The sequence below is a fragment of the Plasmodium vivax genome, chromosome 11, assembly GCF_000002415.2.
Source record: "Plasmodium vivax chromosome 11, whole genome shotgun sequence".
In the NCBI taxonomy this organism is placed as follows: domain Eukaryota; phylum Apicomplexa; class Aconoidasida; order Haemosporida; family Plasmodiidae; genus Plasmodium; species Plasmodium vivax.
The window spans coordinates 1,268,279-1,512,071 of record NC_009916.1 but is presented as its reverse complement, the minus strand read 5'-3'; the positions used below and the strand labels follow the sequence as shown (position 1 = coordinate 1,512,071).

General features: G+C 50.5%; 59 protein-coding genes across 59 annotated transcripts in view, besides 123 other annotated features; 30 read left to right on the top strand and 29 right to left on the bottom strand.

Annotated features, from left to right (window-relative positions):
- Nucleotides 1-219: 219 nt before the first annotated feature.
- Nucleotides 220-2,451, top strand: PVX_113785 (nucleolar GTP-binding protein 1, putative; the record flags this gene model as incomplete). The annotated part of the gene is made up of 1 exon (XM_001616096.1): nucleotides 220-2,451. One exon carries the CDS (start codon nucleotides 220-222, stop codon nucleotides 2,389-2,391), a length of 2,172 nt encoding a protein of 723 aa, XP_001616146.1. The 3' UTR covers nucleotides 2,392-2,451.
- Nucleotides 1,536-1,567: a microsatellite.
- Nucleotides 1,628-1,669: a microsatellite.
- Nucleotides 1,991-2,061: a microsatellite.
- A 996-nt stretch (nucleotides 2,452-3,447) lies between the features above and the next one.
- Nucleotides 3,448-6,637, bottom strand: PVX_113790 (hypothetical protein, conserved). Its single transcript, XM_001616097.1, has 6 exons — nucleotides 6,037-6,637; nucleotides 5,722-5,817; nucleotides 5,468-5,577; nucleotides 5,208-5,258; nucleotides 4,291-4,324; nucleotides 3,448-3,842 (listed from the first exon to the last, which is right to left on the bottom strand). Exons 1-6 carry the CDS (start codon nucleotides 6,066-6,068, stop codon nucleotides 3,800-3,802), a joined length of 366 nt encoding a protein of 121 aa, XP_001616147.1. The 5' UTR covers nucleotides 6,069-6,637; the 3' UTR covers nucleotides 3,448-3,799.
- Nucleotides 3,704-3,744: a microsatellite.
- Nucleotides 3,854-3,901: a microsatellite.
- Nucleotides 4,355-4,420: a microsatellite.
- Nucleotides 4,774-4,838: a microsatellite.
- Nucleotides 5,351-5,403: a microsatellite.
- A 1,463-nt stretch (nucleotides 6,638-8,100) lies between the features above and the next one.
- Nucleotides 8,101-9,633, top strand: PVX_113795 (hypothetical protein, conserved). Its single transcript, XM_001616098.1, has 4 exons — nucleotides 8,101-8,509; nucleotides 8,692-8,747; nucleotides 8,956-9,019; nucleotides 9,200-9,633. Exons 1-4 carry the CDS (start codon nucleotides 8,453-8,455, stop codon nucleotides 9,251-9,253), a joined length of 231 nt encoding a protein of 76 aa, XP_001616148.1. The 5' UTR covers nucleotides 8,101-8,452; the 3' UTR covers nucleotides 9,254-9,633.
- Nucleotides 8,231-8,267: a microsatellite.
- Nucleotides 8,287-8,361: a microsatellite.
- Nucleotides 8,403-8,442: a microsatellite.
- A 1,667-nt stretch (nucleotides 9,634-11,300) lies between the features above and the next one.
- On the bottom strand, nucleotides 11,301-15,131 carry PVX_113800 (hypothetical protein, conserved; the record flags this gene model as incomplete). The annotated part of the gene is made up of 3 exons (XM_001616099.1): nucleotides 11,301-14,143; nucleotides 14,331-14,499; nucleotides 14,937-15,131. The coding sequence occupies 3 exons, from the start codon at nucleotides 15,129-15,131 to the stop codon at nucleotides 11,301-11,303; spliced, it is 3,207 nt and encodes a 1,068-aa protein (XP_001616149.1).
- Nucleotides 15,132-15,294: 163 nt separating this feature from the next.
- Nucleotides 15,295-15,320: a microsatellite.
- Nucleotides 15,321-16,466: 1,146 nt separating this feature from the next.
- Nucleotides 16,467-16,486: a microsatellite.
- Nucleotides 16,487-16,551: 65 nt separating this feature from the next.
- PVX_113805 (50S ribosomal protein L18, putative) lies at nucleotides 16,552-17,718 on the top strand (the record flags this gene model as incomplete). The annotated part of the gene is made up of 2 exons (XM_001616100.1): nucleotides 16,552-17,075; nucleotides 17,269-17,718. The coding sequence occupies exons 1-2, from the start codon at nucleotides 16,878-16,880 to the stop codon at nucleotides 17,716-17,718; spliced, it is 648 nt and encodes a 215-aa protein (XP_001616150.1). The 5' UTR covers nucleotides 16,552-16,877.
- Nucleotides 16,660-16,692: a microsatellite.
- Nucleotides 17,242-17,272: a microsatellite.
- A 752-nt stretch (nucleotides 17,719-18,470) lies between the features above and the next one.
- PVX_113810 (adapter-related protein complex 3 beta 2 subunit, putative) lies at nucleotides 18,471-21,485 on the bottom strand (the record flags this gene model as incomplete). The annotated part of the gene is made up of 1 exon (XM_001616101.1): nucleotides 18,471-21,485. One exon carries the CDS (start codon nucleotides 21,483-21,485, stop codon nucleotides 18,471-18,473), a length of 3,015 nt encoding a protein of 1,004 aa, XP_001616151.1.
- Nucleotides 18,674-18,745: a microsatellite.
- Nucleotides 20,965-20,997: a microsatellite.
- Nucleotides 21,373-21,410: a microsatellite.
- Nucleotides 21,486-22,544: 1,059 nt separating the features above from the next.
- Nucleotides 22,545-22,576: a microsatellite.
- Nucleotides 22,577-24,904: 2,328 nt separating this feature from the next.
- PVX_113815 (hypothetical protein, conserved) lies at nucleotides 24,905-27,499 on the top strand (the record flags this gene model as incomplete). The annotated part of the gene is made up of 2 exons (XM_001616102.1): nucleotides 24,905-25,192; nucleotides 25,274-27,499. The coding sequence occupies 2 exons, from the start codon at nucleotides 24,905-24,907 to the stop codon at nucleotides 27,497-27,499; spliced, it is 2,514 nt and encodes an 837-aa protein (XP_001616152.1).
- Nucleotides 24,967-24,989: a microsatellite.
- Nucleotides 25,089-25,117: a microsatellite.
- Nucleotides 26,205-26,233: a microsatellite.
- Nucleotides 27,500-28,113: 614 nt separating the features above from the next.
- PVX_113820 (syntaxin binding protein, putative) lies at nucleotides 28,114-30,078 on the bottom strand (the record flags this gene model as incomplete). Its single annotated transcript, XM_001616103.1, has 1 exon — nucleotides 28,114-30,078. One exon carries the CDS (start codon nucleotides 30,076-30,078, stop codon nucleotides 28,114-28,116), a length of 1,965 nt encoding a protein of 654 aa, XP_001616153.1.
- Nucleotides 28,760-28,828: a microsatellite.
- Nucleotides 29,545-29,587: a microsatellite.
- A 3,175-nt stretch (nucleotides 30,079-33,253) lies between the features above and the next one.
- Nucleotides 33,254-33,281: a microsatellite.
- Nucleotides 33,282-34,663: 1,382 nt separating this feature from the next.
- Nucleotides 34,664-34,691: a microsatellite.
- A 1,833-nt stretch (nucleotides 34,692-36,524) lies between these two features.
- Nucleotides 36,525-36,545: a microsatellite.
- Nucleotides 36,546-36,896: 351 nt separating this feature from the next.
- Nucleotides 36,897-36,944: a microsatellite.
- Nucleotides 36,903-48,893, top strand: PVX_113825 (hypothetical protein, conserved; the record flags this gene model as incomplete). The annotated part of the gene is made up of 1 exon (XM_001616104.1): nucleotides 36,903-48,893. One exon carries the CDS (start codon nucleotides 36,903-36,905, stop codon nucleotides 48,891-48,893), a length of 11,991 nt encoding a protein of 3,996 aa, XP_001616154.1.
- Nucleotides 43,410-43,462: a microsatellite.
- Nucleotides 44,164-44,187: a microsatellite.
- Nucleotides 45,709-45,755: a microsatellite.
- Nucleotides 46,108-46,243: a microsatellite.
- Nucleotides 46,537-46,565: a microsatellite.
- Nucleotides 46,623-46,669: a microsatellite.
- Nucleotides 48,894-49,425: 532 nt separating the features above from the next.
- On the bottom strand, nucleotides 49,426-55,293 carry PVX_113830 (myosin-like protein, putative; the record flags this gene model as incomplete). The annotated part of the gene is made up of 2 exons (XM_001616105.1): nucleotides 49,426-49,935; nucleotides 50,053-55,293. 2 exons carry the CDS (start codon nucleotides 55,291-55,293, stop codon nucleotides 49,426-49,428), a joined length of 5,751 nt encoding a protein of 1,916 aa, XP_001616155.1.
- Nucleotides 50,590-50,615: a microsatellite.
- Nucleotides 53,636-53,679: a microsatellite.
- Nucleotides 55,294-56,766: 1,473 nt separating the features above from the next.
- Nucleotides 56,767-58,687, bottom strand: PVX_113835 (thiamin-phosphate pyrophosphorylase, putative; the record flags this gene model as incomplete). Its single annotated transcript, XM_001616106.1, has 2 exons — nucleotides 56,767-58,350; nucleotides 58,655-58,687. 2 exons carry the CDS (start codon nucleotides 58,685-58,687, stop codon nucleotides 56,767-56,769), a joined length of 1,617 nt encoding a protein of 538 aa, XP_001616156.1.
- Nucleotides 58,245-58,264: a microsatellite.
- Nucleotides 58,688-58,872: 185 nt separating the features above from the next.
- On the bottom strand, nucleotides 58,873-65,566 carry PVX_113845 (hypothetical protein, conserved; the record flags this gene model as incomplete). The annotated part of the gene is made up of 3 exons (XM_001616107.1): nucleotides 63,274-65,566; nucleotides 62,595-63,192; nucleotides 58,873-61,585 (listed from the first exon to the last, which is right to left on the bottom strand). Exons 1-3 carry the CDS (start codon nucleotides 64,985-64,987, stop codon nucleotides 58,873-58,875), a joined length of 5,025 nt encoding a protein of 1,674 aa, XP_001616157.1. The 5' UTR covers nucleotides 64,988-65,566.
- Nucleotides 59,699-59,720: a microsatellite.
- Nucleotides 60,605-60,628: a microsatellite.
- Nucleotides 64,362-64,438: a microsatellite.
- Nucleotides 65,567-66,420: 854 nt separating the features above from the next.
- PVX_113850 (transporter, putative) lies at nucleotides 66,421-69,700 on the bottom strand (the record flags this gene model as incomplete). The annotated part of the gene is made up of 4 exons (XM_001616108.1): nucleotides 66,421-66,591; nucleotides 66,805-66,877; nucleotides 67,012-67,103; nucleotides 67,292-69,700. The coding sequence occupies 4 exons, from the start codon at nucleotides 69,698-69,700 to the stop codon at nucleotides 66,421-66,423; spliced, it is 2,745 nt and encodes a 914-aa protein (XP_001616158.1).
- Nucleotides 67,014-67,040: a microsatellite.
- Nucleotides 67,307-67,326: a microsatellite.
- Nucleotides 69,580-69,623: a microsatellite.
- A 3,615-nt stretch (nucleotides 69,701-73,315) lies between the features above and the next one.
- Nucleotides 73,316-74,068, top strand: PVX_113855 (hypothetical protein, conserved; the record flags this gene model as incomplete). The annotated part of the gene is made up of 1 exon (XM_001616109.1): nucleotides 73,316-74,068. One exon carries the CDS (start codon nucleotides 73,316-73,318, stop codon nucleotides 74,066-74,068), a length of 753 nt encoding a protein of 250 aa, XP_001616159.1.
- Nucleotides 73,772-73,808: a microsatellite.
- Nucleotides 73,809-73,837: a microsatellite.
- Nucleotides 73,928-73,951: a microsatellite.
- A 266-nt stretch (nucleotides 74,069-74,334) lies between the features above and the next one.
- Nucleotides 74,335-76,141, bottom strand: PVX_113860 (60S ribosomal protein L19, putative). Its single transcript, XM_001616110.1, has 3 exons — nucleotides 75,934-76,141; nucleotides 75,517-75,622; nucleotides 74,335-75,326 (listed from the first exon to the last, which is right to left on the bottom strand). The coding sequence occupies exons 1-3, from the start codon at nucleotides 75,934-75,936 to the stop codon at nucleotides 74,887-74,889; spliced, it is 549 nt and encodes a 182-aa protein (XP_001616160.1). The 5' UTR covers nucleotides 75,937-76,141; the 3' UTR covers nucleotides 74,335-74,886.
- Nucleotides 75,985-76,012: a microsatellite.
- A 649-nt stretch (nucleotides 76,142-76,790) lies between the features above and the next one.
- Nucleotides 76,791-76,828: a microsatellite.
- Nucleotides 76,829-77,630: 802 nt separating this feature from the next.
- Nucleotides 77,631-79,840, bottom strand: PVX_113865 (hypothetical protein, conserved; the record flags this gene model as incomplete). Its single annotated transcript, XM_001616111.1, has 1 exon — nucleotides 77,631-79,840. The coding sequence occupies exon 1, from the start codon at nucleotides 79,392-79,394 to the stop codon at nucleotides 77,631-77,633; it is 1,764 nt and encodes a 587-aa protein (XP_001616161.1). The 5' UTR covers nucleotides 79,395-79,840.
- Nucleotides 78,513-78,583: a microsatellite.
- A 623-nt stretch (nucleotides 79,841-80,463) lies between the features above and the next one.
- Nucleotides 80,464-80,597: a microsatellite.
- A 254-nt stretch (nucleotides 80,598-80,851) lies between these two features.
- Nucleotides 80,852-80,873: a microsatellite.
- Nucleotides 80,874-81,095: 222 nt separating this feature from the next.
- PVX_113870 (hypothetical protein, conserved) lies at nucleotides 81,096-82,813 on the top strand (the record flags this gene model as incomplete). Its single annotated transcript, XM_001616112.1, has 2 exons — nucleotides 81,096-82,591; nucleotides 82,756-82,813. The coding sequence occupies 2 exons, from the start codon at nucleotides 81,096-81,098 to the stop codon at nucleotides 82,811-82,813; spliced, it is 1,554 nt and encodes a 517-aa protein (XP_001616162.1).
- A 632-nt stretch (nucleotides 82,814-83,445) lies between these two features.
- Nucleotides 83,446-84,699, bottom strand: PVX_113875 (endonuclease III homologue, putative; the record flags this gene model as incomplete). Its single annotated transcript, XM_001616113.1, has 1 exon — nucleotides 83,446-84,699. One exon carries the CDS (start codon nucleotides 84,697-84,699, stop codon nucleotides 83,446-83,448), a length of 1,254 nt encoding a protein of 417 aa, XP_001616163.1.
- A 6-nt stretch (nucleotides 84,700-84,705) lies between these two features.
- Nucleotides 84,706-84,779: a microsatellite.
- Nucleotides 84,780-85,065: 286 nt separating this feature from the next.
- Nucleotides 85,066-85,088: a microsatellite.
- Nucleotides 85,089-85,873: 785 nt separating this feature from the next.
- PVX_113880 (hypothetical protein, conserved) lies at nucleotides 85,874-89,936 on the top strand (the record flags this gene model as incomplete). Its single annotated transcript, XM_001616114.1, has 4 exons — nucleotides 85,874-85,943; nucleotides 86,612-86,733; nucleotides 86,941-87,537; nucleotides 87,657-89,936. 4 exons carry the CDS (start codon nucleotides 85,874-85,876, stop codon nucleotides 89,934-89,936), a joined length of 3,069 nt encoding a protein of 1,022 aa, XP_001616164.1.
- Nucleotides 86,874-86,897: a microsatellite.
- Nucleotides 89,937-90,509: 573 nt separating the features above from the next.
- PVX_113885 (hypothetical protein, conserved) lies at nucleotides 90,510-91,400 on the top strand. The gene has a single exon (XM_001616115.1). It carries the CDS (start codon nucleotides 90,712-90,714, stop codon nucleotides 91,285-91,287), a length of 576 nt encoding a protein of 191 aa, XP_001616165.1. The 5' UTR covers nucleotides 90,510-90,711; the 3' UTR covers nucleotides 91,288-91,400.
- Nucleotides 90,916-90,948: a microsatellite.
- Nucleotides 91,401-91,587: 187 nt separating the features above from the next.
- On the bottom strand, nucleotides 91,588-93,247 carry PVX_113890 (enoyl-acyl carrier protein reductase; the record flags this gene model as incomplete). Its single annotated transcript, XM_001616116.1, has 1 exon — nucleotides 91,588-93,247. Exon 1 carries the CDS (start codon nucleotides 92,797-92,799, stop codon nucleotides 91,588-91,590), a length of 1,212 nt encoding a protein of 403 aa, XP_001616166.1. The 5' UTR covers nucleotides 92,800-93,247.
- A 766-nt stretch (nucleotides 93,248-94,013) lies between these two features.
- PVX_113895 (hypothetical protein, conserved) lies at nucleotides 94,014-96,616 on the top strand (the record flags this gene model as incomplete). Its single annotated transcript, XM_001616117.1, has 8 exons — nucleotides 94,014-94,145; nucleotides 94,308-94,519; nucleotides 94,657-94,750; nucleotides 94,874-95,043; nucleotides 95,155-95,296; nucleotides 95,455-95,537; nucleotides 95,706-95,877; nucleotides 96,026-96,616. 8 exons carry the CDS (start codon nucleotides 94,014-94,016, stop codon nucleotides 96,182-96,184), a joined length of 1,164 nt encoding a protein of 387 aa, XP_001616167.1. The 3' UTR covers nucleotides 96,185-96,616.
- Nucleotides 94,878-94,930: a microsatellite.
- Nucleotides 96,010-96,037: a microsatellite.
- Nucleotides 96,565-96,618: a microsatellite.
- Nucleotides 96,619-96,640: 22 nt separating this feature from the next.
- PVX_113900 (hypothetical protein, conserved) lies at nucleotides 96,641-98,596 on the bottom strand (the record flags this gene model as incomplete). The annotated part of the gene is made up of 1 exon (XM_001616118.1): nucleotides 96,641-98,596. One exon carries the CDS (start codon nucleotides 98,594-98,596, stop codon nucleotides 96,641-96,643), a length of 1,956 nt encoding a protein of 651 aa, XP_001616168.1.
- Nucleotides 97,454-97,476: a microsatellite.
- Nucleotides 97,613-97,635: a microsatellite.
- Nucleotides 98,597-99,401: 805 nt separating the features above from the next.
- Nucleotides 99,402-99,445: a microsatellite.
- On the bottom strand, nucleotides 99,414-109,480 carry PVX_113905 (hypothetical protein, conserved; the record flags this gene model as incomplete). Its single annotated transcript, XM_001616119.1, has 9 exons — nucleotides 104,588-109,480; nucleotides 100,925-104,203; nucleotides 100,687-100,764; nucleotides 100,440-100,491; nucleotides 100,270-100,334; nucleotides 100,066-100,122; nucleotides 99,889-99,936; nucleotides 99,702-99,761; nucleotides 99,414-99,497 (listed from the first exon to the last, which is right to left on the bottom strand). The coding sequence occupies exons 1-9, from the start codon at nucleotides 108,971-108,973 to the stop codon at nucleotides 99,414-99,416; spliced, it is 8,109 nt and encodes a 2,702-aa protein (XP_001616169.1). The 5' UTR covers nucleotides 108,974-109,480.
- Nucleotides 99,751-99,789: a microsatellite.
- Nucleotides 100,494-100,520: a microsatellite.
- Nucleotides 101,241-101,341: a microsatellite.
- Nucleotides 103,598-103,767: a microsatellite.
- Nucleotides 107,808-107,840: a microsatellite.
- Nucleotides 108,357-108,407: a microsatellite.
- A 585-nt stretch (nucleotides 109,481-110,065) lies between the features above and the next one.
- Nucleotides 110,066-110,096: a microsatellite.
- Nucleotides 110,097-110,701: 605 nt separating this feature from the next.
- Nucleotides 110,702-110,724: a microsatellite.
- A 1,346-nt stretch (nucleotides 110,725-112,070) lies between these two features.
- PVX_113910 (cdc2-like protein kinase, putative) lies at nucleotides 112,071-115,039 on the top strand (the record flags this gene model as incomplete). The annotated part of the gene is made up of 1 exon (XM_001616120.1): nucleotides 112,071-115,039. The coding sequence occupies exon 1, from the start codon at nucleotides 112,619-112,621 to the stop codon at nucleotides 115,037-115,039; it is 2,421 nt and encodes an 806-aa protein (XP_001616170.1). The 5' UTR covers nucleotides 112,071-112,618.
- A 352-nt stretch (nucleotides 115,040-115,391) lies between these two features.
- Nucleotides 115,392-115,419: a microsatellite.
- Nucleotides 115,420-115,693: 274 nt separating this feature from the next.
- Nucleotides 115,694-124,210, bottom strand: PVX_113915 (hypothetical protein, conserved; the record flags this gene model as incomplete). The annotated part of the gene is made up of 8 exons (XM_001616121.1): nucleotides 115,694-116,011; nucleotides 116,149-116,368; nucleotides 116,561-120,755; nucleotides 120,910-123,039; nucleotides 123,168-123,280; nucleotides 123,431-123,545; nucleotides 123,719-123,867; nucleotides 124,153-124,210. 8 exons carry the CDS (start codon nucleotides 124,208-124,210, stop codon nucleotides 115,954-115,956), a joined length of 7,038 nt encoding a protein of 2,345 aa, XP_001616171.1. The 3' UTR covers nucleotides 115,694-115,953.
- Nucleotides 116,552-116,573: a microsatellite.
- Nucleotides 116,719-116,799: a microsatellite.
- Nucleotides 118,955-118,992: a microsatellite.
- Nucleotides 122,103-122,143: a microsatellite.
- Nucleotides 122,555-122,591: a microsatellite.
- Nucleotides 123,187-123,228: a microsatellite.
- Nucleotides 124,098-124,228: a microsatellite.
- An 869-nt stretch (nucleotides 124,229-125,097) lies between these two features.
- On the top strand, nucleotides 125,098-126,734 carry PVX_113920 (RNA binding function, putative). Its single transcript, XM_001616122.1, has 7 exons — nucleotides 125,098-125,157; nucleotides 125,345-125,403; nucleotides 125,560-125,628; nucleotides 125,771-125,848; nucleotides 126,005-126,073; nucleotides 126,227-126,290; nucleotides 126,478-126,734. Exons 1-7 carry the CDS (start codon nucleotides 125,130-125,132, stop codon nucleotides 126,570-126,572), a joined length of 462 nt encoding a protein of 153 aa, XP_001616172.1. The 5' UTR covers nucleotides 125,098-125,129; the 3' UTR covers nucleotides 126,573-126,734.
- A 279-nt stretch (nucleotides 126,735-127,013) lies between these two features.
- On the bottom strand, nucleotides 127,014-130,571 carry PVX_113925 (hypothetical protein, conserved; the record flags this gene model as incomplete). Its single annotated transcript, XM_001616123.1, has 2 exons — nucleotides 127,014-127,334; nucleotides 127,482-130,571. The coding sequence occupies 2 exons, from the start codon at nucleotides 130,569-130,571 to the stop codon at nucleotides 127,014-127,016; spliced, it is 3,411 nt and encodes a 1,136-aa protein (XP_001616173.1).
- Nucleotides 128,655-128,724: a microsatellite.
- Nucleotides 129,103-129,123: a microsatellite.
- Nucleotides 129,282-129,334: a microsatellite.
- Nucleotides 129,365-129,407: a microsatellite.
- Nucleotides 130,298-130,319: a microsatellite.
- Nucleotides 130,572-130,923: 352 nt separating the features above from the next.
- Nucleotides 130,924-130,972: a microsatellite.
- A 192-nt stretch (nucleotides 130,973-131,164) lies between these two features.
- Nucleotides 131,165-131,187: a microsatellite.
- A 546-nt stretch (nucleotides 131,188-131,733) lies between these two features.
- On the bottom strand, nucleotides 131,734-135,934 carry PVX_113930 (hypothetical protein, conserved; the record flags this gene model as incomplete). The annotated part of the gene is made up of 1 exon (XM_001616124.1): nucleotides 131,734-135,934. The coding sequence occupies exon 1, from the start codon at nucleotides 135,895-135,897 to the stop codon at nucleotides 131,734-131,736; it is 4,164 nt and encodes a 1,387-aa protein (XP_001616174.1). The 5' UTR covers nucleotides 135,898-135,934.
- Nucleotides 133,490-133,572: a microsatellite.
- Nucleotides 134,409-134,438: a microsatellite.
- Nucleotides 134,694-134,716: a microsatellite.
- A 1,769-nt stretch (nucleotides 135,935-137,703) lies between the features above and the next one.
- PVX_113935 (Pyridoxal kinase, putative) lies at nucleotides 137,704-139,119 on the top strand (the record flags this gene model as incomplete). The annotated part of the gene is made up of 3 exons (XM_001616125.1): nucleotides 137,704-138,666; nucleotides 138,890-138,935; nucleotides 139,034-139,119. The coding sequence occupies 3 exons, from the start codon at nucleotides 137,704-137,706 to the stop codon at nucleotides 139,117-139,119; spliced, it is 1,095 nt and encodes a 364-aa protein (XP_001616175.1).
- A 652-nt stretch (nucleotides 139,120-139,771) lies between these two features.
- Nucleotides 139,772-140,444, top strand: PVX_113940 (hypothetical protein, conserved; the record flags this gene model as incomplete). Its single annotated transcript, XM_001616126.1, has 2 exons — nucleotides 139,772-139,969; nucleotides 140,193-140,444. The coding sequence occupies 2 exons, from the start codon at nucleotides 139,772-139,774 to the stop codon at nucleotides 140,442-140,444; spliced, it is 450 nt and encodes a 149-aa protein (XP_001616176.1).
- An 852-nt stretch (nucleotides 140,445-141,296) lies between these two features.
- On the top strand, nucleotides 141,297-144,560 carry PVX_113945 (hypothetical protein, conserved; the record flags this gene model as incomplete). Its single annotated transcript, XM_001616127.1, has 5 exons — nucleotides 141,297-143,346; nucleotides 143,620-143,649; nucleotides 143,929-144,048; nucleotides 144,253-144,305; nucleotides 144,494-144,560. The coding sequence occupies exons 1-5, from the start codon at nucleotides 141,844-141,846 to the stop codon at nucleotides 144,558-144,560; spliced, it is 1,773 nt and encodes a 590-aa protein (XP_001616177.1). The 5' UTR covers nucleotides 141,297-141,843.
- PVX_113950 (hypothetical protein, conserved) lies at nucleotides 144,469-145,444 on the bottom strand (the record flags this gene model as incomplete). Its single annotated transcript, XM_001616128.1, has 1 exon — nucleotides 144,469-145,444. The coding sequence occupies one exon, from the start codon at nucleotides 145,442-145,444 to the stop codon at nucleotides 144,797-144,799; it is 648 nt and encodes a 215-aa protein (XP_001616178.1). The 3' UTR covers nucleotides 144,469-144,796.
- Nucleotides 145,445-146,969: 1,525 nt separating this feature from the next.
- On the top strand, nucleotides 146,970-150,356 carry PVX_113955 (hypothetical protein, conserved; the record flags this gene model as incomplete). The annotated part of the gene is made up of 1 exon (XM_001616129.1): nucleotides 146,970-150,356. One exon carries the CDS (start codon nucleotides 146,970-146,972, stop codon nucleotides 150,354-150,356), a length of 3,387 nt encoding a protein of 1,128 aa, XP_001616179.1.
- A 234-nt stretch (nucleotides 150,357-150,590) lies between these two features.
- Nucleotides 150,591-151,498, bottom strand: PVX_113960 (hypothetical protein). The gene has a single exon (XM_001616130.1). It carries the CDS (start codon nucleotides 151,314-151,316, stop codon nucleotides 150,966-150,968), a length of 351 nt encoding a protein of 116 aa, XP_001616180.1. The 5' UTR covers nucleotides 151,317-151,498; the 3' UTR covers nucleotides 150,591-150,965.
- Nucleotides 151,499-153,206: 1,708 nt separating this feature from the next.
- On the top strand, nucleotides 153,207-157,673 carry PVX_113965 (hypothetical protein, conserved; the record flags this gene model as incomplete). The annotated part of the gene is made up of 1 exon (XM_001616131.1): nucleotides 153,207-157,673. The coding sequence occupies one exon, from the start codon at nucleotides 153,207-153,209 to the stop codon at nucleotides 157,671-157,673; it is 4,467 nt and encodes a 1,488-aa protein (XP_001616181.1).
- A 627-nt stretch (nucleotides 157,674-158,300) lies between these two features.
- On the bottom strand, nucleotides 158,301-160,286 carry PVX_113970 (hypothetical protein, conserved; the record flags this gene model as incomplete). The annotated part of the gene is made up of 1 exon (XM_001616132.1): nucleotides 158,301-160,286. One exon carries the CDS (start codon nucleotides 160,284-160,286, stop codon nucleotides 158,301-158,303), a length of 1,986 nt encoding a protein of 661 aa, XP_001616182.1.
- A 1,135-nt stretch (nucleotides 160,287-161,421) lies between these two features.
- On the bottom strand, nucleotides 161,422-162,780 carry PVX_113975 (hypothetical protein, conserved; the record flags this gene model as incomplete). Its single annotated transcript, XM_001616133.1, has 1 exon — nucleotides 161,422-162,780. The coding sequence occupies one exon, from the start codon at nucleotides 162,778-162,780 to the stop codon at nucleotides 161,422-161,424; it is 1,359 nt and encodes a 452-aa protein (XP_001616183.1).
- A 2,694-nt stretch (nucleotides 162,781-165,474) lies between these two features.
- Nucleotides 165,475-167,545, top strand: PVX_113980 (malate:quinone oxidoreductase, putative; the record flags this gene model as incomplete). Its single annotated transcript, XM_001616134.1, has 2 exons — nucleotides 165,475-165,511; nucleotides 165,740-167,545. 2 exons carry the CDS (start codon nucleotides 165,475-165,477, stop codon nucleotides 167,146-167,148), a joined length of 1,446 nt encoding a protein of 481 aa, XP_001616184.1. The 3' UTR covers nucleotides 167,149-167,545.
- A 1,189-nt stretch (nucleotides 167,546-168,734) lies between these two features.
- PVX_113985 (hypothetical protein, conserved) lies at nucleotides 168,735-172,721 on the top strand (the record flags this gene model as incomplete). Its single annotated transcript, XM_001616135.1, has 1 exon — nucleotides 168,735-172,721. One exon carries the CDS (start codon nucleotides 168,735-168,737, stop codon nucleotides 172,719-172,721), a length of 3,987 nt encoding a protein of 1,328 aa, XP_001616185.1.
- Nucleotides 169,162-169,193: a microsatellite.
- Nucleotides 169,829-169,854: a microsatellite.
- Nucleotides 170,230-170,251: a microsatellite.
- A 1,130-nt stretch (nucleotides 172,722-173,851) lies between the features above and the next one.
- On the bottom strand, nucleotides 173,852-175,045 carry PVX_113990 (mitochondrial import receptor subunit tom40, putative; the record flags this gene model as incomplete). Its single annotated transcript, XM_001616136.1, has 1 exon — nucleotides 173,852-175,045. The coding sequence occupies one exon, from the start codon at nucleotides 175,043-175,045 to the stop codon at nucleotides 173,852-173,854; it is 1,194 nt and encodes a 397-aa protein (XP_001616186.1).
- Nucleotides 175,046-175,118: 73 nt separating this feature from the next.
- Nucleotides 175,119-175,170: a microsatellite.
- A 382-nt stretch (nucleotides 175,171-175,552) lies between these two features.
- Nucleotides 175,553-175,584: a microsatellite.
- A 458-nt stretch (nucleotides 175,585-176,042) lies between these two features.
- Nucleotides 176,043-176,172: a microsatellite.
- Nucleotides 176,173-178,277: 2,105 nt separating this feature from the next.
- Nucleotides 178,278-178,324: a microsatellite.
- Nucleotides 178,325-178,608: 284 nt separating this feature from the next.
- On the top strand, nucleotides 178,609-183,642 carry PVX_113995 (alpha adaptin, putative; the record flags this gene model as incomplete). The annotated part of the gene is made up of 6 exons (XM_001616137.1): nucleotides 178,609-181,358; nucleotides 181,638-182,174; nucleotides 182,357-182,525; nucleotides 182,673-182,873; nucleotides 183,282-183,382; nucleotides 183,555-183,642. 6 exons carry the CDS (start codon nucleotides 178,609-178,611, stop codon nucleotides 183,640-183,642), a joined length of 3,846 nt encoding a protein of 1,281 aa, XP_001616187.1.
- Nucleotides 181,516-181,550: a microsatellite.
- Nucleotides 183,299-183,319: a microsatellite.
- Nucleotides 183,357-183,402: a microsatellite.
- A 567-nt stretch (nucleotides 183,643-184,209) lies between the features above and the next one.
- Nucleotides 184,210-184,323: a microsatellite.
- Nucleotides 184,324-184,583: 260 nt separating this feature from the next.
- Nucleotides 184,584-184,606: a microsatellite.
- Nucleotides 184,607-186,558: 1,952 nt separating this feature from the next.
- Nucleotides 186,559-186,579: a microsatellite.
- A 616-nt stretch (nucleotides 186,580-187,195) lies between these two features.
- Nucleotides 187,196-188,889, top strand: PVX_114000 (hypothetical protein, conserved; the record flags this gene model as incomplete). Its single annotated transcript, XM_001616138.1, has 3 exons — nucleotides 187,196-187,300; nucleotides 187,418-188,618; nucleotides 188,813-188,889. 3 exons carry the CDS (start codon nucleotides 187,196-187,198, stop codon nucleotides 188,887-188,889), a joined length of 1,383 nt encoding a protein of 460 aa, XP_001616188.1.
- Nucleotides 187,793-187,833: a microsatellite.
- Nucleotides 188,427-188,456: a microsatellite.
- A 148-nt stretch (nucleotides 188,890-189,037) lies between the features above and the next one.
- Nucleotides 189,038-189,406, bottom strand: PVX_114005 (hypothetical protein; the record flags this gene model as incomplete). The annotated part of the gene is made up of 1 exon (XM_001616139.1): nucleotides 189,038-189,406. One exon carries the CDS (start codon nucleotides 189,404-189,406, stop codon nucleotides 189,038-189,040), a length of 369 nt encoding a protein of 122 aa, XP_001616189.1.
- Nucleotides 189,407-191,206: 1,800 nt separating this feature from the next.
- On the top strand, nucleotides 191,207-192,174 carry PVX_114010 (hypothetical protein, conserved). The gene is made up of 3 exons (XM_001616140.1): nucleotides 191,207-191,451; nucleotides 191,556-191,735; nucleotides 191,945-192,174. Exons 1-3 carry the CDS (start codon nucleotides 191,341-191,343, stop codon nucleotides 192,071-192,073), a joined length of 420 nt encoding a protein of 139 aa, XP_001616190.1. The 5' UTR covers nucleotides 191,207-191,340; the 3' UTR covers nucleotides 192,074-192,174.
- Nucleotides 192,175-192,464: 290 nt separating this feature from the next.
- Nucleotides 192,465-192,485: a microsatellite.
- A 1,606-nt stretch (nucleotides 192,486-194,091) lies between these two features.
- On the bottom strand, nucleotides 194,092-195,127 carry PVX_114015 (histone H2A, putative). The gene has a single exon (XM_001616141.1). The coding sequence runs from the start codon at nucleotides 195,109-195,111 to the stop codon at nucleotides 194,710-194,712; it is 402 nt and encodes a 133-aa protein (XP_001616191.1). The 5' UTR covers nucleotides 195,112-195,127; the 3' UTR covers nucleotides 194,092-194,709.
- A 1,371-nt stretch (nucleotides 195,128-196,498) lies between these two features.
- Nucleotides 196,499-196,529: a microsatellite.
- Nucleotides 196,530-196,797: 268 nt separating this feature from the next.
- Nucleotides 196,798-196,818: a microsatellite.
- Nucleotides 196,819-200,578: 3,760 nt separating this feature from the next.
- Nucleotides 200,579-201,389, top strand: PVX_114020 (histone H3, putative). The gene has a single exon (XM_001616142.1). It carries the CDS (start codon nucleotides 200,908-200,910, stop codon nucleotides 201,316-201,318), a length of 411 nt encoding a protein of 136 aa, XP_001616192.1. The 5' UTR covers nucleotides 200,579-200,907; the 3' UTR covers nucleotides 201,319-201,389.
- Nucleotides 201,390-204,843: 3,454 nt separating this feature from the next.
- Nucleotides 204,844-207,465, top strand: PVX_114025 (hypothetical protein, conserved; the record flags this gene model as incomplete). Its single annotated transcript, XM_001616143.1, has 1 exon — nucleotides 204,844-207,465. One exon carries the CDS (start codon nucleotides 204,844-204,846, stop codon nucleotides 207,463-207,465), a length of 2,622 nt encoding a protein of 873 aa, XP_001616193.1.
- Nucleotides 207,466-208,327: 862 nt separating this feature from the next.
- On the top strand, nucleotides 208,328-209,950 carry PVX_114030 (hypothetical protein, conserved; the record flags this gene model as incomplete). The annotated part of the gene is made up of 1 exon (XM_001616144.1): nucleotides 208,328-209,950. The coding sequence occupies one exon, from the start codon at nucleotides 208,328-208,330 to the stop codon at nucleotides 209,948-209,950; it is 1,623 nt and encodes a 540-aa protein (XP_001616194.1).
- Nucleotides 208,748-208,768: a microsatellite.
- A 295-nt stretch (nucleotides 209,951-210,245) lies between the features above and the next one.
- Nucleotides 210,246-211,358, bottom strand: PVX_114035 (hypothetical protein, conserved). Its single transcript, XM_001616145.1, has 2 exons — nucleotides 211,109-211,358; nucleotides 210,246-210,871 (listed from the first exon to the last, which is right to left on the bottom strand). Exons 1-2 carry the CDS (start codon nucleotides 211,110-211,112, stop codon nucleotides 210,255-210,257), a joined length of 621 nt encoding a protein of 206 aa, XP_001616195.1. The 5' UTR covers nucleotides 211,113-211,358; the 3' UTR covers nucleotides 210,246-210,254.
- A 697-nt stretch (nucleotides 211,359-212,055) lies between these two features.
- Nucleotides 212,056-212,078: a microsatellite.
- Nucleotides 212,079-213,533: 1,455 nt separating this feature from the next.
- On the top strand, nucleotides 213,534-215,140 carry PVX_114040 (60S ribosomal protein L27a, putative). The gene is made up of 3 exons (XM_001616146.1): nucleotides 213,534-213,874; nucleotides 214,256-214,430; nucleotides 214,593-215,140. The coding sequence occupies exons 2-3, from the start codon at nucleotides 214,266-214,268 to the stop codon at nucleotides 214,872-214,874; spliced, it is 447 nt and encodes a 148-aa protein (XP_001616196.1). The 5' UTR covers nucleotides 213,534-213,874; nucleotides 214,256-214,265; the 3' UTR covers nucleotides 214,875-215,140.
- A 509-nt stretch (nucleotides 215,141-215,649) lies between these two features.
- Nucleotides 215,650-218,341, bottom strand: PVX_114045 (hypothetical protein, conserved; the record flags this gene model as incomplete). The annotated part of the gene is made up of 4 exons (XM_001616147.1): nucleotides 215,650-215,944; nucleotides 216,123-216,202; nucleotides 216,435-216,548; nucleotides 217,076-218,341. The coding sequence occupies 4 exons, from the start codon at nucleotides 218,339-218,341 to the stop codon at nucleotides 215,650-215,652; spliced, it is 1,755 nt and encodes a 584-aa protein (XP_001616197.1).
- Nucleotides 218,342-218,820: 479 nt separating this feature from the next.
- Nucleotides 218,821-218,859: a microsatellite.
- A 1,796-nt stretch (nucleotides 218,860-220,655) lies between these two features.
- Nucleotides 220,656-220,755: a microsatellite.
- On the top strand, nucleotides 220,728-221,915 carry PVX_114050 (malate dehydrogenase, putative; the record flags this gene model as incomplete). Its single annotated transcript, XM_001616148.1, has 1 exon — nucleotides 220,728-221,915. Exon 1 carries the CDS (start codon nucleotides 220,974-220,976, stop codon nucleotides 221,913-221,915), a length of 942 nt encoding a protein of 313 aa, XP_001616198.1. The 5' UTR covers nucleotides 220,728-220,973.
- Nucleotides 221,916-222,313: 398 nt separating this feature from the next.
- Nucleotides 222,314-224,170, bottom strand: PVX_114055 (hypothetical protein, conserved; the record flags this gene model as incomplete). Its single annotated transcript, XM_001616149.1, has 8 exons — nucleotides 222,314-222,404; nucleotides 222,591-222,669; nucleotides 222,781-222,830; nucleotides 222,955-223,067; nucleotides 223,259-223,346; nucleotides 223,495-223,541; nucleotides 223,662-223,770; nucleotides 223,926-224,170. 8 exons carry the CDS (start codon nucleotides 224,168-224,170, stop codon nucleotides 222,314-222,316), a joined length of 822 nt encoding a protein of 273 aa, XP_001616199.1.
- Nucleotides 222,828-222,868: a microsatellite.
- A 510-nt stretch (nucleotides 224,171-224,680) lies between the features above and the next one.
- Nucleotides 224,681-224,811: a microsatellite.
- A 581-nt stretch (nucleotides 224,812-225,392) lies between these two features.
- PVX_114060 (transport protein particle (TRAPP) component, Bet3, putative) lies at nucleotides 225,393-226,217 on the top strand (the record flags this gene model as incomplete). The annotated part of the gene is made up of 1 exon (XM_001616150.1): nucleotides 225,393-226,217. One exon carries the CDS (start codon nucleotides 225,393-225,395, stop codon nucleotides 226,215-226,217), a length of 825 nt encoding a protein of 274 aa, XP_001616200.1.
- Nucleotides 225,696-225,733: a microsatellite.
- Nucleotides 225,904-225,951: a microsatellite.
- Nucleotides 226,218-226,595: 378 nt separating the features above from the next.
- On the bottom strand, nucleotides 226,596-229,706 carry PVX_114065 (hypothetical protein, conserved; the record flags this gene model as incomplete). The annotated part of the gene is made up of 2 exons (XM_001616151.1): nucleotides 226,596-228,006; nucleotides 228,157-229,706. 2 exons carry the CDS (start codon nucleotides 229,704-229,706, stop codon nucleotides 226,596-226,598), a joined length of 2,961 nt encoding a protein of 986 aa, XP_001616201.1.
- Nucleotides 228,063-228,082: a microsatellite.
- Nucleotides 228,913-228,971: a microsatellite.
- A 512-nt stretch (nucleotides 229,707-230,218) lies between the features above and the next one.
- Nucleotides 230,219-230,239: a microsatellite.
- Nucleotides 230,240-230,696: 457 nt separating this feature from the next.
- Nucleotides 230,697-234,104, top strand: PVX_114070 (N-acetylglucosamine transferase, putative; the record flags this gene model as incomplete). The annotated part of the gene is made up of 9 exons (XM_001616152.1): nucleotides 230,697-230,921; nucleotides 231,136-232,184; nucleotides 232,385-232,486; nucleotides 232,600-232,729; nucleotides 232,860-232,939; nucleotides 233,090-233,160; nucleotides 233,301-233,390; nucleotides 233,532-233,644; nucleotides 233,979-234,104. The coding sequence occupies 9 exons, from the start codon at nucleotides 230,697-230,699 to the stop codon at nucleotides 234,102-234,104; spliced, it is 1,986 nt and encodes a 661-aa protein (XP_001616202.1).
- Nucleotides 233,380-233,405: a microsatellite.
- Nucleotides 233,583-233,628: a microsatellite.
- Nucleotides 234,001-234,052: a microsatellite.
- Nucleotides 234,105-234,620: 516 nt separating the features above from the next.
- On the bottom strand, nucleotides 234,621-241,281 carry PVX_114075 (hypothetical protein, conserved; the record flags this gene model as incomplete). Its single annotated transcript, XM_001616153.1, has 14 exons — nucleotides 234,621-234,698; nucleotides 234,872-234,974; nucleotides 235,140-235,582; nucleotides 236,052-236,163; nucleotides 236,275-236,336; nucleotides 236,505-236,572; nucleotides 236,732-236,822; nucleotides 236,922-236,996; nucleotides 237,150-239,758; nucleotides 239,949-240,054; nucleotides 240,215-240,363; nucleotides 240,536-240,669; nucleotides 240,873-240,998; nucleotides 241,193-241,281. 14 exons carry the CDS (start codon nucleotides 241,279-241,281, stop codon nucleotides 234,621-234,623), a joined length of 4,245 nt encoding a protein of 1,414 aa, XP_001616203.1.
- Nucleotides 235,477-235,506: a microsatellite.
- Nucleotides 237,876-237,945: a microsatellite.
- Nucleotides 238,189-238,227: a microsatellite.
- Nucleotides 238,632-238,719: a microsatellite.
- A 1,029-nt stretch (nucleotides 241,282-242,310) lies between the features above and the next one.
- Nucleotides 242,311-243,793, top strand: part of PVX_114080 (hypothetical protein, conserved) — a gene marked incomplete at its 5' end in the record, with an annotated part of 2,630 nt that continues 1,147 nt past the window's right edge. Inside the window, 4 exons of the mRNA XM_001616154.1 lie at nucleotides 242,311-242,371; nucleotides 242,566-242,625; nucleotides 242,820-243,185; nucleotides 243,375-243,597. Coding sequence (XP_001616204.1) covers nucleotides 242,311-242,371; nucleotides 242,566-242,625; nucleotides 242,820-243,185; nucleotides 243,375-243,597 — 710 coding nt within the window. The remainder of the gene's footprint in view (nucleotides 242,372-242,565; nucleotides 242,626-242,819; nucleotides 243,186-243,374; nucleotides 243,598-243,793) is intronic.

Genomic DNA, 243,793 nt, shown 5'->3' with positions numbered 1-243,793 from the left:
ACTCGCGAAAGGGAGGAAGCCCCTCTCCAGTTGGAGCTTTGCCCGACTGGCGCATCGTTTGACTTTTTTTTTTTTTTTTTTTCCCTTTTTAATTCCTCGCCGCATTGCTGAGCTGCGATACTGCTCTTCGTTACTGCTCTTCGTTACTGCTCTTCTCTTCTCTTCGCTTGGCTTCGCTCCGTCGCGCCACCGCTCCGTTTCTCCGCCGCTTTTCCCAAGATGGAGTCGAGCCTGTACCGGTTCAAAGACATCAAGCCGGTGGTGAACGCGAAGGAGCTGGTGGACGTGGTGCTATCCCGGACGCAGAGGAAGACGCCCACGGAAATCCACAAGGGGTTCAAAATCACGCGAATAAGGAACTTCTATATGAGGAAGGTGAAGATGTGCCAGGAGCTCTTCCGAGAAAAGTTGCAAACCACCATAAATGACTTCCCCAAGCTGGACGACATCCACCCGTTCTACGCGGACTTGGCGAACATACTCTACGATAGGGATCACTACAAATTGGCACTGGGCCAATGCAGCTACACAGTAAAGTCAGTGAAACGTATCTGCCAGGATTATATAAAGCTCTTAAAATTCAGCTCCTCTCTGTACAAATGCAAGATGCTTAAAATCAGTGCCTTAGGGCGTATGTGCAAAATGGTGAAGAAGTTACAACCCAGTTTGGTATACTTAGAAGAAGTGAGGCAGAACTTAACCCGGCTCCCATCTATAAACCCACATAAGAAGACGATTTTATTAGCAGGTGCTCCCAATGTGGGGAAATCCTCATTCATTAACATGGTCTCTCGAGCCAATGTAGAGGTGCAGCCGTATTCCTTCACGACGACCAATTTGTATGTAGGCCACTTTGATTTTAAGATGAATAGATTCCAAGTGGTTGACACTCCAGGGTTGCTAGACCGCTCTCTAGAAAATAGGAACACCATAGAGATGACCACCATCACTGCTCTTGCACACATCAATGGAGTTATCCTTTTTATTGTGGACATTAGTGAGGAGTGTGGGATGTCCATTAAAGAACAGGTGAGTCTTTTCCACTCCATTAGGACTCTCTTTCGGAACAAGTCAGTCGTAATTGGGTTTAACAAAATTGATAGAACGAATTTGGATGGCCTCTCTGTGGAGAACAAGATGCTAATAAAACAAATCATCGATGACGCGAAGGTCCCCGTCAAGTTCTGTTCCTTCAGTACGCTCACTGGGGTTGGCGTGGAGCAGGCCAAGGTGGTCGCTTGTGATTTGCTCAAATCGGATCACGCTGCCGAGTTCCAGCTCGATCGCGAAAATTTGCTCAGCGCCAAGTTGGGCCAGAGCAGGCTCAGCAGGGACCGCGCGCCCTTCATCCCGGAGTCCGTCATCAGGGAGAGGCGAGAGAAGCGGGATAACGCAGCGAAGGAGAGCGTAGCGAAGGAGGGCGAAGCGAAGGAGGGCGAAGCGAAGGAGGGCGAAGCGAAGGAGGGCGAAGCGAACACGGTTGACGCGGACCATGCCGCGGACCACGCTGACCAAACCGCCGCTCACGCCGCTAATACCGCTAATGCCGATAATGCGCCCCTCACGATGCGCGAGGCGAAGCTGAGGAAGAAGAACAAGTCCAGGCAGAGCTACCTGAGCAACCGCAAGGACGACCGCGTCCTGCAAATAGACCTGCAAAACGAGCGCGGAGGCGCGGGCGTCTACTCCGTCGACGTCAGGAGCGTCTACGACATCAAGGAGGAGCACAAGTATGACGTCATCCCAGAAATATATAACGGAAAAAATATCAGCGATTTTGTAGATTTGGACATAGAGCAAAAGTTGCTAGAATTGGAAAAGGAGGAGCAGGAAATGTTCGACCAAGACGCAGAGATAGACCCCATGTGGTTTAAAACGAAAAGGATTTTGGAGCGCATGGCCCTCCGACTGAAGGGAATGAAGCTCAGCGCCAAGTTAAATGAGGAGAAGCAACCCCTTTATCATAAGAAGAACAAAACAGTTGACGAGATGGGCAAAAAATTGGATGCCCTGAAACTGGACAAGGAGAAGGTACTCAGGAGTATGACCGAGCGGGCCAGGAGAAAGGGCACACTAAACGGAGCGGCCACGAATAATGGCGAGTCGAAGGCATCCCCCAAAAGCCTCCTACCCGCGCAGAAAGTCAAAAAGGACATTTGCAAGAAGAAACAACTTAAGGATAACGTGTACGGAGACCCAACCAAGAAGGCCAAGATTTTCCAGAGCACGTCGACCGAGCTGCAGAGGAGAAAGGCCTTCAAGCTCAACAAAGCTGCGTACAGGAAGATCGAGAAGGGAACCAAGGGCGAGGCGGACCGCTCCATCCCCGCGAAGAAGCCGCGGCACTTGTTTTCGGGCAAGAGGTCCATCGGCAAGACCTCCCGGCGATGAGCCCCCTGCGCCCCGAAGGGGAAGGAAGGCCCATAAGAAGAATGCCACAAATGGAAGGACAAAAATGTCGCAGTTTGATAGAAAAAAAACGCCACAATTGGATAGAAAAAAAATGCCACAATTGGCTGGCCAAAAAATGCCACAATTGGCTAGCCAAAAATGGTCAGCCAAATTGGAAAATTTCGCGGATTTTCCAAAAAAAAAAAAAAAATATTGCCTGTTCAGGCAGCTAGCCATTTTGAAGTTCCCCTGCGCGTCCATTTGCTGCAAAGATTGGCGTCGTTTTTTCGGCCAACTTGCAGCGCCTGTTGACGGCGGGGTGTTGCCACCGACGTGTGCGCCGAGGTTTATGCCGACGTATACGCTGACGTGTGCGCCGAGGTTTATGCCGACGTATACGCTGACGTGTGCGCCGAGGTTTATGCCGACGTATACGCTGACGTGTGCGCCGAGGTTTATGCCGACGTATACGCTGACGTGTGCGCCGAGGTTTATGCCGACGTATACGCTGACGTGTGCGCCGACGTTTATGGTGACTTTTATGCCAACTTTTGTGCCAACTTTATGCCCACCTGCGGGGGCGTCCGTCCGTCTCTTCGGGCGGCCGCTTCCCAGCAGGTCGATGCCACTGCGTGGCTCAATTGTCGTATGTCTTAATTCGCACGTGTTCGCGGCCCCAAACGAGGGTCCTCCGTTGGTCCTCCGTAGGTCCTCAGTTGGCCCTCCGTTTTCGAGTCCGCTTTGGAGCCCTCGCTTGGCGGTCCGGTTCGAGTTTTATTTAAAGAAAAAAAGGAAGGGGTTGAAATGGAGCGCGCACGGGGTGTGTGCAGAGTGTACAGGCAATTTGTTACGAAATGGGGCGAAATGAGGCGAAAAGGGTGCAAAAATGATGCGAAAGGTCTGCTAACTGCAAACTGCCGAACGGCTGCGCAGACGTGTGCGCGGCGGGCACAGTGATGTGCATGTGCTATGGCGCGGTCACAACCAAATTTCTTGTAAAAAGTGGCCTGCCGGAGGGGAAAAGAAAAAAAAAACACGCGCGTGCATACATATGTGTACATGTACACATATATACTTTATATATGCGCGCGTGCTTTGGTGGGCGCTCTACCCCTCTCAGCGCTACTCCCACCAGGACATGGCACAAAAAGGGGGGAAACAAAACTGCAATGAGGTTAGCCACTCAAAGTTAAAATTGCATGTAAGGCTGGGGTGGAGTGGTGTACAGTTGGCATGAATCTGGTACATAGCTGGCACGAAACTGGTACATAGCTGGTACGAAGCTAACGCGAGGCTGAAACATTCACACGGACGTGACACTCTGGCAGCTTGTTCTCCCTTTTCAATTTTGCGCGAACAATCTTGTGAGGACACTTTTCACTGCATTCTCTCTGCTCATGTAAAAACGTCATGTTGGCAACTCATTAATGCTCCTAATGGAAAACCAACTGCTTTAGTGGCACACGCATTTACACATCATGGGGGGGAAAAGAAAAAAAAAAAAAAAAAAAATGATATGTTAAAAATGGACTTATATACGTATAGGGTGACTGGGGGGAGGTGGCTCTCGTGATGGGGCACCCGGTTCATGTGCCAGAAGTTGCGCACCCACAGGTGCAACCACTCATACGGGTGCTGGCGATAGGCAAAAATAAATGGCACAATGGAGGAAAGGAAAGACGCACGGTGGTGGTGAAAAGGTGGGTGGCACAGATAGGCGGTACAGATAGGTGGCACAGATAGGCGGTACAGATAGGTGGCACAGATAGGCGGTACAGATAGATGGCAAAGTTAGACGGCACAGGTGGAGCGCACCCACTCATCACACCGCAGTGACGCTGCCCAACGGGGGTACACCCCCCAGTTGGTTCATTCCGACGTGCCTTAAAAAGTGCTAACCTTATTGTGGTCATATTTACACGTGATAGAATTACTACCAAGAGGTGGTTGAAAAGGGGGGGGTGAGAGGTGTGTAGCAGCGCAGGCAATCATGGCAAAGGAGTTGGTGCCACCTCACAGGTGGTGCAACGACGTGGCGTACGAACTCGGATGTGCTCGTCCCGCCTGTCACGCCTACCCCGCCAACGCAATTCACTCCACTTGGAGGTTCACATCTCTCGATGCAACGTAAAACAGCACAGCACAGTGAAGCGTGTCACCACGTACGTAGATGTCTCACAAGGAGCGCAGCACCATGTAGGGGAAAATGCATACGGGGGTACGCGGCTTGGTTAGCGCTTGGATAGCTGCCTGACTAGCCACCAATTCACCTTTGCTGCCTGCGTGATCGGGGCGAACGCGCCAGGGAAGCATCAACAAGGCAGCTACGAAACGGTCGCGTGGGAAAAAAAATGCTCTCTCCGCCAGCGGGCCACCAAATAAAGCAAACAATCGGGGCCAACGTTTTCACCAAACAGACGCATAAAAAAAAAAATATATAAATTAAAATAAAATAAAATAAAATAAATAAAGCGGAGAAGTTGCCCCTCCCCTCACAGAACATGCAACTCATAACACATTTCGCATGCACGTGTTCATAAAATGTATACATCTATCTTGGGCTGAAGAAGGGAGGGGAAAAAAACACGGACGGGACGGGGGAATAACCGTGCAGGTGAAGCGGTCGCTCGGGTGGGGGCGCGTGTGGAAGCGCACGTGGAAGCGCACGTGGGCACGCTCCTCCTCTCTCTCCATCTCTCCATCTTTCACTCTCTCTATCCCTCTCTCCCTCTCTCATGTGTACACTCGTCGCCTTTTCGCCTGCACGTTCAGGCAAACTTTTTTTTTTTCTCCATACTGGTGTAATTTTATCATACATTGATATTCTTCCACTAGGTTGAGCAGCCAGTCTGCAATTGAAATGGATTCTACGGGGGGGGGGGAAGCAATGTGGTGAGTGAAAGGGTAGAATTTCAAGGCATCCACACGTTAACACATATACGCACACTCATACATTTACACACACGAGTGCGCCCACTCCGCCAGTCGCAGTCGCGCCAAGGGGTGTACCTCCGTAGCACGGTGACGAGCATAGCCGAGTGGCCGCCTTGCCTAACCACGTCGTGCAGGGACTCACCGATTTTCGACGACTGCGTGATGAGGTCGTCCAGTCCGTTAATGCTGATGGTGCTGATCAGCGTGGAGTTCCGCTTGAGCAAGTCGTCCAGTCTGTTCGTCAGCGGGTTGCTGCGGTGGGGGTGAGCAGACGAAGTGAGTGGAGAAGTGGGTAGACGAAGTTAGCGGAGAAGTGGGTAGACGAAGTGACCGTCTCGATTCTGGGTACAGCTGCGAACCAGCTTCACCCTGCGGATGCTCTCCGGAGGGACTCACGTTTTTAGGTGCTTCCCGTAGGTGAAGGTCGAAAACTGGGGCACGCTGTTCACGTAGAGCTTGTAGTTGTTGTTGCCGCAAAATTTGGCGGCGAACCTGCGGGGGGAGGAAGTGACACGGGAAAGAAGTGGAATGGGTGCAGCGGCATCGGCAGAGCGGCAGCGGAAGGGAAGTGGGCGAGCACCTTCATCTGCCCCCGCGGCGCAACACAATGGTGTAAAGAACCCATTTGGCGAAGCCGCTTCAGCCAAACTGCCTCCCCTTTTCTTTTTTTTTTTTTTTCATGTAAACACATCATCGAGAGATGGGTCCTACCTCATGGAGCTCTTAAAAGCTGAGTACTTCATTTTGTGCGTCGTTCATTTGCCGAGCTTTCGCTGGCGCTGTTGGTAGGGGAGCCCTTCTCTTTAATGGGCGATGAAGCTGCGCGTTCGCTCGTTTGGGCTGTGGGTGTACACTTATGCTGCTCACGATTTGTTCCTTTTCGATGGTTCACTCGATTCGTCAACTGATGTGATGCATTGTTTTTCGCCGTTCGACTTCTTTGCCGTTTGGCTTCTTTGCCACTTCAATTTGATGCAATTTAGGGTGACGCAGTTTGGTGCAACTTGGTGTGTTTCTTTTTTTTTTTTTTACTTTATTTTTTTTTCTTCAAACCCCGGAGTGTCAGCAGTGCTCTGCCCCTGACACCATGTGGCGCCTTTCTAACCCGCAACGTTGTAGAGGCCGCGTACTACGCGCTCCTCCCTCGGCGCGCATACGGGGCGGTCACATGTGCACATCCCCCGTTCGTATGCTCAAGTGGACTCCTCACCCCGAGGAGGTATTTTTCCGCGCTTCTCTTCAAGTGTGCTCAACCACGTCGCCCATAACACACGGGCAGGTGAGCTCATCTTTTTTTTTTTTTTTTTTCGCTCTTCAGGAGAAGTAGGCTTTGGTTAATGCAATTCATCCCCAAATGGATATCACAAGGCACCCAACGGTTTGCCGCTTATACCTACACACGCTTGTCACCCTCGCGACCGCCACGCCATTCCTCATGGGGACGCACCGCCCCGTCACAGGGTCGAGTCGACGCGACACGTCGATCCGCTGACATGCCCGAGATGGCAACTTCGCGGCGGCACGACCATCACCTTTGTAGCCATCCCAAATGTAGGGAGGCACACCTACCACGTATGCGTTTACTTAATAGGAAAGTAAGCAGACGAGCTGACTTGCGGATGAGCGGACTTGTGGGGGGTGCCTAAACGGAACATGTGCATACCCCTCACCCGTCACATGGACCACCCGTGTCAGCACAAAAAGGACGAAGTGAACAAGGTAAGCGGGGCGAATGAGTTTTTTTTTTTTTTTTTTTTTTTTTACCGGAGTGCTGTGGGGACCACCCCTCGGTGGTTTAACTTGTGTGAGTCCCCTTTTTATGGCCATCTCCAAATGAAGTGGAAACTGCTGACGGTGGTCAGGGAGGATCCTCCCCTTTCATGCTCTTCCCCCTCTCTACAAAACGTCCTTCACCATGCGCTCCATTGTGGAGGCGGCCTACATGGGGGAGAACTTCTAACAACTCTTGATGCTCACCTGTTGAGCCGTCAAGCGGGTACACTCTGGTCATGACAAATGGGGGGAGCTCACCAAAGGAAGAGTGAATGAAACGATCCCCATCATGTCGGTTTGATACGCGCAGTGCCTCCATTGAGACATCCATTTTGTTACTCCTACGGGTGACCTTTCGAACGGGGGAAAAGTGTACAGCGGTGCGTTCCCATCCTTTCTCGTCTTCGCTTTTTTTTTTTTTTTTTTTTTCTTTTACAATTGTAAAGGCCTACCCGTAGTGGCAACGGTGATGGGACGTCAAAACGTTGCGGCAGAACGGTTTCCAATGCGAAAGTGGTCATACAGGAAGGTGATCGTTTGTTTTTTCTTTTCCCCCATTAGGCTGAATAAAGTGGGAGACCACGTGTCCATTTTTTCTTCCCATCGATGCGACCCCTCCACGTTGCACACAACCAAGGGGGAGCCACATTTTTGACTCAATTTGGCCACAAATTGTCGCGCCTACCAAAAGGGGCCACTCTTTCGTGCGACCTGTATGTCTCTCTCGGAAGACAAACCCGCTGGAGAAGTGATCGATTTGGTTTGTCCCAGCTCCTCAGCGCCGAGCGGGTGAGGGCACTCTTTTTCCCAGTTCGTGTTTCCCCGTATGTTCAGTTCGAAGGGGTTAAAAGGGGGAAAATAAAAAAAAAAAATGTACATATGTATATATATATATATGTACGAACTAGCCAAAATGCGCACGTGGAAAAAAAAAAAATATATGAACAACTGGCCACATTGTGCATGTAAAAAAAAAAAATATGAACAAGTGGCACATATGTTAATGTTTAAAAAAAAAAAAAGTATGAACAACTAGCTAAATTATGCTCTTCAAAAAAAACATAAACAAGTGGCAAATATGTCAAAATAAGTGAAACAAACTGATTAACAGATTAACGGATTGACGAATTGACGCGTTACGCGCAGCCTCGCCAGCCCTGCGGATAAGCAAAAATAAAAAACACGAGCAGCAAAAAGGAACACAGAGAGAGGTAAAGAGAGAGCATTATAAGGCGCACGGCCTACACTGGAATGCAAACATCTGCAGGAGTAGCTACACAACCCCACTGAGTACGCAGCGCGGGAAGCAAGCACGCTTTGTTATTGTTTTTTTTATTTTGCCTGGCCGTGGAAAATGAAGCTTTTTGCCCTCTTAAGCGCTGTGCTCAGCCTGTACTTTGCGGCAGCACAGGTAAGGCCACGAAGGGATGCGTCGCGCTGGTGATGTTCCCGAGCGGGAAACAAACGCGTGAATAGCGAATATGACAGAATTGCAAACGTCGTGATGAAAGGAAGTTACGACATGGTAGGGAAACTCCCCTTCATTTTGTTTCCCCTCCCTCCCTTTTTTTTTTTTTTTTTCCCTTTTAACAGACGGGCGTAGTGTACGATGAGAACCAGACGAACGTTCAGTTCCATGTGACCTTGTGGTAAGCCCACAGCTTTGTCTGCTTCGGAGTGGGCCGTTCATCGTTTTCTTTTTTTGTGGTCGGCCCACCGGTTTGCTTATCACCAGGGGAGAGGCCCCGCCCGTCAGTGGCGAACCAACCCACGAGCGCAAAGTGTATACGTTGTTGCTCACCTTTCCACGGTGCTTATTTATTTTATTTTTTTTTTTTCCGCCTTTCCCAACGACAGGATCGTACTGACGCTCATCACGGCCTTTATCCTGGGGACCTACGCCACCTTCCAAATCGCCAACGTGAGGAGCGAAAGAGAGCACTTGCGCGGGTGGTCACTCCGATGTGTTTACCTACCCGTTTGTGTGCACCATAGTGATAGTTATTATGATTGTCACTGTCATTGTGATTATGTTTATTTTGTCTTGCTCTGCTCCGTTTTGCTTTATCTTTTTTTTGTTTTTTTTGTTCCCCCCCTGCAGACGAAGGACTCGCTGCTGTACTCCAAAATCAACACCTCGAGCAATCCGAAGTGAAGAACAAAAACGTCGAGCGGTTTGGCCAGATAGTCTCTTCCTCCTTTTTTTTTTTTTGTTCCGTTCCACTTTGGCGTCTTCACCAAGTGGCCAAAAGATAATTTTTTTTTTTTCCCATTTACTTATGCAAAACGTTAGTTGCACACGTGGCAACTGAAGTACCTCTCCCAAATGACAGGTGCCACTCAAACGTAAACGCTTCTTAGGGCGTACGTTGTGTGGCCCCGATTGTGGTGATGCCTCCCCAACTCTGCAGTATAACCACAGTGTGGGTACGTATTCTTCCCTCCATCCGTCCATCCGTGCATCGTTCTTTCCTCCCTTTCCCCCTTTTCCTTTTTCTATTTTTTTTTTTTTTTTATTTTTTTTGCCTGCCCGTTACGACGACGTGCATGTTTACTGCCCAAAAGTGATGACTCACCGAACGGTTAACAAAATTAAAAATAGCTAGCCGGATAGGCGGCTGGACTGATCGCGGAACAGCGAATCGCTGGGCAGGTATGCCCCTCACCGAAGGGGTTACTTTTCTGCCGCAACTTTGCCGCAACTTGAGCGAGGGGAGTCCCCACATGTAAACGCTTTTGTTATGACCCCGGGGATGCAGGTACTCCTCTTCCTGTGTGCATACACAAATGAAGCGACATGTGCCCGTGCCTGTTTGGCCCTCCCTCGCACAGCAATTCCGATGATGGCCAACTTCCACGTGTTGAATGTGCCTACATAGGGGAAAGGCCCCCCTCCTCTTGGGAAGCAGCTACTTTTTTTGGAGCGCACCGTTTACAGTCGCTTCGGCAAGGCAGTTAGTATGTTCACCCGCTCAGCGGTTCACCTGCTCGCTTTTTTTTTTTTTTTTTTCTTTCAAATGACCCACCCTCGAATGTGAAAGAACAAAACGGGGCGTTCCCAAATGTATGGGGGAATAATACTAACTAGAGTAGCCCCCTCCCCACTTGCAATTTCGTATAAAGCTCCAAAAGGTGTCTCTACAGGTATAAAGGGCGAAAGGCCAATTTCACCATCTGCGTTATGAGCAAATGAGGTTGACCAAGCTGTAAAGGGAAAAAAAAAAAAAAAAAAAATGAGGAAGATCATTAACTGGTTCGCCTTCATCATCCTGGGTGAGAAAAAAAAGAAAAGAAGCGATCATTTCGTTTTTTTTCTTTTTTGCAATTTTGTGTAAGCAGTACCGCAGGAGAGTGGCTCCTCCAGCTCCTCTGTGGTTAGCATGCTGGTAAAGGGTCATTCGTTCGCCTAGCACATGCACACCACTGCTGCACACTCTGCCGCTTACTAAATTGCTCACCCTCATCATCTGTCTGCCCCCCTCCCCCCGTAGGCACGTCCGTCCCGCTGGGCCTCTCCGCCCTGAGCCTCTGCTACCTCAACGTAGACGGAGAGAAGAACCGGGTGCACTCCTATAACAATGAGTACCGGCGGAAGCAGAGGGAGCTCCTGAAGTCGCAGCAGGGGGGGGGAACCTCGCCCACTTGAGGGGAGTTCGCCCACTGGGGGGAAGTTAGCCCACTGGGGAGAAGTTAGCCCACTGGGGAGAAGTTAGCCCACTGGGGAGAAGTTAGCCCACTGGGGAGAAGTTAGCCCACTGGGGAGAAGTTCCCAGATTGGAGAGCCCCTTTTTCGTGTTGCCACTCTGGTGTGATGGCCTCCCCGTCGTTACCACCATGAAGTTTTTTTTTTCTTTTTTTTAATTCTACATTTGTGTTACATCCCCCCCGTGAGGTTCTTCCCTCGTATTTGGGGGGAGTTGCCACGAAGTTGCCATTAACCAGGGGGGTATGCGAGTGAGCATCTGCGCCCCCTCGACACACACGCACACACAGCGGTAATGTGCAACGGTTTGAACGCGGGATGATGTAGTACAGCGATTATGAGGTCTTGCGGTCGTGGGAAAAAAAAAAAAAAAAAACAGCCACGCGGGGGGATCCGCAGCACGCACAAGGTAGGATAACACACATGAACATGCAGACGTGTGCACGTGCACGTACGCGCTTATGCCCTCATGCCCTCACGCAATAGTGGGCCAATTTGCTCACCCCCGACGGCCGGCCAGCAACTGCCTAATCTCGCCGTACCGACTCCTCCCCTGGTCCCGGTTGACAAACCCCAGCTTTGTAATTTTTTGGGAAAAGTCGTTGAGCAGCCCATACTGCTTGTAGGAGTTTCGGATGGCCTCATCCATCTCCTTTTGGATCGCTCCGTGGAGGGAGAGTGCCCCGTTGGGGGGTATCACACTGGGGAGAACCCCGTTGGGAGGTATCACACTGGGAAGAACCCCATTGGGACTTCCTTTCTCTATCCCCCCGCCCCCCATCTTGTCTTCCCTTTTTTGTGCTTCCTCTCCAGTTGCCCCCTCCCGCGCAGCCTCCATCTTCTTCGCAGCGGAAAAGAGGTTTTCCCCGTCGGTCTCTTCGTCGTGCGCCTCGGTTGCCATGCCGCCCGCCACGTCTACCGCGCCCTCCAACTGATGATATGGCTCCCCTTCGCCTCCCCTTCCCGTGTTGGCAATCCCCTCCATCGTCTGCGCCTCCTCCTCTGAGTCCCTCTCCCCCCCCTCTGCTCTCAACTCCTGCAGTTTTTTTTGCCTAAAGAATTTCCTCTTCTTCTGAGTGTATCTGTTCCTTTCCTGCGTGCGGATCTTCCCGCGGAGTGACTCCCTCCCGGTGGCTCCTGCCCCGTTTGCCTCGTTTGCCGCCCCTGCCTCTTCGAGCTCCCCCTCTGAAGGGTCTCCCTCTTTGGAGAAATAGTGGCCACCTCGGGATGCGTCTCGTGATGCGTCTCGGGATGCGGCCCTGTTCCTATGCTGAATGACGGTAGGGCCGCCTACATGCAGGAGGGTGCTATGTTCACCTGGACGGCCCCCCCCAGGGTGTTTCCCAATTTTGTTAGCCCCCCTGTTTGGGGAGAGGCGGCCCTGCTGCTCAAGGATGACCCTGGAGGAGAGGACCTCCCACCAGGCGTTCTTCTCCCCCTGTGTAGAAAACGTGTAGACGTCACTGGAGACGGTCAAATGGATGGGAGCGAACTCCGCTGGGTTCTTCCCCCCAGAGGGGGTTACAAAGGAGGGGGTCCTATACAGAAGCGATAGGACAGCTTCATCATTGGCAGCGAGCTTCTTTAGGAACTTCCTAAACCATGGAGTGTGCAAGATGGTCTCATCATCACTGTAACTTAGCTGGTTGAATTGCAAATCTAATCTGTCTACATACAGCACGGGGAGGAAGCCATAAAGGAGCCGAAACTGGCTGCACAGCGGCTTCTGTACGCTGTCCGGTTTGCAGTTAAATTGGTAGTCGTCCCACCCGGGGGGGGGCGTTCCCACGATGGGGAGTGTTTCCAAGGAGTTTGTCCTAGAAGACCCATCAGTTGAGCGACTCCCCCTGATGATGATCTCCCGCCTGACTTGATTAATGCTCCCGAAGGACCCGTAAACGCTCATCAGCTGGAAGCTGCCGTACTCCTCATTCATCACCTGCAGCGGAGACAAAACGTTTTGCACGAAGAAGCAGAAGAAGGAGGCGAACAGGATGAAGTAGAAATACTGGCACAAAAATTTAACAACGAACCGGTCATTTTTCACGTAGAAAAGGGACAGGGAGAGTAAAAAAAAAAGGTGAAGGGAGAAGAGGGCAGAGACATACGCGTCGGAGAAGCCACTAACGAAGATGCCATTCGTGTAGATGAGGGCGACGCTCAGGAGCAGTCCCAGCTGGCTAGCCAAACGAGAGACAACACTTGTTGTGAAAAAAAAAAGATAAACCATGTAGAGGAGGAAACACGAGAGATACACAAAAAAGAGCAAAATGGACCCCCGCGTGGAATACGCAATGTGCACACAGCTGTTATAGGAGGTCATGATGCAGGTGCACAACACGTGGATGATGAGCTCCCTCGAGATGTTATAATTTTCTAATATATATTGTGGCCCCTTTTTGGAGAATGCCCAGTGGAGCGCGTTGAGCACGTCCGTTTTGATGCCCCCAATTGGGGTTGCTTCCTCTGCGTGGAAATTCGTTTCGCGGCTGGGAGTTCCCCTGCCGAGGAGGTGCTCCCTCTCAGCTTGGGGTGACCCCCCCCGTGTGTTGCTTCCTCCATTGAAGAGGCCGCCTCCCCCCCCCGCGTCTATCCTAAAATAGGCGTCCCTCATCTTGTTCACCTCGTCCACACTCAATCCCGTGCAGAAGAAGATGTCAAAGCTTCGGAAGTACCCCCTGCTTCTAGCCAGCTGCGCGGCCTTCTCCCTCACCACAGAGAGCACCTCATTCCTCCTCCCCTTCAAAACAAAAGGAAGCAACACCTCATCGTCAAAGCAAAACATGAGCGGAGCCAACAGCAACACGTAGAAGAGGTAGGAATTACCGGTGAGGAAGTTCAAAAGGCAGTAGAGCAATATCAACGACCCACCTATCAGCCGAAAGGATCTCACAGGGAAAAGAATAAAAAAGGAGAAGACGCACTCGGTTAGGATGCAAAACAGATTATCTAGTTTGCTCATCGTCTGACTACCATGCAGGAAGTATCCCACGATCGACGGAAACGGCTGCGTCTCGTATAGGTAGTATCTTCCCTCCAAGTGACCCCACAAATGGCTGTTCCTGAAACGGATTAAGCTTGACCCTAATAACACCTTGAAGATGAAGAAGCGCCAGACGTATCTCACAAAGGGCGTGGTGGAATACCTGCTCTTGAGGTGGTTCCCGCAGAGGGGCACCAAGAGGAGAGTCAAAAAGACCAATTCTAGCAACTCCAGTTCGAAGGCGTAGCCGTACCAAATGTTCCCCACGCTGTAAATGGACTGCAGCGCCAGGTAGATTGGCACCACCGTTAGGAGGTTAATTCGGTTCAGCAGCAGGGCCGCCAGGGAGAGCAGCATGCCTGCGGGGGGGGGAAGCAAGGGGGATTGGAGTGGAAGCAAGGGAGAGAGGCGCGGAAAATGTGAAAGACGTGGAGCACACGGAAGACGTGCCCAAACGATTCGGTGTGCGATGTGCGGTGCGCGGTGGACGAGGCTTCCTCCTGCGTAGGGACGCCGCCTCTCCGCGCCGCCTTCCCTCCAACCCACCTGCGACCGGCAACGCCGTGAGCACCAAATCGCTCGCCGGGAGGAACCAGAACAGCGAGTGGAAGCTCCGAAACTTCGCCCAGACGCCTTCGCCGCGCAGCTCTTGCACCACCTGCTCCACGTGCTCCTTCGCCGGGGTCAGCCCGTCCTCCCCGATCAGGGCCACGTTCTAGGGGGAGCAGCGGAGGGGAAGGGAAACAGCAGAGGTGAAGGGGGTAACTCTATAGAAATCTGCCTCCATAGAAGTTTGCCCTATATAGAAGTTTGCGCTCTATAGACGTTTTCCCTCTCTGGAAATCCTCCCCATGGGACGCTTTCCCATGGGAGGGCGCTCACCTGGCGCCACGCCACGACGAACGAGAAAAAGCAGCACAGCAGGATGATCCGGGTGCACATCTGCGGGGGGGAAGAAGGGGGTGCCCACGTGAGTCGCCGCGGTGGCCACGGCGTCGGCCACAGAGCGAGCCATCGCGTTGGCCATCACGTCAGCCATCGCGCCAATGCAACTGCACGTGCGCTTCGAATTCGCCAAAGGGTAAACGCGTGGCACAACGGGAGGATACTCCCACTGAGCTTGCCCCATGAGCATTATCGATGAGCACTCACCAGCTGAGACACCCAGAAGGTGTTCCGCAGAGCCTTGTTGTTGGAGGGAAAGGCGTCCTCCGGGTCCTCCTGTGCGAGCACATTTTTGGCTAGCCCCTTCAACCAGTTCTTCACCTTGCGGAGGCCCCCCTCGTGGTTAACCTCCTTGTCGTTGACCAGGATCCGCGCGGGTCCCTTCATCTCAGGGCCGTCCATTTTGCATTGCAGTGAGGGGGAAGTGAGTGGGGGGTGGGAGGTAGGAAGAGCGTCCTAGGGGAGGGTCCACTGGGGAAGAGGCCAACTGAAGAGAACAACCCCCAAGTCAGCCGACCGCCCACTCCTGCGTCAACACCGCTGCTCTTCACATGTAACCACGCGCACACAGAGCTAAAGACAAAACACTAAAGCTTAAAGTTGCAAAAACTAGGGGTGCCCTTGGCAAGTGTAGGAAAAAAAAAAAAAAAAAAAAAGAAAAGAAAGAGGACCTTTCCCTTTATCTGTCTACTTCATCCGTTTTTACACCTTTAGCGGATCATTCCTCCGCCGGTGAGCTAGCAGGCCAGAGTTGTCTAATGCACATCGCGCAGGTGGCCATCGCGCATGTTGCAAAGAGAAACGCGTTCACCCTCATTCTGTTTTTCCTCTGCTGCACCAGAGGCACAACCGCACGAGGTACGTGCGTGCATATGAACACGTCAGGTGAATATTTTTTTTTTTTTTTTTTTTTTTTTTTTTTTTTTAATTATGCATAGAGGGTGCACCTGCTTGTTGACTCCACCTGGGGACGCGTACGCTGTGCCACCAACGGACAGCATTTTTTTATTTTTTTTAAAACTGAATACCTTAACAGGGGAATAAACAGCCGGTTGGCATTTCCCTGGGGGGACACCAGTGAATACGCAAGTAAACCGCGAGTAAACCACGTGCACCCATGGGTCGGTGGCACCATCGCCGTAGGGGAGAACAAATTTGTCCCACGTGGGGATGCTCCCCCAACTGCAGTGATTCCCATGTAGACAGTTAAACCGAGCAACAAGGTGTGGGTTAAGTTCACGGACGACTCAGCGTATGCACACAGATGGAAACGTTATCCTTGTGACCCCTCAGATAACTTCTTCACCTGAACATTGGCCAGACTGCACATTTGAAAGAAAAAAAAAAAAAAAAAAAAAAAAATAATTATGCCAAAATGCCTCTGTGTACTGTTTAGGGGGAACCTTCTCTTTTGGGATTTATCACCCCGTTCGCACTTTTCACAGCGTGCGTGTCGGGGGGGAAGTTCACTGGAAGTGCTTTCCTCACAGGGGTGTTAAGATGGCGGTGTTCCCCCTCCCTTCTTCCCTTCCTTTCTTTTTTTTTTTAAACCGCTTCGGTTTATGAGCAACTGGGGAAGCAAATGTTGGCCGCTGGCCGCTTGGATAACCCACGTGCGTGTTAACACAGGCGTGCCTGTGGAGGTGCCTCCCTTTTCTCACCGCTTCTTACCCTCTGAGGAGGAGTGCCTACTGGGAGATGTGCACAACCCCCCTTGGTAGGCTCCTCCACATCAGCAGGTTAACCGCGAATTGGAGAGGTGATGACACAGATGGGACCTCCCAAGGGAACACCCCTTCAGGTGACCCATTTTTGGAGGTGTGGGGGGGGAGCGGTTCCCATCAGGGGATAAACGCGTGTGCATAAGGGCCAATTGCAAAGGTGCTTTTTCGCCATGTACTTCTTCACCTGCGTGCTTACCCCGGCAGAGGGACGCGCGAATTCATTTGGCCGCCCGCCAATCCGAGCGACCATTTTCATCGCAACAGGTTTGTCACTCGCGGAAGGCCATTTTGCGAAAAGGGTTTTTTCTCCCCAGCGGCATTGCGCCATTCAGCCATTCAGCCCGCCGCGTAGCCGCTCACCGGGTAACCGCTTACCGCATAACCGCCTACCGCTCACCGCTTACAGTTAAATGGCGCGCCTACTATGAACGCTGCCGCCCTGCTCGTCCCCCTCCTTCTGCTTTACCTCGACGTACTGCACAGCTTTGCAACCAACAGGGCGGCCTCCCCGAGGAACCCCTTCTCGTTGTTCTCGTCCCCCAACAGAAAGAAAGCCGCGCCTGAACAGCTCCCCAAGGGGAAGGCTAACAAATTGAAGGACAAAAAGAAGAAAAAAAAAAATGTAATTAAAAGGAAAAAAAAAAAACGGGGGGGATGGAAGTCCACCCACGTGTGTGCAACATCCCACTGAGGTTTTTAGTAACTCACCAGGGGGGGTTCTTCAACGTGGCACAACGAAGAGGGTGTGACCTTTCCGCGTAACTGCCATACGCTTTACGCTTTATTTTTTATTTTTTTTTTTTCCTCCCCCGAAGATCGCTCTGGAAAGGCTGCTCCGCCAGCACGCGGAGGAGGCGGAGAAGGCGGAGGAGGTAGAGAAGCGGGACGCGCCGGACAACCCCCGTGTAGACGTCGACGAGGAAATTCTTCAAGGCAAAAGAGTGCCAAGGCTAAGAATTAAAAACACTAACAATCACATATACGCGACGGTGGTGGACGACTACAGGAGGCACATACTCTGCTTTTCGTGCTCGAGAGACCCCAATTTATCGGGTGTGCTAGGCACGTACAGAAATAAAACAACCAATAGGGTTGTGAATAATGGGAGGACTATTAAATCTGGATGGGAAATTGGGAAGGACATCGCCAGGAAGGCCCTACACAAAGGCATTTTCAAGGTAAAATTTGACAGGGGGAAGTTCAAGTACGCCGGGAAGGTGGAGGCCTTGGCTGAGGGGGCCCGCGCCGTGGGCCTGCAGCTGTGAAGTGGGGTGAGGACCCACTACTGCAACGCTTTGCAGTGCCACCATGCTTGGGAGTGACCACTATGCTTGAAGACACCCCTTTGCTGGTCGCACACCGGGCACACCTCTACCCTATGCACCGCTTCCCTGACGTAGGATGCGCCGTTTTGTTTTTCAAAATAAATACATATCTTTTTTGGTACTTTTTATCGTGCATATGTTTTTTTCCAAATAGCAATGTGAATAAGGGGTAGCCGTGGAAGGTTTTAATCCACGTAGGTGCTTCCATTTGGATGCGTTAACTTGGGGGAAAGGGCTCCATACATCGGTGGTGACCCAACGAGAGGGTTCAATCCCCCCCCGAACGATGCAGCCGCAGTTGCTCGTTCATCGGCCCGTCTGACTTTTATTTCGAGCCATGCACGTGAAGGAAGAAAAAAAAAAAACGCACACACACAACCTACATGGTGCTGCAAAAAAGTAAATCTTCCACATTAACTCATTTGTGATGCTTAGTGGGTGTTGCTTCGGGGAGCACTTCTCCCTCTCCCGTATGAACATGTGTGCAAAAAAAAAAAAATATGAACAGGTCAGGCGATAAAGTTGCAAACGCGAACAAACTAGCCAAAATGGTTTTCTTCCCACCTGACCTGTTCACACTTCTCCGCTTCACATTTTACGAACATTCACATGGAAGCGAATGAACGCGAATGAAAGCGAACGCTCGCGCAAACGCATCACCCCGTGCCTGCTCGCTCCCTTGTGTTGACTTTTCATTCGGCCCCCTGGAAATCCTCCTCATCACTGAAGAAGAACTTTTCTATGTCGTTTATTTGCTGCTCGTTCATTTTGGAAAAACTGTTGGCGGAGGTGCACTCCCCAGCTAGGTACGTATCCGCAGTGTGGGCTACTTTGGGGGGGGCTTCATTCTGCTCGTCATCCGACTCGTCGTCCTCGCCCTGAATTTTGGTCCCCCTGTTGGGAAGCAGCCCGCCGGTGGGGTGCCGCATGTTTTGCGTGCAGCCAGTTTGCCCATCCACGAGATTTCCCTCCTCCCTGTAAAACTCGTCCAGGTTGGAAAAAACCCGATCACTGCTCAAGTGGGGTTTGTAGCTGATCTGTACATCCCTCGAGGAGATGCTCGTCTTTGGCTGCTTGGCTTTTTTCCTGTTTGTCATGTGGGCGCTTCTGGGCAGATCTTCGTCCGCAAAGTCGGGCAGCTCCACGTAGGAGGGGAGTCTTCTGTTGAGGATGCTCGAAAAAGTATTGAGCTGCAACACAAGTGGGTTCTTCAGATCCATTTGGACGTCCCCATCGTCGCGGTTAGGGTCCAAGCCGAAGTGGTACTCTCCGTAATCGTCGTGCTCTTCCCCCTGAGCCGTCCCAACGGGAGAATTCCGCACATGCTGCATTTCCTCCCTACTGAGATGAAACGCTTCGGGAAGATCCCCCCTTCCGGTGTTTAGAAAAACGTGCTTCAAGTAGCACAGGGGAAGCGTGTACTCGTTGACTGGTTCCTTGTAGAGGTCCCTCTGCCACAGGGTCCAGTTGAGAGCCCCCTTGTCGCCCAGCTCCCTTACCCTCAGCATGACGTTGGCGTAGAATTTACTCGTCTCCCGGATGTCGAAGCGCTCCTCAGGGCGGGCCCCCTGCAGGAGGGCCAGCTTGCACAGCCGCTCGTACTGGGCGAAGTCCTCCAAGTGGGGCGCCACGTAATCCACGTGGCTGTTCGATCTCTCCGCGAGCTTGCCCTGCTGCTCTTGGTAGACGCTCGTGGTAGCGGCGGGTCTCTCCCAGATACGCTTCTCCAATGGCGCTTCACCGGTTTGCGTCTCCACTGCCGCTTTACCGCTCCGCTTCTGCCCCGCCGCCTCCCCCCCGCGGAGGAACCAACTGGCGCACCGGTAGGCCCAGACCTTGAGCAGGAAGTGGAGGGCCTGGACCTTCAGCGCGGCCTCCATCTGCCCGAAGCGCTTCACCAGCATGCGAGCCAAGTCAAAAATGAGCAAATGGTCCGCAAAATTTTGGTACTTGGCCAGGGTCCACAGCACGGAGGTTTGCACTTCGGTCGATCCGATAGAAAAAAAAATGCGAATTAGGAAAAATGTAATTTCGGAGATCCTCTCAGAGTCACTCTGCCTCAGTAACTGCCTCAACGAGAGAATGGCCTCAAACGAATACAACTGCAGAGTGCAGTTAAGGAGACAAATAATATGATGCATAACTGTGGGGAGACAAGAGGCATCCGCTACAGCCACCGCGGTGATGTGCCTGAACAGCTTCTTCACGATGAGGTTATCGTTGCCGGGCTGGAAGAGGGCATGGAGGAGCTCCTCCAAAACGACTGGCCTGTTTTCCTCATTAGTTAGTATGTAAAGCATATCAATTTTGATGTTCTTCTTGACGGTGCTGTCTACGGAGCTGACGTAGAAGAAGGAGAGGTACGCGGCGAAGTCTTCCTTCAAACATATTATGATCGATTGGACGCTCCTAATAAAGAGGACGTACGTGTGGTCGTTCCCCTCCATGGAGCTCTTCATAATACACGAGATAATGGCATGGACCATGTTATCCTTAAAGGTGAATTTGGTCAGGTGGTAGAGAGACGAGATGGCCTGTATGACTACGTTGTAGCTGCAGGAGGAGAGAAGCAGCAGCAGTTTCTCGATGAACAGCTCGATGTCCACTCCGCAGTGCTTCAGCTCCTCCGCAAGCCCTTCATCCGCAAACTCTCCATCCGCATAACCGTAGTAATCTTCTGGGGAGGGGCTCCTCCATTGGTTCCCCTCCGCGGGGGTCACTGGCGGGGGGGGCGCTTCCTCCTCTCCATCGGAGCAGCTGAACAAGTGAAGAAGTTCCTTAAAATTTACATTCTCATTCGTAAGGGGGTCTCGGTAAAACGCCCGGCAGTACTTCAGCAGCAAGTCTATGAGGTAGGTCTGGTGGAAGGGGTGCATGATTAGGAGGTACCTGCACAGCTTGTAGTAGTGCGGGTGGAGGAAGGACAGCCAGTGGAGCAGGTTCGCCGGGTTGCTCCCATCGGGGGTGCTTCTATCCAGGGGCGTCTCCTCATCTGGCTTCTCCCCTGTTACTCCCCCCGGCTTGGCCGCCACCTGATCTGTTTTTTTCCCAGTGGGAACCACCTCCACACACATAGTGCAGAAGGACGCCACGGCGGCGGACACGACGGGGACCTCCCCATCGCCAATCAAGTCCAGCAGGACGTTTCTCAAAAGAACTAACTGGTCCGGGTCTGCGTTATACACCGAGGGGATAACATCCGCGACAGTCTTTCTAACGTACCACGATCTATCCTTCGCCATTATCTTAAGCGAATCCGTAACGACGCCAATCATCTCGAGCGACCGACTGGAGCACATGGCCCTCAAGGCGTACGCACGAATTTGAAAGTCCCTACTGGCGATATCCTTTTTAAAAGAGTTAACAGTCAGCATGCTCAAGTGGTCACTCCGATTAGCATGCAGAGACAGGTAATTATATATTAGCTTCTTCAGAGTCCGGTTCCCATTTGACATATTTTTGGATACCTCCACGTAGAATTCCGAGACGTCCTCCCTCATCAAGTGCGCGATGAGCAGTCGCTTAACAGCTTCTATCTTTTTCTGATCATTGTTGCTTCTGAGGTCGTTTAGAATTTCCTCCTTTTTGTACCTCGTTCGGTCGAAATAGATCCCATCGTTGAGCCTGATGTGGGAGATAATCTCCTTCACGTTCGTCGCCGCCTTCTCGAGCAGCGGCACTTTGATGTTGAAGCTGATGTAGTCCATCCTTCGGGGGGGAGGTCGCCTTCTCCTGGCTGCTGCTGCTAGGTGAAGGGGGCGCCAGGCGTAGGCGATGCCACCCGCGGGGTCAAGAGCAACCCCCTTTGTCTACGTGGATTGGTAGAGAAGGGGAGAGAGAAGCAGATCTAGAAGGGGAACCTCTTATGTTGGGCACCGCTTATCGGGCGCACATCCCCATGGGTGAACCGCTAATCAACCGTGGGAGCTCCACACCAGCAGTGAAGCCGCTATAATAGTGTGGCGAAATGCCTCAAAAGCGCTTCACAAATGGGGGGTACCCAAACAGAAAAAGGGTCACTGCAACATCTACAGGGTTTCCCTTTTTTTTTTTTTTTTATACTCGCTCTGTTTGTTTTAATGGAGAAATTGCTAATTACTTCTCTCTGCGCCCGTCCCGTGCGTGCCGTCATCGGGGGGAAGCTTCTTTTTAGCCCCTTCTGGGGGGTCACCGCCGGGCGGGGTGTTTGCATCAGGGGCAGCCTCACGCGGGCAGGTTAGTGGAGAAACTCATTTGGGCAACTCATTGGGGCAACTCATCGGGTCAACTTGCTGAGGAGCCCTACTGGCCCGCTTCGCTGGGCCGCCTTACCGCGATTGCGATTGCGATTGCGAATATGATTAACGTTACCACTGTGGGTGGGATTTTTTTTTTTTTTTTATTTCCAGGCCGTTCGCCCCGCATGCAACTCCGCCTTGGTGCCACAAAAGGGAAGCGGCCAAGACCATCCCGTGCGCCCCCCCACGTCGACCACCCCTGAGCGGGTTAACCGCCGTTCAGCGTGATCACAACATTTCAAGGTGATCTTTTTTTTTTTTTTTTTTTTTTAACTCCCCTGTGATGGGGGAGCTCCTTGGAGGACACCTCATGCGAAACGAAAATGGAAGACTTCCCGCTGGCAAGAAGTGGCGTAGGAAAAAGGCCACCTGTGGGGAGGGATGATATATAAACACACCGCAAGGAAGTGGGGAACATGCCCTGGGATGCGGCGGACTGTTGGAGGGGAAAAAAAAAAAAAACACACACACGCAAAACACAAAAGGTGAAGAAAAGGGGCAAAGTTAAGAACAACAAAGGAGGGTAGAACAGAACATCGCGGGGGAAATTACCCCGCCTGTCGCTTCTTAGTGTCGCTCCTGTTTGTCACTTCTGCATGCCGCGTTGCTTGTCGCCGCTCCTCCCTTCTTAGGGAAAAATGGAACACTGAGGGGCGGGTGACCACCGACAAGGCGGTTCGACCGTGGTGGTGGGGGGATCGCTTCGTTTGTTTGTTCCCTTCCCTGGTTGTTTTATTTTCCCCCCCTGCGGTGTAACTGACACGCCTTTTCGAAGGCAAAATTTTTCGCGAATTAAAAGAACAGTTTATAAAAAAAAAGGGGCGTCACTTGGCTGCTCGCGGAGTGAAAAAAAGGGCCACTTCCCCTTTGTGGAAAAGCAGCCCAAGCGGTGTATTTTTTTTTTTTTTTTTTTTTTTTTCCCGTCAATTCAGTTCTTCCCACTTGGAACAACACAAAAGTATAGCACCCGCTGGCGGATAAACCCCCCTGTGCAACATTTTCCTATTTTCACGGCTGCTGGCAGCAAAGAGATGTCGCGTTCGATCGATCGCGTGGCGAACTGGTTGAAGCGCTCAAAAAAATTGTCGATAGAAATTACACCATCAGCGTAGATTTACACAAAGGCGCGTCATAGGGGTAGGCGCAGCGGGGCGTGAAAAAAAAAAAAAAAAAAGCAAGCAAGAAAGAAAGCAAGAAAGAAAGCAAGCAAGCAAAAGGAACAAACAAAGGAACGAAAAAGCAAACGAAAAAGAACTAAGGGAAGAGATAACTCCCCAAACAACCTACACCCCGCGGCGGAAGAACAAATCGCCGATTTTTGATCTGCCACTCGCTGGAAGTTCTTGCGCCACCAGTGTTTTTTCTTTTGTTTCTTTTTTTCTCATTTTTTTTCTTTTTTTTTCTCATTTTTCTTCTTTTTTTTTTTCTTATTTTTCCTCTTTTTTTTTCTCATTTTTCCTCTTTTTTTCCCCCTTTTTTTGCCGCCGCTTTACCCTTGCGTTGCCTCGCAAAGGACTCTTCTGCACACGCGCACCTACACGAGCTTGCACGCAAATGTGTTTTGTAGATGGGAGTGCCCACCGCTTAGTCGCGAACGCGCAGTTTCCCGTTTGTCTACTTTCATCGTGTAAAAATACACGTTGTTTTAGCTACCCACAATTGGCTGTAGCTGCTTACAATTGGGTGCAGCTGCTTACAGTTGGTTTTCCCTGCCCACAATTGGCTCCCCTCCCATTGCCCACACTTCGCTGCACAGCTCAGCGTGGGGTGGCCCCACCTGAAGAGCTCGTGCACCCCTTCACCACCCTCGTCCATAAATGATTTCTGAACACATTGTGGAAGCATTTGTGCAGGACTTTTTCGGGCCCTTTTTGTTCTTTTTAATTTCCTTTTTAATTTTCGCCCCGCTGTCTCTTCTTTTTAACGTTGACAAAATGCACTTCGAGCAGCGCGAAAAGCACACTCAGACGGAGGAGCTCGAGGCCGTCACTCCGAAGTATGAGCACCCCGCGAAAGGTAAGGGATAAAAAAAAAAAAAAAATTAAGCGAAAGAGGGGGAGCACACACCATGGAATGAGAGGAGGTACGGATGCGACAAATCTGGCAAGCAACGAGTATGGCGGCGCGCCCGCCCATTGGGCACTCACCTTTTGAAGAAATGCATGCCAGTTGTGCGGTGAAAGGGGGGGAAAAACACCAAGCGGAGAACACGTTAAATGGTGGGATAAACAGTACCACGAATCACCAGATTAACGGAGGGCAAGTGACAAGTTATGCAAATTTCACCTGCACTGTGCAGGTAACAGCGAACTAGCCAAAATGAAAAAAAAAAAAAAAAAAAAAAAATTGTCCCATTTTGCACTTAGATCACCTGAACGGGAATTTTTTTTTTTTTTTTTTTTCTTCCCCCCCCCCCCCGCGAAGATACCATAACAGACAGGAATAAAGACCAAACGACGAACGGTTTACGTCTGGCTAATTGCGCAACTGGTGTAGTGTCCCCCTTCGAATGTGCGCACCTCTACGTTGCTAACGTTTAACCCAGTTGGCATACACTCGAAGTGGAGCAGTAGGGGATGCACACGTCTGAAGCGTCGCCTCGTTTTCCGCGTCGTGCCAGCTAACCCATCGGTGCAGTCGTTCCTCCGTTTGCAGATATAAAAATGTAGCAATGCACATTATGGTCTAATGCTCCCGAGAGTGCCAACGCTGGTGCGATTGCTTCTTCGTTCCCTTGTTAACATGACTGCCTATTCAACTCCTCATCTCTTCCCCTTTTTCCCCCATTCGCAGATGGATGTAACGGACGCGGAGTTGGTTCGCTGGAAGATAACTCGAGCAGGGGGAAAATGAGCGTTTCGAGCGTGGAGACGATTTGTTCCTATTCCAGCGGGGGGGTGAGGGAAGCGAGCCAGGCAAGTCAAACGAGTCAAGCGAGCCAAGCAAGTCAAACGAGCCAAGCAAGCCAAGCGAGCCAAGCAAGCCAAGCAAGCCAAGCGAGCCAAGCAAGCCAAGCGAGCCAAGCAAGCCAAGCGAGCCAAGCAAGCCAAGCAAGCCAAGCAAGCCAAACGAGCCAAACTGAAACCACACACAGAACGAACATATCCAACCGATCAGACGTGAAAAACTTAGCCAACGTATCCAACCGCCCCGAGGTAGCCGCCCGGCCGAGGGAGCGGGGGCGCGCCCCCACCCCCGACCACTCCGCATGCACACAGCAAACCGCGCTAAGTTGCGCTCTAGGAAGAATCAGCTCCAACTACGTAATCCACGCGAGCAACAAGACAAACGGTGCTGGAGAGTGGGGCAGCAGGGTGAGCACCTCCAATGCGGTGAGCAGCCTCTGTAAGGCTACAAAAATTATTAGCCTCTGTGAAGACCCCCCCGTCAGCACTACATACATTGGAAATGGAACTGACGGGGGGAAGAAGGCGGAGGAGCTGGCTCAGAAGAGCGTCACTCATGTGAGAGGTTGCCAGATGGACAGTCATCAGGTGGGTGTGACCCAGACGGAGAGTAATTCCGAAAGGGGCCCCGAGAACGATGGGGAAACGAATAGAGACCCAGACAGGAGCGACGACAACGATAGATGTAACATCTCCTGTGAAGCGAACAATCAGTTAGAAGCAGTGAAGAACCCAAGTTATAACCTCCATAGTAGCAACAAACGAGTGATCATCCAGGGGATAAAAAAAAACTGTCAGACGAATGGAAATGCTTTTACGTATCTGAATGAGGTTCTGGAGAAGACCTACAAGGAGACTGTCGAGCTGGATGGGTCCGAGTACATCCTTTTGTATGACATTTGTGTTCAGGATGGAGGGGATGGCGCAGCTAGCCATTCGGGCGAAAGGGGGAACTCCACTAAGAATGTCTCCTGGGGCGGGTCTCCAGCTAGCCATTTGGACGAACGAGGAGACCATACTAGGAACGTCTCTTTGGGCGTATCTCCAGCTAGCCATTGGGGCGAAAGGGGGAACTCTACTAAGAATGCCTCCTGGGGCGTATCCCCAACAGCTGGCGCAACCCCATTGGGGGAGGAAAAGCACGCCCTCTCCCTCCACGCGTACAACAAGTACGTAGACGTTTTTCACAACATATCAAATCAGCTGAGTAAAGTCAGGCGACTGATATACCCCCTGGAGGTACCACCTCTCGGTATGTCCACCTCCACGGGGTCGCTACCAATTGGGGGGGCAGCCCCCAACAGGGTTGCAGATAATCACGCGGAGAGACAAAGGAGAGAAGGACGACCACCACAGATGGGGACACGTAGAATGGTCGGCGGACTTGACGAGACGAACCTGGAGTTAGTACAGTCCCTGTTCGCAGAGGAAACCCAGATGGGGGGCGGCCCGAAGGTGAAGCTGCTGGAGAGGCTCAACGGTCTTTTCCTCACCGCCATGGGCACCATTGGGAGGGAGGCCGCCAGTCCGGTTGGCATAGCGGGTGGTATAGCGGCTGGTGTAGCGGCTGGCGGTAAGGCTGCCCCCACTTTTGGTGATGACCCCCCCAAGGGCGCTGCGCACCCAGGGAGTGACCCCTCCCCGAACGCGCCTCCCCACCTCCATGCGACCTACCCCCCGAGGAAGAGCCAACTAACCCCATTGGATGAGGCCAAAATTACGCAGCACATGAAGGCCAGCGCAAACAGAAGGGTGCACGAAAGCGACATCTATGACATTCAAATAGTGAAGAAGGGGCACGTCTACCTATACATCCAGAGCGGTCACTGGGATGACTACTACTGCGTCCTTTTCCATTTAAAAAGCAACGTGCTCTTTAAGAACGATCTTCTGTATACTCATTACTGCAGGGTCTACGACAGGGGGGTTCTACAGAAGGTAGTAAATCCACCTGACTTGTACAGCAACTATTTCATAGCCTTTTTTAAAGACGACCGATTGGAGATGGACCGACTGTCTAACCTGCAGCTAGCCATCATGATCAGAAAAAATTATTATCCGTTCGTAATTGAATTGTCTAGAAATAAAAAGGCAAGCATTGGTATTCACACTGGCCAGGATCTTCCCCTTCATGGTGGTCATCTCCAACGGGTGAAAAGCTCCCTCATCTGTTTTGATGTCCACTCGGACCCGTTTTATTTCATCCCCGTTGAGTGTCTCCCGGATGATGTGGCAGCCTCCTCGACAAGTGCAACTGGTGGGGTAGCTAATGAGCCCCCCCAAGGGGGAATCCCCCCGCGGGTCAGAGTGAAACTCCACTACGGCCTGCTCAAGGAGTGGAACGACTGCCTCGGCTCCGTCATGGAGAGAGCCAAACAGAGGCAGGCAAGCCTGCTTGACAAACGGGGGCAAAGTGAGAAGACGCAATATGTTAACAAAAAGTTCTGCCAATGGATCGAGGCGTTCAAGAAGGAGAGGAACATCCCGGAGGGGGGCGCGTCTCGCCGGGCCGTGCCCCACCGTTGCGGTGGCGATTAATTTGGTCTCCTTTTGCGCACCTTTTTTTTCCTTATATTTTTCCTTTTTTTGTGCCCCCCACCCGTCCACCTTTTTACTTTGTATCAGACGGCGGGCCATCGCAGCTGCGGTTTGCTCGGCGGACCGACGCGATTAACTTGACGAGGCCACCTCAGCGAGGGTAGCTCGATCGGCCCAGAGGCCCAAATTAAAGTTTCCCCAACTGGGCAGTTCCACAGGTGCAGCAGGGGATGCGGCGGTACGAGGCGGTACTGAGGATATACTGCGACGATAAGGGACGGTCGGCACACCCATGAGGTCCCGCCTCACCCCCGTTAAGCAAAAGAATAAAAAAATAAACGGATTATATGGACACACACACGGTGTGCAATTGAGTTACGAAAAAGACGCACAGCATGAGTCGTTCCGGCGGCCGCGAAGAAGGGGGTCCCTCCGGAGTGGGGGAGCAGAGCATTGGAAAGGGCCAAAATGGTAAAGGGTAAAAGGGAAAGGGTAAAAGGGAAAGGGCCAAATGGAGAGGGGTAAATGGCAAAGAAGCAAGTGGACCGGAATAACGATGGGGAACCCGCTTGGGCTCCCGCTTCCGCACCGCCTCTACACCACTTCTGCACCGCCTACCCGCCGGGGAAGCGCCTGAACTGCTGGAAGAGCACCTCGCTGGTGAGCAGGGACGTGCCGCCCACATACACGTCCACGCCCAGCTGCTCGGACAGCTCGTACGCCTGCCGAATTTCCGGGAAGGTAACCCCCCCAAGGATGAAAACGATAATTTTTTTTTTACCCCCCATTTGGGCCTCCGTCCTTTCCACGGATTTGAACTCCCACACAGTTCCCCTGGTGACGTTGGCCTTCTTCCCTGCAGAGGGGTGCTGCTCTTTCACATGCTGGTCGGAGGAGGACCCCCGGTTGGCATCCACGAAGGGGTAGTCTCCCCTGTGCAAAGTGTCCTCATGTAGCTCCGTAATGATATCTTTAACGTTCGGTTCGTATCTACTCAGTTCGTACTTCGCTCCCTTTGCAACGGTCTTATAGTGCTTGATCTTCTTTTTGTTCCTTTCGAGCACGTGGGATGGTTTACAGGCTGGGGGGTTTTCCTCTCCGGGGTGCCTCTCCACGTGGGTACCCTGACCGCAGTGCATCTTCAAACCGAGGAAGTGCTCGACGAACTTTTCCATAAAGAGACCCAGTTGAGACGACTCGATGAGTCTTTCCTTGTCCAGCTCGCTTACATTTTCATAATTAAAGAGGTAAAGGAGGAGCAGTCTGGCCTTCTCCTCCTGCTGGTAGTCACTGCTGCTGAGGATAGAAAGGACATTTGCAGAATTTTTTGTGTAAGTGAGTTCCTTCCCATAAGTATCAACATTACAGCACACGTCTTGTTCTACCATACCGACTTCCACAACGTTTTTCTTTTCCAAAGTTTGGAAGCAGCTATCACATAGGTAGACGTGTAGCCAGTACTGCTCAATCATCGTTTCATATTGCGGAAGGGACCTCAAAGCATCTAGCGCTTCATTCGGGGTTAACACATTTTTCTTTTTAATCTTCGCGATTGCATTTTTTTCTGTAAATGAGGCGATGTCATTTTTTATCATTTCGTTTACATCCTGGATGTGCGTGTGTCTGTACTTGACCCAGAGGCTGTCCTCCTCCGAGAGGGTGGCTCTCTTCACCTCCTTCCGTTGGTCGTTGTTTGTAATTTCGAAGCTCACAGTATGTGGGTCCTCTCCTGCCTGGTCGCCCCCCCCCTGGGGAAGCAGCCCCGGTTTGCCCTGATTCGGCTTCTCCGCATGCTTCGCCTGCTTCGACTGCTTTGGCTGCTCCGCCCTAATCCGCAGGACGTCGTAGCAGAGACTCTGGTAGGCATAGTCATGCACGAACAAAATGGAGCAGTCGACCGACCGGTCCAAAATCAGCAAGACGTCCTCGTCCCCCCCCTGGGAGCTCTCCAAAATGTTACAGTCACTCACACAGTTCGAAAAAACTTCGGCAAACTGCCTGCACAGGGGAGAATTCAGGTAGCGCACAACAGGGTTGCTCTTCAAGCAGCAGCAAACGGAAAGTAACTCCAAAGCAAGCTCTCCTAAAATGCTCGAATCCTTTAAGGGGTAAAAATCGTGCAAATTTAAATGATGGTCCAGGTAAAAGGCTCTACTTTCAAATGCAAAGAAGGGGATGTTAAAGCATGCACACGTTTTCATCCTCTTAAGAAGAAAATGGCTAGCTGCCAGAAGGTCCAAAATTTCTCTGTTTTTCTTCCCCACATTGGAGGTGAATAAAATGTGCACATTATGGTACATTGCTTCTTCCTCATTTGTGAAGTCGTCCAGCATCCTCTCCACGACTTCCACTTTGGAACTGAGGAAATAGAGGCAGTCGAAATTTTGCAGCTGGCTTCTCTTCGCGTCGATCTGTTCTACGAGCGACACCCCCCTTTCCAGCAGCTCCTCGCTCCTGCAAATCATGGAGAGCACTTGCTGCGCGCTGGGGTCCACCACCATGATCAGGTACTTGCTCACTTGGGTGACCTTCTCGATCACGCTGAAGAGCCGCTCCCGGCAGTTCCGCTTCAGCGACATTTTGCCGGGGGGGTCACCGCTGTGGGGGGGTGCCAGGTGAGAAGCGCGATGAGCGCTGGGGAGGGCGGACAAACGCGTGACCAAAGGAGCGCGGTCGGACTTCCCCCTACTCGCCAATTCGGCAACTCCTCCACTCGCGCCAATTAACCACACGCGGAGCACCGCGCGCTTACCATTTGCTTTTTTTTTTTATTTAAAAAGGCAGCCCTTGCGATGCGGGATGCGGCGCGCGCGACGCCGCTTCCCTGCGATTTTTCGTGAGCCGCTTTTCCGCGCCGTCATTGCGAAGGATTTTGCGGAGCACTGTTGCAACCGTTTGGTGATCATGTGGTGACCATATCGACGACCATTTGGTGCCTTTTTGACGACCGTTTGATGACCGCTTAACAACCGTGCGCGCCATAACCGCGTTGACCTTTTCCACATGCTGCATGCGCGCCCCTTCCGGTGGCGCCGCGCGAAGAACGAAGCCCAGTAGCTATTCGCAGAAAGGAAGCTCATCCGAACCCCTACCCATTTCTTTTTCGCAAAAATGATGAAGCGCGCACGGGTGGTACTCCCCCACGCGGTGTGTTCCCCGTGTAGTTCCAGCCAACTTAACAACGCTTCCCTTTTAACTGTCCAGGGGGGCATATGTCGCCCTACGCAAGCATCCATACCAAGCGGGTGAAAAAAACGCCCTGCTGCGGACTTAGCGATTGGCCGCTATTTTTCCCCTTCAAAGCAAACGTAAACGCCAACTCGCGCGATAGCATCGAAGTAGGCAAAATGATACGACCCAGACCAGCTTAATGGCAAAGCTGCTTCTCTTGCGGATGTCCTCTTTGTGGTTTTTTTTTTGGAATGTCCCCCTTCCCTCGTGCTTTTCCGAAGGTGTAGTAAACTTTTTTGCGAGGGGGTCACTCCGCCTCTATAACGTAAGACGCATAAAATAGACCAAAACCCTACGTTGTTGCTTATAACAAAAAATGAGATACTACCTTTTAATGTGTCCTCCGAGTGGTGACCAGCCAAATGGAGAAGTCTTTTAGCTAGTTTTTTTTTTTTTTTTTTTCCTTCTTTTGCTGACCGTTCAGGCGAAAAGTTGGCTAGCTGCTTAGAGAGGAAGCGAAAAGATATGACCATGTCATAATTTTTTTTTTTTTCCTGACAAGCGGCAAGCCAATGCGGTAGGAGCGCTGATAAATAAAATACCACCAACCACGGGAGCTTTCAGGCGCATCCAAAGTGGCCACTTCGCCACTTCCACTCACTGTCGTCGGCCACCTCTACACACAGTGGGATGAACATGCGGGGGTGGCCTTACTTTGCATCCTCCTTTTGTCTACAAACAGTTGTGCGAACGGGAAGAGGGACCAACGCACGCACGTTGGCACGTCTGCGTAGGGAAGTAAAACCGCTTTAAACAAGGCGGAAAAAAAAAACAAACAAAATGAACAAAACAGGATAGCAGAACAGGGCAACAATGAAACGTTAGTGCGCACTAAGTTTCCTTTCTGTTTGTCTTTTTTTTTTTTTTTCTCACCTTTGTGAAATTCTGCATCGTTGCGATTTTTAAAACGTGACGCGTTTCACCGGAGAGTGTGCCAACCGGAAATCGTGCGCGCAGGTGAGGAATCGGAAACCGATCAGCTGGTGAAATGGTCAAATGGTTAAATGGCTTAATGATCAAATGGCTAAACGCTCAAACGTGTTTTCGCCTGGCTCTCTTCCTAATCGCTTGCGCCACAGCACAAGTCGATGGTGCACTTTTTTCACGTCCCCCGAATGTGCAATTGCCCCTTAGATGTTCAGCCCCTCCGTTTATTTTGGCGCACCCCGCACAGCTTCGTGTACCTGCGTTCATTTGGACGAATTCTCCATCCCCCGTGTCCCTTTTTCCAAATCGATTCCCCTGGACTGCCATTTCGACACGAGAAAGTGCTCCGCGCGAAGTGCCGTATGCTGGCTGCGCAAGGCACCGAGTGTGTTACTCTTTCGGTGTGACTGCCTTCCCTGTTGCGCATTATTTTTTTTTTTTTTCTCCCCTTTACTGTTCGTATGCACACGAGTGTGCGCGGGTGCGTTCGCGTGCTTTTAGACCAAAGAGTGCATTTGCACCTGGGCATGAACCAATTTCGCTATTCTCCCGTTACTTCTGTTCTGCATTTGTGCTGACCAGAAAAAAAAAAAAAAAAAGATCAGCAGTAAGGCACCAAAAGGAAGAAGATGAAGAAGGAGAAGCGGAATAGTATGAGGAAGAATTGCCTCCGTGCGTCCTGCATTCCTTTTTTTTTTTTCCTTTTTTTTTTTTTTTTTTTTTTTTTTGTAAAAATGTGCACCCCCGCCTTTTTGTCTGTAAAGCACAACCTGGCTAGGCGTCCTCTTGTTTACGTTAAAATTACTCACGTTTCGCTCCCTCCACCTTGGGCATGCAAGCGCGAGTTGTTTCTCCAGACGGTTACCTGGTCACCTCGCTACCTGGTTAATACCCGTTTGATGTGCGCAAGTGCAGCCTGCACCCGAGTCCGCGCGCGCACATAAATACACACACATGTGTGTAGTCCTCTTTCTCCCCCCCACCCCTTGTGCACAGTATGCACCTGCGTGAATTTCCTTTTCCAATTGTGCGTAGCAGCTGCTCCCCGGGGAGCATCATCGCATTTTATCTGCAAGAGACTGGCGGAAATGAACAGCCGTTCGCGCACTCAAGCGTATGCACGCATGAACATATGCACGTATGAACGTATGCAGTATGCGCGCTTGCGGATATATTTTTTTTTTAACTCCCTTAAATTTTTCTTACCCAGTTAACTTGTTAATCGTTAATCGTTAACTGTTAAGTGTTGACTGTTAACTGTTGACTGTTGACGGCTAACTGCTAACTGCTATCTGCCAACTGCTAATTTGCCGCTTTTGCCATTCTTCCACTTAGCCCAATTTGCTACTTCTTCCCCCTTTAGCGTTTTCACCCAGCAGTCGCTCGCGTGTCATCGCTTGCGGCGATTTTTTAGTTAGCGCATTTGGTTTTTTTTCGCACCTTTTAATCCCTCTCCTGAGGTTTGCTTCCGCGCCTCTCCTCTTCCGTTCCTCCCCCGCCTTCCTTTCCTCTCCTGCCTTCCGCCCTCCCTCTGCACAAGTGTTCAGACCATTTCGCGCACTTTGCACTGCGCCCGTTTCCCTCTTGATCCATTTTTTTATGTTCGGGAACTAAAGCGCCCGGGCGGTGCGCATAAACACCCCGCTATGACCCGTCGTGCATACACGTGGGTGTGTGAAGGAGGAGGGAGGGAACGCGTCCGTCTCTCCGCACTTGTGCGTAACTAGGATGTGCACATTTTGGGACTCCGGTTGACGTGCAGGTTGACGCGACGCACGAGTTTGCATTGTTTTTTCGCCCTGTTTTTTGCCCGTTTTTTGCCCGTTTTTTTGCCCATTTTTTTGCCTATTTTTTCGCCCTGTTTTTTTGCCCTATTTTTTTGCATTTTTTTTTCGCCTTGTTTTTATCTCATTATTTTACTTTCTTTTTTTTTTTGCTTTTTGTTTTTCTGCCTTTTGTTTTTTTTCGTTCTTTTTTTTCCTGTTTCCGTTGACAGTTAATTTTTAGTTTTTAGTCACCAGTTTTTAGTTTCCAATTTTTAGTCGCCAATTTTTAGTCACTACTTTTTAGTCACTACTTTTTAGTTCTTTTTATTGGTGAGTCAGTCCTCCTTTCGCCTTATGCTTTCATTTTTTTTTTTTTCTCTCTTCCTCTGCTTTATATTTTGGCTCCCTTTTGAATTCTCCATCGTGAGTTTCCCACTTTAAGTTTTAAGCTGCGTTTAAGCGGCGTTTTAGAAGGCCTCCTCAAGTCGCCTCCGTAAATCTGCACCTTCAATTTTGCACTTTTGAATTTTCCCTTTTGAATTTTCCACCTTCATTTTCCACTTCCACTTCCCCCTTTCATTTTCCCCCCTTTGAAGCCTCTTCCAAACCGCGTGCCCCTCGCGAAGCGCGCGAGCGTCCTGGCGTTAGAGTCCCATTGCGTTGGGCTCGTTTCCGCGCGCTCCTTGAGCGAGGCGCGGGGGCCGTGTGTAAACCTAGCGTCACTAGCGTCACACACGTACGTCAAATTTGTCGCCCATTTGTGCCAAAAAGGAAACTTCCCGGGAGTGCCACCTCCTCTGGCGACAGTTGCCTCTTCGTGTATGTGAGCCGTGCGGGAGTAGTGCCCCCACATCGTGCACACACCTGTTTACACGTCTATTCATGGCATACACCTGTGTGCCTCGTCACACCGCGTTGTTTTTTAGCACCATCCGCTCGCGGGTGAGCAGCACATCTGGGCTGTATTCTTCACCCCCTTTTTTTTTTTTTTTTTTTTTTTTTCACATTCGTCATTCCCGCGCTTGTACACACCGAGGAATAGCCTTTTTTTTTATTTTTTTTGATGTAAAAATAAGGGGAAGCGGTGAGTATGCATGAGTGTCCATGCGTATGCAGCGTTGCTACCCTGAAGCTCCTGTTTTTTTTTTATTTTTTTTTTCACGTTGCTTCATTTGGTTCATCCTTCTGCTTTTTTTTTTTTTTTTTTTTTTTTTTGCTGTGACTTATGCCAAAGTGATGTAATCACTGGGAGAGCAAACAGCCACTGAGTTGCCTCCACCACATGGTGCACGCGCGTGCGTAAACACAACCCCATGTGAATGCATAGTCATGTGTATTTTTTACTGTCAGTGTAACGCCACCGTGATGTGTTGCTGTGGCTGACGTGCCTGCACATGCGTCAGTTGTGCGTTACTACTATATTGCTATGTTATTGCTATATTATTGTGTTATTGTATTTTTTTTTTTTTTTCTCTCCCTCTCCTCCCCTTTTCGCTGCGTATTTTCTCCCCTTTCAAGAGGTAGGAGAGCCGCACGACTGCATACACCCGAGTGCGCGCTGCACGTGTGTTGTGCCTGCCAGTAGGGAGGTGCACACGGCGAGCCTCCACTCAGCGTTGTGATGTGGTGTAGTGCAGTGCAGTGTAGTATACTGTAGTATACTGTAGTGTTTTTTTTTTTTTTTTTTAAATCCCACCGTAGTGAATTTTTTAAGTAGCCTTTAACTGCCGCGCTCATTGCTGAAGGCGTTTCCTTTATTTTTCCCCCTTTTTTTTTTTGGCATTTTCCCCCCTTTTTTTTGTCCCTTTTCGAGGCAGAGGCGGGTGCACCTGCGCACGAACAGATCTCGCGATCTCCTGGCCAAGGCGCAGATACCACACACACTCACACACCTGCCGCGCCACACCAACCACTTGTTCACCCCCGTGGTGTATGCATATACATATGTGTGTTTCTTTTTTTTTTTTTTTTTTTTTTTTTTTTTTCTGTGTGCATACATGCGAGTGGGCAGCGCATGTATATACACTCGTGGTGCACACGCTCGAATTCTCCCCTCCACACACACACACACGAACAGGGAGGCGAGTAATTTGACGGAAATTGTGGAAAGACAAAGGAGTGAATCTCCCCCAATTTGCACACAAGCGCCAGCGAGTGTAGTCCTCTCTCTGTGCATACTCGCACGGAAGGGAGAGACGTATCTCTGCCAGGTGCCCTCTTTCCAGTTGCACAACTTCGCAGCGACAGCCGTTGAGCTAGTCGACGACCACGCAGATTTGTGTGACGAGGAGGAGGAAGAAAAAAAAAAAGAAAAAAGAAAAAAGCTTTGCAGTTACCTCCACGTGAATGCAAAAACGTTTTAACCACTTGGTTATGTGCATGTAGGGACCCCCGTGCGCGTATGCCTTTTTTTTTTTTTTTTTAAGTTATTTGTTGACGCGCAGAAGGCACACGAGTTCCGTCGCGACTGACGCTGCGACTGTCCCTGCAACTGTTCTGCCACCGCGACTGCCTCCCCCCCGTAGGCTACTTTTCAATTTTGAAGCGGGGCATCTGATCTTTTAAGCAGGTACACCTTCGCGACGTAACCTCCACGTGTAAACGCGCGAATATTGGTTTGCCTTCCCCGTATTTTCTCTCCCTCTCCCTCCTCCACCCATTGTGTGATGCTTTAATGTTTTTGCCCCACGTGCATATACTCCAGTGTGCACGCGCATATATTTGCCCGAGCTGGGTTGGTTGACCACACAGCTGTAGAGCACACCTGTTATCAAGCGATTGGAAGAAAAAAAAAAAAAAAAAAAAAAAAAAAAAAGAAAAAGAGAAAACATTTTAAATAACGCAGACCCCCCAGCATACGTGGTGATTACCCCATTTTGAGCTGCACACCAGAGTGACCAGAACGACAACCCAGTGCAGTGGATGCTTTCAAAGGGACATTCACGAGGAGAGCAGTTTTGCCCCTCCCCGTGCACACACACATAGCATACCGCGCGTCGCCGCAGATTTGTACTGTAATTTGCACGAACTGTGCTAGCTGCTTATTTTTTTTTTTTTTTTTTTTTTTTTTGTGGCTTCGAAAAGGAAGGCATAGCACCCCTGAGCAGCCAGCGCCGAGATTTGGTTCCCCGCTCAGATGGGCAGACGCTTTAACATGATCCCACTTTGAAGATGACTCCGCTTGGGTTGCATCTGCTCAGATGTGACGACAAAAGGTGAGAGTCTCTTCGCCCCGACCAGCTAGCTTTTTCGAGCCTTTTTAATTTTTGTTTTATTTGCGCCATCGGTTGCGCCATCGGCTGCGTCGCGGAAGGAAGCGGAAGGAAGCGGATAGAAGTTTTTGCAGAAGCTTGTAGAAGATAACCACTAACCAACTGCGTAGAAGCCGATCGAAGCTGACCTCAAACCGCCATCCAACTGCCAAGGGAGAGAGGCCTTCCCAAAGAAAAGAGAAAAAAAAAAAAAAAAAAAACGAAGCGATGGAGAGGCAGTCCAAAACGGAAGGCGGAAAGGCCAGCAAAACGGACAGCTACAAAAACTACGTGGATGAGCTGAAAGTGGTATCTTCCATGCTGCAAAACAAAAATTTAGATTCCTTTGCATCAAATTCTACGATCGATGAGAATAAACTGATGAATGTAAACGATTTGTGCAATATATATTTGGATCGAAACACAGACAAGGGAGGTAGCAAGCGGGGGGCCGATGCACTCATGCAGGAGGGGACTGCGCAACCGAAAGATTTGAGCTTCCCCGGCATGATGCGGAACAACCCCGTGATGGATTTTCTAAACACTCCCATCGTGAATGACAGCGGGGGAAACAGCACTAGCGGTTATGTGAACGGAGGGGGTGGCATCTGCGTAAGCGAAGCGAATAAAGCAACCCTCCCGGGTGAACCCTCCCCGAGTGACCAAATCCACGTGGAAGAGCAACCCACACATGTGAAGGAGACGAACAAAACGAGCGCCGCTACGTCTCCACACGCAGACGAATTTAAGCTCATTCACAAGAGCGCACTAACTGCAAATGAATTTAGAGACGACAGATGGGAAGAATGCAACTCCTTTTTCTACAAGGAGAGTCAACATTATGCAAAACCAAATGGGGAGGAGACTCACCTTGGGGAAGTCCCTAACTGCTCATGTAAAAACGAACAAATGTGCTTCTGCAGAGGTGGAGGTTTGCCTCTCGGAAGCGAACAGAATGAGGTGGTCCCCCATGAGGAGGGCCAAAACGGTTACAATTACAGACTGATGAGGCTTTACTTGGAGCAAATGATCAACGAGCCGGGGAGCATCAAGGAGGAGGAACTCAGCTTGGATGATAAAGCATTTGATGTGAAGGGCTTTTTCAAGAGGGGTTGCCTTCCGAAGGATATAGCGCTGCAGGGGGGTTCTTACGGCCACGAGGCGAAGGGGAGCCCACCCGGGAATGCACACGTGAACGGGCTCGAGAATGCACACACGAATGAGCACACGAATGAGCAAACGAATGAGCACACAAGTAACCTCGCGCATGTGCAGGCCTACCTACAGGGAGGAGTGGAGGACCCCGAGACCCTCCCCAACGGCGGCGCCCACAAGAAGAGCCCCGCCCCCTGTGACGAATTGAAGGACTTCGGCAGTGCTAACGGTGAAGAACCCCCACATGAGGGGTGTAACAAGGGGGCCGAGGAGGGCGCGGATAATTGCAAGGATAACTGCATGGGTGGCTACACTGGTAACTACACGGGTAGCCACTCGGGTAGCCACTCGGACGGGAGGAACCCTCCCCCTAATGAGCACGCAAACCAGTTGTCTCTAGAGATGCAGAACCCGTCCAAGGATGGCGAGCAGAACGCAGAGCAGAACGCAGAGCAGAACCCAGAGCAGAACCCAGAGCGCGTCTTTAAAAACATTGCAATGAAGATTCAGCACTACTTGAAGAATTACAGCCCGAAGATGATCTTCGAGGAGGGGAAGCAGCTCGGTGCGGTAGCGGGTATGGCCACGAATGCGGCTACCGCTATGCCAGCCGCTGTGCCAGCCGCTATACCAACCGCTATTCCAACCGCTGTGCCAACCACCCATATGAACTTCCCCTTCGCGGGCTGCCCCCCGAAGGACAAAGCAACCCTGCAGGGGAGCATCAAAATAACCGTCCCGCTGTTTCTCCTCTACATCTCCAATGCCTATGCCGTTGGGGACCTCTCTGGAAGGAGCAGCAACAGTGCACATGCCATCCGTCGGAAGAGATTAAAAAAAAGAATCATCAACGAAATCATTTTGGGATTTACCCACTCAGATGCAGATAAATATGTAGAGCAACTTCTGTGCAATATTAAAAAGTGTTTCATTCAGGTGCTGGACTACCTGAAGGAGTATAACCCCCAGTGGGTCTGCAGCAACAATGGGGATGGGTATTTCTACCACTTCAGGAAGATTATGGCGATTGACAGCTCCTATGTGGACGTCCATTCGATTGTGCACCACGCGAGGGTGCTCACCAAGATGAAGAGGAAGTGGGCCGGTGGGCTGGTCAGAGGCGCCGTGGTGAGGGGCGGCCTGGAGAGGAGCAGTCTCGACCGCAAAATTCCCATCCGAAGTGAAAACGGCAAAGTCATCCCCAGTGTGAATGCACTAGTGCCCGGTTCGGCGACCGCCATCGAAATGCATGTACCGAATGACCCTTCTAGCGGAGGCAACTCCTTCCAGGGTGCTAACCATTGTGGGTTCGACCCATCTGTGCCTCAGGTAGACAGGCAGCACTGCCTCGGTAGGTCCCTCAAGAGGAAGCACAGCCTCGGGGAGGAAAAAAGCGCGCACGGGTGCACCCACAAGCAGATCAAAAGGGATGCAGTTTCCGCGAAGGAGAATTACACGCACGATAAGGCGGAGGAGAACCGCGAACAGGAGAGCCGCGAACCGAAGGAACACCGCTTCGTCAGCGGCGCGGCCGGGGGGGAGGAAGCTCTCTGCAAAGAAGACCTAATCGACGTGGAGGATAAGATTTACTACGCACCGAGTGACATGCGAACGAGCATCGAAACTGTGGTGAACGAGAGTGGGAAGCCGGGCAAGTACGACGGCACCTTCGGATTGAGGGCTTATAGTGAGGAGGGAGAGGAGGATGAGGAGAATGAGGAGCAAGAACTGCACGGTGAAAAGGTACAACCGATGGAAGGGGTGGAGGCTTCCATAGAGGGAGACACCCCTAAAGAGGATTGCACTCCCCTGGAGGGAGCTCCCGCCGATGGCACGCACGCGGGTGACCCACTGCAGGTTAGCGGCAGTCAGCAAGGGGAGAAAACGGAAAGGGATCCGAAGGATGAAGAGGAGCAACCCGCAAACGGGGAGGGCGACCGTGTCGGTGGCCACGGGGGGGACGATTCAAATGGAGAAGCCCAACAGCAGCAGCAGCGGAAGGAGTTGATGGGGCAGACGGAGCAACCGAAGCAACCGCAACACCAGTTGACAACCCCCCCTGTTGGAAGCCAAGTGGACGGCAAAGAGGCGGAGGAGGCACCCGCTGAGCAGACCAGCAAACCGCTCAATGATCACCCCAGTCTGTATGACGAATCCGTGATGCTTAAGGAGCAGTGCCTGAGTGCATCCTCGAGCGACAAATTAAAGTCAAATGAGGGGAAGACAAGTGCATCTGACAAGTTGGGTTCTGAGGAGCAGGGTTCTGCTTATGCAGTTGGCCATTTTGCGAGCGGCGCGCCGGTAAGCAGGGCGGATGATGCAACAGCGGGGGCAATTGAAGTAGTCGCAGCAGTTGCCGCTATCGAAGCTGATACGATTTGCGAGGCCAACCCGGGCGACCACCAACAGGGAGAGAAGGCCCACCTGGAAGCGCCTACCAATAATGGCTACCCGAGCAGCCACGCCGCAAACGAAGTAGACGCAGAAGGGGAGAACCGCCATCTGAAGAACCGACTCGTTTGTATGAACAACTCCATAATGCACCTAAATATAAATAAAAAAAAAAAAAAAAAAAAAAAAAAAATAATCACCCACTATTTGAACCAAGTAATGAACACTCTCTTCTGTCACGACATTTTTAATTACGCAGTCATCTTCACTCCAATTTTAAAACACTTAGGAGTGCTGTCTTCCCTTAGCGCATGCACGATGAATAATATTATTTTGAGGCTAGAGAATTTTAAGCTGATCGAGGTGGACAAGGGGAAGATTACGCACAAGGGAAGGGGCATGTTCTTTCGTGTGAGGGAGAAGACCGACTGCTTCGCCGGTTGCTCCCCGGGCGCGGCGGCCAGTAGGAATGCCCAGGTTGGCGGGGTGTACGTTGATGCAGGTATGTATGATAATGGAGGTATGTATGGTAATGGAGGTATGTATAGCAATGGCGGCATGTATAGCAATGGCGGCATGTATAGCAATGGCGGCATGTATAGCAATGGCGGCATGTATAGCAATAGCGGCATGTGTGCTGCTGACCGCATGTGTGCTGGTGAGGCCTTCCCCCGAGGGAGAGAAAACAAAGTGCTTCAGTACCTTCTAGCTATGATGGAGAAGGGGGGCCAAGACAGAGTTCTCGTCGAGGAAATGATGCAAAAATTGGGTTTCGCTCATCCAGGGGAGGCGAAGGAGGTCGGGCCGCTTCCCTGTTCGGGGGCAGTCTGGCCCGGGGGGCACTCTCCCCCGTATGAAGTGCGAAGTGGTCTCCACAACAGTATGCATAACTGCATGGGGGGCAATCAGGATGACCCGACCGTACACTGTGCTCATGGGAAAGGACAAACGGCAGACTCCTGCAGCAGTGGAGACAGCCTGTGCAAGAACAAACTGATGGAGTTCATCCGGGAGGTTTTGATTCAGCACGGTGCGCATATAAACCAGAGCGTGGAGCTTAACTCGAATGATAATGGTCTCTCGGGGGGGGAGGCGGCGAACAATGGCAGTCGTGAAGGTGGAGCGAACGGAGACGAGGCAAGCTGTAGTGCGGCAGACAACGAGGGGGGTGGTGGAAGCGGTACCAGCGGTGGGAGCGGCGCGAACGGCGCGAATGAGCAGCCCCCGTTTGAGGACAGTTCTGCCTCTCTACAAACAGAAACTAAGAAGCGAAGCGGACCCAATTTTGGCGATGAGAAGGCCCACGATAGGATCAACTCGGACCCAAGTGACGAGGGAAAAAACGGTCCCAACGGTAGAAGCAGTGGAAGCAGTAGAAGCCATCTGAGCAATCTGGGCAGTTTGGGCAACCCAAATGGAAGCGTCCTAAACAGGGAGAACTTTTTCAAACTGCTCAAGTGGTACTGGTCCGTGAAGGTCGCTGGTGGTTGTGATGAGCCCTTCACTTGCAAGTCGCATGTGGGTGGACCGTCGCGGGTGTGCGATGGGGACGGACCGGGGGGGGGCAGCATGTTCGGCGGAGTGAGCACCTGCAACCACGCCTCGCCCAGTAGCGCCTTCGCGAATAATCACTTTGTTGGCAGCCCCTTTTCTGGGAATCACTTTGCTGCTAATCCCTTTACTGGCAGCCATGCCGCCCCCAATCTGGAGGGCCCCCTGAACGCTTATGAGAAGGACGCGGGGACGAAGCTGCACCTCTGCAGTGGGGACAACAACGGGCAGGTTGACTCGGGAGGTGGAGCTGCTCCCTCGAGTGATGCCGCCAAAGAGGCGGACGACAGCAGAGCGCCCCACTATGGGGTACCCCCCTGCGAGGAGCACGAAAGGAGAAAGCCCTGCGGGAGCGTGCTCAACATGTGTGCAGCCGGAAATAACCATCTCGGGGCAAACCTTCTCAAAGCACAGGGTGCATTACATCGGTGCAGTTCCTTCGACGGGGAAGAAGCCAGCAATGCCATCTCCACCAATCTTAACAGAACCTGTGGGGTGAACCCACTCAAAGGGTGGAACGATGCAAATCAATTGCACCACTGCCATGAGCATAGAACAACCGGTTGCATCCATGCGAACCATTCGAAGTGTGCCCTCATGAGTGTGGCGACCCACATGAATGGTTTGTTAAGCACAGAGAGAGCTCCCTGCGGAGGGGTGGCACCATGCATTGCTGGCAGTTGCAACGGGAGTGCCCACAACCACCACCTATACGGGGAGAAGTCAAAACTGTCGAGCATCCTAAACGGGAATGAAGTGAAAAGCAATCTGATGAGTGACCCCCATGCAGATGAATACAACGAAAAGGGAAGCAACCCATGTGGTGGAGAGTTAGGAAAGCACTTCTTCAATTTGATGAAAAATGGAGAGCTTAACTTGGAAGGTCTGCCGTATGAGAAGTTTCTTTTTGACTCTAAGGTGCTGGAGGAGGCGAATGGCTCCTTTCCGTTTAAGCACCCCATGGGAGATAGCACCAGTGAGATGTATGCAGGGGAGCGCCACCGGGATGCACCACATGGTGTGGTGAATAACCCCTCTAACTGCTTCTGTTGTGTTAAGAACCCAGTGGGGGGAAAGAGCAACGTCAACGTTATGGATTTGTGCAACCATCTGGCCCAGGAGCTGATCAGCAAGAATGAGGGGAAGCCGCTTAGGGAGGAGGAGATGAGAGAAGCACCGGTGCAGGGGCAACTTCCCGGCCAACTGCAGAGACAGGAGAACCCGCTAAGCGCGAGCGGTGGCCAGTGCCCCGATGTGAAGCTCGCGTACGACGGTTTGGTTGACGCAAACTGTGCAAACTGCGCAAATTGTGCAAATTGTGCAAACTGCTCTAACTGCCCCAACTGCGGAAGCGGAGCAGAGTCCACCCCCGCGAACGCCTCAGCGGGCACGCAACAGAACAGCAGGAGTAACCACCTGTGGAGGCTCTACCAGCTGTATGGGCTCCTAGAAAAGGCGAAGAGCGGCAGTGCTGTTGATGATAAGATCTGCACCGACATGCAAAACGGATTGAAAAAGTATTTCGCCAAGCACGACTATCCCCTTGGCAAAGGGGGCAAGCTTGGCAACCCCTTCTCTTGCGATCACATGGCAGCGGAAAACGGGTGCGAGCAGGAAGGCGCAGGTGGGAACAAAGTGCCCAGCGAAAACGGAAGGGTGTACGAGCATGAGTGGCACCTACTAAACAGTCAACTGCACCTTTCGAGGAGGGACAACGTGCAGTTCGCGGCGCACGCGGAGGAGGACGGGGGGGGCGGTAGCGGTGGTGGTAACCCCGTTATTGGCAACCCCATCGGCGGAGCACCGGGAAGCCTCTTCCCCGGGGGGACGGCCGAGGAAGCAATGTACAAAGACGCCCACGGGAGTTACAAAAACATATTTCTAAGTGACGAAGAGAATCAGAGGAACGAAGCGGCCATGCTGTTCCACGATGGCCATCAGCGGATGAGCAAAACGAATGAGCAGCGAATGAAGAACTACCTGTCGTCCCTCTATAACTCTATAGTGTACAAATCTGGGTTTTACCCGACTGAGGGGTCTAACCATAACGGGGCTCAGAGCAGTGGCGGCAGTGGCAACGTCCGCTTCAACAGCAGCAGCCATGTGAATAGGTGCGCAGATTCCAGGAGGAGTAGCAACCTGTGTGACTACCTCACCAGCTTTACATACACAAATCCGAATGAAAATTGCAGCGATAATGTGAGTCACGTGGACGAATTGGGTAAGTTCCTCCTGGTGAGAGGAGAACACAGCAACAGTAGGGAAGGCAGTGGGGGCAGACACAGCAGCGGGAGGCATAGCAGCGGTAGGCATAGCAGCGGTAGGCATAGCAGTGGCAGACATAGCAGCGGTAGGCATAGCAGTGGCAGGCATGCGCACCACCACCACCACCTCGGAGGAAGTGCCAACAAAGGGAGCAGCCACAGCAAGAGCTTCGCCCATTTGTATAAAGATGTGGTCAGCTCGCTAGACCACGGGAAGGGAAAGCTATGCAACAAGCATTTGGGCAACTCCATGGGCCTCTTTAACGGAAGGAACAACACAGACGATATCATTCTGCACGGGTACCTAACCAGGAAGAGGAGAGAGGAGATGACCGACCACATTCAAAAAAAAAGAGCTCTCCTAAGAAAAATAAAAAATAGGGAAAATATGACCGATGAGGAGATAAATACAAGTCTCATGAAACTATCTGCTGATCCCACAGAATTTAATTTTTTAAAAAAGTTTTATGCTCATGGGGGGGAGATGGAAGACCCGGAGGATGACGACGCGGTGGATGATGAGGTGGACGAGGACCACGTTGATGGGAGTCACCGCGGGGATGACCTGGACGATCGAGACCACGACCCGAGTGGGAAGAAGAAGATGCACATGAAGGGTGTGTACCTCGGCGGGAGGGCAGCTACATCCGCAGCCGCTTCCGCAGCCGCATCCGCAGGAAGTATGGCAAAACCGGGCAGACACATGAAGGGAGGAGGAGCCAACCAGGAAGACGAAGAAAACGTTAGCAGCGTAAATTCGACCAAACTAGGAATGAAAGACGAACGAGGGAAGAACGTGAATTTCTTTCTTAACAATTGCACCGTAGAGTATGGGCGTGGAAGAAGGAACAAAGTAGTCAATCAGAATTACACAAAGAATTATGAGCTAGAATCTAGGTATTATGGTAGGAGGGAATCGTCCACTGCTGGTGGGGGAGCAGCCGCAGGGATGAATGGCAGTGGTAGTGGCAGCGGTAGTGGCAGCGGCAGCAGCAGTAACAATGCTGTGGGTGGTGGTGGGCATGGAGGCACCAATGGAAAGGCACCTCCCATGAGTGGGGATCATCGGGGTGGAAAAATCAACGGAGTGTGCTACATAGGCAATGGTAGAAGCCACAGCAAAGATAAAGCAAAACTGCATATGGAGACTACCCCCGTTGGAAGAGGGAACAATGCAGGGGGAAAAGGAGGAGTAGGCTCCAGGAGAATCAACACAAAAGTGAGGAACAACGCAGTCGTAGATTCAAATGAAAATTACGAATTCAAAATGACCTCATCTGAGCTCAAACCACAGAGAGGAGTCTACTTCGATCGATCGCAAAAGGCATGGATAGGCAGTTGGTATGAGGAAGGCAAGCAAATTAAAAGGAGGTTCAAAATTAAGTACTACGGCTGGGATGAGGCTCGTAATTTAGCCACGAAGGCCAGATTTGCCTTTGAAAATAGGACCAAGCATATGAAGGGCGCCGGCAAAAAGGGGGCCTCTGCTGCTGCTGCGGCGAATGCGGCGGCGTCCGCGAATGGAGGTACTTCCAATGATGTCACTTCCAATGGAGCGAACAACGATGGGAGTGAGGCAGTCAATGCGGATGCCTCCGGGGGGTATGCACGTGCCGGGGGGGGGAAGGAAGAAGACACGGCGAATTTGAATAACAACGGGATGAATGAAGGCGGGGCCAACCATGGTGCCAGTGCTCACCACTTCGAATGCGGCAGCTACGTGGATGGGACGAACAGGCGAATCATTTCCAGGAGGGGTGGAGGCACCTACTTGCGGGCCACCAATGAGGACCACGCGGTGGACTCGAGTAACGCCCCCGCTAACAAGCGAGATGGCCGACGAGGCGGGGCCGCCATGCACACGGGGAGTGGCAGCAACGGGAGGGCGCATAAAATGGGCGAGGAAAACGACCCCTCGAATGGAAGGGCAGCACCAGGCGGAGCGGTGGCCGCGGTAGGCGCGGTAACCGCGGCAGGTGACGAGGAGGAGGACGTCCTTACCGCGGAGAGCCAGAAAAAGCTACGAAACGGTAACAACCCAGGGGGGGGGAGCAGCGCCCTTGTGCAACTGGGCGAGGGGAAGAAGAACGAAAAGGGCGTGCCCTACGCAGATGCTATTAAGTACACCGGCGTAGGAGAAGGAACAAGCAAGTACGAAGCGGGGGGGAGAGAAAAATACCCCTTTGAGCAGCACCATGTGGATTACGAGGAGTACCACCCCGCCTATGATAGGAAGCGGAACCTGGGGAACCCCAAGGGGGACGTCCGCGGGGGGGCGTGCAAGAATGAAGGAACCTACGATGGTTACGCGGGGAAGTACGCGGGCGAGTACAAGGGGGTCGAGATCGACCTGTTCAGCGACTGGAATGAGTTTCACCGGGCTGGTGCCGCCGTTGGAGGGGTTAGCGGCGTGGGCGGAAGGTATGAGAGTGGAGCCAGGGGGGACTACCCCCTCAGCGGGGTGAGCGACCTCGGGGGCAGAGGCAAGGGGAGGCACCCGTCGCAGGGCGGCGCCCTCCGGCACTACGACGATTACTACGCGTACGCGAAGGGCGGCTACCCCGAGGGGAAGCCCGGCGCGGAGCACGCAGAGGAGGACGAAGGGGTGCCGAAGAAGAAAAATGAAAGCGAGCAGTACGGCGGCTGCGTCGGCGGGGGCAGGCGAAAAATTAACAGCAATGGGAGTGGGGTAGGCGGTGGCGTGGGAGGTGGCCATGGGAACCCCCACGAGGAGGAAGAGCAGGAGGACGACCAGGATGAAGAAATGAATTACGATTACTGCCACCAGGTGGGGACGACCAGAAGGGAGCGCCCAGACCGCTCTTCCAGGGAGACCCACCTGGGAGGAGCGGAACAGAAAGGCAGAAACGCCTATGCCAAGTACCCAGCCGGAAAAGCAGGAGACAACGTAATCACCTATGCAAAATCAAATAATAAAAAATCAAATGAAACGAATCAAATTGACAGTTCAGTGATCCTCCCCCAGGGGGTATTTTACCAGGACTCTAAGAAAGCATTCTGTGCCAATTGGTATTCCAATGGGAAACAGGAGAAACGCTATTTTTCTATTAACAAGTTTGGAGAGGAGAGAGCTAGAAATCTAGCGATCGCTGCGAGGAAAAAATTTGAACATGTGTATAAGAAGAATACCAACGTGAGTAAGAAGGACGTGCAGCAACATGCTTGTGGTATGTTGAAAGCGGAGATGTCGAACGAGGTGGCTGGACTGGAGGGTAACTACCACCTGGGGGACAACTTCCACCAGAGTGGCAAGCACGGCTATGGCAGCCACGGGGGGAAAGGGGGCCTTACGCACACGGGGGTGGCGGCATCGTTAGCAGCACCGTTAGGGGCGGCGGGGATGGTCGCACCGATGACCGCTTCCATGGCCGCTCCCATAGGCGCGCCCGCCATGAATGAACTACCCCTGGGGGGCAAGAGTGGCGTAGGGCACAGCAGCAAAAGTGGCCCCCCCCACGAGATTGCCACGGTTGATGTTAAGAAGGCACACATGAACAGTGGAGGAAGCAAAAAGGCAGTCGGAGGGGGCGCGCCTCCCCTCTCAGCAGCATCCCCCACGAACAGCAACGAGGACCTGCAGTACGTGCAAAATGGCTACGTCAATGGGAAGAGCTACTCCAAGTGTAGGGAAAGCAACCTCTATGGGGAGGACCACCTCCATGGGGAGACCATTACAGAAGGGGGGATATACACAAACGGCATGCCAGTAACCTCCCCAAGTGAGAGCATCCGAATGAACGGCGTCAACCCGAATGGGAGTAGCAGCCCGCCCTACACGAACAAGAGCGCCGTAAAGGAAAGCATCAAACTTGTGAGCAGCCCAGCTGGGAGCAACAGCACCACGGATATGGTAAATAATAACTTGGGCGACTGTGTGAGCAATGGCCGAGGGGTGGGGGGAACTAACTTCGAGGGGGAAGGCCCCCAGAACGATGCGGAGATGAGCCTGAGCGCGCCCTTAAGCAACACCGCCATCGGGGGCGGCACCAATCCAACCGATAACGAAGGGGCCGACCAGAACGGGTTGCACAGCGGTCACAGTGGACACAGCGGGGGGGGGATAGAAAGCGGAAATGGCATCCCAAACGGGAGCGTCATCCCAAACGGGGGTGGAATGGAGAACTCCCCCCTCGGAACCAACATGGGCGGCAGCGCCAGCCCCCCGTTCAGAAACAGCAGCAACGTTTTCATTGGCCCAAGCGACGTGTGCATCCCCGGCGGGGAGGAGCAAAATGGGGGGGTAGAGAATAACCTTTACGGGGGGCTGACCAACCAAACAAACGAGATGCACCTCTACGCGGCAGCCAGTGAGGAGCTCAGCAAAGGGTTAACCAGCGAAGAGGCTAGTCCGCTCGGCGGGGCCCCCTTCGACCCGAATGCCAAGGAGTGCTCCACCCCGGATTACTACAGTGGCAGCAAGCAGGGCGCGAAGGGTGCCTTCCCCAGGAGCGTCAAGAAGGAGATGGACGATGTGGGCATGTACGGCAAATTGGACAGGCTCGAAAGGGTGGAAAGGCTCGAAAAGGTGGATCGGGTGGATCGGATGGACCGGGTGGACCGGCTGGAGAAGTCCAACGCCGGCACCCCCGCCACCCCCGCGGGGGTCTACATGATCAGGATCAACGGCATCGTGCAGGCGTGGCGGGCCGAGTGGAGGAGCCCCAGCGGGTGCAAGCGCACGAAGAACTTCGGCATCAACACCTACGGCAGCAGCTTGAGCAAGAAGCTGGCCATCGAGATGCGGGCCAGGATGACTGGCGAGTGCCTCGTGTCCGACGACGGCACCGTCTTCGACTACACCGGGAAGAAGCCGCCCAAGGGCGCCGCGCGCGATTAGTGGGCGTGCAGTGCGCGTGCATTTTGCGGAGCATGCTGACGAGCAGGTCCCACCTGTTTCTCCGCTCTCATTTCTCTTTTCCCGTTTCTCTTTTCCCTCTTCCCACCTGCTTCCCTTCCCCCTTCCACATTTGTCGTTCAACTTTTTTTTCAAGTGGCGCGTACCGCCCGCGCTTCTGAAACTGCCCCCGGTGTGTCCGTTGCGGAACGGGGCTGGCGCCGGGCACCCGGCGGACTGCGCTCGGGCTCAAGTTTGAAGGGCACACAAACAATCGCATGAACAATCACGTAAAGAATCGCATAAAAATGTGCATAAAATGTCTTAAAAATGTGCTTAAAAAGGTACTTAAAAAGGGCATAAAAGCTGCTTAACTGCTTAAAAGACTCTCTCAAAAGGTCGCAGTTGGGGCGCCTCGAACCACGCGGGCTGCCCCAAAAAAAAGAAAGGAAAAAAGGCGCTGCTTGCGTAAAGCGGCTAACCGGTCGCAGCTCACCGCTCACCGCTTTGGGCTAACCGCCTTACGGCTCACCGCTTAAACGGGCGTCTCGAAGAGCACGATGTGGTACCTCTTCGTCTTGTTCCTCGCCGTCATGCGGAGGTACCTGTTCTTGACGATGCTGACGACCCCCGTGAAGGCGCGCTTCCTAGACACGAAGACGCACCAGGACCCCCGGTTTTCGTAGTAAAAGTAGGTAGCCAAATTGAGTAGGCTGTTCCCCAATTCTTCCATGCTGATGTTGGGATTATTAATAAACTCGTTGATGACGTGCTGCTTGAAATTGCATTTCATCTTATCGTCCATATAGGAGAAATCCGTGTGCACATGGGTTATGTTCTTTGTCTTTACCTTTTTATATTCTATTGATGTGTAAAACGACTTGGCATTCATGAAATCCAATTTGGTTCCCTTCCTCGATCGGAAGCAGAGGATCTTATAATTATTCTTCACGTACTTCTTATCTGCGTTATTGTACAGGCAGATTTCGTGGACGACCTTCCCCGTGGGCAGGGTGAGGTACTCCACGATGGGGCTGCACCGGTGCTGGTGGCGGTGTGGTTGGCGGTGTGGTTGGCGATGCGGGTGCAGATGCTCCTGCTCATGGGGGTGCCCCTCCTCCCCACTGCTACTGTGAAAGGGGCACTCCTCGTTAAACATAACCTTCTCGTTCAAGTGGACGGAGTCGTTCTGCAGGCAGAGGTGATCCTCGCTGGAGACATAAGACTTGAAGTAATAATCGGAGGAGGTGAAAAAGATGTTCCACTTCTTATTATGCACTTGCTCCATGCTAGTGCTCATATTTTTTAAGATGGTCATCAGATGCATCTTCTCCTCCGAATGGGTGATGTACTTCTCATTCAGGTGACTCAACAGTAGGTGCTTCTGCTTGGGGTTCCTCAATTCTGGGCTGTATTCTGTGAACCCGTTTTTCCCTGCATCTAAGAGGTTCCCGAAATTGGGTTCTAAAAAGCAGTGCTCATAGTTCTGCCCCTCCTCGGTACAGATGTAACAGTCCAGCATGTTCTGAATCATGTTCACTTCATCTCCAGCGCAACTCATCAACATGTCGTTCAGCTCCCCCACCTTCCTCGACGCCGTTGCTTTGAAGCAGTTAAGGCTGTACTCAATGTAATCCTCGTCTGCGTCTGCCTCTGCGTCTGCCTCCTTCGGGTTCTTCGTTTCGTCCTTCGTCGAGTTTTCGTCTGCCTCGGTGAAAGGGTTCATCTCGTTTGCGGCGTCGAAGCGGTTCATCTCGTTCACTGCTTCTTCGTTTGCCACTTCTTCGTCTACCGCTTCCTCCTCTGCCGCGTCTTCCTCCTCCGCGGCTTCCTCGTCCACCTCCACCTCCAGTGCCTGCACCTCGAGCTCCTCCCCCTGGGGCATCTCCGCTTCTACGTCTTCCCCTTCTACGTCTTCCGCCTCTACGTCTTCCCCTTCTACGTCTTCAGCCTCTTCGTGCGCCTCTATTTCGCGCGCCTCCACTTCGCCCACCTCCATCGATTCCTCCTTCGCCATCTCGGCCATCACCTCGCTCGGCTCATCTTTCGCCGCCTCCACCGCTGCCTCGGCCTGCGCCTCTTCCACCTCCACCTCGTTTGGTTCCTCTGCCAGTAAGTCCACCTCTTCTCCCTCCATAGCAATTTCCTCCTTTTCCTCCTCTTCCTCCTCCGCTTCTTCCTCTTCCGCGTCTTCCTCTCCCTCCTCCGCGTCATCTTTCAAATTGACCACCTCCATCCCCTGCCCCGCTTCCTCCGAGCCGCTCGCTCCCGCATCTGCCGAGTCGTTGCTCACGGTGCTTCTTCTCTTCTTTTTCTTTTCGTCACTGTTTGTGGCGTGCTCGGGGGGGAGCTCCTCCTCGGGGGCGTCCCCATCTGGCTGCTCATTTGGCGGTTCCTCACCTGGATGCTCCCCAGTTGGTAACTCTTCCTCGGCTGTCTCTCCGTTCGCCTCGTCCCCTTCGGATGGTTCCTGTTCTAGCTCCTCAGGCTCGACTCCCTCTGGCTGCCCTTCCTCCTGAGCTGCTTCCTCCATCTGCATTTCCTCCGCCTCCATTTCATCCAGTTGCCCTTCCCCCTGATCTGCTTCCCCCCCATCCGCGCTTCCCTCCGACTTCATCTCCCCGGACTGCGAGTGCCTGCTGCAGAAGTTAGGCACTCCCATGCCGCACGTGCAGCCCCCCTTGAGTGGCATCTCCCCAGGGCTGCAGCCCTTGAGGGCCTCATTCAAATCACTCACCTGGGCGTTGCACGTAGGCATATTATTTAAGATGTGCATGATGCCACACATTTCTACTGAGGTTTGGTTCAGCTCGTTGTCTTGGCTCTGGTACGGGTGTCCTTCACTCCCCATGGAGCCATCGACCCCTCCAGGCACATCACCTGCTCCCCCGGTGGCGTCATTCCCTTTCTCTCCTGCGGGGCTATACAGCTGCGTTATCTTTTCCAGATGCATTATTTGCATGAAATCCTTAAGGCAGTTGTTCCCCTCTTGAGACTCAGAACCCATTCCTTGATTCCCCATCTGGTAGATCATTTTCCCATCTGCTTTGTTATACACTTGGCTCATTCTGACGCACTCTAGGTTCATGAGCCCTACTGCTTTGGAGGCGGAATGCTCCCTCCTGTGATGCTCCGTCTGATCTGCATCTACCGCTTCAGCCCAGCTGGCAAGCATCCGCTGTTTGCACTGCTCCCACTTGCTCTGCAAGAGAATTCTTAAAGAGACGTCGGTGAGGAATACGCGGTTGGCGCCCATGGCCCACTCGCTCTTGCTGATGTTGTGCAGCCTCAGCATGTCTTCGACGCGCTGCTTGGCGTTTGCGTGGGGGCAATCCACTCCCCCATCTGGAGCTTCCCCATCTGCCTCGGCTCCCTCATCTACCGCTCCTCCCCCACCTATCCCTTGTTGAGCCGCTTCCCCCCCCAGGAGGTCCAGCAACTCCGCGAAGTAGAACGCGTGGGGGAAGAGCCCCGCGCCCTTGAGCTGCCTGAACTGCGAAAGGAACATCCCCTGCACCTGGGAGAGGACGACCCGCTCGTCAAACAGGTTGATAACGTCTCCCCCGCCGCCGCCTCTGCTCCTGTTCTGGTTGGAAGCCATGCAAAATATGAAGTGGCAAAAGGTGCTGTCCTTCACCTTCATCAGCTCGGTTAGGGTATTCCTCAGCATGGTAACAGCCATTTGGTTCCTCGGGTCGTACTTTCGCCTAAACAGCTTCAGAGCGGACTGAATGCTGTAGCGTCTCTTCTGCTCCACGATGTCCCCACAAGGGTCATACTCATAACTGCAGCAGAGCTGCTCTAGGTAGGGGCTGCCTGACTTCTTCATCAAATCTATGAAGCTGTTGGTGAGGATGTCTATGTTTTGGCTGATGAGCTGCTCCGCGGAGTAGCGAATTTCGCCGCACGAGTGGACGATCACGAAGGAGGGAAAGGAAGCGGTGGTAGCTGCGTGGCTGGAAAGGCCCGCCTTTATGTACCCCCCCCTGGAGAACCTCTTCACTATCAGGGAGTGCAAGTTGCTCTTCTCGGTGACCTTCTTCAGGGAGAGAGATTCCAAATAGGAAAAGAGGGACTCCTCCCCCTTCTGAACCAACATGTTATATAACCCTTCATTGTCTATCTGTGCTAAGTTGCAGGAGGAGGATGTCTCGATGCCTTCCTCCCTGCAGAGCTGGATCCTCTTCTTAAAAATGGAGTCTACCACCATCTTGTGCACCGCTTCGTTGCTAGTGTTGACGAGCAACTGGGTGAGGGAGTTCTTTTCTCCCTTTTCGAAGTAAGCCAAATCGAGCACGTTGATGTAGTTCTCCTGAGCACTTCCACTGTGGTGACCCATTCGCAATCCTCCTTCTTCTTCCCCTACCCCACCAGTGAGAGCGCCCAACTTGCCGTTCATCTTATGTATAACCCAGTTGAGCAACTCATCATAAGTGGTCTTAATAAAATTTTGTATTTTCCTGTGGATCTTCGTTTCGTTATGTACCTTCATCAGTAGAATATCATTGAAGACGTAATTCGTGGTGAAGTACTTCACCAGTTCTTCTGGGTGGATGCCCAGCAGCTTACTCGCCAGGAGGAAGTTCTTCACGTTGCCATCAACTAGGAGGTCTTCATTTGAGTCCTCCACGTACTGCTGTAACTGTTCGTAGTTGAGGGAGCTTTGGCACAGGAGGCTCTTTCTGAATAGCGATTTCTGTCGGAGCGATTTCACCGTTTCTACGTTCCCCAGAAGTAGCAGTGCCGACAGGAGGGAAAAGACAAAATCGATTTCCTTGTCGTCGTCAAAGATGTAGTTCATCGATTTGAGCAGCTCGAGGAACTTCGCCGATTCGTCCGCGGAGGGGGGCTTCTCGCTCGGTGTGTTGCAATTCGGTGTGTTGCAATTTGGTGCCTCGTCATTCGGTGCGTCGTTATTCGTTGCCTCTTCGTTCGACTGCTCTTCGTTTGTCTCTTCTTCGTTCGTCTCCTCTTCGTTCATCGCTTCTTCGTTTGTCTCTTCTTCATTCATCGCTTCTTGGTTCGTCTCTTCTTCGTTCGTCTCTTCTTCGTTCGTCACTTCTTCATTCACCGCCTCTTCATTCGACTCTTCGTTCACCTCCTCTTCACCCCCCCGCATGGTCTTCCCCCCCCGGAAGGTCTTGCCACCGCGGAAGGTCTTGCCGCTCCGCAGCGAGCCCCTGGCTCGCAACATCTTATAGTAACTCACATCCTTCAGGTAGTACATCTCCTTGAACTTGTCGCTGGACCCGTTTAGGATGTAGTAAAAAATGTTGAAGGAATTTTCGCGGCTGCCCCCGACCTCGCCCATCTCGCCGCTAACCTCGCCGCTGACCTCGCCGCTGACCTCGCCGCCGACCTCGCCCTCCTCATTCCCCCCGATCAGCCTGTCCTTCTCGAGGAGGAACTTCTTCACGTGCATGGACCTCACTCGCCCACAGTCGTCAATGTGCAGGGTGAAGAACTTGGAGAGCCTGCTGGAGTTGTTGTTCTTCCCCGTCTTGACGCTCCCAAACGCGTCCAGGATGACGTTCATGTGGGCCATCATCTCGGCGAGCCGCACTTGGTTTGGCTGCGTAGGCTCACCCGCTTCATTCGACTGCTTCGCCTCACCCGCTTCATTCGACTGCTTCGCCTCGTCCGCTTCGCTCGACTGCTTCGCCTCACCCCGCTGGTTCGTCTCGTCCGACTGGCTCACTTCGCTCTCGTAGCCCTGCGCGCTGGCCGTGCCCTCCTCCGCGGGTTCATCCGCGGGTTCATTCGCAGGTTCATTCGCGGGCTCCTCCGCTCCAGACGCACCCTTCTGCTCACACCTCTCCTCCTTCGGCCCCTCCACTTGGTAAGCCAGAAAGTTCAAAATGTTCTTCGTGATTTCACTCTTCCCCGAGCCAGACTCACCTGTCACGATAATGGACTGATTCCTTTTTAATATGCTCAAATTGCGGAGCGCAGAACGAGCAACGGTGTACTCATTCAAGCTCCCCTCCGAGGTGTTCGAAAACTTGTGCATGTGAATGCTCTCCTGATTTCCAAGATTCAGGTTCATATTTGGATTTACAAATATCAGTAGGGGACCCATCTTTGTGTAAAATTTTTTGTTCTTAAATCTTTCATGCAGATGATACAGCAGCGCGGGATCGTTAATATGCTTCAGTTTGAGCAGGTCATTTTGGTCCAAGGTAAAAAGATGGTTGGCTTTTTGTATGTTCTTCACGCTGCTCATAAATATACACCCATTGTAGTCGTGGTGCTTTGATAACATAACCTCATCGTCGTCGTTCTTGCGGACTATGCGGCACAGAGTGAACAGACTGTTCTCCGCAACTCCCTCCGGGCTGGAGGGCTGATTTTCATACCACACGATGTCTCCCTCCTTGAAATTGGTGTCTTCCCCGCTGCTCATTGTTGCCGTGTGCGCACTGGTACAAACTTCGTGGGGGTTGGTTCGTGCACACTGGGTTTATAGCACCAGCGAGGGGGAAATTTTTGGAAAAAAAAAAAAATGCACACAGGGGAGGAACTACACCTGGCGCAAGGGGCAAAAATAGTTGTGAAGCGATTTACCAACTGTTCACACTGTAGAAGTTGGGGGAAAAAATTCCTCAAATCTACAGTTGGTGGTGAAACTGGCGCTTCTTCGCTTCGCTTGTGTTAGTGTGTTTCGTTCTGTTTTGTTTTGTTTTTCTTTGTTTTTTTGTTTTTTCGTTTTTTTGCTATGTTTTTTTGTTTTTTCGTTTTTTTGTTTTTTATTTTATTTTTTTGCTTTTTTACTCACCATTTCGCTTTTTCGCTTTTTCACTTTTTCGCTTTTTTTGTTTTTTCTTTTTCATTTTTTTCATTTTTCGGCAATCTACGGACTATGAAGTTGCCACATCAGGTTGTTTCGCGCAAGGCGCAAGGAAAACATTTCGGGAGAAAAAAATGTACGCAACGGTATGAATGTGCGGAATTGCGCGCAACTGTATGTAGGTATATGTATACACCTGTGTACACTCGTATGGCGCATGTGCACGTGCGCACTGCAGCGCTGACGCGCCCAAACAATGGAGAGTTGCACACGCGAAAAAACGGACCCACGCCCGTACACACGCGCGACCGACCGCGCAGTAACGGGGTGTGCGTGGGGGAGGAAACAGTTTAATGTACTGATTGATGCTGTTGTTTGCGGATGCGTGAACATACACAGAGGTACGACAATGATCATATAGCAACTGCTTTGCGAATGCGTTCGCAGGGCGTTTTTCTATACAAAGCACGTTGTGCGTTTTCCCCAATAGCGAGTTCGCCGGGGGAGCGCAGTAGGTTAACAGGTTGACGGGTTAACAGGTTATGGGTTGGTTGTTCGGTTGTTCTTCAGTTGTTCGTTCGGTTGTTCTTCGTTTGTTCTTCAGTTGTTTTTCAGTTGTTCTTCAATTATTTTTCAGCTGTTTTTTTTTTTTTTTTTTTTTTTTTCTAGCTAGCTAAAACGGCAAAACGGCTAGTCACGCGGAAAAAAAAAATTGCTCTAAGGAGGTGATAAAAAGGGAGTTGTTACTTTCTGAATAATTTTTTTTCACCGGGGGGAGAACGTATAACGCGTTTTTCGATTTTTCGCAGCATAAATCTGGCCCCAATGAAGAGGGAGAAACGCACAAACCATTGCTCCACGTCGCGGTCCACGGGGCAAAAAACTAAAGGGGGAACGCACACACGAAGGGGCGGGCGGATGGTGCACAAAATGAACACCGCCAGGCAATTTCCACGACCCAAGGGGGGAAGTTAAAAAAATAAATAAATAAAAATAAAAAAAAAAAAAAAAAAAAAATCCAAAAGGCGAATCGCAAACAAGTACAAACGCGCTTACGCACGCACGCACGTAAGAAAAAAAAAAACTGCCCTACGTGGAGAAGGCCGCCACCCCCAACCCCGTGTGCTCATTTGAAAGCACCTCGAACGACATGTTCACCGCGGCGGCTAGTTTGAGAAGCCTTCCGTTTTCCCCTGCGCCCGCCGCCGCTTCTCCCTCCCCCACAATTTGGGTTAAAAACTGGGGCCGCACCTGCTTCAACCTCTCCTGCACCATTAAAAAATATGCGAGCAGAATGGCAAAGCGGTTCACTACCTCACTGTCCACGTGGCTATTCTTCAGCGCGACATTGATTAAATTGTTGCAGCACTGTATGGAAGCGCCGCGCACGTCACACCGCACCGCCTCCCAGGCGCTTTGTTCCCTCTTCGTGATAACGACGAAATTGTTCGTGTGGAAAAATTCCGGCGCCAAAAGTTTTCGGAACAGGGCTAATAAATCCGCGCCTATAAGAATGAAGACCCCGTGTGCGATATTCTTATTTTGCTGAATCCACTTGCTTACACACGGGTTGTGCGAAGTGGGCGTTCCTTCGCCTTCACCGGTTGCTGCGGTTGATGCGGTTGCTCCGTTTGCTTCGGTTACTTCGAGTGCTTCTCTCTCTTCGGTTGCCGCTCTCTCTACCCTTGTGCGCCTCGAACAGAACAGGAAGAAATTGCCCCCCCCCGCGGAGCTGCACACCGCGGGCGGACTCAACTGCACAATTTTCAAATTAAGATTGCTTTCAAAAAAGTGGCGAACGTTCTTTTTGACGTCCACATTTGTGGCTAATCGGAAGTGGCCGCCGTCCACCCCTCTCATGTCGCCCTCCAAATTGGTCCAAAAAAAATGACGCAAGCAGCTCACACATAGATTCACAAACGCCTCGTTGCAACCCTTTTTATGTTTATCTATTGCAAACTTTAACCTTAGTGCGTTGAAAAAAGAGTTGCAATTTTCTCCAATGAGATTTGACACCACTGCAACCCCTGCACAGGCGTCAGAAAAATGGGTCATAGCATCGTCAATGTTGTTGGTGTTAATACCTCCGATGATTATAATAGGGGGAGCCTCGGAGTCTAAAGGTGGCTTGTAAATTTTTCCTCTCTCTTGAAGATGCTTTATCTTACGGAGTAGGGTCCCTATCTGTTGCTTCAACCCCTCGTGATGGGAAGCTGCAATTTGCTTGGTGCTAGACTCATACAATGTGTGTTCATGCACTAGGTAATCCACGTGGCTGTTTAGGGCCATCTCAATGTCCTCATCATTGCTAAAATTTATGGTTGCCCCGATGATTTTCTCTCCTCCTAGGATGTCCCTGGCGACCTTGATGGGGAGGTCTCTTCTGCCCACATGCACCCCATCAGCGTCTACACCTACACAGATATCTACCCGGTTGTTGATTACTAGTGGGACTTTATATCTACTCAGCAGGTGCTTCATCCTTACGGCTGCGTTGTAAAAGTACCTGTCGTCTGCCTGCTTCAGCCGCAGCTGCACCAACCCCACTCCGCCGAGGACTCCTTCCCGCACCTTCCCAATGAGCGTGCGGCACACGTTCTGCTTATCTGTCAAGAACTTGTCGTCCGTCACGAGGTACAGCGAGTAGTCGGCAAGCCTCCCCGGGGAGTTGCACTGAGTGGAAAAGCAGCGAAAGTGGTGGAGGCGGCGAGAGCGGTTCAGGCAGCGAGAGCGGTTCAGGCTGGGCCAGTCCGGCAAGCCGAGCACCCCGGGCAAACTAACACTCCGCTTCATCTTGTGCATCCCTTTGTAGAGTCCCCCCTTCGGCTGCTCTCTCGAGGGGGCGCGCACCTGTCCGTCGCTGCGAAAAGGAAGTGTCCCCTCCGCTGCACTGATGGGAAGAAGCGGGTACGTGGGAGCGTCCTCTGATGGGTGGCTTCGATTGAGCAAACCTCTCATGAGCAGCGGAGCGCCTCACCAGCGAAGCGTCCCCACTTTTGTCGACGCGCATAGTGTGTGAGTGCCCTGCGGAGCGACGCCGCGAGGGTAAGCAGGGGCAGTTGTGGCGTACCCCTGTGTGGAAGCCTCACCAGCCCAGTTTAGCCTTACTTATATTATTTTATTTTTTTTTTTTTTTTGGGGAAAAAACCCTCAGTAAAGCGGCACTCCGGAGAAGGCATACTGCTACCCCCCTCACTATAGCAGCCGCTTCAACCCCTCCGCGGCCTCGTCGGGGCCCCCCTTCCCACCCAGCACAGCTCTCTCCGCGGAGCAGTTCCGCTTAATATTGCCGATGGTGATTTTCTTCAAAGCGCTGTTGGTGTGTACCAGCGCCCTCTGCGAATGTTCGTAGATGGCCTGGTGCACTTCATACTTCTGCGTCAGCTGGTTAGTGATCTCCTCCCTGTCCTGGTAAAATTTCTTCTCCTTGCATTTGATTGAGTTATATCTGTTTACCAGCTCGGTCTGCTTCTCCAGCAGCTCCTTCTTCTTAAGAGCCAACTTCTGTTCATACAGCTTCATATCCTTAATGGAAAAGTCAAAAGGCAACGAGTGGATAGTTTTTTCCTTTAATGATTGGTACATGGCGTTAGCTTCCCGGATGCTCACATCTTGTGTGCGTCTGTCCTGCAGGAGACTAGCTTTGTCCTTCTCCAAATCGTCAAAGTAGCTGTTTGCGCAGCTGACCATCTTCCCCAGGGTGATTAGAAGCTCTTTAAAGAGGACCTCCTTCAACTTGGCAATTTTACTATCATTATTCAGAAGCTTCACATGGGTAAGCAGCTGCTGCTGCAACGGGATCGACATGAGGGACACCAGCTTGGGATCTACTTTGCGAAGTAATCTGTTAAGTTCTCCCTTTTCATAGTACGGACTCAGTTGCATAAAATATTTTTTTTTCCTCCCCTCCAGGTATGTCTCCTTCACATATAGATACGACTTCATTACGCTGTGCAGACTGTGTAGAGGGTCCACTGGGTTCACTTCATCTATGGGTAGTAAATTTTTTATTCTTTGTAAGTAGCCCATTTGTTTGTCCTTTTTGTGTACAATTATAAAGGGGGAGCCCTTCACGTGCCTTCCGTTTAGCGTCACGTTTATTTGTCTATAGGGGGTGGCGCCTCCCCCTCCACCTGCTACACTTCTTGCACCTTTGTAGGTGTATATAACTTCATACGAGCCATTGTGCAGGTCATCCACCCTAACGATTTGAACTCCGCCGAGACCATGCGCTTCAAACGAGTCGCCTCCTTCGGGGATGGCGTTCCTGTAGGCGTCGTAGCTTTGGATGAAGAAGTTACCGTACTGCTTGTGCGTGTCGTCGTCGCTGCCGGGGTCGCATTTCAAAATGTGCATGGGGGGGTCGCCTCCGCCTTCTCCCCAGTGGTGCGGTCGCTCGCTCTCGGACAGGAGCCCCTCCGAGGAGGAACCGCCGCCGCTATCGCTATCACTACCGCTGCCACCGCCGCTATCACCGCCGCTGTCACCGCTCGATTCGCACAAATCGGAGTGGGCCAAGTCAAACGAGGTCGCGCGCAGGGAATCGCTGTAGACGCGGCTGCACCCCCCACGCGGGGGTAACCTTCGGCCTCTTTTTCCTGCCCCCCGTTTGATCGCCGGGAAGACCCTCCCACCGCTCACCCGTTTGTACACCACACAGTTGGGGGCGTACGCCACGTTCGGCTTTATGCAAATGAGGTAGGGGGAATTCCCGACGCTCTTTTTTTTGCAAAATAGAGACAGGTAGTAGTAGCCGCACCGTCCCAAGTTATACGTCACGACGTAGGTCCCATTTTTCAAATCGCTAACGTTGCACTTGAAGCTGTTCTGCACCAGTTTCATTTTTTCTCCATCGTACAGCTCGGCCTCGAACGTGTATCCTTCTCTCATTGTTTGGTTCTCTATGGCGTTCTTTTCATGAGGGGGGGGTCCTCCCATGAGTGTGTTTTGTCTTCCCCTTTGCTCCCTACCGCGATACCTAGTAGGGGAATGACAAGGAGAGCCTCTTCGCCTCCCCTTCCCCTCAGTAGCACCAATGAGATGGGGCCCATCCCCTTTTGTGCCTCCCCAAAGAGGCGCTTCTTCCCCCTCTTCACACCCCACATGTTTGTAATTCGAAAAGTTGGCATTAATATTGTACCTATTATGATCCGAGTTAATTACCGTCTGATGTTTTTCCCTTTGGAATTTGTTATACAGAGCATTTCGCATGTACAAGTCACATCGGTTGTCTCCTCCTTCTTCTTCTTCCTCCTCTTGTGTGTGCTCCCTTTGGTAATTCAGCTGGTCCACCTTATCCCTCTCCTTCACGTACGCTTCAAATGTGTAATTCTCCACGTAGATGCATTCCCCCGTTTTGCTGACCGTCTCGATTACCACTTCGTTGAGTACCCCCGCTGTACCTTCGTACAAATTTCCTCCCTTCACCTTGCACGCCACGGGGTCTATTTCTGCGTTAGACATAGGCGTAAATTCGATGTCCTTTTTTTCGTTCCGCATACTGGGGGATGGCTTCATTTCATTTGGCATTTCTCCTGTGGGGAAACCCTCCCAGTTATCTGTAATGTCGTCCGCGCCCCACTCGCTCATCACCTGTTGGATGTACTTGCGGCCAATCTGCTTTGTTCTGCTCAGGTACTCCTCGTTCACTTCCCTCTCTGCGTGCCGCTCGCGCGCTTTGCTTTTGCCCCTGTGTTTCTTCGCGGGGTCGCACTTGAGCATGTCGTTCAGCCTGCGCAGGGGGGTGGAAGCCATCACTGGGTTAGAAGCCCTCACGGGGGTAGCAGTCTTCATGTGGGTAGCAGTCTTCATGTGGGTAGCAGTCTTCATGTGGGTAGCAGTCTTCATATGGTTAGCTTCCTTCATATGGTTAGCTTCCTTCATATGGTTAGCTTCCTTCATGGGGGTACTGACACTCTCGTATTGCCCACCTGGGCGAACCGCTTGACAACTCAAGTGAGACAAAAAAAAAGAAAAAAAAAGCGGAACGTTTTAAAGCGTCGTAGAGGGGGCTAACTAGTCCTGACGCACAAACGGAAACTCCTTCAACACGGAGTTGCTAACGCTGCTGTGCAAATGTGTTGCCCCCGCCTCTACCGATGCCGCTGCGTTTGCCTTCTCGGATGGTGTGCAGGGCGAACGCGGGCTCCCTTCCGCGCTGCCTTTGCTCCAACGTGGGGAGAACTTGCACACAGGCGCGCCAAGTCTCCCAAGGAAAAATACACTGACGCGCGCACACTTTGCGGCAGTTTTTAAACCTCATGCGAGGGCTACGCTAACAACATGGTTGTCACATTAGTTTTCAAAAATTGCGAAGTTGCAACGGCTAAACGGCGAAGCAGCACTGGATGCATGCACAAAAAAAAAAAAAAAAAAAAAAAATGCGCCATTTCTGCGCCTATTTGGACAAATCCGCATGAACGGGTCAGGCAAAATGTTACAAAATTGAAAAACAAAAAATTGCAAAAAAAAGCAAAAAAAAAGAAATGCCCCTATGAAGGAAGACACTCCCTTTTAAATAAGGTTACGTCTCGCACGTTTTGGATGAACCTCCCCTTAGTGACTTAACACTTTTGGGATGTTAACAGACGTTTGTGGAGGTTCGCGGCACACGCAAATGTGTGCACATGGGAATACACGCGAAATGGGCGTACGTACGCCCGCGCACGAATAAGCGGCGTCCCTCCTGGGATGTAAAGTATCCCCTCCACTTTCAGACAAACGGAAATTCTCAATGGGCCGGAGAAACGCAGCCCCGGTTCGCAGTCGGGCAGGAATGCAAGGAGGAGAAAAGTGTCTGGAAGGGGGACATATATACTTGTTATTTTTTTTGTTTTTTTTCGTCAGCTGCTGTGTGCGCCTGCTCCACGACGGTGGCGTAACAAAATGGGGAGTCAACCCCTCCGCGCTGCACTCACCAATTGATAATGTCTACCTTCTTCTTGGACGAAAAGGAACTCCCCAAAATGTGGAACGTTTCCGTGTTGAAAAATTTGCCGATGTTTTTTAAAAACGAGTTGACACTTATATCCCCATCGCATTTGCTCGAATTGACATACACCGTGAATTGGTCACTATGCATAGTGTCATACATTTTTTGAAACAACTTTTCTGTGTCCACTTTTGGCTGATTAAACAGTTCATAACCTGTTTGTGTCTCCCCTTGGTTAATCGAAGAGGCGTCTGCATCCTGCATGTGGTCTTCACACCGTGTGTGCTTTTCGCTGGCACACAGAATGCCTCCCGTTTCGTCTCCCGCTTGTCCCCCCTGCGCATCGCTCCTTCCATCTGAACGGAGGAAGTCGAAATTTTCAATAACCTCCTGCTGAGCGATTTTTTTAAAAATGCGAGAGTTGTAGCATAGGCAGGGGGTGCGCCTATGGACAGGTTCGGAAAAAATGTTCTGGGCGCATCCGAAGAGGCAACCCTTTTCGCAGGCCATCAATTCGATGTAGTCGATTCTTCCTGTGAAGTGCAGATTGTAGGTAATTTCCACGTCGTATTTGTTGGCCTCGCCTGGGGGGTTGGGCGGTGTACCACTCGGCGGGGGGGTTCTCCCTGGTGAGCTTTTCCTTTGCAAGCTTCTTCCTGGTGAACTTCTCCCCGGTGCGCGCCCGCTCTTGCCCTCCTTCACCTTCCGGACGACGCTGTACATGCTCTTAAAGCCGTAGGACAGGATCACCCGGAAAACGCAGTGGCTGCCCTGCAGCAGGGACAACACCACTATGTCGTGGTACTGGAGGTGGAACTCCCTCTCGTCCACCTCAAAATTGAACACCTCTCTGCACACATATTTGAACATCTCCTCCCCGTAGCCCATCGAAATGTTATTTCTGTTGCCGCACCGAAGTGTGTATTCGGCAAGGTGGTCGTAAATTTCGCTCAGTTCGTGAAGGCTGGGGGGGGCAGTTCGTTCGACGTGTGTCGTGGGCGGCGTCTCCTCCGCGGCAGCTTCGTGGGGGTTTCTTTTCGTCCTATCTGCGTGCACCCCCCTCATGGCGGCCCGCAAAAGGTCGTACACACTGTCAATTGGCATCTCCGGCAGAGAGGCAAAATCAATTTCCGTGTTGTTTATCAGCTCGACGAGCTCCACGGTGGTCAGCACAGCATCGACGCAGTGGAAGTTCCTCTTCTGTTGGTCTGCGTTCGGTGTGTCCCTCATCGGGTCGATCGTCCGAGGAGAGACATGCGCCAGGTAGGCAAGCATATTCTCGTTTAGGGAATTCTGTTGGGGGAGGTTACTTCTGTGCGCCTCCAATTTTTTGTCGAAGCAGTAGAGCAGGTACACGTGGTTGATGTCGTAGATCGTTGGGGGGGTGGCGGTCACACCGTTTCCGCTACTTCCGCCTCTTCCGCCGCGTTTGCTGCCTTCTTGGCCAACTGGGCCCGGTCGCAAAAGGCCGTGGTTCCTCCGATGGTGCTTCCTGCAAACGGCCCAGAACTCCAACCCGTATGTGCAGTACCAATTGAAAAAGCTCCTCAGCGGGGGGGGGCTTTCCAGCAGGGGCAGAGTCACATGCACGCTCTTCTGGAGGTGTAGAATTTTTAAGATAATTCCCTGGATGTCTTGACTGGACTTTACCTTGCTAAATGAGTTTATCTCTTCTTCATCGAAATTCTTCTCGCCATATATAACGGTGCCACTGCAGTGGGAGCAAATCAGGGGGAGGGAGCTCTTCCCCTCCCGTGTGTAGGCAGCGGCATGGTTGCCCCCCCTCAGCTCAGTTTTGCTTCCCCGTTTGGACTTCAGGCGGTGGTCCCTCTTACCCCCCAAGATATCATCGGCACCGTTTTGGTAGTGCCCGCTTTGCTGCGCTGTTTTCGTGGCCTCCACAAAGTGGCTGATAAACTCTCGCTTGCTCTCATTCAGGGCTATCAGCTCGCTGAGGGAGGAGTCATACACATAATCGAAGCCCAGCGATTTTAATAAAAAGCACAACTTCTTCTGTGTCCTCTGAATGGGTAAGTTGTAATGTACAGACAAAGCCGTGATGCTTTGCAGAGACAACGAAATGATGTTAATTTTTTTTTTCCTAATTTGGTTTAAAATTTCGACTGCATTTTGGTTTCTAAGAAAATTGGTCTCTTCATTTGTGACGCATCCACTGCAGGCTAAGCAGTCAGTCAGAGATATTTCTCCCCTTTCCTTTTTTTTTTTCTCTTTACTCTTCTTTTTTATGTTTATTAAGTTTGGCTCACTCAGGTCATCCTCATTCGCAACTTGCGACTTGTATAGAAACGGCTTGATGCATTCCTCCTCCTCGTTGTAGTAGTCGTTCAGGTTTTCTAGCTTTATCGCGTTGGAAAACATTTTTCTTTTTTCACCCCTTCGCTGTCACCACGTCGTCTTCACCGTCGCTGCTCCTGCGCGTTGCTTCCACTGCTGGCGCGCCCATGCGTGCCTCTTCGCTCCTCATCGCTGCTTCGCCTCGCCGCATACGCGTAAACGGGTGGAACGTATAACTCATATGCCTCTGCCAACTGGGAGGGCTTCCTTCTCCCTTTGGCCAAGTCACCCTCGAGGGAAAAATCCACAAAGTGCGCCTCTCCCCTGTGCCCTTTAAAAAATTAAAAGCAACGTCGGCATTGGGGGGGAAACCCTGCGGAAGGAACTTCGAGTTTGCCCTCTCAGGGAAGGAGCGGCAAACGGGAAGAAGTAGCAAACGGGAAGAAGTAGCAAACCGGAAGAAGTAACAAACGGGAAGAAGTAGCAAACCGGAAGAAGTAACAAACGGGAAGAAGTAACAAACGGGAAAGGAATCCAAAATAAGCCCAAATGGAACAAAAAAAAAAAAAGCGACGACGGAGGAGCAACACGATGGGAATTTTTAACTTCTCAACGTCACCTGCGCAACTCGCCTGAAGGGGCAGCTTCTCATTTTCGCGCAGCAACAATTGGGGTCACCCACGTTGGAGAGAAAAAATAATAAAATAAATAAAAAAAAAACCAAACGGGGGAGCTATCTTAAGATGGGCCGAATATGCCGCCAAAATTTTTAAAATTGGCTTTAAAGTGGCTTAAATTAATTTTTAAAAAACTAAAAAAATTTTTAAATCACACACAACAGGGGGGGGGAGAAAAAAAGAAAAAACGAGGCAAAAAAGATTTGCAAAAGGTGGCTGCAAAAGATGGTCGAAAGAATATGTGCAGTTACATGCGAACATAAATCTGAAGCTGTGTGCGACATGCCTACGCGCGAGCACATGCATATGCGGGCAAACACACACACGGGGGTGGGTGGGGGCGCGTGGCCGACGTGGGCACCCACGCCGGTACACACACATACAGATACACACGCACAGCATAACCCCACCTGACATGGACAGCGGAGAGGGAAAAAAAAAGGAGCATGAGCATATAGGGAATTCACCGGAGTGGAAGCGGGTACAATTGAAGGGGGCGTAGGTGGGGAGGCACTTGCGGAGATGTAGCAGCGGTGTTGTAGCGGCGTAGTAGCGGCGATGGTGGGCACGCACACTGCAACCGCCATCCGCTAAAAATTGAAAGAAGGTGAAAAGGAGCATCGGATAACGGTACAAAATAATTATTAAAGTTAAAAAATTAAAGAGGGGTCACGCGAAGGCGGGGGGAAAAAGGGGCATCAATCCGTTGGTCTTGCCATCTGTCTGTCTGCCGGTCGATCGATCCATCAATCTGTCATTCTCTGCGTCCGTTCCAGCTTTCCTATTTGCTGCTTCCTACTTGCTGCTTCCTTTTCGCACACGCGCGCGGTCCCCTCGCCATCACGCCTTGGTGCCTTGGCCTTGCTTGTTCTTGTACCTCCTAATTTTCTTCTTGGCGTACACGCTGAGGAGAAAGCTGGCCGCCGCCATGATGAGGGACTTGGAGCAGATGATGAAGAGAGTCACTCGCAGGCCCCTGCTCTGTTGGAAGCAGCGCTCGCTCAGTTCGCCCTGCGGGGTGGGTGCGGCGGAGGGGAAAAAAAATCGAAATGGTGTACGAGGGGGAGGAAAGCAAAAAAGGAAAGCAAAAAAGGAAAGCAAAAAAAAGAAAGTAAAAAATAAAGTAACGTGAAGGCGGCGTGAGCGGGCGTCCCACTGGGGCCAGCCCATGGCACAAAAACAGCCACATTGCACACACGCGTGCCGCTCCACACGCAGCGTTACATTTCTAGTCACGACGCAGTCCGGGGATAGGGTTCCCTTAATCTTGCCGATGATGATCGTCCAGGGGATGTCTCTGCGGGGGGGCGGCAAAGCGGTGTGAAAAGGAAAAAAAAAAAAAAAAAAAACACAAAAAACAAACAAACAAACAAAATTCATAACAACAAAGCTACGCCGCGGTCACGGCCCAGCCAGGTGCGCTGTCCCTACCCGAGCAGATGCGAAATGAAGGAGGACATTCCAATGGAAAAGGCGCGGATGTTCTGCGGCACGCACACCATGATTCCGATGTTGTGGCCAGGCTGCGGGGGGAAAGGCAGGCGGTGAGCGGTAAGCGGTATGCGTAAGCGGTGAAGTGGTGGGGGTAGGCGGTAGGCGGTAGGCGGCAAAGTGGTGCCGCGTGATCGGTCAGCTGAACAAACGCAGCTGAACATGCCCAGCGGAATGCCCATCTGAGTATGTTCAACTGCAGGCCTTCCGCCGCACCTACCATGGCGGAGAAGAGGAAGGTCAGGCCGAGCGTCATGACGAAGGTGAAGAGGTACGTGTTGGTGATGAACGGAATTAACATGACGAGCGAGCTGGCGATCACCAAAATGATGAAGGTCTGGATGCCGATGATTCGCAGGTACTGGTACATCAAAACGTCCTTGCTGTAAATTTTAATTTTCTTTTCATTATTTTTTATATGCTCATAATTCTTATCTACGTTTTGGATGTTCAAGTTATAGAAATCCATGAGGAACCCTCCCAGGCAGGTTCCCACGATGGAGGAGAGACAAGCACACAGGCTACAAAACACCGTGGCCGCTTTGTAAGAGGGGAATAACTTTAATGCATAGAGGATGGGTGCTCCGTACACCAAATAGGACTGAATCATATCTGTGTGTGCCGTTAACGCGGTCACTAAAATGAGAAAGCTAATATTCGTAAGGGTAGTATTTACAAGGAGACCTAAATTGAGGTGCTCATTGTTCTTCTCCTCATCCATAGATTCGATGCAATTATCTAGCTCAATTTCTAAATATTTATTTTCCTTTCTTGCCTTTCCATATGACTCCTGTGTTGTATTCATATACACTTCATCATCTCCAAACGATTTGGTCAAATACATTTTATCTAAATTATTATTAATGTAACTATTGTTGCTTATATTTTGCTGCTCTTCATCGTCGTTTGCCTCCAAATCGATTTCGCCTATATATGCGTTGCTGTTCAAATCGCTGTAATTTTTTTGCGTCGAGTTGAAGGACCTCGTTTTGTTGAAGCTCGTTGCCTCGCCTGCCTGGTGCATCATTTCCTCTTCGTACATCCCCGAGCTGCTGTTGGTGCCCCTCTTCCTGGCCTCCACGCCCTCCTCCAGGGCCTTGCGCTCGCCGCTTCCCCCCTCGGCAGTCTGCGGTTTGGCAGTCTGCGGTTTGGCAGTCTGCGGTTTGGCACTCTGCGTGTTGCTGCTTTGCGGGCCGCCACTCTGCGTGTTGCTGCTTTGCGTGCTGCTCCCCTGCTTCTGACCCCCCTGCGGGTTGCCTCTCTGCGGGCCGCCACTTTGCGTATTACCACCCTGCGTGTTGCCACTCTGCGTGTTGCCACTCTGCGTGTTGCCACTCTGCGCGTTGCCGCTTTGCGCGTTGCTGCTCTGCCTCCTGCCACCCGCGGGCCGGGACTGCCCGCCGGGCGCGGCTCTCCCCGAGCTGCTGTTGCTCGCGTTCTTGTTGGGCGCCCTGTTCCTGGGCGCGGTCGCGGTCGAGTTGGCCGAGTTGGCCGAGTTGTTCGCGTTGGCGCTTTTCTGAGGGACTCCCGGGTGGGCGGCCCCGTGGCTGGCGACGCTCGACGGGACGGCTCCCTTAACGGACTTCCTCAGGTTCTTCCCCTCCTCTCGGTCTCTGCCGGCATTCCCCGCCCGCGTCTCTGAGGGTTGCTCTGAGGGTTGCTTCGAGGGTTGCTTCGAGGGTTGCTCTGAGGGTTGCTTCGAGGGTTGCTTCGAGGGTTGCTCTGAAGGTTGCTTCGAGGGTTGCTCTGAAGGTTGCTCTGAAGGCTTCTCCGAGGGCTTCCCCCCCGACTGCTGCTCCCGCCTGCTCTTCTCATCCTCGTACCTCTTCAGCAAGTTCTCATCGAACAGGTAGAAGCAGAGGAAGAAAAACATGAAGACGGTGCCCGAGCCGATGAAGTACTGCGCGATGCTGATCTTCAGCGCGGGGAGTAGAACGGCGAGCAGGTAACCGATGCACCCCCCTAGGGGGAACATAGTAATGAAAATGCTAATCCATGAGCCAGCCCTATCCTTCGAATAGGAATAAATCAAAGGGGGGATGATGGTAATGAAGGCAGCTTCACTAAACCCGCAGAAAAATCTACTAAACATTAGGGAGTAATACGAACCGATGATAAACGAAAAGCCAGTCATGAGGAGGGCTAGCGAATTTTGGAAAAGAAAAACGTCGGTTATTCTAAAGACACTGTAGGTTGACGCAAGGGAGCCACTGATGATGGAGCTGATGCTTAATCCAAAGACAAACACGGAGGTTAAGAAGCCTATGTGCACATCTACATTCGTCGTTGCGTATTTCTCCTTCAGGTAAGAGGACAAGAAGTCATACGAGCCGGGGATGATTCCTCTGTTGACGTAAATTGAAAAATGAATTATGGTCAATATAGTGTAGATGAAATAAAACTTATTAACTTTCAACTTCAGTTTGGCTAGATACGTTCCAAGGCCGGAGAAGCAACTCAATTTGGTTAACACTTCATTGTCAATGCTGGAGAGATACTCCTTGGCTGCTTCTTCATCTTCATTTTGCATGTTTATCTTTAGGGCTCCCCCTTTTTTTCCGTTCAGCTCTGCGCCCTGGGCGCTCTTGGGATGGTTGGCAACGGCTTCATCTTTTTCCGGCGCTTTCATTTTTCATTTTACTGCTGGGGCGGCGGTCAGGTCTACGCAGCGGTGGGGGGGAGGCGAGCAGCGGATGCCCGGGTAGGGATAAAAAGAAGAAAAAAAAGAAAAGAAAAAGAAAGAAAGAAAGAGAGCAATCAAAAGGAAGGAAAGCAAGCAGAAAGAAGAACAATCAAAAAGATATAGCAATAGCGAACAATCAAAAAGATAGCAATAGCGAACAATCAAAAAGATAGCAATAGCGAACAATCAAAAAGAAATATATTAAAAGCACGGGTAAAAACCCAAAACAGCGGTGCAACGGAAAGGCGCAGCCAAGTTGCGCTCCCCCAAGATCACCACTGGTAGGCGTTATCAAATGGGTGTTGGCGGTGAGGAGGAGCACAGCCAGGCGACTAACACACCACACATGAGCTTTGTTCAACAGGTGAATGTGTTTCTCCCCACGGGAAGGTGAAGCCCAAAAAAGGGAAAATGATCACTTGCCCCTTTTTCTATCTCCAGGCGCGTTCTACGCGAGCACTAATAGGTTCGCGGCGACTGCGTGGGGAGGCGGGTTCGGTTCCCCTGTTGGCCGGGCCGTTCCCCACGCACAGGTGTGAAAGCTCACGAGGGGGGAATCACATACATATGAAAATATATCTACGTATGTACGCACGTACGTATGTGCACATGTGCGTATGTCCGTGCGCAGGCGGGCACGTATACGCTGTAGGCAGATTTAATTTTCGGCGGATGGGAGGGACTACCCCGCGGAGCCCAAAGCAGGCGCGCGTCGACAAATGAGCAAACTCGGCTGACAGAAAAGATGAGCGGCGTATATCACTTATACAAACACGCATATAGGTACAGAACGTATATGAGCATCGGCTGTACAGTCAAAGGAGAGCGACCATATATATATATGTATATATATATATATACATACCCCTGCGGGAACACTCGCAAGAAGGAGAAAGAAAAAGTGAGCAGAAGGATTTAGCAGTTTTTTTTAATTAGTTACATACGGATCAGCGCTTATCTGCGCGCATGACGCTTTTTTAAAATTGTTGAAAACTTGTTTTTTTGACTCTCCGCACAAACGCAAAAAAAAAGTAACATCGGAATGTTAGCCTTTGAAAGAAAAAAAAAGAAAAAAAAAAAAGAAAAAAAAGAAAAAAATCGTTATATCTATACGGATTGTAACATGACATGCGTTTTTTTTTTAATTTATTTTGTATTGTTTTGTTTTACTTTGTTTTGTTTTATTTTGTTTTTTTTCCGTTTTTTTTTCCGTTTTTTTTTCCGTTTTTTTTTCTGTTTTTCTTTCCGTTTATTTTTCCTTTTTTTTTTTACTTCACAAATGCGTTCGTTCCGCATTTAACTTCCTCTCCCCTCTTCGGTTAAAAAGGAAGGGTAGCAATTGAGGAGGCTTCCTTTTTCGGTTTGTACATATATACAATTCTACCTGCCTGACGTGGTCACTGGCGCGACACGTTACTATAAAAAAAAAAAAAGGGACGGTATAAAAAAGCTTGCTGGTACGCGTAAAATTTGTAAAATGAGTCGACGAGAGAGTTTCACTATATTATTTTACAATTCGTTGTTGGCAACCTTTCTTCTTCCCGTTTGAAAATTTCGCGCCGCGCCGTTTCGACGAGTCCGCCGCGCGGCAGATGCGGCAGGGGGGTTGCGCCGCAGATTTTGCCACAGCGCGGGGTGCGGCCCCACTACACTGCACCCTGCGTTGAACCTAAACAGTCCGCTCACTTGGCGCAGCCGCATCTTCCATTTTGTGAATTTTTTTTTTTCTAAAAGGGCAAGTTAGGGAAAAGAGGATAAGATGAGGTGAGGTGAGGTGAAGTGAGAAATGGTAAGATGGGTTGGGTGGTTCCCCTTTAGGTGGTTCCTCTCCGGGTGGTTCCCCTTCAGGTGGCGCATTTCTTGCGGAGTTTCCCCCAGTGGCGTAAAACAACCAAAGGGTTTGCGCGGGGGGGATTATTCCTTTTTTCCCCCCTTTGGGAGGTCCCATATTGTCGGCAACAAATCGCCATCGCTGCGAATGTTTCTGTTTCCACCCATCGGTTGTTCACCCCACGGGGGGGGGTTAGCCTCCCCCGAGAAGGTGCAGTTAATGGGGCATCTTTCCCCCTGTAACCCTCGGCACTGTGCTTTTTCTTTTTTTTTGTCCCTTGCACAGCGCATGAGGGAGCACATCATTGGAAGTTTGCTTGCAGTTTAAAAAAAATAAACAAAGCAAAGTAAAACAAAACAAAACAACTTCTGTGCGTTTCCCCAATTTTACGCAAACGATGACGCCCCGAGGCGGGTCGCCCGGAGGATGGGAAAACCAACTTTCGTCATGCGCATGTGCGCCCCGAGTGGGGTTCCTACATGCGTGTTCCACATTAGGGGTGAAGAAGAAAAAAAAAAAAAAAAAATACATAATATAGTATACTAAATGGCAAGTGCACCCGTGCAGGTGCTTCTTTTCCCCTTCAAATTGCCCCTCCCCAAGTGACTGCACCTATGGAGGGCATTATCGCTAGACAGCGGAAGGGAAATAAATCACCCCGGGGGGGAGGCCCCTCGTCGGTGCTGCAACTTACACAGATTTAAAAAAAAAAAAAAATTAAATGCATGCACAGGGGGAAATAATCATTATGTATTTGCGTGTGTTGCATAAGGTGCGAATTTTGCAATGCAGCCCGGGAAGGGACTATCTCGCCCTCATCCTCATCGAGCACTTTAACTTTGGCGTGGTTCCTCATTCCACACGGGAAGTTTTGCCACCTTTGCAAGGGAAGAAGCCTGCCTGGTGTGGATTTTGGCCAACATGTTAATCCTCCCACCGCCAGTCGGCTCTTCCTGCCTGTTTTACCGCATGCATGTATATACGCACCTTTGAGGGGCGACACTCAAAATGAGATGATATATATGGCGCTTCTTTTTTTTTTTCCCCCCCCCCGCTACGACTCCACCGTTTGCCGTTCTGCACGGGGGAACCCCCCACTTGTCGTCGCGCCCCCGCGGATGATGCAATACGATAGGGGCACCGCGCAAAAGGATTTTTTTAAAAAGTTCCACTCTATAGGGAAAACTTTCCACGCTGAGCATAACAGGTGGGGCAAAGGCGATCCAGCGGGAAGAAAAAATATATATATATATATACATTTACATATATGTATATTTTTTTTTTTTTTTTTTTTTTCCAATTGCGCTGCAAAAACGCGCACTGCGTTTCATACCGCCCAATTGGGAGACTTACCCAAAGTTGCGCTCCAGAGTTTGGGGTGGCTGACCCTTTTAGCCCCCGCGGTGGCACTCCTCGATCGGCTAGAAAAGGTGGGTCTCCCCCCTGTCAGCAAACTGCCTGCACAAATGCGCGCCGCATAAGCAGAAGGGAAAATTCCCCCCCCCCTTTCCTCGTGTTGTGCGTCACGGTATGTGCCTCCTTTTTCGAACAGCTTTGTTAAGCGGCAAGGAGGGAAAGGGGCTCCTCCCACTTCGTCCGCCTCTTCCGCATCGTCCGCCTCTTCCGCATCGTCCGCCTCTTCCGCATCTTCCGCCTCTTCCGCATCTTCCGCCTCTTCCGCATCTTCCTCGTTTTCCGCTTCCCCCTCCCACTGGGACTTCCCAGACAAAATGATGGAGACGCAAATCACGCAGGCGGAAACGGAAGAGCAGCACCTGTTGAGCGAACTGAACGACGAAGGAGGAGGGAAAAAGGAGAAGAAAAAAAAGCTGTACGAGCTGAACGAGCTGCACCACTTGGTAAACGCACTGCCGTATATCGACTCGCACGACAGCGAACTGGAAAAAAATGCCAAACAGCTGGTGGAAGAAGAAATGATGTTAATGAACAAACAAAATGAAGTGAAAAATTATTTGCAAAGCTTTGACATCCCCCCATCAGTGTACGCAAAAATGGAGAGCTCACTCATGCCAAATGAGTTAAAGCGCTGCGAACAGGGCATCACCATGCAGAAGCTAAACCTAAGTAGTTACAACATCCAAGGGGAGCAGTTGGAGGAGGAAAAAAATCTCAACCAGTGGTCCAACACTTTGAAGAAGCATCAAATCGTTTTGGAAAATCTACACAACGCACTTATCAACGTGGAGCTGATGAACAAATATAAGGAGGTCATGTGGAGCGAGCACATGAAAGTTTTTACACACATAGATATCAACCTGCAGAATAATATAAAATTGCTGAAGGATCAAATTGACAATATAAATAAGCAGAGGAAGCTGCACCAGCTCAGCTACGTCAACGACTTGTCTGCCCTGCAGAATGAGAGGAACGAGTACAAGCGGAAGAACGACATCGTTTTGGAGGAGATCAAGCGGCTTCACTCGGAGAATCTGCGCCTGCGTTATCGGCGTAATGTGGAATGACAGAAGAGGGGGGGAGCGACGTGTATGAGTGTTCACCGTTTCGCAGTTATTATAAAGCGTAGTAACCACGCTGTATACACTTATTGAGCTGTCCTCTTTTTTTTTTTTTTTTTTTTTGTGCCATAAAATGAGACCGATGATATGCGCTGGTTGCCCACTCTGCGCGTTATCCCCCTTTTCAAACTTGCGACGAAGCCTGTTTGCCTTTTATCAGCAAATTCGCTCCGTTTGGAGAAGGCCAACTTTGGAAAAAAAAAGTTTTTTTTGGAATTTAATTTGTTCAAGTTTTAGAGTGGCGCGTGCGGTGCGTCGTTTTCACGTTGCAGCATTGGCAATGTTTACAATATTTGCAATTTTTACACTTTCACATTTTTGCCTTTTCACATTTTTGCCTTTTCACATTTTTGCATTTTCACATTTTTACACTTTCACATTCTCACCGTTTTCGCCACTTGCGCCTTCCAATAGGCAGCCCGCTGCGCGCCCTACATACGCACGCACGCACGGGGAGGAGCCGCGCCTCTTACAGCCACGTGGAGATATGCGCGAAGTGCCACACGCATGTATCGTGTACGTACGAGGTGGTCCGTCTGTACATATATGCGTGCCTTCGCACACATGTGTATAAGGCAGCATCTGCGCGCTCGCAGCGTCTTCCATGTTCGTCTGTCCTTCTCGACTGAGCGATACTCCGTAGTTCAAGCGGCTATCTCATCTCATCCTATCCCATGCTTATGGATCTCTTTCCTTCCTTCTTCCCTTTAACTAAGAAGATACTCGCACACGTGTCGCGCTCCAAGCGATGCTGCGCACACCGTTTAGGATAGGGCCTCCTTGTCCTTCTTTAACTTTCTCTTGTTTCGTAGCACCTGGGCCTTTAATCGCTTGGCCTCCAACTGGTCGGCTATTGATTTCTTCTTCAGGGTCTCCGTTTTCTCTCTCTGTATGGCCTCAATTAACGTCCTCTTATTTTTAAATTGGTTACCTTTGCATTTCAAATAAAAGGAGTGGTACAAGTGTCTATCTATTTTCTTGGCATCCCTCAATCTCTTTAGCAGTCTCCTCAACACACGCTGTCGTTTAATCCACAAGGTTTTCTGATTCGTTCTGGCGTTCTTCGTACCTCTTCTTTTACCTATACCCATATGTCTTCCCTTTCTTTTTGCCAACTTGTACAGTCTGACCCTGGCTCTGCTGTGCACCTTCTGCGGCTTCTTTAAAATGAGGCCCTCCTTGTACAGCTTCCTTATGCTGAATCCTGCAGGGGGGGAAGAAGAAAAGGAGCGGCGCAACGGGTGAGTATTCGCATGGCCACTCTACGTAACGGAAAAGGGGAAAAAAAAAAAAAGGCAGCTTGCCGAGCTGTTGCCCCATCTGGTGGAAAAAGTATGACCCGTTCAGGTAACATGTATGTATGTTTTTTTTTTTTTTTTTTTTTCCCTTCGTACTCGAATTGGCTAGCGAAATTTCGCTAATTTCGTTTGGGTCCATCCATATTTTGTTCTTTCCACACTTCAACACAGACGCGGCTAATCTCTTCTGCAATTTGAGCGACTGCGGGGGGGAGGGGAGCAAAAAAGGGAGGAGGCGATATGACCGAAATGGATGCCTTCACAATAAACGTGTGGTGACTACTTCCTTTTCGCCAAGCAGGGGATGCCTCACATTGCCGAACGGGCGAAACGGCATAAAAGGCAACACGTCTGTGGTTTACACGCCCCTGCCAGCATGTGCTACCGGGAAGGCAGCAAAAGCTGGTGTTGCAAAGCGAGCATCTAACATTGCCCGCGAATAAGCAAATAAACGAGCAGGCGAATAGCCGATGATACAATGGAGTTGCCTCACTTGCCCTCTTTTCGCCTTACCATTTTTGCGATGGGGAGTTTTTCACAAAGGCTTTTCTATATATTCCTTTATATTTGCTTCAAAAAAGGGGTCATATGGTACACTATACTACTTATGTACAGTTTAGCGGAAGTATAATTCCCTCAGCTCGCTTTTTTCAAACTTACAATTTTTTTTTTTTTTTTTGTTCATGTAAAAATTTAAAATATTATGAACAAACGTTCAGGTAAAAAAAAAAAAAAAAAAAGTAAAATAAGGTAAAATAAAGAAATATAAGATAAAATAAAGTAAAATAAAAAAAAAGGGGAAGAAAACGCAAAAGGAGAAAAAGAAAACTAACCACCCGTGCGAGGATTATACGAGCTTCTTTCAAATGTAAACGTAACGCCTCCGCGCATACGAAGCAGTGCAGCATTAAGAGGTATGCATCACATCATACAGGTATATATATATCATCTTAACATTGCGATGTACGTACATATGCTTATATTATAGAACAAATGGCGAAGCAAACGGGGGGTTCACGGGTGCAATTATTATGTGCCGCTAATCCAAGCAAAAAAAGCGAAAAACAAAAAGCAAAAAGCAGCTCGTGAAATGCCTTCGCACAAGTGAATATACAAAATTGTAACAGCGCAAAATGGGGCCACTGCGAAAGCGATCTCCCTTTTCCTATTAAACCTGCCTTAATGTGCTTCAGCTTTTCCTTTCATTGCTAATGCGGCATTTGTGGCTAAGTACGCGTATGTATGTGCGGTTCTCGCCCCTTTTTTTGGTGCATACGCACGAGTGCAGCGGCTTACGGAGGGGAAATAAAAATGAAGAAGCGAAAGAAACGCTGCGTTGCCTGAGAAATGTACGCTCCCCCGCAAGCTGTGCCGGCCCATGGGGGTGCTTAATTGTACATGTACGTACTAATAATGTGAGCCACTCCCCATGCGCGCTGTTGCGTTTTCCCCCGGTGAGCGGCGAAGGGGCAATAAATATTCATAACAGAGGTGGTAGCAGTCGTAGTGGCGGTAGTAGTGAGATGCCGCAGCACAACGGATGGTTTCAAACTTGGTGGATCGCCCCCTTCGCGTCAAGAGCAGAATTTAAAATTTTTTCGCAACACGCGGAAATGACATTTGATTCCCTTTTTTTGGGGTACAGTTTATTTTCTGCTCCGTACGAGTACCTCCTCCGTTTAGCCTACACTCGCATGGGCGGCTGTACCCCCTCACCTCACTCCCCCGGAAAGGGGGAAAAAAAAAAAAAAAAAAAAAAGAGGCTTATATGGAGCGATCGCCCTTCGGCGTATTATGCGTATGTACTACGTATATGTACCTATGTGGATCATTTCAATGCTGTTTCCGAACAGTTTTTTAAAAAAAAAACCGCTTGTATACTTCCCCCCCACCGATGTTAATGCAAGTAAGGCCTTTTCTCCTCCCATGTGCCCATTCGGATTGGGGCTGCTTATTCGCATGCGTGTGACGGTGAGGGGAAATTCTCCACTGCGCGAGTGTCGTGTGAAATGTATTTTTTTTTTTCCCCACTTTGTATAACAAGCGAACACATGCTGAACATTCCCCAGTGCGCGTAGCAACACTCGCACTGCGCCTCCGTTATCGGTTAAGGATGATTTGTTGTGAGTATAACCTTTACGCACAGGTTGGCCCACTTGATGGGTTGGCATGGGGCCCCACCCCTAACACACACATGCCGCGCGCGCCCGTTACGTGAACAGATTTTTTAAAATTTGGTCGAGGAACAAATCTGTGTTGTGCGCATACGTGTAGTTGATATCATTGAAGTGAATAAACACGTAAACCTCCACCATGATGAGCAGGAAAAATAAATAATCGCGCATGTACATATATCCATACAGCTCCAAATGGACACTATGAATGAGAAGTGAAAAGTCGTAATTTTTTTTCGTCAAATTTTTAAAAACAATGGGATTTAATTGACTGTGTAAAAAAGAGGACTTCTCATCTGTGTGGTCCACATTGGGAACATCTCCCCATTTTTGCGTCAGCATTTTTTCAATAAATTTTTTATATTTATATATCCTATTTTTGAAGAGGTAATTAAAATTTTCGCTCGCTAGGGTTAAGTCATATTTGATGGAAATTCGAACAGAGTTGATCGTTTTTTCGAACAAACAGTTGATGCATTTTTGTTCCTTTCGCAGAGTTAGTAATTTTTTTTTTTTTTTTATATATTTTATGTGTTCTTTTTCCCCCTTCCGCTTTTCTATTTCGTCCATAATTTCCACGTACGGTGTTTCTAGATAGTTGGCTGGGCCCTTGAAAAGGACGGCCGTTTTTATCGTCCCGAGGAACTGCTCTATGCAGCTTTTGACTTTCGCCCAGAAGAGTAGCTCCCCCTGGGTAAGGTTCGAAATGAGGATCTGCAGAAGGCAAACGGTGTTGCCCTCGCCGGAGGGGTCAGTCACATTAGACGAGTTAGTTGCATCAGAAAGTTCCCCCTCACCGGCAGGCCATCCCCCTCCGCAGCGGCCGCAGGCATACTTGGCAAACTTGCGTTCCTTCGCCTCACGCTTGCTCTTATCCTCGTCGACGGACAACATTGAGTGGCGCTTCTGAAATTGCAGATTGTTCAGCTTTTTACTCAAATTCGGGATGAGGCACATATCCCCGTTCGTCTTCTCCATACCGTCCGTCGCTTCTGACTCCCGCCGCCCAGTCACCTGCATCACTATGTCATTTTCCGCTCCCCCGTCCTCCGAGCCGTCTTCACCCTCGTAATCATGCAGCTGATTGGCCTTCTCAAAAAAGTAGTTGTAGTCGCTATCATCGGAGGCCTCCGAAACGTCGCAGTACACATCACTTAGCAACTCCTCGCTGTTGCAAAAGTAAATTTTTTTTTTTTTATTTTTGAAATTAGTGTAAAACTCGAAAAACGTTTCGTTCGGTTTTTCCTCCCTGCAAATGTCCACGTTCCTCAAGATGTGATGAATGTAATTTTTTATGTAAAAAAAAAAATTTCCTTTCAGCAGAGTGTTCATATGTTTTTCGATTAAATTCCCTTTGGGGCATTCTCCCCTTGGTTCATTTGGCTCTGTGTGTATTTCTGTGGCCTCCCCAGTTGGCTCGCAGCTGTCTCCACCCTGCATGCGCGTTGGCTCCTCCTCGCTCCACCCATTTTGATCATCCTGTTGGAGGAATACCTGCTCCCCCTGGCTGAGGTAATACGGCCGCAATTCTGCGTCGCCATCCGATATGGCACATTCCGAAGTGTTTTTTTTTTTTTTTTTTTTTTTTTCCTCTTCGTTACATTTCACGCTTAGGAGGAAATTAAAAATGAAGAAGTTCTTTTCCAGGAGCAGTCCCCCCAAGTTGTTAAAGCTGTTCCTCCTGCAGCGTACGTAGCTGTTTTTTTTGCATTCAAAGGGGGAGGCGGGGACTGCCCATTTGTTTTTTTTCCGTTTGGCGTACTTGGGGCTGTCTGCAAGAGTTGCACTGCCCCTCTTCATCCTCAGCGCGGGGGGGTTAGGCTGCTGGGGGGTCACTACACGTGTGCAAGTGCATACACATGTGTGTTTGCGTGTGTGTGTGTATATATGTATGTATTATGTATGTTTGCGCGCAGCTTAACTCCGCCTGCACTCCTGGGCGTTGCCTCTACAAGGCGTTCCCCCCAGCGCGAAAATTCGTGTGCGTTTAGCGATTGCCGTGGGTTTTCATTTTTGCCATTTTTGCCCTTTGCTGAGGGCAGAGTTGCTCCCTTCTTCGACTCCTCACGTGTGCCTTTCTGCGCATTTGCACGGCGTGCACATTTGGTATCCCGCGAACGTTTTGTAATAAGCGAATGTTTTGTATTCCACACCCATTTCGCGCGCCGCGCCCATTTCGCTTCTCCCCCTTTTGAATGTCCACCTGGTTGCCCCCTGGGCGATGTCTCTGTGCAGCATACAGGCGTGGAAAGATACCCTGTGGGGGATTTTTTTTTTTTTTTTTTCCCCACAGCTTGCACATCTCGCGGGGATTTGCCCCCTCACAGCGCGGGAAGTTGCCCCCTCACAGCGCGGGAAGTTGCCTCCTCACAGCGCGGGAAGTTGCCCCTTCACCGCGGGGAAGTTGCCGCCCGGGTCTGCATACGGGACGGCCCCCTCTCTACATCCTTTTGATGACGCGCCGCGTAGCACAGCGTTGCGTTTTGTCCCCTTAGAATTGGCACGTGTCCACATGGTGCACGGCGTGGAGGTGGACGATGGGGGCATCCGTGCGGGTGGACGCGCGCGCCCCTGCTGATGCATGCACCTGCATACGCATACACACCGGCATGCGCGCGCACAGGATGGCAGGTGCGGCGGGCGTCCTGAAGCTTTCCGAGGGCGACGAACATGTGCGAAGCGGTTTGCAGTTTGGGAGGATAAACGAAAAAAAAAAAATTAACAAAAAAAAAAGGAAGTAAATAAAAGAAAACAAAAAAAGGAAGTAAACAAAAGCAAAAAAATAAACGTAAAAAAAGAAACATAAAAAAGGATACGTAAAAAAAAGAAATGTAAAAAAAGAAAAGCAAACAAACGGGGGAACGAAGAAAGCCACTGCGAACTACACAGCACCGCATCGGTCTGCTTTGCGCGAACCTGGGCTGACGTCGCCCCACGCGGTCCTTTCTTCCCCACCCCCGATTGTTCATCCGCAACTTGCAGACAGGGGAGTCCCTTCCGAGACTGAAGTTTTTAATTCGAACAGCAGTACCTTTGACGCACCGCTATATTGAACGGTCGAACTGCGCAGGTGAACCCCCCCGCGTGACTTTTTAATTTCCCCCCATTCCTATACCCCACTGTTTGGAGCGGGGGGAGTCACCGCCCACGCAACAGACGCCAGTGGTTAGGACTCCCACTCGGATGCACACCCGTGGGAACTTCTCACCATCACTGTGGTGATATACACACTTGGCTGCTTCGCGGGGAGCCGCCTTCCCTTTTGTCTTCCCAATTTTGTGTGTTTTACATTTGCGTGTGCATTTGAATTTGGCTCCTTCGCCCGTCGATCCCACCGATTGGTTGACCCCCTCAAGGTAGACGCGGGCGGAAAGACGCGCACGTAGAAGGACGCAGTGGTGTGTGGGGAGCATATACAGCCCTCAAAGAGACGCCGCTCCGCCGCCTCTCCTCCGCCGCTCACCCCCTACACTGTTCTCCGAGGGGGGGCAGCTAGCCAACATGGCCACCAGTGAGGATGCGGTTTTTTCGGCAAAAGGGAGAAAAAGGAGTTTGCAGTGGGATGGCGCGTTTGATAAGCACGCGCGGGTAGGGGGGGTCCCCCACGGGGTCACCACGAGCGGGGTGGGTGTAGAGATTGGCAGTTCGATGGGAAGAGAGATTGGAGGTTCGACTGTCAGTCCGATTGGAGGGGATATTGCCAGTCCGATTGATAGTCTACCTGGAATTTTGCGCGGACCAGCTGCGCCCCCCCAACAGAAGGCACGCAGAAAAGGCCGCCTCCAAAGCAGCGACGCCGTGTGCAACATCCTGTCCTTCATGCCCTTCGCCCAGAGGTGGAACTGCAAGTTGTTAAGCAGGTCCTTCTACGAAGCCTTCCACACGAAATACGCCTGGGATAACATAGACGTACGATTCCAAAATTTAGACATTTTTAAAATCAATTTTGTAAAATCATTTGACAAGCATTTTGTGAATACCTTCTCCCTCTTCCTATCGATTAATGAAAACACACGAGCAGAGCCGACCATCAATTTGGCCATCAACAACTTCCCACGGTTAAGAGATCTGCGCCTGTATTGTAGAAAAAAAAATAATAGCTATATATTTGAGGGGGTTCACCCGATTGTCTCCAGTCTGCTGAGCGGGAAGGGGGCGGTGGCACAGAGGGAGGTGCACACAACTGGGGAGTGCCCCAAGGAGGGAGACACACCAAACGACAAACACGAGCATGGGGATGGGGATGGCAAGGCACCCGGAATGACTTCTCCTCGGGAGCGCCGTGCTAACCGGTGCAGCCAATCACCGGTGGACCTCCCCGATTGGGACTTTGAGCTGAGCGATCTTTTTTTGTACAGCAGGTACTACGGACAAGGGGAAGGAGCGCGTCAAAATGGAGGGCATGTCAGCGGAGAGGGCGATGGTGGGATGCATAACGGAGAGGTCCATGATGCACGGCGTAGCGGAGAGGGGGCCGCCCAGGAGGCAGACGACCCCCCGGAGAGCTTCCTCACAATTGCGGCGCGCACGCACATGTGGAACGCGCAAAGGGTGCAATTGGAGAACCAGTTTGAGCACCTGGAGCGGCTGGTGCTGGACGTGAAGCTCAGAGGAGATGAGCTTCTCCCCTTCGTCGGGAGAATGACAAACCTAAAGGATATAATTCTGAGTAAGCTCCTATACACAGACAAGCTAAACCGGGCTCAGTGCATCACAATATTTACGTGTTTCATTGAAAAGATAAAAAAAAATAACATTCGAGTGTTGCAACTGGGGCTGTTCTTTACTCGCGAGTACAAGCCGACTGACTATCTTGACAGTGAGCTGTTTCGGAAAATTGTTAAGGACAGGAGGGAGCTCACCTCCCATGCAGACAAGGAGGAGGGGGACGAGCTGATACATGTCCTGCACAGGAACCACTTGCATTCGCTCTACTGCCTCTGGAGCAACGACCTCTTCATCTCCTTCGCCATGTACGAGCGGATTAGGACCTTCAGGTGGGGCGCCCCGCCATGAGTAGCGGCGGAGTAGGGGCGGTAAATCCGCGGCGAGCATGCCCCCGTTACGCCGCTGCTACGCAGCAGCTACGCCGCTTCCGCACCGTTTCCTCACCACTTCCGCACCGCTTCCACACCGCTCCCCAACTTCTCCCCCTCCTTAGAAACCTGAAGGTATGGATCCTGCCCGGCTGGCGCGCCCTCTCCCTCGTGAAGCAGTGAGCCCAAGGCGCTGCGTAGCACCACGGCACTGCACACGTAAGTGGCGATCCGCACCTGCGTGCCTGTCCACAGTTGCGTCCTCTCGTTTGTCTGTGCCGTTCCGTCCCTTTGTCCCACAGCACGTCTGATGCAATGACCTTTTTTAATAACCGTGCTGAATTTTTTTTTACATTTTTTTTTTTTTTGTGTGTGCTCCATTTGGTCCATTCTGATTGGTTCCCCTTTTTAATTAACACAACACGGGCGTAAGTTGACTTATGCAAAGGTGCCGTTTGCCGCTGCACTTTCGCCGCTCGTTCTTTTTTTTAATTTTTAAGAAGAAACTTTCGTCAGCTCCGCTGAACGTTACCAGTACGCGTTACGAACGACACGGATGGGAAAAAAATTACAAAAGGGATGGGCGGTCATCTGGGTGGCGCAATAAAGAAAATTGTGTCAACAGGGGGAAGGGGGTCTCCTTGTTGAATCGTCAAGGAGGAATCCCCCAGCTGAGGCATCAGCTAAGCGGTTAAAAATGCGGGGGAATTTTTCCGAACAGTGTGTAAAAAAAAAAAAATAAAAAAATAGTGAAGCGCTCCATGAGATAGAGCGAAGCACAATTTAAAACCCACCATGCTGCGTTGCGATGCGTTTCACTCCGCGCCGAGGGCCGGTTTCCCCCCCCGGGTGTCCTGGTAGTACTTACAGCCGTCCGTCACAGCGCACATGTTGCAATGGGGACTCTTCGCCTTGCACACGACCTGCCCAAACCCAACCAGGGTTTTGTTTAATTCAGACCAGAGGGTCCTCGGCACAAAGCTCTCCAGCTTGGATTGAGTAGCCGACTCGTTCTTCGTGCATACCCAATTCAGCCGGTTAGAAATCCTATGCACGTGTATGTCTACAGCTATCCCCTCATGTGTATCAAGGGCAGTCTGTAAAATGAGGTGAGCCACCTTCTGCCCTATGCCCGGCAGCTTTAGTAGCCCCTCCAGTGTGTGTGGAATGTCATAATCGTATTGGTCTCTCAGAATCTGGCTAATCTGAATGATCTGTTTAGCTTTAATTTTGTAGAAACCTACGGCTTGTATTAATTTCTGTAATTCCTCCTCGGGTGTCTTTAGCATGTTGTGTATGGTGAGTCCGTGTGCCTTCAATTTCTGCATCGCCATGGCGGTGCTCTCATCCCTCGTCCGTGTGGAAAGCATGCACGAGACTAGGGTTTGGAATCGATAGACCTTTTCGCTTTCCCTTTTGTCGCTCAGCATATGGCAACCGTACTTGTCCACCGGCGCCACGATGTGCCTGCGCATTTGGCTGATCCTTTCGTACGTCCGGAGGAAGTGCCCCAGCTTCCCCCCGGCGGGGGAGGCATTGTTATCTGCGCGATTAGCGGGGTGGTCATCTGCGTGGTTAGCGGTGTGGTTATCTGCGTGATTAGCGGTGTGGTCATCTGAGTGGTTATCTGCTGGGCCGTCACCCTGGTCAGAGCCGCACCCATCAGCAACTCGCCCGTCCAACCTCGCCGCACCCTCACCGGGAGCAGACCCCCCCATCACCTTAACCAGCTTCCTCCTAAGCTCACTGTCAACCTTCCTCAATTGGTGCTTCTGTACGGGCACTCGCTTGGTGCCTCGTTTGCCATTCTGGTTGGCCTGCCTACCTAGTCGCTCCTTTTGACCATTTTGAGTGCCTCCCCCTACAGGGAGGAGCTTCCCTTCCCCATCGGGATATTCTCCCTTCACAAAATGAGGACTTGTCTCCCCCTTAGTGGCCTCCCGCTTTGTTTTCAAGCGATGCTCCTCTCCCCCCACCCGCCTGATGCTACTTCCATTCGGCTCACCTTCGTACCGTATCGACACCTTCCTCCCCCTCTCCTTGGGGAAGTACTTAGACGTTCGGTTCATAATTAGAAAGCACAGGTTTACCACGAGGGCCTTCTTCGCCGGGCCGACAAGCTTCATCAATCGGCGATGGGCTTTTCTTCCGGAGCAGCGCTTGTTCGTGTGTGCGAGCGTTCTTCCTGTTCAGCCTGGCGCAGTTGGCATGAGCGGGTAAAGCGGTTGGAAGGAGCGGTTGGCTGCTTCCTAACAGGTGGCTACTTCCTAACAGGTGGCTGCTTCCTCACAGTGCCTGGAGAACCCCGGCGAGGAGTGAGGCCAAACGACGTTGCCCCTCCGCGACAAAAGTGGCGAAAGTGCGAAGCGCGTGAAGGTGAGGGGGTGGGGATGCAGAGGGGTCGTCCCACTAACCTGAAGGAGTTTCCCCCTTTTATCTCCTCCCCCAGTTGGCCTCAACTATTAAGCAGCTCTGCTCGTTCCGCTTGTGCGGCCCCTTCCTCGTAAGTCCCCCCCTTTTGCAAACAACCTGTTTGAAACTCTTCAGCCACCTGCAGCATATTGCCTACCTCCTACCGTCTGTCACACCATTTGATGTTCACCAATTCGCGGCGGTGCAGAAAAAAAAAAAAGCAGGCGGGGCTTACCCTTCCCCCCTCAGGGTGCCTGAACAAGTTAGCGCCGATCAGCCTACCCCCCGAGGTGTATATTTCTCCCCCTGGCGCACATTTCCGTTTCGCACCTCCTGTGTAAAGGGGCAGAAAAAGGACAAAACTCCTGGTGGAAGGAAGGGGGAAAACTCAGCAGCGCTTTTTTGTTCTCCCAAGAAGTGTTTCTTTTTATGCTCAAGAGTGCGGCACATTTGGGTTTTTTTTTTTTTTTTTTTTTTTTTTCCTTTTAATGTTAACCAGCTTGGGGAGAAGCGCTCATCTTTTTTTAGCAGCCCCTCCTTGCTAGTGGCTCCTTTCCCACTTGATCTTCGCTTGCACCCCCCGCTCGACAAAGTACGACGATATGATGCAGACTTGATGGACCGTGGCGGACGCGCCGGCGCTGCCTCCAGTGTGTGCGAAGCGTCGTCGAGCGTTGTTGCCGCCGACCGTTGGTGTGTCCCCTGGATGCCTCTTTTCGCTCCTTTTTTTGCCCTTTTTTCCTCTGCCTTTTTTCGCTTCTTTTTTCTCTTCCTCCTTTGTCGCCCCACGCGACTTCCCCCCCACGACCGCCAACAACATGAATCGGGAAAATGAATAAGGGGAACTTGTTCAAGGACGAGACGGAGAAGGCCATCGTCCACTTCATCGTGTACCTCATAGGTGAGCATCGACGGAGAGGAGTCTTCCTCCTCAGAAGGCGCAGCGTGTAGAGGTGTGTAGCGGCGCACCGCGGTGTACCCATCCTATGCAGCTTCACACCACGGTGTGCTTCTCCCCCGCTACTGCCTCACACCACGGTGTGCTTCTCCCCCGCTACTGCCTCACACCACGGTGTGCTTCTCACCCGTTACTGCCCCACACCACGGTGTGCTTCTCCCCCGCTACTGCCTCACACCACGGTGTGCTTCTCCCCCGCTACTGCCTCACACCACGGTGTGCTTCTCACCCGTTACTGCCCCACACCACGGTGTGCTTCTCACCCGTTACTGCCCCACACCACGGTGTGCTTCTCCACCGCTACTGCCTCACACCACGGTGTGCTTCTCACCCGTTACTGCCCCACACCACGGTGTGCTTCTCCACCGCTACTGCCTCACACCACGGTGTGCTTCTCACCCGTTACTGCCCCACACCACGGTGTGCTTCTCCCCCGCTACTGCCTCACACCACGGTGTGCTTCTCACCCGTTACTGCCCCACACCACGGTGTGCTTCTCACCCGCTACTGCCTCACACCACGGTGTGCTTCTCCCCCGCTACTGCCTCACACCACGGTGTGCTTCTCCACCGCTACTGCCCCACACCCCTGTGTGCTTCCCCCCCCCGCAGGCATTCTGCTCGTACTGTGCGTGTACTACAACTACATAATCCTCAAGTACTATTTTTACTCCCTGTTTTGGGCCTTCATCGTGTCGATCCCGCTGCAGCATGTGAAGGTGAAGCTGTCGGAGGTGCTACGGAAGCGGTTTTTGCGGAGGAAGGGGAAGGCGCCGGGGGGGAGCCCCCGCAGGAGGGCGGCCGGCAGCGCGCCGCAGCAGCAAGAGCGGCAATTACAGCAATTGCAGAAGCAGAAACCGCTTTCACCGCTTCCACCGCACCCACCAGAAGACGCCGTGAGGAAGGACGCAACGTGCGGCCACCGCGAAAAAGGCGATAAGACAAAGAGGAGGGCTGCCTCCATCACCCAGGGAAGCACCTCCAGTAAATGCAAAAGGAAGTTACACAGATTTGCGAAGAACGTGAAAAAGGAGCTGGACATTTATCTGTACATGCTCCTTCTCCTAATTAAGCCCATTTACAATAGAGGGGAGAAGGGGGGGAAAAAGGAAAACCCAACGAACCACTTGGAGACGTACGAGCAGAGGAATGCCAGCGAAATTTACTTCCTCGTCTTGCACAGATTGATCCTTTTTTACATTTTAAGGGAATTCTTTTTCAAATATAAAGAGTTTTTACTAACCATTGGGGGATTTATTTTTTTTTTTTTTTTTTTTTATAAAGTTATAAAAGCTATATGGATTGGCTATTTTTATCCCCTGAGCAGGAAGTACTACGCGAAATGGTGCCGCCAGTTTTCTTTCGATTACGCCTACTTCTGCCGGCACTACATGAATGACCTCTTGACTGTGCTCATCATCATCTTCGCCATCATCATTTTCTCGGCCATCTCCATTCTGTTCATCGTTAATATTTACGGCGAGTCGCTCTACATCATACACTCGATCAACGGGTACCTCTCCGCCAACTTCCGCAACGTGAGTGGACCACAGCTGGGAGCATTGCGGCGCCGCCACGTCGTCACGTCGTCACGTCGTTACGTCGCCACTTCGCCGCTTAACCGCTTAACCGCTTCGCCACTTCACCCCCGCTGCAGACCGCCCTCTTCAAGAACTTTCGAAAATTCTACCGCAAGCCGGGGAAGAGCGACATCGAGGACCTGTACGAGCTGGTGAGCCTGAACAAGGTCCCCTTCCTGAGCAACAAAACTCTGGCGTCCATTTCGGGCCACCTCAAGAGAGCATTCGACATATATCAGCACGTGTACGCACACACCTTTCTGAAGAACGGGGCGAGACAGATAAGTGCCTGCTGTTTGCCGCTACTCCTGGGCAGACTTGCCCTCCTCGTGGCAGGGCCAGACTTGACTAGCATCAAGAGGTATTATACTCTTCATTTCTTGGAACAGAAAAAGGATCAAAAAATTGGTTTGCCTAGATATGGGGAGGAGTGCTCCGTGGAGGCTTGCCTCAATGAGGTGGACGATTCTCGCGCGTCCTTCAGCTTCAAAAGGTTGTTGCGCTCCCTATCACAGTACATTTTTTTATTTTCCAATCGGGCGAGGGATAGCACAGATGAGGAGATCTCCACGTCTGTTTACTACTCGGGGGATGGGAGAGGAAGCGGTGCTGCCAGACGCGTCGTTTTTAAGACCATTTTTGGGAGCTCCCCGGGGGGGAGTTCCGAAGCTTATCAGCGGTGCAGCGCGCAATGGGGGGAACACTGCCTGGGGGGTGGGCGGAGCGACGAAGGAAGCGAGCAGCACATCGTTCAATCGGGCGGATGGATCGGCGAAGGAGGCGGGCGGCACACCGCTCAACCGGACGGACGGAGCCGCGAACGAAGCGGGCAAGGGGCAACCCACCTGTACGACCCCCAGAAGGAAAAAAACTTCAAGTTTAAGGAATTCGTTGGCTACCTGAACAGCCTGTTCTCCTCCATAAAAAGGATAGAAGACGTGGGAAAGCTCACAAAGCACCTAATATTTAACAACAGCTACGGACTCATAAAAATAATGTTTTTTTTTCTCTTCATTTTTTTTAATTTCTTTATGTACACATTTGATGCGATAGTACAAGGGATCATCTTCTTCACCGCTCTGTATTATTTAATTTCGTCTAGGAAATCTGCCCTGAGTTATGTAAATGACATTTTGCTGGTGGTGGATCCCTCGAGCATCTTCTTCTACAACGTCACGATGAATTTGAAGGCCATCATTACGTGCACTTTGAAGAGGGTGTATTTCTACACGCTATACATTTGGCTAGTTTTTTCCTTTTTTGAGTTTCCAATAATTTATGTGCCAACATTAGGGTGCATTATCCTGTCGCTCATTCCGATCATATCCCCCGAAATTATAATCCTTGTGATTGTCGTTCACCTTTGGGTTATTCAGAAGAGGAAGGTCGTTTCCACAGTGCTCTTTGCCATTAATTTTTTCGTTTATTTGTACTTTACCACGAGCATATACACAGAGATTCCCCACACGCATGCGTGGCTGGTCTCCTTGTCGCTCTTCTTATCTATCAGCACCTTCGGATCCAAGGGCCTCATTTTGGGTCCCCTCATCGGCTCCATCCCCCTGATTTTGCACCAGATTGCCATCCACAAGAATAGGTCCGCCCAGGGGAAGAAGCGCAAGCGGAGGGGCCGCCCGGGGGGAACTGCGCCGGGTACACGCAGCGAACGGGGGTTGAGCAGCTCGAAAGAAGCGCAATACGCGCAATATGTGGAAGAAGCGCAATACGCGCAATATGTGGAAGAAGCGCAATACGCGCAATATGTGGAAGAAGCGCACGGAGGGCTGGACGCACCCGGCGGGGAGATGCCCACCCCAAGTGTGTGCCAAATGGAGCGCCGCAAAACGCAGTGCCGCCATATGAAGATCTCCGGGGAAGAACCTACCGGAGCTGCAGAGGTGCCGCCGCAAATCGCCCAGGAAGTCCCCCCCAATGGAACCCCCCAAACGGAACGAAGGAAAACCCTCTTGTGGAAAAACAAACTGAGCAGCCTCTACAAGATCATCGAAATTAACCAGCGTTACATCGACTCGTATGAAAGGCACGAGCGCAGAAACAGCTGCAGCCAGTGCATGCAGAATTTCACTCAACAGGGGTCCCTAACTGAGGAGCAGCATGGACCCTACCAGGACCTCCTACACTCAGAGGAGAACAAACTCGCCCTCTACATTTACAAGCGAGATAGAGGCAGCAAATGGGAAAGAAAAACCAACCACAGTTACCTTCCCAAGAGGGAAAGCAAGGGTCGCTTTAAGCATCACGTTGCTTGCAAAAGGTATAAACGATTGGGCAGTCTCTGCGATAACATCCAGAACAACTTAAGTTTTTTTTTCAAGTACTTAACGAGTGACTCCTAAGTTGGGAGCTTCTCCCCCGGGGGGGAAGCGGCTTTGTATGGTTGGCCACCCGCAGGGGAGAGCACTTTGCTCTGATCTGCTCGGGGTGGGCCCCCTTAATTGGATCCTCCGTTCGGGGAAGATCCCCCTGGGGGGCATAGCAAAGGTTGCGTTGCGTTCCTTTGTGGATGGAGGAGCGGGGCATATGGCTCCTTTGGGGATCCCAGGAAATGATCACTTGGAAAGATCGAATTTGTTTGCCAGGCGGTTGCCATGCGGTTGCCATGCGGCTCCCGTTCGGTTGTAGCTTCAGCACTTCCGCACAGTTCGTCCCAATTTGGTTTCCTTTTGCGCGGCAAGTCGCCCAAGCCGGGCCGCCAACCTCGCCGTGCTTAAAAAAAAAAAAAAACTCGCCTCCACTTTTGCGAGCAACACAATGGTGATGGCAGCACGTCAGCCCGTTTAACTGATCCCCTAAATGCATCTCCTTTACGTTGGATAATTTTTTTCTCAAAAAGTTGCAACTTTGGGCTTCTTCACTTTGGTAAGAGGGACGCGTTAGCCATCGCGCGCGTATTTTTTTTTTTTTTTTTTTTTTCCAGTGAGCTGAGCAATCGCGTTTTGGCTGTTCCGAAGGGTCATCGAGGGAGCGGCAAAATAGCAGGCAGGATATATCAAATAGGATATAACAGATAGATTATACCAAATAGGAGACATCAGAACAGCAACGCGGCAACGCAACGACCGACGAAACGTTCCAAACGCGCTGGTGAGGCGGCGCCTGTTTTCCCTTTGAATGAGCGGCATGGAGAAGACCAAGAAGAAGAAAAAGAACAGCAGCAACAGCCAAAGGAACAAACGCGAGGAAACCGCCGCGACCATTTTTAAAGTCCCCCGTTACATCCCCCAGGACGACGTAGATGGCGGCGAATTCTACGCCAAGGGGAAAGATGAGGCACTGAAAAAAGAGGATGGCCTGCCCAGAGGTGACCAAACAGGCACCCCACGAGTTGGTGACCCTGCCCAGGGGGGAGAAGAAAAATCCAGCCACCAAGTGGAAGCAGACCTCCACTCCGACCTCGACTTAGAAGCAACTGAAAAGGTATGGTTTTCCAATTTGTTGCGCAAAAAGGGGGAGCAACACTCCGGGGAGGGGCATACACAGGGCGGGTCAGCTCCCTTCTCGGGAGGAAAACCCAAATCGGAGGAGGAGGAAGAAGAAGACCGCACGGAAGATGACGAGGAAGACGAAATTGTTATTAATGCCGATGCTATTTTTAAAAATATTTATCCCTTTTTTAAAACGGAGGAGGACCCAAATTATTTCAAGTACAAAAAGCAGCTGCAGAAAATTGTAAAAAATAAGTCGTGAGGAGGTTAGCGGTGTCCCGTCCGTTTTGCCAGCACCAGCAGATGAGGAGCCTCGAGTTCTCTCTCCCACCTAGCGTAGCTGTGTCTAAGAGGGTACACATGTGGGAATTCACCCCGGGGGGCGTGCTCCCCCGGGCGCAATGAACATATAAACGTTTCCCCCCCCTTTTAATATCTAATTAAGGTTTTTTTTTTAATTTTTTTTAACATTTTTTTAACTTTTTTTCGTGCAAAGGTTTTTTTTCCCCTGAAAAACTAGCTTGCCCAGTGGGGAAGGCGGCAAATGGAGCGCACCTCCCAGCTAGGCCGCCCCTCCCTGAAACAAGTCATCGGGGCCGAACATGATGTTGAGCCCGTTGTCCACGTAGATGGTCTGGCCAGTGACCGCCCTACTCTCCTTGGACAGCAAAAAGGCGGCCACGGCCCCGACGTCCGTGGAATAAAGCTTCTGCTGAAGAGGCGCATATTTTTCTGAGTAATCAATGGCGTAATCTATAAACGCCAAGTTTTTCTTTTCCCCTTCGTTTCCCCCGGATTGGGGAGTGGCTTTCTTGATGGCAGTTGCAGCCCTGGATTTGAGTGGCCCCGCGCTGATGGTATTAACCCTAATTTTGTGTTTTCTCCCCAGGTGGTAGGCTAAAGTTCTCGTGTCGGACTCCAAGGCTGCCTTAGCACTTGACATGCCTCCCCCATACCCAGGCACCACCTTCTGACTAGCGTAGTAACTCAAGGATATTACACTCGATTGGGGGTGCATAATTTTGCAGAAATGTTTGCATAGGGCTATGAGAGAATAGGAGCTTTTGCTGAGGGCGTCCAGATAGCCACCTCGACTGGTCTCAAGTAGACTCCTCTCCACTTCTCTCCCATTAGCCAGTGAATGAACTAGCATGTTTATCTTTCCATATTTTTTATATACCAAATTGGCAACCTCCTCAATGGAATAGCTATCTAAGCTGGCGTATCTTTTGTTCTTCCTCGTTTCCTCGTCTACATCGCTGGCAGAATCAAACGCGGCGTCGAAGGGGAGGATGTCTAGAAGCTCCATTTTTTTACCTTCTCCAATTATCATGTCGCTATCAAATTTGCCACTTTGGAGGTTCTTCATGAAAATGTTATACACTGGTGGCCATACGCCTAGAATTATTTTTACATTTTTTTTGCTCAATTCTTTTGCGATTCCCCACCCGTATCCATTGGTGTCTCCCACTCCCGCGATGAAGCAGATGTCTCCAAGGGGTTCTCCCTTTCCATTTATCCCTTCCGCTTGCCCACTTTGCTCACTCACCATGTGTTCTGCAGGGGATGAATGTTGTGAGATTTTCCTCTTATGAGCTACCCCCTTTATTGCTTTGCTGGTAATGAACTGCATTTCCCGGGAGTTCCCTCTCCTTTCGATTTCCCACTTGGGTTGTCCGCCCCCCTTCAAGGCACTCCTCAGCATCGCGCTGACAGAGGCGATGTACAGCAGTAGGGTCGCCAACTGGACCACTCTTCTCACGTGCATCATCATCCGGCTGTCTAGCGAAAATGTGGTTTCCCCTGCGAGTTGTGCGAAGTGACGCTTGAAATGCGGAGAAGTTCTTTTCCCCGCCTGCGGAAGGCACGCCGTTTAACCCCTTCAACAGATCAGCTGCAGCTATGTAGAAGGCACACTCGCAGGGGTGATGATGTCCCGATTTTCTCCCGTGTTTCCACTTCCCCCTTTCGCGTAAAGATGGTGCGCCAGCTGGTGGAGGTACATTCGGGGGGGAGGGAGCCAAACTCCTGGGGAGGGCAGGCTTGAAAAAAAAGTAGCAAAATGGACTTCCAGCGCAGGGCTGTTCTACACAGTGCATGCAGGGCTCACCGGTGGGTAACTTTTCCCTTCGTGTGATAAATTGTGTATTTTTTTTTTTTCATTTATTTATTTACTCATTTGTTTTATTTATTTATTTGCTTATTTGTTTATTTACTTATTTATTTATTTATTTATTTATTTATTTATTTATTTATTTATTTATTTATTTATTTATTTATTTATTTATTTTATTTTTTTTTTTTTTTCTCCACGGAGGCCCTCCTGGTTGCCCCAGGCCGCGTCGTATGCCCGCGCCGTTCAGCGGCCCCCGCATGGTGCGCCCACATTTGCGGGACATTTGCGGGACATTTGCGGGACATTTGCGGGACATTTGCGGGACATTTGCGGGACATTTGCGGCAACGTTTGCGGCAACATTTGAGGCAACACTTGCAGCAACAATTTTCGGAACGCTTGTTGCACATCCAGCTGCACATCAACCTGCACACCAATTTTCCCACTTTTGTTTTCTCTGCTCTTCCCGTTCATGTCACACCCTCCTGAAGTCCCCCCTCCCGCGCCTTACAACTGCAGAGTGCACGCAGGCGGGCGGGTAATTTCCACACTGGAGGGCTGAGCAAAGAAAGGGACTTTCAACTCCCTGTCGCGGCGAGGAAACGCTTGCCGAGTTGGCCTCCCAGGAGTTGTTTTTTTTCCCCATTTTCGCTGTCCCCTTTTGTCCCATTTTTTTTTCCGCCTTTTCCGCTTTCCCGTTTTGTCCCCATTTCCGCTGTTCCATTTTTTTTTCCCTTTTTTTTCCCTTTTTTTTCCCTTTTTTTTCCCTTTTTTTTCCCTTTTTTTTCCCCCCTTTTTGCTGCGTCTTTTTCCTTCATCTTAAATCTAGAAAGGAAGAAGGGAACTCCACGCAAAAACAACCTACGTGAGAGCATGTCAACTGCTAACCACTTCCAGAACTACGTAACGCATACCCTTGGGGAGGGTGTCACTGAGGAAAGCACCCCCACTGTGCGGGTTAATGCCAGCCCAATTCCTGCGCACGGCATGAAAGCAGACTCTCAGGTGAGTTTTCCTCCTCGTGGAGTGATTTCACCTGAGTAACGCCTTCTCGGAGGGGCAGAAGGAGTGAGCACATTGGTATGGTTACCCGCTAGACGCGCGGAGTGTCTACACAGCTTCCGCTTCATCACCCGCATGTGTGCTTTTCCTCCCCCGTATGAACAGTTTAAAACACTGATTGAGCACCTGCACATCCTCAAGTTCAAGCTGGAAAAGGAGAAAAAAATGCACAAGCGGAAAAAGAAGGGTCTACCAAAGGGGGAGGGGGCGCGCCAGGAAGACAAAACAAACGCGAAAGGGGCACATAGTAGGGTCCAATTCGAAAGTGGCAATCCGCAGAAGAGGGAGGAACGGACCAGTAGCACGTTAATGAGGAGGTTAGCCCAAAATTGTGAATGGCACAAAAGGGGCGATCATCAAATGTGTGCAAAAAAAAAGAAGAAGTTACCTGATGGATCAGAGAGAATGGTTCTCCTTTTATCATGTGTGTGTTTTTTTTTCCACCCCCTTGTAGGGACGATGGCCTTGCCGCGGATGACCCGGATGCCCCAGATGACCCAGCTGACCCAGCTGACCCAGAGGGGGAAAGTTCGTGCCCCATTCCGCAGGTGAGAAATGAATACGCACATAGGAGGGAGGAGTCTACTTGCGCGTAACCCCTTACACCAGCTTCTTCCCCTTCTTACTGACACCTGGTCACCGCGCATGCAATTCATCCAACCCCGTTGCAGCTAATCCAGACCATCGAAATTTACAAACACAGAAATGCAGAACAGCAACGCGAAAAAGTCCTCCTGATTGAGAAATACGAACGTGTCCTGAGGAAAATCAGAAAAAGGCACATCCACCAAATTGGACAAATTAAAAATAACGTCCTCCTCGATGTTGATTTTTTAATTCAGTACGGCTGAGAGTAATACGACTAGCCATTTGAGAAAAAAAAAAAAAAAAAAAAAAAAAAAAAAAAAATCACACTGCACACACAATTGGCATGTTTTTTCCCCCCTTCCAGAAAGTACAGGAATGTATCCCTTGAACTGCTGCAAATTGGTCGGAAGAAGGAGAAGGAGAAAAGGGAGGAGAACAGGAAGATGACCGAAATGTGCGTAGCCGCTTGCAGGAGGTTTGAAGCGGATGTGAAGGAGAGCGCGAAGGTAGGGGCTGCGTTGCACACATGTTTGGCCTGAATAGTTGTTCCTACTCCATTCGTGTGCTTATTTCGGGTATCTTCGTGCATTTATGATGGTAATCCCTTCAGAGCTGCCACCTGTTGGTAAACCGCGCGTCTACTCCCCCTCACTGCCTTTTACAGACCGCCATGCAGGCACAACAGGCCGAAGTGGCCAAAGCAATCGGTGACGCCAAGAAGGAAAACGCAGCCTTGAAGAAAAAAATGTACTCCTTTAAGCGCAGTGGAGCATACCCCTGGGGATGTTTTCTTCCCACGCGTTTCTCCCCCGTCCACACACACAATCACGTGGTTACGCCAACTGGTTGCTCTCCCCCTTCCACGCATACACAATAACGTGTCCGTCGTGCCAACTGGTTGCTCTCCCCCTTTAGATCAGAGCTGAAGAACCAAATGGAAGAGGACAAACGTAAGGCGGGGAGCATCGAAGTGAAGGCGCTGCAGAATCGACTAAGGGAACAGTGCACAGTGAATGATGAGCTGAGAAGCGCCATTTCGCGAGAGAGGAAAGAACACGAGATGAGTCTTATGGACCTGTACTCGAAGGTATCTCTGTTGTGTTGCCCCAATTGGGGTTTATTCAACAGGAGGGGGAAAACGCTGAGGGGTGATGATTCCTCCGCGTGTCACATGCGGTATGTGCATAATTTTTTTTTTTTTTTTTTTTTTTTTTTTTTTTCGCTTCCTTGTGCAGGTCGATTTGCAAATAAAAACTTACGAGGAAAACATCGTGAAGGTATTCCACGACATCCTTCTGCGGAACAAAATCAACATGGGGGTGGACGAGTTGTCTCGCTGCATCCAAGTGACGATGGACGCGCACTACGGGCAGGGCAAACTCCCCGCCGACTGATACGCGCTGATCAGGGGGCGCCAGCAAGTTACGCCTCACCATGCAAGCAGATACAGACGTATGGATATATGCCATGGGTATGTAGTATGCACGTGTGTATATGTAGTGTGCATTTGTAGTGTGCATTTGTAGTGTGCCGAGTGGCGGTCCCCCTTTTTTGTTTTCCCCTGCGGTGTGCCACGGGGACTGGAGCGAAGCAAAACTGAGCAGTTTGCAAAAATGGGAAAATGTTGCAACGCGCGTCGCCCCAGTTCGGCTACCCCCCACAATGCACACACAAACACATATACATATGTATATATATATATGACCAAAAATAGGCGTGGGTGGGGTCGGCACCGAAATGGGCGACGCGGTATGACTTCCCCCACCTCCAGCGAAGGGCCCCTCAAACTGGTAACGCTTCTCCGCCTGCTCCTCTACTTCTCCTACTTCTGCTTCTCTACTGCTGCTTCTTTATTGCTGCTTCTCCCGCTTCTCTCCCTTCTCCCCCTGCGCGGGGCCGGGCAACAGGGAGGCGAAGCGCAACATGCCATAGGAGTACGCCGCCAAAACGAGGCACGCAAAAAATAGGGGAAACAAGAGAGACTGAAAGAGGAGGTTGAAAGTGCCCATTGTTACGTTGCAAAAGAGGAACACTGCCAGGGAGTGCCGGTTCATTTGTTGCAAAACTGGGATGGTGGTGGTCTTCTCGCGGAGGAGTACCTTCTCTACGAGGTAGCTCAGGGCAGCCGCGAAGAGACTCACGGAGGAGACAACACATATGTAGTTCGCGTTGCAAAGGATGCGCACACTGTAATTTCGGTAGTAATTCAACAGCAGGTGCAGCAGGTGGAAGAGGAGGGACAGGGCAAGCAACTTCAGGGTGAGGCGGACAGGGGAGCGCTGGCCATGTCCCTCCCCCGGCGTTCGCGCCGCCTCATCCGGTCTTCGCGCCGCCTTTCCTCGCTCCCACTGCTGCCCCTCATCCGGAAACACATAGCCATTCCATAGCGAAAACGAAAAGAGGTACAAATTGACGGACCCGATGACGTTCATAAGGCCCTCTCTGTTCTGCGAAAAAAAGCCGCTCCGTTCTGCCTCGTCAACCACTAAATAACTCGTAATGTCCAGGCGCCAAATTATAATTTCATACAAACAGATGAGGACGCAGCTCAGGTGAAAGGTGCGTTTAACCCCTCTTATCAAGCAGAGTAGGGCGTTACAAGTTAGGAGAGTAAAAAAGAGAGTAAGAAAAAAATTCCAGTGCATCCCATACTCAGTTAAGCTGTAATTATAATTGAAAAGCTTCACTGCAATGTATCTAGCTATTCCAAGGAAAAATAAAATGAAATGCTTCCAATCGATTAGGTGTCCCTTGCGGTTCGCAGAATGGAGCTTTTTACTGTTTAGAGAATACGCGCTCGATGTGATGCACCCCCCCACCCCTAAATCCATCAAAGTGTTACCAAAAAAAAAAGACTTGGAAAATTGCCTTGGGAAAAAATAAAAGTCCACAGCGAATATGCATATGTAGGTGATGCACAGGTTGGCTAGCCTCATATGGACCAAACACTTGCGTCTCTCCTCTTGCGTATCATCACCTTGTGGGTTGCCGCGGATGGTGTGCCAATCGCCCGTGTGTTGGCCCGTTTGCTCCCCCATGTGCTGCCCCCCCCTTCTGCAAGAGACGCCCCTGAAGAGCCCGCAAAAAAACACATAGACGAGTAACACCCCAAGTAGGCTCACATGGGAGTAAAAAAAAAAAAGGTAACTGATTATCGGGCAGTACACCAAACATAGGGTTAGAAATACTTGGCACTTTTTCAACGCAGGGAATTCAAGCAGGAGGCTCTTCTCCACGTAAGTGCAAAGAGAAAACACCAGCAGCAGCATGTATATGTGGTATGTGCTGACCACCATTGGCTTGCTATGATCCGATGCGCTCTTCATTAAATTATAATCGTCTGAGTTAAGCTTATACAAACAAGAATCCCACGATAGGAGGTCTAAATAGGAAGATATTTCCCCCCTTTTTATCTTAACTTGGATCCCACGTTCGTTTTGCACATCCTGGTACGACAGGTACACGGCATCATTTGTGATGAGAACTCTTTGGAGGGAGACCTCCCCTTTGGCTTCCTTCCCAAAGGAGCCTACCACCAAGTTGTAACTCTCCTCCTGTCCTTTCCTAACATCCTTCTTATATGTTAACACAATTTTATAGTACATTTTGGCTAACTCTAACATGTATAGCTCGTCATGTGCGGGAGAGTAACTCCCCAGGTTCTCTCTTGCAGTCGCTCCATACGTGAAGGTTTCACCACTTGCTGCTTTGCTTCCTAACCGGAATGGGAAGCTGGGCGCATCCAGCATGTGCCTCACATTGAAGGGGCACATGATGAGGTAGACGAGGAGGTTCAAATGCGCCATGTTGCGTGGTGGGCCGCCCTACAAGCGAGGGACTCACGCGGTGGATATCAGCGGGGGAAAAGAGAAACACACTCGGTTATGAAGTGCCTCCTCATGGTGCAGGTAGTGCAGGGGGGGGGAAGAAATGGCAAAAGGGGAAGTTGGTCGTTCGCGAGGGAACGACCCACAAATGGGCTTTTCACAAATGGGTTTTTTACAAACGAGTTGCTACAAATGGGTATTTACAAATTGGGGGTAAACAAATGGGGGCAAACAAATGGGGGCAAACAAATGGGGGCAAACAAATGGGGGTAAACAAATTGGGGTAAACAAACTGATGGCAAGCCGCCAATGTGGTTAGCCGCCAATCCGGTCAGCCGCTCCTCGGGCGCACTTTGGGGTGACACCAAAAAGGAATGGCTGAAGGAATGGCTGAAGGAATGGCTGAAGGAATGGCTGAAGGAACGGCTGAAGGAACGGCTGAAGGAAAGGGCTGCTTGCGCAGGCTTAAATAACGCATGCCACTCGACCAAAGTTACAGAGCAGCACGCGAAACGAAAAAAGCGGAGCACAAATGCTACAAAAAAAAGGTGACTGTGCGAAATGAAATACACAGGGTGACGTTACGAAAGGGGGGGGTTTCTTGTTGGTGGAAGTTTCTCCTTTTTCCGTTGCCTCTTAACCCCCGCGGTTCCTCCAGCTTGGCGTTCCCGTGGGAAGCCCGTCAACCAATGGCTAACCCGCTTGGGGATGTGGCCCCCCTCTCTCTCCTTGTGTGATCTGACGGTGTTCACCTTTTGAGCTGCTTTGCCATTCACTTGCAACTTGTGCGTCCTCTTCACTTGTCAATGGCGACGGCCAGGAAATACGATGGCGGCATCGTGTTCAGGGGGAAAAAATACAGGGGAATGTAATCGAAGCGCTGGAAAGGGGGAAAAATAAAAGCAGTGTAAATGTGCGTTGGTGGAACTTTTTTTTTTTTTTTTTTTACTCCGCGTAAGCGTCGCGGTGGAGGGATAATCAACCAGGGGGCTCGGTTCAGATGAACGGAGCAGTGGTGCCTTTTTTTTTTTTTTTTTTTTCTTCCTCCCCAGGATATTTATCATATGTGTGTGCCTCTCCATACCTTGTACACCCTCCTCATGATGACCTTTCTCTTGTTGGCACTGTAAACATGAAGTGTCAGCTGCGACGGGAAAAAAAAGGGGGGCCAAAAAGGATGTGCAGCAAATGTACGTCATACGCGTTTGCGGCCTTGGCCCAGCTTGCCAACTGTATGCCATGCTCGTTGCATTTCCTCTGTTCCGCCTTACCTCCTGCTTGGCCATGTTAGCTTGTATGACGTAGTTGCTCAAATATTCCTGAAATGGGAAGTGGGGAGATGCACGCAAATGTGTTCACCTGTTTGTGCGTTTGCGAGAGTGGTCATATCGTATGCGCAGGGGGAGTCTCCTCCGGGGGAGGGGAAACGGGACGGCCGCGAATTCTACCTGGTGGCTCTTATTCATCTTGCTGATGTGCTTTTCGTAACCGCTGTAGTAGAGGCTCTGGGGGGGGAGGCGGAGGAAAGGGTGAGCGAAGAAACGGTGAGTGAATAATTGCGCAGCGGGGGAAAAACAGTTTCACATGTGATCGCGCTCAGGCGTGCCGATCCGCTGAGTCGTCGGCACGGAAAACCATCTCTCTCTTTTTACATTTTCAAATGAGAAGGACTTGAAGAATATGGAGGCCTTCTCCCTGTAGATGTCCATGATGATGCCTGCGGGGGGGAGAAGTGCACGCGTGAAGGTGTGCGCAAATGGCATGCGCGAGGGTGAGCAGAAATTGATGGACAGACGAACGAATGCGCAGACGAATGACTCACCCCTGTTGTAACCCGGATGGTCCCGCTTCTGCAAGTACAAGCAGAAAAAGGCCTGAAAAAAGAAAAAATAAAAAAAAATATATTCACGCGAGTGATGGCATATAAAGACGGCACTCCCCAAATGGTGTACTACTCCTCAATCGAGTGGGGAAGGGACAGTCCACTTCTCCCCGCCAGGTGTTTTTCTCCTGCCGTGGGGACTGGCCCCCTCCCGTGGGCAACTCTCCGTGCATAGTAAACCGCTTACAATTTCGCAGTCTATCTGGGCCCACTTCGACTTCGTCTTGCAGTTGTTGCAGTTTTCGCAAATTTTCTCGATGATGCCCTAAAGGGGGGAAAAAAGGGGGCGCAACATAGGTGGGTGTGGCAATGCGCAAAAGGGGTAGCCGCGAATATGCAACTAGGCAATGGCGCTGACGCAACGCTTCCACTCTGGTGAGCGCTTCTCCGGTGAGCTGCTACCCCGGCGCGCTGCTACTACGCACCACGTCGGAGGTGTCCCGCGCGGCCAGGATCTCCTGCCGGGTGCTCAGCTGGGCACTCAGCTTATTCTCATCGCTGATGATTTTCTTCATAACGCGGTGAACCAAAATGTCTGGATAGCGTCTAATAGGAGAGGTAAAGTGAGTATACAGCAGAAACGACAGCGCGTAGTGGTAAGTGCTCATGTGGTTGTCCTTAATATGCTTAAAGGTATGGTACTCTGCTCGCATCATTTTCTTCTTGGCATAGGCACAGACAATGTCAGAGATATTTCTACTCTTCTGTTTAATAACACTTCTAGCCTCATCAAGAAATTTTAAAATATGCCTCAAATCGGACACTTGCAAATAAATCCCATGCTTCTCTAAAACCTCAATGATGTCACTTGTCTCTATTATATTATCCATACTATGGCACCTAAAAACGGAGAGGTCCCTATATTTGCTAAAGTACTGGCGGATGGCTACCAGCTTGTTGGCACTTAGCATGAGTTCCTCCACTAGGTAATTTGCAAAGGTAAATTTCTTCTTCACAATTGCGATGGGGGTACATGTGCTGGAGAGGATGATATTCATCTTATCGTTGTTGAAGAGGAGCGAGCCATTATTCTTCCGAATGACTCTTGCCCGCTTGGTAACCTTATGCATGTAGTACAGATTTTTCACAATGTGGAAGATCTTCCTGTAGGACAGCTTGTAGTTCCTGTTGTTTAGGCTTTGGAAGATTTTGAGGATGGCCTTCACTCCCCTCTTCACTTCTCCGTGCTGCAGGATTTGCTGCTTCGCCGCGGGGGGCAGCGCGTTATTGCTTCCGTTAAGCAGCACATTACTGCTGGCGGTGGGAAGCATGTCATTGCTGGCGGTGGGAACCATGTGGTTGACCCCGTTGATGCCGCTCCCCTTGCTGCCGCTCCCCTGGGCGGCCTTCTCGCACGAGGCGCCTTCGCACTCCCCGCTGGCGCTCTTCTTCTTTTTCGAGTAGAAGTGCAGGTTGAGGAACTTCCTATACAGGCTGCTCTTTTGGCCAGCTTGCTCCTTCTCAGTTGCGATGGGAGCGATGGGAGAGATGGGCGAGATGGGCACAAGGTGCTCCTCAAGGTTGAGCGGCTCTCCAATCGCTCCTCCCTCCGGGCGCTTGCCCCCCGCGGGGACTGCCAAAACGCGCGAGCCGCTCCTACTCCGTTGCTCCTTCATCAAACGGTTAATCACCTTTCTCAATTTGCCATAGGTCTTCACAAGCAAATACACCTCCTCATAGGTAAACCTCACCTTGCTGTTTATTATGCTCTCCTTGATGAAGAACGAATTGTGGTCAATTCTGCCTGCACTGTCCATGTAAAAAAAAATTGACAAACATAAGCGGCTGCTAATCGGGTCCAGGCTACACAGAGACTCACTTAAAATTCTGGAAATCATGGGGAAGCATGTGTGCGTTAGGTAAATGGTCATGGCTCTATTCCGCGCATCGATATCCAGGGAGGAATTCTCTTTAATGAAAAAGGCCACGTCTGTGATGTGCACTCCCACTTCGAACAAGTTATACCTCTTCCACTTCTTTTCGGTCATTTCTTTTATTATTTCCTTCAGGGTGATGTTCCTCTTGCATTTTTCGCAGAAGAGGTCGTGGCTGCTCAGCACGTCCCTCCCTATGTCTTCGTTCAGGTACTTTTTAAAGATGTGCTGGTACTTGGCCAGCTTGCCGGGGGGGGTCGCGCCATCACGGCGAGGGTCACCGAGGCGGTAGTTGCCGTAGGCGTTGCCATCTCCCTCAACATTTGCTTCCTCTCCCACACCGTTTGCTTCCTCTCCCACACCGTTTGCTTCCTCTCCCACACCGTTTGCTTCCTCTCCCACACCGTTTGCTTCCTCTCCCACACCGTTTGCTTCCTCTCCCACACCGTTTGCTTCCTCTCCCACACCGTTTGCTTCCTCTCCCTCACCGCTTCCCTCCCCTCCGTCATCGCTTCCCCCCCGCGCGCTCGCCTCGTTTTCCCCACCCCGGCCAGAATCCCACACAGAGGAGTCCTCGAAGGGGTTCCCGCAGCTGTCTAGGGGACCGCCCCCGTCTCTCCGTTCGCCCTTCCTCACACCTCTGTGCGATATGTGGGATCTGTGAGATTTGTGAGATCCCCTCCTGGAGAGGAGGACCCCCGAGTCTGTTTCGAACTCGCCACAGTTGTGGTGCGCCCGGAGGGAGTCCGATTTGGGCCTTCCCTTCTGGCTGCCCACCCCTGGGTACTTCTCAACCTCTTTCCCCATGTAAAATTTTTTTTTTTTTTTTTTTTTCTTTTTCCCCTCCATTTTATCCTTAACAAAATTTTCGTACTTAATATCTTCCATCTCCTTGATGTATTTATTCTCCTTCAACGTCTGGAAAAAACCATCGTCCTCTTTAACAAAAAAGGAGAGATTTTTTTGCAAAATGGACTCTTCGATTTCCCCATTGTGGACCATCAAATTGTGAATGACTTTAATGTAAAAATTACACTTGAGGATTTTTTTTTTGCTTATTCTGCTGATGTTAATGGCATCATCCAGATCCCTGGCCGTTTCCGGATCGATGGTGAAGATGCATTTTTTGCTCAAGTCAATCCGCTTTTTTATTTCCTCATTCACAATATCGCTGTATAAAATCTCTTTGCTCTTCAATTTTTTTAAAAAGTTATCTTCCAAAGGTTCTCTCAAATTAAAATTTAAATTGTAGTTGAGCAAAATAGCATTTTGCATGTTGTGAAACAGGTCATTTTGACCCAGCAGCTCTACAATTCTCCCTTCTGGGAACAATTCATTCGTGTTCCACTGGAAAATTTTTATATAGACGAGCTGGTTCGTTATGTCTGTGACGTTGCTGCTCTTCATGAATTCAATTATGTGTTTGTTTTCTACCTTAATGAATGGGATGCTTTTTTTAAACGGGATGGCCATGCTGAACTTTTGCTTTTTCATTTTCTCCCTGAAGATGCACACGTACTGGATGTTCGACCCGTGGTGCTCCTCGATGTAGATTACTTTTCCGGACGGTTCGTCGGCCTTCTCTCCATTCACTTCTTCCGGCCGGGTACATGACTTGGCTCCCCCCTTCGCGTGCTCCCTATCGGTGCGCTTTTTCCCCCGCTTGGCCTCTCCAACCTCGCCGGCCTCTCCCCACTTCTCCCTCTTCAACTTGATCACCACTGCGTCCCCGTCGATCGCCCTGTTCATGTCCTTCTTCGACTTTATGTGGACCTTCAGGTCGTTGCACATGACGAACCCGTAGTCGTGCCTCCGGACGGTGAGGATGCCCTGCGAGAAGGGGAGGAGCCGCGCGCAGCGGCGTTGAGCGGTGTTAAGCGGTGTTGAGCGGTGTTGAGCAGTGTTGAGCAGTGTTATGCAACGTTAAGCAAATGTAAGAAATGTTAAGCAATTTAAGCACTGCTAAGAAATGCTAAGCAAATGTTATGCACTGTTTGGCGGCAAAACCGCCGCATAGACGCTGGGACGCCGCGGGGGAGAGCCAGCGCACGCGCTTTCCACCTTTTTTCACTTTTTTTTTCACGCGGCTTTCGCGAGGATGGCCGCCTGGAGGGCGCGCCCAAACGATTCGCCCCCCTCGAGCAGCGCAGACGCGAAGGAGCCCATCCACGCCAGCACCAACCCGATCAAGCGGTACACTCCGTAGCCACTTACCCGTATGTACTTCTTCTTGATGATGCCCCTAATGGCCTTCTCCTGAGTTATGTATTCATCATAAATGGTCCTCCCCCCCTGGGCCGACATCCTCTTCTGCTTGTCACTGGACGTGGCATCGATGAAGTTGTAGTCGTTGTTTGGGGGGGGGTCCGCCTGGGTGTCTTCGCTGGGGTTGTCCCCCCTCCTGGAGGAGTCCTCCGTGAGGTTCCCCTCCACGCGCTCCGCTGCTGCCTTCGCGGCTGCTTTGGCCGCTGCCCGTTTTGCCTTCCTCGCCTTCTTGGCCTTCTTCGCCTCCTTGACCTCCTTGGCCTTCTTCGCCCTCTTCTCCGACTCCTTGGCCTTCTCCACCTCCTTCGCCTGCTTCTCCTCCTTCGCCTTCTTCTCCTCCTTCGCCTTCTCCACCTCCTTCAACTTCTTCTTCTTCCCCTTCTCCACCTCCTTCATTTTCCTCTTTTCCTCCTTTTTCATTTCTTTCATTTTTTTCTTCTCCTCCTTTTTCGTTTCCTTCACCCTCCTCTTTTCCTCCAGCAGCAGTTCCTTCCTCCTCCGTTTCTCTTCCTTCCGTTTGGCCTTCTTCTTAATCTTCTCCTCCCTCTTAAGCTTCTCCTCCCTCTTGAGTTTCTCCTCCCGCTTCCTTTTTTCGCAACCCTCTACGCTGTCACCCACTTCGCTCGACTCCTCCACTTCCTTCTGAAGGTTACCTCCTTTTTTCCCCTTTTCCTTCTTCCCCTTGGGCTTCACTTTTTCATTCTCCGGAGTCCCTCCGAGTGTCCCCCCAGCGTCTTTCTCCAAATACATGTTCTTCACCACGCTGGAAAATTGCTCGTTCAGGTCGTAGATGGCGTTGTACAGGTTGTAGTTGTACACAACGCTGTCTCCGCTCTCCGTCGCGTGGTCGCTCAGCTGGGCGAGCTCCTCCTGCAGATGCTGCTTCGTCTCCTTCGTCTCCTCCTCCTTCTTCTGCTGCTGCTCCTCCTCCTGCCGCTGCTCCTCCTCCTGCCGCTGCTCCTCCTCCTGCCGCTGCTCCTCCTCCTGCCGCTGCTCCTCCTCCTGCCGCTGCTCCTCCTCACTCTTCCCTCCCTTCGCGGGGTCCTCCCCTTCGTCCCGTCTCCCCATTGCCACTATCCCCTGCGCTAGCGCCTGTGCGAACTCGTGAGCGCTTCCCTTCTGCTCCTTCCGTTTCTTCCTCCCCTTCTCTTCCTCCTGATTCCCGTCGCTGTCTTCGGCAACTGCGGCGTCTCGCCTGTCAACGCTGTGGTTGGTCGTCGTCGTCGTGTTGTTGCTGTTGACCTTGCCGATGCTCAGCACGCGGTTGGTCTCTTTCGCGCTCAGGTTCACCAGGTCGTTGTTCGTGGACCGATTTTCGCTCTTCACCAGGTGGTTGTTCTGGGACCGATTTTCGCTCTTCACCAGGTGGTTGTTCGTGGACCGATTTTCGCTCGCCACCTCCTTCTCTCCTTTCTCTTCATTCTCGCGCTTCCACTGGTGGGCGCTTCTCCCGTCCCGGGCGTACACATGGGGGGCCTTGTTCACCGGCACGAGGTCACTCTGCTCCCCATCTCCCTCATCCTCGTCAGCCTCATTGCAGTAATTCATGTACTCTTGGAAGTAGTTTCTCCTCCTATACGTGTTCACCACAAGGACGGATGCATCTGAGCTGGTGTTTTGAGATGTGGCCAGGTCTTCCCTCTTGCTACTCTCCACAGATGATATTTCTTTACTTAGCTTATCAGTCGCTACACTGCTCATAAAATTATTAACATATTCAACGATGCTGTTTTTTTTCTTTTCCCTTTTCGGTTCTAGTACGTTGTAATGGCTGCTCCACCGAGTGGTACCTATGTCGTAAGCATAGACGGACGATTTCTTTTGCCTTTCTTTCAACCTAGCTGTGTGGCTGCTTTGTGGGGAGACCCTCCTCTGCATCTGGGTCTCATCGTTTTTCTTTAGCTCGGGGGGAGACCCCACTTTGGAGGGGTTCACTTTGGAGGAGCTCACTTTGGGGGGGCTCACTTTTGGGGGACCCACTTTGGGGGAGCCCTTTTTCGCAGAAGTAGTTTTCCCCGTTGTGGGCACCATTCGGTCTGCTTCCCTAACTACTGCTGTTCTCCCCGCAGTTGGTACCTCCCCAGCGATCTGCCCGGGGAGCTTCTCCGGGAACTTCTCCTGGAACTGCTCAACCGTGGCTGCCTTTCCCTTTTTGATCACTCCCTTCACTTGGGGAGACGCCAATCTGTTTCGTTCTCCCTCGCAGTTGGAGGCCCCCTCCGAGGGGCTCCACCCCTCACTGCCGTTTTGTCCCGCGTCGAAAAGCGGTATGTCGTAACGTGGTAGGTTGTAACGCGGTAGGTCGCCACGCGGTTCCTCGCCACGTAGTTTTTCGGCACGTAACTTTTCGCCGCGTGACTTGTCCCCCCTGGTCATGATGCCTATCAGCCTGTCAATTTCTCCGTTCAGGTAATTCAGCGCTAGTGGCTCCCCTTCCGTTTGCCCCTTCGCACTTTCGCCCGTTTTGGCTTCCTTCTCGGTGAGGTGCTCGCTCAACAGGTTCATCAGGACGAACGCCTTGTGCCTGAACGACGTTACATCTTCCTTGCATATGGGGATGGCCGCAGGGGGGTGGGCAGAAGACTTCGCGGCTGGTTTTGCGGCCGACTTCGCCGCTAACTTCGCTGCTAACCTCTCGGCCGACTTCTCCGCGCTGCAAAACGAAGAGGGGCTCCTTCTGGAAGCCTCCAACGAGTCGCCCACCGAATCTATCCGCACGTCGCTCCTCCTCAGCAGCAGCTTCACATCCTTTTCTATCAGCTCTAGTGACCTCTTCAGAGTGTCAATTTCGCGGTCCCTTTTTTTCATTTCTTCGTTCACCATTTTGAGCAGCTGCTCGGAGCCTTCGCGGGGCGCCTCCGGTAGATGCGGGGCTTTCACGGTGCTGCTCTTTTCTACGCTACTCTTAGCGGTACTACTCTTGGCGGTGCTGCTCTTTTCTATGCTACTCTTAGCGGTGCTGCTCTTAACTGTGCTGCTCCTGTCCATGCTGCTCTTTGTGGGTCCCCCCCCCTCAGCAGCGTCGCTGTCCCCCTCGTCAGCGCGCAGGGGGGCCATATCCTCCTCTGCCTCGATGGCATTTTTGCTTTTCTTTTTCTTCTTCTTTTTCTTCTGTTTGACGCTCTGACTGTCCTCATCTCCCTGCGAGTCCACGCCCATGATCCCCTGTGCAGACCTACTACTCGCGCTCTCATATGCACTGGAGTTCCCGCGCAAGAGTTCCCTAACGTGCCTGTGTATAGCCAAATATTTTGCGTAATTCGCCTTGTCCTTCTGTACGTTCTGCGTGAGATAAACACACACGGCCTCCACACACAACAGGTACTCATCCGACGAAATGTCTAACTCTTCATAAGATTCCCGAAAAACAAAATGATCCTCATCCATCTGAGCAATGTGAAGCAGCACATATTCTATAGCTCTCACTTTTTGTTTTGAAAAAATATATTTTTTAAATAATTTCCTTTTCCCCTTGGTATTGATTGTACCTTCTATATTCTTCTTGTCTACGTTTTGAACGAGAAGAATTTTGATCATTTGAAAGTCGACGTTTTTTTCTGCCTTTTTTAAAATGTATTTGATCATTCGTGTGCTTATAAATTTTATTTTGTTTTCGTCGAAGTGATTTTTCACAATTTCGGTGATTTTTTTTTTTGTGATAATGATTTGGAGCACTTGCCTTATCACTTCCTTTTCCTCTGGCGGGCCCACCTGCATATTTTGCAGCGGTTCCAGCGGTTGCACATTTTGCAGCTTTTGCAGCTTTTGCAGCGGCTGCACATTTTGCAGCTTCTTTGATTGCTCCCCCTTCCCCACCTTGGCTTTCTCCACTGGGGGCTTCTCCATAGAACACGAGTGGAAACTTTCCGTGTCTCTATCCCCCACGGACGGCGCTCTCAGAGCGTCCACCCGGCCAGTTACACCCCCTTTGGGGTCCTTCCCCTTGGTGGCCTCTTCTCTTTTGGCGCTCTTTCGTCGCAAGCGGGGTGTCACGTGTCCTTTCCTTGCCTTGACCACCAACCCAATGCAATCCGAGGGGGTCCCCCCCTCCCGCTGCTCCGTTGACAGGTCTTGTGTGTCTCCCAGCTGCTGCGTTGATTGCCCCTTTGTCTTCCGCTTTTCCTGCCCCTTTTCCTGCCCTTCTTCCTGCCGCTTCACCTGCCGCTTCACCACATCTTCCGACGAGAGAGTCCCATTATGCATCTGCTTAAAGAAGTCCTTCTCCTTCTCATACAGCTTGGCAATTTCCTTCTTAAAAGAAACGTAGGAAAACTCCTTGATGACTCTTTTGTTCTTCAGTTTCTTATGAAACGTCTTATTTCTGTTCGAATTCATGCTACTCCTCTGTGCTCATTTTATTTCCTCGCTGGTGGGTCCTGCGTGGTTAGGTCGTTCCCAAGCGGTTAGTCCTTTGAACATAACCGCGTCGTCTACACGTGGTCGCTTCCTCTCCTGGCGTCCTTCCCCCCAGCCGGAGAGCCACAAAACGCGCGCAGGAAAGAACAACTGGTTTTTTTGACCTTCCCCACACGTTCACGTCAGGCACAAAAGTTGGTGGCTTTGCCAAATGAAGAACACTGGCTACAAAAATGGAGTGCCTTGTGATGGCATGCGTCAAATCTATTCGTCGCTCTCCTTCGTTGATTAACTTAAAAATTCGTTTGGTTACCTCGTAGGCCGTTTTCTTTTCCCTTTACGTTGCTGTTACTTCGCTTTGCTGGATGTTTCCCTTTGCATCCCTTTTTTACCCGTTTTTTTCCCGTTTTTTCCCCGTTTTTTTCCCCGTTTTTGTTTCCTCCTTTTTTGCTCTTATTATTCCTCTTTTTTTTCCACTTTTTTTCCGCTTTTTTTCCTTTTTTTTTTTTTTTTTTTTTTTTTTCTCCACTTCATGCATCACTCATTTGCCAATTTCTCAGCTGCGAAGGAGCTAATCATCCAGGTAGCCATCCAGTCGACCAAACGGTGAGTCGTGCGCACAGCTGATTTCCCCCTCCGGTGCTCGGGGGGTGGTTGAGGAATTTCTCCCGGGGGAGGCAGCAAAAGCGGGGCCGAGCATACGTGCAGGTGCGCGCGTTGGGGGGGGATTTTGTGGGGGCGATTTTAAGGCGCACTTTTAAGGCGTATTTTTTAAGCGTATTTTTTAAGCACATTTTTTGCGTATTTTTTAAGCACATATTTTTTGCGTATTTTTTTGCGCATTTTTTTTGCGTATTCTTTTGCGTATTCCCGAGGCATACGGAATAACCTCTTGCGAACGCATCCCAAAGGGGGCGAAAATAAATCACGTTAATGATGGGGCGTCCGGCACACAACCGATCAGCCGCCCTAATTGGGCTACTCCAGTTCGGGGCGCGACCGATTTGTCCTTACGGTGGAGCATCAGGGGAACTCCACAATGTTGAGAAAAAGAAAAAAAGGAAAAGGAAAAAAAAAATAAAAAAAAAAAAGAAAAAAAAGAAATTATTTTTTATTGGCAACCTCCATTTAGCAGTTCCACTCACAAAGAAAACATCCACCGCTGTGCATACGTTGCTGTGAGGTGTTCGCCAGATTGGGGAACAGAGAACAACGCATGGGGAACGCGCGTCCCTCCCCCACAGTTCAAGCGGAAGTCCACGCGCTGGAAGTATTCCCACCACTGCACTCCACCGCTACATCCCCAGTTCAACGCAAACTCGGGCGGTTGCCAATGCCGGTCTGAAGTTCCCCCCCTCCGATGTTCCTCCAAAAGAGCTCACCCACAAAGGGTGCAGCGTGCCCCCCATCATATCTTCGCACACATATTTGGGTAGCCATTTGTGGTGCCAAATCGGTGACCAAGGTGGAAGCGTAAAATTATAATACACAGTGTGGTTCTCTTGCCCAGGGGGGGATTTCTCCCCACAAAAAAAGAAGCGAAAGGGGCATAGGAACATAACGTGAGGACCCCCCGTAGGGATGGAAAACCTGCGAATGAAACACAGAGACGCTTTCCTCACCCAAAATTAAAAAACAAACCAATGTAGAAGCGACGTGCTGCCGCGCGGAATGCATCTGTTCCACCCCCCGATGCACTGCTATTCACGGTTCCTCCTTGTACCGCCCTTCATCTACACAGACCAATGGAAAAATGCGCGTCACCAGGTTAACACCGTTGAGGAAAAAACGGTGACGTCGCTTCAGACCCACATGCTATACATAAGAAAGGTCCCCGAGGGGGACTCCTTTTTTGTGTAAGTCCTTCTACACCGTTGCGCCGGCGCATACGTTCATAGGTCACCAAGCCATCAGCGGCACTTTGAAAAGAAAAAAAAAAAAAAAAAACACAGGGATTATATCTGTCCATAAATTTCGAACGAGATAAAATTGAATAACATTTCCTCCTTTTTGTTGCTCATCAGTGAAATGCAAAATGGGAAGTGTGTAAACTTTAGCACGTCCGGCGGATGCTCATTTGGCGCAGTTCATTTTTTTTTTTTTTTTTTTTCTCCCTCGTTTTTTGGATAACACCTTTGTTAAGGTGCGCGCGGGGGAATTCTCTTCAAAGAAACTTACTCCTTTTTGTTTTCTTTCGGTACACATGGCGCGCGCGTTTGTCACTTAGCACTTGGAGCACCGCGCTTATCACCTCGCCCTTTGCCTTTCTCTCTCCCCTTTTTTTTCTCCTGGATGAGCACCATATAGTTTTCCCCCTGAATCCCCTTTTAATACATTGAAATATGCTACCAATTTGAAACTCCTTTTTTTTGCGTTTCTTTTTTCCGTTCGACAAATAAAATTTCTATTCAGTTACACTTTGTCTATTTTAGGGCTGCTTTTATTTTATTTTATTTAATTTTTTTTTTTTCCCTTGGCCTGAGTTAAGCCCATGTCAAATGAGAATCTCAGTTTGAAAAATCCTCTTCCTTTATTCTGGCAATTCGTTCAAAGTGCGCTTTGAGGGGGTCCCAGAGGCTTCCTCGAGTGTGCTTACCTTTTCGAGGTTACACACGGGTAGGTGCACGCAGGGGGGGAAAGTGCACGCGGAGGGGAGAGGTGCACGCAGGGGGTGGAGGTGCATGCAGGGGAGAGAGGTGCACGCGGGGGAGAGAGGTGCACGCGGGGGAGAGAGGTGCATGCAGGGGAGAGAGGTGCATGCAGGGGAGAGAGGTGCACGCGGGGGAGAAGCACACGCGAGATTGGCCCCGCACATGTGATGAGCTCTCACGTGTGATGACCCCCCACGTGTGGTGACTTCTCACATGGGATGACCCCTCACATGGGATGACCCCTCACATGTGATGACCCCGCACGCGAACTCGCCCCTTACACACGCGCAGAGCATGCACCCCCCCGCGACACTTACACACGCCCAAGTGCATGCAAGGAGAACTCTCTTCCTTCGTTCCAGGGGTTCCCAGGGGAATATTTACACATCGCGGTGAGGCGAACGATACTGCGAGGAGCATCACTTGGCAAGCTCCACTTGGGAAGCACCACTAAAGAAGCACCACTAAAGGAGTACCACTTAAGGAGCACCACTAAAGAAGCACCACTAAAGAAGCACCACTTAAGGATCACCACTTAGGAAGCACCCCTCACAACCATCATCCATCAAGAATACCCCCCACGAGCGAAGAAGAACTCTCCCCTCTGCGTTCGCTGCCCCAGGGAAGGATATTATCCCTGGGGGGTTCCACCAAGGAAGTGGGGGAGGAGGAAACGCACACGTGGGCAGAGCTATACTCCCAGAACTCTTCACCCATCTTCAATTACCCATCACCCCCCCCCTTGTGCGCGCAGAATTGGGTACGTTCCTCCTCTGCAGGGGGTAAAAGGGGATCACCGCTGTGGTTAAGGCTTGGCGGTCGTTCCCACACACGTGCCCAACTTTGCACTGACGCGGTGGGAGACGAGCCAAACGAAGCGGCCTGCCGGGTGGACGACCGGTTACTCCTGTGTCGCCGCTTCTTCTTCATCACCGCTTCTTCTCCTCCTCCGCTTCTTCACCGCTTCTTCACCATGTACGGCATAACGCTGACCAAGTGCAAGATCTACTTCAATAACATTTACTCGACGGTGTCGCTGGAGGAGAAGCTGGGGGGGGGGACCTACGGAGACGTTTACAAAGGGAAGGTGATCAAATACAGCAACAGCAGCAGCAATGACCTTTACCAGAATACCAATTACCTCCCGTATGACTACTACACAGACGAGTTCGTTTTCTTTAGGAAAAATATTTATGCTATTAAATTCTTTCGTGATGATTTAAAAACGATCAATGATGAAGGGATTAGCTGCACCACTTTGAGGGAGCTCAGTTGTTTGAAGAACATCGGAAGGCACCCCAACATTTTAAGACTCATAGACGTTACCATAGACAGACAGAAGTGCATAAGTGAATACATCAATCGGCAGATTTTGCAACACCATGCTTCTAACTTTCAACATTCGGCCAAACTTGATATGACTCCTTTGGCAGCGGACCAGAAGTTTATTTTCGCTGCGTATGAGTACTGTGATGCTGGTGATTTAAAGAGACTCATTCAAAAAACCAAAATCACGGATGATCAGGCGGGTCTAAGTTTGAAGGAAGCCAAGTGGTTATCCTTCCAACTGTTAAATGGACTTGCCTATCTACACAACAATAAAATGTGCCATCGAGATTTGAAGCCGGAAAACGTCATGTTGCAACAGACGGCCAATAGGAAGTTCCTCCTTAAAATTGGCGACCTAGGCCTATGTAGGGAGCTAAAAAACGATGGGGATATGACGCCCACGGTGTGCACCATTTATTACCGGCCGCTGGAAGTGCTGCTCTCCAAGTTTGAGATGGCCAAGGGGAAGAAGGGCCGCGCCAAGGCCCGGGGCAGGGTCAAGCCGCCCCCCGGTGGGTCGCGCGCGAACCACGGCGGTGCGAACCGCGGCGGTGCCAATCACAGCGGTGAGAACCGCTGCGGTGCAAATCGGGGTAGTGCCAATCACAGCAGTGCGGGCCTCGCCAATGCGAACCGCGCCAATGAGAGCGCCCCCCACTCGAGCGCGCCGGACGCCCAGCGCGCGCCCTCCACCAGGGGCATCCACAGCGTCCGCAGCAGCGGCGACGGCGGCGGCAGCGCGGTGAGAGCGGCGTGCACGACGGACGGGGGCACCGCCCACGGGAGTGGCGCAAACGGAAGTGGAGACGGCCAGGGCACCCCCTGCAACAGGAACAGGAAGAGCAAGCAGAGGGAGGTAGCAGCGGGGAGGGGAAAAGCTACTGCACGGGAGAAAGCTGCTACACGGGAGAACGCCGCTACCCAGGAGAACGCCGCTACCCAGAACGCCGCTACCCAGAACGCCGCTACCCAGAACGCCGGTACACAGGAGAACGCCGCTGCCCAGAACGCCGCTGCCCAGGAGAGGGCGCGCCTGAGGGGAATCGAAGAGGACGACTACTACAGCAACAAAGACTTCCAGTACGGCCTTAACGTAGACATCTGGTCAGCAGCCTGCATCATCTGCGAGCTAATTATAGGAAGGCCACTCTTCAGAGGAGTCACCGAATTTGACCTCATCATACGCATCGTGAATTCCTTAGGCAAGCCAAACAGCGACGAGCTAGAGTTCTTCAGTGACTCTAGATTCTACCCTCTTAAAGAAGATTTCTTTAATGTTAATATAAAAAATAGAAAGGATGCCCTCAATGTAATAACCAATGGGAGGATAGACGAGCTAGGCATAGACCTCCTCGTGAAAATGCTCAAGTACAATCCAAACGATAGAATCACAGCAGCAGATGCTTTGTCTCACCCATGGTTTTCTGATATACGTTTTGATAGCCTGGATGGAATAGGCGTTTACAACTGGTATGTACATTGCTTGAAATATTATATAGGCATAAAAACGTTTAGAGAGATAGAGCAGAAGAAAAAGAACCTCCTCACCACCACCATGATTTCTCATTTCTTATGTAAGTCCAATGATAGGCATGGGAAAATCATTTTTAAACTTATTAATGATACCTTTAAAAATCTGGGGGGGTATAAAAAGAGTGGCAGGAGATCCTTTGCTATCTTTTCAGACAAATATGCTAAGGATGAGAGGAACGCCAATGGGTTTATTAAGCGAGCCAGTATTAAGGTCCTCAATGATATGAAGGAAAAAAATGTCATCGAGACCAAGGAGGAGATGTCTTTCTATGATGACAGCACCAATTATATGACTCCTCCTGCTCCTACCACTTCTAAGAGGAGAAAGTTCAACCGATCTAGTTACCACGCTGTGAATCCGGACACTTCATACGAGCTCGCTACCTCCATGCGCGTTAAGCGGAACCTCTCCATTCCCGATTTCTCCTCCCCCGGCCGGAAGAAGCAGCGGCGCAAGGCGCACTTCAAGTCCGCCACCACCACCAACCGCGCCGCTGTGCACCCGCTCCCCACCTTCCAGGGCTTCACCTGAGGGGGCTAAGCAGAGGGCGGCACCGCTCACCTTGACTACACCGCTTCCCCTCGTAACACCGCTCACCTTGGCAACCGTAAGACAGAGCCCCGGCGATGCGCGACGCCCCCCGCGTCCCTCGCGAACTGCCCCGAAACATCTACCTTGTTCACGCGGGCACCCCCTTCGCGAAGCAGCAACGCCCCCTAGCTGCAGCGCCAAGCGCTGTACATGTGCGCGCGGATGGCACGTTTCTCCGTGAGACTACCTATGCACGAATAGTTTCTTTTGCTCCCCATTTTTTCTTCCTATTTTTCCTCCCTATTTTTCCTCCCCATTTTTTCTTCCTACTTTTTTTAAATTGGCGCTCTGGCACAGGGGCTTTTCCCCTTCCCCTTTTCGTTTTCTGCAAAACTGCAATTACGCTGTCGTCCGCTGGTGTTCGAAGTGGGCCCCCGCCCACGTCGCGTCGCGCAGCGTCCCCCGTTTCGTCTCACTCCATGTAGTTTCGTTTCGTTTACCCGCACTCCATTTCGTTTCGTCTCCCCCCATTTTTTTTGTAAATTAATCGTGCCGAACCCCGCGCGCACTGCTGCCCCCGAGCGGCTCCGCGGCGCCGCCCCTGAGGCGGCGCCCCCTGCCCTCGCCTCTGTCTTTAACGCGGCCGACTTTTTTAAACACAAATGAGCGTTCAACGCGGTTGCAAAGTTGCCACATTTAAGAAGCTTTAAGAAGCACACCAGGTGTAGGAGGCACACCATATGTAGGAGGCACAACAGGTGTAGGAGGCACAACAGGTGTAGGAAGCAAACGGTGTAGAAACCACATGGAGGGTAAAAAGTAAAAATGAAGGGACGTACGGACAGCCCACGTCGCCGAGATACGCGGACATCTCGCAAGCTCCCCCCGAATAACCGCCACGCGGCGCTTCCTCACTAGGTGAACTGCATTTGGCACGACGGGCACTTGGTGTTGTGGGACGTCAGGAACCACCTGCGGGGGGGAAAGGAAAACGGGAAAGTGAAAAATGGAGGACGGACCAGGGGTAGGCAAACGGGTTGCTCCGCTAGCACGACCCTAATAGTCTGCTAACGCTCGCTAACGCTACGCTAACGCTGCGTGTTACGCACTTGTGCAGGCAGTAGCTGTGGTAGGACGTGCCGCACTGGGAGCAGGCCTTGTCGCAAGTCTTCGTCTCGTAGAGAATCATGAAGCAGATGTTGCACTGGGACTTATTCTCAAAGTAGCCATTCATGAGGCTGTCAAATTTTATGAACATCTCGTTGATGTTCCCCGTGCGCGCATACTTGTACATGCTCTTGATGGAGTTGTGCACGTGCGCTTTCTTGTCTGCAGGGGGGGGGAAGCGTGCAAAAAGCAGTGTAGCGAATACGGACCGGCAACCACTCAGTTGCCGCACGCCAAAATTGCTTATACGTCTCTCATACGGTTCAGGGGGGAGAATTATTTTTATTATTTTTTATTTTTTTTTCTTTTTTTTTTTCTTTTTTTCCATTTTTTGGGGGCGCACCCCGCACCTACCTAGCGACTCGATCCTGTCACTTATGACCATGTGCGAGAAGGGGTAGTTGGGGAGGAAGATCAGCGTCAGCTTGGCAGTCACGTCCTCGAACTGCTCACTGTCGTCCTCCTTTATCTTGTACTTAAACGTGAGCGTCTTCGAAAGGGGGTCATACTGGAAGGTGGTATTCACGTACCCACTGGAAATTTGCCTCAACTCTTTCAGCTGATTGGAGATGATTATATTTGAGAAGAGGATCCTGTTGAAGTTTACGACGTCGTGTAGCTTGGCTTCGTTCGTTATGGTGATGCACTCGTTCGGGTAAATCGTTATGAGGCGCAGGATGAGGTGCAAGGCGAGCAGGAAGATGTAGAATTTGTTCCGCTGCTGGATTGGGAAGGGGGGGTTGCGCAGCTGGTTCGGCCTGGGGGAGCTACCCTCCCTCATGGATGAGGTGTCTTCCCTCCTGGGGGAGCTGCCTTCCCTCATGGATGGACTGCCTCCCCACCTGGCTGAGTTCCCTCCCCAATTGCGCTTCGCCGCGCCCCCCTGGAGAATGTCCCCAACGCGCCTTATATCACTCACAAAATCGCCCACGCAAAAATTTTGGCTCTCCAGGAAGGCCAAGAACTGCTGGTGCAGCTCCGGCTCGTAGACAAAGTACTCAGCGGAAAGGCAAATGTTTAGCATGGACAGAAGGACCTTCAAGTAGTTCAAGTCCAGGACAAACGAATACAAATCTATGAGATTCTTGTTCAGGTCGATTAGGAGAGATGGGTTCTTCAGCTGGTTCTTCAAAGCATGCAGGGGGTTCATTTTCTTTTTGTAACTATCTTCCCTCTTGGTGCGGTTTGCTGGGGGGGACACACGCACAGATTGGGGGGTATCACTTCGACTGCCTTGACGATGTGGTGTGTGGTCCCCTTTCTGGCCATTCTCACCCTCACCCTCTTCGCAGTTTTGCACCCCCCTGGAGGGGCTCAGCGTGGGACTCCCCCCTCTGCTGCTGTTTGAAGGCCCTCTTCTCCCCACCTCAGCTTCTTCCCTCGCTGGGGGTTCTTTGCCCTTCGTTTTGGGGGGGCCTCCGTTCAGCTCGCTCAAGAAGGCGTCATCGCTCTCGTCAGAGGGGCTACACAAGTGGTTGCTCCCAATTGGGCTATCGCCCCGAGTTGGGCTTCCCCCCACCCCCGCTGCACCAACCTCCGCGTCGGCTTCCACTCCCAATACTCGGCAGTCGTGCCCATCAACGCCCCCCCCAGCGGCGGACGCCAGAAACAAGTTCCTCCCCCCTTCAGTAACGTGCAAGTAGGAGCTAATCACGGCAAACTTAAACATATGGGATCCTCTCAATTTGTGAAGTTCCGAAAAGAAAAGCAAATTCATCAACAGAATGGTGAGCGTCTTCTCTACGAACAGGTTGCTCTCTCTGCACTTGGCTACATTAGAAAAGAGGATAAACAGGTAGTAGGTATTTACATACACGTCTAGCATCCTCCTCATCAGCTTGGCCAACCCTTTCCTACTTAGATTCATTTCATCCAGGTGAAATATACCCATCTGGAGGTAGTCGCAAAAGTGGGTAATACTCACTGGAAGGGATAGCAAATAAATCGTGTACAATGACTTGACAGTTTGCTCATCAAATTGATGAAGTAGCTTCACCAGCTGTGTTGCCACCGTCACCATTTCGTCATCCACTACCCCGTCGGCATAGCAACTGATGGAGGTAATGAAGTACACGAGCTTCTTTAAATCGGCGGTGATTTTATTTGCCTCCTTAAAGGCCGAGAGGAATGTTTTACCCTCCGTTTGGCACTTCAGAAGAGTGTACTTCAAAAAGTGTATGCCCATCTTAGACTGCTGTAAGTGGTGGCATTCCCTTTTGCTTTCCCTTTTTTTCGCCCCTCCCTTCTGTCTCTTCAGATTGCTGTCAACTGAGGGGGAGGCCTTCCTTCCACTACCGCTGCCACTACCGCTACCGCTGCCGCTGCCGCTTCCTGCCAGGGTCTCATTCAGGGCCCTCCATTTCTGCCTATGCAGCGCGCTCTGCTCCTCGTGCACCTTTCGGTAGAAGCTCTTCACAGTGCTGAGGTATTTGAAGAAGGCCTCCTGCAAGCGGTGGGAGTCACGTATGGAAGCGTCACGCAAAGGGGCGTCACGTAAAGGGGCATCACTAGGGGGACATCCATTCGGGAGCACCCCGTTGGGCATGCTTTCTCCATCCTGTGGTGTGCCTTCCCCACCCTTTGGAATCCCTCTTTCACCATTTGGTATGCTTCTTTCACCATTTGGCATGCTTCTTTCACCATTTGGCATGCTTCTTTCACCATTTGGAATGCTTCTTTCACCATTTGGAATGCTTCTTTCACCGTTGGGCAAGCCCCCCCCCTCGGGGGAAGGCTCCTCCCCGGGAAAGGCGCCCTTCACAAAGCCGAGGCAACAAAAGAACACATCAAAGTTGTTCCAAGTGACATACTGGAGAGCCAACCCCAGGAGTACCTTCCTCCTGACGATGGTGCACTCGAACAGATGAACATCTCGGTACCTTCTACTGATGCAGATCAAATGGTGCAGAAGGTTTAAGCAGGGCAGCTCTCCTTTGACGGCCAGGGAGAGGTTCTTCTCCACGTAGGAATGCAGGTCGCGCGGCAGTCGCTCCTTCAGCCTGGCGATTCCGTCTTCGTACTGCTTCGTGTCGCGGAGGGAGGCATCCCCCCCGGGAACGTCGTCAACGCCGCCAACCACGCCAACCACGCCAACCACACTGGCGAGGCACTCCTCGAAGAGGAACACCTTCACCTGCAAGTCGAACGCGCTCTTCACCTTAAAGCGGTCCAGCTCGCGAATGACCTCCCTCATCGCGTCCGCGGAGTGCCCCCCAGCGCCTCGCCGATCCGTTAGGATGCCCCTACAGATGTTGAAGACGTCCCACTTATTCACCTGCCTCATGACGCACACCACGTCAGATATGCTCGCACAGTTGGAAGGTAGCTTCCTCCCACGCTTCCTCCTCTCCAGCTGTCTATGCACATAAATGAGCAAATTCAGCATCCCCATTTCTTCACCCTCATCCGCTTCTACCTTATCTCTCAAACTGACCAGGTGGCAGAACAACGCTTTACTCCTAATGTTGGCATAGGCGAAATGGTAGAAGCTGCAGAACCGATCTGCTTCGTTTTTGTGTGGCTCCTGCAGGGGCTTCTCCTCCTCTGCTGCCCCTGGAGTGGTCGCCGCGAAGCACAGCATGGTGAACCGCTTTAAGTGGCCAACGGAAAAGCACTCCACTTGGTAATGCAGCTTGTATAAACAGAGCAGTCGCTCTACGAACCTCGGATTTAGCACATCCCCTTTGCGGAGCGACAAGAACGCTTCTTCGTTGTCCTTCTGTTGGGCACTTCCCTTCGTGGGTCGCTCCTCATCCTCCCTCTTCAAATCGTTTCCAGTTAAAGCGGCGTTCGTGTCTTCCCCCGCTTCTTCCTCCTCCACCTCTTCACCAATACGGGTTAGCCTCACCAAGGAGTTGCTCACAAGCAACCCGACCTCGAAGCGGTCCCCCCCGGCCACCTCACCCTCATCGTCACTTCCACTTCCACTTTCGTCGTAGTCATCTCCAAACTGGACCATGGAGGACGTGAAGGAAGACCACCTCTTCCCCCTTCTCTCCTCTTCATAGTCCTCCCTACTACACCACATGTACACATCCCGCATCGCCTCCAGGCAGGAGAAGGTACTAACCTTACTGAGTTTTGATGAGACTAACATCTCCTTTGTGCATCTCTCTACATGTTTATCCTTCACATTCAACAGAGCTGCTAACAACAGATGTAGGTGCATGTCATCCAGTGGGTCACCCTCCTTCATTCTCATTACATAAGAGGAGAAGAAGCAGGAGAAGCTTTCATCTGGGAGGGTTCGGCTCAACTGCATTTTTTTTCTATACGCTTGGAACACCCCTTGGTAGAATTGCTCTCCAAAGAGGTCTCCACCGTCTTCTGCCTCCCCCAGCACGGCGGCGTAAAACGCCTTCAGGGGGGAGCACTCTGGAGGATGGCGGTCACCAACACCCCGCAGAAGGCAGTGACTGTATATCTGCAGGGCCGTCTCCGAGAGGTCGAAAAACCTGGTGCGCTCCTTCCTCATAAAATTGATCAGCTTCACGCAGATGGCTAGCTGCTTCTCGGCTGTTTCCTCAGTTGGGGGGGCCCCAAGAAGGGTCTGAAGTGAGGGGGGCAAAAATGGGCAAGTGCACATTATAGTGTGGAAGCATGTGCATGTAAACGGGTGGGCGCACTCAACGACCGCAAGCTCACTTTGGTTGCGCCGAACGCGCCAAACGGGGTCGCCTCTACGCTTCTCCCGCTACGCTTACCCCCTGCATGGACCTCGCCAGCGCGTCGCACGACTTCCCCCCCCGGGAGCAAATGAACGCCAGGAGGTTCAGACTCACATCCAGGGAACTGAAGAGGGCGTCTCCCCCAAGGATTGCCCCTTCTGCCTGGTTCGCCTGCTCCCTCTCCCCACGTCTGCCCCACTTTATGAAGTCGGTAAACACGCAGAACACCCGCTCTAGCGAAACCTCTTCGTCTTCCACTTCCCCCTGCGCCAAGAGAAACTCCAGAAGCCCCCAATGCTTCTTCACCATCGAAACAGCCTCGTAGTTTCTTTCCTCCACCAGGAGGCAGGCGATTTTGAAGGTGCTCTTCAAGGTGTGGATGAAGGCCGTCCTGAGGGTGGCACTCCTTTGGTTGGCCACACCCCCTGGGGTGTTCACTTCACCCCCTTGGTTGGCCACATCTCCTGGGGTGTCCTCTTCCCCCCCTGGGGGGAACACGACCCCCTTCAGTTCTGTTAGGAGGCTCAAGATGAAGTCAACAGCGCCGTGATATTTGTGCCTGCCGCTGGGGGGGGCACTACCACCCTGGGGGGCTATCCCAAGTTTCGAATCGTCCACACGTGGATGGGGATCCCCCGACCGCTCCGGTTCCGCTTCACATCCCAACGTATTATTGCCTGCCCCCAACTCTTTGGCCATGTCTCCCGTATACTCGCTGAGCATGTTCAGGCAACTGAGAGCCGTTCTGTCTGCACATGTAGACGATTTGAGGAAGTGGGTGTAGGTACGGATGAAGTTGGCCTCCTCCAGCTTCTCCGCAATTATTTTCCTCTTCAATTCTTCAAATTTGTCCTTTTCCTTGCCGTCCTTGCTTGGCTTCTTCTTGTGGCAGTAGTAGGTGTTGGAAAGGGCCTCACAGAGGTGGTGAGCCCTCTCGAATGAGTGCCTATAGGTGACGCCAACTTTCTGGGCGAGGATCGTTTCTAGCGGGAGGTGTAGGATGGTTTCGCTGAGCACGGTGTGGCAGTCGTGTTCGGAAAGGGAGTGCGCGGCAGCTCCGTCTTCGCTCAGTATGGGGGTGCTCCCGCAGGTGACGCTTCCCTGGGATACCTCCGCTCTCGCCCCCGCCCCGGCGAAATAGCCAAACAAATGCTGCGCCAAATCGTAGTAAACGACCAGCGAAGAGGCCGTCCCATGCAGCAGCAAAAACAAAAGTAAAAAAAAGAAAAAGAAAAAAAATTCCCGAACGTCGCTCCCCTCAAAAATAAAGATGAACAAAGAAATGTTATAATTAAAAATATCATTCCTCGCAATTTTGTTGTGCTTAATTAGGGACAAGTAACATTTCAAAAAATTCCCATTTATCATTTTTTTATTTTCCGAAAAAAAATACAACAGCAGTAGGTGGTTTATATGCTTCAGGATGTACTCATCCTTATTGCTGATGACACAAGAAATGTAATTGAAGATGGCCACGTTCGCTTTTTCTTCTTCAAATTCGGAGTAGTTAAGCTTATGCTTCTTCAATAAATATATAATATTGTAGACGGCCAGGAAGAGCATTTTTTTGACCCGCTCGTTGTCTTTGCTTTCTTTGTAAATGGAGTTGACTGCGTTGAAGAAGAGGCTGAAGGTGCCGGCGAAGGTGGGGAACTCCTTTCGGATGAACTGCTTCACTGGGTTGAGGTTTCTGCGGTTGGGGGGGGTCGTCTTTTCGTTCTCCTCCACGGGGGGATCCCCTACAGGGCGCTCTTCAATAGGGTCCCCTTCAACAGGGGGATCCCCTACGGAGGGCTTTGCCTCCCCCCCCTTGGCAACTCTCACCATCATATACAAAATGGACGGATAGCAGCAAACCACGTTGAAGAGGTACACTCCATAATCATAATCCTCGTCGTTTTTCTTATTTTTTAAGTTCCTCGTGACTTCCTCGCTGAGGGGGTCTGCAACATACTTAAGGCAGTTATACAGGTTAGTCAAATTCACCTTCAAATTTTTTACCACTCCGTATAGCTTGAGTTCCTCCTGCAGGCGTATCTTCCCTGGTTGTGTCTTCTTCGCCTTCGCTGGGTGCTGCCCGCCTGGGTCTTCCACGCCCCTCGCCTCTTGGGCCTTCCCCTTGGGGGGGAAAATGATGAGCAGAATTTCGCCCGCGATGTGTTTTACCTGCACGGGGGGACGGGGAGTGTGGCGGCTGGGGTGTAGCGGCCATTGGCGCTTCGACAAAGCTGCGTGTAGCTGGAGAGAACTGCCGCGGACGCCGCGGACGCCGCGGACGCTTCTCATCGCCTTACGTTTTTGCTGTAGTCGAAGAGGGACACAAAGAGCGGCGGCAAAAAGACACTCAGGTGGGCCTTGATCTTCGTCTTAACTTTCACTATGAACAGCTTCAGGCACAGGTTTAGGTCTGTGAGGGGGGGAAGGAAGCGGCGGTGAGGAAGCGGCGGGTTAGGAAGCGGTTGATTAGGAAGTGGTAGGTGAGGGGGGGAGCGATAAGGCTGCTGCTCCGCTGCTCTGCTGCTCTGCTGCTCTGCTGCTCGGCTGCCCCGCTGCGTACTTTCCCTGAGGCCGTAGTTCGGGTGGTAGATCAACTTTTTATAAACGCTCGTGAAGGAGGAGAAGAGGTGGCTCACTTCGTCTTCGTCATACTTGCTCAGGTGCAGAATTAGTTCCTGCGGGGGAGGAAGCGGGAAGGTAACGCGCAAATCTCACCTACGTGGATGACACCAACTCGGGGGAGCACCCCAAATGAGCGTTCAACTGGTGAGACGTTTCGGAAGGTGCTTCCACCCACAGAGATACAGATGGGGGAAAAAAAAAAAAAACTGCCAATCTAGCCGCTTACACTTATGGCCTTCAACTTCGTTTGCAGATTTTTTTTGTGCAACTTGTTTATGCAGTTAACTATCAGTTGGGAATTCTTCGACTCGACCTCCGACAGCACGTTCTCCGCGCTCTGAATGAAGATGTTGGTCAGCAGGGCATCTTTGCTGACTGTAGGGAGAGAAGGGGGAAGAAGAAACGCACATGTGCAAATAGGCATGTGTCTATAAAGTAAAACTACACGTGCATGCATGTAGAAATTTGCACTCTCTAAGTGAACGGGCGGAATAGGCATCACCCCTGGGGCGGTTAAACAGATCTGCTCATTTTCGGAAGCGAAACCGGGTGATGCTTTGGATTGAACCACTCGGGGTTTTCTCCCGTCTCTCTTGGCGACTCCCCAAAAAAGCCACCACTTCACTTTTTCGTGTTTCCTCTATGCTTATGCAACTTTACAGTAGTTCCCTTTCGGCACGTATTCCTCCTTCAACTTGACGACTTTCTTTTTCTTCATGGTTGCTTGGGGGCACTTATTCCTTCTCGGCGATTGCCACAGCGCGACTGCCACGACGCAGCTGCTATACCACTCGGCGCGAACCGATCAACCGTTGCACCAGGGTGTCAAATAACGGCGGGGTCTAAACAGGCCAAAATGGGGTGGTCTCCAATTCGCCAGCTACACGCAAATGGGATGACTCCAATTCGCTAGCTACACGCAATTGGGCTGACTCCAATTCGCTAGCTACGCGCAATTAGGGCGGGTGGAGCTTTACAGCGCTTCACCTGCGGGGGTTCCGCCTGGATGACATCCCCTTTTTGCATTAACGTGTCACGGCAGTTTCTACCTCCGTTTGTCGATTCTTTTATGGGAGGAGGTTCGCTCAACGAATTATGCATCACGCAGAAGTTCACATGCCACGTGGTACTCCACTGTAGCGTTTTTTTTTTTTTTTTTTTTTATTTTTCTGCATTCCTCCATTGGAGGGATGTACTGATGGATCGATCACGCTTCTGTGCTACCTAGGCGCGTCGCGCACTTCAGTATACGGCACCCCCGCGTGGTCGCCTTCGCAAAACTGCGCACAGCCACGTGGGCGCATGCATTGCCGTTGCCCGCATTGGCATTGCCCGCGTTGGCATTTCCCCCTTTGGAGTCTCCCACGAAGATGAAAATATAAACGCTCATGCAGGGCGAAGTGCGTCGCCTCCTCCCCCACCCCATCAACATCGCAATCGCTTCAACACAAATTATTTTTGCGAGCGCTTTTAGCAGCAAATGCAAACATGATGCCGCACGTCAGAGGGAAGTTAGCCATGCTCATCAGTTTTGTTACCCACACGAATGCGCATAGTTTTATGGGGACGTAATTTTCCTCTTTTTTTTTTTTTTTTTTTTTTTTTGTGTAACGAGAGTAACATTGTGAATTGCCACAATGAGGGAATTTAGGAAATACAACAGTGGTACTTCACGAGGGGAAGGAAATGGCGTGGGAGAGCATCGGCGGAGCGGATGACGCGGCCCAATCGACCAATCGGACCAAGCAAACCGTGCATACGCGGCCCCTCCGGCGAATTAACCCTACACTGAGCGATAGCTCCCACCATCTGCACAGCAAACAGCATCCCCCCTTTTTTCTCCCCCCGTTAGACGGCCATCATCACCGAAAACACTACCATAGGCAATACGGCGGATATAACCACTCCCATGTAATGACTCACCAGAGGGGAGTTAGAGACCGGCCCAGGGGGACGCACCTACGCGTCTACACAGGGCGCGGCGAACGCGGTGAACGCGGCGAACGTGGCCAACCAGATGAACACTGCTCCCGTGAATTCCCCCCCTCCACTTCTCCCCCCGCGCAGAACGAAGAATACAAGACGAACCCCCACCACAACAGAATAAACAAATACAATAACAGGAATGCCTACCAGGTAGGGACACACCCACATGCATGTGGGCACCTCTAAGTGGCACTGGAAAGGATATTTGCCAGACGGACCACTTCACCAGCGGCATTCTACACTCTCATCGCTCACCCCTTATTTGTGCCTTTTTTTTGTTCCCCCCTGGAAGAACCACGATGAGCGGGACAGCCAAGTGCGCGTGAAAATCTCAAACCTGGACTACACCATCTCGAAGAACGACTTAATGGTACCGTCGGCCAGAGCGGTGGAAGTGGTGCCTTAGCCAGCCTGGGGCTGCACGTGCATACGTATCTGTGGGCGCACTGTTTCCGCACACCCCGCTGTGCCTGCACCACGTGGCCATTTTGCTGCACTACTTAACTTGCTGCTCACCCCCCTGCAGGAACTCTTCAGAAACGTGTGCAAAGTCGTGAATGCCTGGATCAACTACGACCACACGGATAGATCGGATGTAATTTGCGTTGATGAGATGGAAGAGGGGCCAACGTGTGGGGGCCGCCTCCCCCCTCCGCTTCGGCGCTTTTGCACTTTTGCGCTTTCCCCCCTTTGACCATGTGTTCACCAACTAACCGATGACCCGCACTCCTTTTTTTCCTCCTCTCAGGGCACCGGCGTGTGCGTTTTCGAAAACATCAACGACGCGCAGAAGGCGATAGACAAATACGACGGTTAGCTGGAGAGGGAGAGGGAGAGGGAGAGGGAGAGGGTGTTCCTTTGAAGGGGGAAGCTGCACACGCGGATTGGCAGATTGGCAGCAGGACAGTCCAACTGCACACATCTCTTCGAAACCCGCATCACTGTTGTAATTTTTTTTTTTTTTTTTTTTTTTTTCTTCTTCTTTTTTCCCCCGCGCAGGGTCCCAAATCGAAGGAATGGCAATCAAAATGGAAATCATGCACAGGAGGAATTATGGCTACAGGAAGAAGTACAAAAGTAGATGCCCTTGGTAGGAGGGCCGCGCTGTGCTTCCCCAGGGGATTTGACCATTTGCTGTCATGCGGTTATGCAGTCTTGCGGTCATGCTGCCATGCTGCCACGCTGCCAACCTGCCAACCTGACAACCGTTTTGATTTTTTTTTTTTTTCTCCCCCACTGGGACAGCAGTCCGAACTTTTTTAAAAATAATGCACAAAAAAAAAAGAAAAAAAAAACCTCGCAGAGGCGTCAATTTGGTTATTCTTTTTTTGTATGTTTTGAGTGTGATTTCTCCAGGGGGGGGGGCGAACGGGAGGAGTCCATCCATCCGTCCATCCGTCCGTCCTTCTCTCCTTTTTCCCATCTTGGGAGCGGTCGCCCCAGGGCTCCCCCGCGCAGCTGCTCACGGGTGGCCTCTTTTATCCCCACACTAACTGGTATGCCTTCCCCCGTTTCTGCCACCCCCGTTGAGCTACCTACGGCGCTCCCAAATTCATGTACAGCTTGATCGCGCCCAGGAGCTCCTCCGAAATGTCATTGCGCATGGAGATGATGTCCTGCACCTCACCGGCACTCAAGTGGTTCTTGTTTTCCTCGTAGAAATCTTTAAAGTCCTGCAAGTCGCTTATGTTCAGCAGCTCGCAAATTTCCAGCAGCTTGGCGAACTCCTTCTTAACGCTGATGCTGGTGAGGGAGGTGAAGAACAGCATGAGGTTCCTAATGTCGTTGTCTAACTGGACGCACCCGTACAGGCTAAATTTCTTCGTGCGCACGATTCGCTCGATGTATTTGCAGATCTACAGGGGGGTTGGAGGCGCAGGGGGGGTGCATATGTGCGTGGATATGTGAGTGTGGAGTGGTGGCCTCCTTGGCAACGCCCACACGTATGCACGTATGCACACACTCACGTGTGCACGCACCGCGGCATGCCCCTGTTTACGCACCTTCTCCGCGAGCAAACCGACGCAGATGTGGAAGATGTTCTGGTTGAAGTAAAGCGAGATGTGGTAGGCGATGAGCTTCATGCGGCTGACCAAGCCGTTGATGTAGGGGTCGTTGAGCTGGTAGTAGGCGTACTGCTCACTCGTGATGTCAAAGCTGACGCTCTCGATGACGACCAGCTGCCCCACAAAGTGCACCTTCAGGATGTTCAGCAGATTTTTGCAATTTTCGACGCTCATCTTTGAGAAGTCGCTCAGCAGGCCGTCGTAGTTGGCGAACGAGTTGGTGAACATGAGCAGGTGGTTCTGCGATTGCCTCTCCGTTTGCGACTGCCTCTCCGCTTGCGACTGCCTCTCCGTTTGCCCCTCCCCTCGCTTCTGTTTCTCCCCATCGCCCGTTTCGTCCCCTAAAAACCTGTCGACGAAGTACCCGTGGATGAACTGCTTAAAGTTCTGAATGTACTGGTGGCAAGAATCTATGTTGTTCACGCAGTGGGGGTAGCTGAACTTGGAGTTGATGGTTTGGCTCTCCATGTTTTTCCTCTCGGACAGGGGGTTGAAGAGGCTCTCGCGGTGCTCCGCCGTCAGGTACTCGTAGATGCCACTGTTAGCGGCACCGCCATTACCACTTGCATTGCCCTTCCCCCTCGCCTCGCCGCCTCGCGAGGGGTGGTCTCCCCGTACTGAGCTATTACGACTAGCCGCTCCACGTGCCGAGTTATCACCTCCACTTGCAAAGTCGCCACGGCCTGGCCCCCCCTCCGGGGCCTCACTCCGCACGTAGCTCAGCGAACTGACGAAGTTCTGCGCCAGGGCCACGGTGCGGTTGTTGCCCTGGCCCTCATCCACGTAGTTCGTCTCATCGATGCTGCCCAGCAACGCCCTGAAGGAGAAGGGCTTCAAATTGGCAACATCGTGAATGAACGCGGCGTATATACTTTTGCTCGTTTTCAAATTCTCATTCAGGTAATTTCTTAAAGTACTCCCAATGAATAAAATAATGTGGTTCACCAAAACGCACATGGTGTTAATATCGTTCATATTAATACTCCTGCAGACGGATTTCTGAAAAATGAAAAACGCATCGTCCAGCAGGGTAGACGTGTACTCATTGCTGCTACTGCTGTTCATCATTAGGTGCTCGAAGTTTGCCATATTCTCATAAAAATTTATTGCGTTTTTTCCCTTGCTCTTCTCTTCATCAATTAGGGACAGCATAATGTCGTCGGTCAAAACGAATGCCTTATCGATGCAGTGCCTGGTGAACATCACCTCGTAATCGATGTATGAACATAGGCAGTCATGTATACACTTTACGTACGGCAAATTTTTAAACAAGCCTGACTGTTCAGAAAAAATTTCTTTATTTATGCAGCTAGCCAAATTGAACATAAAATTTAATTTCCGAAATTTATCTTCCCCCAATTGGTGTAAAAATTTTTTTATGTTTTGAAAATTATAACAAAGTAATGATAGCATCTCCACGTTCTTGTCCAATTTGGTAAGCTCATTGTAGTTGTCTATCCGGAGGAGCTCCGCCTGACTGCAGAAATTTGAGCAGATCGCTTTTACAACTTTGTTAAAGATTAGCTCCGCCTTTCTGTTGTAAATGATGTAAACTATATGGTCTCCCAGGAGCTTCTCCAAAAAGGCGTTGTGTCTGTAGAGGCAGGCGTATGTCCCTTTGATGCACTCCACGTACACGCTGTCTTCCGTGCTCACTACTTGGCGAGTTAAAAGGTCCAGCTGCTTCTCCACCTCCAACTCGAGCAGCTTCATGGCCACGCGGCACACAAAGAGGTATTCCTCGAAGTGGAGCAGCTGATCTTCCAGGGCGGCGCGGTCCCCACTGTGACTTCGCGCCTCGCCTTCCTCACCGGGATTGCCCCCGTCGCCTTCCTCATCGGGATTGCCCCCGTCGCCTTCCTCATCGGGATTGCTTCCGTCGCCTTCCTCATCGGGGTTGCTCCCGTCTCCTTCATCATCGGGATTACCCCCGTCGCTCGCTTCATCGTGGCTTTCCTCACCGGATTGCTCACCGCCCCCCTCAGAAGAGTCCCTTCTCTTCTCCCTCTGCTCACTGTGCGTCTTCTTGACCCCCCCCCGGCGAAAAATGCTCAGGTACAGGCCTACCTTCGCCCTAGCCCCATCCACGTCCTTCACCTTCACACACTCGCAGATTTCTTCCTCGATGAGACCCCTCACATGCTCGTAGTACGCGTTCAGCAACTTTATGTTCTCTTCATCTGTCTGGCATATCTGCGCATACGCCTGAACTTGTGCATGCGAGTGGGGAAGAGCGTCCTGATGCTGTTCGGGGGGGTCCTCTAAAAACTGCCTTTCCCTCTGCTGGGCATAACTAATTATATCACTTTCAATGACCACTTCTTCACCGCTCAGGAGGATGGCTACCCCCTTCGCGCGGTAGGCATGGCCCGGGGCACTTCCCCCCAGCGGTAGCAGCCCAGACCGACCATATCTATACAGGCACCTCCTTACCTGCAAAAACTGGTTCAGCGGCTCAATAGCATCCAAGTAATTCCTCCTCACGCAGCCCTCCACCTGCCTTATATAATCCTGCAGCTGAATTTTTAACGTAGTATATTCGTACGACGAGTTAACATCCGAGATGGTCTTATAGATCCTTTCCATCTGCGAAAAGGCATCATAATTACACTTCTCCCTAAGGGAGCTATTAATTTTATTTATCCTCCGTTTAAACAACAAGTGCTTCTTCACCTGTGTGTTTATGTTGTCGATGTTACTTACGAGGTTCTCCTTCTCCTTCTGCTGATTGAGCTTTATTTTTAGGTCGCATTTGTTCCTCAGGATGTCCAGCTTTTCTATATACTGGTTGATTCGTTTGATGTTTGACTCTTCATCCCTCTCGGTGCGCTGTCCTTGCGAGTCGTGGGATCCACTCGAGCTGCATGAGTCAAGGGTGTCCTCGTCCGGCTCACTCCGCTTCGCGCTATCGAGGTGGCCTTTCCACTGGTTCCCCCCTATATGGCCTTTCCATTGGCTCCCATGGAGATGACCTCCCCACTCGTCACTCTCGCTGGACTCCCCGCTCGAAAGCGACTTCCCCGTCATCGTCACTGCAGCGGCGCGGCTTCTCTCGGCGTGGAGCCACCTTTTCCTTCGCTAAGCAGGAGGCTTCTCCTGAACCAGTTGCATCGCGGTGACTCTTCCACAAGGAACTCCTCCTTTTCGTCGTAAGGGGGACCCTCACCGCGTGGGACGTCTTGATCTTCGTAACAAAAAAAAAGGCAAAACGGGTGAAAAGCTCGTGAGGCAACAAAACAGTTGCTACTAAAGGTTCACTTAAAAATGGCTGCCACAATGTTATGAGGACTGCCAAGCATTTCTTGCTCTTGGTTCATGTTAGAATAAGGGGGGAGGAGCGATCCCGCAAAATGGCCATCCTAACTGGATGGCACAAACGTCTCGCAGTGCTTAAGGCTAGGTGGCCCCAATGTGCCTCGCGTTCATCCACAAGGTTGTTTTAACGGCACCCCTGCGTATGCGGTGGGGCAGGGAAAGTAAAATGAATGCATTGCAAAGGTGGTAGTAGTCGCGACAATGGTGTGGGAGACCTCCTTCGAGGACCCCAATTTTCGCCGAAAAAAAAAAAAAACTGTATCACTTCCCGCGGGAAGGATGCAAACTGGGAGGCCACAACCCCAAATGGGGAAACCGCTTCGCCTGTCCCTTTTTATCCGCCTGGGGTAATTACCTCCAAAAAGAAAAGAATTCCACTGGAGGGGGAAGGTGCCCATTTGAGCTACACATCCAGGACTGCCTCTTCACCCACGGGGGATACATTTGGGAGGCCACCCTTTTAAATTAAAGTTCAACGACCCCCCTCTACACACGCTGAAATGCGCCGAACAAATGTGTTACCTTAAAAATGGCTGTTTTTTTTTTTTTTTTTTTTTTTTTTTTCTTTTGTTCATACGGTTTTGCGCAATTATGGAAAAGTCGCTCAGGGAGCACCACAAAATGGCTAGTCGTGGGGAAGGAAAACTAACGAAGGTTTGCAGAAGGATCTCTACCCACACGCCCATTCGTTCCCATTTGAGTGGAACCCATGTTGGTGTTACCCCCCTTTGTAAAGATACCCTCCTGCTCACTCCTGTGTGGGAAAGTTCCCCACTCGGATGGGTCACAAAAAAATGCCTGAACGGGTCAGGTGAAAATTTCCCAAAAATAAAAATCACAAATCTGTGTGTGCACATAATACACCCATTTCATGCTATCCACACACAAAAAAAGTGGGAAAAATAAAGATACAAAAACATGTGCTGTCGTCCAAATTGCCATGCATTATCGAACTTTTGACAATGTCCCTGGCTAGTTTAGTACAATCTTCTTTTGTGGGCATATACCTGTGCATCATTTTGTTTATGTCCCTTTGGGGGGTACTTCCTGCCGTGGTTGTCCAAATTTCCCGCATGTCATACGTTCGGTAGATCTTCCTCACCTTGGCATACACGGATTTGTTTTTTTTTAAAATGTTTAATACCAAGTGCGGGTTGACGTACTCGAACACGCCGTCTGAGGCAATGATCAGCAGGTGGAAAAAGTTCCTTCGTTCCTTCCAGCATAAATAATTTTCGTTCATGGAAACACGTTTGATGTTAATGTAGGGTGCAAACCGCTCGTTTATCTGCACAGCGAAGTTTTCTTTTTTCTTCTCCGCCTGGCTGCTAAACACGTTGCTGTCGGGTGCGCCGTCTCTGTAAATTTTTAAACACAACCCAGCAGGGGGGAGTCTCCCCTCGGAAGGTTGACACGGTTTAAGCGGTTTAGGGGGCACCTCTGCACTGCTGACAAAGGTGCTACGATGCAGATTAGCCGCGCGCACCGTGTGGGTTTTCCCCCACTGGTGACCCTCCTCCGGAACGTCCAAAAGGACAATCTGCCTGATGGGCCCAATCTTTCCATAGCTACTGAGGAGGTAGCTCCTACTGCACGGTCTGCAAAACTTGCTCAAGTAAAGATAACGAATCATATTAACCAAATTGATGTTATTCAAGTCGTATTTATACACATTCGAATCGTTGGATAGAGTGAAGTGCCCATTGTAGTACTTCCTCTTCAAGTCATAGTCCCCAATAACCCTGCACGGATGTAGGCACCCGTCTACTCTATTATATTTTATTAAATCATAGGAGAGGTTCCCTATGTTTATTTCTTTTCCACGTTCGCTTAGTAGGTACCCATTGAGCATAGCGATTTGTTTGTTCAAGTGGCTATCCATTTTGGCCCTTTTCAGATCCGCCCTTCTCTTCGTCTTCTTCACGTTGGGAAGTGCCTCCATCTGTTCATCGTTCTGAACACCCCTTTCAAATTTGTCTGCAGGCGGCACACTCACGGAAGAGTCCCCATTCTCGTTGCGCCTCTCTCCGGGGGGGTGCCCCTCCCCTGTGCTCACTTGCCTGCCCGCTAACTCCTCACAGAAGTGCATCTTATACATCCGCAAGTACTCCACGTAACTATTGCAGTTGTGTTCGCAGTTCAGCTCGTTGTAAGAAAGTGACTTCTCGTTGATGACGTACGTTTGGTACTCGCGATCGAAGTGGCGGTCACTCCCAAAGTGGTTTCCAACGTCGCTTACAAAGTCACTTCCAAAATCGCTACTTACCGTGCGCGCAGCGCGCTGAGCCCTCCTCTTGGACTTCCCCCCTCTTCGCTTCTTCCTTCTCGCCGAGTTGTCCTCCCTCTCCTCCGCTGACCCCTCCCGATTGTACTCAAACCTATCCAGGTGAAAGGTCATCAGGGCGCATCTGCAATCCCCCGTGTTGTTCACATAAAGGTAGTTCCCCCTCAGAAGGATGTTAATAATGCACGCGCCTGCATAGCTGTTTCTCTTCTCCTTTACACACTCCCGATAGTATAAAAAATCCAACAGGGGGTGTAGTATCTTTAGGGAGATATACACATTGAAGAGGGTGTGAACGAGGAGGAAGTAAAAAACCTTGTTTACATTTTGAATTAGGAAATGGGAAGCATGCGAGTCTCCATGACCGTCGCATATGGTGAACAAGTGCATGTCCGAGTTGTCGTCCACCCCTCTGTGTTTAGAAGACCCATTGGAGGGTCCTTCACCCGGTTTGGCTTCCTTCGCGGAGATAAATTTCGTGTAGTATTCTTCAAAGAGATACCTTCGCATTTTATCTACGCAACTTTTCCATTCCCTCGATAGTATCATTTTTTGCCTCCTCCGTTTGAGGAAGCTCCGAAAGGGAGAGCCCCTTCTGGCCCATTCATTCGGGGCATTCCTTCTCGTGGAGCACCTCTCCAACTCATCCTTCCACATTTGCAGCTCCTTCGAGTGTTGGTAAGTGTCCACATCGGAATGAGACCAGAAGTGGCACCCCCCCCTTCGCTCATCATCATTTTTGAAATTCCTTCCAAATGTTGTCTTTTCCCTCTCTTGGCTAGCTGCAAGCAGGTTGAGCATTTTTTTTTCTGACCTGTTCAGGCAAAATGGATGTTTCAAGAAATAATTATTTTTCCAAAAAGTCAGCAAAAAATCGTTCGCCATGTTATCATATTTGAGCAGGTGCCTGCACATTTTGCAGCTCGTGAGGTAGTCGCCCAGTGTGCCGTAACTGTTTGTCGCGTTTCCACTTGGGGGGGAGTCACTCGGGTGGTTTTTCTCCTCCCCGTGGATGAATTCATGTGTGTCTCCGCTCAAAGGGTTACTTCTGTTCATCTGCTTAGTGGTGAAGAAGCTGGGCAAATCCCCGTCCGCAGTTGCTCCCGTTGCCGCGCTGCCTTCCCCCCCGTAACGTTTATTTACATTAGGGGGAGAACACCTCACGTAGTTAAATTCGTCTGAGCAGCTGGAGGAGGTGTAACCGCTCATCCTGTGGTACGCTTCATCCTTTTTTCTCTTCCCCCCCCGTTTGGGTACCCCGTGGAGGTAGCGCAGGTAGGCGCGAGGCAACATCCGGCCCTGCTGGGCATTCACATGTTGGCACTTTTTACAAACCTTACAGACGAACTTGTAGTAATGGGAGAAGCGCAAATTAGGGTTATACGTTTGGTGGAGTTCTTCCCCCTGGGCATCTAACAGCTGGGTTTTTTCTCTCCACCGGGTTAGACATTTTAACTGCAATTTTTTGACCCCCTCTTCCACATCATGTGTGTCCTTGTGCACGTTCCTTTTCTCTCTTCTTTGCGTGCGTTTGTTTCCCTCTTTTTGGTCGCCGCTCTTCTCTTCGTAAAAATATCTGCAAATCATGTGGTGGAGAGGAGGGCCAGTGGGTGGGTTTCCACCCTCTAGGTGATACACTGGCAGGGCGGGTTTTAAGTAGACCCTACAAGTGCCTCCATTTGAAGGTTTTGCTGGAGGCTTCAATCCGTTTCTATACCCACTGGGTTTACTTCCCCAAGCAGAGCCATCCCTATGGCGAAGACTCGACGAACGTATGCAAAACGATTTTAGCACCTCATCGAAGAGGTTAAACTTCATTTTGCCGCTTCCCATGCGACGGATGACTTGCTCCACCTCCTTTTGTATTTCGAAGGAACTGAATGAGGCATGCGAACAGGTGTCCTCATTGTCGTGGTACTTTCCCTTTTTGCTATAAAACCCGTAACTGAAGGTGAACGATTTGTTTGTTTTTTCCTGCCGACGTTTTTTTTCTTGGCGCTCATTTGTGGGCTTACCCTTGGAGGGAAGCTCCTCCGCTGGGTGTACCCCATCAGTGTGTGCTTCTACTGTGCCTATCCCCGCTGTGGCTACCCCCTTTGTGGCCATAAAACACTTGTAGCATTTCTTCCTCCCCAACAGGTAGCTACAATTGGCGTAGTTTCTCACATGAGTTGCTAACCAATCAGCGATCGTGGAGGGTTTGCCTCCTGGGGAGTCATGTCTCCGCTTTTGCTTTTTCCCCTTATGGGGATTCACGGCACTCTCTTCTGAATGCCCATCATGGAGGTCCCTAACCGCAGCGGACTTTTTCTTCCCCCTCTCTTGGGAGTCGTCAAATTGGGAAAGCTCTCCCCCCGTTGATGGGGATTCATCCTGTGGCGTTGTCTCTCTATGATTTTGCCTAAAGGGGTAGTTCCAGGGAATGGAATGATTCATTTTATTGTTCACCCCTGAGGAGGTACCATTTTGGCTCTTCAACTTTCCGAGCGTATCCCCTGAAAGGAATTTCCCCAACTTGGTTGCTGTCCTTCCTAGTGAGAAGCAGCGCGTGGATGTTCCCTTCCCACGTCTCCTTACCCTAACCCTAACCCTAGCCCTTTTGAATTTCCCCTCCCCTTTCTGCTCATCTTCGGCAAAGTTTATGCTGACGCTTGTCCCGCTTTCCTCCCTCGGGATGAGCACATTTTTTATATTCGTCTTCCTCAGTAGGATGTCACATCGCTGCTCAAATTCGTCACCGGGGAGGGGGTCCATGCTGCTGCTTGGTGTGGAAGGCAGGTGTGAATGTCTCACGTGGTGGTGGAGCTCCCTGGGGGAGGGGGGCTGCGAGCCTCACGGTGTGCGCAGCGGGGTGGTCACTTTGAGGGGAAAATTTTGCTCCCACAGAGGAAGGTTCCCACTGGGAGTCGCACCCTCAAGCTGATACGGAAACTACGAAGGGTAGTTGGGCGAAGGCGAAGCTAATTTCCTCCCCCTTCTTTGTGCCAACTGGGGAAGACCACCCGTTTAGGAATTTCTACCCCGTTGGGGTTTTCCTCCAAAAGGGCCGCACAATAGGGAAGGTCACCGCTAGTAGTTTTAAGCAGAAGAAGGAAGTCGAGCCAAGTGAACAGGTCCCCCAAGCTGAGAAGCGATAGCGCGAAAAAGTGGAAAAACAGGAGTTGGCAAATTTTTTTCTCCCCCTCCTAGGCACATTCTCCCCATTCGCTAAATTGTGCAATCGCTATCAGTGGAATGTGAGCACATGAGGGGGGATTTTTTTTCACTTTTACGCTCTCCTGGAAGGGGCTTCTCCTCCCTCCGCCGCTAACGCTTCAGCGGCTAACAATTCGCAGAAGGTGGTAATAACCCTGTTACGGGGGCCAAAAGACACAGGAGAGGGTTGCTTTCACTGGAAATCAAAAAAAAAAAAAAAATCCGCACAAGGAAGATTCTTTAAATCGTAGGAGCGCAGATCGAACATGGTGGCCTTGCCTTTTTTCTTTTTTTTTTTTTTTTTTTTTCCCTCATTTGTGTGGACCCAGGTACGTAATTTTACCTCCCATTAGTGCGATGTGCTCGGTTAGGTGGCTAGAGGTCCCGCTTCTAAGAACACTCACCGCTAATCATTTTATTTTTTTTCCAAAGAGGGGAGCAACATACGTGCCGCACTCTTGTGTAAAGTGGTAAAGGCATCCTTTTAAGAAGACCCTCCTTTTTTTTTTTTTTTACTGCGTAGAAATGCGCGCGGTTTTTCCGCTTCGCTTCCATGGAAGGATTACCATTTTCATTTTTTGTTCCTCTTTCCCGTGGTACCGTTCGATGATGCGGCTACCTCTGCGCGCAGTTTTAGCAGCCAAAATGGAGAAGCATCATCTACGTTTGTGAGCACCTTCGCGCGAGTTTCCCCCTTCAGGATGTTCCACGTTTATGCGAATTAGTAACTCTACACTTTTTTTTTTCTCTTTTCTTTTTTTTTTTTTTTTTTTTTCTTATACCACGTCCTTCACGCAAAAGCGAATCGCACGTGATGACTCCGCGTTGCATCTATAAGGGGGAACAAAAATAACGTCGCCATTTCTTCGAGAGCGCGTGAAGATGCGACCTATGCCTGGCGCTCGTCTGGCACCGCTCCAAATGAGAAAAAATCGGGTTTGAGAGGATTGCGGCAAAATGAAACTGAATGCAACTTGCGCAGCAGCGTACTGCTCATCGCGATAGTGCATATTTTGTTCTGCCATTTTGACCTCGTTTTTGTGTCGTTTTCCGGCATTTCGCAGCGCTTTCCGGCATTTCGCAGCGTTTTCCAGCAATTTGCAGCGTTTTCCGACATTTGCAGCATTTTGCGGCGTTTTGCGGCATGTTTTAGTTGCATTTGCGCCATATTCAGCCCACCTTCACTCCATTTCCAGGTCCCCCCGATGGGGAAGCACTTCGCCCGTAGGCCTACCGCGTAGAACACTCCGCAGAAGAGCAAAAGAGGGGAACATTTCCTCCAGAGAGAACCTATGCAAAGGAACCACGCGGGCGCTTATATACCCCCCACTCTTCCCCACCGCTCTCCTTTCCACCCCCTGCACCATGAACCCCAGCGCGAGTAGAGAGCACATCATCTCCATTCAGTCCCATGTAATTGATGGGTTTTGCGGAAACAACATCGCTTCCTTCGTGTTGAGGCGGAGGGGGCACGCCCCCAAAATCTTCAACACGGTTCAGTACTACTCCAAGTACAGGCACCTGGGGGTTGAGATGAAGCACGAGGAGATGCAAATCATTTTGGGCGCTCTAAAGGAGGACCTGGCGGCGGGGGGTGCCAACCGCGGTAGAAGCAACTGCGGAAGTGGCATCGGCGGAAGTGGAAACCGCGGACGTGGCGTGTACTTCCTGACGGGCTACATAAAAACGAAGGAGTGCGTCGAAGCGGTGATGAGCCACATCTGGGAGCTGAAAAATGAGCACCGTGAAAAAAGGGCCACCCAGATGGACCCTCAAGTGGAGGAGGCCCCCCAGGCGACAGAAGAAAAAGCGGACGGAAATGCTTCTCAACGAAATAGCGGCAACCCCTGTGCAGATGATTCTTCCTTCGAAAAATTACAAAGCGTAGACTACCTCTGGATTTGCGACCCAGTAATGGGAGACAACGGAAGGCTATACGTCGATAAGGATGTAGTGCTTGCGTATAAAAAGTGCATTCCCTTTGTGGACATAATGACCCCCAACCAGTTTGAGCTAGAGTTACTATGTGATAGGAAAATAAATAATGAGAATGACGTAACCTCGTGTGTTCGTTTTTTACTAAACAGGGGAGTCCAGTTAGTCGTTGTAACCTCTGTTCAGTACCTATTCGATGAGGACCACCTGTATTTATATGTTGGGTACTTAGACAGCCAAGGAGAGCTGGTCGCCTTTAAGTATAAAATATTTAGATTCGACTTTGACGTGTGTGGCTCTGGCGATTTGTTCGCGGCCCTGCTGCTCTCCTTCGTCGTTAGGCACCGCGGAAATGTCCTGCTGATCGTTTCGAAGGTTTTGAACATCGTACATGTAAGGAGTGAGGAGAGCCCCTCGTTGGGGTGCCACAGCGGGGGGGAAAACCCACCGGGAAAAAATTAAACCTGGGAATGGGAGACCGTCCCTGCTTCTTCCCCCCTTGCACAAGCAGACATCCGTTGCCGTGCTCCTTCGCGCATTTTTATACATATCATTTTGTGCGTCACCTTTTCATGGGCACACATTTCCACCCATTTTTTTCTTTCCCCCCTTTCAGAATGTGATAAAGAACAGCCTAAGCGCCGGGGAACTGAACATAATAGGTACACCTTTTTGCGCCGCAAGAGATTGCGCGATCGTGTTTGCCGCTTTACACCACCATTGTAACAACCGCCCCCTCCTTCCCGCCACCCTTTTTCAGAGAACCAAGATATAATCGCCAGCGACGGGCTTTGTGGCAACTTCATTAAGGCGGAGCCCGTTTGTGCAGCCCATCCCACCCCCTAATATGGATCCAACCTGCCTTTGATTACCCCCTATTTTTTTCCTTTTTTTTTTTTTGTGCAACAGCATGTTGAAAAAAATAACATGTTCATTTTAGCAGCAAAATGCATTCATTCGTTCGAATTTGTGTGACAAAGTTATCTTTTATAACCCAGCGTGGTCAACCCGTTATATGTACATTGGCACAAATTGGCAAACGTGTCCTTCGATGTAAATCCTATTTATATACTTTTTTTTTTCTTTGCCATTTTAGCTATTTTTTTTTTTCTTCTTTGCCAATTTAGCTATTTTTTTTTTTCTTCTTTACCATTTTAGCTATTTTTTTTTTTTTTTATGACTTGTTAATGTAAATCGTTTCGCCAAAATTGGAAAAAAAAAACAATTTGCCGTAAAAGTGAATCATCTTCCCATGAAGATAAATCATGCGTTTTCTTCCACTTAGCGCGCATTCGTATATACATGTAGGTATTTAAAGAACTACGCGCTTGCGCAGTTTTCTGCTCATCTCATGGCACACCACAAGTACAGTTTGCCCCACCGCGCGTGAAACATTTACACGATTTTGCGAAAGCACATTTATGGGAGCCGTTGCCTCCCTTTCCCCCTTCTTTTTTTGACCATTCGTGTGGAAAATTGCCTGACCAGAAAAAAAAAAATGTCCTATGGCTGGCTAACTGAAAGTACGTTATTCGGGAAAAAAGAAAAAGTCATTGAACTAGGCAAGGACAAGTTATTCAACGAAAGTAAGGATAATAAGAAAAGCGAAAACAGCATCGATCAGCTAAACGGAATTGTTAGCTCGTACCTCCAAAATGTAAAGGAAAACCAAAAGAATCAATTAGGGAAGAAAAAGGTAACCTGCAAAGGGGGGACCAAGATGGAAATAGGGTCATCTGCCCAGCATGCATGCTTCACCCCAATGCGGGTATAGGCAATCTCCCCTAAAAAAAACAACACACTTGGGTAGTCCCTCAGTTGTGCAGCCCCGTTGCGTACCCATTTCTCTTGTTCGTTCTCCCCGCAAGTTGCCTCACCCAACACCGTTTCGCTTTCCCTTTTTGCCGCCCACTCTGCAGCTGAGTTATGAGGAAAAACTCTACAATGCCAAAAATGACGGCGTGGAAAAGCGCAACAAGCAAGACAGGAAAGACACCGCTGTGAAGAAGCAAATACATAAGGTGAAAAAATATGAAGAGCTGCAGAAAGGGGGACGCAACGACCCCAAGTGCTTGGTCAATTTCGAATCCAAGAAGCAAATGGAAAGTGAACTGGAAGAAATTCGAAAACTGAAGGCGCAGAGGAATGGCCAAAAGTATGCACAAAGCTGAGGGGGGAATTGCGCAATTGTGGTAGATCAAAGTGGGACATGCTTACGCAAGATGGACGGTTTGTTGAGAGTGCCCGCGGTTCGAGGTAGGCATCATTTTTTGTGACCCCTCTTAATGAAGGTGATTCTCCTTCGTCTCCTCCCAACCGTATGTAACGTATGGGCATGCTTTATAAACTCGCAAACGGTCGAAGTTGCGACGAAAACGAACAAAACACACGTAAAAGTGGTAACCCCTTTTTTTAAAAAAATCCGCGAACTGTTGTGCGGCGCTTTGTTGAAAAGGTTTCCACATCCGAACCTTAGTAACGTTCTCGCGTAGCTTTTTGGGCACATGTTTATGCATTAAGCTCGGTTTCAATTTTTTTTTTTTTTTTTTTTGTCTGTCCATTATTCATTCCTGATTTTGTTATCCCCCCCGCGGGGACACCATTTTAACTTTTTTAGTCACAAATTAATTCAAAAAATTTGAGAAGTTTGGCTGGTGTATGTTTTTTTATTTCTCCGTCCCCCTTTTTGCATTCCCGTTGAGGCAATTTCCTGTATGTGTAGCAAAAAATGCTTTTCCCTTCTCTCCCCCGCGATGCGCGAAAAAGACAAATGTACCAAATGGGCAGTTCACTTGGCGCGCATTAGCCGTCCGCTCTATGCACCCCCCTGCGTCACGTTCGCGCCTGCGTAAAAAATGTGACATACAAGTGTTCTACGGTTTAGCTTAAATGGGACACATTTCGGGAAATAGTTTTCCTCTTCAAAGGGCGCTCGTCAAAAATGTTTACCACTCCAGATGCTCACCAAAGTTGTGCATATCATTGTTTTACATTTTTTTTTTTTTTTTTTTTTATGCATTTTCGCCTGAGCAAGGAACAATTAAAAAAAATATTTTCCACATTTTGCGCATATTCGGAGGGTTAGCGGGGGAAAAATCACCATTCTATTCTTCCCGCTCGGCGTTTTTTTTAGATAAATGGCCGTCAGTGCAGCATTTTTTCGTCAATTCGTCTGACAGTTCAGCATTTTTTCGCCGATTCGCCTGACCGTTCAGGCAATTTTTCGCCCATTCACCTGTCCGTGCAGGCTATTTTTAACACGTTCATTCATTTTTGCTCATTTTACTCATTTTTATTTATTTATTTTTTTAACAGGCCACATTCCATTTTGCACAGCGAACCAAAGGGCAGATTTTCCGCTGCCCAGTGCGCACACGCAAGTGTTCGCGGGGAAGCTCCATTTGCGTGTGTTGACTCTCGTGAAGATCGCCGCGACTGCCCAGTTGTCCCAAAGGAGTTCCAAAAAGGAGTAAACCGTTTGTGCGCCCCCTCCGCCGCAGTTCAGCCGCTTTGCTACCCACTTCAACCGCTTTCCCACCCACTTCAACCACTTTCCACCCTCTTGACAAAATGAACAACCACTCGGTGTACAACAAATTCAACTCCACGCTGTCCGTGTTCAACAACAACAGCAACCTGAACAGCAGCATATACATTTCGGGGGACAAAAAGTCAAAGTCGAGGACGTCACTGAACGCGCTGTCCTTTTACAAGTCCAGCGCGTCCGTGTATGTAAAGAAGGTAGACAAAACTGACAAGAAGGAAAATGTGAAAACGCTGATACGATACCTGGGGTGGAAAAATTACAGCGGGAGTATATCCCCCAATTTGTTTAAAAATCCGAGCATGACCGACTTGATAAACATATGGAATTTTATCTTTAAGCATGTGGACCCGCAAATCGAAGTGAATAAGGACAACTATGGAGAGGTAGTTTTGAGCTTTTACAAAGATATTGGGTACCCATATACCATTTCGAAATCGACGCTGGTGGCCCCGACCACCGGTTTGCAGTATAACACGCACCTATCCGCCTTAGCATGGCTTTGCCAGCTTCTGATCTTCGAAGCTGAATGTTTTAATGACATAAATGAGGAGAAAGATATGAACTGTTCATACGATTTTAACGAAGATGGGGAAATAAAAATGGAGGACTTTATCCTGCAAAGTTACAAGTCCCACATTAACAAGGAGGAAAAAAACGCCAACGATGTGCTGAATGCGAAATTGGACAAAGAGATTGCCCGATTGCAAAATGATGTAACTTCCAAAAGTGAAGAAATTGTTGAAAAAAAAAAAAAAATTGAAGAAATAAAAAATCACATGAAGGAAAATGAGGAACTGATTAAGCGAAATAAAGTCCTGTGTGAAGAAAATAAAAAAATAAAACTCCTCTACACGAACAGTTTGGAGGAGACGAAGAAGCTAGAAAAGGAAATCGAAATGTGTAAGAAGACCAACCAGGAAGAGAAGGTAAAGACGGAAAAAATTGTCGAGCAAATTAACAAAGTTAAGGAAGTTCTGCAAAAACAAACACTTAACAAAGCGCAGTTCCTGCAGATGAATGAAGACATTGAAAAAAACAAGGAAAAAATTGAACAAATAAAAAGCGAAATTAAAAGCCTGAACAATGAGCACCCCACTCTGAGCGACAAGCTAAATAACAGGCACAGTGATTTGAAGAAGCTAGCCAAAAGTGTAAACGATATACTGTCCGAAATTCTGCAAAACTTAAATTTGTATAGGAATGTCTCCCCATCTGAGTGGAGCAAAATAAATAACGTGAGCATCAACATCGACTCCTTTACCGTGGACAACATGCTGAACTTGAATTGGAAGGACACCAAGGGCGACGTCAAATCGTTTATGGAGGCGGACCAGGAGGAGCTGAAGAACTCCCTGCGCCTCATGGAGGACTACGAGAAGAGAATTAAGCTGCTCGAGGAAGAGATCGACGACTTGAAGGAGGACATCCAGGACAGCGAGGCCCGCGTCAAGAAGCTCAACGACGACACGGACCAGTTCGTCACGGCCTCCTCGGACAAGTTCAGCCGGATCGTCGCGCAGAACGAGGTGCGCGTGGAGCAGTGCGAAGCGGAGTTAGGCAGGGTTAAGCGGTTTGTGCTGGCTTGAAGAGACCCCTAGCCGCTCACCCTTACGTTGGCTGCTCACCCCCACTTCGACCGCTAACCCCCACTTCGACCGCTAACCCCCACTTCGACCGCTCACCCATACGTCGACCGCTAACCCCCACTTCGACCGCTCACCCATACGTCGACCGCTCACCCATACGTCGACCGCTAACCCCCATTGATCGATTCTCCCCTTTCTTTCCCCCCTTTGCAGAAAATGCTGGACGAAGCCAAGGAGAAGAGTGTAAGCTGCCCTTTCTGCACTACTCGCATGGGAGCAGTTGAAAATGTCCATCGGCGTAGTTACCGGCTCATCGCTGGATTGATCACTTAGGACGTTTCGTGCGTACATATGTTTGGCTTCCCGCGAGTGTATACACATCATGATGGAGTATTTGTGGGGGGGGGAGAGATCCCTCCTGGTGAAGAGGCCCCCCCAACTGTAACTTCCCGCTTCCCATGTGCACACCTTCCATTTGCCCCGCTACCGCCACCGCCACCGCTACCCCGCATCCCCCAGGAGAAGGCAAACGAAATGCTCAAAGAAGTCATTGCGGAGAAGGAGGAGAAGGAAAACGAGTTTACCAAAATCAAGACGGATAACGAAAAGGTGTTCAGGGAGAAACTAGCCACGCTGCAGCAGGTGAGGAGCGATTTTTTTTTTTTTTTTTTTTGCCATTTCGGCACCATGCGTTCGGCTCCATTGGGTAGAGAAGCGCGTCGAGGGTCACCCTGGCTGACTCTAGTGGGTAGCGAATGTGCCAGCTGTGCAGATGGTTAAATGCGTAACTGGCCCATCGCGCAACTCGACCACACCACATTTTGCCCTCCCCCACTCCTCGTGCAGGCATGCGCCCTCCTGGTGGAACTAAAAATCTACAGCAAGAATTACGCATCCGTGTAAGTGGCGCAGCCGCCCCCAACGCGTCCCCATGCGGGGAATTTTTTATAATTCACACGCGTTTAAAGGGGAATTTTAAAAAGGGAATTTTTTTGTTTGCTTTTTTTTTCATATATTTTGCTTACTCTTTTTTTCATATTTTTTTTGCTTTTTTTTTTTTCTCCCCTGTATGTACACCCCTTTGCAGCGTGCTGGACGAAAAAAAAAGAGAGCTGGAGTTGTACAAGGAGCTCCACAAGAGCGTCGTCGAGTAGGTGGAGAAGCACGCAGGGGAAGAAGGACACATGTGTGTACAGAATTTGGGGGTTAAAAAAAAGGGGGGAGAAACACTGGAGAGGGGGAGTTGCCCTGCGGTGGGGGGCGCGTTTTCATCGCCCAAAAGGGGTGAACAAAAGGGGTGGAGCAGCGGATGGTACAAATGGCGGAGATGACGCGGACGACAACGCAACGGTGACGCACCCCCGACGAGGCCAACCCGCGGTGGCGCCCCTCAGGGCTGCAAATTCGTCGAGACGATGTCGCTAATCTGTCGAATGGTCCGCTGGATGTTTTCATCATTCACCCGAATGGTGTCCTCAATGTCCTTCATTTTTTGCTGCAAGTCCTGAATGTCTCTCTTCTCTATCTCTTGTTTTTTGTTAAGGTAACTTACTTCTTCTAGTGTTTTAATTTCTGTGCATAACAATTCGTAGGTCTCTTTCCTCCTTCGATCCTTTTTCATTTCGTGTAGTAGCTTCTGGTAGATTTTATTTTCTTCCCGCACGGCCTTGAGCTTTTTTATATTTTTTTTTGTTTGTTTGTTTTGAAAAAGGAAGTCTCTCTTCATGCCATGCAGTTCTGTGTGCAGCAGATTTATGCTGCTCCCTATTCGGTTCACGTAGGCGTACCCGTTTAGGAGAGACAGGTTTTCGCTCAGCAGGCTTTCTCTGCGCTCGTTCGCCGAGTTTGCGGCGTTTGTCGAGACTGCCACATCTGCCCCGTCGTCCGCGATTGCCGCATTTACCCCGTCTGCCTTATCCGGCGGCGGCGCGGGGAGCTCCTTCACGAACAGCCTGATTGACTTGTTCACGCAGAGGGAGAGGTCCGCCTTGGGCTCGAACAGGCTCTGCACGCACGACCCAGCAAAGGCGTCCTCCATGGTGAGCGGCAACGGGGGAGGGGCGGCAAAGGGGGGGTAGTCGTATAGTAACAGTAACAGTAGTAGTGGTAGCAGTGGTAGTACCGCCTTATCGAGTGGGCTGTCTCCCCCAGGTGCGCCGCTTCTGGGGGTCCCTCTTCTCCGTTTCAGTCGGGCACCACCTTTACATGTTCAGCTGTGCGCATGTTTGTTGGCAGCTGCTATGTCTCAGGTGGAGGGGGGAGTTAATGAGTGCTTCCACTTCACGAAGTGTATAAGCTTATCCCTTGAGCGGGTGGCACTAATTTGTTTCGCCCATACGAGCGTTGCTTCCCTACGAGCGTTGCTATGGTCTCCCCTTTTTTAAATTGGGGGGGAAAAAAATGCGAATGAAACTTCACGGAGGTAAAACACGTTTGCCCAAATCTGCACAATGGTATGAACGGTCCGCAGTGGGCGAAGTGCGTCACCAGGTTGGCTTCGCGGAGGCCGCTTCACTGCAGGGGTTGCTTCTCCCGATGGGTGGGCGTGTCGCGTCCCAGTGGGGCCATGCTGTGCCCCCTTGGCCTCTCTTCCCGCAAATGGCACAACGCTTTGGAAAAGCAATCTGGGGGAGAAAAAAAGAGAAAAAAAAAAAAAACAGGCTGAAAAACTGCAAAAGGAGATTCGCAAAAAATTTGTTTATTTTCCCCCCCCTAAAATTGCGGTGACGATAAATATCTGGTTACCTTAGGCACTCCTCAATCGGCAATCCGTAATCCCCAATCCGCGCTTCATTTTTTTTTTTTTTTTTTTTGCACCCCTTAACGGATTGACGAAGGGGAAGATGCTAAGAGGGACGCATACCCAGGCAGCACACTGAAAGCAAAGCTGGAAAGGAAGGGGAAAATGAACTGAATGAAAAAACAGATGTATGCATCCCTCTATGCGGCAGCTTTTTTCTCGATACCCTACATGCCGCGAATGAGTTGTGCGTCCGCCGAGTGGGCTCCCGCACGAACGGTGGAAGAGCGAAGGGGAAAAAGCGAAGGGGGGGCAGCAACGGGGAAGTAGCGACGGGGAAATAACCCAAAAAAGGCACCCCCTCAGGGCTGCATACGCCAACCCCCGCTCGGACATGCACTTTCGTCTCGTCTGCGCGACACTTGGCGTATGCGGAGCAGCCAGGAGTGCAGCCCTGTCGACGGAGCCGCTGCAGAGCTGCCTGCACAGGGGGAGTCTGTTCATTAGGCGCTCGCCCCGCAAGTACGAAAAGAAAGTTGCGAAGAAGCGGGAAAGCAAAGTGACCAGTTGCCGTGGCGAGGACACCCACAAACGCAGCAGCCGAAGTGCAGCTGTTATAAGCACATTGGAGTGCCCCATAGTGGGTGTACCCGTAGGATTCCCTCTCCACACTGCTCAGCATGGAGAACACCGCGTGGAGAACAACGGGGGAAGGACCTTCCTCTCCCCGATCATCGGCAACCGCAAAAAAGTGACCCTTTCGCTGAGGAAAGAAATAGGGCAGCGCCATTTCAACAGCACAAAATTGAACAACCTCCTATGCATGCAGTTCCTGCCGGATTTCTCCAACGCCTACTTAAGATACGTCCTCGAAAAGTTTAGCGCAAATGATTTGCCAGTAAAGGAAAACGTTCTATTTCACCTGACTCTGAGGTACCTACGTGAGCGCACCACCACCTCGGTAGGAGGAAAGACAAGCGAAAGGGACTCCCAGCTGATTAACAGCATTGAAAATAACTCCTACAAATTTATTGCCGACCATGCGAGGGTCCTAAAAAAATGCGCAAAGGGGAAGAAGCAAAAGGAGGCAAATTTTGGACACTGCAGGACAGAGGGAAGAGCAGAAGAGGGCAACCACCTCCCCCCCTCTCAAAACAAAACCATCGACGCGTACTTAAAAATGAAAAAAAAATTTAACATCATTTTTGTTAGCATAAAAAGCGAAAGGAATATTTACAGAGTGTTTAGAAAAATTAAGAGAAACATTTCTTTTTACGACTTCCAGGAGCGACTAGCCATTTTGTGTTTTTTCCATCGACATGCACAGCACAGATTTGCACTTGACTTTTTTAAAAAATACATTTTTAGCCTTAAGAATGAAAACAATTTATTTGTCCTTCATTTGGTCTCCTCGCTGGGGGAAAGTACTCTCCTGAAGAGGTACATGCTCGTTCCCCATTTGACTTACCACGCGATTTTGAGCACACCTGAGGGGGGGGGCGGCAGTTGCGGGGATACATTCAAGTGGAGCTTCCTGCCTATTAACGCGTGCAACTATGTGGAGAGCTACATGAAGGAGAGGTTCTTCCTTGGAGGGGCCAGCGGGAGGGGCGGACCCCGTGTGGATAGACCCCACACCGAGGCGACCTTCCTAATCTACGCCAAGTTGCTCGACTCCCTCGCGCAAAAGAGGAACTGCTACTTCCCCGAGCTGTTCCTCAAGCAGTTTTGCCTCTACTACTCAGAGCAAAAGGAGATCCCCCACGACGGCAAGTGGCACTACTTCCTCATCACCGTGTCCGCCCTGATGAAGGCGCACTACGTGAGGGGGAGGCTCCAAGTGAGGGGGAAGCCCTACGTGAGTGCGGCGGCACACGAGGGGGTAAGCCGCTCTTTAGCAAACCGCCCCTTAGCAAACTGCTCCCTAGCAAACCGCGTCACCATACACGACGATGACATTTTCAGGGACAAAACGCACTGCTTGGCCATCCGTGGAGGAAATCGCCTGAACAGTCAGGTGGTGGCTTACCTCCTGGGGGCTCCCCCCAGAGGGGACGCCCTCAAGCAGTACTCCCTTCTGCTCCTTCTGCAGTACGCCTTTTTACTGAAGCTCAACCTCGAGCATGTCAACCTGGTGAGTAGGAACTCCCCCAATCATTTTTCCAACGGGGTGGATCGTATCGAGTCGTCAGTGAAGGAAATGGCGAAACAGATCAGTGGAACAGAACCCACATTTTTGGAAAAACAAGCAACGCCACCTGAACAAAGGGAAGACCTCCTCACACGAATAACTTTCCTATACGAGTCTATTTTATCAAGCCACTGCAACCACACAGGTGAGTCAATTTTGTTATATAACTACACATTTCAGGAGTTGACCGCATTTGTGGGGAACTATCTAACGGACGTAATGGAGACGTCCTTCCATGGGGTGGGAGAAGTTGCAGAGGAGATGAACGTGTTTGCCAAGCACATCCTACCGCTGTGTAGAGTTAACCCACGTCTTTTTTTCATCCTTATGGAGGCCCTAAAAGAGGGTAGCAACCCCCACATGGCGAGGCACCTCTGGTTGGGAAGTCAACACATGCTGAGGAATTTGCGGCCATGGGTAAGAGAAGCCATCGCGGGGGAGCTCCTCGGAGGAGGATCAGAGGGAGGGGGCAGTCAAGGAGAGACCCACCAGGGAGACACCCACCAGGGAGAGGCTCACAACCGGGGAGACCCCCCCTTGGCCCGCACCATATCAGCGTACGACTCAGTGCAGAACACCTACCAACAAATAACCAGCTGCTACGACAAGGCGCAAATTAAGAGGCTGCTTAAAGGACTGCTCACCGCGCGCATGCAGACGAAAGGGGACCCTTCCCCCCTGGGCGTTTTTAAGAGACCCATTTTGGCCCTAAATTTGAAGCAAATTTTTTTCCTCTTTGTTACGTTAAATTATTTCAATTTGCACTGCGAGGTTGTTCGGCTCTTTCGACACGTTATGGGTGAAGCAGCGTTTAGGAAAAGCTTCTGCAGGGCTGTGTTGAGGAGGGGGAAGCATCCCCCTTTGGAGGAACATCCCTCCGTGGAGGAACACAAACTGCGCCAAAAAATTCTGTACCTTTACTGCAACTCAAGCTTTTGCGTAGACAGTCCTTTGCGCCTGCCTGCGGGGGTGACATGCTCGCGGGGGCTCATGAAGCACGTGCTCTTCTATCGCGACCCGCTGCACATGTTTAACCACCTGATGGGGAAGTACGCAGGAGGAGCGGCTGCCGGGGGGAGCATCAAGGGTGCCGCCAAAAGCAAAGCCGCAATGGAAGAAATTTTACAAAAAATGGAAAGCAGCAAATTCTTCCGCGAGGAAAGTTTGAGCAAATTTCGAAGTAGTAACATTTATAAGCAATTTTTTTCCGAAGGAATATACACCCGCGTGAGTCAGACGGAGTACACACTCATTTTTTACCAACTGATGAGGCATCTATACAAGCAGGGATCCACATGGCACACCGGTGGGGGAGAGAACAGAGCGAAGCAAAGTGAAAGTAACTCCACTGAGTCATCGTGGCAAGTCGAATTCGTATACCTACATTTTTACGCCGCATGGCAATCGTACCTGAAGGTGCACAAAATGAGCAAAATAAACTTCCTAATCTGCGCGAAGACATTTTTGCTGGTGAACGATATGGGAAGCTTCCAAAATTTACTTTGCACAAACAAAAGGATGGCGGAAAAGCAAGCCATTTTTGTTAACTCCCTTTTGAATAACTACCTCCATCATTGCGGTGGGTATCTGCACACGGTGAAGAATAATTTCATTGCGCCTGCCGACATGTACATCACCCGCGGAGGTGAGCTGATCATTTTTAACTTAAATCACGAGCAACTTGTGCAGAGGATACCTCACTTTGGGGAGTACCACGGGCAGTGTAAAGTCACGCTCTTCATCGATTACAGGAAATTGTTCCCAGATTTAATAAACCTACAGTTTTATATGACGCTCCCCTTTTTACAAAGTCCAAAGGTGAAGTCATTCCTCGAGGAAAATAAAATAACCCTATGTGAAGAAAACTTTTGGAGCGTTACCGATATGGTCATATTTTACGGGAAATGCCTCGACAAAAGGGACAAAATTGTGGAGTTTTTTTCCAAACAGATGAGTGATTTTCGCATACAGAGGAATAATCTCATTAAAGACGCGTTCGTCGTTTCACGGAAGGGGTAAACTCCCCCCTGGAGGGAGTCCCCATGTCTGTTTTGCACTTCACTTAGGTATGAATTAGCACAACATTTGATGGTACCTGCACACGCATTGTATTCCCCATTAATTTTTTTTTTTTTTTTTTTTTTTTTTTTGTAAATACCCCGTGGGGATATTTGCATGCCAAAATTGGCACCCCCTTTAAGTGGAAAACCGCCGCTTTTGTAGACCCCCCTTTGGCGATACGCCGTTTTAAGCTACGTGGGGATGTCCCCTGTGTAGAAAAATTGCGCGTAAAAATGTGTGCCCTTTTTGCACAATTTTGTGTGTAAGTGTAGCCAACATGGGAGTCCCCACGCAGCTGAATTGCCTGAATGAACAAGTCAGGTCATTTTGGACGGCCCATTTGGGGGAAGCAGCTGGAGAAAGAAACGGGGGGATTAATACTCCCCTTTCAAGTGTTTCCCTTTTGCATGTGTTACCTACTAAAGGGGGACAATGGCCAGCTAAGGAGTCACACTTTTATTTTCTCCTTTTTTCATCTCTGCGTGCTACGTTTCCCCGCGAAGGCGTCGTTTCGTCCCTCACGATTTATGTAACTCATGGCAACACTGCTTCCCACAAATGGCAACACTACTTCCCACCAATGGCTGCTAAGAGTCCTATATTTGATGGCGCCCCCTTTTTCGGGGGGGCTCGCAAAAGCTGTTTCTGCGACAGGAGCCCTCCTGCATGTGCATGCGAATGAGAAAATGTGTATGAACAAATGTTCATGTGTAAATGTGTAGGGGCAAATGTGCATGTGTAAATGTGTAGGGGCAAATGTGCATGTGAAAATATGTGCACACATTTACACATGTGCACACAAAGGCGTGTGCAGGGGAGGTCCTTCCCCCGCGTCCGCATTTCTGCATTCGCGCATGCGCATTGGAGGCCGCACAGTAGCAGTCGCGAAGTAGCAGCCACGCAGGAGCGGCCCCACATTTGCAGCCACGTAGGAGCAGCCACACATTTGCAGCCACGTAGGAGCAGCCACACATTTGCAGCCACGTAGGAGCAGCCACATATTTGCAGTCACGCAGTAGGAGCTACACATTTGCATCTGCACATTTTTGACCACACACTTGTAGCCGCACATTTGCAGCCACACACTTGCAACCGCACATTTGCAACCACACATTTGCAACCACACATTTGCAGCCGCACACAGGCCTCCCCCAGTTGGAGAGAGGAATGCCTTGGCGCGGGCTTATGCCCACATGTGTGCAGCAACCTGCGAACAGTAACATCCCCTCGCGTTGATTGAATGCCTTTTCTTTTAAGCTTCTTCACCACAACGCATTTTGGCAATTCCCCAAGTGCATGCGCAAAAGGGGAGAGAGAGAAGCCTCAGCGCAGTTGTAGGATTTCAAAAAAGAGAAAAAAAAAAAAAAACTTCATCAAAATGTGTGATGTGTGACATGAGATATACCACACGCAATTCGCTTTCCCCTTCTCAGAAAAAGTTTTTTTTTTTTTTTTTTTTTAACTTTCATCTCATCACTGTAAACACCCATACGTATTGACATCTGGTCCTTGGACAACTCCAACGTCTTTCAAATAGCAAAGACAACCAAACACACGTTGCTTAAAGTGCCACAAAGCAGAGCGCTGCAAACAGCAGAGCTGTGTGTACGTCGCTTGATTTTTTTTTTTTTCCCCATCTACAACTGTTTGAAAATTCGCTAACTACTAGCCAAAAATTTTTTTTTTTTTTTTTTTTTTTTTTTTTCCGTCTTTTGTGCGTTTGTATCATACAAGAGGGAGACCTCCATTTTGTTCTTTCGTTCTTTTGTTCTTTTGTTGTTTTGCTTGTTTGTTCTTTTATTTTTTTATTTTTTTGCTTTTTTGCCCTTTTGCATTTTTGCTTCTCCCTTTCACGTACGCTACGCTGCGAAGTGGCTTTTCAATTTTTTCCGATTTTGCCACTTGCCTGTTGCTTGGAGGACTGCTACACACTGCCTCAACTTTTTTGCGCCATATACATGCGCGCGCACACTCCTGGGAAGGTAGCTGCAGAATGTGAAGTGTACCTTACAGTTCACTGCTCGGCGATTTGCCCGTTTTATATCTGCTTGCTCACTTGTTCGCTCTCCGGAGACACGACTGTACATGGCTCGGACAAGTGCAGAGCGGCCTTCTCACTTTGGACCCGCATGTGTTGTGCGTGAGTCCAGCCCCCCCCTTCCTCAGGAAAGCTTCATTTTTAACACACAACGGTTAAGAATGATGGGGGCTTCCGCAATTTAGTGGCCTCTTTGAATTTTCCGTACATAGGCCTTCGCCCGGCCAACCTGTAGATCCCACGCGAGAGAGTTCCCACACACATGTGTTTGCTTATCTACATGCACGTTGTTGCTTATCTGGAGGATTCTCCATCGATCTGTTCTCCTCTGCTTGCACGTCCTTCGACGGAGTAGACGTTCGTTCCTCTTTTTTCTCTCCCCTGGTGAGAGGAAAATTGGAGAATATTTCCAAACTGCTTCCAAAAAGGGGCAGGAAGTGTTTCGTTCTGTTTGGCACGTTCATTTGGTGTGCTTGCTTGGCATGCTTGCTTAGCCTGCTTATTCGATTTGCTCGTTTTGTTTGCTCCCCCGCGGCTGACCCGCGCGGTGTGCGGTTTCCCCCTGCCTACACGCCGCTTCCCTCCCCATTGGCGGCGCCTCAACCGGGATTCGATTTCTTCGATCTGCGGAATTAAGTTTTTCTTGTCTTTTTTTCAGCCCATTTTAGCATATTTGGCTTAACCAATGTGTTAATTTTTTTTTTTTTTTTTTTTTTTTTTCCCCTTTGCTGCGCTACCGGCGCAGAGCGTGGACGAGAGGAAGACGCAGAATGAGACGCATCGTGCGGGTCCTCCTCAACTGGATCCTGCCGTTTTTTCTGTTCCGTCTCACGCAGGTTGAAAGCAATGGTTTGATAGAGAAGGTAACCTCGCAGGGAGACCTCGATTTGGTTCTACTCTTCGATGCAGGCTTCAAGGAGAGCAAGGAGAAGAACCGCTCCAAGGCTTTGGAGAACATCGTGGAGCTGGCGAGGAACCTGCTGGTGGAGGGGGCGCGCAGGGTGAGCCTGACCTATGTGACGTATGACAGCGTGGGGGTGCAGACCAGGGCGCGCGCGGATAATGGCGGTGCGAAGGAGGGTAGTGCCGCTTCCGAAGCGGTCACCTCAGCGGCCACCTCCGATGCCACCTCCCCCGCCGCTGTTAACACCAATGGCTCACTGGACCGCTTCAGCAAAGCCGTGATGCAGACGAAAATGCAGCAGTCGGCGCAGAGCTCCAACCACCTCAAGGCCCTGAACTACGTAGGCATCAAACATTTCTACGACGCAGATGACACCTCCACCAAAATGATAATCATGTTCATGAGCACGGAGGGAGTCCCAGAAAGAGACGAGACGGAGCTAAACATGGTGCACTACCTACTGGATAGAAAAAATATAACCCTCAACATCATATCAAAAGTGAATCTCAAATCTTACTGCCACTACCTACATAGGGTCGGACCAAACACAAACGAGTTGCTGAGATGTGTTTTAAAGAATTCATTCTACCACAGGTTAATTTTGACTTACAGTTTGGAGAAATTCTACGAAGACATCGCCACGAATGCTACGTGCAGTGAGTGGTCCGATTGGTCCGACTGCTCTGTCTCTTGCAATATGGGATACCACTTTAGCAAAAGAAATACACTCCATAATGTGGGGAATGCCATAGGGGGGAAGTACAAAAGGACAGGGAAGAACTGCATAGACCAGAGGAGTCTCATCATCCAGGAATGCTTTGAAACGAGTTGCGATCACTCTCTCGACGTGTGCGATATAGAGGTGGATTTGTCTCTCCTTGTGGATGACACCTCTAGTATGTCTCAAGCCTTCTGGTTGAAATACATTTTGAAGCCCATTAGGAATCTCATTGCCCACTTAAATTTAAGCTCCAAATTGGTCAACATATCAATTACAACCTACTCTCAGGAGACATACACGTGGGTTAACTTCTCTTCCAATTTGGCTCGAAACAGAGACCAATTACTCCTCTTCTTAGAATACTGGAGATTTAACTTTGGGGGCCCGGCGAACAATTTGAAGAGCGCCTTGAATTATGTACACAGGCATGTGCTTAATGCCAATGAGGGGAGACCTAACGCTCACAAGGTCCTTGTTATCTTTAACGTGGGAGACGTGAGCAACAACGCCGCCAGGGGGGTGAAGGAAGTCGTCCGGAATATTAAGCTCACCTATGCCGCTGATGTGTATGCCATCTGTTTGAACAACACCCGGGAGGGCAACTGCCAGGCGATCAGTGGGGCCAGCGCGGTCACGCACGACGCCTACGAGGAGGAAGTCTACGGGGAGGGTGCCGCCAACCAAGGTGAAGCCACTGCTAACCCCCCCGATGAGGACGCCCCCTACTTCTACTCCTACAGCAACGTGTCCGCGTTCAGGGAGCAGCTCACGGACATACAGAAGAACATCTGCAAAAATGCGCACCAGGCTGTCGTCGCCACCAGGCGCAGAAGGAAAAAGAACCTGAGGAGGGCGGACACCGCCCGGGAGCCGCGCGAGTGGCACGGGCGCAGGAGGGACACGCAGGCAGGAGGGGAGGACGATGAGGCAGCAGCAGGGGCGGCGGCAAGGAGGGCTGGCAGAAGGGCAGGAAAGGGAGCAAGAGAAAAGGAACGAGATGAGGAAGAGGAAGCGGAGGAGGAAGGAGATGAGGAGGCGGAGGAGGCAGCAGAAGAAGCAGTAGAAGGGGAAGGAAATGAGGAAGAGGAAGCAGGAGAAGAAGGAGCGGAAGAGACAGTGGAAGCGGTAGCGGAAGAGTCAGCGAAAGACTCAACGAAAGATTCAACGAAAGACGCAGCGGAAGACGCAGCCAAAGAGACCGCGAAAAACGCAGCCAAAGAGATCGCGAAAAACGCAGCCAAAGAGATCGCGGAAGAGGATGCCGAGGAGGAACTCGAACCGGAAGTGGCAGACGCAGATGAAGGGGTGGAGTCCGAAGCAGACAGGATAGTAGAGCCAGGGGCAGACGCGGCGTCCGAATCCGTCGAGGAACCCCCAGCGGAATCCTCAGCGGAACCATCAGCAAACCCCTCAGAGGAACCCCCAACGGAACCATCAGCAAACACCCCAGAGGAACCCCCAGAGGAACCCCCAACGGAACCATCAGCAAACCCCTCAGAGGAACCCCCAACGGAACCATCAGCAAACACCCCAGAGGAACCCCCAGCGGAACTTTCAGCGCAACCCCCAACGGAACTTTCGGAGGAACCCCAACCTGCCAACGAAGCAGAGGAGCAAGTGGAGCCCGATGCAGCCGCGGAGTTGTCTCCCCGAAGAGGACTCGGAGCAGCATCACGCGAAACCCTACACGAGATAGGAAGAATGGCGCAGAAGCTGCACGGAGCCAAGCCGATCAACAGAGTATCCCCCTACTACTTCCACAACGGAGGAAATCTAAAAGGTTTAAATAAAAACAGAGTCGTTCTAAAATCAATTACCAATTTGGAACGAATAGATGATGTAGAAGAGGAGGAGGATGAGGTAGATGCAGAACCCGTTTTGAACCCATTGAAGAAATACGCCTCAGTGTACAACATAGATGCATTGCCATCGTACAAAAATAAAGGGAAAAAAAATTTAATCTGTCGACTGATGAAATTCCTTTTTAGGAAAAAAAAAAAATATAAATTAAAAAGAATTGATCCCAAGGATAAGGAAAAGATAAAGCAGTTCATAGCAGATGTAAAAAAGCTCAGCGACTCTGACGAAACGAACCTCCAAAGGGAGAGACAAATAGAGGAGGAATTTAACGCACTCCTAGAGAGCATTTTTAAAAATCATGGCAGTTTACCTTTCGGGGATTTCGACTTTGACTCTGTAAGTGTGTCTAGCTATGGCTCTCACATGGAGGAGGACGAGGATGCGGACGAGCTGGGGCTGGAGAGTGCCTTGCCCTGCAGCTGGTTCTACATAGATGCGGCGCAGATGAACGTGGACACCGCGGCTGACGCGAGGAGGTTGGCTGATGGGAAGGGGTTGGCCAACTCGAGGGGGCTGACTGATGCGGACACCGCCGCTGGTTCCGCCGCTAACTCCGCGGACGACGATTCCGAGGGGGAGGTCACTCCCGCCGAAGCGGGGAAGAGCATCCTGGACGACGTCTCCATAGCGGACATACTGGTGAAGGAGGGCGGCTTTGCGACCAGCGAAAAGAGGAAGCTCAAAAGGAGGAAGAGGTCTCTCGATCAGGCACACGGGATAGATTCGTCGAACAAAGAAAATGAAGCTGCGAACAATGCAGCTTCAGGTGGAAGCGCAGACAGAAGGGGAGGAGGAGGACAAGCAGTGTTCCTACCTCGCAGTCGTGGTAACGAGAAAAAGGTTGAAGATGGCAAGAAGGCAGTAGGCCACGGTGGGGAGAATGGAGCGGTACCACCTTCACCCCCCTCGTCGCCCACCTTTTCGTCTACCAAGTCCCTCTCTCTCGTTGGAAGCAAACCACAGATGAAGAAAAAATTCAAATCCAAATTCGACCTCATTCAGCGCTTCAAAAACATGGCAGCCGTGGTGGACGGCCAGACAGGAATCAGCTTCGATTCTAAGAAGTACCCATCCCCAGCAAGCAACGAAGGGAAAAGAACAGCTAGCCATCTGGAGGAGCACCCAGGAGGGAAGAAGGACGACCCTTCCGCACATACCCCCAACGGCTTTCAAAGAGGGAAGTGTTCCAAAGAGGCTAATGAGCCATGTGATCAAGGGGGGGTAGTGCCTCCTCCTGCACCCCCTACCATGAATTATAAAAAAGAAAAACGAAGCGAGTCAACCGTTGGGGGCAGAACCGCCTCAAATGGACACGTCCAAGTGGACGACACCTGCGGGATGAAACCAGGCGAAAAAAAGGAAGCAGCAAGTGGTGCGAAGAGCGAAGCATCAAGTGGTACGAACGAAGCGGCAAGTGCCACGAACGAAACACACGCACATAACCCGAAGGAGCAGGTGCAGTACGACCTCCTCCAACAAACGCATTCGAACAGTCACTGGGAAATAGGAAGCTACGACCCCGTTGAGGAAGAAGAGTATGTAGACACAAGCATATATAAATATTCTGCCTCCTTCGCTCTGATCACCGTCATCCTTCTAGGCACCGCCTTTCTGTACATACGCAATCAGAAGAACCTTATGGAGCCCGTCCCTGTGACGTTTAACGACTTTGTAACCCACAAGGGGGAGAAGAAGGTGGAGTGTAGGGAGCAAAACATTGAGGTAAAGCCGGATGAGACGTCTTGGCAGTAGGGCTTTGCTCCCGCGAGGCGGTTCCTTTTTTCTAGGACCGTTAGAGCCTCTCCCCTAAGGTTAACACATGCATATATGCATATATATATGTATGTATGTATGTATGTATATATTTTTTTTTTTTTTTTTTTTTCTTTTCTTTTCTTTTCCGTACCATCAACATCGTTGTGCACCCCCCGCGGTTCGCGGTTGCTTCTGCCTACCCCACGTGGGCAACACCGTCAATTAATTTTTAAATGGCAAAAAAGGGTGCAAACTTTCCCACGGCTGGTAGATAGCCTGCTTGCCCGCTCGCACCACTTTGTACTCTCTAACCGCACACTTAATCCTTTTGGGTGGGGTGAAAACGAGTTGTGTGTGTTCATTCACATATGGGATGAAAAAAAAAAAAAAAAAAAAAAAATTGGCCAATCGGGTAATCAATCGGGTGACCAATCTGGGGACAAACGAATGAGTTTCTAATTGGGATGCCCTTCTGTCAGTCAATCAGGACGATCAGAAGGGGGTGGAGGTGGTAAGGAGGTGGTTATGAAGTGGGTAGGAATGCATATAAAGTGGTTATGAAGTGCATATAAAGTGCTCATTACGTGGCTAGGAAGTTGTTTGGAAGCGACTGCGAAGTGGCCGCTAATCTGCCGGGCGGCGCTTTCCCCCGCGAAGGCCCTTGAGGATGTCCTCCTTCGCGGCGTAACTCGTTTCCTCCGCCCTGATGACCCGCACGAGGCTCCGGAGAGTTATAATCAAATAGGGGAAGTTATCTATCGTTTCGAACACTGTGACGTCTTTTAGAATTAGAGTGGAGCCAATGTTTATGTGTTTCTTGTATTCCTTCTCGACCTCCTTATGTATGGAGGCTGGCATTTGGCCAGACGGGTCCATGGCCACTATGAAGTACCCGTGACTCCTGCACCTGATGCTCTTGACGATCACCATCATTTTTTCGATGCGGTAGTTTGCGAACCGCTTGTTTCTCAAAATGTTGTGGATGTTGTGGGTGTACAGGAAGGAGGGGGTGCCGCCAGCCGTTTCGCCAACCGTTTCGCTAGCCGTTTCGCTAGCCCTGTTGCACAGCCTATTGCACAGCCTATTGCTCAGTGTGGCGCTACTGGGGCCGCTTACCGCTGCGTCTGCCTCGTGCGAGTCTGGGCTAGGCGCGCACGCCATTTGGGTTTCGCTCTTATCCCAGGTCTTATCATCCTGGCCAGGCTGCTCCTCCCCCCCCTCCGTCACATACCTATGCGCGTTTATACTCAAGTGGAAGGGATCCAACGGCAGGTTCAGAATTTTTAGCGCCTTCACCCAAGAGTGGTACTTTATAAATGAAAAGCAAAAAATTAACTCTTTCCTTTTTTCAATTTTATTTTTTTGAGCAAGTGGGTCTGCTTCTAAGCATTTGTCTGACGGCTCCGAGGTGTATCTTATTGGGTTCAGCTTAGGGGCGCCACTTAACACAGAAATGGATGCGGCAGAATTTGTTCCCATCGCCGGCGCTGCACTGGCGTTCCTACTACTGCTACTACACCATTTCGCCTTGCTCGAAATTTGAGTTCCTTTCGTTGCGTCCTTGCTGCTCATCCGAGGTGGCAACTCCTTTCCATCCTCATTGGTGACAAACCGTACCACACGATTGGAGCTTCTTCCATTGGACCAGGTGACTTTCTTTTCTCCATGCAAGGATGCACTCGCACGTTCTGTTCCTTCTGCCCTTACGTTGCGCTTCTTCAGTATTCCCTCTTCATTTGGCTTTGCACCGCTCTTGGTCACTGCCACGTTTGCCTCTCCCGCACCTGCCGCATCTCCCTTTCGCGCTTCGCCTGCCTTGAACAGCTCAGTGTACAGGCTGGTTTCTGGGGGCCTCTTCTTTCCGCTCACGCTGGTCGCGGGGGCGAGCGGTTTGGCCGCCTCCCCTTCGCGCACGCCAGCGTTTTCCCTCAAATGGGCAGCATTCCGCTCGATGGTATTTTCCACCGCACCAGGGTTCCCCTCGGTTACCTTGCTGCCATTGCTTCCATTGCCGCCATTGCCGTCATGCTTCGCTTGCCCCGCGTGCGGGTGTACAATGCTGGCGGTGCCCTGGGAAGAAGCCTCCAATTTTTTCCTTTTCGCAACTTCTTGCTTCTCAATTTCTAGGGGTGGGAAATAATTTAAAGAGTGGCTACCGCACCTCCCATTTCGCTCACTGCATGCATCTTTGTCGACCACCTTCGCGGCGTTTGCCGCTGCGATTGTTCCATTTTTCCCCCCCACAGAAGTCTTACTGTTCGAACTTTTCCTCAGATGTTCATTTTTCCTGTTGAGCGCGTTTCCGTTTTGGTTGGCTTCCCCACTTGGCGGCAGCGAAGTCGACGTGCGCGAAGCGGTGCCCTGGATCGCGGCCTTATAGTGTGTAACAATGCCGAACTCGCCACTGGTGTTTTTAAAAAAATTATTCAAATTCCCTATGTTGCGAATGTTAAAGTTTAGGATAGACGTGGGGAAAAACTCCCCACCACTCTCATTGGTCATGCCGCTGCTCTTCTGGCGCAGCTCCTGCTTCCTCCTTTTGACTTCATTTTTTCTGGCGCAGTCGTCATCGCTCTCGTCTAACAAACATGACAAGTTTTCATCGAGCATAATTTCAGCTAGCTAAACCCATAGAATAAAATAAGCATAAGGGGAAATAACGGGAAATAGGGGGGGAATTAAAAAGGAGATAAAAACATAGTAAAAATATGATAAAAAAATTGAGCGAAATGTGGGCGAAGCAAAAAAAAACGACATGAACGGGTCAGGTGGAAAAGTGCCAAACAGCTGTAGAAAATGGCTAGTTTTTTTTTTTTTTTTTTTTTTTTTCCCGGTCAGCTCATTTTGTAAATGAGGCAATCAAGCTAATTGACCGTGTGGAAAAAGCTAAAAATTGGGGGAAGGCGCGAAAAGATTCGCGGAACATGCAGGATGTAGGGGGACGAAATGCCCAAAGATGTGGGACGAAGGGGGAGATACACGAATGAGTGGCGGCAACAAATCATACGCAAAAACGCCGCCACAAAACGGAAAAAAGGGGACTACAAAAAAAAAAAAAAAAAAAGAAAATGCCATATCGAAGGCGGGGATCGACTCACATAAAAAATGCATAGCAGAAGGAAGCAATGAATCGGCTTAGCGTCATAAAAAAAAAAAAGGAAAAGAAGGAGAAGAAGAACAAGAAGGGGAAGAGAAGAGAAAGAAGAGGAAGAAGAAGAAGACTAACGCTGCCTGTGCATATTGGGAGTCACATTTGAGGGCACGCATATCATCATTTGTGTATATTTACTCATTCATTTGCTTACATTTTTGCTCACTTTTTTGCTTAAAAGGTTCCCCTTCTGTCAGGGATAGCCCCTTAAAAGGTTGCACACACACACACATACATACATATATACATACTAATGTGTGTTTTTAGGTTGTGTGCCCTTGTATGTACAGAAAAATGTGCGTTTTTGTGAAAAAAAAAAAAAAATAATTTCCTCTTTTGTCATCAAAAGAATGCTCAAAATAGAGCAAAATTACAAGCAACCGGTTGCAAGGGCGTACAGGTTTGTAAAAAGAAAAAAAAAAAAAAAAGCACTGTTGCATAGCATGTTATTCTAGGCTGGTACCTAGGAGGTGCTACCTAGCGGGGGTCACTCCCCCAAGCGCACACACGCGATGAGGCATGGGGGTTGCGCTGCGTTCTTGATGTAACCACCATAGCGAAACTCCCCCCGATCTCATCAGATCGCAAGGAACGCTACCCCTCCAGCCCAGGCGAGATGTACTTTTTCTCGTACACGCGCCTGAGGAAATGCATAAATTTCTCGATGTCAACGACACAATCGATGGAACTTGCCTTAATTTCAGTCGCCTGGGTGATATGATTTTCCAGTTTCTTCAGGATTTCTTTCTTTCGCTTTAAATTATCCTTGTGCGCGTTTGCAGCCTCATTCGTGGCGTTGGCAGAAAGATCTGGGAAAAAAAATTTGTAAAAAATGGAAGTTTCGGGCGTTTTCACGGAGGCTGGTTTTTCTTTGGCGTTCTTCTTGTCGATCTTGGTGGCTATGCAAGCTATAGGTATTTCTCCCTTGAGAATTTGGTCCCCCTTTTTGGCGCGTCCCTTTTCGAGGTCCGAGTCGTCATCGGAGGCGAAGGGGTCCTGGTCTTGGTCTTCCTCCAGGTGGCGGTTAGCACTCCGGTGGGCATAGCTCTCCGCGGGGTGCGCTGTGATGTACGCCCTGTTGTACGATGTGTTGTACTTCGCCTTGCACTCCGCGTTGCACCCCACGTGGGCGCCGCTTTTCCTATGCCCGTGCAAGTCGCGGAAGCCCCCGCACCCGCCGTGATCAGGGCAGCCCTTGGGTATCCCCCTCCCGGAGGGGCCGTCCCCCGTCCCCTGGTTATCCTCCTTCGCATCGGCGCCCTTAAACAGGTTCCAAAATTTATTTCGACCCCTTTTGGCGGAGCAAAACACATCCGATGGAGGCTTCCTATGCTCATACACTTCGTACATCCATTTGGCCAAATTGTGATAGGACCTATTATTTGAAGAGTCATAAACAAGTAGAATCCCATCGTGCTTTGTGTAAAAAATATTTCGGATGCACGAGTACGTTTGGATACCTCCTATTTCGAGGAACTCCACCAGAAGTGCCTTCTCTTCCTGCCCACGAACAGCCAGCATGTTGGAAAAGCCTCCCCCAGGTTGCTGCCTTATGTTCAGGGGAATATTCTTCTCAAATTTGTTGTTGTTATATGCCTTATCCATGTGCCATAGAAAAGTAAAAATTTCAAATCCGTAGGTGTACTTGTGTCTTTGCTCGCAAAAAAAATGATGACCATTCATTTTGCTTTCAATAAATTCTAGGAAATTCTTTTTAGCTTGAAAGAACATAGACTCTACCAAGGCCTGGACCCTCTTCGTTTTGCAATTATTTTCGGCTAAATCTTTGGAACTTACAAATTTGTTCCCCTCCTCCTCTTCCTCCTCTAGGTGCATGTAGTAGTCGAAGAAATTAATTGGGTATATTTCGGAGAACCTCTCCGTTATTAGCTTCAGGAAGGAGCTCTTCCCCACGCCCACGTCTCCCAGCACCAGTATGCGCAGGCTCTCCATCTGGGGGAGCAGTCAACGCGGCGAGCGCAGCCAAATGGAAGTTGCTCCGTTGGTGCACCCCGAACAAGCGCGATGGTAAGAAAAAAAAAAAAAAAAAAAATCGCCACAACTATAGAGAGACTCATTCGATGTGTGCGTGGAGTCTCTGCGGGGGGGAGCCTCCCCGTGCGGCTTTCATTTTAAGCTCCTAAGGGTGGAAGTGCATGCGTAAGGGTGTGTGTAGCGAGGAGCCCTTCTTTTTGCCACTTATCACTCACAACTTGGGGACCTGTCCCCTCGGTGCTGTGCCGTCTTTGATGTGCAAACTTCCCCCGTTTTATTTGCCCCTCCTGCGTGTGAATTTTCTCCTTCCTGTTTCGTTTCCGTTTCTAGGACGGCCTTTTTTTTTTTTTTTTTTACCCCTTTTACGTCTTCGCCTTACGCTGAATTCTCCTTCGAGGGGTTCTTTCCATTTCATTTAAAGTGCCTGATTAGCTACCACTGTGCGGTGGCCCTCCCCGTGCGGGGAAACACGCCAAGATGCTGCCTCCCTAGGTTGAGTGACCCCCCTGTTGAATGTCGAGCGGCAGTTTTGGGGAAGCCGCTTATGAAGTATATTCTACACGGTCGAACGGACACTTGTGTGCGTGCCGCTACTTCCCTCTCCGCTTTGCAGACTCGTCGCTTCCGTGCGTACCTGCGATCCCATCATCTCTTGGCCGCTTGCATCAGTTCCGTCTGCAGCTCGTCCCCCATTCTTCCCCGCGCGCGGGCATTGGGCATGTGTGGGGTTCCCCTCTCAGCGGCGAAAAAAAGAGGAGCGAATTGAAAACGACATTTTACGGAAGAATGACCAAGTGTAGAAAGCGTAATCGATGCTTTTCTCGCCCCCCTCTCTTTCTCTTTCTCTTTCTCTTTTTTTTTTTTTTTTTTTTTATATTATCCTCAAATGAAGTGCCCTCCCCCCTGGGAGAGTAATTTGTTAGAGGAAAATAAAAGCGCAGCCTCGCTGTGCATGCGTAGACGTACACATTGGTACTTCGCAAAAAAAAAAAAAAAAAAATATGCACACATGTTTGCGGTGGGGGGCCTTTCTCTTCCTTGTGTTAACCCCTCCACATGTGCGCACGTGCGCAGTCGATGCTATTTTGTGGGTACAATGCAGGTGGGTCCCTCCTTTTGAAGCGGCTCCGCGAAAGGCGTGTGTCATTTTTCTCTCGCAGAGGTTCCTAGGGGATTACGGCTGCTAGGGCGGCGTTCCCTGTTTGCCCTTTTTTGGGGGGCTCAAACGAAAGAAGCTGCAAAAGGGAACACACGCACGCGTGGGTGTATACCTCCCCGTGTGTGTAGCGCCTAGTTACGCCCCGTGCGACTGGCAAGCGTCCCCCACAGCGGTAGTGGCGGCGGCGGTAGCAGCATCATCGGCAGCAGCGACAGCACCAACATCCGCAGCGGCGGCGGTCCCTTACAACGCGCCCGCGCGGTGCACGCGCATACGCTCTCTTGCGCATGTATGTACATATGAGCACGCAGAAGCTCACCTTTGTATCCACGCGGTTACAAGGTTATCCCCTCGGCAAATAAAAACGTGGGGTGACTCCGAAGGGGGGGACCCCCGACCGGCCATCCCCACGTTCACCAGGTTAGCAGTTAAGCAGTTTGCCAGTTTACCAGGTCCCCCCCGCTGCGCACCACTTCACACTTTCAGTTCCGCCAGCAGGGAAAAAAAAAAAAAAAAAATACCATCATGCGAGTTTGCGAGTAAATTCGCCGCTAAAGGGGGAAAAAAAAAGAAGGCCATCAAGCACGTCGTAATTATTTGCCTCTCCATTGTAGTAGTCATCGTAGTCATCATCGCCATCGTAGTCATCTTCCCCATTGCCATCTTCACCACCGCAGCGCCGCCGATAAGTTGCTCCGCGGGGGTTCGACCATCCGTTCCCCTATTTTCACCCCTCCTGACGGGCACATACCATTTGTAAAGAAAGAAAGAGAATACCCATTTGAGCGTTCCCTCTCTCCACAAGCGTAGGCGTACAGTTGGAGGGCTTCCTCAGAGCATCTTCGTGTGGCTTATCCGCTGCAGGGGGAAAGGGAAGGCAACAGAGTATACTCTGGTGAGGGAAGCGGTAATGACTTGCCTAGCCAGCTCGGTCTCCTTTACCTACACGAAGAAACATTCCCGCGTTTTCGTTTCACATTGGAATCTAGCCTCTCCCTTCGGATGAAAGTTGCCCTCTTCCGGGGCTCCCCTTCAATTTGTGCGTCTCCTGTTGGGACTGAGTCAACAGAGCGTAGAAGGTCACTCACTTGCAGAATCGCATTGGGAGGATCTCGAAGACTCCATTTGTTTGCTCATCAAGAATTTTTATATGTTCTTGTGCTAGTCGAATCGTATGTGGCTCCCCCTCGTGTGAACGTAGGCCTGCCGCGCATGTCCATCTGACGTACAGCGTAGCCGCTCCGTGCAACGTCACCCCGAGCTGCGCGAAGGGAAGCAACATAAAAAAAAAAAAAAAGCACACACACGCACACGAGGGACGCTGAGATACGTAACAAGGAAGGAAGAAGAGAGGGCGAGTCGTGGATTCGACATCATAGCTGCTGCTTCCGCTGTCTCATCAGGTGTCGCCCCCATCGCCGCTATAAAGGCCGCCGTTCGGACGAACCGAATGAGTCCGCCCGGAGCCCCCAGGGAAGCCGCGCGAGAGCAAAATGTTGCGAGTGAAGAGCGTGTTCTGCAGGTACAGGAGTGGGGGGCGGTTCGCGGAGGCGCCCGGCAGCGCGGTTGGCGGCGTTAGCGGGGTTAGCGGCGTGAGCGGGGTTGGCGGCGTTAGCGCAGTTAGCGGCGTGAGCGGCATAAGCACACTTAACCAGCATAACCCGCATAATCCGCTTAACCAGCGTAACCCCCTTAACCCGCTCAACCCCATCAACCCACTTAGCCCTGTCGGCTCGCCCCCCTGGGGCCGCCAACCAGGACAGGCGCGCCACGTGAGCAGCGGGGAGGAACTAGCGGCGGGCGTGTACGACACGGTGGTCATCGGGGGGGGCGTGACAGGCACAGCGCTGCTCTTCCTCCTGTCCAAATTTACCAACCTGAAGAAGCTAGCCATCCTAGAGAGGAGGAGCGACTTCGCCCTGGTTGCCTCCCACGGAAAGAACAACAGCCAGACGATCCACTGTGGAGATATAGAAACGAATTACTCATTTGAAAAGGCAAAGTTTATAAAACGCTATGCAGATTTGTTACGAAATTATTTGTGCCATTTGCCAGCAGAGAAGCGAGAGGGAATTTCCAGTGTAACTCAAAAAATGGTGCTCGGGGTGGGTGAAAAGGAGTGTAGTTTCTTGGAGGAAAGGTACCCCGTATTTAGGAAGCTGTTCAAACCGATGAAGCTGTATGGCAAAAGTGACATACATAGTGTGGAGCCCCGAGTGGTTTTAAAAAATGAAAATACTCTCCGAGAGGAAACGTTAGCAGCGTTATACATGCCACCAGAGCTGACGACGTGTGACTATCAAAAGCTATCAAACAGTTTCGTCGAGTGTGCTAGAAGTATGAATGGGGTAGACTCGAAGAAGATCTCCATCAACCTAAATACAGAAGTTACAAACATAGAAGAAGCAAACGAGTCGTTATACATAATTCATACCAACAGAGGATTTATTAAATCTCGATTCGTCGTCGTTTGTGCATGTGGGCACTCTCTCATGATAGCTCAAAAAATGAATTACGGCTTGGAATACAGCTGTCTTCCCGTAGCCGGGAGTTTCTACTTCTCTGGGAACGTTCTTAATGGGAAAGTCTACACCATACAGAACCCGGCTCTCCCATTTGCAGCCGTACATGGGGACCCAGATATTATAGAGAAAGGGAAGACTCGCTTCGGGCCTACTGCTCTCCCACTGCCACTACTAGAGAGAGATAACATGAATACCCTAGTGGACTTCCTAAAAGTCTGGAACCCAGATTTGAGTCTCTTTCACGTCTATTTTAACCTTTTTAAAGACATGACCATGCTCAAGTATGTCTGTAGGAACTTCCTTTTTGAAATCCCCATCCTTAACAAGTACCTTTTTTTGAAGGACGTCCGGAAAATCATTCCCTCCTTGACCACTCGGGATCTCTCCTACTGTGTTGGCTACGGGGGGGTCAGGCCACAACTCATAAACAAAGTGAGCAAGAAACTCATCCTGGGGGAGGGGAAAATCGACCCGGGGAAAAATATCATTTTTAACATCACGCCCTCCCCCGGGGCCACCACCTGCTTGGGGAACGGCGAGAGTGACATGAACATTATATGCGAGCGCCTCAACGGTACCGTCGATAGACCCGCCGTGCGGAAGTTCCTCTACCAGGGGGACTACCCCGTCGATTACTTGTAGTGCAAGCGGAGTGGAAGCGTAGCGTAGCGAAGCGGGTGGAAGTGAAGTGGAAGTGAAGTGGAAGCGTAGCGTAAGGAAGCGGATGGAAGTGAAGCGAAGCTGGGCGGATGGAAGAGGAAGTGAATCGGATCGGTTAGAAGCTTGTGGAAGTGGAAGCAAAACGCGCCCACTTTCCCCCCGCCGTACGGTCCACTTCCAACACCCCTGCTCGTCACCCGTGAGCGAAGTGCAACTCCAGAGCCGCCCACCCCTTTGTTCCTGTTCCCCTTCAAATAGGACCCCTTTTTTTTTTTTTAAATGTGTTAACCATGTGGGGATTTTTTTTTTTGGCGGACGTGCTAACCATGTGGGGATTTTTTTTTTATGGCGGACGTGCTAACCATGTGGAGTTTTTTTTTTGGAGGACGTGTTCAGGCCTCCCCTTTTTTTGTTCCCACGCATGCAGTGGCCCGGATGGGCGGCTGCCTGTGCACATGTCCATTGACTCTCCCTTTTGTTGCTCCCCCAGGGTGAACTCATAAATGGGAAGAAGAAAAAGAAAAAAAAAGGCCTCAAAATGGGGGGCCCCACCACTTCATGTAACTGCCCATCTTTGTAATTCCACTGCCGTTTGGCAAACCACGCAGAGGAGCTTCCACGTGAGGGGGTAACCTGGTGGGCTGAAATGAATTGGAGCATAAACTCCCCGTAAAGGAGGGTACAAAGTTGCCTATATGTGACTGTGTGGAGAGGTGCCCCTCGTAAAGACGTCCTGGTTGTACCGCGGGATGTACCCTCCATTATGGAGTGACGAATAACCCCTCTCACTCTCATTTGCTGCCCCCCACGGGGACATGCACTCCCCTAGCTGGTCACCCCTGCAATGTGCGCAGGAAAATAAATACAACCTCGTGGAGGAGCCACTTGGTGATAGGTTCCCCATTTTAGGAGGTAAAAAAAAGGGGTGGCCACTTTGTTCTCTTTTAAAATGGTCCCGTTTGATTCACCACAAAATGAGGGTTAGAGGAGGTGGGTTGCCCCTCATCTGGTGGAAGCGCGCGATTATCCGGTCAGCGGAAAATAAAGAAGTAGTGAGGGGAAAAAAAAAAAAGCAGCCACGGTGGAGGCTACTATTGAGCGAATCGACGGGGAAACGCCGCGCTAGCTCCATACCGCCACGCTGCTTACACGAAAAAAAAAAAAAAAAAAAAAAAAAGAGGAGGAAGAAGAAGATGCCCCGAGCTGAGGAACATCCCGATGTAACCATGTGCACCACCCCGCACCTTCTTCCGCGACTTCTCCCGCGGCTTCTCCGGCGGCTTCTCCCGATCCAACTTCATCCCATTAAAAGAAGGCAAAAACTGTGGAGATGTGGGAACGCCGCCTCCAATCTGACGAACCCGGGAAAGGGAAGCTTTTTTCGCAAATTGATTTTGAACCAGTGGGGTGAGAGGGACCCACTGTTGAGTAGGTGAAGCTAGCGAAGTGAAAAGGACCCACTGTTAAGTTGTAAGCAGCAAATAGCTGAGTGGATGCCCCCCACAAAAGGGCCATTTAAGCCAACGGATCAGCCAAACCCAAACTGAAATCCTCCCCTTCCCTTTACCATGTTTTCGAAGAGAAAAGTAATCAAACGGAACATTCGGAAGGTCACGGGGGAGGACCACTCCAATTTGAATGTGCCCCCCGATGATGGAGGGAGGGAAAGCTCCTACCAGGAAGAAGCCCCAGTGGGGAGGAGCACCACCGACGTATGCGTCACCAAGAGTGAAGCTGCAGCACCGCCCCTCCCCGAAGGGGGATTTGCAATCCAAGACGACACCCGCGTAGGAGAGCCACTCGATGAGGAAACATATGAAGAAGCATATGGGAGGGGAGCTGAGCAGGACGAGCGCAATGACCAATTGGAGGAGGGGAAGGGGCCGGACGCGCCCACCGCGCTACACCCTCTGCTGCCCCATTCGCTACCACCCTCGGTACCCCCATCTCAGTTGCATTTGGGATGGACGCCCACCCAAGAGGCAGCCACCAAGAAGGGAAGAATCAGCAGCAGGGAGAAGAAGAAAAACGAAGAGACGAGGAAGGTTAACAGGATGAACACGAGCTTCCACATCTACAGTGATGATGAAGACGACTGTTATGTGGCCCTTCGGAAGAGGAAGGGTCTACAGAGGGGCATCCAAAGCGGGTCCATTCAAAGCGGGTCCATCCACGTGGATGACTCACCAAACGAGGGGAACGCAGCCAAAGGGGTAGAGGCCAGCCCCGTCGAAAGTGACGCTGAGCACAGGGAACCACTCCCAGGGGGGCTATCCGCACGGGAGTTTCTCATTCGAAGGTACGGGGTAGACCCCCACCAGGGTGATGCCAATCGGGCAGCACAAGAAGAAGAACGTTTGCCTAACCATGAGGGCAATGCTGCAAGCACCAAGGGGGGGCAAACAAACGCACAAACGTACTCCACGCAGAGGAGCGGAACTGCGCCGATGGGAGATAACCCCTTCGATGTGGACCTCAGCGGTGGGGACGCATCTCAAGATAGATACGCTCACAACCAGAGGGGGGGGTGTCGAAGGGGGGAAGCAGCTACGAGGGAAAGGGAGGAGGACTACCAAAATGAGGGGGACTTCCAATACGAGGGGGGCTTCCCAAACGAGGAGGGCTTCCAACAGGAGGAGGACTACCAAGACGAGGAGGAAAAAAGACTCATCGAAAGGATAAAGCTGAAGAAACAAATCCTACGAAAAAAGAAGAAGCTCAGCGATAGGTACAGCTACGTGCTGGAGGAGGGCCACGAGGGGGGGGAGACTGCCCAGCAGTTTGGTGGAAGGGGAAAAATGGCAACGTGGGGGCAGGGCGGCTGCGTAGTGACGGGAGATGGCCCCCTACCGACGGGAGCTGACCCCCTACTGACGGGAGCTGACCGCCTGCTGCCCGGAGGCGACCCCCTGCTCAGCGAAGACGACTTAGAAGTGGACGACATTTACCACTACGAATCGGTGAGCGAAATGAAGAACAGACTCATAATAAAAAAAAACAAAAGTGACGAGGTGGGGAGCTTCTTTGGAGGGGGAGCACCCCCTGAGGGGGGACACGAACACGAGGTGGGGAGCTACCATGCAGACTACCTAAAACAGATGCAGGAGGATGACCTGATTAGAAGAATCGTAGACATCAAACTCGTTTCGCAGTTAAAGGAACAGAAGAGGGACGTGCAGTGGGGGGTCCCCCCCGATGAGGGTGGCGTAAGCGGTACCTTTTTCGATGGGACGTCTAAGCAGAGTAACCACCCAGTTGGGTTTAACCTGAAGAAGGGTTCTTCGCAAGGCGATGGTCCGCCGGGGGCCCCTGCGGACTTCCCCACAGTGAATGACCCAGGGGGGTGGCATCCAAGCGAGTCGCACGAAGGGCAAACTGGTGAGGATGAAAAGGAGTGGAAGCTCACAAGTGGGCACTGCCCAAACGACGACGCCCACAGCAGCGACCGCATGTACCAAGACGAAAATGAAACCCTCTTCCGTGAAATCGAGAGGACGTTTAAAGAACACTCCGTGTGCAACACGCAACTGGTGGAAATGTATAAACACATCGGGGACCTATTCGAAGAATACAAGTTGCGAAAGGATGAGTCTGGGCAGGTGAAAAGTTTAGAAAAAATTTACAAGAAAAAGTGCATCGAATTGAAGGACCTCAAAAGAAAGAGAACGAAGCAACTTGTCACTTGCGAAAGCTTCTTCAGGTTCTTCCATCATATGATGAAGCTCATCAAGGTGAAGAGCAACCTGATGAACAACGCGCTAGTAGAGTCCTTCGAGATGGATGTCATTTTTTTTATCGTTTACCAAAATTTGAAGCTGTATCTTTATAGGGAATACTACGAAAATTACAAACTCGTTTTTGCAAAGGAGTATATTTATAATACGAAGTATTACAAGAGGAAGAAAGAGGGGGGCAAGAAGGAGGTGGTCACCCTGTTGGCAACGGATGGGGTGGTTCCTAGCGGCTACTCTACACACGACTATGCACCTGTGGAGGAGCACCTCATCAATGAGGTGAAACACCCCAGTGGGTTCAACGACACACGTGTGCACTACCTGTTCGATGGGTTCTCCAGCAATTACTCAACCGACTCGTCGGAGGACTCCGATTGGGGGGGGACCTCAAACGGGGCTATGCAGAATGACCAGGCAACTGCAACGCAAAGGAAGAAGCGGAAGGAACAGAAGGAGAAGTACTTCCAAACAGGTAAGATGAAAGCATTAAGGAGGAGGTACCTCATATCCATCAGGAACATCTTCAAAGATGTGCACCCCCATTTTGCAAACTTTAAAAATGCCATCAAATATTTTTACCTGCTCAAATTACACAACGAAGATTTTTACGTACAGCATAAGTGCATGTCCCTATTCGATCCCATTTTTTTTTTTTTTGCAAAATGGGAGTTGCTGTTTTGGGATCCTCTCTACCAATTTTATCAAACGAGAACTAAAAAAAGGAAGCTACTCTCCTTGGTCGAAGATCAAATGGCGGGGAGCCTCTCCGGGCAGATGCATGCCAAGTTTGTGCAGTTACACAGAAATGAACACTTCGTCAGCGCCAATAGCGTGCCGCGAGGGGGGAAGCAGGTCCTACCCCCTGTGCTGAATTGGGCATACGCAGATGATGCCGCCAATTCGTCGTTTGAGGCGGACGCAGCAGCTCCCGCGGCGGATCCCTACGCGGATGCCTCCCCGGGGGACCCATCGACCGGAAGCGAGACCGGGCGGAGCATGCACTCGTCAGAGGTGGAGGGCGCGTCTTCCCTCTCCAGTTCGAGTGCAGCCGTAGTGGGAGGAGAGGCAACACTGGAAGAATCGCCAATGGAGGGAGAATCGCCAGTCGGGGAAAAACCGCCAATTGTGGGTGAATCGCCAATGGGGGAGAACCCCCCCCTGGGGAGAGAAAAAAAATACAAACCCGCGAAGAAACGCTTCCACAACAACCCCAGCGTAAAGAGCTTCGAGTGGTACAAATTTATGGACGAGCTGATGTACATCTACCAAGTGGACGACGAACAGGAGGTCCTCCGAAAATTGTACGAGCATATTTTTAACAACAAGGTGCACGAACTAGTGGAGGCATGGAACCCCCTATCTCTGAAGCAAAGCTGCAATTTGTGTGTAATCCTCGCGGAGTACCTCCTATACAATCAGGACCGCAGAGAAGTCACCGACATGGTGAAGGAGAAGATAAACAACTGCGTATTTACATTTTTCGAGGGATATAAAAATATAAGCAGCCAAAAAAAAAAAAACATTTTCCTAATGAGGTGTTTGAAGATATTAAAAAGTGCGAGGGGCATCCTTTCTTTGCTGAGTGACGATGCCCTTCACGATTTTGTTAAAAATATTTTTTACAACTTTGTCCTCACGAATTACGATTATTCCAGCAAATTGCACAACTTGATTGTGTCAGCTGTGGTGCATATAATCCTCTCGCTGGGTGTCCCAAAGGAGAGCAAAATTTTCGAAGACATTTCGAGTGTGCTGTGTGGCATCACGGATAGGCTGCGCTCCGGCGACTTCGACTACGGGAAGTTCAAGATGGAAAATTAGGCCCATCTCAAAATAGGAGCGATTTGTTGGAAGGGGGAGGATTGTCCAAGCGTTGGGGTGGCTCCAGCGGGGAGGTTTTGTTAGGCTTCTCCCTGAGGGTGTGTGTCGTCCTCTACGCATTTGTACAACTCGTGTGCGTCATCCTCTACACATTTGTGCAACTTTTATGTGCGTGTTTTTTTTTTTTTTTTTTTTTTTTTTTTTTTTTTTGTGCCCCCTGGATGGGTGAAAAGAGGAGAAACTTTGCAAAAGGGAACACACACCATGTGCGAGCTGTTCCATCCGCTGGGGCTTCTTTCCCCGCGCGCTCCTCCCCACCAGTGTCTAAATGGACACGCTGCGGCATTTTTGCGTCTCACCTGTGTTTGCTTCGTTTGTCTTACGTAGTTTCTTTACGTAGTTTCTTACGTAGTTTTCCTACGTAGTTTCCTTACGTAGTTTGCCTGGCTTAGTTTGCCCTGCTTTGTTTTTTTTTTTTCACATTTATTTTATGCTGACTTGGTCATAATATTTTTCAAACAACGGTTAAAAAAAAAAAAAATATGACTTGTTCATAAATTTAGGTGCACTTTTTTTCGCCAAAATGGCTATTTATGGGGGGAAACAACTGGCCTGAATTGGCGCAAAATGGCGTAAAATGGCGTAAAATGGTGTAAAATGGTGTAAAATCGCGTAAATTGGCGCAAAGTGGCCAATTTAACACATTCCACTTAGCGCGAACGCCGACCAAAATTAAAAGCGCAAAGGGGGTAAAATAAACTTTAAAAAGGGAACTCGCGCCGCGTGTGCGCGCGAACGATCGCACAGAGTTGTGCATTATGCATATTTAAAAAAGTATAAGTACATGCGCCCGCGTGTTCAAATGGGGTGCTTGCGAAGCGACGAGGGGGGGCGCCGGAAGGTGCGGGAAAAGGAGGGCCGCCTTACCCGTCCATGTGCAATTTCGCCGCGTTGCCCGTACATGTGCAGTTTCACCGCGTCACCGCTCCATGTGCAGTTTCACCGCGTCACCGCTCCATGTGCAGTTTCACCGCGTCACCCCTCCATGTGCCGTTTCACCACTTACCCCTCCATGTGCCGTTTCACCGCTTACCCCTCCATGTGCCGTTTCACCGCTTACCCCTCGCGCGCTACGGCACCGGCTGCACGGGCTGCTCCTGCGAGGGGGCGATGTGCATCATGAAGCCAAACTTGTACTCGTTGTTCGGGTAGTCAATGTACCCGCTGACCCCAAAGCCCGAGTAGTCCTGCGTGAACACGGCAATCTTCCCACTGGTGTCGATGCTGCCCTGCACCTTCGCATGACGAAAGGAGTAGTCCCAGCCCAGACGCATGGCGGATTCCTTGGTCTCCGGAGTGACCTCCAGTTCGGTCCCCAAGGATAACCGATCGGACACTTTCTTCGCGTACTGAATTTTATATAAGTGTGTCTGGTTAAGCATAAATTCAGGCGACTTAAAATTGGGCTGTCTCACCACTTGCATAGACACGACATTATTTTTGTGGTTGTACCGAAGCCCAAACGATCCGATAGAAGCACAGTTCGACGCGATATATGTTAAGTCTACCCCCGCTTGAAATTTTTTACTTAACATTTGTGTGTAGGACGAGTTAAAGATCCACGTGCCCTGCCAAATGGTTTTCACGCTGTATGTGTAAATAGGCTTATTAACCTCTACAGCCATTTCGTACATATTTCTTTGATCATTCTTCGCATAGGTATTAAAATTGAGTTTGCAGTCGATCTGGTTATCTATTCTTTTGCAAAACCTCCCATTCACGCTGCCATCTATGTTCACCCTGCTGATCATCAGCAAGCTGTTATCACTGTTTGTGAAGTTGGCCCCAAACTGGTACAAGTACCCGACGTCCCTTAGGGTCGTGCCAAGGAACAGCGTATGAGTCGACTGTAAATATTTGTTTACGCTTTTGTCTACTTCAAATCGGAACCCATCAAAGTTATCCTGTGTGGTTATGAACTTGTATTCTTTGTTCAAATTTTCAAAGAGCAATGCATTTGGAGCGTCAAATGAATTTGTGAAAGGAGAGTTGGCTTGCTCCTTCAATGCATTTGGATCATCGTCGTTCATTTTGTTTTTCTTCCCTTCTTCATCGATATCTGGTAGGGTCCCTTTTTCCCCTTCTATGGGCAATTCGCTTGGTTTATCATCACAAAAGGTTATGCGGCTAGACCTGCCACTCCTCCCCCATAAAGCCGCGTTGCCCCTTTTCAGGGCCTCCCGGAAGGGGTACCTCCATTTCGCTGCCTGCTCTCCTCTTTCTCTTCGCCATCTGTGCAGCAGCCCCAGTCCCGCAATCTCCATAGTTACGCAGGTGTGTGGGGGGTCTGTGCGGGGGTGGATGCCTTTGCGGTTAGGCGGCCTTGCAGTTAGGTGTGCATGTGCAGGTGGGTGCCCTTGCAGTTAGTCGCCTTTGCAGTTAGCAGCCTTCGCAGTTAGCCGCCTTCGCAGTTAGCCGCCTTCGCAGTTAGCCGCCTTGCAGTTAGCCGCCTTGCAGTTAGCGCGCATGTACATGTACATGTACATGTACGTGTACACGTATGCCCCTCCCCGGCGCGTCGCGTCCACGGGCGAGTCTGCTACTCCTCCTCACTTCGCCCCCGCCTGTCTGCCTACGCGTCGTGGTTTTTGCTCTCCGCCGTGGCCTCCTCGTCGCACCGGGGGGCGGCTCGCCTTCGCCGTCGGGAAGTCTCCCCAGTGCCGGGTGCCTTCCAATCGTGCTCGAAACCGCGGGGTGGCTTCTCCTACTTCGGCTTCCTCGGCTTCTACTTCTGCTGCTTCTCCCTCCGCTGCTCCTTCTACTTGTTTTATTTTTTTACTTTTTCGTCCGGCCCCTGCGCTCACATAGCCGCGTACCAATTTGGCGATAACAGTGGGTCACTCCCTCGGGGGGACGCAACGGCGGGTACACAAAAAGGGGGGCTACTCTCGCATGTTATTTTTCGACGTGGCGGCGAGCAACAACGAATGTGGGTGGGGAAGTCCTCTATCTACTCGTTCGCGTTTGCTTTAGTTTCGCTCGTTCTCACTCGATTGTTTTTTTTTTTTTTTATATAATTTTGCTTATTTTTTTGGCTCCTTTTTTGCCTTTTCTGCCTCTTTTCCGTACCCGTTTTTTTCTACCTTTCGGACCTCCTCCTTTTTTCCCTGCCCACCCGTGCAGCGTATTTTTTTGAAGGCCCCACGTCACGGCTGGTAATACTTGGGAGATTCAGCTGGGGATATTTTCAGCCACTTCACATTAGGTTAACACTTTTGCGTCGCCACGACTTTCGCGAAGGCTCCTTTTTTTTTTTTTTTTTTTTCTACACCAACGTCATTCGTATGTGCCTTCACCAAATGTGGCATCTCCCCCATTTTGTGAATTTTTTTTTTTTTTTTTTTTTTTTTCTCCCTTGGGATGTACGTTGTAGGCGGCGGCTGGAGGGACGCTGCCCAGTGGTCCACCTGCGCGTTTGCCCACCTGTGCGTGTAGAAGGGCGCTTTTGTGGGGGGGCTGCCTATACATTTTGCATCCCCCTCGTTAAGGGGAATTCCCCCCACTGTTGCGGACCGCAGTGTGCCCTACGCTGGTACGTACGTTTGTTCACTTATCAGTTCCTACGGGTTCGCCCTCATTGTATGGCCAAGCAATCATGTGGGAACCGCGTCGAGGTTGCTCCTCCTTTATTTGGGTCATATGTGATGGAGCAGTTTTGTGCATGCGATGTAGAGGGGTGGGGTGAGGGTTAGCTCAGCACCAGGATAAGCGGCTCTTTTCCTCCCCCGTATGCGGCACTGCTTTATGTGTCCCCCATGTTCTTCCATTTCCCGCGCGGCCCAGACCGCTTGCTCGCCACCACGACATCACCACAGTTCGCGGCTTACCCAAGTGCAACCGTTTAGGAAGAGCTGCATACACATGAGACGTCACTACAGTAGGGGTCTCATTTCCCCGGAAGGAAAGGTTGCCACTGGTTAGGCCATCCCTGCTTTGGCCTTTCCTTCTCCGTGTGCATAGCCGATAGGGGGTACCCGAAAAAGGAATATTTTCGTGTGCCCTCCACAAAAATGTGTGCAGCATTAGGGGTGCCATCTTGCTTTCATTTAAGTAGCACCCAAGGGGGATATACCTGGGCCTTTCCTTGCCCCGCTTTGCCCTCTTGGCGAACACAACGAAATGAACCAACAGTGTGGTGGCTCACCTGGTCATTCTTACACTCACCCATTTGGTTATTGCACTTTGCCAAACGAGCTCGCCCCGCGTGTATCCTCTTCAGATTATCTCACCAGCTCTGTTGAGGGGCAAAACCAAATGAACGCTTCTATTAGAGGAAGCTGCTCATCTGTTGGGTAGTTCTCATAACCGTTTTTGGTGAAAGCGAGACGGTGCAGTGGATAGTCATTTGTGGGAGCTGACAGGAGAGCAGGTACTACCAGGTTGACACGGAACGGTCGCGCCGCTGCCCCAGTGGAAGCACATCACCCGTTGGGCTGATCGCAGGTCTGCGGACGCGACGGAGAGATAAGAACACCGGCTACTTTTCACTCCAAAGGGGGAGGGTGAAAAATTCACCCGCAACTAAGATAACAAGCAAAGCTTCCAAATGATGGCGCAACCCTCAGCAAAAATTAGGAACACCTTTGAGGTTCCCCCATAAGGGGATCCCCCCCATCATATCTGTTTCGTTTTGTCCTCCCCTGTTTGCCTATATTACACAATTTGGGCGACTGCGTGGAGAACGCCAGTTCGTATGATTCCCCCCGTTTGTTTGCATCAGCATATGCTGCGCTGCTCATATGCCCATTTGCCTGCTACCCCGCGCGTGCAGGAGTCCCACCCAGTCGCTGCGCTATTAAAAAAAAATGTTAACAGGGAGAGGGTACGCAGTGGGTCCAACGCCAGGGATCTCTCCCAATTCGCTCGTTGCAGTTTTGTTGCGTTGCAATTTTTCCGCTCTGCGTTTTACCGCTCTGCTTTTTTCCGCTCTGCTTTTTACCGCTCTGCGTTTTACCGCTCTGCTTTTTTCCGCTCTGCGTTTTACCGCTCTGCTTTTTACCGCTCCCCAATTTACCGTCTCGCAAATTTCCAGCGGGAGGAGCGCGCAGGCAACGCGCATGAGGAGTACCCGTGTGGCAGCGCGCACTGAGCAAACGTATGCCGCGCGCACGACCCGATTTTTGTTCCGTTCCCGGCTTGCTCCACTCCGCACGCAGCGCTTCGCCAACTTTGCGCGAGTTCTCTCCTTCGGCGGCATGACGCGCGGGAGTCCCTAAACGAAAAGGAAGGCCACTTTTCGCCTTTTTTTACATTTCCATTGATGAGGAAGCAGCAGGGGGGATAGCCGAAAGATACAAAAGTACCAGCTATAGTGTCACCCCGTAAGGCATCCCTTTTTTTTTGTGTGATTTTTTGTGCGTTTTATTTTTTTTTCATTTTGCTTTTCCCCTCACTGCGCGCAGAAAGGGGGCGAGCGGGTAAATGAAGGTTCGCCCGGCGGCGAGAGACAGGGGCGAGATCGGCGAAGGGAGCCAACGCTACGGAGGTAGCAGCGCTAGCTAGGCTTCCACTCGACGACGCTAGCTAGGCTTCCACTCGACGACGCTACCAAGCTGCCACTCGACGACGCTACCAAGCTGCCACTCGACGACGCTACCAAGCTGCCACTCGACGACGCTACCAAGCTGCCACTCGACGACGCTACCAAGCTGCCACTCGACGACGCTACCAAGCTGCCACTCGACGACGCTACCAAGGCGTCCACTCGACGGCGCTACCAAGGCAACCACCGCCGCAGCGGCCTCGCCCGCGCTGCGTCTTCTCCGCTTCGCTGCTTCGCCGCGTATCCGCTTACCGCTTACTCGCCGCTCCTTCGCTCCCCCGCAAGATGATGAAGCACAGCATCAAGGGGCTGTACTGCTTCATCGACGAGATCCGGAACTGCAAGTGCGCGGAGGACGAGGAGAAAACGGTGCTGCAGGAAATAATTAAGATAAAGAAAAAGTTTACGGAAAAGAACATGAGCAATTACAAAAGGAAGAAGTACATATGGAAGCTGATTTACTGCCACATCCTGGGCTACGGCATTTCGCTCTCCTACCTAGACATCATCAAATTGATGAGCAGCTCTAACTTCAGTGACAAGTATTGTGGCTACACAGCGCTCTCCCTCCTGGTGAACGAAAATAGCGAAATGCTCCACATGATGATAAGCACAATTAAGCTAGACCTGAAGAGCAACGACGAAAAGGTGAATTTTCTGGCCCTACATTTCGCTAGCCAAAAGATAAATGATCTGTTAATAGAAAATATGTACGAGGATATCCTCCACATCGTTACGTCAAATTATATTTACAAACCGAACATCCGGAAGAAGGCCTTCCTCTGTTTGGCAAATATATACAAGAAGAGACATGACCTCCTACTGAAGAGCAAAACCGAATTGGAGATCTTCAAATTTTTAGATCAAAATTTGAACGAAGTTAACATGTTTAACGTTTTTGCTTACCTCAATTTGATATACGTGATCATTTTGGTTTTTCAAAAATACGAGGCTATGCAGACGTACCGGAGCAAGCAGCAGCGCAGGAGGAAGAAGCGCTTCGAGGGCAAGGCCCACGGGGGGCTCAACGGGGAGGACCACCCGGGGGGGGGCGACCAAGAGGAGGACGACGAGGAGGAGGAAGACGAGGATGATGGGGAAGATGACGATGATGGGGAAGATGACGATGATGACGAGGATGCCTCCTCCAACGGGGGGGGCAACCGGCGGGATGAACACCCCGGCAAGAGGGAGGACCTCAAGGCGGACCACAGCAACCTCGGCGGCGTCGGCAACTCCAGCGGGCTCGGCAGCGTCGGCAACCTCGGCTACCTCAGCAGCAGGCGAATCATCTCGCTCAACATAAAGGACGAAGTAAAACGGAAGAGGTACCACAAACACAACAGCTCCTCCCTCTCCAACGAGCAGAGCTTCGTCTACAACGATTTGAAGCGAGTAGACAAGATTTTGGAAATCGACTCTCAGTGCAGCTTCAACCTTGATGAGGTAAATTTTTATGAGGTCAAAAAATACATTAACAAGTATATTCACTTCATCTTAAACGTGCTGTACCTCATTTTGGATGAGAATTTAAAAATCGATGAGGGGTTTTACTACAGCCAGTTCAGGTACCCCTTCCTGCTGATTAAGTGCCTGCAGATGGTGCAGCTCTACGACCTGCAGGGATTGTCCCAGAGCACCGTCAACAACATTAATGATATTCTCTACCGCATTGTTAGCAAACCGTTTAAGAAGCTGCAGGGCAGGGTCGGCTTTGAGGCGGCCCGCCAGGTAGGGGCCCCTGTTGGAAGTGGCATCGCTGCTGGACGTGGCCCCGCTGCTGGTGGCGCCCCCCGCAGCAGGCACGCCGCGGGAGGCAACCCGGGCAGGAGGAACCTCTTCAGGAAGAGCTTCTCCAAGAACAGCTTCTACATGGGGGCCAAGAAGTCCAAGGAGGAGCTGCGCAACGAAAAGAGCACCACCTACATCGAGTACGCCATCATCTACGAGTGCTGCAGTGTGCAAAATTTCCTCGGCAACAAAATCGAGGACCGAAACAGGGACATCATTCTCTGTCTCATCACAAATTCGTTCGATTCGAAGAAGGCTAACATTAATTATGTCATTCTGAATAGCCTCGCCAAGTTAAAAATGAACCTAAAAATTTATAGCTTGCTGGAAAACCACATCATGCATCTTATAAACCTCCTTAACAACGATGACATTACCATCAAGTTGCAAACGTTTAATATCCTCTTTAACATGTGTAATAGCTCCAATTGGAAGCTCCTCATCAATGTTTTTCTGCACCACCTGCCCTACATAGACCCCTACATACAAAACGAAGTCATAATAAAGATATCCATCCTCGCGGAGAATTTCTCCCCAGATTTGTCCTGGTACATTGACGTCATATTCAAGATGATAGAAATCACCCACAGGAATATTTTCCCAGAGGTGTGGTTCCGCTTGGTTCAGATCGTCACTGGCTTCGTGGAAGGGGAGCAAGCGGACAAGGGGGGAGACAAACCGGATAAGGGGGCGGACGGCCGAGAGAAGGGAGACTCACGTGAGAAAGCGGCCAAGCCGTCCAAGAAGGAGAGCACCACTGCTACCACCTCTGCGGATTGCACCAAATCTAAGGAGGAACAGAAGGTGCAAACGTACGCGGCGATGAAGTGCTACAAGTACCTAGCCGACCGATACACAAAAATTGAATTGCTCATAGACCTGTGCTCCTACATCATCGGGTCCTTTGGGCACCTCATAAAGGATAAAGTGCCCATGAGCAGCCAGCTAAAAATTTTAGAAAAATATTTCACCCTCGGGTCGTCCAACACCAAGTGTGTCATTCTGATGGCCATCATGAAGATGGTTTTCTACGAGAGCAAGCTCATGTCGGCGGTTAAGAAAATCCTCACCAACTGCATCAGCCACGCGGACCTGGAGCTGCAGACCAGGGCCTGTGAGTTCCTCAACCTCTGCAATTTGAACAACGCCGGTGTGCTGAATTACCTGCTCAAGGGCATGCCCCTCTACCACACCAAGAAGGTGCACGAGAACTTCCTCATCAAGCGCCTCCTGGAGAAGAACAAGTGGGTGGCAAGAAGCGACCGAGCGCGGTGCCGCGGAGCGGTTGCCACGGAGCGGTTGCCACGGAGCGGTTGCTGCCGTGCGCGGTGCCGCGTTCGCCCATCCGTATACCCTCACATTTGCCGCGTTCGCCCATCCGTATACCCTCACATTTGCCGCGTTCGCCCATCCGTATACCCTCACATTTGCCGCGTTCGCCCATCCGTATACCCTCACATTTGCCACGTTCGCCCATCCGTATACCCTCACATTTGCCACACCATTGCCACCCCCCCCCGCAGGCACGCCGTGATCGACTTCAACGAAAAGGACAGCTCGCTCAAGCTGGAGAGGCCCCCACAGAGGGCCAAGCCGGCCGGCAGGCACGAGCACAACTACAAGGAAAAAGGCGGCAAAGACGGCAGGGACAACGAGGACGATAACGAGGACAACTACGACAGCGGAAGCGACTACAGCCGCCACAAGGGCTCCTCCTCCACCTCCTCCGATGGAAGCTACAGCGGCAGAGTCAGACGAAAAGTGAGCAACGGGTCCGCGGCCTCCTCCGCGAAATCCCAGAAATCCTCCTCCCTCTCCACCCACAAAGCAAAAAATACCAGTGAGCAGGCGGATGATAATGCCAAGCTCTTTAAGTCGCTCTGCCTGCAGAAGGCCAACAACGTTAACGACCTTTGGTTCAACGCCTGCCTCTTGGACAAGTCCCTTTTCTTTAAGAACAGCGTCCTCTCCATCCTCATAAAGCAGAAGTACCAGGAGAACCGGGCCGTCCTCACCTTCTACGTGAAGAACATCTCCAAGGCGCTGGTCAACTTGGCGAGGTGGGGCAGCCTCCGTTGGGGCGGTGTAGCGGTGTAGCGGTGTAGCGGTCGTTGGGGCGGTTCAGCCGTCGTTGGAGCGGCTCATCCAACGTTAGCGCTGCCACTCTGCAGTTACTTCTTCCACTTCTCCACTTCATTTTTCCACTTCATTTCTCCCCCCCCCTCCCGCTTCTTCACCGCAGCATCCGCATTGAGGAGTGCGAGCAGATGAACATCAAGGAGGCCCAAATGGCGATGAACGAGAAGATTGAGCCCGACGGGGTGTACGTCCATAAAATCAGCATCACCATCGCGGACATTTTTTACAACATCCCCAGCATCTACTTCAACGTCTTGACCACGAGCTCGGCGGTAAGTGGGGTGAGCGGTGTGCCCGTGAGCGGGGGGCACCCCCCAACGGAGCGCACACATGACTAGATGCACTCCCTGCTGCACTCCCCACCGCATTCCCCCACCGCATTCCCCCGCTGCTTTCCCCCGCTGCTTTCCCCCTTGCAGAACGCGAGCCTGTCGTCCAAGCTGCCCATCCTGATCACGCGCTTCATCAAGGAGAACAAAATGAACGAGGCCACCTTCAAGATTTACTGGAAGGCCCTCACGCAGGTGCACAACGAGGACATCGTAATGGGCGTCCCCAAGTTCTCCAAGAAGTACTTCTTCAACTACCTCATCAACGCGTTTAACTTTTACATTTTGAAGGTACCTCGCGAGGGTGCATGCGCGCGCCGAGGCATCGTCCAAGGGGTCATCCCCGTCGCCATCACCATCAGCTGCACCACCACCATCAGCTGCACCACCACCATCAGCTGCACCACCACCATCAGCTGCACCACCACCATCAGCTGCACCACCACCATCAGCTGCACCACCACCATCAGCTGCACCACCACCATCAGCTGCAACACCACCATCTCTGCCACCCCACCATCAGCTGCACCACCACCATCAGCTGCAACACCACCATCTCTGCCACCCCACCATCAGCTGCACCACCACCATCAGCTGCACCACCACCATCAGCTGCAACACCACCATCTCTGCCACCCCACCATCAGCTGCAACACCACCATCTCTGCCACCCCACCGTGCCACTTCTCCCCCCCGCAGATCGGCTCGCTTATCTGCGCCTCCGGCTACATACACTTCCCCGCCACGGAAAGCGAAAACAAAATTTTAATTCTCGTCAAAATTAGGCACGAAATGAAAGGGTACGCCGAACGGGCCACCGTCGCGCAGGCGGCGCGCTTTTTATTTGATGTGATGTGGTTTTATGTGATTTGATGTGATTTCATTTGATGTGGTTTCATTTGATGTGATTTCATTTGATGTGATTTTATTTTATTTTTTATTTTTTATTATTTTATTTTTTTCCCCCCGCAGGTGCCAAATCTCAGTCGTGTCCAGCATCAAGCACTTGAATAACTACCTGAACAAAATATTTGAGATTTACCTCATAAAGAACAAATAGGCGGGAGGACACGCACACGTTCAGCGGTTAGCGGTTAGCGGTTAGCAGATAGAGGCTAATGGTTGATGGGTAATTTTTTTTTTTTTTTTTTTTCTTTTTGCGCTGAAGGATTCCACATTTGGCTTCAATTTGCGGCTGTCTATTTTTCATATAATTTTTTTGCCTATCTTTTTCGCAGCACTTTTTCTTTGCGGTGTGGAGGAGAGCCCCCACCCCTTTGCCACTCCCCGGCATCGTCTCACTGTATGATTTCTGGTTGATTTGTTTGTTTCCGTTTGCACATGGACGCTCTTGCCGCTACTCCACATGGCGATTACTACTTATGTGCATCATTTCGTCTGCCTCTTCTACGCACATGTTGCTCCTTTTTTTGTCTTTTTTGTCTTTTTTTTGCAAAACGGTTATTTTGAATAGACCCCCAAAGCTTCAATTGTTTTTAATAAAACGGGACGACCTATGCGGACCATTTGGTACTTCCCCAGAGGGAAGCCAAGAGGTTCATTTCGCCTCCTTTTTACACACCGTGTGGGAAAAGATGGAGGGATGTCTACATGGGAAAACAACACAGACAGAATGCAGGCACCCAATCAAGTAGTAATGTCTTTCTTAAGGGTAGCATAGAAATGCTCTATGAGATGCACCACTGGTTGGGTAGGGTTGCACTTCCTTGGGTTGATTTTCCTCTCAGTAAAGTTTAAGACAAAATAAAAAAAAAAAAAAACGCATCAGCTAACGTTTTTGGGAGGGTGTGAGAACCTTGGACAATTGCTCCCTTTTTTTTTTCCCCCCTTTTGCGCCTATTTTGTGTGCGTAAAAGTTAGCCCTCAAAGGGGGTATGCTGCTGTGCTTTTTCATCCCCCTGGGTGATAGCAACACAATTTGGGAGTTTTCTTTACCGCCTGATCGAAAGGCCCACTTGCCACTGTGCTGGTCGTCAAAAGGGGGAGGCCTCCACAGTGACGTCAAATCGAACTGCGAAGTTGCCACAATGCGTAGCATGTCTTAACGCGAAACGTAGGAAGGTTACATTGTTCGGTCCCCTTCTCCAACGAAAGAATTAGCAGCACCTTCTTACTAGACCGTTTCGCCAAGGGGAAGCAACCCGACAGGTGAAAAGGAACACTCATCTGGTTCCTTTGCCATTACCACTCGATCACTTTAACGCTTCACCACCGCGGGGGGCGTTGTGCAGGGGAATTTTCTTAACACCTATAATCGAAGCGGACATGCACCAAAGGTATATGTACGTGTAGGGTAGCCCCCCAGTGAAATGCACTTGCAGCCTCCTAGGTCGCACTGCTAATAGTTGGGGGGGGGGGGGGGGTTCCCGGCCGCATCTGCCATTTGGCTGCCAAGCTGTGTACATACACCCAGGAGTGAACGCTCATGGGGGGCAGTAGGTAGGCACGCAGTGTACGTACACCCACTTGGCACATGCCTGTACATATACTTTTTTGGTACACCACGAGGCGCACGGCGCACATTTGCGTGGCGCAGCGAATGCCTTTATTTATAACTCCCCTGCGCGCATTCACCCGGGGGGAAACCTTCACCAGAACTTCCTATTTTGCTTCCGCAATGCGTAGGCAGAGTAAATGCGTAGAGCGCAAGTGCATACCACATAGGTACACGGCTTGTGTACAAGACTGGGCCACTATATGCGCGCCTTTATGCCTGCACGCTCACGCGGAGGGCGCTCCCCTAATCAACCATTCTGCAAATGTACTCGCGCGGCGTAAATTTTCACCTGCACGTGTTCAGGTAAAAACGACGCAATGGTGTACAAGTTGTTATGTACATACGAATAGTTTTTTTTTTTTTTTTTTTTTTTTCTTCCTCTTCTGCTTCTTCCTTTGCAAATTTAGCTTTTACTGCGTTTTTAGTTGCCGCGTGGGTGATTACATGGGTAGCGCAGCGTAGCGTAGCATAGCATTGCGCAGTACAGCATAGTACAGCACAGCGCAGCGCAGCACAGTACGGCATTATAACGATCGCTCATTTGGCCCCCCGGACTCCTCTCTATTTTATTTATTTTATTTATTTATTTTATTTTTTTTTTTGCTCCCTTTTCTTCTTCCTCTTCTTTTACTTCTTACCCTTCGCTATATTTTTTTTTTTTTTCGAACATTTCCACGCCTTCACCTGTGCGACTCGCCTGAATGGTCCCCCCCTCCCCACGACAATATGTGAAAGCAAAACTGAACAGATGCTGTGCGGAACGTAAGTACAAGCGTACATGCGAACGCTACTCTGTACATGCGAACGCTACTTTGTACAAGCGTACATTACTCTGTACGAACTTACAAGCGAACGTTACTCTGTGCGAGCGAACGAACGTACATTTCCGCTCGCAGGCGTACTAGCGAACATTTCCGCGCACGGCGCACGCTACTTTGCTTTACCGCCAACCGGCTACTCACGCGCACCCCCCCTGTACGCCCGCAGGTATATCCCCCGCATGAGAACACGCTCGCCTCCCCGTGCACTTTCGAGTACTTGCAAATGCCTAGTGTATCCTTCGCCTCTTTCTTTTGAACTTAGAGTAGCATAGGAACAGAGAAAAAAACAAAAAAATTGGAGCATGTGCTTGCGCGCCCACGGTTTCGCCCCAGTTTGTTTTATAAAACCACCCCGCCACCAATCGGCCTCCCCAAACGGAGCGCTTCGTACTTTGTATTCACCTCACCCAGCCAAGCACTCCGATCGTCCGCGCATGTACAGGAGTACACTCGCATACGTGAGCAAGCTTGTGGGCATCTTCCTTAGCATCCTTATGAGCATACGCGTGAGCCCTTGCCTTAGCAACTTCCACGCCCGCATGTGACCGATCAGCCATCCCGGAGAAGGACCCACCCCGGCACCTGCATACCGTTTGGATGATAAAAAGGGCACGAAAAAATACACAGTGGTTTTACCAGCCCGTGAAGGCAGAGCGGCAGAGCGGCAGAGCGGCAGCGAGAGCGAGAGCGAGAGCGGCTATACCTCCCTTCCACCCATAGGTACAGTGAGAGCGCATACGTGGGGGCGATAACGCACCAGGGTACCCCGGTGTATAGCAGTGTGGGTTCATCCCCGCCATTACAATTCTAAGCTCTGCTCCTACCGCAATAGGAGTGTAAATGCGCGTAATTCCTACCCGCTTCCCACCCTTTTGCATCCCCTTCTCCAGATCCTCCTCTTCCAACGTGACCCCTCTCCACCCAGTCCATTTTGAAGAAGCGTTTCCCGCGATGCGTTGCGCAAGTTGAGCAGAACTTCAAATCGAAGGTCGCGCATTGTTTGCTTCGCTCAGAATAGGAAGGTTTTTCACCCTGCTGTGGTGTAGTGCCTATCAAGCTAGCTATCTGTGCGGCTATCTATCTGGCTATCTGTATAGCTACCTATCTGGCTATCTGTATAGCTACCTATCTGGCTATCTGTATAGCTACCTATCTGGCTATTTTTTTTTTTTTTTTTTTTTTTTCTCCTCCTTTGTGAGAAGCACTCCCCGCTTCCGCGGCCTGTCTGTCAGCCTGCTTGACTACCCCCCCACGTGCCCCCTTTAAACGCCAAAATGACGGAGGCCGAGAAGATAAAGGTGGAGAAGCCAGACTTCGACGCCTACAATGAGAAGCTGGACAGCATTTCGGAGTCGATTGACCAAGTGAAGAAGAAAATCGTAAGTGCCCCTGTTGAGCGGTTAAGCGGTTAAGCGGTTGGCCGGTTAGCCGCAAACACGCCGACCGCGTTAACGCCTATTCGCGTACACACCGACTGCTTCTCCGCTCACCCTTAGGACAACCTGCAGAAGGAGATAAAGGTGGCGAACAAGGGCAAGGAGGATTTCAACAAGAAGAAGAAGGACATCGTGATGAGGATCGACGGAGTGCAGCAGGAAATAGATAAGCTGGAAAGTGAAAGGAGAACCATTCTGGACGAAATGGAGAAGAAGCAGAAGCACAAGAAGGAGTTGAAGGTGAATGCCCAGAACATGAAGAAGCAAATAGGGTTCCACAACGAGGAGGACATCGAAAAAAAAATTAAAGAAATAGAAAACAAGCTGATGACCTCAACGATCTCCATAAAGGAGGAGAAGCTGCTCATCAACCAGATCCAGGCGTTGAACAAGAACAAGCCGCTACTCTCCTCGTATAGCAAAATGGAAAATGAAGCGAGCAAATATGATGACGAGACAATTGTGCCACTGAAAAGCAAAATGGACTCCATCCGAGAGCAGATAAACAAGCTAAGGAATGAAAAGAAAAACGAAAGAAATAAACTGAAGGAGTTGCAAAATAGCTATCAAGAGAAAAACAGCAAATTGAATGAGCTTAACAATTTGAGAGACAATTATTCGAAGAAAATGAACAGCTATTTTGTGGAGAGAAGGAACCTCACCGTTGAGATGGAGGAGAAGAGACAGCAGTATAGGACCTATAAGATTAACTTAATGCAGGCTAAGCAGCAAAAGTTGAAGGAGGATAGGGAAAGGAAAAACCTAGAAATAGAGAAGCAGTCACTAGAGAAGGAGCTAGAAGACATAGACCTCCTGCCCTACAGGGAGGAGCTCGCCTTGATTGAAAACATGCTCGTTTACTTAAAGAAGATACAGGAGGAAAACAAATTGGAGGAGGCCAAGAGGAATCAGGGCAGCGCCACGGCGAACACGGCGAACGCGAACACGGCGAACGCGAACGCTGCGAAGAAGGCCAATGGGGATGTGAATACCCCGGAGAAGGATAAGCAGCCAACCGATGATGCCGCTGCCAAGGGGAAGAAAGCCAAAGGAAAGAAGGACAAACATAAAATCTTCAAATTAGATATGAACATCCTCTGCTACTTCGTCACTGCGGGCATAAGTCCCCCCGTCAGCTTCGACGAGGTGGATTCCTGCATCTCCAAGCTGGTCGAGAAGAGGGAGTTCTACGAGACCAAGCGGGACGAGAGCGTCAAGAATGTCGAGACCCGGCGCGCGGACCTCACCGGCAAGATTAAGGGTAAGCGGTGTTAGAGGCGTTAGATGCGATAGAGGCGTTGGATGCGTCAGCCACCTCTGTAATGATCTCCCCCGCTTCACCCCCATCGAACGGTGCTCCCCCCCCGTCTGTGCCCAGCAATGTTACATAAATATCTTTTCACCCCAATATGACTCCTCCTTTTCCCCCCCTTTTTTCCCCTACCCCTTTTGCAGAAATCGAGGACAAACTGACAGCCTTCAAGCCGAGCGACCACCAGAGAGCCCCGAAACCCAACAAGGCCAAGGCCTGAGCCGTTAGCGCGCAAGAGGACGAATAAGCGGCTGCGAAACTGGCCCGCAGCCCGCGCGCCGGCCCGCCTCATCAGTGTGTTCTCTCCCTGTGCGTATGTATATATATATATATGTATGTGTGTGTGTGTGCCTTCCCTCGCTATGTCTTTATGCCTGTGTGCCCACGTGAGTCTCCCATTCTGCGTCTGTCTGTTCCATGTCTGTCTGCCTGCATCTACGTCTGTCTTTACCTGTCTGTCTGTACCTATGTCTGCCTATGTCTATGCCTTCATGTATGCCTTCGTCTATGCCCTCGTCTATGCCCTCGTCTATGCCCTCGTCTATGCCCTCGTCTATGCCCTCGTCTATGCCCTCGTCTATGCCCTCGTCTATGCCCTCGTCTATGCCCTCGTCTATGCCCTCGTCTATGCCCTCGTCTATGCCCTCGTCTATGCCCTCGTCTATGCCCTCGTCTATGCCCTCGTCTATGCCCTCGTCTATGCCCTCGTCTATGCCCTCGTCTATGCCTTCGTCCATGCGTGTCCGCGCCCGTGCGTGCCTTTTTTTTGTTTTTAATTTTTTTAAAATCTGCTTTGTCGCCAGTTTTACAGTTACTCCCAGGAGTTGTTGGGAGGGGGCCGACCGCGCGGCTGCGGGTTAGCGGTCGAGTAGCTTCGAGTAGCGGCCGAGTAGCGGCCGAGTAGCGGTCAATGAGAAAGAAAGTAGCAACGAAGCAGCAACCAAGTAGCAACGAAGCAGCAGCCAAGTGACATCAACGTAACAACAACGAAGCAACAACCAAGCAACTGTCGGATGCCAGCGCAAACGACCAACGTGCCCCCTGCATTCCCCACCCACGCGTTTTTTTTTTTAAACCTCCACTTTGCGAAGGGGCCTTCCACGTGAAACACTCCCCCTACATCCAGCGCTTTATTTTTTTTTTTATCCGTGTATATGTGCCCTGCGTACGTACACGCGCGTGTGCGCCTGCTCGCATGGCGCGTCCCCCAGCCAGCCACTGACGAGCGTACGGACGTATGGTTGAAAAAAAAAAAAAAAAAAAACAAACAAACAAAAAAACGAAAAACAAAAAGAAAAAACAAAAATCATATGATTCATTCATAATTAACAAAACAGCATTTACTCCATTCGGATGCATACTAAAAAAGTTTATAGCAAAAAAAAGTTAGCCAAATGGCAAGTTTGCATTTTCGTGGTCCGGAGGGAAACAGTTCCATGGGGAGGACAGCGGTGGGAGGGAAACCCTTGCGTAGGAACGAAAGAGGTGGGCACCCTCCTCCCAAGTAGAGATGGCCCCTTGTGGTGGGGCGGACTGACATGATGGGCTAACCCCATGGGGGAGCACCTTTCCCTAGGGGTACATACTCTCTGTAAATGCGCCCCTGAATGTGAATGTTGCGAAGGGTCACAAGCAGCAGGTGAGGTTTACTCCCCTGTGTGGAATGCCAACCTGGCGTAGCCCCCTCATTTTGGCGACGCAGTTGGAGGAAATGCGCAGATGAGCGAGCAGAACGGATGAACGGCGACAATCGCACCCTTCGATGTGCCCCCAACCGGGCATCCCGCAAAGGGGGAATTCTCTCCAAAAAGGTGGTAACAGATATTAACCCAGGTAAAAAAAAAAAAAAAAAAAATGCAAAGTGCTTATTCATGAGAGGAATAACCGCACACGTTTGCATGCCGTATGATACCCCCCAAAGGATACGTCCCTTTCTTCACTTTTGCCTTAATTGCTTCCCATTTGTCTCGGCCAAGTGACTCATCACCTTTGGGCACAGCGGAGGGGGTCTCCAATTTGCGCCTTAACAAAAGACAACTGTACGGACATATGTTCTGGTGAAAAAAAAATAAAAAAAAAAAGACTCCCCTTCTGTGGCGGTTAAAATGACCTCCCAAAAATAAAAGGATTAAACATGCGAGGAGTGCCCAGAGGAGCAAAAAGACGTTCAGTAGAGTTGCGCGGGGGGGCATCAATACGACAGTCAGCACAGCTCCCAATAATAGCGGTCTGCATGGCGGCAATTTTTCTCCTTCGCTTCTCAAATTGCGAACCATTTGTCGCAAAATCGTTATGGGCATTTTTAAAGCTGCCATTTGTGTAACTCCTACGTGATTATGTAATCCTGCTCCACATTCCCCAAGTGTAAGTTTTTTTTTTTTTTTTTTTTTTCTCCTGCTCAGCTGCACACGCAACGGCAGCGCCTATTTTGCTCGCGAAAACGTACCAACTGGTGGAACAGAGATCAGCGCGAAAGCGCGAATGTTAGGAAAGAGGAAGAGAAAAAAAATGCAAATCGGGACGGCAAAAAAAAAAAAATATATATAAACAAATAAATATAAAATAAGCGAAATAAACAAAATAAAGCAAAGCGTAAGGGGCTGTTTGCGCGGAAAGTTTTCCTCCAGTTTGGCTCCCCCGCTTGCGTCTCCCCCCACACACCCCGCCAACGATGGACCCCTCGTACCGCAAGCTGCGGACCGTCGAGCTGCAGAAGCGGAAGGTCACTCAGTCGAAGAACGCGTCCAACTTGTCTGAGCGGAAGCTGGCCAATGTGTACGCGGTAAGGCAGGGGCGCTCGCCCGTAAAAAGTGGGCCCATCATGCCGTCACCCCCGCCGCTCTCCTCCACTCACCGCCCGCCTCCACTCATGCCGCCCCCCCGCAGCCGAAGGACTTCGACGAAGACTCCACCATTGTCGTGTGCAACTTCCCGCAAAAGACGACGATGAACGAGTGCAAAAACTTCATGCAGTGGATAGGGCCAGTCATCAAGGTGGAGAAAATCCCCTCCTTCATGCAGGAAAACAACTACCTCGTCGTTTTTTGCAACCCGCACTTCGCCAAGGTGAGGCGGCGTCTTCTAGCGGCAATCCCCCCGTTCGCTCGGGTGTGCACAACATACATGTGCATACAGTACGCGTGTGTACAGAGGAGGCAGCTCCAAACGGAGTGATCTTCCCCCCACTGTTGCAAGTCTCCAAAAAGGATACGCTCCACCTGCTCAACACACAACTAGCCCCCCCCCTCATCCTCTCAATGGTACCCACTTTGCAGGCCGCCCTCGAAACGCAACTTGTGTATGAAAACAAAACGAAGCTGTTCGTCAGGCCAGTGGAGAAGAGGGAGACCCTCTGGAAAAACATAAACGACATGATTTCCACGAACATTGGGTTTTTTTCTTAACCGGGGAAAAACACAGGTGGGTAGGTAGGTGTGCATGTGGGTAGTTAGCTACCTGGACGATGGACACGTAGCCGCCGCCCACCCGTGTGCGCCCCTCTCCCTCAGTAAGAATGTATCACCTTTTTTTTTTTCTTTTTTTTTGTCTCTTCCGTGTAAATGTTTAATAAACGGGTAACCATAAAATGCTCTGTACGTCTTTACACAAACGGACGAATGGGAATGTCCACATGGCCATTCCATTTGCGAAAAAAAAAAGACCTCCGTGTGGGTATCATATTGGTGCACACCAAACTGACCGCTTAACACTCCAACGGTTTCGCGCGCATTTCTGCAGCTACAACAGAAGGGGGGGTTACCTTCAAAGGGGGGTTCCCCCCTACCCACTTCATGTTTGCTCATTCGTAAAGGGGCGAACTGCTGCACATGGGAAGTTCACCCAACGGGGGCTGCAAAATGGAAAAAAAAAATAAATAAATAAATATAAAAAAAAACCATGTAGGGGCATCCCACCGCACACACGACCGCACTGCTCGCTTTGCCACTTTCCAAATGAGACACACGTGGAACACACAGGTGAGGGGGGCGCTGAGAGGACAGCTACACCCACCTCAACTACACAAATTTGAAAAAGGCAACGTACAGATTTGGTAAAAATTAACTCTTCCTATATGTGTGGAGTGGTTAATGGGTGAGCCGCCAAGGGAGTAGCCACATTTCGCGCCGCCCCTCTGGCTGATGGCTTCTTCACCGTCATCATAAAACAGAGCAGCGCGAGGAAGGTTCCCACGCTACCTCCCATGTGGAAGCGGTAAAAAGGCGAAGCGGAAAAAGGGCGAAGCGGAAAAAGGGCGAAGCGGAAAAAGGGCGAAGCGGAAAAAATGTGCATACAGCTTGTTCGAAGCTAACCTCTCTCCTGCTGCTGCAGAAAAAAAAAAAAAAAAAAACAGCGCGAAGAATGCTGCGTATTAAGGAATGCTACGTATGATGAAGGAACGCCTTTTCCTTTGAAGTGAGGGTGCCTGCACTAGCAGCGTAATCGCTGGAGAGAAAAGAAGCAGGTGTAGGGGAGGGCGAAGCTTCTCATTCCTGCGCAAGTGCCATGGGGGGAGTTCTCCTCCAGGGTGGGTAGTTCCTCATATAGCTGTTGCCTATCCTGTTGAGGTAGCCCAGCTGCAACCTGCAAACACCCATCTCACAGGAGCAGCCACCTCCCAGACCAACCAAATACGTGTTGCTCGTCAGGTGGCCCAAAAAACGACAACCAGGTTACACAAGAATATATGCGCGAACGCATTAAGAGGCCCACCTCCTTCACTCCCCCGCAAAGTTACGCAACCTCCGCGTGGACTAAAAAGAGACAAACCTCATAAGAATTGCGTTCAGTGCTGGAAACGAAGTGGCGGCGTGGAAACATCGTAGGTGCTATACTCCCCACGCTGACTACTCCCACGAAACGTATTTGGCGTGGATCCACGTGGCCCATTCGTTCACCAATTATCGCCCCCAATCTCAACAACGTTAGACGATGAAACACGCGCAACAATTGCACTTCTGGCACGCTCCTTCATTCCGCCTCGCTGTTGCCAACTACCCCAACGGGTGAACACCGCACACACCGCCGAGCGGAATCGCTTTCGTGTTTAATGGCTTCTAGTGAAACCTTGTAAATGCGTAGTTTACAGTTTGGGAAAAAAAAAAAAAAATAAAATAAAGTGATGCAATGCAATGTAATGTAATATAATTCGATGGTACGTGGCAACAGGTGCAGCCTTCTCGCCTCCCCTACGGTTCACTTCGCTCCTTCCAACGCAGCAAACACTCCTCCTTCTGATTTCCAAAAGGGGCAGCCACACAGGACAGCGAACAAACCACAGTGAGAGACACAGATGGAGCACGAGGTGCCACACGCAACGTGAGTTAATAAAGCGAATGGGTAAGGGAAAAAAAAGAAAAGAAAACTAAACAAAAAAAAAAAAAAAAAAAGTCAACACTCCTTTTTTTTTTTTTTTTCTTTTTTCACATATATGTATATTTATGTATACACGTGCATATAGGCACTACACAAACACACTGAGGAGTATGCTGTGCAGCACATATAACGCTGTACTCGTTTATAATTTTTTTTTTTTTTTTAACATCTTTTATGTGTCCGCCGGCACCATGCGCACATTAAGCAGAGAAGCTGTAGTGGCAAGCGCGAATGGCTTCTCATAAACGGCGTCCGCCTGTGCGGTGAGCCACGCAGGAGGTGGCTCTCGCCTGTCAGGTGTGAGCATAGAGAGGGAGAGACAAATCAACCATTTACATGTATGCAAAGTGCATATATACTCATGAGAACATACCCACAGTTGCACATGCGAAGGGAAGAAAACGCCCTCCCTCTCAGTAAAAACGCCTAACAGGGAATGCACCACACGTGGGAAGTGCAAACCACACAAGGCAAAACGGCATACCCTAAAATGTATATATCAGCAGGGAAAGGATATTCTAGGCTGGCGATTCTTCTTTACACCATACGGTACTGTACACACACCGCACTGTGTGTGCTCATAAGCATTTACACACTTATAAATACACACAGTACGTGCTACGAAAAAAAAAAAAAGGAAAAACTCAGAAAAAAAAAGGAGACATTCTTAATAGTCCTGGTTAGCAGTGGCCCCCGATTTAAGTTGCGACTTCTTTGGTAGTAACACATTATGGATGTTTGGCAAAACTCCTCCGGATGCGAATGTAACTCCTGCCAAGAATTTGTTCAATTCTTCATCATTTCTCACAGCTAGCTGTATGTGCCTTGGGGTAATTCTGGACTTCTTATTATCTCTTGCAGCATTTCCAGCCAACTCTAAAATTTCTGCACACAAGTACTCCAGCACGGCGGCCAGGTACACAGGTGCTCCTGCTCCTACTCTCTTGGCATACTTTCCTTTTTTTAAGTATCTTCCAATTCTTCCCACTGGGAATTGAAGTCCTGCCTTGGCAGAGTTAGAGGTTCCCTTAACAGCCTTTTTGCGACCGGTTTTTCCTTTTGCTGACATTTTTTACGAGTATATAAAAAAAAAAAAAAAAAATGTATATAACTGAGTAGCGGTTATACGCTTACACTTCCTTTTTCGTTAATTTCACGTGTGAAACTTTGCTTTTTCACATAAAATGCGATTTTTTTTTTTTTTATTTAAAATGGGTAAATAATGTTTTGTCAATTGGAAAATATAAATATGTGAATATAAAAACGTATAAATGTATACATATATGCGTTTTTTTTTTTTTTTTAATGCAAAAATGTTTTCCTTTTTTATATTTTAAATGTTTAAAATTATAATTTAAAAAAAAAAAAAATTAAATATATAAACGAATCGAAAAATTAAAAAAAAAAATGATACGCTTTTTTTTTTTTTTTTTTTGTATGTACTGTTCAGGCAATTTTGGCAAAAAAAAAAAAAAAAAAATCACCAAATCGGTATGCCATATGGGCATACCGCCAAATCGCGAAAGAAAGCATCAAACATGGGCTATATATATTCACCATTCTTAAAAACGCAATGGGACAAAATTGGCAGTTCGCCATTTTACCATGTCGCCGCACGGCCTACTGGGCTAACCCAGTTAATCAAATTTTTCCGAAAATGTGCCCCGTGCGAGGGTACTTTTTTTTTGTCTCACCGCGAGTGCATACGGGGGAGCGGCGCGTTTCGCGCGGTGAGCAAAAGATGCAAAACGTAAAAGGTAAAATATATAAATGTATAAATTTGCATATATATGCACGCGCATGGGGCGATGGCGCGGAGGTACGCCCGCGCGTGCATACTCGTACACGCTCACATACGCGCACATACACGTGTACATAATATATATATAAATTATACCATTTGTGCGTGCTCCCGAGCGTGCGCGCACGGCATAATCGCCGGTTCACGTTCGCCTTCGCGCTCCACGCGATGCGCTTTTATTAAATGAATAACCCCCCCATGTGCCGCAAACTCATGCAGTTTAGCATACCTTTTTCGGGGCCATGCCCCATGATCCCCGCTCGCGCTTTTCCTCCGATATGTCACATTCCCGCCATTTGGGTGCCGTACAAGGGGGAGGGAAAAAAGTGCATGTCCGCGGGCATACGCAGGGGGTATACGCAGAAGGGATACGCACGGGAGAAGGTGGAGAAACGGGTGCGCAGGCCGCAGCGTATTCCCCTCGGTGGAAAAAAAACCCTACCTCCATCCGTGCAGCTGTGCATACGCGCATATATATATATTGGATTGCTTTATATATGCATGCCTACGTGTAAAACTTTTTATATAGCGGCGGAGCGGAGGTATATACCCCTTTCGAGAAGTTTTTCTTCACAAAAAGCCGTGCGGTGTGTGTGCGCCGGGACGCATGCACATATAAAAGTATACATAAAAGTATACGCAAATGTAAGTGTACATAAATGTACATTATATGCACACACGTATCTGTAACATTGATGTGCACGTACGCCACTTCGCACACAGGCAATTGCGCATGCCAGCATGTCACCATTTGTGTACCCCTTCTTGCACAAAAAGGAATCACACGATTCGCTCTCCCATTTGGAAAAACAAATTGGCACAACTACACACAGGTGAGATGATACGGTATGAACATTTATATGTACTACTCAGCCCTTCTTCCCAAAAAAACACACTGCTCTTTTTTTTTTTTGTGTATGCCCCTTTGGACATGTTTGTTCCCCTCCCACCTGGGGATGGCTCACACAATGAGCTTTTTACCCAAGTTTTTTACCATTCAGCGTAGTAGTATGACGGTACATACGAATTCGCGCATAACGTGGTTACTTCGCGTCATGTACATTTGCTATCGTGCGGACATGGTGTTAACATTTTTTTGGTCTTTTTTCCCGCCCCTCGCGTGTGTGCAACAGAGGGGCAAACGAGGTACTATCCCAGTTTTGTTCTCCCAAAATGGATTGAAGTAATTTTTCTTTTTGTTTTGAAACGTCCCTTTTGTCTTTGTCAAGAATGGCCAGTTTGGCAGAGTCGGTAGGGTTGTGAAGAGTTAGAGTAGCGCTCCCCAAAAGTGCATACCCATGCGTGGGGCCAACCTATGCATATAGCCAATGCTATTGTGAGTAAGGATACAAATGCTTTAGTAGTGTACGTATGACGAGGACAATGCACCCCTTTTTGTGAAGCTTCTACACCATTTACATTTCCATTAGGCTTATGCAAACGTGTGAAACCTCGCAAATAAGAGGAAGGCATCACGTGTGGTGGCGAAGAAAAATACGTTAACTAATGGCAAATGGGTAACCCTTTGAAGCGGCGTTCCAACATCGTTGCGTTGGGGTGGCTTCACAGGGTTAATTCGTATAAGGGGAGCAACCCAACCTGGCAGACTTTCGCCATACTTTGCCCGTGCTTACCCACGTGTGTATATGCATGTTGGAGCGGTCAATCGGCAAAACGGCTAAAGCGCGGGAAAACTACTTCCTGCAATATGTTACATGTTGACCACTACAGGGGAATCCCCAACGAATTGGTAAATTTTGAAGTTCCCTTTATTAACGTATTACTTTTTTATATTCATTCGGGTGAAAAACTACCTGAACGAGCTAGCCATTTTGCATTTTTTTTTTTTTTTTAAACATTTTGGCTATCTGGTTTAAAAAAAGAAAAAACATCCCAAAAGTTTTTTAACTCCACCCGTCCATCCCCCCCGAGAGGACGCAAATGAGCGGTGCGCGTTTTTTTCTTCACAAGGGGAGTAAGATAACGTTACACGTAGCTGCCAAGTCAGTTCAGTCAATTTTTTGCGGTAACGTACCATTTCGATTAATCCCCAGTTCGCCATTTCCTCCTTCGTGCATTTGGAAGTGAAGGGGGTGCCAATGGGAACGCCAGGAGGCAGTTACCCAACAGTATGTGATGACCTCTTAAGGGCGACGCGCCGCTCTCCATTTAAGTCAACGCCAAGTGGGCCACATATGCACACATGTTGGCGACGCGCGGAACATCGACGTGTTCGACTTCGAGAAGGGGGAACAAACTGATCCTTACTATGGTTGTGCACATAGGAATAGCTGCAAACTGGGCAGAGAAAAACTTCTTTATTTTTTAACAGCAGGGTGAATGTAACACTTTCCAGCGGTTAACCCTTTTTAAATGCTTCATTTGGAGGGGTTGCATTAGGCACCATTGTTGCGCGTTTTAAAGTGACTCCCGAATCCGCGCAACTGGCTGCTCTCCTCGATGCTTGCCTCGCTAGAGGGGGGCATAAAATAGAATGAGTGAGAGGTCTCCCCCTACTCTTACAATTGTGAGCAGCGCACATCAGGGGTACGTGTTCATACGCACTCACCGCCCCTTTAAATGCTTGCAAATATGGTTGGATAAGCTTACACGCATGTGCTAACTCCACAATTGCCTCGTATTCGGAACAACTTTACATTGCGCTAGCGCTACATCTTCCAGCTTGGAAGCAGCAATCGGCAAAGGATTGCGGGGCCTAACATATCTCAGCGCTCGAAAATCAGCTCGCTTTGCCTACACTCCTCCTTTTGAGCGGCCCACCCATGTGACAGTTACGCACTTGCTTGCAGCAGAACGACCGCTTCGCAACTGCACTGCGCGGAAGAGCATTCACATGTATATTGCATATATATGCAGCATGGTATATGGGGGGTGATCGCTGCGATTGACATGAACGGCTCATCAGGGGGGTAGGCCAAACAGCCAATTCGCCAAAACACCGGGTGGGTTCGAAAGGTGCTCATTTTTCCCGCCCTCGTCTTTACGGTACAAACAGGTGGGTCATACAGCGCTGGTTTGGCTATCATTTTGGTAAACCCGCCCCCCGAGGAAGTGATAGGTGCAACGGAATCGGTGGGGCTGCTGTCGTAGTCACCCATAAAAAGGCACATACAGATGTATACACGTACGGATGTATACACGTACGGATGTATACACGTACGGATGTATACACGTACGGATGTATACACGTACGTACAACTTGTGTGGATCGCGCTTGGAAGGACAATGAAGGAGGCAGGAAAAAATGGGTCACCCCTGCTGTTACTCCGTCCCCTTTTCCACCCCGCGTCGCCGCAAAACTTGCACAACAACTTCGGACGAATGCGCGAGGGGGCGGCCCGCGTCCCCCCTTTTTGGAAAATGGTGACCCAGAAAAGAAATTTTTCACATTGGACCTGGTTCACAAATGTGACACGTGAAATGATGCGCACAAGGGGGTATTTATTTTATTTTATTTTTTTTTTCCATATGCAACTTATCAGCTGTTTCGGGTGTATGGGGGGGCTAAACAGTACATCATTGTGGTGTACCTGTGCGGGGCATGCGCGCTGAATTGGCCTGCCGTGTCCTTGTTAAGCGGTGAAGCGGTGAAGCGGCAACGAGGCGGCGAATGGGCGAATGGGCTGATGAGCTAAGCAGTTGCGAACGCTGCCCTACTGCGAGCGGACAAGTCGAGGCAAACGCCCGAGGAGTTCCCCCGCGCCGCGCAAGAAATGTTCACCTGTACTGTACGGGTAGGCGTAGTGCCAGTATTAACCTGCTATCCATTTTGCGAGCTGGGCCCAAATGTGGGGGTAAAAAAATACATGCACTTGCGAAAAAGGAGGCTTCCCTCCTGACGGCGGGCGCGGGACACGTACATGAAGTGAGGCGGTAAAACGTCGCCAAGGCAAACGCGTAGTAAAAGAAAGTACCGCGTAACCTCCCGCAGCGTATGGACATGTACTATCATATACGTATGCGCGCGTATGAAAGCACAATTGTGTTTGCCGCGTTTTTCTTTACCCTTTGCCGCGCGGCGGTGAAAATGTCCAAGCGAGCCACGGAGGCGTACAGAAAAATGGTCGCATAAGTACACGTACGTCTGTATGTAGTAAATATACCGTGCGCATACGGGTGGACTGGCCCCTGCCTTTGTCACCCCGCGCGGCAGTGGTGACCCGTCCATCACGTGGGGGAAGTGCTACGTAACACGTGCGTACGTATGTGCTGCGCTGGTTGTGCTGACTTCGTCATGGTGACTGCGCTATGCTGGTCGCGCGGAGCCGCGTGCGAAGTACATGTAAATTATTTTTTAATTGCAAAAAAAGTGATATGATATGATATGCGCAGAAAGGGGTAAATTTTCAAACCAAAAAAAAAAAGCAAAAGCGAAAAATTACGCAATGGAATTGCAAAAATAATCGAAAAAAAATGATTAACAGAAAGAGGCACCCGTTTGTAATGACAAATTAGTTTTTCTTTTTTTTCTTTTTTTTCTTTTTTTCTTTTTTTTTCTTTTTTTTTCTTTTTTTTTCTTTTTTTTATTTTTTCTTCGTTTTTTTTTTCTTTTTTTTTTCTTTTTTTTTTCTTTTTTTTTTCTTTTTTTTTTCTTTTTTTTTTCCCTCTCACAATCTCATTTTTTTTTTTTTCAAACCAATTGAGCGAGAAATATTTTTTGCAGATTTTTATCCTTTTCGTTTTTTCATACTTTGACAAAAAAAAAAAAAAAAATTCCTTTCGTTATTTTATCATTTCGTTATTTTATCATTTCGTTATTTTATCATTTCGCCATTTTGCCTTTTTTTTTTTTTGCTTATTTTTCAAACTTCCTTTTCGTTGCAAATTCCCTGCGATATTGTTTGCATATAAAATAAAATATTTTTTTTTTTTTTTTTTTTACATTCAAGGTTTTTCCCCCACGTATATATTATATATTTAACCCCCCTTTTACGTGGATTACCTTTTCTTCCTTTTTTTCTTCCTTTTTTTCTTCCTTTTTTTCTTCCTTTTTTTCTTCCTTTTTTTTTCCCTTTTTTTTCCCCTTTCCGCCGAACGTTCAAAATGGCCAGGACCAAGCAAACCGCGAGAAAATCCACCGGAGGAAAGGCCCCCAGAAAGCAACTGGCATCCAAGGCAGCGAGAAAGTCCGCGCCAGTCTCGACGGGAATTAAGAAACCCCACAGATATCGCCCAGGAACGGTCGCCCTGAGAGAAATTAGAAAGTTCCAAAAGTCCACCGACCTCCTCATAAGAAAATTGCCCTTCCAAAGACTAGTAAGAGAAATTGCCCAGGAGTACAAAACGGACCTCAGATTTCAATCCCAAGCTGTACTGGCACTGCAGGAGGCGGCCGAGGCCTACTTGGTTGGACTCTTCGAAGACACCAACTTGTGTGCCATTCACGCCAAGAGAGTCACCATCATGCCAAAGGATATACAGCTGGCCAGACGTATTCGTGGAGAAAGATCATAAGCGTGAGGCGTAGCTGAGCGGGGGGAAAAAACAAACCCTCCAACGATGTGCAAGATAAAACAAAAATAAAAAAAAAAACACAAAAAAATGAAAAACACAAAAAAAAATGAAAAATTGCCAAACAGGCCAAAAAAAAATAACAACGAAAAGGAAAGGAAAAAAATGGAAGCATCCAAAGGCAAAGTGAAGAAATGATCCAGTGACGATCTGAATGAATAGATTTTCGCGGCGGCGAGGCGGCGGTGAAGCGGCAGCGAAGCGGCAACCCAGTGGCAGCTGAAGGGGCAACCCACGAGGCAGCTTCCCCCCCTTGGAGGTACTCATGGGAGGGCGCGGCTTCGCCAAGCGTTGCGCAGCGCCGAACGTATGCACTTACATTTGCGTATGTCTCCCACGGGTATGGCAGCGGGGGGGAGGTTTTCCCCTTTGCTCCCCCTCGCGAAGAGCCATCAACTCGCCTGTTCACATGACCGCGTTGCATATGTGTAAGCTCGTATAGCTGGAGGCACGTCAGGCGTGTCGCCCCCCCGTACAGTTGTGCAGTACGTATGTGCCAACTCGTGTGGCCGTGGAGAATTTACCAAACGGTGATGTTTTGAGGAGCATTTTGAAGAGGCGCGTTTGTCTCGGCATCACCCAGAAAGTAAGAGGAAGATCAAATTTGTTCGGAAGTGTAGGAAGAAAAAAGAAGAAGCATACTCATCGCCATCCCTTTCCGAAACACTTTCCGGTTGCCACTTCCCAAGTGGTGGTTTGCCCCATGAGTGTTGACCAGAGAACCAAGTGCGATGAGGAAAGCGGCACAAGATGGGACCCCCACACAGGATAGGCACACGGGTGTATATTACGTATGCCCATATATTTACCTTTATGTGGGTATGCCCCTACACAAATGTACGTGCACACGCTTTGACGGGCACCCATATGAATGGACTTCCTTTGCTCCCTGCGCGACGGAAACGTTCGACGATTCGCAGCTGAGTGGGTTTGCACCCTCTCCTGTGCATTTCTTCCGTTTGGGGGAAGCAGCGGGGGGGGGGAGTAAATTCTCTCCGCCACGAACAGAGGAGGTACATTCAAAGTGGGACCTGGCCAAGTGCAGCCATCCATATGCAGCCAACCAACATGTGTGCAGCCAACGTGTGAAGCTTGCAGTTGACTTGTGAGCCAATTTTTTTTTTTAATCTGCATCTCCCCATCCCCCCTCAGTTTTTATTATTTCCCCCCCCTTATGCAACACCATGTAGCATGCGCGAAATTGTTTGGCCTTTACGTGTGTATGGGCATGTACACATACATCCGTACACACATATGTGGAGCAGGTTCGGGGGAGGAGGAGAGGAAGTGTTCCGGGTGTTCCTGCCCTACGCGAACTTTTTTCTCCTCCACACATACGTGATGATTACAAAATGTAAGTAAAAAGACTTTTTTTTTTTTTTTTTTTTTTTTTTTTTTTTTGAGTTATTTTTCATATTCATTTTTGGTCATATATTTATATAAAAAAAAAAAAATGCAAACGTTTAGGTAAATTTAATAATCATGTGCACATATATCTCTTTACTTTTGTCCTTGTGGCCATGTGGCACCATGTTTGTTGTGCGTGCATGAGTATGGTTTATGTGTATCATGTTATTTAGTTTTCTTTTCTTTCTTTTTTTCTTTTTTTTTTTTAGGCTTCACTAGAAGCTATTCATTTTTTTTTTTCCCTTCACCATCACCACGTGTTGTTCTTACTCTCGCTTTTTTTTTTTTTTTTTTTTTTTTTAAAATTACAAACCGTGCGTTGTGACAGCAATGTAAGCGTTGAAATTCCTGAGTCTTATTATGCTGCTTATGGGGGGGAGGCGAGCTGAGAGTGGGGCACCCACAAAGTTAGAAAGCTCCTTTATGGTTCCTTTTGATTAGCTCCCCTGTGTGCACATGGCACAATGTGGAGGTAGTGGTGTGTGACAGAAGGGGAATACACATGGGTACCCTTTTTTCGCTTCCTTATTTTGAGGGGCTAACGTTCCGCCTGCAAAGCAGCATTGGCGTGCCGTTTTCCGCATGTTCGTCCCGCACACTTTGCACCCTTCGCACACTTCCTACCTCCTCACGCAGGGCTACCTCTGGACCGCGTCCGCAAAAAGGGGACGTGCCCAGTTGACAACCTCCCGTGTGTGCATTAGAACGGTGCTGCCCATTCGGTGAAAGGGAAACCCCCCAGTGGTGTTTTTTTTTTCCTTCCCCCTTCCTTCTTCACTCCTACGTCTGTGCAGCTCCGCCGCGATGGGCATACGTGCTGGTTTGCGGAGGGGCAACCCAGCATGGGCAACTCTCATGCGGAATACGCCCACGTGTGGATTTCCCTACGCGTGGGTGGAGAAATGGCGTCACCCCGTTCGAGCGAGGGGGTATAGCCATGCCTGCCATCGGGAACATTTGCCGAGACTCAGTAGGTTGGAAGGGCATCCTTTTCGTCCCATCTCTCCTTTTCTTTCGCTTCTTCCTCTTCTTTTGCTTCTCACCTTTCTCTCCTTTTTTTTTTCCCCCCCTTTGCCGCAAACATGGTGGGGGTGAACGCCACCTCAATGTAGAGGGGCGTACACTGGGCGAAGGTCAAACTGGAAGGAACCCCCCCCCTCTCTCACATGCATTCCTGCGTCGCTATGGAAGGAGAACAAAGGGGCATACACGATGGGCGTGCCAATTGGGGGGGAATTCCACCCACAGTACAGCGCACCTGGTGTGCACCCCACGTGGACATGCAACCCAGCGGTAGGGAGAAACCACCCCCAAATGCAGTGGCACTTCCCCCTTATGTAAGAAGTGAAAGACGGCCCTGACACTGCAGCAGAGTACGCAGCACTCTAAAAAGTTGTACGCACAGGGGGGCATGCCTCCAAGGCGCCAAACCAAAACAACCGCGAAAGTGGTAGGGCGTGCCTGCAGTGCGAATGCGTCCACGTGCCAGGTGGTGACACACTCGTTCTGTTTAGGAAAAAAAAAAAAAAAAAAAAAAAAAGAAATTCACACACACATGCGCACAGTGCGAAGGAATGCCATGCAGGGCGACGTTATCGCTAACAAGTGCAACAGTTGGCGTTGCAAAAGGGAAAAAAAAATAAAATAAAAAAGCAATTGGTTTACTTCTCCCCTTCGCGATCAGAAAAAAGGGTGTCCTTCTGCCCACGTATGCACATAAACATACGTTTATGTGGTTGTCCCAATTTTTTGCAACTTTTCGCACTTTTTGTCTTTCCCTTTCCGCTGCAACCAGACCGGTGCACGCATCGACGGGGAGGCTTCCACGAGTCGGTCTTCACTTGGCAACCTGTTCGGCCAGCTGTGCCAGACAGGTAATTTTGCACCAACTTTCGCTGCCCTTTCGTGGAATCTCCCACGGGGGTGACTCTCCTACGTGAGGAGGGAGATGTCCCTGCGCACCGGTGAGTGTTAAAAATACTCACACCGCACGCCACACGTCTTACGCCAGCCGCCACACTTCACCCACCCGTGTGGCTGCCCAAAACGTGAGAGGCCACCATGGAGACGAACACCAACGGAAGAAAGCCAATCGAAGAAGTGAGCTCCTCTACGGAGCAACTGGCGAACCAGAAATCGATAGCAAATTTGACATCCGTAGATAACATACAGAATGAGCAAATTAACGTCGACGAAAACAAGTACAATTATTTTAATTACACACAGAGTGAGACCCTCTTGAAGAATCAAATCCACTCGATCGCCAACGTACGCACAGATACACAGGAGAGGAACATCTTCAGCGAGCATAATTTGAACCACCCCTGCATCGACCGCTTTCAGGTTAATTTATCTGGCCAGGACAGGGGGGGTGCCGACGGGGGGGAGGCCGATAACGACTACACAGACGCGGAGGTGCAGATGAGGAACCAACAGGACATTTTAAAAATACTGGAAGATGAGGATGCACACCTGGGGTTGGGGGGCGCTCCCGGGTTGGCAGGCCCCCCTGGGATGGCAGACGCTCCCGGGATGGTAGACCCCCCTCTGATGGCAGACTCCCCTCTGATGGGAGTCCACTCGGGGGAGAGCCTATTAGGAAATGCTGGTGACGCGGAAAACGGGAAGAATGACTCGATGGAAATTGGCGGAGAGGCCCCAAAGGGGGGGCTGCTCAAAGAAGGCGAGGTGAATGAAGACCCCCTGGCTAGGAGCAGCCACCACGAAGTTGCCTGCAGTGGTGAGGAGCACCCAGCGGGGGGAGCACCAACAGCAACCGAAGCGGGAGCAGCAGAGGGAGTAGCAGCTGGAGTAGCAGTGGCAGGGGCAGACCCCACCCAGGGGGACGGCCAACCGCCGAGCCACATCCATGCTCCTGAAGAAAAGGCCGAAATTGATGTAATTCTGAGCAGGTTCAGAGGCAAAGACGGGGGAAAAGACGGGGGAAAGGACAAAAGCGCAGAAAGGTGCAGGAGCAAATACAAGGACAAATTTTTGCGTCTCTTCCGAAAGGCGGCTTGCCCCAATCAAGTGAAGGACCAACCCACGGGCATGAACGAGGTGACCCCCGTTAAGGAAGGCGTGGGGGGGAGGCGCCGTGCCAGCAGCACCGAGGGAAGCAGCGGAGGGCCCTACATCCAACACTACCTCAGTGGGAGCTTCAATGAGTATAACCGCGGCCACTGGAAGGGGGGCTTCCACGAGAGGGGCTTCCAAGTGAGGGACTTCCAACAGGGGAACTTCCATCAGGGCACCCCCAGTGGGGCACACATCCCGATGCAAATCCCAACAGGAGCAATGCAGAGAGGGGTGGAGAACCTCGGGGAGGAACCCCCCTTCGGGAGGAAGAAGCAAAGTAGCGTGGACCCCTTCGAGGGGAAGAAGCAAAGTAGCGTGGCCCCCTTCGAGGGGAAGGAGCAAAGTAGCGTGGCCCCCTTCTGGAGGAAGAGCCAACATGTGGTGCCCCCCCTCCGAGAGAGCCGCACGTGCTCCATCAAGACAGACGACCACCTGACCAGGGGGCTGCCAAATGAGTACACAGCAGGTGCCTATTTGGAGGCACACAAGGGGGGGATAGAGACGCTCGCCGCAATGGGGGCAGTGGGCGCAATGGAGGCAGTGGGGCCATACAGCCCGGGGGAGAGACCCCCCCGGGGAGGGGAACAGAAACTGTCGTGCGAGTCAATCGCTAGAAAGATTTACAGTTTGGAGAAAGTCAAATCGTTCATGTCAAATAACACTTTCTTAAAAGACAAAAAAGATTTGCTGCAGAAGAGGAGACAGCTGTCGAAGGAGGTGAATTTCTTTTGCCGTCACTACAACGTGCTGATGTGTTTCTTCCTCTACATAATCTGCTTCGCCTTCGTTACGGCATCTATTTGCTACGACTCATGGAAGGTGCACCAAATGGAGCTAAAGTCTAAAAGCACCCAGAAGGCGGTGCACATAGATATCGGTGCAACGACCATTAGGCGTGTAGAAAAGGTTTCAAAACAAAACGGTGATGTAACTCTATCGATTGACAAGGAGCAAACCATGGAGTCGTTAATAGCCAACGAAATCTGCAAGCCAGTCACGAAGGAAGAATTAGAAAAACTCCTAACCTTTTTGGCATCTAACAATATGCTAAGGGATGAACAGAACCCGGTGGATCCCACAAAAGGGGAGCTAACTGATGAATTCCTCGTAGATGCACTGAAAAACCCCGCACATGTAGGGCTTCTAAACGATCAGAAGTTGGTCTTAACAAGGAAGCATATCTTCGGGCCTACGATCTACAACCTAGAGTGCAAATTCTTAGCCAAGATAAAGAAGGCAGGTACTTACCATACGATTCTTCTTTACGCAATATTAATTTTTTTATTAATTCCGATTTGCCTCCTCTTCCACATTCTTCTGAACTACAAAAAGGGGAAGAACGTCCTACTGGTCAAATACATTTCCTTCCTGTTTGTTAACGTGGCTCTCATCACGATGATCTCTTCCCTCTTCTCCGTCAACCGAGCGTATAACATCCCCTTGTGCGTCATGCATGATGGTAGCTCGGACATCTGCGAGGATGGCACCTCCATCCACTTGATGCGCTCTTCCATCATCTTGCTAATCTTTTCCAACCTCTTCTTCTGCAAGTTTGTGCACTTCGTCCGCAAGGAGGGCGCCAGCCCCTCGGGTTCTATAGTCTGACCTCCAATTGAGCTGCTCCCCATTTGTGCCCCTTTCTTTTTGGCGACCTACTCATGGGGGGAGCTCCCACGGCGGGGAAGTCCTCTCCCCTGTGTAGCGGTGCTGACCCTCCCCCAAACAACTCATTAACTTTTTCCCCCCTCCTGCTGACCTACGTGTGCACGTTTGAACCCTATACAAAACGCTACACTTCGCTGGGGAGGTAAAACGCAAATTGATGGCATCCCCCGAATGGGACTTCCCCAAGTGGCGACCGGCCAACCTGCCGCTGCACAGTCGCTGGTGCGCTAACCCGTGGTCGACCCCTGCAGCGCGTTCAAGGGGCATTTCCCCGCTTCCAAGCCGCACCATTTTTCGCCCCATTTTTGGGCTTTTTTTTGGGGGGGATCCCTCCTTCAACGGAGCATATGATAAGTAGCAATGAGCAATTCGGTTAACGGCTAGGTTGTCGGCTGCTCAACCGTTCGGTCGAAACTCCCAGCGGGCAGCTCCCTTCACCCGCCACGATGAGGAAGCTCACCTTTGTAGGCCACCCCCTTGTGTGAGATCCTGCCCATTTAGCTAGCAACCCCCACAGCACACCCCCTGGTCGTTCTCCCAGGGGGAGACCTTTCCAGCGCGGAGGACAACCATGAGGGTCCCTCTCCCCCCGGGGCCACCCCACCTGCTGCGGTGGCGGCGATGGGCTAACAGAGTAGCGGCGGTGAGGACTCTCGCCACAACACATTTCCACCCCTACAGGAGGGTCACCACTTTGCAGAGGGAGCAGAGGGCCAATCGGTGGGAAACCGAACTGCGGGAAACCATCCAACGCGTGGACCAAATTTTGAGGGAAAACAATTTCGAGGTGTACATACAGGGCATGGGCGATGGGGGGGTCGCCCAAGCAGCGGCGAAGGAGGTAGACGCGTATAAACTGCTTCACCTACTAAACAGGATTCTCCTTCTGAGCAGAGAGGCCGAGGGGTCCTCCGAAGCGGAGACGACCATATGGGAGTGTCCCACCTTTTTAAGCCTCCTCGGTTTCATCAAGTTAAAAATGCCGTCGTTTAACATCCACGAGATGTTCCTCTTGGCCTTGTGTTTCTCCAAAATACAGTTCATGCCTCAGATGCTAATGGAACCTTTTCTGCTGACTGTACAGGAGGGACCCTACCTGCAAGGCTTCCTCGAAGCAGACGTGAATAAGTTTTTCCAATTTTTTTTTATTGTTTCTAGTATTAAGAATGTGCGTGTGGGGGAGAAGGCGGACGCGCTGTTCGGGACCTTTGCGGGTAATTTCGTGCAGGTCGTTTGGGACTTCCTCGCCGGGGTGAGCGGGCACGTACCCTGCCGCCAATCCCGCTTAAGTGGCCGCTTACCCCTGGACTGCTGCCACCTCCTGTGCGTCGCCCTGCACAACGCGCGCGTGCGGAACGCCCCCCTCATGCACCGAGTGGCCACCGAACTTGTAGACCACCTAAACGACCACCACCGCCTCGACAAGCAAGACCAAGTAGATGTAGCGAAGAAGCTCATTAACATCTACCTTGCCTATGCCTCTCTACGCTGCGAAAATTACCACCTCTATGAAAAGCTCAACACGTTTATATATAACCTCGTGGAGGACCTACCCTTGGCTAGCTGCCTAACTCTCTTGCTCTCCATAGCGACCCTGAAGGAACAAAGCGGTTTTAACTTCCCCCTATGTTTGCTCTCATCCTTGGAGAAGCGCTTCTCTGCCAAATTTTACTCCCTAGATGTGAAGGACCTGCTCCTACTCATTTACCTATTAACCTACCTTAACCTTCACGTGGCAAACACAGATGCTTACGTGTGCATGCTGGATCACCTCTTCCTCTTCCACAAATTTGAAGCATCGCTGGAAGAGGAACGGGTTAAGCTCTTTCAGATTTACGTGAGCTTGCGGCAGTCCTTCCAGAGCGGCATGTTGGGAGGACTGGACCCCGAGGGAGCAACTCATACGAGCGGCAGCTGCCATGAAGTAGACCTACACGAGTCATCCCAGCGTGCGTGTCGAGATAAGCTGCAACACGTCTTGCGGAAGGTACAAGCCAATATGCAGGTGGAGCATGAGCAGAACCCGCCAGAGTACGCACAAGAGTTAGATGAAGAAGTGAATAACCTCTACGCACTGCTACACCAGATGAGGGGACACCCCTTCTTCATAAACAATTTGAGGAAGAACCAAGTGGTCCTTGGCTACTACCTCAGTCATATCAGCTTCGATCTTGAGCAAGAGGAGAACCCAAAAGGGGAGTCTCAAAAAATTGCCATCCTGTTTGACGCGGATAGAAGCCATTTCAGCGATAACTCCTTTGACATTTACTTTAACATGAAGAGGAACCACCTGGCCAAGTTAAATATAAAGTGCCTCTCGATTAAGCTCCACCAGTGGAGGGAGCTTTCTCCCGAGGAGCGGAGGCGGTTCATTGGGGTGGAGCTAACACGGATGTACCTCCCCAGGGCGACTTCTTCCGCGTAGCAGGTGTGAGTAGCGTTTCGCCACTGTGCAGTTTTTTTTTTTTTTTTTTTTTTTTTGTTACCCTGTGGTTCTCACCCGATCAGTCACGCTGCGCTCTCTAGCAAATGAACCAAATTGCACATTAATTTATCATCTTTTAATTAGTTTTTTTTTTTTTACAAAAAGGTTAGGGGGGAGGGGAAAAAGGGGCATACGTAAGAGGGGCATACGTAAAAGGGGTAGACATAGGACCGCCAGTGGGCAGAAGCGTAACCGCGTAACGGCGTAACGGCGAAACCGCGTAACCGCCGCTGGAAGCGCCTCGCTAGTACTCCTCGGCGAAGTCCTCCGCGTCCTCATTCTCGTAGTCCTCCTCGTCGTAGGACAAGTCGCCATAAATCATGTCCACCTCATCCTTATAATTCTTCAGAGCGTTCCTCACCTCATTGGGCTTCTTTTTATTTATGAGTGCATACCTTTTCTTCTTCTCCCTCTTTTCGATGAGCTCTTGCATCTTGCGGTTGATGCTTTGCAGCTCCTTATCTTCCAGCTTCACCTCGCACGCAGGGAGGATAATGGAAAGCAGCCTTTCTATGGCCACACTCTTCGCTTTACTTTCGTGTATTCTCGCTGCCAAAATTTCTCCCAGAGTCTCACAGTCCTTTATAGAATTCAGCGGGGTGCTCTCCAACGTTATAATTTTTTCTTGCTGCTTACTCTTAGCTGGGGCATCACCTTGTTCATTTTTTTTTTTTTTTTTTTTCTCCTCCTCATCATCATCGTCCATCCCTAGGAAGTCTGCTATATCGTCTACGTTGTTTTGCAAAATTTTTTTCTTCAGCGCTTCATCCTTCCCCGTTGAGTCGAGGTTAAAGTCTTCTCTTTTCTCCTCCTCGTCGTTCAGCCACTCCGTCCAGTCGTCCACCTCGCTGTTGGCTTTATCTGCGCGGGGGGGGTAGAAGTGATGATTAGAAGTGATGATTAGAAGTGATGATTCGAAGTGATGATTAGAAGCGATGAGCAGAAGCGGGGGTGTATACACGCATGTGCAGAGGTGTTTTAGGCCTCCCTTATGTGACTAGCGACGGGAGAGTGTGTCCACATAGCTGCTCCACCAAGGGGGAGAGACCCCAGATTCATCGCCTCTCTACGGTCATTTTCCCTCGGCGCTCAACTTACCCATTGCGAACGCCACACGGGGGGGGAGCTTCAGAGGAAAATGGAACCTGCGCTGCGGCGGCGAGCGCGGTTACCGCGGAAGAAGAATGGAGCGGTGAAGCGGCGGAGAGGGGGAGCCGTGTAGTAGTGCAGCAGTGTAGCAGTGTGGCGGTAGAGTAGTGGAACGGTGGGGGGAGAAATCGCCAGGTCAGCCAAAACTGGCAAGTGCGAAGCGTGTACAACGAACCTTTGTCGTAGCTTCCCTTTTTTCAAAAAAAAAAAAAAAAGAAAAAAAAAAAAATTATTACTACTACCGTCACTGTTACTAGGGTTGGCAATCGTTCGGGCAACTCGAAACTTGTTGCGGTTACATAAACTTATCAAATGATGGTGCCGAGAAAGTGATAAGCGAAGAGAAAAAAAAAAAAGATCGGCAATTTCCGACCGCCCCTTTGCTCATATACAGAGGCACCCATGCGGAAGCGCTTACACTAAGAAATGACCAAAACGGGTTATTGGAGGAGTTTTTTTTTTCTCTTCTTCTTCCTCCTATTTGTGTAATAGCGCCAGAATTTGTTATAGGGTGGAAGGCGATGCATGCCCCCGAAGCATCACCAAATGGATGCGTTGGATGGGCGCGCTGCGCGTGACACAACAGAGTGGTGGTGCGGGTGTACCAGCAGGCGTACGTTCAGGGGGGTATGCAGCCCCTCCCCCATGGATGCCATGCGTACCATACGTATATCCCTTCCTCCCATGCATGCAATCGCAAGGGGCAGGAAAACAAAACAGAAAAAATAAACAAAAAGAAACACCCCATGGAATGTTACAAAAGTGCGCATACAAGTTGGCGGATGGGACAAAGGGGTGAGGGGGGGGGGGGGGGGAAGAAACGAACATTACCACTTTGCACGGAGGAAGCTTTCCCACTTTTCATATTTCTTTCTAGTGCAAATATGGACGGGTCATTCCTTTTGTGTGCGGAATGGTTCTTTTTTTTTTTTTTTTTTCTTCCCCTGTGAAGGGCTGTTCTTTGCCCATTCTGGCAGCTACTCACCGTTACGAAAAAATATTTTACTTATGGTGGGAGGAATAGACACCTCCTCACCTTTTGCCGAAAAGCAGCGCTTGAAAAAGGAGGTGAAGAGGGCGTTGTCAGAATGGAACAACCTTCTGCAGTGCGAAATAAAAAAAAAAAAAAAAATTAACATGGCAAAGCACACCCAAGCAATATATCCATCCGATTTACCTCAAAAAAGAGTGACCATTTCGCGATTTTTTTTTGCCTCCCCCGAAAAGGTAGACATGACCCCCCTCTTTATAAATCCCAAGTGACGTTGCCATCTTCGCGCTCTCATCAAAAGGTGCACATCACGAGGAATTCCTTTTGCCATTCGGGCTATACGTCTCATAATGGCAAGGTTAAGCATCGCCGCTGAAATGGGCATCTGGATTCGCGAAATGTGTGAAGTTCGTCCGACCTTCCCAAGCATTTTATATGCATGAATATGCAGGGGAAGGAAACATCCGGAGCAGCGGCAGGCACATGTTTGTCGCCCAAATGTTCACCACGGCGGTGGGCATACACAATGTTTGGGTGGTTGGTTTATCCGCACCATTCAAGGGCATGTGAAAATTCTGCACGTTGCTTGCAATCATATGATGCTTTCCCATTCTCGTTCGGCGACATATACACGGGGTTGCGCCACGAACATTGTTAGGGGCGTCTCACCCTCCCTCATGTTTTAAAAAGGTGAACAAGTGTGTGGTATGCAAGTGGGGCTATTTCGTATGGGGGGAAAACTCACCAAATGGAATTTTTTTTTTTTTTTTTTTTTTTTTTTTTTGCTGACCTGTTCAGGTAATTTTTTCCAAACAGCTACAACATTTGGGGGGAACAAATACGTTCGCCCCTTGTGTTTGCGAACAACGGAGGGTTGTTCATTTGGATTTTTTCCAAACTGGAATTGTCATGTCATTTATGTGTACAGAGTGGCCTACGTAGGGGGGTTGGAAGCGGCACTACTTTTTTTTGCATAAACATCTTTTTAAGAAATCCTTTTGGGGGGAAAAAAAATGGAAGCATAGGAAACGCTTGTGCGGGGGGAGGGCATAACGGAATAATTTATCTTAACAAGTGTTGCCTGTTCGTTTTTTTTTTTTTTTTTTAAGAGGAACCCTTTTTTTGCATTAGTTAGGGGTGGCCGTCGAGTTTGTTTTTTCTCCCCACGAGGAATGCTTCCCTTTATTTACCTCTTCACCTCCTCAGTGAATAAGTGCGCAGTGATATTTTTTGGGATTTACCCCTTACGGCACCATTTTACGGGGCGTGCCCGCAGGGGGCGAGAAAAATGGCCCGCCGAGCAGAAGCCCCCTCCCATTCTGCCGCGCAGAAGCCCCCTCCCATTCTGCCGCGCAGAAGCATACGCGCAAGCATACACCAGGTGGGGGGAAGCGGGAAGCGAGAAGTGGGAAGCGGCTTGCCAAAGTGCGACGAACTGCAGGAATGTAAAAAAAAAAAATAAATAAAACAGATAACATATAGCAGAAAACATATAACATATAACAGATGACAGTAAATCCCAACGGCTAGCGGAAAAAAATAAACTCAACAACTGCAGGAATTCCCATCCCACTTCGCAGCAGCTAAAAAGAATAGCAAACGCTTGGGGAAAAAGAACTTCTTGTAAGAAAAATTATTTGCGTAGCATATAAATCTCCCTTGCGAGGAACGCGAAAAAACGCAGAAAAACACAAAAGAGTGAAACAACCAACGGAACGTAAGAGGTAAGTTGTTGTGCCCTCGCCAAGGGAACAATAACGAGAGCGACGTTTCGCAGTCGGCTGAGGGGGAGAGGCGCGCGAAGCGGCCCATATTGAAAGTATGCCCAACGGGAAAAGAGAGGGGCCTCAAATGGGAAGCAAGCATTCCGCATTGCAAAGAAAAAAATAATAATAAAAAAAAACTCCAAAGAAAAATGCGTATAAAAAGAGAGGCCACCACAGAGCAAATAGCGGTAGGGGGAACACTCCTGGGCCGAATAGTTTAACAAACATGATGGATGCCATGGGACGAGGAAGCCCCTCCCCCCACGCGAAAAAAAATAGAAGAAGCACCCCTATTTTAACTCCTTCCCCTTTTTTCCCCTTTTTTCATCCCCCGAGCAGTTAGCACAAAATGGCGACGAGATTCAAGAAGAACAGGAAAAAGAGAGGACACGTGTCCGCCGGTCATGGTCGTATTGGCAAGCACAGAAAGCACCCCGGTGGAAGGGGAAAGGCTGGTGGTATGCACCACATGAGGATCAACTTTGACAAGTACCACCCGGGTTACTTCGGAAAGGTGAGCGGCTCGAGTGCGCTAGATGCGAGTGTGTTAATATGCTAGTGTGCTATAGTGCTACTGTGCTAGTGTGTTAATATGCTTGTGTGATCGCTTGATCGTCTCCTCTCCTGCTGGCGCACCGCTTTACAATGTGTGCGCCACCCCTTTCTTCCCCCCCAGGTCGGTATGAGACACTTCAACCTCCTCAAAAACCGAAAGTTCTGCCCCACCATCAACGTGGACAAGCTGTGGGGGCTCCTACCAGAGGAAAAGAAAAAAGAATTTTTCGAAAATAAAAACATTGCCCCTGTGATAGACGTGACCAGAAAGGGCTTCTTCAAGGTCCTCGGAAATGGAAAGCTCAAACACGCCCAGCCCATTGTCGTCAAGGCTAGGTACTTTTCCTCAGTGGCCGAGAAGAAAATTAAGGCAGTAGGGGGCCAGTGCATTCTGGTGGCTTGAGCGGCGCAAAGGGGAAAAGGAAATGAAAAGAGAGGAAGGCGGATAGAGAACGGAAAGAAGGCAACATAAAATGGAAAATCACCCCTAACACTGCTAACACCATCGCCAGTGTTTTTATTTTTTATTTTTCGCCTTTTTCAACGCGAAGTACATCCCAGTGTGCATGCCTTCTCACGTTTCATGTGGCCTGCCGAGCGCAGGAGCAACTCCGAACGGACCGACAAATGCGTAGAAACGAAACGCTCTTAAAAATGCCATAAAATTTAAAAAAAAAAAAAAAAAAAAAATACGCGTCAAATTTGAAGCGAAAATGTGAATCGAACCCCGTAGGAGCGGGCGATTAGGCAAAATGGGAAAACCCACAAACTGGTCAACAAAGGAGGGGAGGAGAGTACATACAAATGAGAATGCAGGGCGTATCCCCGCGATATGCACCCAGGAGGAGGGAAAACCCAACATGTCCTCTGCTCACATGCGAAAATGCGTAAGCAGGAGAGGTGACTCGTCTTCCTTCTTTTGGTGTACCTCTCTCCATCTGTGCCATCCGAAAGGCGGTTCAACGATGGTGAAACAAATCTGCGAATGAAATGAAAAGGCTGGTTTGCGAAATACCGTAAAGACGTCAAATCTGACGTGGCTGTAATCCGACGTGGCTGAAATCCGACGTGGCTGTGTGGTTGGAGAGAGAGACCCACACTCTTTTCGATTGCCTTGCTCGTTTGTGTGTGGCCCATCCTGAGTAGTTGCTTTTTTTCCTACCCACATGCAGAGCGACTCATTTAAATCTTTTTTCATTTCTTGTGGGGACCTTGCCAGCACTTCTCGACGCAGCGTTGCTTTCTAGATCGGCATCTAACTGCCCGTCCAACTCGCTGTCCGAGTCAACGGCCCGACCCACGCCTGGGCCCACCCTCGGGTTGGCTTTCCCCCGTTGGTTTAGAATCCCTCGAAAGGTGGCCGGCATAAACACCGAAAGGAGGCCGCTCTTCTCAGGCACGAAAAATAGGAGCAGGGCTAGCACGCTGGCCACTAGAATTGGGTAAAGCAGTCCACTCCGTGCGTAAAGGTCTCTGCGGGGTGAGCAAACGGGTGAAGTGTAAATGGACGGGAGTGCAAATGGGTGGGAATGCAAATGGGTGGGAATGCAACGTGAGGGTGTCGAGGGACGCTCCTGCGCGCTGTCAAGAGACCCCCGTCGGAGCTTCTGACTCGCAACCGCAAATTTAAAACGCGGCCCGTTAGTATCACCCGATGGAGATGAGGTTCTTCAGAGCCAAGTCGTAAAAGGCGAATGCGTATGGCTGCTTTGCGTACGCGGGGAAGAATTTCTGCAGGCAGGGGGGGGAAACACAAATGAGGAACATTAGTGGGGGGCAATCCGTATGGCATAATCAGCATGGCGCAATCCGCTTGGTGTGTGCCCCTTTCATGTGTGCCCCCTTCATGTGCCACAATTTGGCGCTCAACCGCTTCAGCAGCAACGGCGAGGCGGTGAAAGAAGGTCCACTTCTAGCTCGCCCGGGAAGCCGCTCTTCTTGCCGCTCTCCTTGCCGCTCCTACCAGGGAGATTAGGGCCACCCCGGTCGACAGGAACATGAGGAGACACGTGTTCAGCAGGAGGGTGTCCAGGTGGGTGCGCTTCCTCTCCAGGGCCAGAAGATGTCCCAGCTTCAGCTTAAAAAAGGTGGGGAAATGACACATTGGCGTATGACTCATGGGGGGAGGGTGGCACGGCGCACGGGGCATGGAGCGCCATCGAGGCAATCGCATCAATCACCATAGAGGTAGTGGCCTCACTGGCCATCCCAGCATGCATCACCCACACAGCTGCGCAGAATGAAAAGAGCCCACCTCCCCTCTGCGCGCATAACCCAATCGCGCAACTCGCTCACCTTGTGGCAGATGAAGGAAATGCCGGAAAAGGCGCAAACGAGAAGGTAGGACGTCACCAGGGGGTAGATCAGCAGCGAAAGGGAAAGAGAATACTTCCGTGTAAGGAGCTGCAAAGTGGTGGTAATGAGAAGGGGTGGGGATAAAAAAAAAAAAAAAAAAATTAGTCACACTTTACGGTTCATTATAAGAGGGGGTTTTCCCGAATAGTGGCAACGGGTCTTCCCCCCCGTACGGATGAAATTATTTTGGAGAACTTCCATAGATGAAAATCCGTTTGTATGAGCCCCCCTCTCCCCCCAAGCACGTACCTGCTGGGCAGCGTCCCAGTGGAGAAGCCAGTCGCGCAGCAACTTGCCCCGTCTGGCAGCTCCCCTCAGGATGCACAAGCAGATGTGAGCAATGATGGTTATACTAGCGAGTAAAGAAGAAAACCCCAGGAGGAAGAGACCAACAGAGGACACCACACTCCTCTGCTTGTTGTGACGGTGCACCGATCTTTCATAGTGCACCTCTAGCCTGTGCACCATGTTGTTAAGGATTCTTTTTTCTCGTCTGTACTGTATGCTTTGCAAAAAGGAAATGAAAAAATTTGACTTCTGTGCTTCCTCTCTGTTGCGCTCCACCTCTTGGGTGATCTGTATAAGCTCTTCTGCCTTTGTGTTGATGCGCGTGAGCTCGCGCTTGAACAGGGCTTCCCTCCGTTCGTCCGCCCCACGATTCGCTTCGACCACGTTGCCAGTGTTGCTAGCGATGGCCGCGTTGGCTGCTTGATTGGCCTCGCCCCCCCCACAGAGACTCACCGCGGAGGAGAGTAAACCAAGCGGAAGGGAGACCAGTCCGACGCCCCCGTAGATGGCGAAGACGATAGAGCCCATCAGCGAGACGCACATCACCACGTAGTCATTAAAATTAATTGTATAGTCAATCCGGATGTTTTCCTCCCCCACGTTTTGGCAATTTTCTTTAGTCCTCAAATTTAAGGAGAGTAATTTCCTTCTGTTCGTTTCCGCTAAGTAGGGGTACCACAGTGCACAGCCATCCGCATTTAAAGACAAGCTGATTTTGCGAAAGTGCTGGTAGGTGAAAAGAAAAAGGCAGTACAAAAACGAAATGGAGAGTACCCATATGGGGAGAACCTTTTTACAAATGGTACTTCCCGTTTGAGTGCACATCTTGCTGAAGTAACTCCTCCAGTGAGTGTTTGCCTGTTTGCCTAATCGATTTGCACGCTCTTCTTTGGTGTAGACCTCTCCTGCTTGTGAGTAGATCACTGCTAAACATGGCATTATGATGATTACGTAGGTGCCTAAAATGGCGTACATTGTTTTGCAGAGCTGCCTCCGGCTGAAATGCTCCTTCACTTTGGGAAAGGAGTCCACTTGGGCCCCTGCTGGCACGAGGATTATCATCCCCATGCATTGTATGTACCCCAGGATGATGAAGACCTTTATAGTTGTGTTTACCAAGCTGCTTCTCTCGTCTTTGTGGCCGTATGTCCTTAGCAAGCTCCACCCCACCGCCCCCGCGGCGGCCACGTACCCGGCGAGCGCGGCCAGCAGGGCATACCCGTTCATCTTGCGGGGGGGGCGGCACAGAACTGCAGCACGGGGTGGCGGCTTCCGATACGCCCCTTCCCACACGCTCCTATGGATATGCGCGCCGACGCAGGCGTAAGTAGCGAAATTGGGGTGGCTCCAAGGGGGGGGGTGAACTTCTCGCTGGCCCCCTTTGTCGGCATGCCCAGAGGCGAATCGCCTCCGACTCGGTTTGCATCTGTTGGAAATTGACCGCCCCTAAGTGATTCGCTATAAATGGATCGCTTCAACTGACTGGGTATAAATGTGCCGCTACAAATGTGCTGCTTTAATTGGTTGGCTTCCCTCCGCCAGAGTTTTTTTCCCCTTTCTCCGAAGCAGCAAATGAGGGGATGCCAAATTGCAAATCGCAAAAGTGGCGAAAAACTGACGCATATTTCGACGTAAAACGCAACTCCAGAGGGAATCTCAGGTGGAAAAAAAAAAATTCAAAGTTCGACGAGGGAGATGCTCATCTTACCTTCCGCCAATTTGCGGATGTTCAACAGGTAGAATTATTCGGTTGATTTTTTTTTTTTTTTTTTTTTTTTCAGCTAGCCATTTTATTTAAAAAAAAAAAAAAAAAAAAAAAAATTGCCACGCAAAGCCATCATGTCCAGCAGAACGCAGCGTAGACGAAGACACAGACCGAACAGAAGTAGAACCTCTGCTCTACTCCTTTCGTCGCCAAGTTGAATTTTCTAACCAGTTTGATGATGCACTCTGGGAAAAGAAAAAAAATAAATAAAAAATGAAGTAAAATAAAATAATGAAAAGTAAAAAATACCGTTACCTTGAACACACCTGTAAGGCGTGTGGATGGAGGCCCCCCTCTCCACTTCGCAAAACGGTGACCCTTTTTTTTTTTTTCATCCCTTTTACCATTTCATTAGTCCACTTCTAAGCTTAACCCGTTAGGATGCGACATTTTTATTGTGTCAAGCAGCTGAGGATGATCCGTTTTATGCGCCCTGCGGTTGTATTAGAACCACTGGGCGGAGTATCCTTGGGGGGAGGGGGCAATCTCGAAAGGGAAATTCGTTCCCCCCCGCTGTCCCCCTACATGCTACATTTTGCTTTGATGGAAAAATGGAAAAATGAAAAAAAAATGATCGCATGGGTATTCTAAAAGGGGTGATCATGCAGGAAGCGCGCAAGATAAGTCGTTTGTTGTTTTGTTGTTTTTTTGTTTTTTATTTTTTATTTTTTATTTTCCAACATTTTCTACGAATACGCGGCCACTTTTTGCGTGAAGGCGACCCCCCTTGGCAAGTGCTCCCACGCTCGTTAAACACTTCAAAGGAGCATAAAGTGGAAAGTTTTTTTTCTGTTCATTTTTTATTCGCCGGCTTGAGCACATTTCTGCCTTCCCCTACATACGCAATTGCGCGGGCAATTTATTTCCCCCTTTTTCCCCCCCACCCCGTCACCATGTGTTTATTTATAGGCACCTCCCCCTTCGAAGGTGCTTTCCAAACTGGAGATTTGTTCCCCTTCTCTGGGAAGGAAAATAAAAATTTGTAGATGAACATGTGTAAGTGTTCCTATACATTCCCCATTGTATGTCCCCCGTGGAGGCAGGGAAAACGTAAAAATTGTGCAATCTGTGGAAAATTATTCTTAAATGAAGAAAAAAAAAAAAAAAATGACCACCCAGGTTACATAGGCATGCGTTCAAGTTTGCTTCTTTTTTTTTTTTTTTTTTAAGTGCACAAATGTGCTGCTATATTATCCACCCCTGCTGGCAATTTTATCACCTCTACTTTGACTCCGCTTTGACTAATTACCAGAAGGTGACAGGTACACGTACGTAAAATAAACTGGCACGGTGGGGTGGAGGGCTGGCACATTTCCTCTTCAAAGGCCGCGATTGTGGTCGCTGGTCGGCCTAGCGGAGTAGGTGTGTTTTAAAAAATGATGGTGGAAATAAAAAATACCCGGCGAAAGGGAAGAGCCCCCCCTGCAAAATGACCTCGTCACGCGAAGAACATATCACGCAAGGAACTTATCACGCAAAGAACTTGTCACACAAAAAAACCTGTCACACAAAAAAACCTGCCACACAAAAAAACCTGTCACACAAAAAACCTGTCACACAAAAAACCTGTCACACAAAAAACCTGTCACACAAAAAAACCTGTCACGCGAAACAACCTCGCCACGCGAAATAACACTGTCGAGTGAAAAAACACATTTCAGCGCTTGCCACCCCCCCCTCGCATTTCCGCGCCAAAGCTGGAAGGAGCCACATCCTCAAACCACACAGCCGTGCGGAGGTAGGAAAGGAACAAAAAAAAAAAAAAAAAAAAAATACCAAAAGTGCCTTGCTTGTTCAGGCGAATTGTGCTCTGCACACGCGCGTATATAATATCGTACACGAAAGTGCGGGGACAGTTCGACGCGTCGCGCGACGGTGTGCAGAAGGGCACCACGAAGAGGAAGCAGTTGCAAAGGGGGGAATTTATTGGGATTTTTTTTTTTAACCATCCCTCCGATTTGGCTTTCCCCAAATAGGCGCACATTTCTCTCTGCACACAACATATATACCGCGCTGCGGCGCTCCATCACCGCGTTACCTCACACACACGCTCCTTAACAGCTTTACTTCCCACTTCACTGCCAACCGGAGAAGATGCCGAAAATTTCGATGGTGGGCAGCGGGCAGATTGGAGCCATCGTGGGCCAACTGATTTTGATGGAAAACATAGGAGACATCGTTCTGTACGACGTCATGCAAGGAGTACCCCAGGGGAAGAGCCTCGATTTGAAGCACTTCAGCACCATCGTGGGAGTGAATAAAAACATACTGGGTACCAACAACGTGCAGGATATCAAAGACTCCGATGTGATTGTCATAACGGCAGGTGTGCAAAGGAAAGAAGGCATGACGAGAGAAGATCTAATAGGAATAAATGGAAAAATTATGAAGAGTGTTGCCGAGTCGGTGAAGGTACACAGCCCAAATGCCTTCGTCATATGTGTTAGTAACCCCCTTGACATTATGGTGAATGTATTTCAAAAATACAGTGGACTTCCTCATGAACAGATTTGCGGAATGGCTGGTATTTTGGATACCTCTCGTTTTAGAACTCTCTTAGCAGAAAAGCTAAAAGTGGCTCCGCAGAACGTCAGTCAGGTGTTGTTGGGAGGACATGGAGATCTGATGGTCCCTCTGGAAAGGTACTGCTCCATTTCAGGTATCCCCCTATCCGAATTTGTAAAAAAGAACCTCATATCGAAGGAAGAAATTAATGAAATTGTTAAGCAGACGAGAGATATGGGTTCCCAAATTATTAAACTCGCTAAATCGTCTGCCACCTTTGCTCCTGCTGCTGCCATTGTGAAGATGATCAAATCGTTTTTGTTCAATGAGAGTCAGCTGTACACTTGTGCCGTTTACCTGAATGGCCTCTACAACTGCTCCGACTTGTATGTGGGGACCACGGCCATTATCAACAGCAGCGGTGCCAAGCCAATCGAGTTCGCGCTCACGCAGGAGGAGCAGCAGCTTTACGACAAGTCCATCGCCTTCGTGCGCGAGCACACGCAGAAGGCCTTCGCGCTCATCAACTGAGGGGGGTTAGCGGCGGATTGGAGGTGCTTCGTGTGCTAACGTCTACATGTGTAGACCGAAGCGCCTTCATAGCAAGCGACGCAGCTGGAAATTGCACCCCTTCGTCGGATGCGATAAGCAATACGCTGTGTGTTTACGTCATTTTTGCCCCCCTTTGATCTGCTAGTTTTTTTCCTTTTTTTTTTTTTTTCGCATATCGCGTTCACGTCATGGTAACAGAAAAAAAAAAAAAAAAAAACACAAAAAACGACACAAAACGGTGGACCACGCGGGGAAGAAAAAAAAAACACCTCGCGTGAAGGCGCCTTTGAAAATGAACGATACGAAAGAGAGACGAGCGTGATGCACACGTAGCTGCAACAAATGGATGTGTGGCGTGCGGGTCTCCCGCCCCACGCCTAACACTTGGCCACGATCAAACTGATGAGGGTTGAACTCAGAAGCAGAATCAGCAAAACGGCGAGGGTAAGCTTCACCTTCTTCTCCTGCCTGTAAAACGTGGGCCGCACAATTGGGTAGTCATCATTAAAGCGGGTAATCAGCTTCATTCGTTGCTCCCAGCAGGTGGGGCAGCTGCGCATTTCGCAGCCATGTGCTCGGCTTACACAGCTAACTCAGCTGGCACAACTGACCCAGCCGACCGCGGCGCCCCGCGTTGGCCACTCCTCCGCTTACCCGTGGAAGGTGTCCTTTTTGGTGAGGTACGGGTAGCAGAAGCCGCCGAAAATCCCCCCCAGGTTCCCCACGATGTTTCCTGCAAATCGGGCGGTGCGAAGTAAAAATGACACCGCAAAATGGTGGGAAAAAAAAAAACTTGTTAAAACCCCAAGGGACAATGCGCGCACACCTCTCTCCTTGGCCTTACCATTAAAGGGAAACATCGATATGGTCAAATAGAGGGACAGCACTGCAAACCTGCGGAGTTAAAATGGAAGGGCGCACACCTCAGGGGTTGAGCTAGCCAAAATGTGAGCAGCACAAGACTGCTAGTGAGCTTCTTGCCGGGAGAAACTGCCATAGACACGCACAGCACACTTACACGTAGTTCCCGATGACGCTCCACCTGTCCGTCAGCTGCTTGTACCGCTCAACGATTTCCTGCAGAAAGAGGCCCATGAATCCGGACAAGATTGTGCTGATGCCCATGTAGGCCTGAAGAAAAAAAAAAATAAAATAAAATAAAAAAAAAAAAAATAAAATAAAAGAGGGGGAAGTAATAAAAATTCAAGACGCACAAATGAGCACTTCCCTCTGAAGGGAACTCCTCCTGTTGGAAGATTAAAACGGGAAAAGGGAATATCCTCTCCCGTTCGCAGCAGTGACCGAACTGCGTCTCATCTTACGTCGCCACAATTGGAAGTTGCGCAGAGGAGGAAGTTCCCACACAGGGCACTTAGAAGCATTATCGTAATGTATCGAGCCTTCCCGTAGCTGCAAAGGGGGGGGGAGTGAGAAGGGCAAAATGGGAGAAGTCGTGTCACGCACAAACTGGTGGATGACACTCCACAGTGCTGCGTCTTTGCATCAACAGTGCTGCGTCTTTGCACAAACAGTGCCGCTCCTTTACGCCCGTCTGTACCTCTTCTCGACGATGATCCCGATGTTCATGAAATAGTAGGCATTAATCTGTAACGGGGTGGGGAAGAAGAGAAAATAAAATCTGCCTCACCTCTGCGATCTCTCTCAAGTGCAGATGCGCCGTCAAGTCCGCGGGGTCTTCTCAACCGGGCGCGCCTTTCTGCTCACTATTAAGTTCCAAACGCTGGCGTGGAAAAAAGTGGCCGTCAACAGTTTGTAGTACTGGTGGTTGTTCGTGACGGAGTTCCTGCTCATGCCAGATCGCTTCAGCACAGTTCTGCAGGTGGGGGAATGGGGGGGGTCGCTCAATCGCATGGGGGCAATCAAGCAAAGGCAATCACGTGCGAAGAAGCTAGCCAAAACAGGAAGTCACTCTCCGGCACGGGGCTACCCCTCAGCAGCCTCGCTCCCCAAGGAGCGGCCTCTCCTTACTCGCTCAGGTAGAGCGGCGCCTGCCTGTCAAAGTTGCACACGTTCAAAATGAAGAAGGTAACAAATAGGAGCACGAAAAAGGCAGTCGTGATGCTCTTCACAGTAAAGGACGGAAACAAAATCTGAATGAACGTGATGTCCTTCTTAAACGTCTTGTTAAAGCACCGAGTGTATTTACACGTCAGCATGTTGCCATCTCTTGACTTGCTAGCCTTGGAGTTATTGGCGTTTGAGAAGAAGTTCATTTTGTTCTATTGGCTCAATCGGGTAATCTAATGCACATGCTTTCTCGAGACGACTCGGGGGTCTCCTACGTCAGGGGGGCACAGCGGAGGGGCAGCGGAGCAGCAGCAGGGAAGCACCTCACGATAGCACAGCTGCGGTGGTAGTGGCTCACGCGGCTCAGGTAGTAATAAAAAAATGGGCCAACTTCTCACGGGGTGGTTTTATTCATCCGCAGGAGGATAACGGCCTGCATCTACATTCTTCCTTATATGCGTACGCTTGGGATTAGTCTCTTCTCCTTTCGCGCTCATCAGCTTGCAAACAGAAGCCAGCAGGGTGATGGTTTCTCATCTACTTTTGGGCTTCGCCTAAACTGCGCAGTTGCGCTGTACACGAGGGGCGTTCCTAAGTGGGAATCTCTCACGCGTCAGCCTCCACGTCAACGTGGCATCGCTGCTGGGTCAACGTGGCATCGCTGCTGGGTCAACGTGGCATCGCTGCTGGGTCAACGTGGCATCGCTGCTGGGTCAACGTAGCATCGCTCCGCGTCACTTCTGCATCCCGCTAGTGCACCACTTTTTCCTGCGCCCTCCAGGAAAGAGGCACCCCCGGAATGGCATGCCCTCTGCTCGTCATTATTGTAAACTAAGGCGCAAACGTGTAAAGGAAAAATATGCACAAGTCAGTTTTTTTTTTTTTTTTTTTTTTTTCCCCTTCCCCGTACGCTACAAACGCGGTGTTAACTTCGCTTGTGATTATTACCACAACGCAGCGGCCTACAAATACGAATGCGCGAAGGTGGTCCGCTTGGTGGGGAACAAATTTCATCACGTCACGGATTAACCAGCAGAGGGGAACTCCCTCGAAGAGGTCCTTCCCACTTCGTCGCTTCGAAAGAGAGGACAGGGACACCGAAGTGAAATATGTGAAGAAGAAAAAAAAAAGTTATGAACAGGTCAGGTCATTTTTGGAAAGGAAAAAAAATCGAGCTGTCGTTAATAAGCACGGACGTGCGGGTCCCCCTCCGATGAAGGTTAAGCGATGTGCAGGTTGACGTGTCCTCCGCATAGTGTACCTCCTACCTCTACGTGGGCCAAGTTGCTACGCGTGCTCCCCTAACACCAATGTGGGATGTGCAGTGTGCCCTCCCCTTTTTTGCAAAACATGCCGTTCGGGCCAGCCCAGCCACGTGCACCTCCCTATGAACGAAAAAAAAAAGTGTAAACCCACCAGAGAGGAACGATGAGTGAGGGGATGCTATCCAAGTCGACCCTCCTACTGTTGATATACGAAATTGTAAAAGTGAATGATGAGATTTTGCAGAACAGCGAGATTGCGTTGGGCAGTGAGTTCGAGTTGAGGAGCGATGCCTCTGACGGTGAGGATGTCGGGGGGGGGGCAACGGAAAAGAGGTTACCCCACGGGGAGGAGCAGCTTCTGGGGGAAGCGGTGGGAATCCCCACGCGGCAGGAGGGGGCTATTAGCGGTGGGGTGAGCAATGGTGCACTTCTTGACGACGCGAATGGAAACCTGCTTGGAGATTGCGCCGCCCCCCCCAGCGCGCTTGAGCCAAATGGCGCGGGCAAGGACAGCTCCACGCACCCACCCCGTAGCGCCAAAGAAAAACAGCTAGCCAACGTTTTATCTGGCAAGCTAAAAGGCATGGGCAAACACATCGGCAGGAAGCTCATCGAGAGAGTACTCATTTACAAAAACGATTTCAGTGACCCTAAGGACATCGCTAAACTGATCGGAAAAGACGTTTGGGCAGTTCTCTTCAACAAAAGTGCAGATAAAATACAGGCCTATAAAAAAGGAGTCTATGTGCTTACGGACAGCAACATGGGCTCTTACCTAAGCCACTTGCTTCTCGACAACGAAACGAAACAGAAGTCAAATTTTACGCACCACGTGCTCGTACTCATTGTCGGCATCATTAAGGGCATTCTGGCGCGGTTCCGCATGAAGGGCTCCGTCACCTACACCCTGGACTACCCCACGTGTAGGGCACTGGAGGGAGAGAGAGAGAGCCCCCGGCGGCTAGCCGTGCGAGGGGCGTTAGCTTAAGCCAACTGCAAAGAGGCAGACGCAGAAGAAGCAAATGCGCCTCCACTTCGTACGCTTCTTACACTTCGTAAACTTCTTCCTTCACCCCGTAGGCTCCTTCCAAATAAATATAGCTGACGACTAGCAAGGCCGTTTCCACCCCACCCGTAGAAGCGCCAAGTAGCGTGCCAGATGGGGTTACGCCTACCCTGTGGAGGGCTCATAAATGGGTAGCCCTATGCTATTCGCGTAGCCGCGCGGGGTCCCCTCCTTCTCTCGCTTCGCAAAGCGCGAACTTGCGCGTAATGCCTTTCCCATGTACACCACACTCGTTATATTTGCCTCTAACCCGTTGCGGTGGGGAGGCCTGCTAACACCTTGTCTACCCTGTCTACCTGTCTACCCTCCAACCCCGCACCCCCTCGTGACAACAATCTTCCCACTGCGTTCATCAACGTACTCGTATTTGTTTAGCCCGTGGCACTTCCGTCCAAACAGGAGGGTCTCCTTCTTCGGGGAGGGGTGCTTCACCTGGGTGCAGCCGTCATGTGTGCCCCCCGGTGGTACCGCCATACATGCCGCCAAATGTTCCCCCATACATGCCGCCAAACGTGGCGCTAAACGTGGCGCGTAATCTGTGGAACTCTCGGGCGAGTCCAAGCCACCACCGCTGAGCAACTTCTCCTCATCGATGTGGAGGAAAATTTGATTCCTTTTTTTAAATGGCTCTTCGTAGTTGACCCTCGCGGGGTGACCTTTGAGCAAGCCCTTTTTCGCGTTTTGCACTTTGGCGCACGAGGGGAAGATGCGGTAGTCTCGGTTCTTGATGGGGGGGCTCTCCCCCTGTGCAGCGGAGGGGCGTGCTACCTGCGTATAGGCCAAACTTCCCCCCGTATAGGCCAGACTTCCCACCTGCGCGACCGCCTCGCCGAGACGAACCAAGTTGACTATTTCCTCCCGATTCCCCCTCTCCGCGTCGTCGAGGCGGTTCAAATCGTAGCGGCACACCTCCCTCAGGAAGCGCCGAACGAAGGTCACCTTATCCTGCATGGAGGGGAGACCCATGTAGGAGCCTACATCCAGGTGAAAGAGGTGCACGTTAAGCAAAGCCATGTGTCTCTTCTTCATTTGGTGAAATCCACTGAGGCTACTCGAATTGCGAAGGAGTTTCCTCGGAAGAAGAAAGTCCACAAATAGTTCCCGTTCTGATGTCCCTCCCCCAATGGAAATATCAAACACGTAAGGGTGTTTTCTTTTTAAAATTTCGAAGCGGTCTACACGTAGGTACCTCAGAATGGAAGCCACCTCCTCGTGCATTTTGCCAGCCTCCTTTTCCTGCACAAAATGGAGGTTCTTCTTCAAAAAGGTGTTAACAGACAGGGGGAATTTCTCCAAGAAGGAGGGCCTCTCCACACATAGGCAGTAGCAGATGGTGCCCAGCATCTGCCTTCTTCTACCATTACAGGTGTTGCCAATTCGTATGTACTGCCGAAAGAACATCTCCACAAAGGGATAATCGAACGTCTGCGTTAGTAGCAACCCGTAGGTGAACACGACTAGCTGCTTGTCTGTGAAGGCGGCGAGCAACTCCTTCCCCTTTTGCACACACGTACGGTAGAAATCCCCATTTTGATATTTCAGCTTCGATAGGCTAAGCACAATCAGGCTCAGATTCAAGGGGGAGATGCTGTCCATCCTTCTGGCTACCACTTCGCACAACTTGTGCAGCAGGTCCTCGTCCGAGACGTTGAGCTTCCCCATGGTGTGCACCACGTGCGTGATGTTTACGTCGTTCAGGTTGTGGGCGTGCCTGCGGGGGGGGAGGCAGTCAGAATGGGGCAGTCATGAGGGGCAGTCAGTAGGGGGGAATCCACATGGGATGATCCGCGTGGCATAATCCGCATGGGGAGCACTTCTCATCGGGGCACTTCTCATCAGGGCGCTTTCCACACACGCGTACCGGCGGAACAGCTCCAGGCAGGCGCGCACGAAGCACTCGTCGTAGTGCCTGTTCCTCGCGAGGGAGTAAAAGGACAAACAGACAGAGAGCAAGTCGAACTGCCGCTCCCCTCCCTCAAAAACGAGGGTCAAATGCCTGTACAAGCATTTGTAGTAGCGAAGGTCAAACTGAATGTCGCTCAAAATGTGCAGGTAAAGAGCGACCGATTTCACCTCCACATTTTTTATCTCCCTCTTTATGCGGTTGTGAAAGGAGTAAAATATTTCGATGGGAACCAAGTTCAGTTTGTAAAAATGGTAAAGGATGGCAATTAAGATGCTCGGCTTCTGGCAGAAGTGGGTTCCTCTCTTCTTCATAATGTGTATTATGCATCTGAGCAGCTTCAAGTAGGTGCTCCTGTGCTCATCATATGGGTCGTTCCCTCGTCGGGTCTTCAGCTCACTGGTGTGGTTAACCGTAAGTTTTGCTTCTCCCCCAGCGCCGGTGGGACAGTCCCCCCGGATGGCCTCCCTCTCCTGTGCAGAAGCGGGCCAATCGCTTCTGCTATAGTTTACTTCTCCTTTTGTTGGGGGTGGCTTACCCAAGGTGGTTGGCTCTCCTCGCCGCGTCGGTGCCGCCTCCCCTCGCCGCGCCGGTGCCGCCTCCCCTCGCCGCACCACGATGTCGCCCTTGCGAATCTTCACATTGGTCTTCCTCAAAAAGTGCAAAATGCACAGCATGTCCAAATGGTTCAGCATAGACGAATTTAGGAGGATGTATTTGCACATGTACAGGACATACTCGTTGGGAGAGCAAAACATAGTAGAGTAGGCATAGAGCACATAGCTAAGGCTGCTGTTATTTAGCAGGTTGGTTACCACATTTAGCATGTTGATTCGTCTCCCATTCCTACGCTGCTTACCCGCCTTGCTTATCAGCTCCACCGTATATTTGTAGTCCTCACTCGATTCGATAGCCCGCCCCTCCGGAGCGACTAGCTTAGTCAGCTTGTTCTTCTTATACACCCTTATGTTGCTACACACAGCACGTAGGACGTTCTTAAAGTAGGTGTACTTATTCAAGCGCAAATGTTTGTAGCTCATGGCCACTGAGAGTAGGAGAGAGGGAGATAGCGACTCGGTTCCTATCTGTGTATTCACTCTCTCAAATAGGTTTTGAAATAACTTTATTTGTTTCAATACGTTGTAGGCCACCTTACACTTGGCTAGCTGTTGCAATTCATAAATGTACTGAGACAACTTGGCAACCTTTTTGTTCCTTTCCAATTCGTTTAGTCTCTTTAGACATAGGATGAGCGTCTGCTCGCTCTCCTTGTGGATGTAGCTTTTCGTGTAGGCCGAAAAAATTTTGTCGCTGTGGGGTCTCTGCACAGGGGTAATCGGGTCCACGAATGCCTTCGATAGGGGGGGGCATGACGATGGGGATTCACCCCCCACTCCTGTGGCGAATTCCCTCAAGTGGGCGGGCAACCCACCCTGCGACAGGCGCATTAGCCTTCCATGGTTCTTCCTCTTCCCAACAAAGTCAATTCGTAGTTTGTTCGTATGCATCTTCACCCGGGGGCATATATATCACGCGTTGAGTAGTAGCTCTCTCTCCATTCCCCCCCTCTTGAGCCTTCCTCAGTCACTCCATAGTGTGATGTGGTGAGGTGTACTACTTTTTGTTCTTTCTCCCCTCCAGCGTTTCTCTTCCTCTTCACTTTGCATTCTCGGCAGCCACATTGTAGAGGAGATCACCCCGCAGGGATAAAAAAAAAAAAAAAAAAAAAGGCATCGGGGCGGCACTGCACTAAACAAAAGCGGGGCGGCCCTACCCCATGAAAAAAATGAGTAAAAATTAGTAGAAATAAAACGAAGTGCCCCACATGTGAAAGCGCCACCCGGTGGAAACCTGGCCCGCTTCTCTTCTCCCCCCTTCGCACAGCGCACACCTGCCAGAAAGGGCCAAGAGCCCCTCCCCAATCAGCAGTTAATGCGAGAGAGTGGAACAAAAAATATGAACAAGTCAGGTAAACACGCGGTGCTACATGTGGACTGGCAAAAAAAAAAAAAAAAAAAAAAAAAAAATTTAGCTACCTGATTTTCTCCCCAATCTGTATGCACAGTTCATTTGTGCAGGTTAGAAGGCACCTTTGGGGGGATGCACAGTGGAGGCGTTTCTTTTTCTTTTTCTTTCCTTTTTTTTTCCAACCCAACACCCACTCAGTGAGAGTTAAATCACCTGCACATCGGTCAGTCCAAACGGCACACTTCCCAAAATAGGTACATGATCCGCATGTGAAAGAACACCAGCAGGTGGCTGCTCACAACAAGTGTAATAAGACTATAGTGTAAGTGTCCAAGCACCGTTTGAAGAGGGCAATTTTTTTTCTCTACCAAAGCAGACCCCTCCTCGTGTGCGCCTGTCGAGTATGCCAAGAGTTGGGCAGCTCCCCACAGATGGGCAGGTGCGGCAGGAGGAGCGCCCCACCCAAGCAGGGAGGTTAAACGGGGGATCCCAGTAGAGCGACACCGCGGAGCTAAAGAGTGAACCAAAAAATGAACCCCAAAATGAGCCCCAAAATGAGCCCCAAAATGAACCCCAAAATGAGCCCCCAAATGAACCACGAAGTAAGCCAGGGAAAGGGCGCCCCTCCGCGCAGGAACTGCATTAACATATTCTTTCCTCAACAAGTGGAGTCGACCGAGACGAAGTTAAGGCACTACCTGTATGGCGTCCGTACCCACGACACGTGCATAGTGATTCACATCACGCACAAGCAGGTGGGGAAAGGAAAACACCCACGTGCATTTGAGGAGGGTGTCTAGGAGTAAAAATTGGCGTCCTTTTTGCAACCCGCATGGATGTGATGCTCTGTTGGCGCGTTGTGGGAAGTTCACCAGGGTGCCCCCAACATCCTCTCCTCACACCCTCTCCTCACATCTTTTTCGCTGCTAACCATTTTTGCGTTCCCCCTGCCCACCCCCTTTCCCTCAGAATGGCAGCTTTGCGAAGGGCCCCCGCGAAGGGGTCCACATAGTGGGCGAGCTGATCTTCGCTGAGGATGTGGCGGACCTACAGAGAGCCAGCGCGTTAAAGGGGCAAAACAAAATTGGCTATAACTACCTGCACGTGGCTTACTATGGAGGGAGACCCGTGCTCATGATGGGAGAAACAGAAGAGGTGAAAAATCAGGACGCCCTATTCATCCTGTACAATTTGAGCAAATACGTCTACATCATTTCGGATGACCATGTGAGTAGGCTCGTTTGGGAGGCACTTAGGAGAGATGGCTCGCTCGCAAAGAAGGGGGGTAAAAGGAATGGCGGGGAGAAGTGCCCCCATGGGGGGGACATCGGAGGGGACAACATCCCCTTTGATGATATCTGCAGGGACAGCGAGAGGGACGCCCAGGAAAAGTCCCCTTCTGATGGAAGCCATCAGAGCCGGGGGGGGGAAGGCGACGCGGTAAACGTGGCGGATACCCCAAACGAGGCAAATACTCCCAACAAGGCAAACACCCCAAACGAGCGGATCCTCAACATGCACCAAATAATCACCCTGTTGAACAACCAAAACGCGTACGCAGAGAGGATAGAAAAGGGCGGAGAGGCGAAAGACCCCCGCAGTGAGGAAGACGCCACCAACAACCGTAGCGAGCAAAACGTAAACTGCCCCCTTTCGGCCCTCTTCTTCTTAACCTACCTCGTCTCCTCAGTGAGCATCTCATTTTACTACCTCCTGTGTATGTTAGGCAAAATAAACGCGAGGCTTTTTTCGAGCAATATAAAAAACAGCCTCACCTTTTTCAAAGAGAGATTGCACATGCACTCGGAGTGGCATCCCCTGTTGACTAGCCTAATGAGAAGTAGACACAGCCCAGCGGATTATGCAAAATACAGGGAGCTGCTCCTTATTCGGTTGTGTAATTTCGTTATAGATGTTCTGTTGGGCTTCCTCCTCTTCATCATGCTCTCTCACGAGTTAATCGACGTTCGCCTCGCCCTCCAGAAGGCGGGCGTTTTGCACAACTCCGGCACGCTGACGTAGGAGAGCGAGTGGAGAGGAGCGGCGAAGCGGACAGCCGTGTTATGGAATGGCAGTCCGAGTTCGGCCATGCTTAGCACACTGGGGGTCTCTTATCTTCTTCCCCCACGTCGCCTACTTCTCCCACGTCCTATCATTCTTCCGCCACTTCTCCTTCCTCCCACTCCTCTCATTCTTACTGTTCTTCCCCCCCGAGCAGGTCCATACTGGGGACCCTGCTGCAGAACCCCCTGGGGCTGAAGCTGAACAACAACTTCACCTCCTTCATTGGGAGCATAATCGTCTCCATCCTGGACAAGTGGTTCGTGCGCCCGTCGCTGAGTGGGTCTACACGCAAGAAAATCCCACCGTGCGCAGCTCCCCGACCGATTCACCGATTCACCGCCGCTTCCCCGCTCCACCGCTCCACCTCAGGGACTATTTCAAAAACGTGCTTCCATTGAAGAGCTCCTCGGTGGTGCACCTCCTAAAGCTGTCGTCCCTCTGCGGGGCCTCCTTTTTCCTCTCCTTCTTTATGGACTACCTGAAGCTGATCACAGCGCATGTAGGGAGATAGAATAGCCACAGCGTATGGAGTGGGGGGGAGGCCCTCTCACCTGTGTCTCCCCCCAATTGGGTCACCCCATATCGAGTTGGCCGCACCGCCACACACGCCGCCACACACACCTTTTCAGGTCACCTTAATTTTCACCTTCCTGAGGAAAATCCTCTCCATTTTTCACAGCAACATGTATTCTCTGTACCTCCTGTTTAAGTAAGTCCCCGGCGGTAAGCGGAGAGAATGCGCATCGAACGCTCAACCCCGCCACGTGCTGCTATAAAGGAGCATCGCAAGTCGCACCTGAAGACTCATTCATGCATTCCTTCCCCCTTCTCATTTTCTTTTTTTTTTTCCCCTTTGCAGCGGGAAAAAATGGAACATTTTGAAACTGCGGGTGGACACAAATTACTACACCAATGAGGAGGTCATTCTGGGTTGGTGCTCCGAGGGGGGAAAGAGGCTCTCCGGGAGAGTGGCCCTTCTGTTAAGGAGTTGTAAATGCCGCCCAAACGGAGAAGACGCCATCTGAGCTTACTCCCATGAGATTGCTCCCCCCTTCTCCCTTCTACCACAGGCACCGTCCTCTTCACCATTTTGATTTTTTTGTACCCCACCGTCTTTGTGCTCTTTTTAGTTTTCGGGATAATTTACCTCCTCATCAGCAGTGAGTTGGCGCGGCGGGGTGGAGCAGCCAGGGGAGGGCTGTAGATAGGGACAACGCCACACGCATAGGCCCGCACGCACACATAATGTGTAGACAGCTGAACAAACGCTTCTCCCGCTTCTCCCCTTCCCCCCCTCTCAGGAATTTTGTACTGCCTCTCCCTGTTGAAGGAAATCATTTTGTACGCCCCCTTTTACGTCCTCCTTCTGGGGGACTCCCAGAATGGCTACATCAGCAAGGGGATACGGCTTACCGTGGGTAGGTCCCAGGAGAAGGGGCGCCCACAAGGCGTCGCTACGAAGTGGTGCCGTTACAAAGTGGTGCCGTTACGAAGTGCCGCTCACCGGTTACCCCTTTTCGCCCCCTTGACCGACCCGCCTCACCCATTTTGCTGTTCCTTCCCCCCTCAGACAAACCAGTGGTACAAGCGGCATAAGCGGTGAAAGCGACCAACGACGCTTCTCCCCTTTGTGGAGCCCCCTCCCCCAAGAGAATTACCACTTTGACTCCCCGTTTAAGTTTCTTCCCTTCCGTTGTTCCATCATTTTTTCTTTTTTTTTTTTTCCGCCCCTTTTCCCCCCTCACTAGCACAACGTGGAATGCCCGGAGCTGCCCAAGTCGCACTACCTCCTGCTGGAAAACGCCAAATTTGAATTCCCCGACAAAATAAAATTATTTGTGAATATTTTCTTCCACCGGGGGGGTGAAAAGTGAGCTCACACGGGGTGCAGGAAGGAGTGCGGGGGGAAGATAATGCAGAGGAGATTACTCTACTTTACTTCTTCTTTTCAGCGGTCCTAACGCGGTGGTTCCCCTTTTCATGGGCGTGCACAAATACACCCCTCATGTGAGTAGCGGAATGTGGCCAAATGACACATTGGCGAGTTTAAAAAAAAGTTAAGGGGAAAACAAAAAGGGGTGGAATGGGTGGAGGGGCACAAATCAGGTTCCACCCCGGGCAAACTCGAGTGGGAGAATTTTATAAGAGGAAAAAAAAAGAAAGCATAAGGGATAAGAAAGCATAAGAAAGGGTAGGAAAAAAAACGGTTACGGAAAAATGGACAAAGGGTGTACATACACAAACGGAGGGAAACATATCCGATTTTTTTTTTTTTATTTTCTTCATTTTTTCGTCACTTTTTCGTCACTTTTTGGTCACATTTTCGTCATTTTTTTTTCACTTCTTTTTCACTTCTTTTTTCCTCTTAAACTTCCTGCTATGCACGCGCACTAAAACGTGTTGAGGTACTCCTCCAACTTCTTCTTGTACTTATCGTTTATGTGTTGTATCCCAGATTTGAGTTCCTTCTGCGGGGGGGTGGAGAAAAGAAGCAATTACGGAGGGGAAGGCACAACTGCGGAGGGCAGACGGCACAACCGCTGAGGGGCAGACGGCACAACCGCTGAGGGGCAGACGGCACAACTGCTGAGGGGCAGACGGCACAACCGCTGAGGGGCAGACCGCGCCTCGGCAAACGCACGTAGACAATGAGCGATCTGGTGGTGTCGTAGAAGTTCAGCTTCAAAATGTTCTTCATGAAGTTCAGCTCCTTGTGGCACCACTCCTTCTTCACGTTGGTTATGCTGCAATGGGGAGGAAAAAAAAAGGAAGTAATCAGAGGGGGAGTGGAAAAGGTGCACACGCGGGAGCTGCTAAGATTGATGGATGCACAGTGGGGAGACAATCGAGGAGCGTTTCAACGAGGGGTGCCCACACACAATAATCCCCTTTTTTATGGCCGCCCTTACGTCCGATTCTTCTTATAGGCAGAGCTGTACTTGTTGAGGATGTAGTCGTTCTTGTGCACCTTGGGGGCCTCCTCCAAGAGGCCGTCCTCATTGTTGGCGCTGTAGCACCTGACCGTGTTCATGTAGTTGCTGTCTAAATTGCTGCTGTGAAAAATCTTTTCGGAGTTGTTAAAGTTTGCCCCAGAGGCATCCTCCCCGGGGGTACTCTCCACGAGGCTTCGCTCCACGCCGCTACACTCCACGCCGCTGCCCTCCACGCCGCTACCCCCCTCGCTGTTGTAGCTGTAAATGTGGATGATTAACTTCTTGCTGTCGTTTTTATCAATGTACAGGTCGATGAGCATTAGGGGGTAGCAGAAGATGATGAGTGCCTGGTTCACGTGGCTGTTCGAGGGGATGCACAGCAGGAAGTTCGTGCCGTCCTCGATGTAGTAGCAGTTGAACTGAGCGGGGGGGAAGGTAAAGCGGTTGGCGCAATGGTGAGAAGCGAATCGGTGAGAAGCGCATCGGTGAGAAGCGAATCGGTGAGAAGCGAATCGGTGAGAAGCGAATCGGTGAGAAGCGAATCGGTGAGAAGCGAATCGGTGAGAAGCGAATCGGTGAGAAGCGAATCGGTGAGAAGCGAATCGGTGAGAAGCGAATCGGTGAGAAGCGCATCGGTGAGAAGCGAATCGGTGAGAAGCGAATCGGTGAGAAGCGCATCGGTGAGAAGCGCATCGGTGAGAAGCGCATCGGTGAGAAGCGAATCGGTGAGAAGCGAATCGGTGAGAAGCGAATCGGTGAGAAGCGAATCGGTGAGAAGCGCATCGGTGAGAAGCGAATCGGTGAGAAGCTCAACTGCTCGCCAGCGCAACTGCTCGCCAGCGCAACTGCTCGTCAGCACGCCAGCACGCCAGCGCAAAGCAGAGTTACAATTTGGTTGCTATTCTTCAGGTAGCACTTGATGGTGTTTTTGTTCTTTATGTCGATGAGGGCCGACATGTCGTTGTAGTTGAAGTCGAAGGGGATGGTGTGGTCCTGTTCGCTGCGGGGGGAGGGGAAGCAAGCGTCCGTCGTTTGTAAGTTCGTTAGTCTGCCAGTTCGTTCGTTCGCTTTATTTTCTCACGCTTCGCCTTTTTCGCCTCTTTTTTATTACCCCTTCGCGACGGAAAGAAGCTTCTGCAACTTGCTAGACACTCCGTCTAGCACGAACAGGGCCTGCCAAAGGAGGGAGCGGTGAAAGGGGGGGTGTGCAGCAAAGCGATCAACGCTGAGGTGAAGACGCATTCATTCGGGGGGAGGGGCTCACGGCAGCCACACCATAGGTGCCCCCCGCGGCGTCTTCACCGCCTCTCCACCGCCTCTCCGCCGCCTCTCAATCCCTACGTGCACATTCCTTCGATATATTTCGATCTGCGAAACGGGGTAGCACAGGAAGTTGTTGTCGCCGGACTCTGCAAAAGGGGAAAAAAGGAAAAAATAAAATAAATAAGCAGATAAAATAAGCAGATAAAATAAGCAGATAAAATACACAAAATGAGCACAAAATGAACAAGTCAACGCGCACACGCCGCATTCCCGCTCGCTTGCGCTCCCCCCCGTTGACGCCATACCATCCACGTCATTCACGATGTTTATGAGGACGGAGTCGCGGCAAATGTTAATCCTTTCCTGGAAGCAATTCTCGTATATTTTGCTCTCCTCCTAAGGGAAAAAAAAAAAAAAAAAAGTGCCGTGCGGCGAATGGACAGTCATATAAAGGATCCTCCGCGGAAGGGGCTGAAGCCCCAGCGGGAGAGTTACCCAAAAAATCTGGCACACTTTGTACTCCATTTTCCCAATGATGCTCTTGATTTTGTTGGCGAGCTTTTTCTTGATCTGCAGGCGGGGGGCAAGCATGTTAGTGGGTGGGCGGTCAAGACTGCGGAGCAGCGACTGAGCGGTCGCGATTGAGCAGTTGCGATTGAGTTAATGCGACTGAGTGGTTGCTACTGAGTAGTCGCCGCTGAGTAGTCGCCGCTGCGTGCGCACCTTCCGAATGAGCCCCAGCAGTGGCGCCGCGAAATCCTCGCACGCGCGCTCGTCCCCTATCCGCTCGATATACACCAGCGTCAAGTTGATCAACAGCTTGAGCGTTATGATCCGGAGGTACAAATTATTTATGTGCACATTAATGATGCTCCAAAAAACGTACACAAAATTGTGATGAGAAATTTTAAAAAACGGGATGGCCAAGTCGCTCAACTTCCCATCGTACGCTTTCAAAAAATTTGAAACGAACTGGATGCTCAGCAGTAGGTACACGTCAGAAATTTTGTTCTTCATGTTGTCCTTTTCGCATTTTTTTATATTCTTCTCCTTCTGCACGTTGGTCAGCAGCAGGAAGTTCAGCAGAATGGGGTTGCTCAGCTCGTCGTACTTCCTCATAGTCGCGGTGGGAGCGGCTGGATGGGGGCTTTCCAAAGCGGGGAAATCTTCTGCCTGTCCGCCGGGAACGCTGCTGATGGACTCCTTGGAAGGCGCGTCAACCTCGTGAGAAGGCGCTTCCCCCCTTTGAGTAGCCGCTCCCCTTTGAGTAGCTGCTCCCTCGTGAGGGGCCGCCCCCCCCCCCAGGTAGTAGCCGTTGACCAAGTCCAGGCAAACCAGCTCCTCCTCCTTATTGTACTCCGGCAGCAAATGCTCAATGGAGGAGCAATACACATTTTCAAACTCCAAGTCGTCCGAGGGACTCTCACTCACGTTAACCTTCTTATGGGGATCGAAGAACTGATGGTAAAAGTAGGGTTCCTTCAGATCATTCGTCAAAATCTTTAGCAAAAAATGAACGTTGATGTATTCCCCAAAAATTACCGCGTAAACGATTTGATTAAGCTTCTCATTTTTCAATATGGTGAGTGATCGCATCAACATGAAGAGGGACAAGGTGGTGTTGATTAGGTAGTTATATAAAATAGAAAAATTCCTAAACGAATTGACATAACATAGGGGGTGAAAGAGTAGACCCAGTTTGAAGATGTGGTAATAGACATTCGTTACACTCATTTTGTTTTCATAGTGATGGAGGACCTTCTTCGTGAAGCTGTTGAAATTGAAGAGGTAATTATACAAATCGCTACTCACATTATCGTCGAAGGTGATTTTCTTCTGCAGCGTGGGGATCTGCACGTGGCACAGGTGGGTCAGCTTGTGCCTCTGGACTTCCTCCCAGAAGGCGCCGCCCCGCATCAGCCGCTGCGCCTCGCCCAGCTCGTCCTCCCCCCCGAGGCAGCCACTCCCGCCGCCATTGTAGCCGCCGTTGCAGCCGGGGTAGCCACTCCCACCACTCGAGGCCTTGCCCCTCCCTTTCTTGTGAAGAACCCCGTTCATCGAGGTCATCTGGATGAAAATCTTCTTCTTCTTTCGCTTCCTAAAGTAGCTGTCTTTCAGCTCATTTTCTTTGATGAACTGGCCGTCCCTTTTTTCGCCATCCTTCTGCACTTCCCCCTGTGCGTGCCCCTCGCCGTCCGCGTCCCTAGCATCCTTCGCGTCCTCCCCCCCCTCGGGGGGCTTATCCTCTGCCGCCTTTTCCTTATTGGAGCTTTTCCTTCCCCTGAAGTAGAGGAACTCGTACGTGTTGTCCCCCCTCTTGGGGGGTTTCTTCGCGTCGGAGGTTGCTTCCCCCTGTGTTTGAGTTTCACCCTGGGGTGGCGACTCCTCCCCGTTTGGCTGCTCCCCCCTGGCGGCTCTCTCCACCTCGACGTTGCTCACGTTCGAGTTCACAGAGGACGCATTCGAGGAGGACAAACTTTTGCAAAAGTCAAAATTTTTTACGTTTTTCAAATTGCTATCAAATAGTTTTATAAATGGGACGCGGTTACTACACTTTATGTTTTCTATCACCTCCTGGGGGGGGTCGCTTTGGTTTGGTTTTTCCCGCTGCCCCGTCTCCTCCACATCGCTGGGTTTGTTTTCCCCGGAGTGGTGATCACCGAGGGGGGCGACTCCCTCTTTTGTACGCTCATCTGTGGAGACTTCCCCATTCGCTTCACCATCTGCGGGAACCTCCCCTGGAGTGTCCTCCCTCCCTGCTGAAGCAGCCTTCTGCTCGCGGCTCTTCTGGCTGGAGAAGTACACGTAGTCGAAGCTGCTGTAGTTCACGGGGTTGCTCGCGCCGGCCACTGGGCCTTCCTTGCGGAAGAACGCCTCCTCCCTCTTGTCTCCCCCGGGGTAGTCCCTCTCTTGGTAGTCTCCCCTTTGATTGTCCCCCCCTTTGCCGCTTCCCATTCCGCTCCCCATTCCGCTTTTCATTCCCCCGCCCGGGTCGTCCTCGCAGATGCCCCCCTCGCCATACGCACTCCCGCAGTCGAAGTAGATGGAGCTGTGGAACGAGCCAATCAGCGGGAAAAAAAAATAAAGAAGCAACTTCACCATCAGCATATCATTTATCCTCTTCTTCTCGCAATTCAGCATGTCCTCGAAGAAGTACAGCACGTCGTCCACTTCGTCCAGGCAAGTGTTAAACATTTTTTTTAATTTTTCGGACTCCTTTATTTTTGTGTAAATCTTGTTCATCCTTATGATGTGGTTGCGAAGGTAGCACACCAGGATGGTGAAGAATGCGGACCGCAGGAGGATGAGGTTTTCAATCCCCTCGTCTTCGACTGCACGGGGGGGGCGAAGAAAGTGAGCGTGGGGGGAATAACGTGAAGGGGGCGGATGTGAGTCACGTGTGCATCGAGAGCTAAGCCGGCTGGAAACACCCTCAGATGCGCTAAGCCCACTGGCAACCACCTCAGGAGCGCTACGTTAAATGGCAACCCCCTCAGAGGCGACCTCACCCAGGAGACTTACTCTTCAAAATGTTTAGGATAATATTCTTAACGTACGTCCTCGTGATGATGTCGTTGAACTTGTACAGCCTCAGCGACTCCGTGTACAGGGGGAACTTCATACTCTTCTTCGTGGAAAAAAAAAAAAAAAAAAAAAAAAAAAAAGCGGGGGAGATGGGATGCGGGGAAGAAGATAGAGCTGCCAACGCATCGGCTTATTTCACGCAAGCAATAAGCAGACGGCATCCGTCGCGCTGCACACCGCCGCTGCACCGCTCCACTGCCTACCTCGTTGAAGAAGAACTTGGACGTGTGGTAGTTGAGGAAGAACGAAATGGACTTGATCATGGAGATGTAGTAGGGCATAATCTCATCGTCTTGGTAAATGAACGTCGTGTAAATCAGGTTGTTTATTTTGTTGTTGCTGAAGATGTAGTCTGCGGGGGGGGAGAGGCGTCACAGTTGGGAAGAAGTCATTATGAATTTGACACAGTTAAGAAATCGCTGTGAATTTGACTCAGTTACGAATCCCTTGTGAGGTTTTCCCTTTTTTTGGCTCCTTCTCGTGCCTCGCCCCACGGATCGCACCCTCGGGGGGGCACTCCTTACAGAGAGAAATATCCTTTTGCAGGTTCTGTATCAGCAGGGTGAGGGACTGGTAGATTTGAATCCTGATGTTTTTGTTTATGTTTTGCCTCAGCAGGTGTATGAAGTGGTTGAAGATGTTGTCTTCGCAGAAGTACCTTCGGGGGGGGAGGGGCGCGCGCGGGTGAGCAGCCACACAGGGGTAGCCACACAGGGGAACCTCTCCACAGGGGAACCTCTCCACAGGGGGAACTCTCCACGTGGACAACTCGCGGGGGAGGAGCTGCTCTCCTCTAATCGGTCTCCCCCCAATAATGGGTCTCCCCCCTCTCTTTCCCCTGCTTTTGCCGCGCCTCCTTACTGAAAAATCTGGTCATCATATTTGTCGCCCCAAATTGTTATCTGCGTGATTTTCCGCAGCAGCTCGATGAAGTTGTTTATGTTGACGTTGTTCAGGTTAATCTTCACCAGCTTTTCGAAGTAGTACCTACGGGGGGGAGGAAGCGATGGAGACGCGGTGGAGACGCGGTGGGGATGTGGTGGAGACGCGGTGGGGATGTGGTGGAGACGCGGTGGGGACGTTGTGAGGGAATGGTGAAGACACCATGCGGACACCGCGCCTCAACGCCACACCGCCACACCGCCACATCGCCATACCACCACATCGCCACACTGGCCTACCTCAAATCCTCGTGCGTATAAACCTCCTTCTCATTTTTGCTGTTCTTCAGCTTGTCGTCAAAATTGTTGAAGTTGAAAACGTTCCACATGTTCGCAGCGGGGATGAAACGAAACAAAACAAAAACAAAGAAAAAAAAAAAAAAAAAAAAAAGAAAATAATAAAATAAAATAAAATAAAATAATTCTTTCTTTTTTTAACAAAACTTTACGAACTCTTCAAAACGCTGACATTCAGGCATACCCAAATTGCAGGACATGAAAAAGTCAACTTGCTATGCATAATGTATATGCTGTGTTGCTTATGTTCTCTTTTGGAGACATTCATGGTGAGGCAAACGCGTTTTTTTCTTTCTTCCCATTTTTCTCTGCGTTTGCTTCCTCGTCTGCTCTCACTTCACGTGGCACATGTGCGTGGGAATTACATGCCATACGCATTTGCATTCACGTTCGTAAACTTACGTTTCAGCGCTGTTTTGTTTTTTTACTCGCTTTTTTTTTTTTTGCTTGTTTCGTTTCTGTTCCGCTTCGCGCCATTCCGCCTTTGCCTTTTTTTTCTTTCCTAACAACTACACGGGGGAAAGTCGCTGCAAAAAAAAAATTTTTTTTTTTTGGCGCGCTTTGGGTGTCCGCTCGGTACATTTTGCCCCACCTTCGTTTTTGCCACCTCGCGCGGTTATGTAGCCCTTTTGTGGTACTTTTCTGCCCCTGTTTGCCCAGCTTTTTTGCAACTTCGCGTTACAATTGCTTTGCGGTTTTACTTTTTTTTTTTCTTTCATTTTTGCGAAAGGATAAACACACACTTCCTTACGAGCTCCTCGCTTTCTGCTAAGTCGCGTAGTCTTGGCGAATGCGAACGGAGAATGGAGCCCCAAAAATAACCAAAAAAAAACAAAACCTACGGCGTATGCCGTTGTGCGAAATTGCAGCCGTAACTGTGCAGGCACGGGGGCACCTGCAGGGGTGGGCCTGACCGTAGCCAAAGCCGTAGTCACTGCATTAAACGCGGCAGTGATCGCGGCAGCAGTTGCAGAAGTAATCGCCCCAGTAGTCTCCCAGCAGCCGCAACCGCTTCCACAGCGGCACCTCCAGTCGTAGTGCCATTCTGAGAGCCCCCACCAATGAAGGGGGACGCACAGAAGAAGGAGGAAGTTGTTAAGGCAACCCCCCCCAACGAATCAGGTAAGCAGCTGAACGGGGAACGCACACGGGTTCACTGCCCACGTGTTACAGGCGTATGCGTGTGTGTACCTTCGCGTGAGAGGATTCCTCCGTGTCATCGTCCTACCCTACGTATGGTCGAATGTACACTGAATGTACCCTCAATGCACCCCAAATGAACCCCTTTTTCTTGAACTCCGCATGACCATGTGCAGGTGAAAAAATCAGCATTAACCCGAAAAAGAGGAACTACCAGGATTTGAAGGAAAATATGAGTAAGGAAGTGGCCCCTAAAGCTGGGCCCCCGTGGGAGTGCCCTTTGGGCACATGTCACCACGTGTGTTCTCTACGCATAGCGCAATCGAGACATACTGTTTCCCCCGTTTCCTCCCCCCCCTGGCAGACATCAAAAGCGTTTTGGCATTCATTCCGAGGAGCGTCCAGCTGAATGAGAAAAAAAATGCCTAAGAGACGATGAAAGGGAAGTTCTTCTACATCACGGCGCTGTCTATCCTTTTGCTCAAATGTGCAGTGGGAGGCCACGGGAGGGTCGTAAACAGGAGCCCGCGCGCCACTGTGATGTATGTAAGGGTCGTTTCCACGTGTCGACTCAGGAAAAGTGCCCACAAAAGTGCGCATAAAAGTGCGCATACAAATGAGCCTGAAAATGAGCTTAAAAGTAACGCCCATGGCAGCGCGCTTAGCTATAATGTGCACCTCCCAAGCAGTTTAAACATTTCGAGTGTAAACTTAGATGAGGGCGTCCTCGAAATTGGGAACCTCCCGCTTAGCAGCTACAACATCGTGTCGGTTGACTACGGCTATAGCTTCATGGGTAAGGGAAGCGGGCCAGTGGCGCGTTCGCATCAGCGTGGAATGAGCGTCATGCATGTGGAGCTGCCTATCCAAATGGATTGCTCTCCAAGTGGGTTGCTCTCCAAGTGGATTGCCCTCCAAATGGATGCGTCCCCCATTGCAAACTTGGCTCCCTAGCACCTGCGTGAAACCCACTCCCCGAACACAGGCCTGTGTGTGCGATGTAAGAACAAATACATATACGAGAAAATCACCGCAAGACACAAGCATTTAATTTACAACAAGGAGTTTGACGTACCCCTCAAGGAAAATGTCATCCTGTTTTATGCCCTGTACTTTAATGGCCACATTTATAATTTTTTTTCCTTTTTCCATTACCTGTTCGAATGCATATATAACAGCAATGTGATTGTTCTCATCGGATGCAACGGGTAACCGAGTGCAGCGAGGGAGGACTCTTCCGCGCCAGTTCATACATGCTGGAGCGTACGCACAGTTTTACCTGATCAGGTTTCTGTGTGAATGGAGATAACAATGCCGCTTCTAACGTGCCGTGGAGGGGCCATAGGGAATGCCCATTCGTTCAAGTCCTCCCTAAGCAAAGTTGCACACACCACGCTAATATGT

Coding starts and splice junctions, on each gene's coding strand:
- PVX_114015 (XM_001616141.1), bottom strand. CDS start 195,111: ATGTCAGCAAAAGGAAAAACCGGTCGCAAAAAGGCTGTTAAGGGAACC.
- PVX_113885 (XM_001616115.1), top strand. CDS start 90,712: ATGAGCGGCATGGAGAAGACCAAGAAGAAGAAAAAGAACAGCAGCAAC.
- PVX_113795 (XM_001616098.1), top strand. CDS start 8,453: ATGAAGCTTTTTGCCCTCTTAAGCGCTGTGCTCAGCCTGTACTTTGCG. Junction 8,510..8,691: donor TGTACTTTGCGGCAGCACAG/GTAAGGCCACGA, acceptor CCCTTTTAACAG/ACGGGCGTAGTGTACGATGA. Junction 9,020..9,199: donor CCACCTTCCAAATCGCCAAC/GTGAGGAGCGAA, acceptor CCCCCCCTGCAG/ACGAAGGACTCGCTGCTGTA.
- PVX_113860 (XM_001616110.1), bottom strand. Junction 75,327..75,516: donor AATTTCGCTAGCCAATTCGA/GTACGAAGGGAA, acceptor CCCCCCCTGCAG/GATTCAGCATAAGGAAGCTG.
- PVX_114010 (XM_001616140.1), top strand. CDS start 191,341: ATGGACCCCTCGTACCGCAAGCTGCGGACCGTCGAGCTGCAGAAGCGG. Junction 191,452..191,555: donor AGCTGGCCAATGTGTACGCG/GTAAGGCAGGGG, acceptor GCCCCCCCGCAG/CCGAAGGACTTCGACGAAGA. Junction 191,736..191,944: donor GCAACCCGCACTTCGCCAAG/GTGAGGCGGCGT, acceptor CCCACTTTGCAG/GCCGCCCTCGAAACGCAACT.
- PVX_113790 (XM_001616097.1), bottom strand. CDS start 6,068: ATGAAGTACTCAGCTTTTAAGAGCTCCATGAG. Junction 5,259..5,467: donor CACGCAGTCGTCGAAAATCG/GTGAGTCCCTGC, acceptor CCCCCCCCGTAG/AATCCATTTCAATTGCAGAC. Junction 4,325..5,207: donor CCTAGTGGAAGAATATCAAT/GTATGATAAAAT, acceptor ACCTCTTGGTAG/TAATTCTATCACGTGTAAAT.
- PVX_113920 (XM_001616122.1), top strand. CDS start 125,130: ATGAGGGAATTTAGGAAATACAACAGTG. Junction 125,404..125,559: donor GCGGATATAACCACTCCCAT/GTAATGACTCAC, acceptor CCCCCCGCGCAG/AACGAAGAATACAAGACGAA. Junction 125,629..125,770: donor ATAACAGGAATGCCTACCAG/GTAGGGACACAC, acceptor CCCCCCTGGAAG/AACCACGATGAGCGGGACAG.
- PVX_114040 (XM_001616146.1), top strand. CDS start 214,266: ATGGCGACGAGATTCAAGAAGAACAGGAAAAAGAGAGGACACGTGTCC. Junction 214,431..214,592: donor ACCCGGGTTACTTCGGAAAG/GTGAGCGGCTCG, acceptor CTTCCCCCCCAG/GTCGGTATGAGACACTTCAA.
- PVX_113960 (XM_001616130.1), bottom strand. CDS start 151,316: ATGTGGGGCCGCTCCTGCGTGGCTGCTACTTCGCGACTGCTACTGTGC.
- PVX_114020 (XM_001616142.1), top strand. CDS start 200,908: ATGGCCAGGACCAAGCAAACCGCGAGAAAATCCACCGGAGGAAAGGCC.